Source organism: Parasteatoda tepidariorum, unplaced genomic scaffold (genome assembly GCF_982258835.1).
Source record: "Parasteatoda tepidariorum strain Cologne lab strain unplaced genomic scaffold, Ptep-v5.0 scaffold_14, whole genome shotgun sequence".
Taxonomy (NCBI): domain Eukaryota; kingdom Metazoa; phylum Arthropoda; class Arachnida; order Araneae; family Theridiidae; genus Parasteatoda; species Parasteatoda tepidariorum.
Genome location: NW_028257373.1, coordinates 40,501 through 328,858, shown reverse-complemented (window position 1 = coordinate 328,858; position 288,358 = coordinate 40,501).

Below are 288,358 nucleotides of genomic sequence, written 5' to 3'. Positions count from 1 at the left end.
TATAATACCTGGTCCAATTTAAATATTATGGGTCAATATTAAGGTCTGATATTGCGCCTTGCGTTAGGTAACCATTGAAAGATGTCTTTGAATTTTTAAAGCATTTTAGAACGCTTATTTCTTCATTTTAAGCTTCTCAGAACACTTTATTTCGCATAGGCATACATAGTAAACTTTGGGGTCACGCTGTGTACCCCCTAAATGGCCTATAATTATTTCCTGTGGTAGGGTACACTATTACCCTGTAATATAATACGTGGTCCAATTTAAAAATTATAGGTCAATATTAAGGTCCGATACCGTGCCGTTAGTAAACATTGAAAAATGTCTTTGAATTTTTAAAGCATTTTAGAACGCTTATTTCCTCCTTTTAAGCTTCTCAGAACACTTTATTTCGCTTAGGCATACATAGTAAACTTTAGGGTCACGCTGTGTACCCCCTAATTGACCTATAATTATTTCCTGTGGTAGGGTACACTATTACCCTGTAATATAATACCTGGTCCAATTTAAATATTATGGGTCAATATTAAGGTCTGATATTGCGCCTTGCGTTAGGTAACCATTGAAAGATGTCTTTGAATTTTTAAAGCATTTTAGAACGCTTATTTCTTCATTTTAAGCTTCTCAGAACACTTTATTTCGCATAGGCATACATAGTAAACTTTAGGGTCACGCTGAGTACCCCCTAATTGACCTATAATTATTTTCTGTGGTAGGGTACACTATCACACTGTAATATAATACGTGGTCCAATTTAAAAATTATAGGTCAATATTAAGGTCCGATACCGTGCCGTTAGTTAGCATAGAAAAATGTCTTTGAATTTTTAAAGCATTTTAGAACGCTTATTTCCTCATTTAAAGCTTCTCAGAACACTTTATTTCGCATAGGCATACATTGTAAACTTTAGGGTCACGCTGTGTACCCCCTAATTGACCTATAATTATTTCCTGTGGTAGGGTACACTATAACCCTGTAATATAATACGTGGTCCAATTTATAAATTATAGGTCAATATTAAGGTCCGATACCCTACCGTTAGCTAACATAGAAAAGAGTCTTCGAATTTCCTTGTTTTAATGCACTATTTAAAATATACATAGTGTACCCCCTAATTGACCTATAATTATTTCCTGTTGTAGGGCACACTTTTACCCTGTAATATAATACCTGGTCCAATTTAAATATTATGGTTCCATATTAAGGTCTGATATCGCGCCTTGCGTTAGTTAACCATTGAAAGATGTCTTTGAATTTTTAAAGCATTTTAGAACGCTTATTTCCTCATTTTAAGCTTCTCAGAACACTTTATTTCGCATAGGCATACATAGTAAACTTTAGGGTCACGCTGTGTACCCCCTGATTGACCTATAATTATTTCCTGTGGTAGGGTACACTATTACCCTGTAATATAATTCGTGGTCCAATTTAGAAAATTATAGGTCAATATTAAGGTCCGATACCGTGCCGTTAGTTAACATAGGAAAGTATCTTCGTATTTCCTTGTTTTAATGCACTATTTAAAATATACATAGTGTACCCCCTAATTGACCTATAATTATTTCCTGTTGTAGGGTACACTATTACCCTGTAATATAATACCTGGTCCAATTTAAATATTATGGTTCCATATTAAGGTCTGATATCGCGCCTTGCGTTAGTTAACCATTGAAAGATGTCTTTGAATTTTTAAAGCATTTTAGAACGCTTATTTCTTCATTTTAAGCTTCTCAGAACACACTATTTCGCATAGGCATACATAGTAAACTTTAGGTTCACGCTGTGTACCCCCTAATTGACCTATAATTATTTCCTGTGGTAGGGTACACTATTACCCTGTAATATAATACGTGGTCTAATTTAAAAATTATAGGTCAATATTAAGGTCCGATACCGTGCCGTTAGTTAACATAGAAAAGTGTCTTCGAATTTCCTTGTTTTAATGCACTATTTAAAATATACATAGTGTACCCCCTAATTGACCTATAATTATTTCCTGCGGTAGGGTACACTATTACCCTGTAATATACTACCTGGTCCAATTTAAATAATATGGGTCAATATTAAGGTCTGATATTGTGCCTTGCGTTAGTTAACCATTGAAAGATGTCTTTGAATTTTTAAAGCATTTTAGAACGCTTATTTCTTCATTTTAAGCTTCTCAGAACCCTCTATTTCGCATAGGCATACATAGTAAACTTTGGGGTCACGCTGTGTACCCCCTAAATGGCCTATAATTATTTCCTGTGGTAGGGTACACTATTACCCTGTAATATAATACGTGGTCCAATTTAAAAATTATAGGTCAATATTAAGGTCCGATACCGTGCCGTTAGTAAACATTGAAAAATGTCTTTGAATTTTTAAAGCATTTTAGAACGCTTATTTCCTCCTTTTAAGCTTCTCAGAACACTTTATTTCGCATAGGCATACATAGTAAATTTTAGGGTCACGCTGTGTACCCCCTAATTGACCTATAATTATTTCCTGTGGTAGGGTACACTATTACCCTGTAATATAATACCTGGTCTAATTTAAATATTATGGGTCAATATTAAGGTCTGATATTGCGCCTTGCGTTAGGTAACCATTGAAAGATGTCTTTGAATTTTTAAAGCATTTTAGAACGCTTATTTCTTCATTTTAAGCTTCTCAGAACACTTTATTTCGCATAGGCATACATAGTAAACTTTAGGGTCACGCTGAGTACCCCCTAATTGACCTATAATTATTTTCTGTGGTAGGGTACACTATCACCCTGTAATATAATACGTTTTCCAATTTAAAAATTTTAGGTCAATATTAAGGTCCGATACCCTACCGTTAGTTAACATAGAAAAGAGTCTTCGAATTTCCTTGTTTTAATGCACTATTTAAAATATACATAGTGTACCCCCTAATTGACCTATAATTATTTCCTGCGGTAGGGTACACTATTACCCTGTAATATACTACCTGGTCCAATTTAAATAATATGGGTCAATATTAAGGTCTGATATTGTGCCTTGCGTTAGTTAACCATTGAAAGATGTCTTTGAATTTTTAAAGCATTTTAGAACGCTTATTTCTTCATTTTAAGCTTCTCAGAACCCTCTATTTCGCATAGGCATACATAGTAAACTTTGGGGTCACGCTGTGTACCCCCTAAATGGCCTATAATTATTTCCTGTGGTAGGGTACACTATTACCCTGTAATATAATACGTGGTCCAATTTAAAAATTATAGTTCAATATTAAGGTCCGATACCGTGCCGTTAGTAAACATTGAAAAATGTCTTTGAATTTTTAAAGCATTTTAGAACGCTTATTTCCTCCTTTTAAGCTTCTCAGAACACTTTATTTCGCATAGGCATACATAGTAAACTTTAGGGTCACGCTGTGTACCCCCTAATTGACCTATAATTATTTCCTGTGGTAGGGTACACTATTACCCTGTAATATAATACCTGGTCTAATTTAAATATTATGGGTCAATATTAAGGTCTGATATTGCGCCTTGCGTTAGGTAACCATTGAAAGATGTCTTTGAATTTTTAAAGCATTTTAGAACGCTTATTTCTTCATTTTAAGCTTCTCAGAACACTTTATTTCGCATAGGCATACATAGTAAACTTTAGGGTCACGCTGAGTACCCCCTAATTGACCTATAATTATTTTCTGTGGTAGGGTACACTATCACCCTGTAATATAATACGTTTTCCAATTTAAAAATTTTAGGTCAATATTAAGGTCCGATACCCTACCGTTAGTTAACATAGAAAAGAGTCTTCGAATTTCCTTGTTTTAATGCACTATTTAAAATATACATAGAGTACCCCCTAATTGACCTATAATTATTTCCTGTTGTAGGGTACACTATTACCCTGTAATATAATACCTGGTCCAATTTAAATATTATGGTTCCATATTAAGGTCTGATATCGCGCCTTGCGTTAGTTAACCATTGAAAGATGTCTTTGAATTTTTAGAGCATTTTAGAACGCTTATTTCTTCATTTTAAGCTTCTCAGAACACTCTATTTCGCATAGTCATACATAGTAAACTTTGGGTTCACGCAGTGTACCGCCTAAATGGCCAATAATTATTTCCTGTGGTAGGGTACACTATTACCCTGTAATATAATACGTGGTCCAATTTAAAAATTATAGGTCAATATTAAGGTCCGATACCGTGCCGTTAGTAAACATTGAAAAATGTCTTTGAATTTTTAAAGCATTTTAGAACGCTTATTTCCTCCTTTTAAGCTTCTCAGAACACTTTATTTCGCTTAGGCATACATAGTAAACTTTAGGGTCACGCTGTGTACCCCCTAATTGACCTATAATTATTTCCTGTGGTAGGGTACACTATTACCCTGTAATATAATACCTGGTTCAATTTAAATATTATGGGTCAATATTAAGGTCTGATATTGCGCCTTGCGTTAGGTAACCATTGAAAGATGTGTTTGAATTTTTAAAGCATTTTAGAACGCTTATTTCTTCATTTTAAGCTTCTCAGAACACTTTATTTCGCATAGGCATACATAGTAAACTTTAGGGTCATGCTGAGTACCCCCTAATTGACCTATAATTATTTTCTGTGGTAGGGTACACTATCACACTGTAATATAATACGTGGTCCAATTTAGAAATTTTAGGTCAATATTAAGGTCCGATACCCTACCGTTAGCTAACATAGAAAAGAGTCTTCGAATTTCCTTGTTTTAATGCACTATTTAAAATATACATAGTGTACCCCCTAATTGACCTATAATTATTTCCTGTTGTAGGGCACACTTTTACCCTGTAATATAATACCTGTTCCAATTTAAATATTATGGTTCCATATTAAGGTCTGATCTCGCGCCTTGCGTTAGTTAACCATTGAAAGATGTCTTTGAATTTTTAAAGCATTTTAGAACGCTTATTTCTTAATTTTAAGCTTCTCAGAACACTCTATTTCGCATAGACATACATAGTAAACTTTAGGGTCACGCTGTGTACCCCCTAATTGACCTATAATTATTTTCTGTGGTAGGGTACACTATCACCCTGTAATATAATACGTTTTCCAATTTAAAAATTTTAGGTCAATATTAAGGTCCGATACCCTACCGTTAGTTAACATAGAAAAGAGTCTTCGAATTTCCTTGTTTTAATGCACTATTTAAAATATACATAGAGTACCCCCTAATTGACCTATAATTATTTCCTGTTGTAGGGTACACTATTACCCTGTAATATAATACCTGGTCCAATTTAAATATTATGGTTCCATATTAAGGTCTGATATCGCGCCTTGCGTTAGTTAACCATTGAAAGATGTCTTTGAATTTTTAAAGCATTTTAGAACGCTTATTTCTTCATTTTAAGCTTCTCAGAACACTCTATTTCGCATAGGCATACATAGTAAACTTTAGGGTCACGCTGTGTACCCCCTAATTGACCTATAATTATTTCCTGTGGTAGGGTACACTATTACCATGTAATACAATACGTGGTCCAATTTAAAAATTATAGGTCAATATTAAGGTCCGATACCGTGCCGTTTATTAACATAGAAAAGTGTCTTTGAATTTTTAAAGCATTTTAGAACGTTTATTTCCTCATTTTAAGCTTCTCAGAACACTTTATTTCGCATAGGCATACATAGTAAACTTTAGGGTCCCGCTGTGTACCCCCTAATTGACCTATAATTATTTTCTGTGGTAGGGTACACTATCACCCTGTAATATAATACGTGGTCCAATTAAAAAATTTTAGGTCAATATTAAGGTCCGATACCGTGCCGTTAGTTAACATAGAAAAGAGTCTTCGAATTTCCTTGTTTTAATGTACTATTTAAAATACACATAGTGTACCCCCTAATTGACCTATATTTAATTCCTGTGGTAGGGTACACTATTACCCTGTAATATAATACCTGGTCCAATTTAAATATTATGGGTCAATATTAAGGTCTGATATTGCGCCTAGCGTTAGTTAACCATTGAAAGATGTCTTTGAATTTTTAAAGCATTTTAGAACGCTTATTTCTTCATTTGAAGCTTCTCAGAACACTCTATTTCGCATAGGCATACATAGTAAACTTTAGGTTCACGCTGTGTACCCCCTAATTGACCTATAATTATTTCCTGTGGTAGGGTACACTATTACCCTGTAATATAATACTTGGTCCAATTTAAAAATTATAGGTCAATATTAAGGTCCGATACCGTGCCGTTAATTAACATAGAAAAGTGTCTTTGAATTTTTAAAGCATTTTAGAACGTTTATTTCCTCATTTTAAGCTTCTCAGAACACTTTATTTCGCATAGGCATACATAGTAAACTTTAGGGTCACGCTGTGTACCCCCTAATTGACCTATAATTATTTCCTGTGGTAGGGTACACTATTACCCTGTAATATAATTCGTGGTCCAATTTAGAAAATTATAGGTCAATATTAAGGTCCGATACCGTGCCGTTAGTTAACATAGAAAAGTATCTTCGTATTTCCTTGTTTTAATGCACTATTTAAAATATACATAGTGTACCCCCTAATTGACCTATAATTATTTCCTGTTGTAGGGTACACTATTACCCTGTAATATAATACCTGGTCCAATTTAAATATTATGGTTCCATATTAAGGTCTGATATCGCGCCTTGCGTTAGTTAACCATTGAAAGATGTCTTTGAATTTTTAAAGCATTTTAGAACGCTTATTTCTTCATTTTAAGCTTCTCAGAACACTCTATTTCGCATAGGCATACATAGTAAACTTTTTGTTCACGCTGTGTACCCCCTAATTGACCTATAATTATTTCCTGTGGTAGGGTACACTATTACCCTGTAATATAATACGTGGTCTAATTTAAAAATTATAGGTCAATATTAAGGTCCGATACCGTGCCGTTAGTTAACATAGAAAAGTGTCTTCGAATTTCCTTGTTTTAATGCACTATTTAAAATATACATAGTGTACCCCCTAATTGACCTATAATTATTTCCTGCTGTAGGGTACACTATTACCCTGTAATATACTACCTGGTCCAATTTAAATAATATGGGTCAATATTAAGGTCTGATATTGCGCCTTGCGTTAGTTAACCATTGAAAGATGTCTTTGAATTTTTAAAGCATTTTAGAACGCTTATTTCTTCATTTTAAGCTTCTCAGAACACTCTATTTCGCATAGGCATACATAGTAAACTTTGGGGTCACGCTGTGTACCCCCTAAATGGCCTATAATTATTTCCTGTGGTAGGGTACACTATTACCCTGTAATATAATACGTGGTCCAATTTAAAAATTATAGGTCAATATTAAGTTCCGATACCGTGCCGTTAGTTAACATTGAAAAATGTCTTCGTATTTCCTTGTTTTATTGCACTATTTAAAATATACATAGTGTACCCCCGAATTGACCTATAATTATTTCCTGTTGTAGGGTACACTATTACCCTGTAATATAATACCTGGTCCAATTTAAATATTATGGTTCCATATTAAGGTCTGATATCGCGCCTTGCGTTAGTTAACCATTGAAAGATGTCTTTGAATTTTTAGAGCATTTTAGAACGCTTATTTCTTCATTTTAAGCTTCTCAGAACACTCTATTTCGCATAGGCATACATAGTAAACTTTTTGTTCACGCTGTGTACCCCCTAATTGACCTATAATTATTTCCTGAGGTAGGGTACACTATTACCCTGTAATATAATACGTGGTCTAATTTAAAAATTATAGGTCAATATTAAGGTCCGATACCGTGCCGTTAGTTAACATAGAAAAGTGTCTTCGAATTTCCTTGTTTTAATGCACTATTTAAAATATACATAGTGTACCCCCTAATTGACCTATAATTATTTCCTGCTGTAGGGTACACTATTACCCTGTAATATACTACCTGGTCCAATTTAAATAATATGGGTCAATATTAAGGTCTGATATTGCGCCTTGCGTTAGTTAACCATTGAAAGATGTCTTTGAATTTTTAAAGCATTTTAGAACGCTTATTTCTTCATTTTAAGCTTCTCAGAACACTCTATTTCGCATAGGCATACATAGTAAACTTTGGGGTCACGCTGTGTACCCCCTAAATGGCCTATAATTATTTCCTGTGGTAGGGTACACTATTACCCTGTAATATAATACGTGGTCCAATTTAAAAATTATAGGTCAATATTAAGTTCCGATACCGTGCCGTTAGTTAACATTGAAAAATGTCTTCGTATTTCCTTGTTTTATTGCACTATTTAAAATATACATAGTGTACCCCCTAATTGACCTATAATTATTTCCTGTTGTAGGGTACACTATTACCCTGTAATATAATACCTGGTCCAATTTAAATATTATGGTTCCATATTAAGGTCTGATATCGCGCCTTGCGTTAGTTAACCATTGAAAGATGTCTTTGAATTTTTAGAGCATTTTAGAACGCTTATTTCTTCATTTTAAGCTTCTCAGAACACTCTATTTCGCATAGTCATACATAGTAAACTTTGGGTTCACGCAGTGTACCGCCTAAATGGCCTATAATTATTTCCTGTGGTAGGGTACACTATTACCCTGTAATATAATACGTGGTCCAATTTAAAAATTATAGGTCAATATTAAGGTCCGATACCGTGCCGTTAGTAAACATTGAAAAATGTCTTTGAATTTTTAAAGCATTTTAGAACGCTTATTTCCTCCTTTTAAGCTTCTCAGAACACTTTATTTCGCTTAGGCATACATAGTAAACTTTAGGGTCACGCTGTGTACCCCCTAATTGACCTATAATTATTTCCTGTGGTAGGGTACACTATTACCCTGTAATATAATACCTGGTTCAATTTAAATATTATGGGTCAATATTAAGGTCTGATATTGCGCCTTGCGTTAGGTAACCATTGAAAGATGTGTTTGAATTTTTAAAGCATTTTAGAACGCTTATTTCTTCATTTTAAGCTTCTCAGAACACTTTATTTCGCATAGGCATACATAGTAAACTTTAGGGTCATGCTGAGTACCCCCTAATTGACCTATAATTATTTTCTGTGGTAGGGTACACTATCACACTGTAATATAATACGTGGTCCAATTTAGAAATTTTAGGTCAATATTAAGGTCCGATACCCTACCGTTAGCTAACATAGAAAAGAGTCTTCGAATTTCCTTGTTTTAATGCACTATTTAAAATATACATAGTGTACCCCCTAATTGACCTATAATTATTTCCTGTTGTAGGGCACACTTTTACCCTGTAATATAATACCTGTTCCAATTTAAATATTATGGTTCCATATTAAGGTCTGATATCGCGCCTTGCGTTAGTTAACCATTGAAAGATGTCTTTGAATTTTTAAAGCATTTTAGAACGCTTATTTCTTAATTTTAAGCTTCTCAGAACACTCTATTTCGCATAGACATACATAGTAAACTTTAGGGTCACGCTGTGTACCCCCTAATTGACCTATAATTATTTTCTGTGGTAGGGTACACTATCACCCTGTAATATAATACGTTTTCCAATTTAAAAATTTTAGGTCAATATTAAGGTCCGATACCCTACCGTTAGTTAACATAGAAAAGAGTCTTCGAATTTCCTTGTTTTAATGCACTATTTAAAATATACATAGAGTACCCCCTAATTGACCTATAATTATTTCCTGTTGTAGGGTACACTATTACCCTGTAATATAATACCTGGTCCAATTTAAATATTATGGTTCCATATTAAGGTCTGATATCGCGCCTTGCGTTAGTTAACCATTGAAAGATGTCTTTGAATTTTTAAAGCATTTTAGAACGCTTATTTCTTCATTTTAAGCTTCTCAGAACACTCTATTTCGCATAGGCATACATAGTAAACTTTAGGGTCACGCTGTGTACCCCCTAATTGACCTATAATTATTTCCTGTGGTAGGGTACACTATTACCATGTAATACAATACGTGGTCCAATTTAAAAATTATAGGTCAATATTAAGGTCCGATACCGTGCCGTTTATTAACATAGAAAAGTGTCTTTGAATTTTTAAAGCATTTTAGAACGTTTATTTCCTCATTTTAAGCTTCTCAGAACACTTTATTTCGCATAGGCATACATAGTAAACTTTAGGGTCCCGCTGTGTACCCCCTAATTGACCTATAATTATTTTCTGTGGTAGGGTACACTATCACCCTGTAATATAATACGTGGTCCAATTAAAAAATTTTAGGTCAATATTAAGGTCCGATACCGTGCCGTTAGTTAACATAGAAAAGAGTCTTCGAATTTCCTTGTTTTAATGTACTATTTAAAATACACATAGTGTACCCCCTAATTGACCTATATTTAATTCCTGTGGTAGGGTACACTATTACCCTGTAATATAATACCTGGTCCAATTTAAATATTATGGGTCAATATTAAGGTCTGATATTGCGCCTAGCGTTAGTTAACCATTGAAAGATGTCTTTGAATTTTTAAAGCATTTTAGAACGCTTATTTCTTCATTTGAAGCTTCTCAGAACACTCTATTTCGCATAGGCATACATAGTAAACTTTAGGTTCACGCTGTGTACCCCCTAATTGACCTATAATTATTTCCTGTGGTAGGGTACACTATTACCCTGTAATATAATACTTGGTCCAATTTAAAAATTATAGGTCAATATTAAGGTCCGATACCGTGCCGTTAATTAACATAGAAAAGTGTCTTTGAATTTTTAAAGCATTTTAGAACGTTTATTTCCTCATTTTAAGCTTCTCAGAACACTTTATTTCGCATAGGCATACATAGTAAACTTTGGGGTCACGCTGTGTACCCCCTAAATGGCCTATAATTATTTCCTGTGGTAGGGTACACTATTACCCTGTAATATAATACGTGGTCCAATTTAAAAATTATAGGTCAATATTAAGTTCCGATACCGTGCCGTTAGTTAACATTGAAAAATGTCTTCGTATTTCCTTGTTTTATTGCACTATTTAAAATATACATAGTGTACCCCCGAATTAACCTATAATTATTTCCTGTTGTAGGGTACACTATTACCCTGTAATATAATACCTGGTCCAATTTAAATATTATGGTTCCATATTAAGGTCTGATATCGCGCCTTGCGTTAGTTAACCATTGAAAGATGTCTTTGAATTTTTAGAGCATTTTAGAACGCTTATTTCTTCATTTTAAGCTTCTCAGAACACTCTATTTCGCATAGGCATACATAGTAAACTTTGGGGTCACGCAGTGTACCCCCTAAATGGCCTATAATTATTTCCTGTGGTAGGGTACACTATTACCCTGTAATATAATACGTGGTCCAATTTAAAAATTATAGGTCAATATTAAGGTCCGATACCGTGCCGTTAGTAAACATTGAAAAATGTCTTTGAATTTTTAAAGCATTTTAGAACGCTTATTTCCTCCTTTTAAGCTTCTCAGAACACTTTATTTCGCTTAGGCATACATAGTAAACTTTAGGGTCACGCTGTGTACCCCCTAATTGACCTATAATTATTTCCTGTGGTAGGGTACACTATTACCCTGTAATATAATACCTGGTCCAATTTAAATATTATGGGTCAATATTAAGGTCTGATATTGCGCCTTGCGTTAGGTAACCATTGAAAGATGTGTTTGAATTTTTAAAGCATTTTAGAACGCTTATTTCTTCATTTTAAGCTTCTCAGAACACTTTATTTCGCATAGGCATACATAGTAAACTTTAGGGTCATGCTGAGTACCCCCTAATTGACCTATAATTATTTTCTGTGGTAGGGTACACTATCACACTGTAATATAATACGTGGTCCAATTTAGAAATTTTAGGTCAATATTAAGGTCCGATACCCTACCGTTAGCTAACATAGAAAAGAGTCTTCGAATTTCCTTGTTTTAATGCACTATTTAAAATATACATAGTGTACCCCCTAATTGACCTATAATTATTTCCTGTTGTAGGGCACACTTTTACCCTGTAATATAATACCTGTTCCAATTTAAATATTATGGTTCCATATTAAGGTCTGATATCGCGCCTTGCGTTAGTTAACCATTGAAAGATGTCTTTGAATTTTTAAAGCATTTTAGAACGCTTATTTCTTAATTTTAAGCTTCTCAGAACACTCTATTTCGCATAGGCATACATAGTAAACTTTAGGGTCACGCTGTGTACCCCCTAATTGACCTATAATTATTTTCTGTGGTAGGGTACACTATCACCCTGTAATATAATACGTTTTCCAATTTAAAAATTTTAGGTCAATATTAAGGTCCGATACCCTACCGTTAGTTAACATAGAAAAGAGTCTTCGAATTTCCTTGTTTTAATGCACTATTTAAAATATACATAGAGTACCCCCTAATTGATCTATAATTATTTCCTGTTGTAGGGTATACTATTACCCTGTAATATAATACCTGGTCCAATTTAAATATTATGGTTCCATATTAAGGTCTGATATCGCGCCTTGCGTTAGTTAACCATTGAAAGATGTCTTTGAATTTTTAAAGCATTTTAGAACGCTTATTTCTTCATTTTAAAGTTTCTCAGAACACTCTATTTCGCATAGGCATACATAGTAAACTTTAGGGTCACGCTGTGTACCCCCTAATTGACCTATAATTATTTCCTGTGGTAGGGTACACTATTACCATGTAATACAATACGTGGTCCAATTTAAAAATTATAGGTCAATATTAAGGTCCGATACCGTGCCGTTTATTAACATAGAAAAGTGTCTTTGAATTTTTAAAGCATTTTAGAATGTTTATTTCCTCATTTTAAGCTTCTCAGAACACTTTATTTCGCATAGGCATACATAGTAAACTTTAGGGTCACGCTGTGTACCCCCTAATTGACCTATATTTATTTCCTGTGGTAGGATACACCATAACCCTGTAATATAATACGTGGTCCAATTTAAAAATTATAGGTCAATATTAAGGTCCGATACCGGGCCGTTAGTTAACATAGAAATGTGTCTTCGTATTTCCTTGTTTTAATACACTATTTAAAATATACATAGTGTACCCTCTAATTGACCTATAATTATTTCCTGTGGCAGGGTACACTATTACCCTGTAATATAATACCTGGTCCAATTTAAATATTATGGGTCAATATTAAGGTCTGATATTGCGCCTAGCGTTAGTTAACCATTGAAAGATGTCTTTGAATTTTTAAAGCATTTTAGAACTATTATTTCTTCATTTTAAGCATATCAGAACACTCTATTTCGCATAGGCATACATAGTAAAATTTAGGGTCACGCTGTGTACCCCCAAAATGACCTATAATTATTTCCTGTGGTAGGGTACACTATTACCCTGTAATATAATACGTGGTCCAATTTAAAAATTATAGGTCAATATTAAGGTCCGATACCGTGCCGTTAGTTAACATAGAAAAATGTCTTTGAATTTTTAAAGCATTTTAGAACGCTTATTTCCTCATTTTAAGCTTCTCAGAACACTTTATTTCGCATAGGCATACATAGTAAACTTTAGGGTCACTCTGTGTACCCCCTAATTGACCTATAATTATTTCCTGTGGTAGGGTACACTATAACCCTGTAATATAATACGTGGTCCAATTTAAAAATTATAGGTCAATATTAAGGTCCGATACCGTGCCGTTAGTTAACATAGAAAACTGTCTTCGAATTTCCTTGTTTTATTGCACTATTTAAAATATACATAGTGTACCCCCTAATTGACCTATAATTATTTCCTGCTGTAGGGTACACTATTACCCTGTAATATACTACCTGGTCCAATTTAAATAATATGGGTCAATATTAAGGTCTGATATTGCGCCTTGCGTTAGTTAACCATTGAAAGATGTCTTTGAATTTTTAAAGCATTTTAGATCGCTTATTTCTTCATTTTAAGCTTCTCAGAACACTCTATTTCGCATAGGCATACATAGTAAACTTTGGGGTCACGCTGTGTACCCCCTAAATGGCCTATAATTATTTCCTGTGGTAAGGTACACTATTACCCTGTAATATAATACGTGGTCCAATTTAAAAATTATAGGTCAATATTAAGTTCCGATACCGTGCCGTTAGTTAACATTGAAAAATGTCTTCGTATTTCCTTGTTTTATTGCACTATTTAAAATATACATAGTGTACCCCCGAATTGACCTATAATTATTTCCTGTTGTAGGGTACACTATTACCCTGTAATATAATACCTGGTCCAATTTAAATATTATGGTTCCATATTAAGGTCTGATATCGCGCCTTGCGTTAGTTAACCATTGAAAGATGTCTTTGAATTTTTAGAGCATTTTAGAACGCTTATTTCTTCATTTTAAGCTTCTCAGAACACTCTATTTCGCATAGGCATACATAGTAAACTTTGGGGTCACGCAGTGTACCCCCTAAATGGCCTATAATTATTTCCTGTGGTAGGGTACACTATTACCCTGTAATATAATACGTGGTCCAATTTAAAAATTATAGGTCAATATTAAGGTCCGATACCGTGCCGTTAGTAAACATTGAAAAATGTCTTTGAATTTTTAAAGCATTTTAGAACGCTTATTTCCTCCTTTTAAGCTTCTCAGAACACTTTATTTCGCTTAGGCATACATAGTAAACTTTAGGGTCACGCTGTGTACCCCCTAATTGACCTATAATTATTTCCTGTGGTAGGGTACACTATTACCCTGTAATATAATACCTGGTCCAATTTAAATATTATGGGTCAATATTAAGGTCTGATATTGCGCCTTGCGTTAGGTAACCATTGAAAGATGTGTTTGAATTTTTAAAGCATTTTAGAACGCTTATTTCTTCATTTTAAGCTTCTCAGAACACTTTATTTCGCATAGGCATACATAGTAAACTTTAGGGTCATGCTGAGTACCCCCTAATTGACCTATAATTATTTTCTGTGGTAGGGTACACTATCACACTGTAATATAATACGTGGTCCAATTTAGAAATTTTAGGTCAATATTAAGGTCCGATACCCTACCGTTAGCTAACATAGAAAAGAGTCTTCGAATTTCCTTGTTTTAATGCACTATTTAAAATATACATAGTGTACCCCCTATTTGACCTATAATTATTTCCTGTTGTAGGGCACACTTTTACCCTGTAATATAATACCTGTTCCAATTTAAATATTATGGTTCCATATTAAGGTCTGATATCGCGCCTTGCGTTAGTTAACCATTGAAAGATGTCTTTGAATTTTTAAAGCATTTTAGAACGCTTATTTCTTAATTTTAAGCTTCTCAGAACACTCTATTTCGCATAGGCATACATAGTAAACTTTAGGGTCACGCTGTGTACCCCCTAATTGACCTATAATTATTTTCTGTGGTAGGGTACACTATCACCCTGTAATATAATACGTTTTCCAATTTAAAAATTTTAGGTCAATATTAAGTTCCGATACCCTACCGTTAGTTAACATAGAAAAGAGTCTTCGAATTTCCTTGTTTTAATGCACTATTTAAAATATACATAGAGTACCCCCTAACTGACCTATAATTATTTCCTGTTGTAGGGTATACTATTACCCTGTAATATAATACCTGGTCCAATTTAAATATTATGGTTCCATATTAAGGTCTGATATCGCGCCTTGCGTTAGTTAACCATTGAAAGATGTCTTTGAATTTTTAAAGCATTTTAGAACGCTTATTTCTTCATTTTAAGCTTCTCAGAACACTCTATTTCGCATAGGCATACATAGTAAACTTTAGGGTCACGCTGTGTACCCCCTAATTGACCTATAATTATTTCCTGTGGTAGGGTACACTATTACCATGTAATACAATACGTGGTCCAATTTAAAAATTATAGGTCAATATTAAGGTCCGATACCGTGCCGTTTATTAACATAGAAAAGTGTCTTTGAATTTTTAAAGCATTTTAGAACGTTTATTTCCTCATTTTAAGCTTCTCAGAACACTTTATTTCGCATAGGCATACATAGTAAACTTTAGGGTCACGCTGTGTACCCCCTAATTGACCTATAATTATTTCCTGTGGTAGGATACACCATAACCCTGTAATATAATACGTGGTCCAATTTAAAAATTATAGGTCAATATTAAGGTCCGATACCGGGCCGTTAGTTAACATAGAAATGTGTCTTCGTATTTCCTTGTTTTAATACACTATTTAAAATATACATAGTGTACCCCCTAATTGACCTATAATTATTTCCTGTGGCAGGGTACACTATTACCCTGTAATATAATACCTGGTCCAATTTAAATATTATGGGTCAATATTAAGGTCTGATATTGCGCCTAGCGTTAGTTAACCATTGAAAGATGTCTTTGAATTTTTAAAGCATTTTAGAACGCTTATTTCTTCATTTTAAGCATATCAGAACACTCTATTTCGCATAGGCATACATAGTAAAATTTAGGGTCACGCTGTGTACCCCCTAAATGACCTATAATTATTTCCTGTGGTAGGGTACACTATTACCCTGTAATATAATACGTGGTCCAATTTAAAAATTATAGGTCAATATTAAGGTCCGATACCGTGCCGTTAGTTAACATAGAAAAATGTCTTTGAATTTTTAAAGCATTTTAGAACGCTTATTTCCTCATTTTAAGCTTCTCAGAACACTTTATTTCGCATAGGCATACATAGTAAACTTTAGGGTCACTCTGTGTACCCCCTAATTGACCTATAATTATTTCCTGTGGTAGGGTACACTATAACCCTGTAATATAATACGTGGTCCAATTTAAAAATTATAGGTCAATATTAAGGTCCGATACCGTGCCGTTAGTTAACATAGAAAACTGTCTTCGAATTTCCTTGTTTTAATGCACTATTTAAAATATACATAGTGTACCCCCTAATTGACCTATAATTATTTCCTGTGGTAGGGTACACTATTACCCTGTGATATAATACCTGGTTCAAGTTAAATATTATGGGTCAATATTAAGGTCTGATATTGCGCCTTGCGTTAGTTAACCATTGAAAGATGTCTTTGAATTTTTAAAGCATTTTAGAATGCTTATTTCTTCATTTTAAGCATCTCAGAACACTCTATTTCGCATAGGCAAACATAGTAAAATTTAGGGTCACGCTGTGTACCCCCTAAATGACCTATAAGTATTTCCTGTGGTAGGGTACACTATTACCCTGTAATATAATACGTGGTCCAATTTAAAAAGTATAGGTCAATATTAAGGTCCGATACCGTGCCGTTAGTTAACATAGAAAAATGTCTTTGAATTTTTAAAGCATTTTAAAACGCTTATTTCCTCATATTAAGCTTCTCAGAACACTTTATTTCGCATAGGCATACATAGTAAACTTTAGGGTCACTCTGTGTACCCCCTAATTGACCTATAATTATTTCCTGTGGCAGGGTACACTATAACCCTGTAATATAATACGTGGTCCAATTTAAAAATTATAGGTCAATATTAAGGTCCGATACCGTGCCGTTAGTTAACATAGAAAAGTGTCTTCGTATTTTCTTGTTTTAATACACTATTTAAAATATACATAGTGTACCCCCTAATTGACCTATAATTATTTCCTGTTGTAGGGTACACTATTTCCCTGTAATATAATACCTGGTCTAATTGAAATATTATGGTTCCATATTAAGGTCTGATATCGCGCCTTGCGTTAGTTAACCATTGAAAGATGTCTTTGAATTTTTAAAGCATTTTAGAACGCTTATTTCTTCATTTTAAGCTTCTCAGAACACTCTATTTCGCATAGGCATACATAGTAGACTTTAGGGTCACGCTGTGTACCACCTAATTGACCTATAATTATTTCCTGTGGTAAGGTACACTATTGCCCTGTAATATAATACGTGGTACAATTTAAAAATTTTAGGTCAATATTAAGGTCCGATACCGTGCCGTTAGTTAAAATAGAAAAGTGTCTTCGTATTTCCTTGTTTTAATGCACTATTTAAAATATACATAGTGTACCCCCTAAATGACCTATAATTATTTCCTGTGGTAGGGTACACTATTACCCTGTAATATAATACCTGGTCCAATTTAAATATTATGGGTCAATATTAAGGTCTGATATTGCGCCTAGCGTTAGTTAAACATTGAAAGATGTCTTTGAATTTTTACAGCATTTTAGAACGCTTATTTCTTCATTTTAAGCTTCTCAGAACACTCTATTTCGCAGAGGCATACATAGAGAACTTTAGGGTCACGCTGTGTACTCCCTAATTGACCTATAATTATTTCTTGTGGTAGGGTACACTATTACCCTATAATATAATACGTGGTCCAATTTAAAAATTATAGGTCAATATTAAGGTCCGATACCGGGCCGTTAGTTAACATAGAAAAGTGTCTTCGTATTTCCTTGTTTTAATACACTATTTAAAATATACATAGTGTACCCCCTAATTGACCTATAATTATTTCCTGTGGCAGGGTACACTATTACCCTGTAATATAATACCTGGTCCAATTTAAATATTATGGGTCAATATTAAGGTCTGATATTGCGCCTAGCGTTAGTTAACCATTGAAAGATGTCTTTGAATTTTTAAAGCATTTTAGAACGCTTATTTCTTCATTTTAAGCTTCTCAGAACACTCTATTTCCCATAGGCATACATAGTAAAATTTAGGGTCACGCTGTGTACCCCCTAAATGACCTATAATTATTTCCTGTGGTAGGGTACACTATTACCCTTTAATATAATACGTGGTCCAATTTAAAAATTATAAGTCAATATTAAGTTCCAAAACCGTGCCGTTAGTTAACATTGAAAAATGTCTTCGTATTTCCTTGTTTTAATGCACTATTTAAAATACACATAGTGTACCCCCTAATTGACCTATAATTATTTCCTGTGGTAGGGTACACTATTACCCTGTAATACAATACCTGGTTCAATTTAAATATTATGGGTCAATATTAAGGTTTGATATTGCGCCTTGCGTTAGTTAACCATTGAAAGATGTCTTTGAATTTTTAAAGCATTTTAGAACGCTTATTTCTTCATTTTAAGCTTCTCAGAACACTTTATTTCGCATAGGCATACATAGTAAACTTTAGGGTCACGCTGTGTACCCCCTAATTGACCTATAATTATTTCCTGTGGTAGGGTACACTATTACCCTGTAATATAATAGGTGGTCCAATTTAAAAGTTATAGGTCAATATTAAGGTCCGATACCGTGCCGTTAGTTAGCATAGAAAAATGTCTTTGAATTTTTAAAGCATTTTAGAACGCTTATTTCCTCATTTTAAGCTTCTCAGAACACTTTATTTCGCATAGGCATACATAGTAAACTTTAGGGTCACTCTGCGTACCCCCTAATTGACCTATAATTATTTCCTGTGGTAGGGTAGACTATAACCCTGTAATATAATACGTGGTCCAATTTAAAAATTATAGGTCAATATTAATTTCCGATACCGTGCCGTTAGTTAACATAGAAAAGTGTCTTCGTATTTCCTTGTTTTAATGCACTATTTAAAATATACATAGTGTACCCCCTAATTGACCTATAATTATTTCCTGTGGTAGGGTACACTATTACCCTGTAATATAATACCTGGTCCAATTTAAATATTATGGGTCAATATTAAGGTCTGATATTGCGCCTTGCGTTAGTTAACCATTGAAAGATGTCTTTGAATTTTTAAAGCATTTTTGAACGCTTATTTCTTCATTTTAAGCATCTCAGAACACTCTATTTCGCATAGGCATACATAGTAAAATTTAGGGTTACGCTGTGTACCCCCTAAATGACCTATAATTATTTCCTGTGGTAGGGTACATTATTACCCTGTAATATAATACGTGGTCCAATTTAAAAATTATAGGTCAATATTAAGGTCCGATACCGTGCCGTTAGTTAACATAGAAAAATGTCTTTGAATTTTTAAAGCATTTTAGAACGCTTATTTCCTCATTTTAAGCTTCTCAGAACACTTTATTTCGCATAGGCATACATAGTAAAATTTAGGGTCACGCTGTGTACCCCCTAAATGACCTATAATTAATTCCTGTGGTAGGGTACACTATTACCCTGTAATATAATACGTGGTCCAATGTAAAAATTATAGGTCAATATTAAGTTCCGATACCGTGCCGTTAGTTAACATTGAAAAATGTCTTCGTATTTCCTTGTTTTAATGCACTATTTAAAATATACATAGTGTACCCCCTAATTGACCTATAATTATTTCCTGTGGTAGGGTACACTATTACCCTGTAATACAATACCTTGTTCAATTTAAATATTATGGGTCAATATTAAGGTTTGATATTGCGCCTTGCGTTAGTTAACCATTGAAAGATGTCTTTGAATTTTTAAAGCATTTTTGAACGCTTATTTCTTCATTTTAAGCATCTCAGAACACTCTATTTCGCATAGGCATACATAGTAAAATTTAGGGTCACGCTGTGTACCCCCTAAATGACCTATAAATATTTCCTGTGGTAGGGTACATTATTACCCTGTAATATAATACGTGGTCCAATTTAAAAATTATAGGTCAATATTAAGGTCCGATACCGTGCCGTTAGTTAACATAGAAAAATGTCTTTGAATTTTTAAAGCATTTTAGAACGCTTATTTCCTCATTTTAAGCTTCTCAGAACACTTTATTTCGCATAGGCATACATACTAAACTTTAGGGTCACACTGTGTACCCCCTAATTGACCTATAATTATTTCCTGTGGTAGGGTACACTATTACCATGTAATATAATACGTGGTCCAATTTAAAAATTATAGGTCAATATTAAGGTCCGATACCGTGCCGTTAGTTAACATAGAAAAGTGTCTTCGTATTTCCTTGTTTTAATGCACAATTTAAAATATACATAGTGTACCCCCTAATTGACCTATAATTATTTCCTGTGGTAGGGTACACTATTACCCTGTAATATAATACCTGGTCCAATTTAAATATTATGGGTCAATATTAAGGTCTGATATTGCGCCTTGCGCTAGTTAACCATTGAAAGATGTCTTTGAATTTTTAAAGCATTTTAGAACGCTTATTTCTTCATTTTAAGCTTCTCAGAACACTCTATTTCGCATAAGCATACATAGTAAAATTTAGGGTCACGCTGTGTACCCCCTAAATGACCTATAATTATTTCCTGTGGTAGGGTACACTATTACCCTGTAATATAATACGTGGTCCAATTTAAAATTTATAGGTCAATATTAAGGTCCGATACCGTGCCGTTAGTTAACATTGAAAAATGTCTTTGAATTTTTAAAGCATTTTAGAACGCTTATTTCCTCATTTTAAGCTTCTCAGAACACTTTATTTCGCATAGGCATACATAGTAAACTTCAGGGTCACGCTGTGTACCCCCTAATTGACCTATAATTATTTCCTGTGGTAGGATACACTATAACCCTGTAATATAATACGTGGTCCAATTTAAAAATTATAGGTCAATATTAAGGTTCGATACCGTGCCGTTAGTTAACATAGAAAAGTGTCTTCGTATTTCCTTGTTTTAATGCACTATTTAAAATATACATAGTGTACCCCTAATTGACCTATAATTATTTCCTGTGGTAGGGTACACTATTACCCTGTAATACAATACCTGGTTCAATTTAAATATTATGGGTCAATATTAAGGTTTGATATTGCGCCTTGCGTTAGTTAACCATTGAAAGATGTCTTTGAATTTTTAAAGCATTTTAGAACGCTTATTTCTTTATTTTAAGCTTCTCAGAACACTTTATTTCGCATAGGCATACATATTAAACTTTAGGGTCACACTGTGTACCCCCTAATTGACCTATAATTATTTCCATTGGTAGGGTACACTATTACCCTGTAATATAATAGGTGGTCCAATTTAAAAATTATAGGTCAATATTAAGGTCCGATACCGTGCCGTTAGTTAGCATAGAAAAATGTCTTTGAATTTTTAAAGCATTTTAGAACGCTTATTTCCTCATTTTAAGCTTCTCAGAACACTTTATTTCGCATAGGCATACATAGTAAACTTTAGGGTCACTCTGCGTACCCCCTAATTGACCTATAATTATTTCCTGTGGTAGGGTACACTATAACCCTGTAATATAATACGTGGTCCAATTTAAAAATTATAGGTCAATATTAAGGTTCGATACCGTGCCGTTAGTTAACATAGAAAAGTGTCTTCGTATTTCCTTGTTTTAATGCACTATTTAAAATATACATAGTGTACCCCTAATTGACCTATAATTATTTCCTGTGGTAGGGTACACTATTACCCTGTAATACAATACCTGGTTCAATTTAAATATTATGGGTCAATATTAAGGTTTGATATTGCGCCTTGCGTTAGTTAACCATTGAAAGATGTCTTTGAATTTTTAAAGCATTTTAGAACGCTTATTTCTTTATTTTAAGCTTCTCAGAACACTTTATTTCGCATAGGCATACATATTAAACTTTAGGGTCACACTGTGTACCCCCTAATTGACCTATAATTATTTCCATTGGTAGGGTACACTATTACCCTGTAATATAATAGGTGGTCCAATTTAAAAATTATAGGTCAATATTAAGGTCCGATACCGTGCCGTTAGTTAGCATAGAAAAATGTCTTTGAATTTTTAAAGCATTTTAGAACGCTTATTTCCTCATTTTAAGCTTCTCAGAACACTTTATTTCGCATAGGCATACATAGTAAACTTTAGGGTCACTCTGCGTACCCCCTAATTGACCTATAATTATTTCCTGTGGTAGGGTACACTATAACCCTGTAATATAATACGTGGTCCAATTTAAAAATTATAGGTCAATATTAAGGTCCGATACCGTGCCGTTAGTTAACATAGAAAAATGTCTTTGAATTTTTAAAGCATTTTAGAACGCTTATTTCCTCATTTTAAGTTTTTCAGAACACTTTATTTCGCATAGGCATACATAGTAAAATTTAGGGTCACGCTGTGTACCCCCTAAATGACCTATAATTAATTCCTGTGGTAGGGTACACTATTACCCTGTTATATAATACGTGGTCCAATGTAAAAATTATAGGTCAATATTAAGTTCCGATACCGTGCCGTTAGTAAACATTGAAAAATGTCTTCGTATTTCCTTGTTTTAATGCACTATTTAAAATACACATAGTGTACCCCCTAATTGACCTATAATTATTTCCTGTGGTAGGGTACACTATTACCCTGTAATACAATACCTGGTTCAATTTAAATATTATGGGTCAATATTAGGGTTTGATATTGCGCCTTGCGTTAGTTAACCATTGAAAGATGTCTTTGAATTTTTAAAGCATTTTAGAACGCTAATTTCTTCATTTTAAGCTTCTCAGAACACTTTATTTCGCATAGGCATACATAGTAAACTTTAGGGTCACGCTGTGTACCCCCTAATTGACCTATAATTATTTCCTGTGGTAGGGTACACTATTACCCTGTAATATAATAGGTGGTCCAATTTAAAAATTATAGGTCAATATTAAGGTCCGATACCGTGCCGTTAGTTAGCATAGAAAAATGTCTTTGAATTTTTAAAGCATTTTAGAACGCTTATTTCCTCATTTTAAGCTTCTCAGAACACTTTATTTCGCATAGGCATACATAGTAAACTTTAGGGTCACTCTGCGTACCCCCTAATTGACCTATAATTATTTCCTGTGGTAGGGTACACTATAACCCTGTAATATAATACGTGGTCCAATTTAAAAATTATAGGTCAATATTAATTTCCGATACCGTGCCGTTAGTTAACATAGAAAAGTGTCTTCGTATTTCCTTGTTTTAATGCACTATTTAAAATATACATAGTGTACCCCCTAATTGACCTATAATTATTTCCTGTGGTAGGGTACACTATTACCCTGTAATATAATACCTGGTCCAATTTAAATATTATGGGTCAATATTAAGGTCTGATATTGCGCCTTGCGTTAGTTAACCATTGAAAGATGTCTTTGAATTTTTAAAGCATTTTTGAACGCTTATTTCTTCATTTTAAGCATCTCAGAACAATCTATTTCGCATAGGCATACATAGTAAAATTTAGGGTCACGCTGTGTACCCCCTAAATGACCTATAAATATTTCCTGTGGTAGGGTACATTATTACCCTGTAATATAATACGTGGTCCAATTTAAAAATTATAGGTCAATATTAAGGTCCGATACCGTGCCGTTAGTTAACATAGAAAAATGTCTTTGAATTTTTAAAGCATTTTAGAACGCTTATTTCCTCATTTTAAGCTTCTCAGAACACTTTATTTCGCATAGGCATACATAGTAAAATTTAGGGTCACGCTGTGTACCCCCTAAATGACCTATAATTAATTCCTGTGGTAGGGTACACTATTACCCTGTTATATAATACGTGGTCCAATGTAAAAATTATAGGTCAATATTAAGTTCCGATACCGTGCCGTTAGTAAACATTGAAAAATGTCTTCGTATTTCCTTGTTTTAATGCACTATTTAAAATATACATAGTGTACCCCCTAATTGACCTATAATTATTTCCTGTGGTAGGGTACACTATTACCCTGTAATACAATACCTTGTTCAATTTAAATATTATGGGTCAATATTAAGGTTTGATATTGCGCCTTGCGTTAGTTAACCATTGAAAGATGTCTTTGAATTTTTAAAGCATTTTAGAACGCTTATTTCTTCATTTTAAGCTTCTCAGAACACTTTATTTCGCATAGGCATACATAGTAAACTTTAGGGTCACGCTGTGTACCCCCTAATTGACCTATAATTATTTCCTGTGGTAGGGTACACTATTACCCTGTAATATAATAGGTGGTCCAATTTAAAAATTATAGGTCAATATTAAGGTCCGATACCGTGCCGTTAGTTAACATTGAAAAATGTCTTTGAATTTTTAAAGCATTTTAGAACGCTTATTTCCTCATTTTAAGCTTCTCAGAACACTTTATTTCGCATAGGCATACATAGTAAACTTTAGGGTCACGCTGTGTACCCCCTAATTGACCTATAATTATTTCCTGTGGTAGGATACACTATAACCCTGTAATATAATACGTGGTCCAATTTAAAAATTATAGGTCAATATTAAGGTTCGATACCGTGCCGTTAGTTAACATAGAAAAGTGTCTTCGTATTTCCTTGTTTTAATGCACTATTTAAAATATACATAGTGTACCCCTAATTGACCTATAATTATTTCCTGTGGTAGGGTACACTATTACCCTGTAATACAATACCTGGTTCAATTTAAATATTATGGGTCAATATTAAGGTTTGATATTGCGCCTTGCGTTAGTTAACCATTGAAAGATGTCTTTGAATTTTTAAAGCATTTTAGAACGCTTATTTCTTTATTTTAAGCTTCTCAGAACACTTTATTTCGCATAGGCATACATATTAAACTTTAGGGTCACGCTGTGTACCCCCTAATTGACCTATAATTATTTCCATTGGTAGGGTACACTATTACCCTGTAATATAATAGGTGGTCCAATTTAAAAATTATAGGTCAATATTAAGGTCCGATACCGTGCCGTTAGTTAGCATAGAAAAATGTCTTTGAATTTTTAAAGCATTTTAGAACGCTTATTTCCTCATTTTAAGCTTCTCAGAACACTTTATTTCGCATAGGCATACATAGTAAACTTTAGGGTCACTCTGCGTACCCCCTAATTGACCTATAATTATTTCCTGTGGTAGGGTACACTATAACCCTGTAATATAATACGTGGTCCAATTTAAAAATTATAGGTCAATATTAAGGTCCGATACCGTGCCGTTAGTTAACATAGAAAAATGTCTTTGAATTTTTAAAGCATTTTAAAACGCTTATTTCCTCATTTTAAGCTTCTCAGAACACTTTATTTCGCATAGGCATACATAGTAAAATTTAGGGTCACGCTGTGTACCCCTAAATGACCTATAATTAATTCCTGTGGTAGGGTACACTATTACCCTGTAATATAATACGTGGTCCAATGTAAAAATTATAGGTCAATATTAAGTTCCGATACCGTGCCGTTAGTTAACATTGAAAAATGTCTTCGTATTTCCTTGTTTTAATGCACTATTTAAAATATACATAGTGTACCCCCTAATTGACCAATAATTATTTCCTGTGGTAGGGTACACTATTACCCTGTAATACAATACCTTGTTCAATTTAAATATTATGGGTCAATATTAAGGTTTGATATTGCGCCATGCGTTAGTTAACCATTGAAAGATCTCTTTGAATTTTTAAAGCATTTTAGAACGCTTATTTCTTCATTTTAAGCTTCTCAGAACACTTTATTTCGCATAGGCATACATAGTAAACTTTAGGGTCACGCTGTGTACCCCCTAATTGACCTATAATTATTTCCTGTGGTAGGGTACACTATTACCCTGTAATATAATAGGTGGTCCAATTTAAAAATTATAGGTCAATATTAAGGTCCGATACCGTGCCGTTAGTTAGCATAGAAAAATGTCTTTGAATTTTAAAAGCATTTTAGAACGCTTATTTCTTCATTTTAAGCTTCTCAGAACACTTTATTTCGCATAGGCATACATAGTAAACTTTAGGGTCACACTGTGTACCCCCTAATTGACCTATAATTATTTCCTGTGGTAGGGTACACTATTACCATGTAATATAATACGTGGTCCAATTTAAAAATTATAGGTCAATATTAAGGTCCGATACCGTGCCGTTAGTTAACATAGAAAAGTGTCTTCGTATTTCCTTGTTTTAATGCACAATTTAAAATATACATAGTGTACCCCCTAATTGACCTATAATTATTTCCTGTGGTAGGGTACACTATTACCCTGTAATATAATACCTGGTCCAATTTAAATATTATGGGTCAATATTAAGGTCTGATATTGCGCCTTGCGCTAGTTAACCATTGAAAGATGTCTTTGAATTTTTAAAGCATTTTAGAACGCTTATTTCTTCATTTTAAGCTTCTCAGAACACTCTATTTCGCATAAGCATACATAGTAAAATTTAGGGTCACGCTGTGTACCCCCTAAATGACCTATAATTATTTCCTGTGGTAGGGTACACTATTACCCTGTAATATAATACGTGGTCCAATTTAAAAATTATAGGTCAATATTAAGGTCCAATACCGTGCCGTTAGTTAACATTGAAAAATGTCTTTGAATTTTTAAAGCATTTTAGAACGCTTATTTCCTCATTTTAAGCTTCTCAGAACACTTTATTTCGCATAGGCATACATAGTAAACTTTAGGGTCACGCTGTGTACCCCCTAATTGACCTATAATTATTTCCTGTGGTAGGATACACTATAACCCTGTAATATAATACGTGGTCCAATTTAAAAATTATAGGTCAATATTAAGGTTCGATACCGTGCCGTTAGTTAACATAGAAAAGTGTCTTCGTATTTCCTTGTTTTAATGCACTATTTAAAATATACATAGTGTACCCCTAATTGACCTATAATTATTTCCTGTGGTAGGGTACACTATTACCCTGTAATACAATACCTGGTTCAATTTAAATATTATGGGTCAATATTAAGGTTTGATATTGCGCCTTGCGTTAGTTAACCATTGAAAGATGTCTTTGAATTTTTAAAGCATTTTAGAACGCTTATTTCTTTATTTTAAGCTTCTCAGAACACTTTATTTCGCATAGGCATACATATTAAACTTTAGGGTCACGCTGTGTACCCCCTAATTGACCTATAATTATTTCCATTGGTAGGGTACACTATTACCCTGTAATATAATAGGTGGTCCAATTTAAAAATTATAGGTCAATATTAAGGTCCGATACCGTGCCGTTAGTTAGCATAGAAAAATGTCTTTGAATTTTTAAAGCATTTTAGAACGCTTATTTCCTCATTTTAAGCTTCTCAGAACACTTTATTTCGCATAGGCAGACATAGTAAACTTTAGGGTCACTCTGCGTACCCCCTAATTGACCTATAATTATTTCCTGTGGTAGGGTACACTATTACCCTGTAATATAATACCTGGTCCAATTTAAATATTATGGGTCAATATTAAGGTCCGATACCGTGCCGTTAGTTAACATAGAAAAATGTCTTTGAATTTTTAAAGCATTTTAGAACGCTTATTTCCTCATTTTAAGCTTCTCAGAACACTTTATTTCGCATAGGCATACATAGTAAAATTTAGGGTCACGCTGTGTACCCCCTAAATGACCTATAATTAATTCCTGTGGTAGGGTACACTATTACCCTGTAATATAATACGTAGTCCAATGTAAAAATTAAAGGTCAATATTAAGTTCCGATACCGTGCCGTTAGTTAACATTGAAAAATGTCTTCGTATTTCCTTGTTTTAATGCACTATTTAAAATATACATAGTGTACCCCCTAATTGACCAATAATTATTTCCTGTGGTAGGGTACACTATTACCCTGTAATACAATACCTTGTTCAATTTAAATATTATGGGTCAATATTAAGGTTTGATATTGCGCCTTGCGTTAGTTAACCATTGAAAGATCTCTTTGAATTTTTAAAGCATTTTAGAACGCTTATTTCTTCATTTTAAGCTTCTCAGAACACTTTATTTCGCATAGGCATACATAGTAAACTTTAGGGTCACGCTGTGTACCCCCTAATTGACCTATAATTATTTCCTGTGGTAGGGTACACTATTACCCTGTAATATAATAGGTGGTCCAATTTAAAAATTATAGGTCAATATTAAGGTCCGATACCGTGCCGTTAGTTAGCATAGAAAAATGTCTTTGAATTTTAAAAGCATTTTAGAACGCTTATTTCCTCATTTTAAGCTTCTCAGAACACTTTATTTCGCATAAGCATACATAGTAAACTTTAGGGTCACACTGTGTACCCCCTAATTGACCTATAATTATTTCCTGTGGTAGGGTACACTATTACCATGTAATATAATACGTGGTCCAATTTAAAAATTATAGGTCAATATTAAGGTCCGATACCGTGCCGTTAGTTAACATAGAAAAGTGTCTTCGTATTTCCTTGTTTTAATGCACAATTTAAAATATACATAGTGTACCCCCTAATTGACCTATAATTATTTCCTGTGGTAGGGTACACTATTACCCTGTAATATAATACCTGGTCCAATTTAAATATTATGGGTCAGTATTAAGGTCTGATATTGCGCCTTGCGCTAGTTAACCATTGAAAGATGTCTTTGAATTTTTAAAGCATTTTAGAACGCTTATTTCTTCATTTTAAGCTTCTCAGAACACTCTATTTCGCATAAGCATACATAGTAAAATTTAGGGTCACGCTGTGTATCCCCTAAATGACCTATAATTATTTCCTGTGGTAGGGTACACTATTACCCTGTAATATAATACGTGGTCCAATTTAAAAATTATAGGTCAATATTAAGGTCCGATACCGTGCCGTTAGTTAACATTGAAAAATGTCTTTGAATTTTTAAAGCATTTTAGAACGCTTATTTCCTCATTTTAAGCTTCTCAGAACACTTTATTTCGCATAGGCATACATAGTAAACTTTAGGGTCACGCTGTGTACCCCCTAATTGACCTATAATTATTTCCTGTGGTAGGATACACTATAACCCTGTAATATAATACGTGGTCCAATTTAAAAATTATAGGTCAATATTAACGTTCGATACCGTGCCGTTAGTTAACATAGAAAAGTGTCTTCGTATTTCCTTGTTTTAATGCACTATTTAAAATATACATAGTGTACCCCTAATTGACCTATAATTATTTCCTGTGGAAGGGTACACTATTACCCTGTAATACAATACCTGGTTCAATTTAAATATTATGGGTCAATATTAAGGTTTGATATTGCGGCTTGCGTTAGTTAACCATTGAAAGATGTCTTTGAATTTTTAAAGCATTTTAGAACGCTTATTTCTTTATTTTAAGCTTCTCAGAACACTTTATTTCGCATAGGCATACATATTAAACTTTAGGGTCACGCTGTGTACCCCCTAATTGACCTATAATTATTTCCATTGGTAGGGTACACTATTACCCTGTAATATAATAGGTGGTCCAATTTAAAAATTATAGGTCAATATTAAGGTCCGATACCGTGCCGTTAGTTAGCATAGAAAAATGTCTTTGAATTTTTAAAGCATTTTAGAACGCTTATTTCCTCATTTTAAGCTTCTCAGAACACTTTATTTCGCATAGGCATACATAGTAAACTTTAGGGTCACTCTGTGTACCCCCTAATTGACCTATAATTATTTCCTGTGGTAGGGTACACTATTACCCTGTAATATAATTCGTGGTCCAATTTAGAAAATTATAGGTCAATATTAAGGTCCGATACCGTGCCGTTAGTTAACATAGAAAAGTATCTTCGTATTTCCTTGTTTTAATGCACTATTTAAAATATACATAGTGTACCCCCTAATTGACCTATAATTATTTCCTGTTGTAGGGTACACTATTACCCTGTAATATAATACCTGGTCCAATTTAAATATTATGGTTCCATATTAAGGTCTGATATCGCGCCTTGCGTTAGTTAACCATTGAAAGATGTCTTTGAATTTTTAAAGCATTTTAGAACGCTTATTTCTTCATTTTAAGCTTCTCAGAACACTCTATTTCGCATAGGCATACATAGTAAACTTTTTGTTCACGCTGTGTACCCCCTAATTGACCTATAATTATTTCCTGTGGTAGGGTACACTATTACCCTGTAATATAATACGTGGTCTAATTTAAAAATTATAGGTCAATATTAAGGTCCGATACCGTGCCGTTAGTTAACATAGAAAAGTGTCTTCGAATTTCCTTGTTTTAATGCACTATTTAAAATATACATAGTGTACCCCCTAATTGACCTATAATTATTTCCTGCTGTAGGGTACACTATTACCCTGTAATATACTACCTGGTCCAATTTAAATAATATGGGTCAATATTAAGGTCTGATATTGCGCCTTGCGTTAGTTAACCATTGAAAGATGTCTTTGAATTTTTAAAGCATTTTAGAACGCTTATTTCTTCATTTTAAGCTTCTCAGAACACTCTATTTCGCATAGGCATACATAGTAAACTTTGGGGTCACGCTGTGTACCCCCTAAATGGCCTATAATTATTTCCTGTGGTAGGGTACACTATTACCCTGTAATATAATACGTGGTCCAATTTAAAAATTATAGGTCAATATTAAGTTCCGATACCGTGCCGTTAGTTAACATTGAAAAATGTCTTCGTATTTCCTTGTTTTATTGCACTATTTAAAATATACATAGTGTACCCCGGAATTGACCTATAATTATTTCCTGTTGTAGGGTACACTATTACCCTGTAATATAATACCTGGTCCAATTTAAATATTATGGTTCCATATTAAGGTCTGATATCGCGCCTTGCGTTAGTTAACCATTGAAAGATGTCTTTGAATTTTTAGAGCATTTTAGAACGCTTATTTCTTCATTTTAAGCTTCTCAGAACACTCTATTTCGCATAGGCATACATAGTAAACTTTGGGGTCACGCAGTGTACCCCCTAAATGGCCTATAATTATTTCCTGTGGTAGGGTACACTATTACCCTGTAATATAATACGTGGTCCAATTTAAAAATTATAGGTCAATATTAAGGTCCGATACCGTGCCGTTAGTAAACATTGAAAAATGTCTTTGAATTTTTAAAGCATTTTAGAACGCTTATTTCCTCCTTTTAAGCTTCTCAGAACACTTTATTTCGCTTAGGCATACATAGTAAACTTTAGGGTCACGCTGTGTACCCCCTAATTGACCTATAATTATTTCCTGTGGTAGGGTACACTATTACCCTGTAATATAATACCTGGTCCAATTTAAATATTATGGGTCAATATTAAGGTCTGATATTGCGCCTTGCGTTAGGTAACCATTGAAAGATGTGTTTGAATTTTTAAAGCATTTTAGAACGCTTATTTCTTCATTTTAAGCTTCTCAGAACACTTTATTTCGCATAGGCATACATAGTAAACTTTAGGGTCATGCTGAGTACCCCCTAATTGACCTATAATTATTTTCTGTGGTAGGGTACACTATCACACTGTAATATAATACGTGGTCCAATTTAGAAATTTTAGGTCAATATTAAGGTCCGATACCCTACCGTTAGCTAACATAGAAAAGAGTCTTCGAATTTCCTTGTTTTAATGCACTATTTAAAATATACATAGTGTACCCCCTAATTGACCTATAATTATTTCCTGTTGTAGGGCACACTTTTACCCTGTAATATAATACCTGTTCCAATTTAAATATTATGGTTCCATATTAAGGTCTGATATCGCGCCTTGCGTTAGTTAACCATTGAAAGATGTCTTTGAATTTTTAAAGCATTTTAGAACGCTTATTTCTTAATTTTAAGCTTCTCAGAACACTCTATTTCGCATAGGCATACATAGTAAACTTTAGGGTCACGCTGTGTACCCCCTAATTGACCTATAATTATTTTCTGTGGTAGGGTACACTATCACCCTGTAATATAATACGTTTTCCAATTTAAAAATTTTAGGTCAATATTAAGGTCCGATACCCTACCGTTAGTTAACATAGAAAAGAGTCTTCGAATTTCCTTGTTTTAATGCACTATTTAAAATATACATAGAGTACCCCCTAATTGACCTATAATTATTTCCTGTTGTAGGGTATACTATTACCCTGTAATATAATACCTGGTCCAATTTAAATATTATGGTTCCATATTAAGGTCTGATATCGCGCCTTGCGTTAGTTAACCATTGAAAGATGTCTTTGAATTTTTAAAGCATTTTAGAACGCTTATTTCTTCATTTTAAGCTTCTCAGAACACTCTATTTCGCATAGGCATACATAGTAAACTTTAGGGTCACGCTGTGTACCCCCTAATTGACCTATAATTATTTCCTGTGGTAGGGTACACTATTACCATGTAATACAATACGTGGTCCAATTTAAAAATTATAGGTCAATATTAAGGTCCGATACCGTGCCGTTTATTAACATAGAAAAGTGTCTTTGAATTTTTAAAGCATTTTAGAACGTTTATTTCCTCATTTTAAGCTTCTCAGAACACTTTATTTCGCATAGGCATACATAGTAAACTTTAGGGTCACGCTGTGTACCCCCTAATTGACCTATAATTATTTCCTGTGGTAGGATACACCATAACCCTGTAATATAATACGTGGTCCAATTTAAAAATTATAGGTCAATATTAAGGTCCGATACCGGGCCGTTAGTTAACATAGAAATGTGTCTTCGTATTTCCTTGTTTTAATACACTATTTAAAATATACATAGTGTACCCCCTAATTGACCTATAATTATTTCCTGTGGCAGGGTACACTATTACCCTGTAATATAATACCTGGTCCAATTTAAATATTATCGGTCAATATTAAGGTCTGATATTGCGCCTAGCGTTAGTTAACCATTGAAAGATGTCTTTGAATTTTTAAAGCATTTTAGAACGCTTATTTCTTCATTTTAAGCATATCAGAACACTCTATTTCGCATAGGCATACATAGTAAAATTTAGGGTCACGCTGTGTACCCCCTAAATGACCTATAATTATTTCCTGTGGTAGGGTACACTATTACCCTGTAATATAATACGTGGTCCAATTTAAAAATTATAGGTCAATATTAAGGTCCGATACCGTGCCGTTAGTTAACATAGAAAAATGTCTTTGAATTTTTAAAGCATTTTAGAACGCTTATTTCCTCATTTTAAGCTTCTCAGAACACTTTATTTCGCATAGGCATACATAGTAAACTTTAGGGTCACTCTGTGTACCCCCTAATTGACCTATAATTATTTCCTGTGGTAGGGTACACTATAACCCTGTAATATAATACGTGGTCCAATTTAAAAATTATAGGTCAATATTAAGGTCCGATACCGTGCCGTTAGTTAACATAGAAAACTGTCTTCGAATTTCCTTGTTTTAATGCACTATTTAAAATATACATAGTGTACCCCCTAATTGACCTATAATTATTTCCTGTGGTAGGGTACACTATTACCCTGTGATATAATACCTGGTTCAAGTTAAATATTATGGGTCAATATTAAGGTCTGATATTGCGCCTTGCGTTAGTTAACCATTGAAAGATGTCTTTGAATTTTTAAAGCATTTTAGAATGCTTATTTCTTCATTTTAAGCATCTCAGAACACTCTATTTCGCATAGGCAAACATAGTAAAATTTAGGGTCACGCTGTGTACCCCCTAAATGACCTATAAGTATTTCCTGTGGTAGGGTACACTATTACCCTGTAATATAATACGTGGTCCAATTTAAAAAGTATAGGTCAATATTAAGGTCCGATACCGTGCCGTTAGTTAACATAGAAACATGTCTTTGAATTTTTAAAGCATTTTAAAACGCTTATTTCCTCATATTAAGCTTCTCAGAACACTTTATTTCGCATAGGCATACATAGTAAACTTTAGGGTCACTCTGTGTACCCCCTAAATGACCTATAATTATTTCCTGTGGCAGGGTACACTATAACCCTGTAATATAATACGTGGTCCAATTTAAAAATTATAGGTCAATATTAAGGTCCGATACCGTGCCGTTAGTTAACATAGAAAAGTGTCTTCGTATTTTCTTGTTTTAATACACTATTTAAAATATACATAGTGTACCCCCTAATTGACCTATAATTATTTCCTGTTGTAGGGTACACTATTTCCCTGTAATATAATACCTGGTCTAATTGAAATATTATGGTTCCATATTAAGGTCTGATATCGCGCCTTGCGTTAGTTAACCATTGAAAGATGTCTTTGAATTTTTAAAGCATTTTAGAACGCTTATTTCTTCATTTTAAGCTTCTCAGAACACTCTATTTCGCATAGGCATACATAGTAGACTTTAGGGTCACGCTGTGTACCACCTAATTGACCTATAATTATTTCCTGTGGTAAGGTACACTATTGCCCTGTAATATAATACGTGGTACAATTTAAAAATTTTAGGTCAATATTAAGGTCCGATACCGTGCCGTTAGTTAAAATAGAAAAGTGTCTTCGTATTTCCTTGTTTTAATGCACTATTTAAAATATACATAGTGTACCCCCTAAATGACCTATAATTATTTCCTGTGGTAGGGTACACTATTACCCTGTAATATAATACCTGGTCCAATTTAAATATTATGGGTCAATATTAAGGTCTGATATTGCGCCTAGCGTTAGTTAAACATTGAAAGATGTCTTTGAATTTTTAAAGCATTTTAGAACGCTTATTTCTTCATTTTAAGCTTCTCAGAACACTCTATTTCGCAGAGGCATACATAGAGAACTTTAGGGTCACGCTGTGTACTCCCTAATTGACCTATAATTATTTCTTGTGGTAGGGTACACTATTACCCTATAATATAATACGTGGTCCAATTTAAAAGTTATAGGTCAATATTAAGGTCCGATACCGGGCCGTTAGTTAACATAGAAAAGTGTCTTCGTATTTCCTTGTTTTAATACACTATTTAAAATATACATAGTGTACCCCCTAATTGACCTATAATTATTTCCTGTGGCAGGGTACACTATTACCCTGTAATATAATACCTGGTCCAATTTAAATATTATGGGTCAATATTAAGGTCTGATATTGCGCCTAGCGTTAGTTAACCATTGAAAGATGTCTTTGAATTTTTAAAGCATTTTAGAACGCTTTTTTCTTCATTTTAAGCTTCTCAGAACACTTTATTTCGCATAGGCATACATAGTAAACTTTAGGGTCACACTGTGTACCCCCTAATAGACCTATAATTATTTCCTGTGGTAGGGTACACTATTATCATGTAATATAATACGTGGTCCAATTTAAAAATTATAGGTCAATATTAAGGTCCGATACCGGGCCGTTAGTTAACATAGAAAAGTGTCTTCGTATTTCCTTGTTTTAATGCACTATTTAAAATATACATAGTGTACACCCTAATTGACCTATAATTATTTCCTGTGGTAGGGAACACTATTACCCCGTAATATAATACCTGGTCCAATTCAAATATTATGGGTCAATATTAAGGTCTGATATTGCGCCTTGCGTTATTTAACCATTGAAAGATGTCTTTGAATTTTTAAAGCATTTTAGAACGCTTATTTCTTCATTTTAAGCTTCTCAGAACACTCTATTTCCCATAGGCATACATAGTAAAATTTAGGGTCACGCTGTGTACCCCCTAAATGACCTATAATTATTTCCTGTGGTAGGGTACACTATTACCCTTTAATATAATACGTGGTCCAATTTAAAAATTATAAGTCAATATTAAGTTCCAAAACCGTGCCGTTAGTTAACATTGAAAAATGTCTTCGTATTTCCTTGTTTTAATGCACTATTTAAAATACACATAGTGTACTCCCTAATTGACCTATAATTATTTCCTGTGGTAGGGTACACTATTACCCTGTAATACAATACCTGGTTCAATTTAAATATTATGGGTCAATATTAAGGTTTGATATTGCGCCTTGCGTTAGTTAACCATTGAAAGATGTCTTTGAATTTTTAAAGCATTTTAGAACGCTTATTTCTTCATTTTAAGCTTCTCAGAACACTTTATTTCGCATAGGCATACATAGTAAACTTTAGGGTCACGCTGTGTACCCCCTAATTGACCTATAATTATTTCCTGTGGTAGGGTACACTATTACCCTGTAATATAATAGGTGGTCCAATTTAAAAATTATAGGTCAATATTAAGGTCCGATACCGTGCCGTTAGTTAGCATAGAAAAATGTCTTTGAATTTTTAAAGCATTTTAGAACGCTTATTTCCTCATTTTAAGCTTCTCAGAACACTTTATTTCGCATAGGCATACATAGTAAACTTTAGGGTCACTCTGCGTACCCCCTAATTGACCTATAATTATTTCCTGTGGTAGGGTAGACTATAACCCTGTAATATAATACGTGGTCCAATTTAAAAATTATAGGTCAATATTAATTTCCGATACCGTGCCGTTAGTTAACATAGAAAAGTGTCTTCGTATTTCCTTGTTTTAATGCACTATTTAAAATATACATAGTGTACCCCCTAATTGACCTATAATTATTTCCTGTGGTAGGGTACACTATTACCCTGTAATATAATACCTGGTCCAATTTAAATATTATGGGTCAATATTAAGGTCTGATATTGCGCCTTGCGTTAGTTAACCATTGAAAGATGTCTTTGAATTTTTAAAGCATTTTTGAACGCTTATTTCTTCATTTTAAGCATCTCAGAACACTGTATTTCGCATAGGCATACATAGTAAAATTTAGGGTTACGCTGTGTACCCCCTAAATGACCTATAATTATTTCCTGTGGTAGGGTACATTATTACCCTGTAATATAATACGTGGTCCAATTTAAAAATTATAGGTCAATATTAAGGTCCGATACCGTGCCGTTAGTTAACATAGAAAAATGTCTTTGAATTTTTAAAGCATTTTAGAACGCTTATTTCCTCATTTTAAGCTTCTCAGAACACTTTATTTCGCCTAGGCATACATAGTAAAATTTAGGGTCACGCTGTGTACCCCCTAAATGACCTATAATTAATTCCTGTGGTAGGGTACACTATTACCCTGTAATATAATACGTGGTCCAATGTAAAAATTATAGGTCAATATTAAGTTCCGATACCGTGCCGTTAGTTAACATTGAAAAATGTCTTCGTATTTCCTTGTTTTAATGCACTATTTAAAATATACATAGTGTACCCCCTAATTGACCTATAATTATTTCCTGTGGTAGGGTACACTATTACCCTGTAATACAATACCTTGTTCAATTTAAATATTATGGGTCAATATTAAGGTTTGATATTGCGCCTTGCGTTAGTTAACCATTGAAAGATGTCTTTGAATTTTTAAAGCATTTTAGAACGCTTATTTCTTCATTTTCAGCTTCTCAGAACACTTTATTTCGCATAGGCATACATAGTAAACTTTAGGGTCACGCTGTGTACCCCCTAATTGACCTATAATTATTTCCTGTGGTAGGGTACACTATTACCCTGTAATATAATAGGTGGTCCAATTTAAAAATTATAGGTCAATATTAAGGTCCGATACCGTGCCGTTAGTTAGCATAGAAAAATGTCTTTGAATTTTAAAAGCATTTTAGAACGCTTATTTCCTCATTTTAAGCTTCTCAGAACACTTTATTTCGCATAGGCTTACATAGTAAACTTTAGGGTCACACTGTGTACCCCCTAATTGACCTATAATTATTTCCTTTGGAAGGGTACACTATTACCCTGTAATATAATACCTGGTCCAATTTAAATATTATGGGTCAATATTAAGGTCTGATATTGCGCCTTGCGTTAGTTAACCATTGAAAGATGTCTTTGAATTTTTAAAGCATTTTTGAACGCTTATTTCTTCATTTTAAGCATCTCAGAACACTCTATTTCGCATAGGCATACATAGTAAAATTTAGGGTCACGCTGTGTACCCCCTAAATGACCTATAAATATTTCCTGTGGTAGGGTACATTATTACCCTGTAATATAATACGTGGTCCAATTTAAAAATTATAGGTCAATATTAAGGTCCGATACCGTGCCGTTAGTTAACATAGAAAAATGTCTTTGAATTTTTAAAGCATTTTAGAACGCTTATTTCCTCATTTTAAGCTTCTCAGAACACTTTATTTCGCATAGGCATACATAGTAAACTTTAGGGTCACACTGTGTACCCCCTAATTGACCTATAATTATTTCCTGTGGTAGGGTACACTATTACCATGTAATATAATACGTGGTCCAATTTAAAAATTATAGGTCAATATTAAGGTCCGATACCGTGCCGTTAGTTAACATAGAAAAGTGTCTTCGTATTTCCTTGTTTTAATGCACAATTTAAAATATACATAGTGTACCCCCTAATTGACCTATAATTATTTCCTGTGGTAGGGTACACTATTACCCTGTAATATAATACCTGGTCCAATTTAAATATTATGGGTCAATATTAAGGTCTGATATTGCGCCTTGCGCTAGTTAACCATTGAAAGATGTCTTTGAATTTTTAAAGCATTTTAGAACGCTTATTTCTTCATTTTAAGCTTCTCAGAACACTCTATTTCGCATAAGCATACATAGTAAAATTTAGGGTCACGCTGTGTACCCCCTAAATGACCTATAATTATTTCCTGTGGTAGGGTACACTATTACCCTGTAATATAATACGTGGTCCAATTTAAAAATTATAGGTCAATATTAAGGTCCGATACCGTGCCGTTAGTTAACATTGAAAAATGTCTTTGAATTTTTAAAGCATTTTAGAACGCTTATTTCCTCATTTTAAGCTTCTCAGAACACTTTATTTCGCATAGGCATACATAGTAAACTTTAGGGTCACGCTGTGTACCCCCTAATTGACCTATAATTATTTCCTGTGGTAGGATACACTATAACCCTGTAATATAATACGTGGTCCAATTTAAAAATTATAGGTCAATATTAAGGTTCGATACCGTGCCGTTAGTTAACATAGAAAAATGTCTTTGAATTTTTAAAGCATTTTAGAACGCTTATTTCCTCATTTTAAGTTTCTCAGAACACTTTATTTCGCATAGGCATACATAGTAAAATTTAGGGTCACGCTGTGTACCCCCTAAATGACCTATAATTAATTCCTGTGGTAGGGTACACTATTACCCTGTTATATAATACGTGGTCCAATGTAAAAATTATAGGTCAATATTAAGTTCCGATACCGTGCCGTTAGTAAACATTGAAAAATGTCTTCGTATTTCCTTGTTTTAATGCACTATTTAAAATACACATAGTGTACCCCCTAATTGACCTATAATTATTTCCTGTGGTAGGGTACACTATTACCCTGTAATACAATACCTGGTTCAATTTAAATATTATGGGTCAATATTAGGGTTTGATATTGCGCCTTGCGTTAGTTAACCATTGAAAGATGTCTTTGAATTTTTAAAGCATTTTAGAACGCTTATTTCTTCATTTTAAGCTTCTCAGAACACTTTATTTCGCATAGGCATACATAGTAAACTTTAGGGTCACGCTGTGTACCCCCTAATTGACCTATAATTATTTCCTGTGGTAGGGTACACTATTACCCTGTAATATAATACGTGGTCCAATTTAAAAATTATAGGTCAATATTAAGGTCCGATACCGTGCCGTTAGTTAACATAGAAAAATGTCTTTGAATTTTTAAAGCATTTTAGAACGCTTATTTCCTCATTTTAAGCTTCTCAGAACACTTTATTTCGCATAGGCATACATAGTAAAATTTAGGGTCACGCTGTGTACCCCCTAAATGACCTATAATTAATTCCTGTGGTAGGGTACACTATTACCCTGTTATATAATACGTGGTCCAATGTAAAAATTATAGGTCAATATTAAGTTCCGATACCGTGCCGTTAGTAAACATTGAAAAATGTCTTCGTATTTCCTTGTTTTAATGCACTATTTAAAATATACATAGTGTACCCCCTAATTGACCTATAATTATTTCCTGTGGTAGGGTACACTATTACCCTGTAATACAATACCTTGTTCAATTTAAATATTATGGGTCAATATTAAGGTTTGATATTGCGCCTTGCGTTAGTTAACCATTGAAAGATGTCTTTGAATTTTTAAAGCATTTTAGAACGCTTATTTCTTCATTTTAAGCTTCTCAGAACACTTTATTTCGCATAGGCATACATAGTAAACTTTAGGGTCACGCTGTGTACCCCCTAATTGACCTATAATTATTTCCTGTGGTAGGGTACACTATTACCCTGTAATATAATAGGTGGTCCAATTTAAAAATTATAGGTCAATATTAAGGTCCGATACCGTGCCGTTAGTTAACATTGAAAAATGTCTTTGAATTTTTAAAGCATTTTAGAACGCTTATTTCCTCATTTTAAGCTTCTCAGAACACTTTATTTCGCATAGGCATACATAGTAAACTTTAGGGTCACGCTGTGTACCCCCTAATTGACCTATAATTATTTCCTGTGGTAGGATACACTATAACCCTGTAATATAATACGTGGTCCAATTTAAAAATTATAGATCAATATTAAGGTTCGATACCGTGCCGTTAGTTAACATAGAAAAGTGTCTTCGTATTTCCTTGTTTTAATGCACTATTTAAAATATACATAGTGTACCCCTAATTGACCTATAATTATTTCCTGTGGTAGGGTACACTATTACCCTGTAATACAATACCTGGTTCAATTTAAATATTATGGGTCAATATTAAGGTTTGATATTGCGCCTTGCGTTAGTTAACCATTGAAAGATGTCTTTGAATTTTTAAAGCATTTTAGAACGCTTATTTCTTTATTTTAAGCTTCTCAGAACACTTTATTTCGCATAGGCATACATATTAAACTTTAGGGTCACGCTGTGTACCCCCTAATTGACCTATAATTATTTCCATTGGTAGGGTACACTATTACCCTGTAATATAATAGGTGGTCCAATTTAAAAATTATAGGTCAATATTAAGGTCCGATACCGTGCCGTTAGTTAGCATAGAAAAATGTCTTTGAATTTTTAAAGCATTTTAGAACGCTTATTTCCTCATTTTAAGCTTCTCAGAACACTTTATTTCGCATAGGCATACATAGTAAACTTTAGGGTCACTCTGCGTGCCCCCTAATTGACCTATAATTATTTCCTGTGGTAGGGTACACTATAACCCTGTAATATAATACGTGGTCCAATTTAAAAATTATAGGTTAATATTAAGGTCCGATACCGTGCCGTTAGTTAACATAGAAAAATGTCTTTGAATTTTTAAAGCATTTTAGAACGCTTATTTCCTCATTTTAAGCTTCTCAGAACACTTTATTTCGCATAGGCATACATAGTAAAATTTAGGGTCACGCTGTGTACCCCCTAAATGACCTATAATTAATTCCTGTGGTAGGGTACACTATTACCCTGTAATATAATACGTGGTCCAATGTAAAAATTATAGGTCAATATTAAGTTCCGATACCGTGCCGTTAGTTAACATTGAAAAATGTCTTCGTATTTCCTTGTTTTAATGCACTATTTAAAATATACATAGTGTACCCCCTAATTGACCTATAATTATTTCCTGTGGTAGGGTACACTATTACCCTGTAATACAATACCTTGTTCAATTTAAATATTATGGGTCAATATTAAGGTTTGATATTGCGCCTTGCGTTAGTTAACCATTGAAAGATGTCTTTGAATTTTTAAAGCATTTTAGAACGCTTATTTCTTCATTTTAAGCTTCTCAGAACACTTTATTTCGCATAGGCATACATAGTAAACTTTAGGGTCACGCTGTGTACCCCCTAATTGACCTATAATTATTTCCTGTGGTAGGGTACACTATTACCCTGTAATATAATAGGTGGTCCAATTTAAAAATTATAGGTCAATATTAAGGTCCGATACCGTGCCGTTAGTTAACATTGAAAAATGTCTTTGAATTTTTAAAGCATTTTAGAACGCTTATTTCCTCATTTTAAGCTTCTCAGAACACTTTATTTCGCATAGGCATACATAGTAAACTTTAGGGTCACGCTGTGTACCCCCTAATTGACCTATAATTATTTCCTGTGGTAGGATACACTATAACCCTGTAATATAATACGTGGTCCAATTTAAAAATTATAGGTCAATATTAAGGTTCGATACCGTGCCGTTTGTTAACATAGAAAAGTGTCTTCGTATTTCCTTGTTTTAATGCACTATTTAAAATATACATAGTGTACCCCTAATTGACCTATAATTATTTCCTGTGGTAGGGTACACTATTACCCTGTAATACAATACCTGGTTCAATTTAAATATTATGGGTCAATATTAAGGTTTGATATTGCGCCTTGCGTTAGTTAACCATTGAAAGATGTCTTTGAATTTTTAAAGCATTTTAGAACGCTTATTTCTTTATTTTAAGCTTCTCAGAACACTTTATTTCGCATAGGCATACATATTAAACTTTAGGGTCACGCTGTGTACCCCCTAATTGACCTATAATTATTTCCATTGGTAGGGTACACTATTACCCTGTAATATAATAGGTGGTCCAATTTAAAAATTATAGGTCAATATTAAGGTCCGATACCGTGCCGTTAGTTAGCATAGAAAAATGTCTTTGAATTTTTAAAGCATTTTAGAACGCTTATTTCCTCATTTTAAGCTTCTCAGAACACTTTATTTCGCATAGGCATACATAGTAAACTTTAGGGTCACTCTGCGTGCCCCCTAATTGACCTATAATTATTTCCTGTGGTAGGGTACACTATAAGACTGTAATATAATACGTGGTCCAATTTAAAAATTATAGGTCAATATTAAGGTCCGATACCGTGCCGTTAGTTAACATAGAAAAATGTCTTTGAATTTTTAAAGCATTTTAGAACGCTTATTTCCTCATTTTAAGCTTCTCAGAACACTTTATTTCGCATAGGCATACATAGTAAAATTTAGGGTCACGCTGTGTACCCCCTAAATGACCTATAATTAATTCCTGTGGTAGGGTACACTATTACCCTGTAATATAATACGTGGTCCAATGTAAAAATTATAGGTCAATATTAAGTTCCGATACCGTGCCGTTAGTTAACATTGAAAAATGTCTTCGTATTTCCTTGTTTTAATGCACTATTTAAAATATACATAGTGTACCCCCTAATTGACCAATAATTATTTCCTGTGGTAGGGTACACTATTACCCTGTAATACAATACCTTGTTCAATTTAAATATTATGGGTCAATATTAAGGTTTGATATTGCGCCATGCGTTAGTTAACCATTGAAAGATCTCTTTGAATTTTTAAAGCATTTTAGAACGCTTATTTCTTCATTTTAAGCTTCTCAGAACACTTTATTTCGCATAGGCATACATAGTAAACTTTAGGGTCACGCTGTGTACCCCCTAATTGACCTATAATTATTTCCTGTGGTAGGGTACACTATTACCCTGTAATATAATAGGTGGTCCAATTTAAAAATTATAGGTCAATATTAAGGTCCGATACCGTGCCGTTAGTTAGCATAGAAAAATGTCTTTGAATTTTAAAAGCATTTTAGAACGCTTATTTCTTCATTTTAAGCTTCTCAGAACACTTTATTTCGCATAGGCATACATAGTAAACTTTAGGGTCACACTGTGTACCCCCTAAATGACCTATAATTAATTCCTGTGGTAGGGTACACTATTACCCTGTAATATAATACGTGGTCCAATGTAAAAATTATAGGTCAATATTAAGTTCCGATACCGTGCCGTTAGTTAACATTGAAAAATGTCTTCGTATTTCCTTGTTTTAATGCACTATTTAAAATATACATAGTGTACCCCCTAATTGACCTATAATTATTTCCTGTGGTAGGGTACACTATTACCCTGTAATACAATACCTTGTTCAATTTAAATATTATGGGTCAATATTAAGGTTTGATATTGCGCCTTGCGTTAGTTAACCATTGAAAGATGTCTTTGAATTTTTAAAGCATTTTAGAACGCTTATTTCTTCATTTTAAGCTTCTCAGAACACTTTATTTCGCATAGGCATACATAGTAAACTTTAGGGTCACGCTGTGTACCCCCTAATTGACCTATAATTATTTCCTGTGGTAGGGTACACTATTACCCTGTAATATAATAGGTGGTCCAATTTAAAAATTATAGGTCAATATTAAGGTCCGATACCGTGCCGTTAGTTAACATTGAAAAATGTCTTTGAATTTTTAAAGCATTTTAGAACGCTTATTTCCTCATTTTAAGCTTCTCAGAACACTTTATTTCGCATAGGCATACATAGTAAACTTTAGGGTCACGCTGTGTACCCCCTAATTGACCTATAATTATTTCCTGTGGTAGGATACACTATAACCCTGTAATATAATACGTGGTCCAATTTAAAAATTATAGGTCAATATTAAGGTTCGATACCGTGCCGTTAGTTAACATAGAAAAGTGTCTTCGTATTTCCTTGTTTTAATGCACTATTTAAAATATACATAGTGTACCCCTAATTGACCTATAATTATTTCCTGTGGTAGGGTACACTATTACCCTGTAATACAATACCTGGTTCAATTTAAATATTATGGGTCAATATTAAGGTTTGATATTGCGCCTTGCGTTAGTTAACCATTGAAAGATGTCTTTGAATTTTTAAAGCATTTTAGAACGCTTATTTCTTTATTTTAAGCTTCTCAGAACACTTTATTTCGCATAGGCATACATATTAAACTTTAGGGTCACGCTGTGTACCCCCTAATTGACCTATAATTATTTCCATTGGTAGGGTACACTATTACCCTGTAATATAATAGGTGGTCCAATTTAAAAATTATAGGTCAATATTAAGGTCCGATACCGTGCCGTTAGTTAGCATAGAAAAATGTCTTTGAATTTTTAAAGCATTTTAGAACGCTTATTTCCTCATTTTAAGCTTCTCAGAACACTTTATTTCGCATAGGCAGACATAGTAAACTTTAGGGTCACTCTGCGTACCCCCTAATTGACCTATAATTATTTCCTGTGGTAGGGTACACTATAACCCTGTAATATAATACGTGGTCCAATTTAAAAATTATAGGTCAATATTAAGGTCCGATACCGTGCCGTTAGTTAACATAGAAAAATGTCTTTGAATTTTTAAAGCATTTTAGAACGCTTATTTCCTCATTTTAAGCTTCTCAGAACACTTTATTTCGCATAGGCATACATAGTAAAATTTAGGGTCACGCTGTGTACCCCCTAAATGACCTATAATTAATTCCTGTGGTAGGGTACACTATTACCCTGTAATATAATACGTGGTCCAATGTAAAAATTATAGGTCAATATTAAGTTCCGATACCGTGCCGTTAGTTAACATTGAAAAATGTCTTCGTATTTCCTTGTTTTAATGCACTATTTAAAATATACATAGTGTACCCCCTAATTGACCAATAATTATTTCCTGTGGTAGGGTACACTATTACCCTGTAATACAATACCTTGTTCAATTTAAATATTATGGGTCAATATTAAGGTTTGATATTGCGCCATGCGTTAGTTAACCATTGAAAGATCTCTTTGAATTTTTAAAGCATTTTAGAACGCTTATTTCTTCATTTTAAGCTTCTCAGAACACTTTATTTCGCATAGGCATACATAGTAAACTTTAGGGTCACGCTGTGTACCCCCTAATTGACCTATAATTATTTCCTGTGGTAGGGTACACTATTACCCTGTAATATAATAGGTGGTCCAATTTAAAAATTATAGGTCAATATTAAGGTCCGATACCGTGCCGTTAGTTAGCATAGAAAAATGTCTTTGAATTTTAAAAGCATTTTAGAACGCTTATTTCTTCATTTTAAGCTTCTCAGAACACTTTATTTCGCATAGGCATACATAGTAAACTTTAGGGTCACACTGTGTACCCCCTAATTGACCTATAATTATTTCCTGTGGTAGGGTACACTATTACCATGTAATATAATACGTGGTCCAATTTAAAAATTATAGGTCAATATTAAGGTCCGATACCGTGCCGTTAGTTAACATAGAAAAGTGTCTTCGTATTTCCTTGTTTTAATGCACAATTTAAAATATACATAGTGTACCCCCTAATTGACCTATAATTATTTCCTGTGGTAGGGTACACTATTACCCTGTAATATAATACCTGGTCCAATTTAAATATTATGGGTCAATATTAAGGTCTGATATTGCGCCTTGCGCTAGTTAACCATTGAAAGATGTCTTTGAATTTTTAAAGCATTTTAGAACGCTTATTTCTTCATTTTAAGCTTCTCAGAACACTCTATTTCGCATAAGCATACATAGTAAAATTTAGTGTCACGCTGTGTACCCCCTATATGACCTATAATTATTTCCTGTGGTAGGGTACACTATTACCCTGTAATATAATACGTGGTCCAATTTAAAAATTATAGGTCAATATTAAGGTCCAATACCGTGCCGTTAGTTAACATTGAAAAATGTCTTTGAATTTTTAAAGCATTTTAGAACGCTTATTTCCTCATTTTAAGCTTCTCAGAACACTTTATTTCGCATAGGCATACATAGTAAACTTTAGGGTCACGCTGTGTACCCCCTAATTGACCTATAATTATTTCCTGTGGTAGGATACACTATAACCCTGTAATATAATACGTGGTCCAATTTAAAAATTATAGGTCAATATTAAGGTTCGATACCGTGCCGTTAGTTAACATAGAAAAGTGTCTTCGTATTTCCTTGTTTTAATGCACTATTTAAAATATACATAGTGTACCCCTAATTGACCTATAATTATTTCCTGTGGTAGGGTACACTATTACCCTGTAATACAATACCTGGTTCAATTTAAATATTATGGGTCAATATTAAGGTTTGATATTGCGCCTTGCGTTAGTTAACCATTGAAAGATGTCTTTGAATTTTTAAAGCATTTTAGAACGCTTATTTCTTTATTTTAAGCTTCTCAGAACACTTTATTTCGCATAGGCATACATATTAAACTTTAGGGTCACGCTGTGTACCCCCTAATTGACCTATAATTATTTCCATTGGTAGGGTACACTATTACCCTGTAATATAATAGGTGGTCCAATTTAAAAATTATAGGTCAATATTAAGGTCCGATACCGTGCCGTTAGTTAGCATAGAAAAATGTCTTTGAATTTTTAAAGCATTTTAGAACGCTTATTTACTCATTTTAAGCTTCTCAGAACACTTTATTTCGCATAGGCAGACATAGTAAACTTTAGGGTCACTCTGCGTACCCCCTAATTGACCTATAATTATTTCCTGTGGTAGGGTACACTATAACCCTGTAATATAATACGTGGTCCAATTTAAAAATTATAGGTCAATATTAAGGTCCGATACCGTGCCGTTAGTTAACATAGAAAAATGTCTTTGAATTTTTAAAGCATTTTAGAACGCTTATTTCCTCATTTTAATCTTCTCAGAACACTTTATTTCGCATAGGCATACATAGTAAAATTTAGGGTCACGCTGTGTACCCCCTAAATGACCTATAATTAATTCCTGTGGTAGGGTACACTATTACCCTGTAATATAATACGTAGTCCAATGTAAAAATTATAGGTCAATATTAAGTTCCGATACCGTGCCGTTAGTTAACATTGAAAAATGTCTTCGTATTTCCTTGTTTTAATGCACTATTTAAAATATACATAGTGTACCCCCTAATTGACCAATAATTATTTCCTGTGGTAGGGTACACTATTACCCTGTAATACAATACCTTGTTCAATTTAAATATTATGGGTCAATATTAAGGTTTGATATTGCGCCTTGCGTTAGTTAACCATTGAAAGATCTCTTTGAATTTTTAAAGCATTTTAGAACGCTTATTTCTTCATTTTAAGCTTCTCAGAACACTTTATTTCGCATAGGCATACATAGTAAACTTTAGGGTCACGCTGTGTACCCCCTAATTGACCTATAATTATTTCCTGTGGTAGGGTACACTATTACCCTGTAATATAATAGGTGGTCCAATTTAAAAATTATAGGTCAATATTAAGGTCCGATACCGTGCCTTTAGTTAGCATAGAAAAATGTCTTTGAATTTTAAAAGCATTTTAGAACGCTTATTTCCTCATTTTAAGCTTCTCAGAACACTTTATTTCGCATAGGCATACATAGTAAACTTTAGGGTCACACTGTGTACCCCCTAATTGACCTATAATTATTTCCTGTGGTAGGGTACACTATTACCATGTAATATAATACGTGGTCCAATTTAAAAATTATAGGTCAATATTAAGGTCCGATACCGTGCCGTTAGTTAACATAGAAAAGTGTCTTCGTATTTCCTTGTTTTAATGCACAATTTAAAATATACATAGTGTACCCCCTAATTGACCTATAATTATTTCCTGTGGTAGGGAACACTATTACCCTGTAATATAATACCTGGTCCAATTTAAATATTATGGGTCAATATTAAGGTCTGATATTGCGCCTTGCGCTAGTTAACCATTGAAAGATGTCTTTGAATTTTTAAAGCATTTTAGAACGCTTATTTCTTCATTTTAAGCTTCTCAGAACACTCTATTTCGCATAAGCATACATAGTAAAATTTAGGGTCACGCTGTGTATCCCCTAAATGACCTATAATTATTTCCTGTGGTAGGGTACACTATTACCCTGTAATATAATACGTGGTCCAATTTAAAAATTATAGGTCAATATTAAGGTCCGATACCGTGCCGTTAGTTAACATTGAAAAATGTCTTTGAATTTTTAAAGCATTTTAGAACGCTTATTTCCTCATTTTAAGCTTCTCAGAACACTTTATTTCGCATAGGCATACATAGTAAACTTTAGGGTCACGCTGTGTACCCCCTAATTGACCTATAATTATTTCCTGTGGTAGGATACACTATAACCCTGTAATATAATACGTGGTCCAATTTAAAAATTATAGGTCAATATTAAGGTTCGATACCGTGCCGTTAGTTAACATAGAAAAGTGTCTTCGTATTTCCTTGTTTTAATGCACTATTTAAAATATACATAGTGTACCCCTAATTGACCTATAATTATTTCCTGTGGTAGGGTACACTATTACCCTGTAATACAATACCTGGTTCAATTTAAATATTATGGGTCAATATTAAGGTTTGATATTGCGCCTTGCGTTAGTTAACCATTGAAAGATGTCTTTGAATTTTTAAAGCATTTTAGAACGCTTATTTCTTTATTTTAAGCTTCTCAGAACACTTTATTTCGCATAGGCATACATATTAAACTTTAGGGTCACGCTGTGTACCCCCTAATTGACCTATAATTATTTCCATTGGTAGGGTACACTATTACCCTGTAATATAATAGGTGGTCCAATTTAAAAATTATAGGTCAATATTAAGGTCCGATACCGTGCCGTTAGTTAGCATAGAAAAATGTCTTTGAATTTTTAAAGCATTTTAGAACGCTTATTTCCTCATTTTAAGCTTCTCAGAACACTTTATTTCGCATAGGCAGACATAGTAAACTTTAGGGTCACTCTGCGTACCCCCTAATTGACCTATAATTATTTCCTGTGGTAGGGTACACTATAACCCTGTAATATAATACGTGGTCCAATTTAAAAATTATAGGTCAATATTAAGGTCCGATACCGTGCCGTTAGTTAACATAGAAAAATGTCTTTGAATTTTTAAAGCATTTTAGAACGCTTATTTCCTCATTTTAAGCTTCTCAGAACACTTTATTTCGCATAGGCATACATAGTAAAATTTAGGGTCACGCTGTGTACCCCCTAAATGACCTATAATTAATTCCTGTGGTAGGGTACACTATTACCCTGTAATATAATACGTGGTCCAATGTAAAAATTATAGGTCAATATTAAGTTCCGATACCGTGCCGTTAGTTAACATTGAAAAATGTCTTCGTATTTCCTTGTTTTAATGCACTATTTAAAATATACATAGTGTACCCCCTAATTGACCAATAATTATTTCCTGTGGTAGGGTACACTATTACCCTGTAATACAATACCTTGTTCAATTTAAATATTATGGGTCAATATTAAGGTTTGATATTGCGCCATGCGTTAGTTAACCATTGAAAGATCTCTTTGAATTTTTAAAGCATTTTAGAACGCTTATTTCTTCATTTTAAGCTTCTCAGAACACTTTATTTCGCATAGGCATACATAGTAAACTTTAGGGTCACGCTGTGTACCCCCTAATTGACCTATAATTATTTCCTGTGGTAGGGTACACTATTACCCTGTAATATAATAGGTGGTCCAATTTAAAAATTATAGGTCAATATTAAGGTCCGATACCGTGCCGTTAGTTAGCATAGAAAAATGTCTTTGAATTTTAAAAGCATTTTAGAACGCTTATTTCTTCATTTTAAGCTTCTCAGAACACTTTATTTCGCATAGGCATACATAGTAAACTTTAGGGTCACACTGTGTACCCCCTAATTGACCTATAATTATTTCCTGTGGTAGGGTACACTATTACCATGTAATATAATACGTGGTCCAATTTAAAAATTATAGGTCAATATTAAGGTCCGATACCGTGCCGTTAGTTAACATAGAAAAGTGTCTTCGTATTTCCTTGTTTTAATGCACAATTTAAAATATACATAGTGTACCCCCTAATTGACCTATAATTATTTCCTGTGGTAGGGTACACTATTACCCTGTAATATAATACCTGGTCCAATTTAAATATTATGGGTCAATATTAAGGTCTGATATTGCGCCTTGCGCTAGTTAACCATTGAAAGATGTCTTTGAATTTTTAAAGCATTTTAGAACGCTTATTTCTTCATTTTAAGCTTCTCAGAACACTCTATTTCGCATAAGCATACATAGTAAAATTTAGTGTCACGCTGTGTACCCCCTATATGACCTATAATTATTTCCTGTGGTAGGGTACACTATTACCCTGTAATATAATACGTGGTCCAATTTAAAAATTATAGGTCAATATTAAGGTCCAATACCGTGCCGTTAGTTAACATTGAAAAATGTCTTTGAATTTTTAAAGCATTTTAGAACGCTTATTTCCTCATTTTAAGCTTCTCAGAACACTTTATTTCGCATAGGCATACATAGTAAACTTTAGGGTCACGCTGTGTACCCCCTAATTGACCTATAATTATTTCCTGTGGTAGGATACACTATAACCCTGTAATATAATACGTGGTCCAATTTAAAAATTATAGGTCAATATTAAGGTTCGATACCGTGCCGTTAGTTAACATAGAAAAGTGTCTTCGTATTTCCTTGTTTTAATGCACTATTTAAAATATACATAGTGTACCCCTAATTGACCTATAATTATTTCCTGTGGTAGGGTACACTATTACCCTGTAATACAATACCTGGTTCAATTTAAATATTATGGGTCAATATTAAGGTTTGATATTGCGCCTTGCGTTAGTTAACCATTGAAAGATGTCTTTGAATTTTTAAAGCATTTTAGAACGCTTATTTCTTTATTTTAAGCTTCTCAGAACACTTTATTTCGCATAGGCATACATATTAAACTTTAGGGTCACGCTGTGTACCCCCTAATTGACCTATAATTATTTCCATTGGTAGGGTACACTATTACCCTGTAATATAATAGGTGGTCCAATTTAAAAATTATAGGTCAATATTAAGGTCCGATACCGTGCCGTTAGTTAGCATAGAAAAATGTCTTTGAATTTTTAAAGCATTTTAGAACGCTTATTTCCTCATTTTAAGCTTCTCAGAACACTTTATTTCGCATAGGCAGACATAGTAAACTTTAGGGTCACTCTGCGTACCCCCTAATTGACCTATAATTATTTCCTGTGGTAGGGTACACTATAACCCTGTAATATAATACGTGGTCCAATTTAAAAATTATAGGTCAATATTAAGGTCCGATACCGTGCCGTTAGTTAACATAGAAAAATGTCTTTGAATTTTTAAAGCATTTTAGAACGCTTATTTCCTCATTTTAATCTTCTCAGAACACTTTATTTCGCATAGGCATACATAGTAAAATTTAGGGTCACGCTGTGTACCCCCTAAATGACCTATAATTAATTCCTGTGGTAGGGTACACTATTACCCTGTAATATAATACGTAGTCCAATGTAAAAATTATAGGTCAATATTAAGTTCCGATACCGTGCCGTTAGTTAACATTGAAAAATGTCTTCGTATTTCCTTGTTTTAATGCACTATTTAAAATATACATAGTGTACCCCCTAATTGACCAATAATTATTTCCTGTGGTAGGGTACACTATTACCCTGTAATACAATACCTTGTTCAATTTAAATATTATGGGTCAATATTAAGGTTTGATATTGCGCCTTGCGTTAGTTAACCATTGAAAGATCTCTTTGAATTTTTAAAGCATTTTAGAACGCTTATTTCTTCATTTTAAGCTTCTCAGAACACTTTATTTCGCATAGGCATACATAGTAAACTTTAGGGTCACGCTGTGTACCCCCTAATTGACCTATAATTATTTCCTGTGGTAGGGTACACTATTACCCTGTAATATAATAGGTGGTCCAATTTAAAAATTATAGGTCAATATTAAGGTCCGATACCGTGCCTTTAGTTAGCATAGAAAAATGTCTTTGAATTTTAAAAGCATTTTAGAACGCTTATTTCCTCATTTTAAGCTTCTCAGAACACTTTATTTCGCATAGGCATACATAGTAAACTTTAGGGTCACACTGTGTACCCCCTAATTGACCTATAATTATTTCCTGTGGTAGGGTACACTATTACCATGTAATATAATACGTGGTCCAATTTAAAAATTATAGGTCAATATTAAGGTCCGATACCGTGCCGTTAGTTAACATAGAAAAGTGTCTTCGTATTTCCTTGTTTTAATGCACAATTTAAAATATACATAGTGTACCCCCTAATTGACCTATAATTATTTCCTGTGGTAGGGAACACTATTACCCTGTAATATAATACCTGGTCCAATTTAAATATTATGGGTCAATATTAAGGTCTGATATTGCGCCTTGCGCTAGTTAACCATTGAAAGATGTCTTTGAATTTTTAAAGCATTTTAGAACGCTTATTTCTTCATTTTAAGCTTCTCAGAACACTCTATTTCGCATAAGCATACATAGTAAAATTTAGGGTCACGCTGTGTATCCCCTAAATGACCTATAATTATTTCCTGTGGTAGGGTACACTATTACCCTGTAATATAATACGTGGTCCAATTTAAAAATTATAGGTCAATATTAAGGTCCGATACCGTGCCGTTAGTTAACATTGAAAAATGTCTTTGAATTTTTAAAGCATTTTAGAACGCTTATTTCCTCATTTTAAGCTTCTCAGAACACTTTATTTCGCATAGGCATACATAGTAAACTTTAGGGTCACGCTGTGTACCCCCTAATTGACCTATAATTATTTCCTGTGGTAGGATACACTATAACCCTGTAATATAATACGTGGTCCAATTTAAAAATTATAGGTCAATATTAACGTTCGATACCGTGCCGTTAGTTAACATAGAAAAGTGTCTTCGTATTTCCTTGTTTTAATGCACTATTTAAAATATACATAGTGTACCCCTAATTGACCTATAATTATTTCCTGTGGAAGGGTACACTATTACCCTGTAATACAATACCTGGTTCAATTTAAATATTATGGGTCAATATTAAGGTTTGATATTGCGGCTTGCGTTAGTTAACCATTGAAAGATGTCTTTGAATTTTTAAAGCATTTTAGAACGCTTATTTCTTTATTTTAAGCTTCTCAGAACACTTTATTTCGCATAGGCATACATATTAAACTTTAGGGTCACGCTGTGTACCCCCTAATTGACCTATAATTATTTCCATTGGTAGGGTACACTATTACCCTGTAATATAATAGGTGGTCCAATTTAAAAATTATAGGTCAATATTAAGGTCCGATACCGTGCCGTTAGTTAGCATAGAAAAATGTCTTTGAATTTTTAAAGCATTTTAGAACGCTTATTTCCTCATTTTAAGCTTCTCAGAACACTTTATTTCGCATAGGCATACATAGTAAACTTTAGGGTCACTCTGCGTACCCCCTAATTGACCTATAATTATTTCCTGTGGTAGGGTACACTATAACCCTGTAATATAATACGTGGTCCAATTTAAAAATTATAGGTCAATATTAAGGTCCGATACCGTGCCGTTAGTTAACATAGAAAAATGTCTTTGAATTTTTAAAGCATTTTAGAACGCTTATTTCCTCATTTTAAGCTTCTCAGAACACTTTATTTCGCATAGGCATACATAGTAAAATTTAGGGTCACGCTGTGTACCCCCTAAATGACCTATAATTAATTCCTGTGGTAGGGTACACTATTACCCTGTAATATAATACGTAGTCCAATGTAAAAATTATAGGTCAATATTAAGTTCCGATACCGTGCCGTTAGTTAACATTGAAAAATGTCTTCGTATTTCCTTGTTTTAATGCACTATTTAAAATATACATAGTGTACCCCCTAATTGACCAATAATTATTTCCTGTGGTAGGGTACACTATTACCCTGTAATACAATACCTTGTTCAATTTAAATATTATGGGTCAATATTAAGGTTTGATATTGCGCCTTGCGTTAGTTAACCATTGAAAGATCTCTTTGAATTTTTAAAGCATTTTAGAACGCTTATTTCTTCATTTTAAGCTTCTCAGAACACTTTATTTCGCATAGGCATACATAGTAAACTTTAGGGTCACGCTGTGTACCCCCTAATTGACCTATAATTATTTCCTGTGGTAGGGTACACTATTACCCTGTAATATAATAGGTGGTCCAATTTAAAAATTATAGGTCAATATTAAGGTCCGATACCGTGCCGTTAGTTAGCATAGAAAAATGTCTTTGAATTTTAAAAGCATTTTAGAACGCTTATTTCCTCATTTTAAGCTTCTCAGAACACTTTATTTCGCATAGGCATACATAGTAAACTTTAGGGTCACACTGTGTACCCCCTAATTGACCTATAATTATTTCCTGTGGTAGGGTACACTATTACCATGTAATATAATACGTGGTCCAATTTAAAAATTATAGGTCAATATTAAGGTCCGATACCGTGCCGTTAGTTAACATAGAAAAGTGTCTTCGTATTTCCTTGTTTTAATGCACAATTTAAAATATACATAGTGTACCCCCTAATTGACCTATAATTATTTCCTGTGGTAGGGTACACTATTACCCTGTAATATAATACCTGGTCCAATTTAAATATTATGGGTCAATATTAAGGTCTGATATTGCGCCTTGCGCTAGTTAACCATTGAAAGATGTCTTTGAATTTTTAAAGCATTTTAGAACGCTTATTTCTTCATTTTAAGCTTCTCAGAACACTCTATTTCGCATAAGCATACATAGTAAAATTTAGGGTCACGCTGTGTATCCCCTAAATGACCTATAATTATTTCCTGTGGTAGGGTACACTATTACCCTGTAATATAATACGTGGTCCAATTTAAAAATTATAGGTCAATATTAAGGTCCGATACCGTGCCGTTAGTTAACATTGAAAAATGTCTTTGAATTTTTAAAGCATTTTAGAACGCTTATTTCCTCATTTTAAGCTTCTCAGAACACTTTATTTCGCATAGGCATACATAGTAAACTTTAGGGTCACGCTGTGTACCCCCTAATTGACCTATAATTATTTCCTGTGGTAGGATACACTATAACCCTGTAATATAATACGTGGTCCAATTTAAAAATTATAGGTCAATATTAACGTTCGATACCGTGCCGTTAGTTAACATAGAAAAGTGTCTTCGTATTTCCTTGTTTTAATGCACTATTTAAAATATACATAGTGTACCCCTAATTGACCTATAATTATTTCCTGTGGAAGGGTACACTATTACCCTGTAATACAATACCTGGTTCAATTTAAATATTATGGGTCAATATTAAGGTTTGATATTGCGGCTTGCGTTAGTTAACCATTGAAAGATGTCTTTGAATTTTTAAAGCATTTTAGAACGCTTATTTCTTTATTTTAAGCTTCTCAGAACACTTTATTTCGCATAGGCATACATATTAAACTTTAGGGTCACGCTGTGTACCCCCTAATTGACCTATAATTATTTCCATTGGTAGGGTACACTATTACCCTGTAATATAATAGGTGGTCCAATTTAAAAATTATAGGTCAATATTAAGGTCCGATACCGTGCCGTTAGTTAGCATAGAAAAATGTCTTTGAATTTTTAAAGCATTTTAGAACGCTTATTTCCTCATTTTAAGCTTCTCAGAACACTTTATTTCGCATAGGCATACATAGTAAACTTTAGGGTCACTCTGCGTACCCCCTAATTGACCTATAATTATTTCCTGTGGTAGGGTAGACTATAACCCTGTAATATAATACGTGGTCCAATTTAAAAATTATAGGTCAATATTAAGGTCCGATACCGTGCCGTTAGTTAACATAGAAAAATGTCTTTGAATTTTTAAAGCATTTTAGAACGCTTATTTCCTCATTTTAAGCTTCTCAGAACACTTTATTTCGCATAGGCATACATAGTAAACTTTAGTGTCACGCTGTGTACCCCCTAATTGACCTATAATTATTTCCTGTTGAAAGGGTACACTATAACCCTGTAATATAATACGTGGTCCAATTTAAAAATTATAGGTCAATATTAAGGTCTGATATTGCGCCTTGCGTTAACTAACCATTGAAAGATGTCTTTGAATTTTTAAAGCATTTTAGAACGCTTATTTCTTCATTTTAAGCTTCTCAGAACACTCTATTTCGCATAGGCATACATAGTAAACTTTAGGGTCACGCTGTGTACCCCCTAAATGACCTATAATTAATTCCTGTGGTAGGGTACACTATTACCCTGTAATATAATACGTGGTCCAATGTAAAAATTATAGGTCAATATTAAGTTCCGATACCGTGCCGTTAGTTAACATTGAAAAATGTCTTCGTATTTCCTTGTTTTAATGCACTATTTAAAATATACATAGTGTACCCCCTAATTGACCTATAATTATTTCCTGTGGTAGGGTACACTATTACCCTGTAATACAATACCTTGTTCAATTTAAATATTATGGGTCAATATTAAGGTTTGATATTGCGCCTTGCGTTAGTTAACCATTGAAAGATGTCTTTGAATTTTTAAAGCATTTTAGAACGCTTATTTCTTCATTTTAAGCTTCTCAGAACACTTTATTTCGCATAGGCATACATAGTAAACTTTAGGGTCACGCTGTGTACCCCCTAATTGACCTATAATTATTTCCTGTGGTAGGGTACACTATTACCCTGTAATATAATAGGTGGTCCAATTTAAAAATTATAGGTCAATATTAAGGTCCGATACCGTGCCGTTAGTTAGCATAGAAAAATGTCTTTGAATTTTTAAAGCATTTTAGAACGCTTATTTCCTCATTTTAAGCTTCTCAGAACACTTTATTTCGCATAGGCATACATAGTAAACTTTAGGGTCACTCTGCGTACCCCCTAATTGACCTATAATTATTTCCTGTGATAGGGTACACTATAACCCTGTAATATAATACGTGGTCCAATTTACAAATTATAGGTCAATATTAAGGTCCGATACCGTGCCGTTAGTTAACATAGAAAAGTGTCTTCGTATTTCCTTGTTTTAATGCACTATTTAAAGTATAAATAGTGTACCCCCTAATTGACCTATAATTATTTCCTGTGGTAGGGTACACTATTACCCTGTAATACAATACCTTGTTCAATTTAAATATTATGGGTCAATATTAAGGTTTGATATTGCGCCTTGCGTTAGTTAACCATTGAAAGATGTCTTTGAATTTTTAAAGCATTTTAGAACGCTTATTTCTTCATTTTAAGCTTCTCAGAACACTCTATTTCGCATAAGCATACATAGTAAAATTTAGGGTCACGCTGTGTACCCCCTAAATGACCTATAATTATTTCCTGTGGTAGGGTACACTATTACCCTGTAATATAATACGTGGTCCAATTTAAAAATTATAGGTCAATATTAAGGTCCGATACCGTGCCGTTAGTTAACATTGAAAAATGTCTTTGAATTTTTAAAGCATTTTAGAACGCTTATTTCCTCATTTTAAGCTTCTCAGAACACTTTATTTCGCATAGGCATACATAGTAAACTTTAGGGTCACGCTGTGTACCCCCTAATTGACCTATAATTATTTCCTGTGGTAGGATACACTATAACCCTGTAATATAATACGTGGTCCAATTTAAAAATTATAGGTCAATATTAACGTTCGATACCGTGCCGTTAGTTAACATAGAAAAGTGTCTTCGTATTTCCTTGTTTTAATGCACTATTTAAAATATACATAGTGTACCCCTAATTGACCTATAATTATTTACTGTGGAAGGGTACACTATTACCCTGTAATACAATACCTGGTTCAATTTAAATATTATGGGTCAATATTAAGGTTTGATATTGCGCCTTGCGTTAGTTAACCATTGAAAGATGTCTTTGAATTTTTAAAGCATTTTAGAACGCTTATTTCTTTATTTTAAGCTTCTCAGAACACTTTATTTCGCATAGGCATACATATTAAACTTTAGGGTCACGCTGTGTACCCCCTAATTGACCTATAATTATTTCCATTGGTAGGGTACACTATTACCCTGTAATATAATAGGTGGTCCAATTTAAAAATTATAGGTCAATATTAAGGTCCGATACCGTGCCGTTAGTTAGCATAGAAAAATGTCTTTGAATTTTTAAAGCATTTTAGAACGCTTATTTCCTCATTTTAAGCTTCTCAGAACACTTTATTTCGCATAGGCATACATAGTAAACTTTAGGGTCACTCTGCGTACCCCCTAATTGACCTATAATTATTTCCTGTGGTAGGGTACACTATAACCCTGTAATATAATACGTGGTCCAATTTAAAAATTATAGGTCAATATTAATGTCCGATACCGTGCCGTTAGTTAGCATAGAAAAATGTCTTTGAATTTTTAAAGCATTTTAGAACGCTTATTTCCTCATTTTAAGCTTCTCAGAACACTTTATTTCGCATAGGCATACATAGTAAACTTTAGGGTCACTCTGCGTACCCCCTAATTGACCTATAATTATTTCTTGTGATAGGGTACACTATAACCCTGTAATATAATACGTGTTCCAATTTACAAATTATAGGTCAATATTAAGGTCCGATACCGTGCCGTTAGTTAACATAGAAAAGTGTCTTCGTATTTCCTTGTTTTAATGCACTATTTAAAGTATAAATAGTGTACCCCCTAATTGACCTATAATTATTTCCTGTGGTAGGGTACACTATTACCCTGTAATACAATACCTTGTTCAATTTAAATATTATGGGTCAATATTAAGGTTTGATATTGCGCCTTGCGTTAGTTAACCATTGAAAGATGTCTTTGAATTTTTAAAGCAATTTAGAACGCTTATTTCTTCATTTTAAGCTTCTCAGAACACTTTATTTCGCATAGGCATACATAGTAAACTTTAGGGTCACGCTGTGTACCCCCTAATTGACCTATAATTATTTCCTGTGGTAGGGTACACTATTACCCTGTAATATAATAGGTGGTCCAATTTAAAAATTATAGGTCAATATTAAGGTCCGATACCGTGCCGTTAGTTAGCATAGAAAAATGTCTTTGAATTTTTAAAGCATTTTAGAACGCTTATTTCCTCATTTTAAGCTTCTCAGAACACTTTATTTCGCATAGGCATACATAGTAAACTTTAGGGTCACTCTGCGTACCCCCTAATTGACCTATAATTATTTCCTGTGGTAGGGTACACTATAACCCTGTAATATAATACGTGGTCCAATTTAAAAATTATAGGTCAATATTAAGGTCCGATACCGTGCCGTTAGTTAACATAGAAAAGTGTCTTCGTATTTCCTTGTTTTAATGCACTATTTAAAATATACATAGTGTACCCCCTAATTGACCTATAATTATTTCCTGTGGTAGGGTACACTATTACCCTGTAATATAATACCTGGTCCAATTTAAATAATATGGGTCAATATTAAGGTCTGATATTGCGCCTTGCGTTAGTTAACCATTGAAAGATGTCTTTGAATTTTTAAAGCATTTTTGAACGCTTATTTCTTCATTTTAAGCATCTCAGAACACTCTATTTCGCATAGGCATACATAGTAAAATTTAGGGTCACGCTGTGTACCCCCTAAATGACCTATAATTATTTCCTGTGGTAGGGTACACTATTTCCCTGTAATATAATACGTGGTCCAATTTAAAAATTATAGGTCAATATTAAGGTCCGATACCGTGCCGTTAGTTAACATAGAAAAATGTCTTTGAATTTTTAAAGCATTTTAGAACGCTTATTTCCTCATTTTAAGCTTCTCAGAACACTTTATTTCGCATAGGCATACATAGTAAATTTTAGGGTCACTCTGTGTACCCCCTAATTGACCTATAATTATTTCCTGTGGTAGGGTACACTATAACCCTGTAATATAATACGTGGTCCAATTTAAAAATTATAGGTCAATATTAAGGTCCGATACCGTGCCGTTAGTTGACATAGAAAAGTGTCTTCGTATTTTCTTGTTTTAATGCACTATTTAAAACATACATAGTGTACCCCCTAATTGACCTATAATTATTTCCTGTTGTAGGGTGCACTATTACCCTGTAATATAATACCTGGTCCAATTGAAATATTATGGTTCCATATTAAGGTCTGATATCGCGCCTTGCGTTAGTTAACCATTGAAAGATGTCTTTGAATTTTTAAAGCATTTTAGAACGCTTATTTCTTCATTTTAAGCTTCTCAGAACACTCTATTTCGCATAGGCATACATAGTAAATTTTAGGGTCATGCTGTGTACCACCTAATTGACCTATAATTATTTCCTGTGGTAAGGTACACTATTACCCTGTAATATAATACGTGGTACAATTTAAAAAATATAGGTCAGTATTAAGGTCCGATACCGTGCCGTTAGTTAACATAGAAAAGTGTCTTCGTATTTCCTTGTTTTAATGCACTATTTAAAATATACATAGTGTACCCCCTAATTGACCTATAATTATTTCCTGTGGTAGGGTGCACTATTACCCTGTAATATAATACCTGGTCCAATTGAAATATTATGGTTCCATATTAAGGTCTGATATCGCGCCTTGCGTTAGTTAACCATTGAAAGATGTCTTTGAATTTTTAAAGCATTTTAGAACGCTTATTTCTTCATTTTAAGCTTCTCAGAACACTTTATTTCGCATAGGCATACATAGTAAAATTTAGGGTCACGCTGTGTACCCCCTAATTGACCTATAATTATTTCCTGTGGTAGGGTACACTATAACCCTGTAATATAATACGTAGTCCAGTTTAAAAATTATAGGTCAATATTAAGGTCCGATACCGTGCCGTTAGTTAACATAGAAAAGTGTCTTCGTATTTCCATGTTTTAATGCACTATTTAAAATATACATAGTGTATCCCCTAATTGACCTATAATTATTTCCTGTGGTAGGGTACACTATTACCCTGTAATATAATACCTGGTCCAATTTAAATATTATGGGTCAATATTAAGGTCTGATATTGCGCCTTGCGTTAGTTAACCATTGGAAGATGTCTTTGAATTTTTAAAGCATTTTAGAACGCTTATTTCTTCTTTTTAAGCATCTCAGAACACTCTATTTCGCATAGGCATACATAGTAAAATTTAGGGTCACGCTTCGTACCCCCCAAATGACCTATAATTATTTCCTGTGGTAGGGTACACTATTACCCTGTAATATAATACGTGGTCCAATTTAAAAATTATAGGTCAATATTAAGGTCCGATACCGTGCCGTTAGTTAACATAGAAAAATGTCTTTGAATTTTTAAAGCATTTTAGAACGCTTATTTCCTCATTTTAAGCTTCTCAGAACACTTTATTTCGCATAGGCATACATAGTAAACTTTAGGGTCACGCTGTGTACCCCCTAATTGACCTATAATTATTTCCTTTGGTAGGGTACACTATTACCCTGTAATATAATACCTGGTCCAATTTAAATTTTATGGGTCAATATTAAGGTCTGATATTGCGCCTTGCGTTAGTTAACCATTGAAAGATGTCTTTGAATTTTTAAAGCATTTTAGAACGCTTATTTCTTCATTTTAAGCTTCTCAGAACACTCTATTTCGCATAGGCATACATAGTAAAATTTAGGGTCACGCTGTGTACCCCCTAAATGACCTATAATTATTTCCTGTGGTAGGGTACACTATTACCCTGTAATATAATACGTGGTCCAATTTAAAAATTATAGGTCAATATTAAGTTCCGATACCGTGCCGTTAGTTAACATTGAAAAATGTCTTCGTATTTCCTTGTTTTAATGCACTATTTAAAATATACATAGTGTACCCCCTAATTGACCTATAATTATTTCCTGTGGTAGGGTACACTATTACCCTGTAATACAATACCTTGTTCAATTTAAATATTATGGGTCAATATTAAGGTTTGATATTGCGCCTTGCGTAAGTTAACCATTGAAAGATGTCTTTGAATTTTTAAAGCATTTTAGAACGCTTATTTCTTCATTTTAAGCTTCTCAGAACACTTTATTTCGCATAGGCATACATAGTAAACTTTAGGGTCACGCTGTGTACCCCCTAATTGACCTATAATTATTTCCTGTGGTAGGGTACACTATTACCCTGTAATATAATAGGTGGTCCAATTTAAAAATTATAGGTCAATAATAAGGTCCGATACCGTGCCGTTAGTTAGCATAGAAAAATGTCTTTGAATTTTAAAAGCATTTTAGAACGCTTATTTCCTCATTTTAAGCTTCTCAGAACACTTTATTTCGCATAGGCATACATAGTAAACTTTAGGGTCACACTGTGTACCCCCTAATTGACCTATAATTATTTCCTTTGGAAGGGTACACTATTACCCTGTAATATAATACCTGGTCCAATTTAAATATTATGGGTCAATATTAAGGTCTGATATTGCGCCTTGCGTTATTTAACCATTGAAAGATGTCTTTGAATTTTTAAAGCATTTTAGAACGCTTATTTCTTCATTTTAAGCTTCTCAGAACACTCTATTTCCCATAGGCATACATAGTAAAATTTAGGGTCACGCTGTGTACCCCCTAAATGACCTATAATTATTTCCTGTGGTAGGGTACACTATTACCCTGTAATATAATACGTGGTCCAATTTAAAAATTATAGGTCAATATTAAGTTCCGATACCGTGCCGTTAGTTAACATTGAAAAATGTCTTCGTATTTCCTTGTTTTAATGCACTATTTAAAATACACATAGTGTACCCCCTAATTGACCTATAATTATTTCCTGTGGTAGGGTACACTATTACCCTGTAATACAATGCCTGGTTCAATTTAAATATTATGGGTCAATATTAAGGTTTGATATTGCGCCTTGCGTTAGTTAACCATTGAAAGATGTCTTTGAATTTTTAAAGCATTTTAGAACGCTTATTTCTTCATTTTAAGCTTCTCAGAACACTTTATTTCGCATAGGCATACATAGTAAAATTTAGGGTCACGCTGTGTACCCCCTAAATGACCTATAAATATTTCCTGTGGTAGGGTACACTATTACCCTGTAATATAATACGTGGTCCAATTTAAAAATTATAGGTCAATATTAAGGTCCGATACCGTGCCGTTAGTTAGCATAGAAAAATGTCTTTGAATTTTTAAAGCATTTTAGAACGCTTATTTCCTCATTTTAAGCTTCTCAGAACACTTTATTTCGCATAGGCATACATAGTAAACTTTAGGGTCACTCTGCGTACCCCCTAATTGACCTATAATTATTTCCTGTGGTAGGGTACACTATAACCCTGTAATATAATACGTGGTCCAATTTAAAAATTATAGGTCAATATTAAGGTCCGATACCGTGCCGTTAGTTAACATAGAAAAGTGTCTTCGTATTTCCTTGTTTTAATGCACTATTTAAAATATACATAGTGTACCCCCTAATTGACCTATAATTATTTCCTGTGGAAGGGTACACTATTACCCTGTAATATAATACCTGGTCCAATTTAAATATTATGGGTCAATATTAAGGTCTGATATTGCGCCTTGCGTTAGTTAACCATTGAAAGATGTCTTTGAATTTTTAAAGCATTTTAGAACGCTTATTTCTTTATTTTAAGCATCTCAGAACACTCTATTTCGCATAGGCATACATAGTAAAATTTAGTGTCACGCTGTGTACCCCCTAAATGACCTATAATTATTTCCTGTGGTAGGGTACATTATTACCCTGTAATATAATACGTGGTCCAATTTAAAAATTATAGGTCAATATTAAGGTCCGATACCGTGCCGTTAGTTAACATAGAAAAATGTCTTTGAATTTTTAAAGCATTTTAGAACGCTTATTTCCTCATTTTAAGCTTCTTAGAACACTTTATTTCGCATAGGCATACATAGTAAAATTTAGGGTCACGCTGTGTACCCCCTAAATGACCTATAATTAATTCCTGTGGTAGGGTACACTATTACCCTGTAATATAATACGTGGTCCAATGTAAAAATTATAGGTCAATATTAAGTTCCGATACCGTGCCGTTAGTTAACATTGAAAAATGTCTTCGTATTTCCTTGTTTTAATGCACTATTTAAAATATACATAGTGTACCCCCTAATTGACCTATAATTATTTCCTGTGGTAGGGTACACTATTACCCTGTAATACAATACCTTGTTCAATTTAAATATTATGGGTCAATATTAAGGTTTGATATTGCGCCTTGCGTTAGTTAACCATTGAAAGATGTCTTTGAATTTTTAAAGCATTTTAGAACGCTTATTTCTTCATTTTAAGCTTCTCAGAACACTTTATTTCGCATAGGCATACATAGTAAACTTTAGGGTCGCACTGTGTACCCCCTAATTGACCTATAATTATTTCCTGTGGTAGGGTACACTATTACCCTGTAATATAATACGTGGTCCAATTTAAAAATTATGGGTCCTTATTAAGGTCCGATACCGTGCCGTTAGTTAACATAGAAAAGTGTCTTCGTATTTCCTTGTTTTAATGCACAATTTAAAATATACATAGTGTACCACCTAATTGACCTATAATTATTTCCTGTGGTAGGGTACTCTATTACCCTGTAATATAATACCTGGTCCAATTTAAATATTATGGGTCAATATTAAGGTCTGATATTGCGCCTTGCGCTAGTTAACCATTGAAAGATGTCTTTGAATTTTTAAAGCATTTTAGAACGCTTATTTCTTCATTTTAAGCTTCTCAGAACACTCTATTTCGCATAAGCATACATAGTAAAATTTAGGGTCACGCTGTGTACCCCCTAAATGACCTATAAATATTTCCTGTGGTAGGGTACACTATTACCCTGTAATATAATACGTGGTCCAATTTAAAAATTATAGGTCAATATTAAGGTCCGATACCGTGCCGTTAGTTAGCATAGAAAAATGTCTTTGAATTTTTAAAGCATTTTAGAACGCTTATTTCCTCATTTTAAGCTTCTCAGAACACTTTATTTCGCATAGGCATACATAGTAAACTTTAGGGTCACTCTGCGTACCCCCTAATTGACCTATAATTATTTCCTGTGGTAGGGTACACTATAACCCTGTAATATAATACGTGGTCCAATTTAAAAATTATAGGTCAATATTAAGGTCCGATACCGTGCCGTTAGTTAACATAGAAAAGTGTCTTCGTATTTCCTTGTTTTAATGCACTATTTAAAATATACATAGTGTACCCCCTAATTGACCTATAATTATTTCCTGTGGTAGGGTACACTATTACCCTGTAATATAATACCTGGTCCAATTTAAATATTATGGGTCAATATTAAGGTCTGATATTGCGCCTTGCGTTAGTTAACCATTGAAAGATGTCTTTGAATTTTTAAAGCATTTTAGAACGCTTATTTCTTCATTTTAAGCATCTCAGAACACTCTATTTCGCATAGGCATACATAGTAAAATTTAGGGTCACGCTGTGTACCCCCTAAATGACCTATAATTATTTCCTGTGGTAGGGTACATTATTACCCTGTAATATAATACGTGGTCCAATTTAAAAATTATAGGTCAATATTAAGGTCCGATACCGTGCCGTTAGTTAACATAGAAAAATGTCTTTGAATTTTTAAAGCATTTTAGAACGCTTATTTCCTCATTTTAAGCTTCTCAGAACACTTTATTTCGCATAGGCATACATAGTAAAATTTAGGGTCACGCTGTGTACCCCCTAAATGACCTACAATTAATTCCTGTGGTGGGGTACACTATTACCCTGTAATATAATACGTGGTCCAATGTAAAAATTATAGGTCAATATTAAGTTCCGATACCGTGCCGTTAGTTAACATTGAAAAATGTCTTCGTATTTCCTTGTTTTAATGCACTATTTAAAATATACATAGTGTACCCCCTAATTGACCTATAATTATTTCCTGTGGTAGGGTACACTATTACCCTGTAATACAATACCTTGTTCAATTTAAATATTATGGGTCAACATTAAGGTTTGATATTGCGCCTTGCGTTAGTTAACCATTGAAAGATGTCTTTGAATTTTTAAAGCATTTTAGAACGCTTATTTCTTCATTTTAAGCTTCTCAGAACACTTTATTTCGCATAGGCATACATAGTAAACTTAAGGGTCACGCTGTGTACCCCCTAATTGACCTATAATTATTTCCTGTGGTAGGGTACACTATTACCCTGTAATATAATAGGTGGTCCAATTTAAAAATTATAGATCAATATTAAGGTCCGATACCGTGCCGTTAGTTAGCATAGAAAAATGTCTTTAAATTTTAAAAGCATTTTAGAACGCTTATTTCCTCATTTTAAGCTTCTCAGAACACTTTATTTCGCATAGGCATACATAGTAAACTTTAGGGTCACACTGTGTACCCCCTAATTGACCTATAATTATTTCCTGTGGTAGGGTACACTATTACCCTGTAATATAATACGTGGCCCAATTTAAAAATTATGGGTCAATATTAAGGTCCGATACCGTGCCGTTAGTTAACATAGAAAAGTGTCTTCGTATTTCCTTGTTTTAATGCACAATTTAAAATATACATAGTGTACCCCCTAATTGACCTATAATTATTTCCTGTGGTAGGGTACACTATTACCCTGTAATATAATACCTGGTCCAATTTAAATATTATGGGTCAATATTAAGGTCTGATATTGCGCCTTGCGCTAGTTAACCATTGAAAGATGTCTTTGAATTTTTAAAGCATTTTTGAACGCTTATTTCTTCATTTTAAGCATCTCAGAACACTCTATTTCGCATAGGCATACATAGTAAAATTTAGGGTCACACTGTGTACCCCCTAAATGACCTATAATTATTTCCTGTGGTAGGGTACATTATTACCCTGTAATATAATACGTGGTCCAATTTAAAAATTATAGGTCAATATTAAGGTCCGATACCGTGCCGTTAGTTAACATAGAAAAATGTCTTTGAATTTTTAAAGCATTTTAGAACGCTTATTTCCTCATTTTAAGATTCTCAGAACACTTTATTCGCATAGGCATACATAGTAAAATTTAGGGTCACGCTGTGTACCCCCTAATTGACCTATAATTATTTCCTGTGGTAGGGTACACTATTACCCTGTAATATAATACCTGGTCCAATTTAAATATTATGGGTCAATATTAAGGTCTGATATTGCGCCTTGCGCTAGTTAACCATTGAAAGATGTCTTTGAATTTTTAAAGCATTTTTGAACGCTTATTTCTTCATTTTAAGCATCTCAGAACACTCTATTTCGCATAGGCATACATAGTAAAATTTAGGGTCACACTGTGTACCCCCTAAATGACCTATAATTATTTCCTGTGGTAGGGTACATTATTACCCTGTAATATAATACGTGGTCCAATTTAAAAATTATAGGTCAATATTAAGGTCCGATACCGTGCCGTTAGTTAACATAGAAAAATGTCTTTGAATTTTTAAAGCATTTTAGAACGCTTATTTCCTCATTTTAAGCTTCTCAGAACACTTTATTTCGCATAGGCATACATAGTAAAATTTAGGGTCACGCTGTGTACCCCCTAAATGACCTATAATTAATTCCTGTGGTAGTGTACACTATTACCCTGTAATATAATACGTGGTCCAATGTAAAAATTATAGGTCAATATTAAGTTCCGATACCGTGCCGTTAGTTAACATTGAAAAATGTCTTCGTATTTCCTTGTTTTAATGCACTATTTAAAATATACATAGTGTACCCCCTAATTGACCTATAATTATTTCCTGTGGTAGGGTACACTATTACCCTGTAATATAATACCTGGTCCAATTTAAATATTATGGGTCAATATTAAGGTCTGATATTGCGCCTTGCGCTAGTTAACCATTGAAAGATGTCTTTGAATTTTTAAAGCATTTTTGAACGCTTATTTCTTCATTTTAAGCATCTCAGAACACTCTATTTCGCATAGGCATACATAGTAAAATTTAGGGTCACACTGTGTACCCCCTAAATGACCTATAATTATTTCCTGTGGTAGGGTACATTATTACCCTGTAATATAATACGTGGTCCAATTTAAAAATTATAGGTCAATATTAAGGTCCGATACCGTGCCGTTAGTTAACATAGAAAAATGTCTTTGAATTTTTAAAGCATTTTAGAACGCTTATTTCCTCATTTTAAGCTTCTCAGAACACTTTATTTCGCATAGGCATACATAGTAAAATTTAGGGTCACGCTGTGTACCCCCTAAATGACCTATAATTAATTCCTGTGGTAGTGTACACTATTACCCTGTAATATAATACGTGGTCCAATGTAAAAATTATAGGTCAATATTAAGTTCCGATACCGTGCCGTTAGTTAACATTGAAAAATGTCTTCGTATTTCCTTGTTTTAATGCACTATTTAAAATATACATAGTGTACCCCCTAATTGACCTATAATTATTTCCTGTGGTAGGGTACACTATTACCCTGTAATATAATACCTGGTCCAATTTAAATATTATGGGTCAATATTAAGGTCTGATATTGCTCCTTGCGTTAGTTAACCATTGAAAGATGTCTTTGAATTTTTAAAGCATTTTAGAACGCTTATTTCTTCATTTTAAGCATCTCAGAACACTCTATTTCGCATAGGCATACATAGTAAAATTTAGGGTCACGCTGTGTACCCCCTAAATGACCTATAATTATTTCCTGTGGTAGGGTACATTATTACCCTGTAATATAATACGTGGTCCAATTTAAAAATTATAGGTCAATATTAAGGTCCGATACCGTGCCGTTAGTTAACATAGAAAAATGTCTTTGAATTTTTAAAGCATTTTAGAACGCTTATTTCCTCATTTTAAGCTTCTCAGAACACTTTATTTCGCATAGGCATACATAGTAAAATTTAGGGTCACGCTGTGTACCCCCTAAATGACCTACAATTAATTCCTGTGGTGGGGTACACTATTACCCTGTAATATAATACTTGGTCCAATGTAAAAATTATAGGTCAATATTAAGTTCCGATACCGTGCCGTTAGTTAACATTGAAAAATGTCTTCGTATTTCCTTGTTTTAATGCACTTTTTAAAATATACATAGTGTACCCCCTAATTGACCTATAATTATTTCCTGTGGTAGGGTACACTATTACCCTGTAATACAATACCTTGTTCAATTTAAATATTATGGGTCAATATTAAGGTTTGATATTGCGCCTTGCGTTAGTTAACCATTGAAAGATGTCTTTGAATTTTTAAAGCATTTTAGAACGCTTATTTCTTCATTTTAAGCTTCTCAGAACACTTTATTTCGCATAGGCATACATAGTAAACTTTAGGGTCACGCTGTGTACCCCCTAATTGACCTATAATTATTTCCTGTGGTAGGGTACACTATTACCCTGTAATATAATAGGTGGTCCAATTTAAAAATTATAGGTCAATATTAAGGTCCGATACCGTGCCGTTAGTTAGCATAGAAAAATTTCTTTGAATTTTAAAAGCATTTTAGAACGCTTATTTCCTCATTTTAAGCTTCTCAGAACACTTTATTTCGCATAGGCATACATAGTAAACTTTAGGGTCACACTGTGTACCCCCTAATTGACCTATAATTATTTCCTGTGGTAGGGTACACTATTACCCTGTAATATAATACGTGGCCCAATTTAAAAATTATGGGTCAATATTAAGGTCCGATACCGTGCCGTTAGTTAACATAGAAAAGTGTCTTCGTATTTCCTTGTTTTAATGCACAATTTAAAATATACATAGTGTACCCCCTAATTGACCTATAATTATTTCCTGTGGTAGGGTACACTATTACCCTGTAATATAATACCTGGTCCAATTTAAATATTATGGGTCAATATTAAGGTCTGATATTGCGCCTTGCGCTAGTTAACCATTGAAAGATGTCTTTGAATTTTTAAAGCATTTTTGAACGCTTATTTCTTCATTTTAAGCATCTCAGAACACTCTATTTCGCATAGGCATACATAGTAAAATTTAGGGTCACACTGTGTACCCCCTAAATGACCTATAATTATTTCCTGTGGTAGGGTACATTATTACCCTGTAATATAATACGTGGTCCAATTTAAAAATTATAGGTCAATATTAAGGTTCGATACCGTGCCGTTAGTTAACATAGAAAAATGTCTTTGAATTTTTAAAGCATTTTAGAACGCTTATTTCCTCATTTTAAGCTTCTCAGAACACTTTATTTCGCATAGGCATACATAGTAAAATTTAGGGTCACGCTGTGTACCCCCTAAATGACCTATAATTAATTCCTGTGGTAGGGTACACTATTACCCTGTAATATAATACGTGGTCCAATGTAAAAATTATAGGTCAATATTAAGTTCCGATACCGTGCCGTTAGTTAACATTGAAAAATGTCTTCGTATTTCCTTGTTTTAATGCACTATTTAAAATATACATAGTGTACCCCCTAATTGACCTATAATTATTTCCTGTGGTAGGGTACACTATTACCCTGTAATACAATACCTTGTTCAATTTAAATATTATGGGTCAATATTAAGGTTTGATATTGCGCCTTGCGTTAGTTAACCATTGAAAGATGTCTTTGAATTTTTAAAGCATTTTAGAACGCTTATTTCTTCATTTTAAGCTTCTCAGAACACTTTATTTCGCATAGGCATACATAGTAAACTTTAGGGTCACGCTGTGTACCCCCTAATTGACCTATAATTATTTCCTGTGGTAGGGTACACTATTACCCTGTAATATAATAGGTGGTCCAATTTAAAAATTATAGGTCAATATTAAGGTCCGATACCGTGCCGTTAGTTAGCATAGAAAAATGTCTTTGAATTTTAAAAGCATTATAGAACGCTTATTTCCTCATTTTAAGCTTCTCAGAACACTTTATTTCGCATAGGCATACATAGTAAACTTTAGGGTCACACTGTGTACCCCCTAATTGACCTATAATTATTTCCTGTGGTAGGGTACACTATTACCCTGTAATATAATACGTGGTCCAATTTAAAAATTATGGGTCAATATTAAGGTCCGATACCGTGCCGTTAGTTAACATAGAAAAGTGTCTTCGTATTTCCTTGTTTTAATGCACAATTTAAAATATACATAGTGTACCCCCTAATTGACCTATAATTATTTCCTGTGGTAGAGTACACTATTACCCTGTAATATAATACCTGGTCCAATTTAAATATTATGGGTCAATATTAAGGTCTGATATTGCGCCTTGCGCTAGTTAACCATTGAAAGATGTCTTTGAATTTTTAAAGCATTTTAGAACGCTTATTTCTTCATTTTAAGCTTCTCAGAACACTCTATTTCGCATAAGCATACATAGTAAAATTTAGGGTCACGCTGTGTACCCCCTAAATGACCTATAAATATTTCCTGTGGTAGGGTACACTATTACCCTGTAATATAATACGTGGTCCAATTTAAAAATTAAGGTCAATATTAAGGTCCGATACCGTGCCGTTAGTTAGCATAGAAAAATGTCTTTGAATTTTTAAAGCATTTTAGAACGCTTATTTCCTCATTTTAAGCTTCTCAGAACACTTTATTTCGCATAGGCATACATAGTAAACTTTAGGGTCACTCTGCGTACCCCCTAATTGACCTATAATTATTTCCTGTGGTAGGGTACACTATAACCCTGTAATATAATACGTGGTCCAATTTAAAAATTATAGGTCAATATTAAGGTCCGATACCGTGCCGTTAGTTAACATAGAAAAGTGTCTTCGTATTTCCTTGTTTTAATGCACTATTTAAAATATACATAGTGTACATCCTAATTGACCTATAATTATTTCCTGTGGAAGGGTACACTAATACCCTGTAATATAATACCTGGTCCAATTTAAATGTTATGGGTCAATATTAAGGTCTGATATTGCGCCTTGCGTTAGTTAACCATTGAAAGATGTCTTTGAATTTTTAAAGCATTTTAGAACGCTTATTTCTTCATTTTAAGCTTCTCAGAACACTCTATTTCGCATAGGCATACATAGTAAATTTTAGGGTCATGCTGTGTACCACCTAATTGACCTATAATTATTTCCTGTGGTAAGGTACACTATTACCCTGTAATATAATACGTGGTACAATTTAAAAATTATAGGTCAATATTAAGGTCCGATACCGTGCCGTTAGTTAACATAGAAAAGTGTCTTCGTATTTCCTTGTTTTAATGCACTATTTAAAATATACATAGTGTACCCCTAATTGACCTATAATTATTTCCTGTGGTAGGGTGCACTATTACCCTGTAATATAATACCTGGTCCAATTTAAATATTATGGGTCAATATTAAGGTCTGATATTGCGCCTTGCGCTAGTTAACCATTGAAAGATGTCTTTGAATTTTTAAAGCATTTTAGAACGCTTATTTCTTCATTTTAAGCTTCTCAGAACACTTTATTTCGCATAGGCATACATAGTAAAATTTAGGGTCACGCTGTGTACCCCCTAAATGACCTATAATTATTTCCTGTGGTAGGGCACACTATTACCCTGTAATATAATACGTGGTCCAATTTAAAAATTATAGGTCAATATTAAGGTCCGATACCGTGTCGTTAGTTAACATAGAAAAATGTCTTTGAATTTTTAAAGCATTTTAGAACGCTTATTTCCTCATTTTAAGCTTCTCAGAACACTTTATTTCGCATAGGCATACATAGTAAACTTTAGGGTCACTCTGTGTACCCCCTAATTGACCTATAATTATTTCCTGTGGTAGGGTACACTATAACCCTGTAATATAATACGTGGTCCAGTTTAAAAATTATAGGTCAATATTAAGGTCCGATACCGTGCCGTTAGTTAACATAGAAAAGTGTCTTCGTATTTCCTTGTTTTAATGCACTATTTAAAATATACATAGTGTATCCCCTAATTGACCTATAATTATTTCCTGTGGTAGGGTACACTATTACCCTGTAATATAATACCTGGTCCAATTTAAATATTATGGGTCAATATTAAGATCTGATATTGCGCCTTGCGTTAGTTAACCATTGAAAGATGTCTTTGAATTTTTAAAGCATTTTTGAACGCTTATTTCTTCATTTTAAGCATCTCAGAACACTCTATTTCGCATAGGCATACATAGTAAAATTTAGGGTCACGCTGTGTACCCCCTAAATGACCTATAATTATTTCCTGTGGTAGGGTACACTATTTCCCTGTAATATAATACGTGGTCCAATTTAAAAATTATAGGTCAATATTCAGGTCCGATACCGTGCCGTTAGTTAACATAGAAAAATGTCTTTGAATTTTTAAAGCATTTTAGAACGCTTATTTCCTCATTTTAAGCTTCTCAGAACACTTTATTTCGCATAGGCATACATAGTAAACTTTAGGGTCACTCTGTGTACCCCCTAATTGACCTATAATTATTTCCTGTGGTAGGGTACACTATAACCCTGTAATATAATACGTGGTCCAATGTAAAAATTATAGGTCAATATTAAGTTCCGATACCGTGCCGTTAGTTAACATTGAAAAATGTCTTCGTATTTCCTTGTTTTAATGCACTATTTAAAATATACATAGTGTACCCCCTAATTGACCTATAATTATTTCCTGTGGTAGGGTACACTATTACCCTGTAATACAATACCTTGTTCAATTTAAATATTATGGGTCAATATTAAGGTTTGATATTGCGCCTTGCGTTAGTTAACCATTGAAAGATGTCTTTGAATTTTTAAAGCATTTTAGAACGCTTATTTCTTCATTTTAAGCTTCTCAGAACACTTTATTTCGCATAGGCATACATAGTAAACTTTAGGGTCACGCTGTGTACCCCCTAATTGACCTATAATTATTTCCTGTGGTAGGGTACACTATTACCCTGTAATATAATAGGTGGTCCAATTTAAAAATTATAGGTCAATATTAAGGTCCGATACCGTGCCGTTAGTTAGCATAGAAAAATGTCTTTGAATTTTAAAAGCATTTTAGAACGCTTATTTCCTCATTTTAAGCTTCTCAGAACACTTTATTTCGCATAGGCATACATAGTAAACTTTAGGGTCACTCTGTGTACCCCCTAATTGACCTATAATTATTTCCTGTGGTAGGGTACACTATAACCCTGTAATATAATACGTGGTCCAATTTAAAAATTATAGGTCAATATTAAGGTCCGATACCGTGCCGTTAGTTAACATAGAAAAGTGTCTTCGTATTTCCTTGTTTTAATGCACTATTTAAAACATACATAGTGTACCCCCTAATTGACCTATAATTATTTCCTGTTGTAGGGTACACTATTACCCTGTAATATAATACCTGGTCCAATTTAAATATTATGGGTCAATATTAAGGTCTGATATCGCGCCTTGCGTTAGTTAACCATTGAAAGATGTCTTTGAATTTTTAAAGCATTTTAGAACGCTTATTTCTTCATTTTAAGCTTCTCAGAACACTCTATTTCGCATAGGCATACATAGTAAATTTTAGGGTCATGCTGTGTACCACCTAATTGACCTATAATTATTTCCTGTGGTAAGGTACACTATTACCCTGTAATATAATACGTGGTACAATTTAAAAATTATAGGTCAATATTAAGGTCCGATACCGTGCCGTTAGTTAACATAGAAAAGTGTCTTCGTATTTCCTTGTTTTAATGCACTATTTAAAATATACATAGTGTACCCCCTAATTGACCTATAATTATTTCCTGTGGTAGGGTGCACTATTACCCTGTAATATAATACCTGGTCCAATTTAAATATTATGGGTCAATATTAAGGTCTGATATTGCGCCTTGCGCTAGTTAACCATTGAAAGATTTCTTTGAATTTTTAAAGCATTTTAGAACGCTTATTTCTTCATTTTAAGCTTCTCAGAACACTTTATTTCGCATAGGCATACATAGTAAAATTTAGGGTCACGCTGTGTACCCCCTAAATGACCTATAATTATTTCCTGTGGTAGGGTACATTATTACCCTGTAATATAATACGTGGTCCAATTTAAAAATTATAGGTCAATATTAAGGTCCGATACCGTGCCGTTAGTTAACATAGAAAAATGTCTTTGAATTTTTAAAGCATTTTAGAACGCTTATTTCCTCATTTTAAGCTTCTCAGAACACTTTATTTCGCATAGGCATACATAGTAAAATTTAGGGTCACGCTGTGTACCCCCTAAATGACCTATAATTAATTCCTGTGGTAGGGTACACTATTACCCTGTAATATAATACGTGGTCCAATGTAAAAATTATAGGTCAATATTAAGTTCCGATACCGTGCCGTTAGTTAACATAGAAAAGTGTCTTCGTATTTCCTTGTTTTAATGCACAATTTAAAACATACATAGTGTACCCCCTAATTGACCTATAATTATTTCCTGTGGTAGGGTACACTATTACCCTGTAATATAATACCTGGTCCAATTTAAATATTATGGGTCAATATTAAGGTCTGATATTGCGCCTTGCGCTAGTTAACCATTGAAAGATGTCTTTGATTTTTTAAAGCATTTTAGAACGCTTATTTCTTCATTTTAAGCTTCTCAGAACACTCTATTTCGCATAAGCATACATAGTAAAATTTAGGGTCACGCTGTGTACCCCCTAAATGACCTATAAATATTTCCTGTGGTAGGGTACACTATTACCCTGTAATATAATACGTGGTCCAATTTAAAAATTATAGGTCAATATTAAGGTCCGATACCGTGCCGTTAGTTAGCATAGAAAAATGTCTTTGAATTTTTAAAGCATTTTAGAATGCTTATTTCCTCATTTTAAGCTTCTCAGAACACTTTATTTCGCATAGGCATACATAGTAAACTTTAGGGTCACTCTGCGTACCCCCTAATTGACCTATAATTATTTCCTGTGGTAGGGTACACTATAACCCTGTAATATAATACGTGGTCCAATTTAAAAATTATAGAAAAGAGTCTTCGAATTTCCTTGTTTTAATGCACTATTTAAAATATACATAGTGTACCCCCTAATTGACCTATAATTATTTCCTGTTGTAGGGCACACTTTTACCCTGTAATATAATACCTGGTCCAATTTAAATATTATGGTTCCATATTAAGGTCTGATATCGCGCCTTGCGTTAGTTAACCATTGAAAGATGTCTTTGAATTTTTAAAGCATTTTAGAACGCTTATTTCCTCATTTTAAGCTTCTCAAAACACTTTATTTCGCATAGGCATACATAGTAAACTTTAGGGTCACGCTGTGTACCCCCTAATTGACCTATAATTATTTCCTGTGGTAGGGTACACTATTACCCTGTAATATAATTCGTGGTCCAATTTAGAAAATTATAGGTCAATATTAAGGTCCGATACCGTGCCGTTAGTTAACATAGAAAAGTATCTTCGTATTTCCTTGTTTTAATGCACTATTTAAAATATACATAGTGTACCCCCTAATTGACCTATAATTATTTCCTGTTGTAGGGTACACTATTACCCTGTAATATAATACCTGGTCCAATTTAAATATTATGGTTCCATATTAAGGTCTGATATCGCGCCTTGCGTTAGTTAACCATTGAAAGATGTCTTTGAATTTTTAAAGCATTTTAGAACGCTTATTTCTTCATTTTAAGCTTCTCAGAACACTCTATTTCGCATAGGCATACATAGTAAACTTTAGGTTCACGCTGTGTACCCCCTAATTGACCTATAATTATTTCCTGTGGTAGGGTACACTATTACCCTGTAATATAATACGTGGTCTAATTTAAAAATTATAGGTCAATATTAAGGTCCGATACCGTGCCGTTAGTTAACATAGAAAAGTGTCTTCGAGTTTCCTTGTTTTAATGCACTATTTAAAATATACGTAGTGTACCCCCTAATTGACCTATAATTATTTCCTGCGGTAGGGTACACTATTACCCTGTAATATACTACCTGGTCCAATTTAAAAATATGGGTCAATATTAAGGTCTGATATTGTGCCTTGCGTTAGTTAACCATTGAAAGATGTCTTTGAATTTTTAAAGCATTTTAGAACGCTTATTTCTTCATTTTAAGCTTCTCAGAACCCTCTATTGCGCATAGGCATACATAGTACACTTTAGGGTCACGCTGTGTACCCCCTAAATGGCCTATAATTATTTCCTGTGGTAGGGTACACTATTACCCTGTAATATAATACGTGGTCCAATTTAAAAATTATAGGTCAATATTAAGGTCCGATACCGTGCCGTTAGTAAACATTGAAAAATGTCTTTGAATTTTTAAAGCATTTTAGAACGCTTATTTCCTCCTTTTAAGCTTCTCAGAACACTTTATTTCGCATAGGCATACATAGTAAACTTTAGGGTCAAGCTGTGTACCCCCTAATTGACCTATAATTATTTCCTGTGGTAGGGTACACTATTACCCTGTAATATAATACCTGGTCCAATTTAAATATTATGGGTCAATATTAAGGTCTGATATTGCGCCTTGCGTTAGGTAACCATTGAAAGATGTCTTTGAATTTTTAAAGCATTTTAGAACGCTTATTTCTTCATTTTAAGCTTCTCAGAACACTTTATTTCGCATAGGGTACACTATTACCCTGTAATATAATTCGTGGTCCAATTTAGAAAATTATAGGTCAATATTAAGGTCCGATACCGTGCCGTTAGTTAACATAGAAAAGTATCTTCGTATTTCCTTGTTTTAATGCACTATTTAAAATATACATAGTGTACCCCCTAATTGACCTATAATTATTTCCTGTTGTAGGGTACACTATTACCCTGTAATATAATACCTGGTCCAATTTAAATATTATGGTTCCATATTAAGGTCTGATATCGCGCCTTGCGTTAGTTAACCATTGAAAGATGTCTTTGAATTTTTAAAGCATTTTAGAACGCTTATTTCTTCATTTTAAGCTTCTCAGAACACTCTATTTCGCATAGGCATACATAGTAAACTTTTTGTTCACGCTGTGTACCCCCTAATTGACCTATAATTATTTCCTGTGGTAGGGTACACTATTACCCTGTAATATAATACGTGGTCTAATTTAAAAATTATAGGTCAATATTAAGGTCCGATACCGTGCCGTTAGTTAACATAGAAAAGTGTCTTCGAATTTCCTTGTTTTAATGCACTATTTAAAATATACATAGTGTACCCCCTAATTGACCTATAATTATTTCCTGCTGTAGGGTACACTATTACCCTGTAATATACTACCTGGTCCAATTTAAATAATATGGGTCAATATTAAGGTCTGATATTGCGCCTTGCGTTAGTTAACCATTGAAAGATGTCTTTGAATTTTTAAAGCATTTTAGAACGCTTATTTCTTCATTTTAAGCTTCTCAGAACACTCTATTTCGCATAGGCATACATAGTAAACTTTGGGGTCAAGCTGTGTACCCCCTAAATGGCCTATAATTATTTCCTGTGGTAGGGTACACTATTACCCTGTAATATAATACGTGGTCCAATTTAAAAATTATAGGTCAATATTAAGTTCCGATACCGTGCCGTTAGTTAACATTGAAAAATGTCTTCGTATTTCCTTGTTTTATTGCACTATTTAAAATATACATAGTGTACCCCCTAATTGACCTATAATTATTTCCTGTTGTAGGGTACACTATTACCCTGTAATATAATACCTGGTCCAATTTAAATATTATGGTTCCATATTAAGGTCTGATATCGCGCCTTGCGTTAGTAAACCATTGAAAGATGTCTTTGAATTTTTAAAGCATTTTAGAACGCTTATTTCTTCATTTTAAGCTTCTCAGAACACTCTATTTCGCATAGGCATACATAGTAAACTTTAGGTTCACGCTGTGTACCCCCTAATTGACCTATAATTATTTCCTGTGGTAGGGTACACTATTACCCTGTAATATAATACGTGGTCTAATTTAAAAATTATAGGTCAATATTAAGGTCCGATACCGTGCCGTTAGTTAACATAGAAAAGTGTCTTCGAATTTCCTTGTTTTAATGCACTATTTAAAATATACATAGTGTACCCCCTAATTGACCTATAATTATTTCCTGCGGTAGGGTACACTATTACCCTGTAATATACTACCTGGTCCAATTTAAATAATATGGGTCAATATTAAGGTCTGATATTGCGCCTTGCGTTAGTTAACCATTGAAAGATGTCTTTGAATTTTTAAAGCATTTTAGAACGCTTATTTCTTCATTTTAAGCTTCTCAGAACACTCTATTTCGCATAGGCATACATAGTAAACTTTGGGGTCACGCTGTGTACCCCCTAAATGGCCTATAATTATTTCCTGTGGTAGGGTACACTATTACCCTGTAATATAATACGTGGTCCAATTTAAAAATTATAGGTCAATATTAAGGTCCGATACCGTGCCGTTAGTAAACATTGAAAAATGTTTTTGAATTTTTAAAGCATTTTAGAACGCTTATTTCTTCCTTTTAAGCTTCTCAGAACACTTTATTTCGCTTAGGCATACATAGTAAACTTTAGGGTCACGCTGTGTACCCCCTAATTGACCTATAATTATTTCCAGTGGTAGGGTACACTATTACCCTGTAATATAATACCTGGTCCAATTTAAATATTATGGGTCAATATTAAGGTCTGATATTGCGCCTTGCGTTAGGTAACCATTGAAAGATGTGTTTGAATTTTTAAAGCATTTTAGAACGCTTATTTCTTCATTTTAAGCTTCTCAGAACACTTTATTTCGCATAGGCATACATAGTAAACTTCAGGGTCACGCTGAGTACCCCCTAATTGACCTATAATTATTTTCTGTGGTAGGGTACACTATCACACTGTAATATAATACGTGGTCCAATTTAAAAATTTTAGGTCAATATTAAGGTCCGATACCCTACCGTTAGCTAACATAGAAAAGAGTCTTCGAATTTCCTTGTTTTAATGCACTATTTAAAATATACATAGTGTACCCCCTAATTGACCTATAATTATTTCCTGTTTTAGGGCACACTTTTACCCTGTAATACAATACCTGTTCCAATTTAAATATTATGGTTCCATATTAAGGTCTGATATCGCGCCTTGCGTTAGTTAACCATTGAAAGATGTCTTTGAATTTTTAAAGCATTTTAGAACGCTTATTTCTTAATTTTAAGCTTCTCAGAACACTCTATTTCGCATAGGCATACATAGTAAACTTTAGGGTCACGCTGTGTACCCCCTAAATGACCTATAATTATTTCCTGTGGTAGGGTACACTATTACCCGGAAATATAATACGTGGTCCAACTTAAATATTATAGGTCAATATTAAGGTCCGATACCGTGCCGTTAGTTAACATAGAAAAGTGTCTTCGAATTTCCTTGTTTTAATGCACTATTTAAAATATACATAGTGTACCCCCTAATTGACCTATAATTATTTCCTGTTGTAGGGTACACTATTACCCTGTAATATAATACCTGGTCCAATTTAAATATTATGGTTCTATATTAAGGTCTGATATCACGCCTTGCGTTAGTTAACCATTGAAAGATGTCTTTGAATTTTTAAAGCATTTTAGAACGCTTATTTCTTCATTGTAAGCTTCTCAGAACACTCTATTTCGCATAGGCATACATAGTAAACTTTAGGGTCACGCTGTGTACCCCCTAATTGACCTATAATTATTTCCTGTCTTAGGGTACACTATTACCCTGTAATATAATACGAGGTCCAATTTAAAAAGTATAGGTCAATATTAAGGTCCGATACCGTGCCGTTAGTTAACATAGAAAAGAGTCTTCGTATTTCCTTGTTTTAATGCACTATTTAAAATATACATAGTGTACCCCCTAATTGACCTATAATTATTTCTTGTGGTAGGGTACACTATTACCCTGTAATATAATACCTGGTCCAATTTAAATATTATGGGTCAATATTAAGGTCTGATATTGCGCCTAGCGTTAGTTAACCATTGAAAGATGTCTTTGAATTTTTAAAGCATTTTAGAATGCTTATTTCTTCATTTTAAGCTTCTCAGAACACTCTATTTCGCATAGGCATACATAGTAAACTTTAGGGTCACGCTGTGTACCCCCTAATTGACCTATAATTATTTCCTGTGGTAGGGTACACTATTACCCTGTGATATAATACGTGGTCCATTTTAAAAATTATAGGTCAATATTAAGATCCGATACCGTGCCGTTAGTTAACATAGAAAAGTGTCTTCGTATTTCCTTGTTTTAATGCACTATTTAAAATATACATAGTGTACCCCCTGATTGACCTATAATTATTTCCTGTGGCAGGGTACACTATTACCCTGTAATATAATACCTGGTCCAATTTAAATATTATGGGTCAATATTAAGGTCTGATATTGCGCCTAGCGTTAGTTAACCATAGAAAAATGTCTTTGAATTTTTAAAGCATTTTAGAACGCTTATTTCTTCATTTTAAGCTTCTCAGAACACTTTATTTCGCATAGGCATACATAGTAAACTTTAGGGTCACTCTGTGTACCCCCTAATTGACCTATAATTATTTCCTGTGGCAGGGTACACTATAACCCTGTAATATAATACGTGGTCCAATTTAAAAATTATAGGTCAATATTAAGGTCCGATACCGTGCCGTTAGTTAACATAGAAAAGTGTCTTCGTATTTTCTTGTTTTAATGCACTATTTAAAATATACATAGTGTACCCCCTAATTGACCTATAATTATTTCCTGTTGTAGGGTACACTATTTCCCTGTAATATAATACCTGGTCTAATTGAAATATTATGGTTCCATATTAAGGTCTGATATCGCGCCTTGCGTTAGTTAACCATTGAAAGATGTCTTTGAATTTTTAAAGCATTTTAGAACGCTTATTTCTTCATTTTAAGCTTCTCAGAACACTCTATTTCGCATAGGCATACATAGTAGACTTTAGGGTCACGCTGTGTACCACCTAATTGACCTATAATTATTTCCTGTGGTAAGGTACACTATTACCCTGTAATATAATACATGGTACAATTTAAAAATTATAGGTCAATATTAAGGTCCGATACCGTGCCGTTAGTTAAAATAGAAAAGTGTCTTCGTATTTCCTTGTTTTAATGCACTATTTAAAATATACATAGTGTACCCCCTAAATGACCTATAATTATTTCCTGTGGTAGGGTACACTACTACCCTGTAATATAATACCTGGTCCAATTTAAATATTATGGGTCAATATTAAGGTCTGATATTGCGCCTAGCGTTAGTTAAACATTGAAAGATGTCTTTGAATTTTTAAAGCATTTTAGAACGCTTATTTCTTCATTTTAAGCTTCTCAGAACACTCTATTTCGCAGAGGCATACATAGAGAACTTTAGGGTCACGCTGTGTACTCCCTAATTGACCTATAATTATTTCTTGTGGTAGGGTATACTATTACCCTATAATATAATACGTGGTCCAATTTAAAAATTATAGGTCAATATTAAGGTCCGATACCGGGCCGTTAGTTAACATAGAAAAGTGTCTTCGTATTTCCTTGTTTTAATACACTATTTAAAATATACATAGTGTACCCCCTAATTGACCTATAATTATTTCCTGTGGCAGGGTACACTATTACCCTGTAATATAATACCTGGTCCAATTTAAATATTATGGGTCAATATTAAGGTCTGATATTGCGCCTAGCGTTAGTTAACCATTGAAAGATGTCTTTGAATTTTTAAAGCATTTTAGAACGCTTATTTCCTCATTTTAAGCTTCTCAGAACACTTTATTTCGCATAGGCATACATAGTAAACTTTAGGGTCACACTGTGTACCCCCTAATTGACCTATAATTATTTCCTTTGGAAGGGTACACTATTACCCTGTAATATAATACCTGGTCCAATTTAAATATTATGGGTCAATATTAAGGTCTGATATTGCGCCTTGCGTTATTTAACCATTGAAAGATGTCTTTGAATTTTTAAAGCATTTTAGAACGCTTATTTCTTCATTTTAAGCTTCTCAGAACACTCTATTTCCCATAGGCATACATAGTAAAATTTAGGGTCACGCTGTGTACCCCCTAAATGACCTATAATTATTTCCTGTGGTAGGGTACACTATTACCCTGTAATATAATACGTGGTACAATTTAAAAATTATAGGTCAATATTAAGGTCCGATACCGTGCCGTTAGTTAAAATAGAAAAGTGTCTTCGTATTTCCTTGTTTTAATGCACTATTTAAAATATACATAGTGTACCCCCTAAATGACCTATAATTATTTCCTGTGGTAGGGTACACTACTACCCTGTAATATAATACCTGGTCCAATTTAAATATTATGGGTCAATATTAAGGTCTGATATTGCGCCTAGCGTTAGTTAAACATTGAAAGATGTCTTTGAATTTTTAAAGCATTTTAGAACGCTTATTTCTTCATTTTAAGCTTCTCAGAACACTCTATTTCGCAAAGGCATACATAGAGAACTTTAGGGTCACGCTGTGTACTCCCTAATTGACCTATAATTATTTCTTGTGGTAGGGTACACTATTACCCTGTAATATAATACGTGGTCCAATTTAAAAATTATAGGTCAATATTAAGTTCCGATACCGTGCCGTTAGTTAACATTGAAAAATGTCTTCGTATTTCCTTGTTTTAATGCACTATTTAAAATACACATAGTGTACCCCCTAATTGACCTATAATTATTTCCTGTGGTAGGGTACACTATTACCCTGTAATACAATACCTGGTTCAATTTAAATATTATGGGTCAATATTAAGGTTTGATATTGCGCCTTGCGTTAGTTAACCATTGAAAGATGTCTTTGAATTTTTAAAGCATTTTAGAACGCTTATTTCTTCATTTTAAGCTTCTCAGAACACTTTATTTCGCATAGGCATACATAGTAAACTTTAGGGTCACGCTGTGTACCCCCTAATTGACCTATAATTATTTCCTGTGGTAGGGTACACTATTACCCTGTAATATAATAGGTGGTCCAATTTAAAAATTATAGGTCAATATTAAGGTCCGATACCGTGCCGTTAGTTAGCATAGAAAAATGTCTTTGAATTTTTAAAGCATTTTAGAACGCTTATTTCCTCATTTTAAGCTTCTCAGAACACTTTATTTCGCATAGGCATACATAGTAAACTTTAGGGTCACTCTGCGTACCCCCTAATTGACCTATAATTATTTCCTGTGGTAGGGTACACTATAACCCTGTAATATAATACGTGGTCCAATTTAAAAATTATAGGTCAATATTAATTTCCGATACCGTGCCGTTAGTTAACATAGAAAAGTGTCTTCGTATTTCCTTGTTTTAATGCACTATTTAAAATATACATAGTGTACCCCCTAATTGACCTATAATTATTTCCTGTGGTAGGGTACACTATTACCCTGTAATATAATACCTGGTCCAATTTAAATATTATGGGTCAATATTAAGGTTTGATATTGCGCCTTGCGTTAGTTAACCATTGAAAGATGTCTTTGAATTTTTAAAGCATTTTTGAACGCTTATTTCTTCATTTTAAGCATCTCAGAACACTCTATTTCGCATAGGCATACATAGTAAAATTTAGGGTCACGCTGTGTACCCCCTAAATGACCTATAAATATTTCCTGTGGTAGGGTACATTATTACCCTGTAATATAATACGTGGTCCAATTTAAAAATTATAGGTCAATATTAAGGTCCGATACCGTGCCGTTAGTTAACATAGAAAAATGTCTTTGAATTTTTAAAGCATTTTAGAACGCTTATTTCCTCATTTTAAGCTTCTCAGAACACTTTATTTCGCTTAGGCATACATAGTAAAATTTAGGGTCACGCTGTGTACCCCCTAAATGACCTATAATTAATTCCTGTGGTAGGGTACACTATTACCCTGTAATATAATACGTGGTCCAATGTAAAAATTATAGGTCAATATTAAGTTCCGATACCGTGCCGTTAGTTAACATTGAAAAATGTCTTCGTATTTCCTTGTTTTAATGCACTATTTAAAATATACATAGTGTACCCCCTAATTGACCTATAATTATTTCCTGTGGTAGGGTACACTATTACCCTGTAATACAATACCTTGTTCAATTTAAATATTATGTGTCAATATTAAGGTTTGATATTGCGCCTTGCGTTAGTTAACCATTGAAAGATGTCTTTGAATTTTTAAAGCATTTTAGAACGCTTATTTCTTCATTTTAATCTTCTCAGAACACTTTATTTCGCATAGGCATACATAGTAAACTTTAGGGTCACGCTGTGTACCCCCTAATTGACCTATAATTATTTCCTGTGGTAGGGTACACTATTACCCTGTAATATAATAGGTGGTCCAATTTAAAAATTATAGGTCAATATTAAGGTCCGATACCGTGCCGTTAGTTAGCATAGAAAAATGTCTTTGAATTTTTAAAGCATTTTAGAACGCTTATTTCCTCATTTTAAGCTTCTCAGAACACTTTATTTCGCATAGGCATACATAGTAAAATTTAGGGTCACGCTGTGTACCCCCTAAATAACCTATAATTAATTCCTGTGGTAGGGTACACTATTACCCTGTAATATAATACGTGGTCCAATGTAAAAATTATATGTCAATATTAAGTTCCGATACCGTGCCGTTAGTTAACATTGAAAAATGTCTTCGTATTTCCTTGTTTTAATGCACTATTTAAAATATACATAGTGTACCCCCTAATTGACCTATAATTATTTCCTGTGGTAGGGTACACTATTACCCTGTAATACAATACCTTGTTCAATTTAAATATTATGGGTCAATATTAAGGTTTGATATTGCGCCTTGCGTTAGTTAACCATTGAAAGATGTCTTTGAATTTTTAAAGCATTTTAGAACGCTTATTTCTTCATTTTAAGCTTCTCAGAACACTTTATTTCGCATAGGCATACATAGTAAACTTTAGGGTCACGCTGTGTACCCCCTAATTGACCTATAATTATTTCCTGTGGTAGGGTACACTATTACCCTGTAATATAATAGGTGGTCCAATTTAAAAATTATAGGTCAATATTAAGGTCCGATACCGTGCCGTTAGTTAGCATAGAAAAATGTCTTTGAATTTTTAAAGCATTTTAGAACGCTTATTTCCTCATTTTAAGCTTCTCAGAACACTTTATTTCGCATAGGCATACATAGTAAACTTTAGGGTCACTCTGCGTACCCCCTAATTGACCTATAATTATTTCCTGTGATAGGGTACACTATAACCCTGTAATATAATACGTGGTACAATTTAAAAATTATAGGTCAATATTAAGGTCCGATACCGTGCCGTTAGTTAAAATAGAAAAGTGTCTTCGTATTTCCTTGTTTTAATGCACTATTTAAAATATACATAGTGTACCCCCTAAATGACCTATAATTATTTCCTGTGGTAGGGTACACTACTACCCTGTAATATAATACCTGGTCCAATTTAAATATTATGGGTCAATATTAAGGTCTGATATTGCGCCTAGCGTTAGTTAAACATTGAAAGATGTCTTTGAATTTTTAAAGCATTTTAGAACGCTTATTTCTTCATTTTAAGCTTCTCAGAACACTCTATTTCGCAGAGGCATACATAGAGAACTTTAGGGTCACGCTGTGTACTCCCTAATTGACCTATAATTATTTCTTGTGGTAGGGTACACTATTACCCTGTAATATAATACGTGGTCCAATTTAAAAATTATAGGTCAATATTAAGTTCCGATACCGTGCCGTTAGTTAACATTGAAAAATGTCTTCGTATTTCCTTGTTTTAAAGCACTATTTAAAATACACATAGTGTACCCCCTAATTGACCTATAATTATTTCCTGTGGTAGGGTACACTATTACCCTGTAATACAATACCTGGTTCAATTTAAATATTATGGGTCAATATTAAGGTTTGATATTGCGCCTTGCGTTAGTTAACCATTGAAAGATGTCTTTGAATTTTTAAAGCATTTTAGAACGCTTATTTCTTCATTTTAAGCTTCTCAGAACACTTTATTTCGCATAGGCATACATAGTAAACTTTAGGGTCACGCTGTGTACCCCCTAATTGACCTATAATTATTTCCTGTGGTAGGGTACACTATTACCCTGTAATATAATAGGTGGTCCAATTTAAAAATTATAGGTCAATATTAAGGTCCGATACCGTGCCGTTAGTTAGCATAGAAAAATGTCTTTGAATTTTTAAAGCATTTTAGAACGCTTATTTCCTCATTTTAAGCTTCTCAGAACACTTTATTTCGCATAGGCATACATAGTAAACTTTAGGGTCACTCTGCGTACCCCCTAATTGACCTATAATTATTTCCTGTGGTAGGGTACACTATAACCCTGTAATATAATACGTGGTCCAATTTAAAAATTATAGGTCAATATTAATTTCCGATACCGTGCCGTTAGTTAACATAGAAAAGTGTCTTCGTATTTCCTTGTTTTAATGCACTATTTAAAATATACATAGTGTACCCCCTAATTGACCTATAATTATTTCCTGTGGTAGGGTACACTATTACCCTGTAATATAATACCTGGTCCAATTTAAATATTATGAGTCAATATTAAGGTCTGATACTGCGCCTTGCGTTAGTTAACCATTGAAAGATGTCTTTGAATTTTTAAAGCATTTTTGAACGCTTATTTCTTCATTTTAAGCATCTCAGAACACTCTATTTCGCATAGGCATACATAGTAAAATTTAGGGTCACGCTGTGTACCCCCTAAATGACCTATAAATATTTCCTGTGGTAGGGTACATTATTACCCTGTAATATAATACGTGGTCCAATTTAAAAATTATAGGTCAATATTAAGGTCCGATACCGTGCCGTTAGTTAACATAGAAAAATGTCTTTGAATTTTTAAAGCATTTTAGAACGCTTATTTCCTCATTTTAAGCTTCTCAGAACACTTTATTTCGCATAGGCATACATAGTAAAATTTAGGGTCACGCTGTGTACCCCCTAAATGACCTATAATTAATTCCTGTGGTAGGGTACACTATTACCCTGTAATATAATACGTGGTCCAATGTAAAAATTATAGGTCAATATTAAGTTCCGATACCGTGCCGTTAGTTAACATTGAAAAATGTCTTCGTATTTCCTTGTTTTAATGCACTATTTAAAATATACATAGTGTACCCCCTAATTGACCTATAATTATTTCCTGTGGTAGGGTACACTATTACCCTGTAATACAATACCTTGTTCAATTTAAATATTATGGGTCAATATTAAGGTTTGATATTGCGCCTTGCGTTAGTTAACCATTGAAAGATGTCTTTGAATTTTTAAAGCATTTTAGAACGCTTATTTCTTCATTTTAAGCTTCTCAGAACACTTTATTTCGCATAGGCATACATAGTAAACTTTAGGGTCACGCTGTGTACCCCCTAATTGACCTATAATTATTTCCTGTGGTAGGGTACACTATTACCCTGTAATATAATAGGTGGTCCAATTTAAAAATTATAGGTCAATATTAAGGTCCGATACCGTGCCGTTAGTTAGCATAGAAAAATGTCTTTGAATTTTTAAAGCATTTTAGAACGCTTATTTCCTCATTTTAAGCTTCTCAGAACACTTTATTTCGCATAGGCATACATAGTAAAATTTAGGGTCACGCTGTGTACCCCCTAAATGACCTATAATTAATTCCTGTGGTAGGGTACACTATTACCCTGTAATATAATACGTGGTCCAATGTAAAAATTATATGTCAATATTAAGTTCCGATACCGTGCCGTTAGTTAACATTGAAAAATGTCTTCGTATTTCCTTGTTTTAATGCACTATTTAAAATATACATAGTGTACCCCCTAATTGACCTATAATTATTTCCTGTGGTAGGGTACACTATTACCCTGTAATACAATACCTTGTTCAATTTAAATATTATGGGTCAATATTAAGGTTTGATATTGCGCCTTGCGTTAGTTAACCATTGAAAGATGTCTTTGAATTTTTAAAGCATTTTAGAACGCTTATTTCTTCATTTTAAGCTTCTCAGAACACTTTATTTCGCATAGGCATACATAGTAAACTTTAGGGTCACGCTGTGTACCCCCTAATTGACCTATAATTATTTCCTGTGGTAGGGTACACTATTACCCTGTAATATAATAGGTGGTCCAATTTAAAAATTATAGGTCAATATTAAGGTCCGATACCGTGCCGTTAGTTAGCATAGAAAAATGTCTTTGAATTTTTAAAGCATTTTAGAACGCTTATTTCCTCATTTTAAGCTTCTCAGAACACTTTATTTCGCATAGGCATACATAGTAAACTTTAGGGTCACTCTGCGTACCCCCTAATTGACCTATAATTATTTCCTGTGATAGGGTACACTATAACCCTGTAATATAATACGTGGTCCAATTTACAAATTATAGGTCAATATTAAGGTCCGATACCGTGCCGTTAGTTAACATAGAAAAGTGTCTTCGTATTTCCTTGTTTTAATGCACTATTTAAAATATAAATAGTGTACCCCCTAATTGACCTATAATTATTTCCTGTGGTAGGGTACACTATTACCCTGTAATACAATACCTTGTTCAATTTAAATATTATGGGTCAATATTAAGGTTTGATATTGCGCCTTGCGTTAGTTAACCATTGAAAGATGTCTTTGAATTTTTAAAGCATTTTAGAACGCTTATTTCTTCATTTTAAGCTTCTCAGAACACTTTATTTCGCATAGGCATACATAGTAAACTTTAGGGTCACGCTGTGTACCCCCTAATTGACCTATAATTATTTCCTGTGGTAGGGTACACTATTACCCTGTAATATAATAGGTGGTCCAATTTAAAAATTATAGGTCAATATTAAGGTCCGATACCGTGCCGTTAGTTAGCATAGAAAAATGTCTTTGAATTTTTAAAGCATTTTAGAACGCTTATTTCCTCATTTTAAGCTTCTCAGAACACTTTATTTCGCATAGGCATACATAGTAAACTTTAGGGTCACTCTGCGTACCCCCTAATTGACCTATAATTATTTCCTGTGGTAGGGTACACTATAACCCTGTAATATAATACGTGGTCCAATTTACAAATTATAGGTCAATATTAAGGTCCGATACCGTGCCGTTAGTTAACATAGAAAAGTGTCTTCGTATTTCCTTGTTTTAATGCACTATTTAAAATATACATAGTGTACCCCCTAATTGACCTATAATTATTTCCTGTGGTAGGGTACACTATTACCCTGTAATATAATACCTGGTCCAATTTAAATATTATGGGTCAATATTAAGGTCTGATATTGCGCCTTGCGTTAGTTAACCATTGAAAGATGTCTTTGAATTTTTAAAGCATTTTTGAACGCTTATTTCTTCATTTTAAGCATCTCAGAACACTCTATTTCGCATAGGCATACATAGTAAAATTTAGGGTCACGCTGTGTACCCCCTAAATGACCTATAATTATTTCCTGTGGTAGGGTACACTATTTCCCTGTAATATAATACGTGGTCCAATTTAAAAATTATAGGTCAATATTAAGGTCCGATACCGTGCCGTTAGTTAACATAGAAAAATGTCTTTGAATTTTTAAAGCATTTTAGAACGCTTATTTCCTCATTTTAAGCTTCTCAGAACACTTTATTTCGCATAGGCATACATAGTAAACTTTACGGTCACTCTGTGTACCCCCGAATTGACCTATAATTATTTCCTGTGGTAGGGTACACTATAACCCTGTAATATAATACGTGGTCCAATTTAAAAATTATAGGTCAATATTAAGGTCCGATACCGTGCCGTTAGTTAACATAGAAAAGTGTCTTCGTATTTTCTTGTTTTAATGCACTATTTAAAATATACATAGTGTACCCCCTAATTGACCTATAATTATTTCCTGTGGTAGGGTGCACTATTACCCTGTAATATAATACCTGGTCCAATTTAAATATTATGGGTCAATATTAAGGTCTGATATTGCGCTTTGCGCTAGTTAACCATTGAAAGATGTCTTTGAATTTTTAAAGCATTTTAGAACGCTTATTTCTTCATTTTAAGCTTCTCAGAACACTTTATTTCGCATAGGCATACATAGTAAAATTTAGGGTCACGCTGTGTACCCCCTAAATGACCTATAATTATTTCCTGTTTTAGGGCACACTATTACCCTGTAATATAATACGTGGTCCAATTTAAAAATTATAGGTCAATATTAAGGTCCGATACCGTGCCGTTAGTTAACATAGAAACATGTCTTTGAATTTTTAAAGCATTTTAGAACGCTTATTTCCTCATTTTAAGCTTCTCAGAACACTTTATTTCGCATAGGCATACATAGTAAACTTTAGGGTCACTCTGTGTACCCCCTAATTGACCTATAATTATTTCCTGTGGTAGGGTACACTATAACCCTGTAATATAATACGTGGTCCAGTTTAAAAATTATAGGTCAATATTAAGGTCCGATACCGTGCCGTTAGTTAACATAGAAAAGTGTCTTCGTATTTCCATGTTTTAATGCACTATTTAAAATATACATAGTGTAATTGACCTATAATTATTTCCTGTGGTAGGGTACACTATTACCCTGTAATACAATACCTTGTTCAATTTAAATATTATGGGTCAATATTAAGGTTTGATATTGCGCCTTGCGTTAGTTAACCATTGAAAGATGTCTTTGAATTTTTAAAGCATTTTAGAACGCTTATTTCTTCATTTTAAGCTTCTCAGAACACTTTATTTCGCATAGGCATACATAGTAAACTTTAGGGTCACGCTGTGTACCCCCTAATTGACCTATAATTATTTCCTGTGGTAGGGTACACTATTACCCTGTAATATAATAGGTGGTCCAATTTAAAAATTATAGGTCAATATTAAGGTCCGATACCGTGCCGTTAGTTAGCATAGAAAAATGTCTTTGAATTTTAAAAGCATTTTAGAACGCTTATTTCCTCATTTTAAGCTTCTCAGAACACTTTATTTCGCATAGGCATACGTAGTAAACTTTAGGGTCACACTGTGTACCCCCTAATTGACCTATAATTATTTCCTGTTTTAGGGTACACTATTACCCTGTAATATAATACCTGGTCCAATTTAAATATTATGGGTCAATATTAAGGTCTGATATTGCGCCTTGCGTTAGTTAACCATTGGAAGATGTCTTTGAATTTTTAAAGCATTTTAGAACGCTTATTTCTTCTTTTTAAGCATCTCAGAACACTCTATTTCGCATAGGCATACATAGTAAAATTTAGGGTCACGCTGTGTACCCCCTAAATGACCTATAAATATTTCCTGTGGTAGGGTACACTATTACCCTGTAATATAATACGTGGTCCAATTTAAAAATTATAGGTCAATATTAAGGTCTGATACCGTGCCGTTAGTTAACATAGAAAAATGTCTTTGAATTTTTAAAGCATTTTAGAACGCTTATTTCCTCATTTTAAGCTTCTCAGAACACTTTATTTCGCATAGGCATACATAGTAAACTTTAGGGTCACGCTGTGTACCCCCTAATTGACCTATAATTATTTCCTTTGGTAGGGTACACTATTACCCTGTAATATAATACCTGGTCCAATTTAAATTTTATGGGTCAATATTAAGGTCTGATATTGCGCCTTGCGTTAGTTAACCATTGAAAGATGTCTTTGAATTTTTAAAGCATTTTAGAACGCTTATTTCTTCATTTTAAGCTTCTCAGAACACTCTATTTCGCATAGGCATACATAGTAAAATTTAGGGTCACGCTGTGTACCCCCTAAATGACCTATAATTATTTCCTGTGGTAGGGTACACTATTACCCTGTAATATAATACGTGGTCCAGTTTAAAAATTATAGGTCAATATTAAGGTCCGATACCGTGCCGTTAGTTAACATAGAAAAGTGTCTTCGTATTTCCATGTTTTAATGCACTATTTAAAATATACATAGTGTAATTGACCTATAATTATTTCCTGTGGTAGGGTACACTATTACCCTGTAATACAATACCTTGTTCAATTTAAATATTATGGGTCAATATTAAGGTTTGATATTGCGCCTTGCGTTAGTTAACCATTGAAAGATGTCTTTGAATTTTTAAAGCATTTTAGAACGCTTATTTCTTCATTTTAAGCTTCTCAGAACACTTTATTTCGCATAGGCATACATAGTAAACTTTAGGGTCACGCTGTGTACCCCCTAATTGACCTATAATTATTTCCTGTGGTAGGGTACACTATTACCCTGTAATATAATAGGTGGTCCAATTTAAAAATTATAGGTCAATATTAAGGTCCGATACCGTGCCGTTAGTTAAAATAGAAAAGTGTCTTCGTATTTCCTTGTTTTAATGCACTATTTAAAATATACATAGTGTACCCCCTAAATGACCTATAATTATTTCCTGTGGTAGGGTACACTACTACCCTGTAATATAATACCTGGTCCAATTTAAATATTATGGGTCAATATTAAGGTCTGATATTGCGCCTAGCGTTAGTTAAACATTGAAAGATGTCTTTGAATTTTTAAAGCATTTTAGAACGCTTATTTCTTCATTTTAAGCTTCTCAGAACACTCTATTTCGCAGAGGCATACATAGAGAACTTTAGGGTCACGCTGTGTACTCCCTAATTGACCTATAATTATTTCTTGTGGTAGGGTACACTATTACCCTATAATATAATACGTGGTCCAATTTAAAAATTATAGGTCAATATTAAGGTCCGATACCGGGCCGTTAGTTAACATAGAAAAGTGTCTTCGTATTTCCTTGTTTTAATACACTATTTAAAATATACATAGTGTACCCCCTAATTGACCTATAATTATTTCCTGTGGCAGGGTACACTATTACCCTGTAATATAATACCTGGTCCAATTTAAATATTATGGGTCAATATTAAGGTCTGATATTGCGCCTAGCGTTAGTTAACCATTGAAAGATGTCTTTGAATTTTTAAAGCATTTTAGAACGCTTATTTCCTCATTTTAAGCTTCTCAGAACACTTTATTTCGCATAGGCATACATAGTAAACTTTAGGGTCACACTGTGTACCCCCTAATTGACCTATAATTATTTCCTTTGGAAGGGTACACTATTACCCTGTAATATAATACCTGGTCCAATTTAAATATTATGGGTCAATATTAAGGTCTGATATTGCGCCTTGCGTTATTTAACCATTGAAAGATGTCTTTGAATTTTTAAAGCATTTTAGAACGCTTATTTCTTCATTTTAAGCTTCTCAGAACACTCTATTTCCCATAGGCATACATAGTAAAATTTAGGGTCACGCTGTGTACCCCCTAAATGACCTATAATTATTTCCTGTGGTAGGGTACACTATTACCCTGTAATATAATACGTGGTACAATTTAAAAATTATAGGTCAATATTAAGGTCCGATACCGTGCCGTTAGTTAAAATAGAAAAGTGTCTTCGTATTTCCTTGTTTTAATGCACTATTTAAAATATACATAGTGTACCCCCTAAATGACCTATAATTATTTCCTGTGGTAGGGTACACTACTACCCTGTAATATAATACCTGGTCCAATTTAAATATTATGGGTCAATATTAAGGTCTGATATTGCGCCTAGCGTTAGTTAAACATTGAAAGATGTCTTTGAATTTTTAAAGCATTTTAGAACGCTTATTTCTTCATTTTAAGCTTCTCAGAACACTCTATTTCGCAGAGGCATACATAGAGAACTTTAGGGTCACGCTGTGTACTCCCTAATTGACCTATAATTATTTCTTGTGGTAGGGTACACTATTACCCTGTAATAAAATACGTGGTCCAATTTAAAAATTATAGGTCAATATTAAGTTCCGATACCGTGCCGTTAGTTAACATTGAAAAATGTCTTCGTATTTCCTTGTTTTAATGCACTATTTAAAATACACATAGTGTACCCCCTAATTGACCTATAATTATTTCCTGTGGTAGGGTACACTATTACCCTGTAATACAATACCTGGTTCAATTTAAATATTATGGGTCAATATTAAGGTTTGATATTGCGCCTTGCGTTAGTTAACCATTGAAAGATGTCTTTGAATTTTTAAAGCATTTTAGAACGCTTATTTCTTCATTTTAAGCTTCTCAGAACACTTTATTTCGCATAGGCATACATAGTAAACTTTAGGGTCACGCTGTGTACCCCCTAATTGACCTATAATTATTTCCTGTGGTAGGGTACACTATTACCCTGTAATATAATAGGTGGTCCAATTTAAAAATTATAGGTCAATATTAAGGTCCGATACCGTGCCGTTAGTTAGCATAGAAAAATGTCTTTGAATTTTTAAAGCATTTTAGAACGCTTATTTCCTCATTTTAAGCTTCTCAGAACACTTTATTTCGCATAGGCATACATAGTAAACTTTAGGGTCACTCTGCGTACCCCCTAATTGACCTATAATTATTTCCTGTGGTAGGGTACACTATAACCCTGTAATATAATACGTGGTCCAATTTAAAAATTATAGGTCAATATTAATTTCCGATACCGTGCCGTTAGTTAACATAGAAAAGTGTCTTCGTATTTCCTTGTTTTAATGCACTATTTAAAATATACATAGTGTACCCCCTAATTGACCTATAATTATTTCCTGTGGTAGGGTACACTATTACCCTGTAATATAATACCTGGTCCAATTTAAATATTATGGGTCAATATTAAGGTTTGATATTGCGCCTTGCGTTAGTTAACCATTGAAAGATGTCTTTGAATTTTTAAAGCATTTTTGAACGCTTATTTCTTCATTTTAAGCATCTCAGAACACTCTATTTCGCATAGGCATACATAGTAAAATTTAGGGTCACGCTGTGTACCCCCTAAATGACCTATAAATATTTCCTGTGGTAGGGTACATTATTACCCTGTAATAAAATACGTGGTCCAATTTAAAAATTATAGGTCAATATTAAGGTCCGATACCGTGCCGTTAGTTAACATAGAAAAATGTCTTTGAATTTTTAAAGCATTTTAGAACGCTTATTTCCTCATTTTAAGCTTCTCAGAACACTTTATTTCGCTTAGGCATACATAGTAAAATTTAGGGTCACGCTGTGTACCCCCTAAATGACCTATAATTAATTCCTGTGGTAGGGTACACTATTACCCTGTAATATAATACGTGGTCCAATGTAAAAATTATAGGTCAATATTAAGTTCCGATACCGTGCCGTTAGTTAACATTGAAAAATGTCTTCGTATTTCCTTGTTTTAATGCACTATTTAAAATATACATAGTGTACCCCCTAATTGACCTATAATTATTTCCTGTGGTAGGGTACACTATTACCCTGTAATACAATACCTTGTTCAATTTAAATATTATGTGTCAATATTAAGGTTTGATATTGCGCCTTGCGTTAGTTAACCATTGAAAGATGTCTTTGAATTTTTAAAGCATTTTAGAACGCTTATTTCTTCATTTTAATCTTCTCAGAACACTTTATTTCGCATAGGCATACATAGTAAACTTTAGGGTCACGCTGTGTACCCCCTAATTGACCTATAATTATTTCCTGTGGTAGGGTACACTATTACCCTGTAATATAATAGGTGGTCCAATTTAAAAATTATAGGTCAATATTAAGGTCCGATACCGTGCCGTTAGTTAGCATAGAAAAATGTCTTTGAATTTTTAAAGCATTTTAGAACGCTTATTTCCTCATTTTAAGCTTCTCAGAACACTTTATTTCGCATAGGCATACATAGTAAAATTTAGGGTCACGCTGTGTACCCCCTAAATGACCTATAATTAATTCCTGTGGTAGGGTACACTATTACCCTGTAATATAATACGTGGTCCAATGTAAAAATTATATGTCAATATTAAGTTCCGATACCGTGCCGTTAGTTAACATTGAAAAATGTCTTCGTATTTCCTTGTTTTAATGCACTATTTAAAATATACATAGTGTACCCCCTAATTGACCTATAATTATTTCCTGTGGTAGGGTACACTATTACCCTGTAATACAATACCTTGTTCAATTTAAATATTATGGGTCAATATTAAGGTTTGATATTGCGCCTTGCGTTAGTTAACCATTGAAAGATGTCTTTGAATTTTTAAAGCATTTTAGAACGCTTATTTCTTCATTTTAAGCTTCTCAGAACACTTTATTTCGCATAGGCATACATAGTAAACTTTAGGGTCACGCTGTGTACCCCCTAATTGACCTATAATTATTTCCTGTGGTAGGGTACACTATTACCCTGTAATATAATAGGTGGTCCAATTTAAAAATTATAGGTCAATATTAAGGTCCGATACCGTGCCGTTAGTTTGCATAGAAAAATGTCTTTGAATTTTTAAAGCATTTTAGAACGCTTATTTCCTCATTTTAAGCTTCTCAGAACACTTTATTTCGCATAGGCATACATAGTAAACTTTAGGGTCACTCTGCGTACCCCCTAATTGACCTATAATTATTTCCTGTGATAGGGTACACTATAACCCTGTAATATAATACGTGGTACAATTTAAAAATTATAGGTCAATATTATGGTCCGATACCGTGCCGTTAGTTAAAATAGAAAAGTGTCTTCGTATTTCCTTGTTTTAATGCACTATTTAAAATATACATAGTGTACCCCCTAAATGACCTATAATTATTTCCTGTGGTAGGGTACACTACTACCCTGTAATATAATACCTGGTCCAATTTAAATATTATGGGTCAATATTAAGGTCTGATATTGCGCCTAGCGTTAGTTAAACATTGAAAGATGTCTTTGAATTTTTAAAGCATTTTAGAACGCTTATTTCTTCATTTTAAGCTTCTCAGAACACTCTATTTCGCAGAGGCATACATAGAGAACTTTAGGGTCACGCTGTGTACTCCCTAATTGACCTATAATTATTTCTTGTGGTAGGGTACACTATTACCCTGTAATATAATACGTGGTCCAATTTAAAAATTATAGGTCAATATTAAGTTCCGATACCGTGCCGTTAGTTAACATTGAAAAATGTCTTCGTATTTCCTTGTTTTAAAGCACTATTTAAAATACACATAGTGTACCCCCTAATTGACCTATAATTATTTCCTGTGGTAGGGTACACTATTACCCTGTAATACAATACCTGGTTCAATTTAAATATTATGGGTCAATATTAAGGTTTGATATTGCGCCTTGCGTTAGTTAACCATTGAAAGATGTCTTTGAATTTTTAAAGCATTTTAGAACGCTTATTTCTTCATTTTAAGCTTCTCAGAACACTTTATTTCGCATAGGCATACATAGTAAACTTTAGGGTCACGCTGTGTACCCCCTAATTGACCTATAATTATTTCCTGTGGTAGGGTACACTATTACCCTGTAATATAATAGGTGGTCCAATTTAAAAATTATAGGTCAATATTAAGGTCCGATACCGTGCCGTTAGTTAGCATAGAAAAATGTCTTTGAATTTTTAAAGCATTTTAGAACGCTTATTTCCTCATTTTAAGCTTCTCAGAACACTTTATTTCGCATAGGCATACATAGTAAACTTTAGGGTCACTCTGCGTACCCCCTAATTGACCTATAATTATTTCCTGTGGTAGGGTACACTATAACCCTGTAATATAATACGTGGTCCAATTTAAAAATTATAGGTCAATATTAATTTCCGATACCGTGCCGTTAGTTAACATAGAAAAGTGTCTTCGTATTTCCTTGTTTTAATGCACTATTTAAAATATACATAGTGTACCCCCTAATTGACCTATAATTATTTCCTGTGGTAGGGTACACTATTACCCTGTAATATAATACCTGGTCCAATTTAAATATTATGAGTCAATATTAAGGTCTGATACTGCGCCTTGCGTTAGTTAACCATTGAAAGATGTCTTTGAATTTTTAAAGCATTTTTGAACGCTTATTTCTTCATTTTAAGCATCTCAGAACACTCTATTTCGCATAGGCATACATAGTAAAATTTAGGGTCACGCTGTGTACCCCCTAAATGACCTATAAATATTTCCTGTGGTAGGGTACATTATTACCCTGTAATATAATACGTGGTCCAATTTAAAAATTATAGGTCAATATTAAGGTCCGATACCGTGCCGTTAGTTAACATAGAAAAATGTCTTTGAATTTTTAAAGCATTTTAGAACGCTTATTTCCTCATTTTAAGCTTCTCAGAACACTTTATTTCGCATAGGCATACATAGTAAACTTTAGGGTCACTCTGCGTACCCCCTAATTGACCTATAATTATTTCCTGTGATAGGGTACACTATAACCCTGTAATATAATACGTGGTCCAATTTACAAATTATAGGTCAATATTAAGGTCCGATACCGTGCCGTTAGTTAACATAGAAAAGTGTCTTCGTATTTCCTTGTTTTAATGCACTATTTAAAATATAAATAGTGTACCCCCTAATTGACCTATAATTATTTCCTGTGGTAGGGTACACTATTACCCTGTAATACAATACCTTGTTCAATTTAAATATTATGGGTCAATATTAAGGTTTGATATTGCGCCTTGCGTTAGTTAACCATTGAAAGATGTCTTTGAATTTTTAAAGCATTTTAGAACGTTTATTTCTTCATTTTAAGCTTCTCAGAACACTTTATTTCGCATAGGCATACATAGTAAACTTTAGGGTCACGCTGTGTACCCCCTAATTGACCTATAATTATTTCCTGTGGTAGGGTACACTATTACCCTGTAATATAATAGGTGGTCCAATTTAAAAATTATAGGTCAATATTAAGGTCCGATACCGTGCCGTTAGTTAGCATAGAAAAATGTCTTTGAATTTTTAAAGCATTTTAGAACGCTTATTTCCTCATTTTAAGCTTCTCAGAACACTTTATTTCGCATAGGCATACATAGTAAACTTTAGGGTCACTCTGCGTACCCCCTAATTGACCTATAATTATTTCCTGTGGTAGGGTACACTATAACCCTGTAATATAATACGTGGTCCAATTTACAAATTATAGGTCAATATTAAGGTCCGATACCGTGCCGTTAGTTAACATAGAAAAGTGTCTTCGTATTTCCTTGTTTTAATGCACTATTTAAAATATACATAGTGTACCCCCTAATTGACCTATAATTATTTCCTGTGGTAGGGTACACTATTACCCTGTAATATAATACCTGGTCCAATTTAAATATTATGGGTCAATATTAAGGTCTGATATTGCGCCTTGCGTTAGTTAACCATTGAAAGATGTCTTTGAATTTTTAAAGCATTTTTGAACGCTTATTTCTTCATTTTAAGCATCTCAGAACACTCTATTTCGCATAGGCATACATAGTAAAATTTAGGGTCACGCTGTGTACCCCCTAAATGACCTATAATTATTTCCTGTGGTAGGGTACACTATTTCCCTGTAATATAATACGTGGTCCAATTTAAAAATTATAGGTCAATATTAAAGTCCGATACCGTGCCGTTAGTTAACATAGAAAAATGTCTTTGAATTTTTAAAGCATTTTAGAACGCTTATTTCCTCATTTTAAGCTTCTCAGAACACTTTATTTCGCATAGGCATACATAGTAAACTTTAGGGTCACTCTGTGTACCCCCGAATTGACCTATAATTATTTCCTGTGGTAGGGTACACTATAACCCTGTAATATAATACGTGGTCCAATTTAAAAATTATAGGTCAATATTAAGGTCCGATACCGTGCCGTTAGTTAACATAGAAAAGTGTCTTCGTATTTTCTTGTTTTAATGCACTATTTAAAATATACATAGTGTACTCCCTAATTGACCTATAATTATTTCCTGTGGTAGGGTGCACTATTACCCTGTAATATAATACCTGGTCCAATTTAAATATTATGGGTCAATATTAAGGTCTGATATTGCGCTTTGCGCTAGTTAACCATTGAAAGATGTCTTTGAATTTTTAAAGCATTTTAGAACGCTTATTTCTTCATTTTAAGCTTCTCAGAACACTTTATTTCGCATAGGCATACATAGTAAAATTTAGGGTCACGCTGTGTACCCCCTAAATGACCTATAATTATTTCCTGTTTTAGGGCACACTATTACCCTGTAATATAATACGTGGTCCAATTTAAAAATTATAGGTCAATATTAAGGTCCGATACCGTGCCGTTAGTTAACATAGAAACATGTCTTTGAATTTTTAAAGCATTTTAGAACGCTTATTTCCTCATTTTAAGCTTCTCAGAACACTTTATTTCGCATAGGCATACATAGTAAACTTTAGGGTCACTCTGTGTACCCCCTAATTGACCTATAATTATTTCCTGTGGTAGGGTACACTATAACCCTGTAATATAATACGTGGTCCAGTTTAAAAATTATAGGTCAATATTAAGGTCCGATACCGTGCCGTTAGTTAACATAGAAAAGTGTCTTCGTATTTCCATGTTTTAATGCACTATTTAAAATATACATAGTGTAATTGACCTATAATTATTTCCTGTGGTAGGGTACACTATTACCCTGTAATACAATACCTTGTTCAATTTAAATATTATGGGTCAATATTAAGGTTTGATATTGCGCCTTGCGTTAGTTAACCATTGAAAGATGTCTTTGAATTTTTAAAGCATTTTAGAACGCTTATTTCTTCATTTTAAGCTTCTCAGAACACTTTATTTCGCATAGGCATACATAGTAAACTTTAGGGTCACGCTGTGTACCCCCTAATTGACCTATAATTATTTCCTGTGGTAGGGTACACTATTACCCTGTAATATAATAGGTGGTCCAATTTAAAAATTATAGGTCAATATTAAGGTCCGATACCGTGCCGTTAGTTAGCATAGAAAAATGTCTTTGAATTTTAAAAGCATTTTAGAACGCTTATTTCCTCATTTTAAGCTTCTCAGAACACTTTATTTCGCATAGGCATACGTAGTAAACTTTAGGGTCACACTGTGTACCCCCTAATTGACCTATAATTATTTCCTGTTTTAGGGTACACTATTACCCTGTAATATAATACCTGGACCAATTTAAATATTATGGGTCAATATTAAGGTCTGATATTGCGCCTTGCGTTAGTTAACCATTGGAAGATGTCTTTGAATTTTTAAAGCATTTTAGAACGCTTATTTCTTCTTTTTAAGCATCTCAGAACACTCTATTTCGCATAGGCATACATAGTAAAATTTAGGGTCACGCTGTGTACCCCCTAAATGACCTATAAATATTTCCTGTGGTAGGGTACACTATTACCCTGTAATATAATACGTGGTCCAATTTAAAAATTATAGGTCAATATTAAGGTCTGATACCGTGCCGTTAGTTAACATAGAAAAATGTCTTTGAATTTTTAAAGCATTTTAGAACGCTTATTTCCTCATTTTAAGCTTCTCAGAACACTTTATTTCGCATAGGCATACATAGTAAACTTTAGGGTCACGCTGTGTACCCCCTAATTGACCTATAATTATTTCCTTTGGTAGGGTACACTATTACCCTGTAATATAATACCTGGTCCAATTTAAATTTTATGGGTCAATATTAAGGTCTGATATTGCGCCTTGCGTTAGTTAACCATTGAAAGATGTCTTTGAATTTTTAAAGCATTTTAGAACGCTTATTTCTTCATTTTAAGCTTCTCAGAACACTCTATTTCGCATAGGCATACATAGTAAAATTTAGGGTCACGCTGTGTACCCCCTAAATGACCTATAATTATTTCCTGTGGTAGGGTACACTATTACCCTGTAATATAATACGTGGTCCAGTTTAAAAATTATAGGTCAATATTAAGGTCCGATACCGTGCCGTTAGTTAACATAGAAAAGTGTCTTCGTATTTCCATGTTTTAATGCACTATTTAAAATATACATAGTGTAATTGACCTATAATTATTTCCTGTGGTAGGGTACACTATTACCCTGTAATACAATACCTTGTTCAATTTAAATATTATGGGTCAATATTAAGGTTTGATATTGCGCCTTGCGTTAGTTAACCATTGAAAGATGTCTTTGAATTTTTAAAGCATTTTAGAACGCTTATTTCTTCATTTTAAGCTTCTCAGAACACTTTATTTCGCATAGGCATACATAGTAAACTTTAGGGTCACGCTGTGTACCCCCTAATTGACCTATAATTATTTCCTGTGGTAGGGTACACTATTACCCTGTAATATAATAGGTGGTCCAATTTAAAAATTATAGGTCAATATTAAGGTCCGATACCGTGCCGTTAGTTAGCATAGAAAAATGTCTTTGAATTTTAAAAGCATTTTAGAACGCTTATTTCCTCATTTTAAGCTTCTCAGAACACTTTATTTCGCATAGGCATACATAGTAAACTTTAGGGTCACTCTGCGTACCCCCTAATTGACCTATAATTATTTCCTGTGGTAGGGTACACTATAACCCTGTAATATAATACGTGGTCCAATTTACAAATTATAGGTCAATATTAAGGTCCGATACCGTGCCGTTAGTTAACATAGAAAAGTGTCTTCGTATTTCCTTGTTTTAATGCACTATTTAAAATATACATAGTGTACCCCCTAATTGACCTATAATTATTTCCTGTGGTAGGGTACACTATTACCCTGTAATATAATACCTGGTCCAATTTAAATATTATGGGTCAATATTAAGGTCTGATATTGCGCCTTGCGTTAGTTAACCATTGAAAGATGTCTTTGAATTTTTAAAGCATTTTTGAACGCTTATTTCTTCATTTTAAGCATCTCAGAACACTCTATTTCGCATAGGCATACATAGTAAAATTTAGGGTCACGCTGTGTACCCCCTAAATGACCTATAATTATTTCCTGTGGTAGGGTACACTATTTCCCTGTAATATAATACGTGGTCCAATTTAAAAATTATAGGTCAATATTAAAGTCCGATACCGTGCCGTTAGTTAACATAGAAAAATGTCTTTGAATTTTTAAAGCATTTTAGAACGCTTATTTCCTCATTTTAAGCTTCTCAGAACACTTTATTTCGCATAGGCATACATAGTAAACTTTAGGGTCACTCTGTGTACCCCCGAATTGACCTATAATTATTTCCTGTGGTAGGGTACACTATAACCCTGTAATATAATACGTGGTCCAATTTAAAAATTATAGGTCAATATTAAGGTCCGATACCGTGCCGTTAGTTAACATAGAAAAGTGTCTTCGTATTTTCTTGTTTTAATGCACTATTTAAAATATACATAGTGTACCCCCTAATTGACCTATAATTATTTCCTGTGGTAGGGTGCACTATTACCCTGTAATATAATACCTGGTCCAATTTAAATATTATGGGTCAATATTAAGGTCTGATATTGCGCTTTGCGCTAGTTAACCATTGAAAGATGTCTTTGAATTTTTAAAGCATTTTAGAACGCTTATTTCTTCATTTTAAGCTTCTCAGAACACTTTATTTCGCATAGGCATACATAGTAAAATTTAGGGTCACGCTGTGTACCCCCTAAATGACCTATAATTATTTCCTGTTTTAGGGCACACTATTACCCTGTAATATAATACGTGGTCCAATTTAAAAATTATAGGTCAATATTAAGGTCCGATACCGTGCCGTTAGTTAACATAGAAACATGTCTTTGAATTTTTAAAGCATTTTAGAACGCTTATTTCCTCATTTTAAGCTTCTCAGAACACTTTATTTCGCATAGGCATACATAGTAAACTTTAGGGTCACTCTGTGTACCCCCTAATTGACCTATAATTATTTCCTGTGGTAGGGTACACTATAACCCTGTAATATAATACGTGGTCCAGTTTAAAAATTATAGGTCAATATTAAGGTCCGATACCGTGCCGTTAGTTAACATAGAAAAGTGTCTTCGTATTTCCATGTTTTAATGCACTATTTAAAATATACATAGTGTAATTGACCTATAATTATTTCCTGTGGTAGGGTACACTATTACCCTGTAATACAATACCTTGTTCAATTTAAATATTATGGGTCAATATTAAGGTTTGATATTGCGCCTTGCGTTAGTTAACCATTGAAAGATGTCTTTGAATTTTTAAAGCATTTTAGAACGCTTATTTCTTCATTTTAAGCTTCTCAGAACACTTTATTTCGCATAGGCATACATAGTAAACTTTAGGGTCACGCTGTGTACCCCCTAATTGACCTATAATTATTTCCTGTGGTAGGGTACACTATTACCCTGTAATATAATAGGTGGTCCAATTTAAAAATTATAGGTCAATATTAAGGTCCGATACCGTGCCGTTAGTTAGCATAGAAAAATGTCTTTGAATTTTAAAAGCATTTTAGAACGCTTATTTCCTCATTTTAAGCTTCTCAGAACACTTTATTTCGCATAGGCATACGTAGTAAACTTTAGGGTCACACTGTGTACCCCCTAATTGACCTATAATTATTTCCTGTTTTAGGGTAAACTATTACCCTGTAATATAATACCTGGTCCAATTTAAATATTATGGGTCAATATTAAGGTCTGATATTGCGCCTTGCGTTAGTTAACCATTGGAAGATGTCTTTGAATTTTTAAAGCATTTTAGAACGCTTATTTCTTCTTTTTAAGCATCTCAGAACACTCTATTTCGCATAGGCATACATAGTAAAATTTAGGGTCACGCTGTGTACCCCCTAAATGACCTATAAATATTTCCTGTGGTAGGGTACACTATTACCCTGTAATATAATACGTGGTCCAATTTAAAAATTATAGGTCAATATTAAGGTCTGATACCGTGCCGTTAGTTAACATAGAAAAATGTCTTTGAATTTTTAAAGCATTTTAGAACGCTTATTTCCTCATTTTAAGCTTCTCAGAACACTTTATTTCGCATAGGCATACATAGTAAACTTTAGGGTCACGCTGTGTACCCCCTAATTGACCTATAATTATTTCCTTTGGTAGGGTACACTATTACCCTGTAATATAATACCTGGTCCAATTTAAATTTTATGGGTCAATATTAAGGTCTGATATTGCGCCTTGCGTTAGTTAACCATTGAAAGATGTCTTTGAATTTTTAAAGCATTTTAGAACGCTTATTTCTTCATTTTAAGCTTCTCAGAACACTCTATTTCGCATAGGCATACATAGTAAAATTTAGGGTCACGCTGTGTACCCCCTAAATGACCTATAATTATTTCCTGTGGTAGGGTACACTATTACCCTGTAATATAATACGTGGTCCAGTTTAAAAATTATAGGTCAATATTAAGGTCCGATACCGTGCCGTTAGTTAACATAGAAAAGTGTCTTCGTATTTCCATGTTTTAATGCACTATTTAAAATATACATAGTGTAATTGACCTATAATTATTTCCTGTGGTAGGGTACACTATTACCCTGTAATACAATACCTTGTTCAATTTAAATATTATGGGTCAATATTAAGGTTTGATATTGCGCCTTGCGTTAGTTAACCATTGAAAGATGTCTTTGAATTTTTAAAGCATTTTAGAACGCTTATTTCTTCATTTTAAGCTTCTCAGAACACTTTATTTCGCATAGGCATACATAGTAAACTTTAGGGTCACGCTGTGTACCCCCTAATTGACCTATAATTATTTCCTGTGGTAGGGTACACTATTACCCTGTAATATAATAGGTGGTCCAATTTAAAAATTATAGGTCAATATTAAGGTCCGATACCGTGCCGTTAGTTAGCATAGAAAAATGTCTTTGAATTTTAAAAGCATTTTAGAACGCTTATTTCCTCATTTTAAGCTTCTCAGAACACTTTATTTCGCATAGGCATACATAGTAAACTTTAGGGTCACACTGTGTACCCCCTAATTGACCTATAATTATTTCCTTTGGAAGGGTACATGATTACCCTGTAATATAATACCTGGTCCAATTTAAATATTATGTGTCAATATTAAGGTCTGATATTGCGCCTTGCGTTAGTTAACCATTGGAAGATGTCTTTGAATTTTTAAAGCATTTTAGAACGCTTATTTCTTCTTTTTAAGCATCTCAGAACACTCTATTTCGCATAGGCATACATAGTAAAATTTAGGGTCACGCTGTGTACCCCCTAAATGACCTATAAATATTTCCTGTGGTAGGGTACACTATTACCCTGTAATATAATACGTGGTCCAATTTAAAAATTATAGGTCAATATTAAGGTCTGATACCGTGCCGTTAGTTAACATAGAAAATTGTCTTTGAATTTTTAAAGCATTTTAGAACGCTTATTTCCTCATTTTAAGCTTCTCAGAACACTTTATTTCGCATAGGCATACATAGTAAACTTTAGGGTCACGCTGTGTACCCCCTAATTGACCTATAATTATTTCCTTTGGTAGGGTACACTATTACCCTGTAATATAATACCTGGTCCAATTTAAATTTTATGGGTCAATATTAAGGTCTGATATTGCGCCTTGCGTTAGTTAACCATTGAAAGATGTCTTTGAATTTTTAAAGCATTTTAGAACGCTTATTTCTTCATTTTAAGCTTCTCAGAACACTCTATTTCGCATAGGCATACATAGTAAAATTTAGGGTCACGCTGTGTACCCCCTAAATGACCTATAATTATTTCCTGTGGTAGGGTACGCTATTACCCTGTAATATAATACGTGGTCCAATTTAAAAATTATAGGTCAATATTAAGTTCCGATACCGTGCCGTTAGTTAACATTGAAAACTGTCTTCGTATTTCCTTGTTTTAATGCACTATTTAAAATATACATAGTGTACCCCCTAATTGACCTATAATTATTTCCTGTGGTAGGGTACACTATTACCCTGTAATATAATAGGTGGTCCAATTTAAAAATTATAGGTCAATATTAAGGTCCGATACCGTGCCGTTAGTTAGCATAGAAAAATGTCTTTGAATTTTAAAAGCATTTTAGAACGCATATTTCCTCATTTTAAGCTTCTCAGAACACTTTATTTCGCATAGGCATACATAGTAAACTTTAGGGTCACACTGTGTACCCCCTAATTGACCTATAATTATTTCCTTTGGAAGCGTACACTATTACCCTGTAATATAATACCTGGTCCAATTTAAATATTATGGGTCAATATTAAGGTCTGATATTGCGCCTTGCGTTATTTAACCATTGAAAGATGTCTTTGAATTTTTAAAGCATTTTAGAACGCTTATTTCTTCATTTTAAGCTTCTCAGAACACTCTATTTCCCATAGGCATACATAGTAAAATTTAGGGTCACGCTGTGTACCCCCTAAATGACCTATAATTATTTCCTGTGGTAGGGTACACTATTACCCTGTAATATAATACGTGGTCCAATTTAAAAATTATAGGTCAATATTAAGTTTCGATACCGTGCCGTTAGTTAACATTGAAAAATGTCTTCGTATTTCCTTGTTTTAATGCACTATTTAAAATACACATAGTGTACCCCCTAATTGACCTATAATTATTTCCTGTGGTAGGGTACACTATTACCCTGTAATACAATACCTGGTTCAATTTAAATATTATGGGTCAATATTAAGGTTTGATATTGCGCCTTGCGTTAGTTAACCATTGAAAGATGTCTTTGAATTTTTAAAGCATTTTAGAACGCTTATTTCTTCATTTTAAGCTTCTCAGAACACTTTATTTCGCATAGGCATACATAGTAAACTTTAGGGTCACGCTGTGTACCCCCTAACTGACCTATAATTATTTCCTGTGGAAGGGTACACTATTACCCTGTAATATAATAGGTGGTCCAATTTAAAAATTATAGGTCAATATTAAGGTCCGATACCGTGCCGTTAGTTAGCATAGAAAAATGTCTTTGAATTTTTAAAGCAATTTAGAACGCTTATTTCCTCATTTTAAGCTTCTCAGAACACTTTATTTCGCATAGGCATACATAGTAAACTTTAGGGTCACTCTGCGTACCCCCTAATTGACCTATAATTATTTCCTGTGGTAGGGTACACTATAACCCTGTAATATAATACGTGGTCCAATTTAAAAATTATAGGTCAATATTAATTTCCGATACCGTGCCGTTAGTTAACATAGAAAAGTGTCTTCGTATTTCCTTGTTTTAATGCACTATTTAAAATATACATAGTGTACCCCCTAATTGACCTATAATTATTTCCTGTGGTAGGGTACACTATTACCCTGTAATATAATACCTGGTCCAATTTAAATATTATGGGTCAATATTAAGGTCTGATATTGCGCCTTGCGTTAGTTAACCATTGAAAGATGTCTTTGAATTTTTTAAGCATTTTTGAACGCTTATTTCTTCATTTTAAGCATCTCAGAACACTCTATTTCGCATAGGCATACATAGTAAAATTTAGGGTCACGCTGTGTACCCCCTAAATGACCTATAATTATTTCCTGTGGTAGGGTACATTATTACCCTGTAATATAATACGTGGTCCAATTTAAAAATTATAGGTCAATATTAAGGTCCGATACCGTGCCGTTAGTTAACATAGAAAAATGTCTTTGAATTTTTAAAGCATTTTAGAACGCTTATTTCCTCATTTTAAGCTTCTCAGAACACTTTATTTCGCATAGGCACACATAGTAAAATTTAGGGTCACGCTGTGTACCCCCTAAATGACCTATAATTAATTCCTGTGGTAGGGTACACTATTACCCTGTAATATAATACGTGGTCCAATGTAAAAATTATAGGTCAATATTAAGTTCCGATACCGTGCCGTTAGTTAACATTGAAAAATGTCTTCGTATTTCCTTGTTTTAATGCACTATTTAAAATATACATAGTGTACCCCCTAATTGACCTATAATTATTTCCTGTGGTAGGGTACACTATTACCCTGTAATACAATACCTTGTTCAATTTAAATATTATGGGTCAATATTAAGGTTTGATATTGCGCCTTGCGTTAGTTAACCATTGAAAGATGTCTTTGAATTTTTAAAGCATTTTAGAACGCTTATTTCTTCATTTTAAGCTTCTCAGAACACTTTATTTCGCATAGGCATACATAGTAAACTTTAGGGTCACGCTGTGTACCCCCTAATTGACCTATAATTATTTCCTGTGGTAGGGTACACTATTACCCTGTAATATAATAGGTGGTCCAATTTAAAAATTATAGGTCAATATTAAGGTCCGATACCGTGCCGTTAGTTAGCATAGAAAAATGTCTTTGAATTTTAAAAGCATTTTAGAACGCTTATTTCCTCATTTTAAGCTTCTCAGAACACTTTATTTCGCATAGGCATACATAGTAAACTTTAGGGTCACACTGTGTACCCCCTAATTGACCTATAATTATTTCCTGTGGTAGGGTACACTATTACCCTGTAATATAATACGTGGTCCAATTTAAAAATTATGGGTCAATATTAAGGTCCGATACCGTGCCGTTAGTTAACATAGAAAAGTGTCTTCGTATTTCCTTGTTTTAATGCACAATTTAAAATATACATAGTGTACCCCCTAATTGACCTATAATTATTTCCTGTGGTAGGGTACACTATTACCCTGTAATATAATACCTGGTCCAATTTAAATATTATGGGTCAATATTAAGGTCTGATATTGCGCCTTGCGCTAGTTAACCATTGAAAGATGTCTTTGAATTTTTAAAGCATTTTAGAACGCTTATTTCTTCATTTTAAGCTTCTCAGAACACTCTATTTCGTATAAGCATACATAGTAAAATTTAGGGTCACGCTGTTTACCCCCTAAATGACCTATAAATATTTCCTGTGGTAGGGTACACTATTACCCTGTAATATAATACGTGGTCCAATTTAAAAATTATAGGTCAATATTAAGGTCCGATACCGTGCCGTTAGTTGGCATAGAAAAATGTCTTTGAATTTTAAAAGCAATTTAGAACGCTTATTTCCTCATTTTAAGCTTCTCAGAACACTTTATTTCGCATAGGCATACATAGTAAACTTTAGGGTCACACTGTGTACCCCCTAATTGACCTATAATTATTTCCTGTTTTAGGGTACACTATTACCCTGTAATATAATACCTGGTCCAATTTAAATATTATGGGTCAATATTAAGGTCTGATATTGCGCCTTGCGTTAGTTAACCATTGGAAGATGTCTTTGAATTTTTAAAGCATTTTAGAACGCTTATTTCTTCTTTTTAAGCATCTCAGAACACTCTATTTCGCATAGGCATACATAGTAAAATTTAGGGTCACGCTGTGTACCCCCTAAATGACCTATAATTATTTCCTGTGGTAGGGTACACTATTACCCTGTAATATAATACGTGGTCCAATTTAAAAATTATAGGTCAATATTAAGGTCCGATACCGTGCCGTTAGTTAACATAGAAAAATGTCTTTTAATTTTTAAAGCATTTTAGAACGCTTATTTCCTCATTTTAAGCTTCTCAGAACACTTTATTTCGCATAGGCATACATAGTAAAATTTAGGGTCACGCTGTGTACCCCCTAAATGACCTATAATTAATTCCTGTGGTAGGGTACACTATTACCCTGTAATATAATACGTGGTCCAATGTAAAAATTATAGGTCAATATTAAGTTCCGATACCGTGCCGTTAGTTAACATTGAAAAATGTCTTCGTATTTCCTTGTTTTAATACACTATTTAAAATATACATAGTGTACCCCCTAATTGACCTATAATTATTTCCTGTGGTAGGGTACACTATTACCCTGTAATACAATACCTTGTTCAATTTAAATATTATGGGTCAATATTAAGGTTTGATATTGCGCCTTGCGTTAGTTAACCATTGAAAGATGTCTTTGAATTTTTAAAGCATTTTAGAACGCTTATTTCTTCATTTTAAGCTTCTCAGAACACTTTATTTCGCATAGGCATACATAGTAAACTTTAGGGTCACGCTGTGTACCCCCTAATTGACCTATAATTATTTCCTGTGGTAGGGTACACTATTACCCTGTAATATAATAGGTGGTCCAATTTAAAAATTATAGGTCAATATTAAGGTCCGATACCGTGCCGTTAGTTAGCATAGAAAAATGTCTTTGAATTTTAAAAGCATTTTAGAACGCTTATTTCCTCATTTTAAGCTTCTCAGAACACTTTATTTCGCATAGGCATACATAGTAAACTTTAGGGTCACACTCTGTACCCCCTAATTGACCTATAATTATTTCCTGTTTTAGGGTACACTATTACCCTGTAATATAATACCTGGTCCAATTTAAATATTATGGGTCAATATTAAGGTCTGATATTGCGCCTTGCGTTAGTTAACCATTGGAAGATGTCTTTGAATTTTTAAAGCATTTTAGAACGCTTATTTCTTCTTTTTAAGCATCTCAGAACACTCTATTTTGCATAGGCATACATAGTAAAATTTAGGGTCACGTTGTGTACCCCCTAAATGACCTATAATTATTTCCTGTGGTAGGGTACACTATTACCCTGTAATATAATACGTGGTCCAATTTAAAAATTATAGGTCAATATTAAGGTCCGATACCGTGCCGTTAGTTAACATAGAAAAATGTCTTTGAATTTTTAAAGCATTTTAGAACGCTTATTTCCTCATTTTAAGCTTCTCAGAACACTTTATTTCGCATAGGCATACATAGTAAACTTTAGGGTCACGCTGTGTACCCCCTAATTGACCTATAATTATTTCCTTTGGTAGGGTACACTATTACCCTGTAATATAATACCTGTTCCAATTTAAATTTTATGGGTCAATATTAAGGTCTGATATTGCGCCTTGCGTTAGTTAACCATTGAAAGATGTCTTTGAATTTTTAAAGCATTTTAGAACGCTTATTTCTTCATTTTAAGCTTCTCAGAACACTCTATTTCGCATAGGCATACATAGTAAAATTTAGGGTCACGCTGTGTACCCCCTAAATGACCTATAATTATTTCCTGTGGTAGGGTACACTATTACCCTGTAATATAATACGTGGTCCAATTTAAAAATTATAGGTCAATATTAAGTTCCGATACCGTGCCGTTAGTTAACATTGAAACCTGTCTTCGTATTTCCTTGTTTTAATGCACTATTTAAAATATACATAGTGTACCCCCTAATTGACCTATAATTATTTCCTGTGGTAGGGTACACTATTACCCTGTAATATAATAGGTGGTCCAATTTAAAAATTATAGGTCAATATTAAGGTCCGATACCGTGCCGTTAGTTAGCATAGAAAAATGTCTTTGAATTTTAAAAGCATTTTAGAACGCTTATTTCCTCATTTTAAGCTTCTCAGAACACTTTATTTCGCATAGGCATACATAGTAAACTTTAGGGTCACACTGTGTACCCCCTAATTGACCTATAATTATTTCCTTTGGAAGGGTACATGATTACCCTGTAATATAATACCTGGTCCAATTTAAATATTATGGGTCAATATTAAGGTCTGATATTGCGCCTTGCGTTATTTAACCATTGAAAGATGTCTTTGAATTTTTAAAGCATTTTAGAACGCTTATTTCTTCATTTTAAGCTTCTCAGAACACTCTATTTCCCATAGGCATACATAGTAAAATTTAGGATCACGCTGTGTACCCCCTAAATGACCTATAATTATTTCCTGTGGTAGGGTACACTATTACCCTGTAATATAATACGTGGTCCAATTTAAAAATTATAGGTCAATATTAAGGTCCGATACCGTGCCGTTAGTTAACATAGAAAAATGTCTTTGAATTTTTAAAGCATTTTAGAGCGCTTATTTCCTCATTTTAAGCTTCTCAGAACACTTTATTTCGCATAGGCATACATAGTAAACTTTAGGGTCACACTGTGTACCCCCTAATTGACCTATAATTATTTCCTTTGGAAGGGTACACTATTACCCTGTAATATAATACCTGGTCCAATTTAAATATTATGGGTCAATATTAAGATCTGATATTGCGCCTTGCGTTATTTAACCATTGAAAGATGTCTTTGAATTTTTAAAGCATTTTAGAACGCTTATTTCTTCATTTTAAGCTTCTCAGAACACTCTATTTCCCATAGGCATACATAGTAAAATTTAGGGTCACGCTGTGTACCCCCTAAATGACCTATAATTATTTCCTGTGGTAGGGTACACTATTACCCTGTAATATAATACGTGGTCCAATTTAAAAATTATAGGTCAATATTAAGTTCCGATACCGTGCCGTTAGTTAACATTGAAAAATGTCTTCGTATTTCCTTGTTTTAATGCACTATTTAAAATACACATAGTGTACCCCTTAATTGACCTATAATTATTTCCTGTGGTAGGGTACACTATTACCCTGTAATACAATACCTGGTTCAATTTAAATATTATGGGTCAATATTAAGGTTTGATATTGCGCCTTGCGTTAGTTAACCATTGAAAGATGTCTTTGAATTTTTAAAGCATTTTAGAACGCTTATTTCTTCATTTTAAGCTTCTCAGAACACTTTATTTCGCATAGGCATACATAGTAAACTTTAGGGTCACGCTGTGTACCCCCTAATTGACCTATAATTATTTCCTGTGGTAGGGTACACTATTACCCTGTAATATAATAGGTGGTCCAATTTAAAAATTATAGGTCAATATTAAGGTCCGATACCGTGCCGTTGGTTAGCATAGAAAAATGTCTTTGAATTTTTAAAGCATTTTAGAACGCTTATTTCCTCATTTTAAGCTTCTCAGAACACTTTATTTCGCATAGGCATACATAGTAAACTTTAGGGTCACTCTGCGTACCCCCTAATTGACCTATAATTATTTCCTGTGGTAGGGTACACTATAACCCTGTAATATAATACGTGGTCCAATTTAAAAATTATAGGTCAATATTAATTTCCGATACCGTGCCGTTAGTTAACATAGAAAAGTGTCTTCGTATTTCCTTGTTTTAATGCACTATTTAAAATATACATAGTGTACCCCCTAATTGACCTATAATTATTTCCTGTGGTAGGGTACACTATTACCCTGTAATATAATACCTGGTCCAATTTAAATATTATGGGTCAATATTAAGGTCTGATATTGCGCCTTGCGTTAGTTAACCATTGAAAGATGTCTTTGAATTTTTAAAGCATTTTTGAACGCATATTTCTTCATTTTAAGCATCTCAGAACACTCTATTTCGCATAGGCATACATAGTAAAATTTAGGGTCACGCTGTGTACCCCCTAAATGACCTATAATTATTTCCTGTGGTAGGGTACATTATTACCCTGTAATATAATACGTGGTCCAATTTAAAAATTATAGGTCAATATTAAGGTCCGATACCGTGCCGTTAGTTAACATAGAAAAATGTCTTTGAATTTTTAAAGCATTTTAGAACGCTTATTTCCTCATTTTAAGCTTCTCAGAACACTTTATTTCGCATAGGCATACATAGTAAAATTTAGGGTCACGCTGTGTACCCCCTAAATGACCTATAATTAATTCCTGTGGTAGGGTACACTATTACCCTGTAATATAATACGTGGACCAATGTAAAAATTATAGGTCAATATTAAGTTCCGATACCGTGCCGTTAGTTAACATTGAAAAATGTCTTCGTATTTCCTTGTTTTAATGCACTATTTAAAATATACATAGTGTACCCCCTAATTGACCTATAATTATTTCCTGTGGTAGGGTACACTATTACCCTGTAATACAATACCTTGTTCAATTTAAATATTATGGGTCAATATTAAGGTTTGATATTGCGCCTTGCGTTAGTTAACCATTGAAAGATGTCTTTGAATTTTTAAAGCATTTTAGAACGCTTATTTCTTCATTTTAAGCTTCTCAGAACACTTTATTTCGCATAGGCATACATAGTAAACTTTAGGGTCACGCTGTGTACCCCCTAATTGACCTATAATTATTTCCTGTGGTAGGGTACACTATTACCCTGTAATATAATAGGTGGTCCAATTTAAAAATTATAGGTCAATATTAAGGTCCGATACCGTGCCGTTAGTTAGCATAGAAAAATGTCTTTGAATTTTAAAAGCATTTTAGAACGCTTATTTCCTCATTTTAAGCTTCTCAGAACACTTTATTTCGCATAGGCATACATAGTAAAATTTAGGGTCACACTGTGTACCCCCTAATTGACCTATAATTAATTCCTGTGGTAGGGTACACTATTACCCTGTAATATAATACGTGGACCAATGTAAAAATTATAGGTCAATATTAAGTTCCGATACCGTGCCGTTAGTTAACATTGAAAAATGTCTTCGTATTTCCTTGTTTTAATGCACTATTTAAAATATACATAGTGTACCCCCTAATTGACCTATAATTATTTCCTGTGGTAGGGTACACTATTACCCTGTAATACAATACCTTGTTCAATTTAAATATTATGGGTCAATATTAAGGTTTGATATTGCGCCTTGCGTTAGTTAACCATTGAAAGATGTCTTTGAATTTTTAAAGCATTTTAGAACGCTTATTTCTTCATTTTAAGCTTCTCAGAACACTTTATTTCGCATAGGCATACATAGTAAACTTTAGGGTCACGCTGTGTACCCCCTAATTGACCTATAATTATTTCCTGTGGTAGGGTACACTATTACCCTGTAATATAATAGGTGGTCCAATTTAAAAATTATAGGTCAATATTAAGGTCCGATACCGTGCCGTTAGTTAGCATAGAAAAATGTCTTTGAATTTTAAAAGCATTTTAGAACGCTTATTTCCTCATTTTAAGCTTCTCAGAACACTTTATTTCGCATAGGCATACATAGTAAAATTTAGGGTCACACTGTGTACCCCCTAATTGACCTATAATTATTTCCTGTGGTAGGGTACACTATTACCCTGTAATATAATACGTGGTCCAATTTAAAAATTATGGGTCAATATTAAGGTCCAATACCGTGCAGTTAGTTAACATAGAAAAGTGTCTTCGTATTTCCTTGTTTTAATGCACAATTTATAATATACATAGTGTACCCCCTAATTGACCTATAATTATTTCCTGTGGTAGGGTACACTATTACCCTGTAATATAATACCTGGTCCAATTTAAATATTATGGGTCAATATTAAGGTCTGATATTGCGCCTTGCGCTAGTTAACCATTGAAAGATGTCTTTGAATTTTTAAAGCATTTTAGAACGCTTATTTCTTCATTTTAAGCTTCTCAGAACACTCTATTTCGCATAAGCATACATAGTAAAATTTAGGGTCACGCTGTGTACCCCCTAAATGACCTATAAATATTTCCTGTGGTAGGGTACACTATTACCCTGTAATATAATACGTGGTCCAATTTAAAAATTATAGGTCAATATTAAGGTCCGATACCGTGCCGTTAGTTAACATTGAAAAATGTCTTTGAATTTTTAAAGCATTTTAGAACGCTTATTTTCTCATTTTAAGCTTCTCAGAACACTTTATTTCGCATAGGCATACATAGTAAACTTTAGGGTCACGCTGTGTACCCCCTAATTGACCTATAATTATTTCCTGTGGTAGGGTACACTATTACCCTGTAATATAATACGTGGTCCAATTTAAAAATTATGGGTCAATATTAAGGTCCGATACCGTGCCGTTAGTTAACATAGAAAAGTGTCTTCGTATTTCCTTGTTTTAATGCACAATTTAAAATATACATAGTGTACCCCCTAATTGACCTATAATTATTTCCTGTGGTAGGGTACACTATTACCCTGTAATATAATACCTGGTCCAATTTAAATATTATGGGTCAATATTAAGGTCTGATATTGCGCCTTGCGCTAGTTAACCATTGAAAGATGTCTTTGAATTTTTAAAGCATTTTAGAACGCTTATTTCTTCATTTTAAGCTTCTCAGAACACTCTATTTCGCATAAGCATACATAGTAAAATTTAGGGTCACGCTGTGTACCCCCTAAATGACCTATAAATATTTCCTGTGGTAGGGTACACTATTACCCTGTAATATAATACCTGGTCCAATTTAAATATTATGGGTCAATATTAAGGTCTGATATTGCGCCTTGCGTTAGTTAACCATTGAAAGATGTCTTTGAATTTTTAAAGCATTTTTGAATGCATATTTCTTCATTTTAAGCATCTCAGAACACTCTATTTCGCATAGGCATATATAGTGTAAAATTTAGGGTCACGCTGTGTACCCCCTAAATGACCTATAATTATTTCCTGTGGTAGGGTACATTATTACCCTGTAATATAATACGTGGTCCAATTTAAAAATTATAGGTCAATATTAAGGTCCGATACCGTGCCGTTAGTTAACATAGAAAAATGTCTTTGAATTTTTAAAGCATTTTAGAACGCTTATTTCCTCATTTTAAGCTTCTCAGAACACTTTATTTCGCATAGGCATACATAGTAAAATTTAGGGTCACGCTGTGTACCCCCTAAATGACCTATAATTAATTCCTGTGGTAGGGTACACTATTACCCTGTAATATAATACGTGGTCCAATGTAAAAATTATAGGTCAATATTAAGTTCCGATACCGTGCCGTTAGTTAACATTGAAAAATGTCTTCGTATTTCCTTGTTTTAATGCACTATTTAAAATATACATAGTGTACCCCCTAATTGACCTATAATTATTTCCTGTGGTAGGGTACACTATTACCCTGTAATACAATACCTTGTTCAATTTAAATATTATGGGTCAATATTAAGGTTTGATATTGCGCCTTGCGTTAGTTAACCATTGAAAGATGTCTTTGAATTTTTAAAGCATTTTAGAACGCTTATTTCTTCATTTTAAGCTTCTCAGAACACTTTATTTCGCATAGGCATACATAGTAAACTTTAGGGTCACGCTGTGTACCCCCTAATTGACCTATAATCATTTCCTGTGGTAGGGTACACTATTACCCTGTAATATAATAGGTGGTCCAATTTAAAAATTATAGGTCAATATTAAGGTCCGATACCGTGCCGTTAGTTAGCATAGAAAAATGTCTTTGAATTTTAAAAGCATTTTAGAACGCTTATTTCCTCATTTTAAGCTTCTCAGAACACTTTATTTCGCATAGGCATACATAGTAAACTTTAGGGTCACACTGTGTACCCCCTAATTGACCTATAATTATTTCCTGTGGTAGGGTACACTATTACCCTGTAATATAATACGTGGTCCAATTTAAAAATTATGGGTCAATATTAAGGTCCGATACCGTGCCGTTAGTTAACATAGAAAAGTGTCTTCGTATTTCCTTGTTTTAATGCACAATTTAAAATATACATAGTGTACCCCCTAATTGACCTATAATTATTTCCTGTGGTAGGGTACACTATTACCCTGTAATATAATACCTGGTCCAATTTAAATATTATGGGTCAATATTAAGGTCTGATATTGCGCCTTGCGCTAGTTAACCATTGAAAGATGTCTTTGAATTTTTAAAGCATTTTAGAACGCTTATTTCTTCATTTTAAGCTTCTCAGAACACTCTATTTCGCATAAGCATACATAGTAAAATTTAGGGTCACGCTGTGTACCCCCTAAATGACCTATAAATATTTCCTGTGGTAGGGTACACTATTACCCTGTAATATAATACGTGGTCCAATTTAAAAATTATAGGTCAATATTAAGGTCCGATACCGTGCCGTTAGTTAACATTGAAAAATGTCTTTGAATTTTTAAAGCATTTTAGAACGCTTATTTCCTCATTTTAAGCTTCTCAGAACACTTTATTTCGCATAGGCATACATAGTAAACTTTAGGGTCACGCTGTGTACCCCCTAATTGACCTATAATTATTTCCTGTAGTAGGATACACTATAACCCTGTAATATAATACGTGGTCCAATTTAAAAATTATAGGTCAATATTAAGGTCCGATACCGTGCCGTTAGTTAACATAGAAAAGTGTCTTCGTATTTCCTTGTTTTAATGCACTATTTAAAATATACATAGTGTACCCCTAATTGACCTATAATTATTTCCTGTGGTAGGGTACACTATTACCCTGTAATACAATACCTGGTTCAATTTAAATATTATGGGTCAATATTAAGGTTTGATATTGCGCCTTGCGTTAGTTAACCATTGAAAGATGTCTTTGAATTTTTAAAGCATTTTAGAATGCTTATTTCTTCATTTTAAGCTTCTCAGAACACTTTATTTCGCATAGGCATACATAGTAAACTTTAGGGTCACGCTGTGTACCCCCTAATTGACCTATAATTATTTCCATTGGTAGGGTACACTATTACCCTGTAATATAATAGGTGGTCCAATTTAAAAATTATAGGTCAATATTAAGGTCCGATACCGTGCCGTTAGTTAGCATAGAAAAATGTCTTTGAATTTTTAAAGCATTTTAGAACGCTTATTTCCTCATTTTAAGCTTCTCAGAACACTTTATTTCGCATAGGCATACATAGTAAACTTTAGGGTCACTCTGCGTACCCCCTAATTGACCTATAATTATTTCCTGTGGTAGAGTACACTATAACCCTGTAATATAATACGTGGTCCAATTTAAAAATTATAGGTCAATATTAAGGTCCGATACCGTGCCGTTAGTTAACATAGAAAAGTGTCTTCGTATTTCCTTGTTTTAATGCACTATTTAAAATATACATAGTGTACCCCCTAATTGACCTATAATTATTTCCTGTGGAAGGGTACACTATTACCCTGTAATATAATACCTGGTCCAATTTAAATATTATGGGTCAATATTAAGGTCTGATATTGCGCCTTGCGTTAGTTAACCATTGAAAGATGTCTTTGAATTTTTAAAGCATTTTAGAACGCTTATTTCTTCATTTTAAGCTTCTCAGAACACTCTATTTCGCATTGGCATACATAGTAAATTTTAGGGTCATGCTGTGTACCACCTAATTGACCTATAATTATTTCCTGTGGTAAGGTACACTATTACCCTGTAATATAATACGTGGTACAATTTAAATATTATAGGTCAATATTAAGGTCCGATACCGTGCCGTTAGTTAACATAGAAAAGTGTCTTCGTATTTCCTTGTTTTAATGCACTATTTAAAATATACATAGTGTACCCCCTAATTGACCTATAATTATTTCCTGTGGTAGGGTGCACTATTACCCTGTAATATAATACCTGGTCCAATTTAAATATTATGGGTCAATATTAAGGTCTGATATTGCGCCTTGCGCTAGTTAACCATTGAAAGATGTCTTTGAATTTTTAAAGCATTTTAGAACGCTTATTTCTTCATTTTAAGCTTCTCAGAACACTTTATTTCGCATAGGCATACATAGTAAAATTTAGGGTCACGCTGTGTACCCCCTAAATGACCTATAATTATTTCCTGTGGTAGGGCACACTATTACCCTGTAATATAATACGTGGTCCAATTTAAAAATTATAGGTCAATATTAAGGTCCGATACCGTGCCGTTAGTTAACATAGAAAAATGTCTTTGAATTTTAAAAGCATTTTAGAACGCTTATTTCCTCATTTTAAGCTTCTCAGAACACTTTATTTCGCATAGGCATACATAGTAAACTTTAGGGTCACACTGTGTACCCCCTAATTGACCTATAATTATTTCCTGTGGTAGGGTACACTATTACCCTGTAATATAATACGTGGTCCAATTTAAAAATTATGGGTCAATATTAAGGTCCGATACCGTGCCGTTAGTTAACATAGAAAAGTGTCTTCGTATTTCCTTGTTTTAATGCACAATTTAAAATATACATAGTGTACCCCCTAATTGACCTATAATTATTTCCTGTGGTAGGGTACACTATTACCCTGTAATATAATACCTGGTCCAATTTAAATATTATGGGTCAATATTAAGGTCTGATATTGCGCCTTGCGCTAGTTAACCATTGAAAGATGTCTTTGAATTTTTAAAGCATTTTAGAACGCTTATTTCTTCATTTTAAGCTTCTCAGAACACTCTATTTCGCATAAGCATACATAGTAAAATTTAGGGTCACGCTGTGTACCCCCTAAATGACCTATAAATATTTCCTGTGGTAGGGTACACTATTACCCTGTAATATAATACGTGGTCCAATTTAAAAATTATAAGTCAATATTAAGGTCCGATACCGTGCCGTTAGTTAACATTGAAAAATGTCTTTGAATTTTTAAAGCATTTTAGAACGCTTATTTCCTCATTTTAAGCTTCTCAGAACACTTTATTTCGCATAGGCATACATAGTAAACTTTAGGGTCACGCTGTGTACCCCCTAATTGACCTATAATTATTTCCTGTAGTAGGATACACTATAACCCTGTAATATAATACGTGGTCCAATTTAAAAATTATAGGTCAATATTAAGGTCCGATACCGTGCCGTTAGTTAACATAGAAAAGTGTCTTCGTATTTCCTTGTTTTAATGCACTATTTAAAATATACATAGTGTACCCCTAATTGACCTATAATTATTTCCTGTGGTAGGGTACACTATTACCCTGTAATACAATACCTGGTTCAATTTAAATATTATGGGTCAATATTAAGGTTTGATATTGCGCCTTGCGTTAGTTAACCATTGAAAGATGTCTTTGAATTTTTAAAGCATTTTAGAATGCTTATTTCTTCATTTTAAGCTTCTCAGAACACTTTATTTCGCATAGGCATACATAGTAAACTTTAGGGACACGCTGTGTACCCCCTAATTGACCTATAATTATTTCCATTGGTAGGGTACACTATTACCCTGTAATATAATAGGTGGTCCAATTTAAAAATTATAGGTCAATATTAAGGTCCGATACCGTGCCGTTAGTTAGCATAGAAAAATGTCTTTGAATTTTTAAAGCATTTTAGAACGCTTATTTCCTCATTTTAAGCTTCTCAGAACACTTTATTTCGCATAGGCATACATAGTAAACTTTAGGGTCACTCTGCGTACCCCCTAATTGACCTATAATTATTTCCTGTGGTAGAGTACACTATAACCCTGTAATATAATACGTGGTCCAATTTAAAAATTATAGGTCAATATTAAGGTCCGATACCGTGCCGTTAGTTAACATAGAAAAGTGTCTTCGTATTTCCTTGTTTTAATGCACTATTTAAAATATACATAGTGTACCCCCTAATTGACCTATAATTATTTCCTGTGGAAGGGTACACTATTACCCTGTAATATAATACCTGGTCCAATTTAAATATTATGGGTCAATATTAAGGTCTGATATTGCGCCTTGCGTTAGTTAACCATTGAAAGATGTCTTTGAATTTTTAAAGCATTTTAGAACGCTTATTTCTTCATTTTAAGCTTCTCAGAACACTCTATTTCGCATTGGCATACATAGTAAATTTTAGGGTCATGCTGTGTACCACCTAATTGACCTATAATTATTTCCTGTGGTAAGGTACACTATTACCCTGTAATATAATACGTGGTACAATTTAAATATTATAGGTCAATATTAAGGTCCGATACCGTGCCGTTAGTTAACATAGAAAAGTGTCTTCGTATTTCCTTGTTTTAATGCACTATTTAAAATATACATAGTGTACCCCCTAATTGACCTATAATTATTTCCTGTGGTAGGGTGCACTATTACCCTGTAATATAATACCTGGTCGAATTTAAATATTATGGGTCAATATTAAGGTCTGATATTGCGCCTTGCGCTAGTTAACCATTGAAAGATGTCTTTGAATTTTTAAAGCATTTTAGAACGCTTATTTCTTCATTTTAAGCTTCTCAGAACAATTTATTTCGCATAGGCATACATAGTAAAATTTAGGGTCACGCTGTGTACCCCCTAAATGACCTATAATTATTTCCTGTGGTAGGGCACACTATTACCCTGTAATATAATACGTGGTCCAATTTAAAAATTATAGGTCAATATTAAGGTCCGATACCGTGCCGTTAGTTAACATAGAAAAATGTCTTTGAATTTTTAAAGCATTTTAGAACGCTTATTTCCTCATTTTAAGCTTTTCAGAACACTTTATTTCGCATAGGCATACATAGTAAACTTTAGGGTCACTCTGTGTACCCCCTAATTGACCTATAATTATTTCCTGTGGTAGGGTACACTATAACCCTGTAATATAATACGTGGTCCAGTTTAAAAATTATAGGTCAATATTAAGGTCCGATACCGTGCCGTTAGTTAACATAGAAAAGTGTCTTCGTATTTCCTTGTTTTAATGCACTATTTAAAATATACATAGTGTATCCCCTAATTGACCTATAATTATTTCCTGTGGTAGGGTACACTATTACCCTGTAATATAATACCTGGTCCAATTTAAATATTATGGGTCAATATTAAGGTCTGATATTGCGCCTTGCGTTAGTTAACCATTGAAAGATGTCTTTGAATTTTTAAAGCATTTTTGAACGCTTATTTCTTCATTTTAAGCATCTCAGAACACTATATTTCGCATAGGCATACATAGTAAAATTTAGGGTCACGCTGTGTACCCCTTAAATGACCTATAAATATTTCCTGTGGTAGGGTACACTATTACCCTGTAATATAATACGTGGTCCAATTTAAAAATTATAGGTCAATATTAAGGTCCGATACCGTGCCGTTAGTTAACATAGAAAAATGTCTTTGAATTTTTAAAGCATTTTAGAACGCTTATTTCCTCATTTTAAGCTTCTCAAAACACTTTACTTCGCATAGGCATACATAGTAAAATTTAGGGTCACGCTGTGTACCCCCTAAATGACCTATAATTAATTCCTGTGGTAGGGTACACTATTACCCTGTAATATAATACGTGGTCCAATGTAAAAATTATAGGTCAATATTAAGTTCCGATACCGTGCTGTTAGTTAACATTGAAAAATGTCGTCGTATTTCCTTGTTTTAATGCACTATTTAAAATATACATAGTGTACCCCCTAATTGACCTATAATTATTTCCTGTGGTAGGGTACACTATTACCCTGTAATACAATACCTTGTTCAATTTAAATATTATGGGTCAATATTAAGGTTTGATATTGCGCCTTGCGTTAGTTAACCATTGAAAGATGTCTTTGAATTTTTAAAGCATTTTAGAACGCTTATTTCTTCATTTTAAGCTTCTCAGAACACTTTATTTCGCATAGGCATACATAGTAAACTTTAGGGTCACGCTGTGTACCCCCTAATTGACCTATAATTATTTCCTGTGGTAGGGTACACTATTACCCTGTAATATAATAGGTGGTCCAATTTAAAAATTATAGGTCAATATTAAGGTCCGATACCGTGCCGTTAGTTAGCATAGAAAAATGTCTTTGAATTTTAAAAGCATTTTAGAACGCTTATTTCCTCATTTTAAGCTTCTCAGAACACTTTATTTCGCATAGGCATACATAGTAAAATTTAGGGTCACACTGTGTACCCCCTAATTGACCTATAATTATTTCCTGTGGTAGGGTACACTATTACCCTGTAATATAATACGTGGTCCAATTTAAAAATTATGGGTCAATATTAAGGTCCAATACCGTGCAGTTAGTTAACATAGAAAAGTGTCTTCGTATTTCCTTGTTTTAATGCACAATTTAAAATATACATAGTGTACCCCCTAATTGACCTATAATTATTTCCTGTGGTAGGGTACACTATTACCCTGTAATATAATACCTGGTCCAATTTAAATATTATGGGTCAATATTAAGGTCTGATATTGCGCCTTGCGCTAGTTAACCATTGAAAGATGTCTTTGAATTTTTAAAGCATTTTAGAACGCTTATTTCTTCATTTTAAGCTTCTCAGAACACTCTATTTCGCATAAGCATACATAGTAAAATTTAGGGTCACGCTGTGTACCCCCTAAATGACCTATAAATATTTCCTGTGGTAGGGTACACTATTACCCTGTAATATAATACGTGGTCCAATTTAAAAATTATAGGTCAATATTAAGGTCCGATACCGTGCCGTTAGTTAACATTGAAAAATGTCTTTGAATTTTTAAAGCATTTTAGAACGCTTATTTCCTCATTTTAAGCTTCTCAGAACACTTTATTTCGCATAGGCATACATAGTAAACTTTAGGGTCACGCTGTGTACCCCCTAATTGACCTATAATTATTTCCTGTGGTAGGGTACACTATTACCCTGTAATATAATACGTGGTCCAATTTAAAAATTATGGGTCAATATTAAGGTCCGATACCGTGCCGTTAGTTAACATAGAAAAGTGTCTTCGTATTTCCTTGTTTTAATGCACAATTTAAAATATACATAGTGTACCCCCTAATTGACCTATAATTATTTCCTGTGGTAGGGTACACTATTACCCTGTAATATAATACCTGGTCCAATTTAAATATTATGGGTCAATATTAAGGTCTGATATTGCGCCTTGCGCTAGTTAACCATTGAAAGATGTCTTTGAATTTTTAAAGCATTTTAGAACGCTTATTTCTTCATTTTAAGCTTCTCAGAACACTCTATTTCGCATAAGCATACATAGTAAAATTTAGGGTCACGCTGTGTACCCCCTAAATGACCTATAAATATTTCCTGTGGTAGGGTACACTATTACCCTGTAATATAATACCTGGTCCAATTTAAATATTATGGGTCAATATTAAGGTCTGATATTGCGCCTTGCGTTAGTTAACCATTGAAAGATGTCTTTGAATTTTTAAAGCATTTTTGAACGCATATTTCTTCATTTTAAGCATCTCAGAACACTCTATTTCGCATAGGCATACATAGTGTAAAATTTAGGGTCACGCTGTGTACCCCCTAAATGACCTATAATTTTTTCCTGTGGTAGGGTACATTATTACCCTGTAATATAATACGTGGTCCAATTTAAAAATTATAGGACAATATTAAGGTCCGATACCGTGCCGTTAGTTAACATAGAAAAATGTCTTTGAATTTTTAAAGCATTTTAGAACGCTTATTTCCTCATTTTAAGCTTCTCAGAACACTTTATTTCGCATAGGCATACATAGTAAAATTTAGGGTCACGCTGTGTACCCCCTAAATGACCTATAATTAATTCCTGTGGTAGGGTACACTATTACCCTGTAATATAATACGTGGTCCAATGTAAAAATTATAGGTCAATATTAAGTTCCGATACCGTGCCGTTAGTTAACATTGAAAAATGTCTTCGTATTTCCTTGTTTTAATGCACTATTTAAAATATACATAGTGTACCCCCTAATTGACCTATAATTATTTCCTGTGGTAGGGTACACTATTACCCTGTAATACAATACCTGGTTCAATTTAAATATTATGGGTCAATATTAAGGTTTGATATTGCGCCTTGCGTTAGTTAACCATTGAAAGATGTCTTTGAATTTTTAAAGCATTTTAGAATGCTTATTTCTTCATTTTAAGCTTCTCAGAACACTTTATTTCGCATAGGCATACATAGTAAACTTTAGGGTCACGCTGTGTACCCCCTAATTGACCTATAATTATTTCCATTGGTAGGGTACACTATTACCCTGTAATATAATAGGTGGTCCAATTTAAAAATTATAGGTCAATATTAAGGTCCGATACCGTGCCGTTAGTTAGCATAGAAAAATGTCTTTGAATTTTTAAAGCATTTTAGAACGCTTATTTCCTCATTTTAAGCTTCTCAGAACACTTTATTTCGCATAGGCATACATAGTAAACTTTAGGGTCACTCTGCGTACCCCCTAATTGACCTATAATTATTTCCTGTGGTAGAGTACACTATAACCCTGTAATATAATACGTGGTCCAATTTAAAAATTATAGGTCAATATTAAGGTCCGATACCGTGCCGTTAGTTAACATAGAAAAGTGTCTTCGTATTTCCTTGTTTTAATGCACTATTTAAAATATACATAGTGTACCCCCTAATTGACCTATAATTATTTCCTGTGGAAGGGTACACTATTACCCTGTAATATAATACCTGGTCCAATTTAAATATTATGGGTCAATATTAAGGTCTGATATTGCGCCTTGCGTTAGTTAACCATTGAAAGATGTCTTTGAATTTTTAAAGCATTTTAGAACGCTTATTTCTTCATTTTAAGCTTCTCAGAACACTCTATTTCGCATTGGCATACATAGTAAATTTTAGGGTCATGCTGTGAACCACCTAATTGACCTATAATTATTTCCTGTGGTAAGGTACACTATTACCCTGTAATATAATACGTGGTACAATTTAAAAATTATAGGACAATATTAAGGTCCGATACCGTGCCGTTAGTTAACATAGAAAAATGTCTTTGAATTTTTAAAGCATTTTAGAACGCTTATTTCCTCATTTTAAGCTTCTCAGAACACTTTATTTCGCATAGGCATACATAGTAAAATTTAGGGTCACGCTGTGTACCCCCTAAATGACCTATAATTAATTCCTGTGGTAGGGTACACTATTACCCTGTAATATAATACGTGGTCCAATGTAAAAATTATAGGTCAATATTAAGTTCCGATACCGTGCCGTTAGTTAACATTGAAAAATGTCTTCGTATTTCCTTGTTTTAATGCACTATTTAAAATATACATAGTGTACCCCCTAATTGACCTATAATTATTTCCTGTGGTAGGGTACACTATTACCCTGTAATACAATACCTGGTTCAATTTAAATATTATGGGTCAATATTAAGGTTTGATATTGCGCCTTGCGTTAGTTAACCATTGAAAGATGTCTTTGAATTTTTAAAGCATTTTAGAATGCTTATTTCTTCATTTTAAGCTTCTCAGAACACTTTATTTCGCATAGGCATACATAGTAAACTTTAGGGTCACGCTGTGTACCCCCTAATTGACCTATAATTATTTCCATTGGTAGGGTACACTATTACCCTGTAATATAATAGGTGGTCCAATTTAAAAATTATAGGTCAATATTAAGGTCCGATACCGTGCCGTTAGTTAGCATAGAAAAATGTCTTTGAATTTTTAAAGCATTTTAGAACGCTTATTTCCTCATTTTAAGCTTCTCAGAACACTTTATTTCGCATAGGCATACATAGTAAACTTTAGGGTCACTCTGCGTACCCCCTAATTGACCTATAATTATTTCCTGTGGTAGAGTACACTATAACCCTGTAATATAATACGTGGTCCAATTTAAAAATTATAGGTCAATATTAAGGTCCGATACCGTGCCGTTAGTTAACATAGAAAAGTGTCTTCGTATTTCCTTGTTTTAATGCACTATTTAAAATATACATAGTGTACCCCCTAATTGACCTATAATTATTTCCTGTGGAAGGGTACACTATTACCCTGTAATATAATACCTGGTCCAATTTAAATATTATGGGTCAATATTAAGGTCTGATATTGCGCCTTGCGTTAGTTAACCATTGAAAGATGTCTTTGAATTTTTAAAGCATTTTAGAACGCTTATTTCTTCATTTTAAGCTTCTCAGAACACTCTATTTCGCATTGGCATACATAGTAAATTTTAGGGTCATGCTGTGTACCACCTAATTGACCTATAATTATTTCCTGTGGTAAGGTACACTATTACCCTGTAATATAATACGTGGTACAATTTAAAAATTATAGGTCAATATTAAGGTCCGATACCGTGCCGTTAGTTAACATAGAAAAGTGTCTTCGTATTTCCTTGTTTTAATGCACTATTTAAAATATACATAGTGTACCCCCTAATTGACCTATAATTATTTCCTGTGGTAGGGTGCACTATTACCCTGTAATATAATACCTGGTCCAATTTAAATATTATGGGTCAATATTAAGGTCTGATATTGCGCCTAGCGTTAGTTAACCATTGAAAGATGTCTTTGAATTTTTAAAGCATTTTAGAACGCTTATTTCTTCATTTTAAGCTTCTCAGAACACTTTATTTCGCATAGGCATACATAGTAAACTTTAGGGTCACGCTGTGTACCCCCTAATTGACCTATAATTATTTCCTGTGGTAGGATACACTATAACCCTGTAATATAATACGTGGTCCAATTTAAAAATTATAGGTCAATATTAAGGTCCGATACCGTGCCGTTAGTTAACATAGAAAAGTGTCTTCGTATTTCCTTGTTTTAATGCACTATTTAAAATATACATAGTGTACCCCCTAATTGACCTATAATTATTTCCTGTGGAAGGGTACACTATTACCCTGTAATATAATACCTGGTCCAATTTAAATATTATGGGTCAATATTAAGGTCTGATATTGCGCCTTGCGTTAGTTAACCATTGAAAGATGTCTTTGAATTTTTAAAGCATTTTTGAACGCTTATTTCTTCATTTTAAGCATCTCAGAACACTCTATTTCGCATAGGCATACATAGTAAAATTTAGGGTCACGCTGTGTACCCCTTAAATGACCTATAAATATTTCCTGTGGTAGGGTACACTATTACCCTGTAATATAATACGTGGTCCAATTTAAAAATTATAGGTCAATATTAAGGTCCGATACCGTGCCGTTAGTTAACATAGAAAAATGTCTTTGAATTTTTAAAGCATTTTAGAACGCTTATTTCCTCATTTTAAGCTTCTCAAAACACTTTACTTCGCATAGGCATACATAGTAAAATTTAGGGTCACGCTGTGTACCCCCTAAATGACCTATAATTAATTCCTGTGGTAGGGTACACTATTACCCTGTAATATAATACGTGGTCCAATGTAAAAATTATAGGTCAATATTAAGTTCCGATACCGTGCTGTTAGTTAACATTGAAAAATGTCGTCGTATTTCCTTGTTTTAATGCACTATTTAAAATATACATAGTGTACCCCCTAATTGACCTATAATTATTTCCTGTGGTAGGGTACACTATTACCCTGTAATACAATACCTTGTTCAATTTAAATATTATGGGTCAATATTAAGGTTTGATATTGCGCCTTGCGTTAGTTAACCATTGAAAGATGTCTTTGAATTTTTAAAGCATTTTAGAACGCTTATTTCTTCATTTTAAGCTTCTCAGAACACTTTATTTCGCATAGGCATACATAGTAAACTTTAGGGTCACGCTGTGTACCCCCTAATTGACCTATAATTATTTCCTGTGGTAGGGTACACTATTACCCTGTAATATAATAGGTGGTCCAATTTAAAAATTATAGGTCAATATTAAGGTCCGATACCGTGCCGTTAGTTAGCATAGAAAAATGTCTTTGAATTTTTAAAGCATTTTAGAACGCTTATTTCCTCATTTTAAGCTTCTCAGAACACTTTATTTCGCATAGGCATACATAGTAAACTTTAGGGTCACTCTGCGTACCCCCTAATTGACCTATAATTATTTCCTGTGATAGGGTACACTATAACCCTGTAATATAATACGTGGTCCAATTTACAAATTATAGGTCAATATTAAGGTCCGATACCGTGCCGTTAGTTAACATAGAAAAGTGTCTTCGTATTTGATTGTTTTAATGCACTATTTAAAATATAAATAGTGTACCCCCTAATTGACCTATAATTATTTCCTGTGGTAGGGTACACTATTACCCTGTAATACAATACCTTGTTCAATTTAAATATTATGGGTCAATATTAAGGTTTGATATTGCGCCTTGCGTTAGTTAACCATTGAAAGATGTCTTTGAATTTTTAAAGCATTTTAGAACGCTTATTTCTTCATTTTAAGCTTCTCAGAACACTTTATTTCGCATAGGCATACATAGTAAACTTTAGGGTCACGCTGTGTACCCCCTAATTGACCTATAATTATTTCCTGTGGTAGGGTACACTATTACCCTGTAATATAATAGGTGGTCCAATTTAAAAATTATAGGTCAATATTAAGGTCCGATACCGTGCCGTTAGTTAGCATAGAAAAATGTCTTTGAATTTTTAAAGCATTTTAGAACGCTTATTTCCTCATTTTAAGCTTCTCAGAACACTTTATTTCGCATAGGCATACATAGTAAACTTTAGGGTCACTCTGCGTACCCCCTAATTGACCTATAATTATTTCCTGTGATAGGGTACACTATAACCCTGTAATATAATACGTGGTCCAATTTACAAATTATAGGTCAATATTAAGGTCCGATACCGTGCCGTTAGTTAACATAGAAAAGTGTCTTCGTATTTCCTTGTTTTAATGCACTATTTAAAATATAAATAGTGTACCCCCTAATTGACCTATAATTATTTCCTGTGGTAGGGTGCACTATTACCCTGTAATATAATACGTGGTCCAATTTAAAAATTATAGGTCAATATTAAGGTCCGATACCGTGCCGTTAGTTAACATAGAAAAATGTCTTTGAATTTTTAAAGCACTTTAGAACGCTTATTTCCTCATTTTAAGCTTCTCAGAACACTTTATTTCGCATAGGCATACATAGTAAACTTTAGGGTCACTCTGTGCACCCCCTAATTGACCTATAATTATTTCCTGTGGTAGGGTACACTATAACCCTGTAATATAATACGTGGTCCAGTTTAAAAATTATAGGTCAATATTAAGGTCCGATACCGTGCCGTTAGTTAACATAGAAAAGTGTCTTCGTATTTCCTTGTTTTAATGCACTATTTAAAATATACATAGTGTATCCCCTAATTGACCTATAATTATTTCCTGTGGTAGGGTACACTATTACCCTGTAATATAATACCTGGTCCAATTGAAATATTATGGTTCCATATTAAGGTCTGATATCGCGCCTTGCGTTAGTTAACCATTGAAAGATGTCTTTGAATTTTTAAAGCATTTTAGAACGCTTATTTCTTCATTTTAAGCTTCTCAGAACACTCTATTTCGCATAGGCATAAATAGTAAATTTTAGGGTCATGCTGTGAACCACCTAATTGACCTATAATTATTTCCTGTGGTAAGGTACACTATTACCCTGTAATATAATACGTGGTACAATTTAAAAATTATAGGTCAATATTAAGGTCCGATACCGTGCCGTTAGTTAACATAGAAAAGTGTCTTCGTATTTCCTTGTTTTAATGCACTATTTAAAATATACATAGTGTACCCCCTAATTGACCTATAATTATTTCCTGTGGTAGGGTGCACTATTACCCTGTAATATAATACCTGGTCCAATTTAAATATTATGGGTCAATATTAAGGTCTGATATTGCGCCTTGCGCTAGTTAACCATTGAAAGATGTCTTTGAATTTTTAAAGCATTTTAGAACGCTTATTTCTTCATTTTAAGCTGCTCAGAACACTTTATTTCGCATAGGCATACATAGTAAAATTTAGGGTCAAGCTGTGTACCCCCTAAATGACCTATAATTATTTCCTGTGGTAGGGCACACTATTACCCTGTAATATAATACGTGGTCCAATTTAAAAATTATAGGTCAATATTAAGGTCCGATACCGTGCCGTTAGTTAACATAGAAAAATGTCTTTGAATTTTTAAAGCATTTTAGAACGCTTATTTCCTCATTTTAAGCTTCTCAGAACACTTTATTTCGCATAGGCATACATAGTAAACTTTAGGGTCACTCTGTGTACCCCCTAATTGACCTATAATTATTTCCTGTGGTAGGGTACACTATAACCCTGTAATATAATACGTGGTCCAATTTAAAAATTATAGGTCAATATTAAGGTCCGATACCGTGCCGTTAGTTAACATAGAAAAGTGTCTTCGTATTTTCTTGTTTTAATGCACTATTTAAAACATACATAGTGTACCCCCTAATTGACCTATAATTATTTCCTGTTGTAGGGTACACTATTACCCTGTAATATAATACCTGGTCCAATTGAAATATTATGGTTCCATATTAAGGTCTGATATCGCGCCTTGCGTTAGTTAACCATTGAAAGATGTCTTTGAATTTTTAAAGCATTTTAGAACGCTTATTTCTTCATTTTAAGCTTCTCAGAACACTCTATTTCGCATAGGCATACATAGTAAATTTTAGGGTCATGCTGTGTACCACCTAATTGACCTATAATTATTTCCTGTGGTAAGGTACACTATTACCCTGTAATATAATACGTGGTACAATTTAAAAATTATAGGTCAATATTAAGGTCCGATACCGTGCCGTTAGTTAACATAGAAAAGTGTCTTCGTATTTCCTTGTTTTAATGCACTATTTAAAATATACATAGTGTACCCCCTAATTGACCTATAATTATTTCCTGTGGTAGGGTGCACTATTACCCTGTAATATAATACCTGGTCCAATTTAAATATTATGGGTCAATATTAAGGTCTGATATTGCGCCTTGCGCTAGTTAACCATTGAAAGATGTCTTTGAATTTTTAAAGCATTTTAGAACGCTTATTTCTTCATTTTAAGCTTCTCAGAACACTTTATTTCGCATAGGCATACATAGTAAAATTTAGGGTCACGCTGTGTACCCCCTAAATGACCTATAATTATTTCCTGTGGTAGGGCACACTATTACCCTGTAATATAATACGTGGTCCAATTTAAAAATTATAGGTCAATATTAAGGTCCGATACCGTGCCGTTAGTTAACATAGAAAAATGTCTTTGAATTTTTAAAGCACTTTAGAACGCTTATTTCCTCATTTTAAGCTTCTCAGAACACTTTATTTCGCATAGGCATACATAGTAAACTTTAGGGTCACTCTGTGCACCCCCTAATTGTTCTATAATTATTTCCTGTGGTAGGGTACACTATAACCCTGTAATATAATACGTGGTCCAGTTTAAAAATTATAGGTCAATATTAAGGTCCGATACCGTGCCGTTAGTTAACATAGAAAAGTGTCTTCGTATTTCCTTGTTTTAATGCACTATTTAAAATATACATAGTGTATCCCCTAATTGACCTATAATTATTTCCTGTGGTAGGGTACACTATTACCCTGTAATATAATACCTGGTCCAATTGAAATATTATGGTTCCATATTAAGGTCTGATATCGCGCCTTGCGTTAGTTAACCATTGAAAGATGTCTTTGAATTTTTAAAGCATTTTAGAACGCTTATTTCCTCATTTTAAGCTTCTCAGAACACTTTATTTCGCATAGGCATACATAGTAAACTTTAGGGTCACTCTGTGTACCCCCTAATTGACCTATAATTATTTCCTGTGGTAGGGTACACTATAACCCTGTAATATAATACGTGGTCCAGTTTAAAAATTATAGGTCAATATTAAGGTCCGATACCGTGCCGTTAGTTAACATAGAAAAGTGTCTTCGTATTTCCTTGTTTTAATGCACTATTTAAAATATACATAGTGTATCCCCTAATTGACCTATAATTATTTCCTGTGGTAGGGTACACTATTACCCTGTAATATAATACCTGGTCCAATTTAAATATTATGGGTCAATATTAAGGTCTGATATTGCGCCTTGCGCTAGTTAACCATTGAAAGAAGTCTTTGAATTTTTAAAGCATTTTAGAACGCTTATTTCTTCATTTTAAGCTTCTCAGAACACTCTATTTCGCATAAGCATACATAGTAAAATTTAGGGTCACGCTGTGTACCCCCTAAATGACCTATAATTATTTCCTGTGGTAGGGCACACTATTACCCTGTAATATAATACGTGGTCCAATTTAAAAATTATAGGTCAATATTAAGGTCCGATACCGTGCCGTTAGTTAACATAGAAAAATGTCTTTGAATTTTTAAAGCACTTTAGAACGCTTATTTCCTCATTTTAAGCTTCTCAGAACACTTTATTTCGCATAGGCATACATAGTAAACTTTAGGGTCACTCTGTGTACCCCCTAATTGACCTATAATTATTTCCTGTGGTAGGGTACACTATAACCCTGTAATATAATACGTGGTCCAGTTTAAAAATTATAGGTCAATATTAAGGTCCGATATCGTGCCGTTATTTAACATAGAAAAGTGTCTTCGTATTTCCTTGTTTTACTGCACTATTTAAAATATACATAGTGTATCCCCTAATTGACCTATAATTATTTCCTGTGGTAGGGTACACTATTACCCTGTAATATAATACCTGGTCCAATTGAAATATTATGGTTCCATATTAAGGTCTGATATCGCGCCTTGCGTTAGTTAACCATTGAAAGATGTCTTTGAATTTTTAAAGCATTTTAGAACGCTTATTTCTTCATTTTAAGCTTCTCAGAACACTCTATTTCGCATAGGCATAAATAGTAAATTTTAGGGTCATGCTGTGTACCACCTAATTGACCTATAATTATTTCCTGTGGTAAGGTACACTATTACGCTGTAATATAATACGTGGTACAATTTAAAAAGTATAGGTCAATATTAAGGTCCGATACCGTGCCGTTAGTTAACATAGAAAAGTGTCTTCGTATTTCCTTGTTTTAATGCACTATTTAAAATATACATAGTGTACCCCCTAATTGACCTATAATTATTTCCTGTGGTAGGGTGCACTATTACCCTGTAATATAATACCTGGTCCAATTTAAATATTATGGGTCAATATTAAGGTCTGATATTGCGCCTTGCGCTAGTTAACCATTGAAAGATGTCTTTGAATTTTTAAAGCATTTTAGAACGCTTTTTTCTTCATTTTAAGCTTCTCAGAACACTTTATTTCGCATAGGCATACATAGTAAAATTTAGGGTCACGCTGTGTACCCCCTAAATGACCTATAATTATTTCCTGTGGTAGGGCACACTATTACCCTGTAATATAATACGTGGTCCAATTTAAAAATTATAGGTCAATATTAAGGTCCGATACCGTGCCGTTAGTTAACATAGAAAAATGTCTTTGAATTTTTAAAGCATTTTAGAACGCTTATTTCCTCATTTTAAGCTTCTCAGAACACTTTATTTCGCATAGGCATACATAGTAAACTTTAGGGTCACTCTGTGTACCCCCTAATTGACCTATAATTATTTCCTGTGGTAGGGTACACTATAACCCTGTAATATAATACGTGGTCCAGTTTAAAAATTATAGGTCAATATTAAGGTCCGATACCGTGCCGTTAGTTAACATAGAAAAGTGTCTTCGTATTTCCTTGTTTTAATGCACTATTTAAAATATACATAGTGTATCCCCTAATTGACCTATAATTATTTCCTGTGGTAGGGTACACTATTACCCTGTAATATAATACCTGGTCCAATTGAAATATTATGGTTCCATATTAAGGTCTGATATCGCGCCTTGCGTTAGTTAACCATTGAAAGATGTCTTTGAATTTTTAAAGCATTTTAGAACGCTTATTTCTTCATTTTAAGCTTCTCAGAACACTCTATTTCGCATAGGCATAAATAGTAAATTTTAGGGTCATGCTGTGTACCACCTAATTGACCTATAATTATTTCCTGTGGTAAGGTACACTATTACCCTGTAATATAATACGTGGTACAATTTAAAAATTATAGGTCAATATTAAGGTCCGATACCGTGCCGTTAGTTAACATAGAAAAGTGTCTTCGTATTTCCTTGTTTTAATGCACTATTTAAAATATACATAGTGTACCCCCTAATTGACCTATAATTATTTCCTGTGGTAGGGTGCACTATTACCCTGTAATATAATACCTGGTCCAATTTAAATATTATGGGTCAATATTAAGGTCTGATATTGCGCCTTGCGCTAGTTAACCATTGAAAGATGTCTTTGAATTTTTAAAGCATTTTAGAACGCTTATTTCTTCATTTTAAGCTTCTCAGAACACTTTATTTCGCATAGGCATACATAGTAAAATTTAGGGTCACCCTGTGTACCCCCTAAATGACCTATAATTATTTCCTGTGGTAGGGCACACTATTACCCTGTAATATAATACGTGGTCCAATTTAAAAATTATAGGTCAATATTAAGGTCCGATACCGTGCCGTTAGTTAACATAGAAAAATGTCTTTGAATTTTTAAAGCATTTTAGAACGCTTATTTCCTCATTTTAAGCTTCTCAGAACACTTTATTTCGCATAGGCATACATAGTAAACTTTAGGGTCACTCTGTGTACCCCCTAATTGACCTATAATTATTTCCTGTGGTAGGGTACACTATAACCCTGTAATATAATACGTGGTCCAGTTAAAAAATTATAGGTCAATATTAAGGTCCGATACCGTGCCGTTAGTTAACATAGAAAAGTGTCTTCGTATTTCCTTGTTTTAATGCACTATTTAAAATATACATAGTGTATCCCCTAATTGACCTATAATTATTTCCTGTGGTAGGGTACACTATTACCCTGTAATATAATACCTGGTCCAATTGAAATATTATGGTTCCATATTAAGGTCTGATATCGCGCCTTGCGTTAGTTAACCATTGAAAGATGTCTTTGAATTTTTAAAGCATTTTAGAACGCTTATTTCTTCATTTTAAGCTTCTCAGAACACTCTATTTCGCATAGGCATAAATAGTAAATTTTAGGGTCATGCTGTGTACCACCTAATTGACCTATAATTATTTCCTGTGGTAAGGTACACTATTACCCTGTAATATAATACGTGGTACAATTTAAAAATTATAGGTCAATATTAAGGTCCGATACCGTGCCGTTAGTTAACATAGAAAAGTGTCTTCGTATTTCCTTGTTTTAATGCACTATTTAAAATATACATAGTGTACCCCCTAATTGACCTATAATTATTTCCTGTGGTAGGGTGCACTATTACCCTGTAATATAATACCTGGTCCAATTTAAATATTATGGGTCAATATTAAGGTCTGATATTGCGCCTTGCGCTAGTTAACCATTGAAAGATGTCTTTGAATTTTTAAAGCATTTTAGAACGCTTATTTCTTCATTTTAAGCTTCTCAGAACACTTTATTTCGCATAGGCATACATAGTAAAATTTAGGGTCACCCTGTGTACCCCCTAAATGACCTATAATTATTTCCTGTGGTAGGGCACACTATTACCCTGTAATATAATACGTGGTCCAATTTAAAAATTATAGGTCAATATTAAGGTCCGATACCGTGCCGTTAGTTAACATAGAAAAATGTCTTTGAATTTTTAAAGCATTTTAGAACGCTTATTTCCTCATTTTAAGCTTCTCAGAACACTTTATTTCGCATAGGCATACATAGTAAACTTTAGGGTCACTCTGTGTACCCCCTAATTGACCTATAATTATTTCCTGTGGTAGGGTACACTATAACCCTGTAATATAATACGTGGTCCAGTTTAAAAATTATAGGTCAATATTAAGGTCCGATACCGTGCCGTTAGTTAACATAGAAAAGTGTCTTCGTATTTCCTTGTTTTAATGCACTATTTAAAATATACATAGTGTATCCCCTAATTGACCTATAATTATTTCCTGTGGTAGGGTACACTATTACCCTGTAATATAATACCTGGTCCAATTTAAATATTATGGGTCAATATTAAGGTCTGATATTGCGCCTTGCGCTAGTTAACCATTGAAAGAAGTCTTTGAATTTTTAAAGCATTTTAGAACGCTTATTTCTTCATTTTAAGCTTCTCAGAACACTTTATTTCGCATAGGCATAAATAGTAAATTTTAGGGTCATGCTGTGTACCACCTAATTGACCTATAATTATTTTCTGTGGTAAGGTACACTATTACCCTGTAATATAATACGTGGTACAATTTAAAAATTATAGGTCAATATTAAGGTCCGATACCGTGCCGTTAGTTAACATAGAAAAGTGTCTTCGTATTTCCTTGTTTTAATGCACTATTTAAAATATACATAGTGTACCCCCTAATTGACCTATAATTATTTCCTGTGGTAGGGTGCACTATTACCCTGTAATATAATACCTGGTCCAATTTAAATATTATGGGTCAATATTAAGGTCTGATATTGCGCCTTGCGCTAGTTAACCATTGAAAGATGTCTTTGAATTTTTAAAGCATTTTAGAACGCTTATTTCTTCATTTTAAGCTTCTCAGAACACTTTATTTCGCATAGGCATACATAGTAAAATTTAGGGTCACGCTGTGTACCCCCTAAATGACCTATAATTATTTCCTGTGGTAGGGCACACTATTACCCTGTAATATAATACGTGGTCCAATTTAAAAATTATAGGTCAATATTAAGGTCCGATACCGAGCCGTTAGTTAACATAGAAAAATGTCTTTGAATTTTTAAAGCATTTTAGAACGCTTATTTCCTCATTTTAAGCTTCTCAGAACACTTTATTTCGCATAGGCATACATAGTAAACTTTAGGGTCACTCTGTGTACCCCCTAATTGACCTATAATTATTTCCTGTGGTAGGGTACACTATAACCCTGTAATATAATACGTGGTCCAGTTTAAAAATTATAGGTCAATATTAAGGTCCGATACCGTGCCGTTAGTTAACATAGAAAAGTGTCTTCGTATTTCCTTGTTTTAATGCACTATTTAAAATATACATAGTGTATCCCCTAATTGACCTATAATTATTTCCTGTGGTAGGGTACACTATTACCCTGTAATATAATACCTGGTCCAATTGAAATATTATGGTTCCATATTAAGGTCTGATATCGCGCCTTGCGTTAGTTAACCATTGAAAGATGTCTTTGAATTTTTAAAGCATTTTAGAACGCTTATTTCTTCATTTTAAGCTTCTCAGAACACTCTATTTCGCATAGGCATAAATAGTAAATTTTAGGGTCATGCTGTGTACCACCTAATTGACCTATAATTATTTCCTGTGGTAAGGTACACTATTACCCTGTAATATAATACGTGGTACAATTTAAAAATTATAGGTCAATATTAAGGTCCGATACCGTGCCGTTAGTTAACATAGAAAAGTGTCTTCGTATTTCCTTGTTTTAATGCACTATTTAAAATATACATAGTGTACCCCCTAATTGACCTATAATTATTTCCTGTGGTAGGGTGCACTATTACCCTGTAATATAATACCTGGTCCAATTTAAATATTATGGGTCAATATTAAGGTCTGATATTGCGCCTTGCGCTAGTTAACCATTGAAAGATGTCTTTGAATTTTTAAAGCATTTTAGAACGCTTATTTCTTCATTTTAAGCTTCTCAGAACACTTTATTTCGCATAGGCATACATAGTAAAATTTAGGGTCACGCTGTGTACCCCCTAAATGACCTATAATTATTTCCTGTGGTAGGGCACACTATTACCCTGTAATATAATACGTGGTCCAATTTAAAAATTATAGGTCAATATTAAGGTCCGATACCGTGCCGTTAGTTAACATAGAAAAATGTCTTTGAATTTTTAAAGCATTTTAGAACGCTTATTTCCTCATTTTAAGCTTCTCAGAACACTTTATTTCGCATAGGCATACATAGTAAACTTTAGGGTCACTCTGTGTACCCCCTAATTGACCTATAATTATTTCCTGTGGTAGGGTACACTATAACCCTGTAATATAATACGTGGTCCAGTTTAAAAATTATAGGTCAATATTAAGGTCCGATACCGTTCCGTTAGTTAACATAGAAAAGTGTCTTCGTATTTCCTTGTTTTAATGCACTATTTAAAATATACATAGTGTATCCCCTAATTGACCTATAATTATTTCCTGTGGTAGGGTACACTATTACCCTGTAATATAATACCTGGTCCAATTTAAATATTATGGGTCAATATTAAGGTCTGATATTGCGCCTTGCGCTAGTTAACCATTGAAAGAAGTCTTTGAATTTTTAAAGCATTTTAGAACGCTTATTTCTTCATTTTAAGCTTCTCAGAACACTCTATTTCGCATAAGCATACATAGTAAAATTTAGGGTCACGCTGTGTACCCCCTAAATGACCTATAATTATTTCCTGTGGTAGGGTACACTATTACCCTGTAATATAATACGTGGTCCAATTTAAAAATTATAGGTCAATATTAAGGTCCGATACCGTGCCGTTAGTTAAAATTGAAAAATGTCTTTGAATTTTTAAAGCATTTTAGAACGCTTATTTCCTCATTTTAAGCTTCTCAGAACACTTTATTTCGCATAGGCATACATAGTAAACTTTAGGGTCACGCTGTGTACCCCCTAATTGACCTATAATTATTTCCTGTGGTAGGATACACTATAACCCTGTAATATAATACGTGGTCCAATTTAAAAATTATAGGTCAATATTAAGGTCAGATACCGTGCCGTTAGTTAACATAGAAAAGTGTCTTCGAATTTCCTTGTTTTAATGCACTATTTAAAATATACATAGTGTACCCCCTAATTGACCTATAATTATTTCCTGTGGTAGGGTACACTATTACCCTCAGATATAATACCTGGTTCAAGTTAAATATTATGGGTCAATATTAAGGTCTGATATTGCGCCTTGCGTTAGTTAACCATAGAAAAATGTCTTTGAATTTTTAAAGCACTTTAGAACGCTTATTTCCTCATTTTAAGCTTCTCAGAACACTTTATTTCGCATAGGCATACATAGTAAACTTTAGGGTCACTCTGTGTACCCCCTAATTGACCTATAATTATTTCCTGTGGTAGGGTACACTATAACCCTGTAATATAATACGTGGTCCAGTTTAAAAATTATAGGTCAATATTAAGGTCCGATACCGTGCCGTTAGTTAACATAGAAAAGTGTCTTCGTATTTCCTTGTTTTAATGCACTATTTAAAATATACATAGTGTATCCCCTAATTGACCTATAATTATTTCCTGTGGTAGGGTACACTATTACCCTGTAATATAATACCTGGTCCAATTGAAATATTATGGTTCCATATTAAGGTCTGATATCGCGCCTTGCGTTAGTTAACCATTGAAAGATGTCTTTGAATTTTTAAAGCATTTTAGAACGCTTATTTCTTCATTTTAAGCTTCTCAGAACACTCTATTTCGCATAGGCATAAATAGTAAATTTTAGGGTCATGCTGTGTACCACCTAATTGACCTATAATTATTTCCTGTGGTAAGGTACACTATTACCCTGTAATATAATACGTGGTACAATTTAAAAATTATAGGTCAATATTAAGGTCCGATACCGTGCCGTTAGTTAACATAGAAAAGTGTCTTCGTATTTCCTTGTTTTAATGCACTATTTAAAATATACATAGTGTACCCCCTAATTGACCTATAATTATTTCCTGTGGTAGGGTGCACTATTACCCTGTAATATAATACCTGGTCCAATTTAAATATTATGGGTCAATATTAAGGTCTGATATTGCGCCTTGCGCTAGTTAACCATTGAAAGATGTCTTTGAATTTTTAAAGCATTTTAGAACGCTTATTTCTTCATTTTAAGCTTCTCAGAACACTTTATTTCGCATAGGCATACATAGTAAATTTTAGGGTCACGCTGTGTACCCCCTAAATGACCTATAATTATTTCCTGTGGTAGGGCACACTATTACCCTGTAATATAATACGTGGTCCAATTTAAAAATTATAGGTCAATATTAAGGTCCGATACCGTGCCGTTAGTTAACATAGAAAAGTGTCTTCGTATTTCCTTGTTTTAATGCACTATTTAAAATATACATAGTGTATCCCCTAATTGACCTATAATTATTTCCTGTGGTAGGGTACACTATTACCCTGTAATATAATACCTGGTCCAATTTAAATATTATGGGTCAATATTAAGGTCTGATATTGCGCCTTGCGCTAGTTAACCATTGAAAGAAGTCTTTGAATTTTTAAAGCATTTTAGAACGCTTATTTCTTCATTTTAAGCTTCTCAGAACACTCTATTTCGCATAAGCATACATAGTAAAATTTAGGGTCACGCTGTGTACCCCCTAAATGACCTATAATTATTTCCTGTGGTAGGGTACACTATTACCCTGTAATATAATACGTGGTCCAATTTAAAAATTATAGGTCAATATTAAGGTCCGATACCGTGCCGTTAGTTAACATTGAAAAATGTCTTTGAATTTTTAAAGCATTTTAGAACGCTTATTTCCTCATTTTAAGCTTCTCAGAACACTTTATTTCGCATAGGCATACATAGTAAACTTTAGGGTCACGCTGTGTACCCCCTAATTGACCTATAATTATTTCCTGTGGTAGGATACACTATAACCCTGTAATATATTACGTGGTCCAATTTAAAAATTATAGGTCAATATTAAGGTCAGATACCGTGCCGTTAGTTAACATAGAAAAGTGTCTTCGAATTTCCTTGTTTTAATGCACTATTTAAAATATACATAGTGTACCCCCTAATTGACCTATAATTATTTCCTGTGGTAGGGTACACTATTACCCTGTAATACAATACCTTGTTCAATTTAAATATTATGGGTCAATATTAAGGTTTGATATTGCGCCTTGCGTTAGTTAACCATTGAAAGATGTCTTTGAATTTTTAAAGCATTTTAGAACGCTTATTTCTTCATTTTAAGCTTCTCAGAACACTTTATTTCGCATAGGCATAAATAGTAAATTTTAGGGTCATGCTGTGTACCACCTAATTGACCTATAATTATTTCCTGTGGTAAGGTACACTATTACCCTGTAATATAATACGTGGTACAATTTAAAAATTATAGGTCAATATTAAGGTCCGATACCGTGCCGTTAGTTAACATAGAAAAGTGTCTTCGTATTTCCTTGTTTTAATGCACTATTTAAAATATACATAGTGTACCCCCTAATTGACCTATAATTATTTCCTGTGGTAGGGTGCACTATTACCCTGTAATATAATACCTGGTCCAATTTAAATATTATGGGTCAATATTAAGGTCTGATATTGCGCCTTGCGCTAGTTAACCATTGAAAGATGTCTTTGAATTTTTAAAGCATTTTAGAACGCTTATTTCTTCATTTTAAGCTTCTCAGAACACTTTATTTCGCATAGGCATACATAGTAAAATTTAGGGTCACGCTGTGTACCCCCTAAATGACCTATAATTATTTCCTGTGGTAGGGCACACTATTACCCTGTAATATAATACGTGGTCCAATTTAAAAATTATAGGTCAATATTAAGGTCCGATACCGTGCCGTTAGTTAACATAGAAAAATGTCTTTGAATTTTTAAAGCATTTTAGAACGCTTATTTCCTCATTTTAAGCTTCTCAGAACACTTTATTTCGCATAGGCATACATAGTAAACTTTAGGGTCACTCTGTGTACCCCCTAATTGACCTATAATTATTTCCTGTGGTAGGGTACACTATAACCCTGTAATATAATACGTGGTCCAGTTTAAAAATTATAGGTCAATATTAAGGTCCGATACCGTTCCGTTAGTTAACATAGAAAAGTGTCTTCGTATTTCCTTGTTTTAATGCACTATTTAAAATATACATAGTGTATCCCCTAATTGACCTATAATTATTTCCTGTGGTAGGGTACACTATTACCCTGTAATATAATACCTGGTCCAATTTAAATATTATGGGTCAATATTAAGGTCTGATATTGCGCCTTGCGCTAGTTAACCATTGAAAGAAGTCTTTGAATTTTTAAAGCATTTTAGAACGCTTATTTCTTCATTTTAAGCTTCTCAGAACACTCTATTTCGCATAAGCATACATAGTAAAATTTAGGGTCACGCTGTGTACCCCCTAAATGACCTATAATTATTTCCTGTGGTAGGGTACACTATTACCCTGTAATATAATACGTGGTCCAATTTAAAAATTATAGGTCAATATTAAGGTCCGATACCGTGCCGTTAGTTAAAATTGAAAAATGTCTTTGAATTTTTAAAGCATTTTAGAACGCTTATTTCCTCATTTTAAGCTTCTCAGAACACTTTATTTCGCATAGGCATACATAGTAAACTTTAGGGTCACGCTGTGTACCCCCTAATTGACCTATAATTATTTCCTGTGGTAGGATACACTATAACCCTGTAATATAATACGTGGTCCAATTTAAAAATTATAGGTCAATATTAAGGTCAGATACCGTGCCGTTAGTTAATATAGAAAAGTGTCTTCGAATTTCCTTGTTTTAATGCACTATTTAAAATATACATAGTGTACCCCCTAATTGACCTATAATTATTTCCTGTGGTAGGGTACACTATTACCCTCAGATATAATACCTGGTTCAAGTTAAATATTATGGGTCAATATTAAGGTCTGATATTGCGCCTTGCGTTAGTTAACCATAGAAAAATGTCTTTGAATTTTTAAAGCACTTTAGAACGCTTATTTCCTCATTTTAAGCTTCTCAGAACACTTTATTTCGCATAGGCATACATAGTAAACTTTAGGGTCACTCTGTGTACCCCCTAATTGACCTATAATTATTTCCTGTGGTAGGGTACACTATAACCCTGTAATATAATACGTGGTCCAGTTTAAAAATTATAGGTCAATATTAAGGTCCGATACCGTGCCGTTAGTTAACATAGAAAAGTGTCTTCGTATTTCCTTGTTTTAATGCACTATTTAAAATATACATAGTGTATCCCCTAATTGACCTATAATTATTTCCTGTGGTAGGGTACACTATTACCCTGTAATATAATACCTGGTCCAATTGAAATATTATGGTTCCATATTAAGGTCTGATATCGCGCCTTGCGTTAGTTAACCATTGAAAGATGTCTTTGAATTTTTAAAGCATTTTAGAACGCTTATTTCTTCATTTTAAGCTTCTCAGAACACTCTATTTCGCATAGGCATAAATAGTAAATTTTAGGGTCATGCTGTGTACCACCTAATTGACCTATAATTATTTCCTGTGGTAAGGTACACTATTACCCTGTAATATAATACGTGGTACAATTTAAAAATTATAGGTCAATATTAAGGTCCGATACCGTGCCGTTAGTTAACATAGAAAAGTGTCTTCGTATTTCCTTGTTTTAATGCACTATTTAAAATATACATAGTGTACCCCCTAATTGACCTATAATTATTTCCTGTGGTAGGGTGCACTATTACCCTGTAATATAATACCTGGTCCAATTTAAATATTATGGGTCAATATTAAGGTCTGATATTGCGCCTTGCGCTAGTTAACCATTGAAAGATGTCTTTGAATTTTTAAAGCATTTTAGAACGCTTATTTCTTCATTTTAAGCTTCTCAGAACACTTTATTTCGCATAGGCATACATAGTAAATTTTAGGGTCACGCTGTGTACCCCCTAAATGACCTATAATTATTTCCTGTGGTAGGGCACACTATTACCCTGTAATATAATACGTGGTCCAATTTAAAAATTATAGGTCAATATTAAGGTCCGATACCGTGCCGTTAGTTAACATAGAAAAGTGTCTTCGTATTTCCTTGTTTTAATGCACTATTTAAAATATACATAGTGTATCCCCTAATTGACCTATAATTATTTCCTGTGGTAGGGTACACTATTACCCTGTAATATAATACCTGGTCCAATTTAAATATTATGGGTCAATATTAAGGTCTGATATTGCGCCTTGCGCTAGTTAACCATTGAAAGAAGTCTTTGAATTTTTAAAGCATTTTAGAACGCTTATTTCTTCATTTTAAGCTTCTCAGAACACTCTATTTCGCATAAGCATACATAGTAAAATTTAGGGTCACGCTGTGTACCCCCTAAATGACCTATAATTATTTCCTGTGGTAGGGTACACTATTACCCTGTAATATAATACGTGGTCCAATTTAAAAATTATAGGTCAATATTAAGGTCCGATACCGTGCCGTTAGTTAACATTGAAAAATGTCTTTGAATTTTTAAAGCATTTTAGAACGCTTATTTCCTCATTTTAAGCTTCTCAGAACACTTTATTTCGCATAGGCATACATAGTAAACTTTAGGGTCACGCTGTGTACCCCCTAATTGACCTATAATTATTTCCTGTGGTAGGATACACTATAACCCTGTAATATATTACGTGGTCCAATTTAAAAATTATAGGTCAATATTAAGGTCAGATACCGTGCCGTTAGTTAACATAGAAAAGTGTCTTCGAATTTCCTTGTTTTAATGCACTATTTAAAATATACATAGTGTACCCCCTAATTGACCTATAATTATTTCCTGTGGTAGGGTACACTATTACCCTGTAATACAATACCTTGTTCAATTTAAATATTATGGGTCAATATTAAGGTTTGATATTGCGCCTTGCGTTAGTTAACCATTGAAAGATGTCTTTGAATTTTTAAAGCATTTTAGAACGCTTATTTCTTCACTTTAAGCTTCTCAGAACACTTTATTTCGCATAGGCATAAATAGTAAATTTTAGGGTCATGCTGTGTACCACCTAATTGACCTATAATTATTTCCTGTGGTAAGGTACACTATTACCCTGTAATATAATACGTGGTACAATTTAAAAATTATAGGTCAATATTAAGGTCCGATACCGTGCCGTTAGTTAACATAGAAAAGTGTCTTCGTATTTCCTTGTTTTAATGCACTATTTAAAATATACATAGTGTACCCCCTAATTGACCTATAATTATTTCCTGTGGTAGGGTGCACTATTACCCTGTAATATAATACCTGGTCCAATTTAAATATTATGGGTCAATATTAAGGTCTGATATTGCGCCTTGCGCTAGTTAACCATTGAAAGATGTCTTTGAATTTTTAAAGCATTTTAGAACGCTTATTTCTTCATTTTAAGCTTCTCAGAACACTTTATTTCGCATAGGCATACATAGTAAAATTTAGGGTCACGCTGTGTACCCCCTAAATGACCTATAATTATTTCCTGTGGTAGGGCACACTATTACCCTGTAATATAATACGTGGTCCAATTTAAAAATTATAGGTCAATATTAAGGTCCGATACCGTGCCGTTAGTTAACATAGAAAAATGTCTTTGAATTTTTAAAGCATTTTAGAACGCTTATTTCCTCATTTTAAGCTTCTCAGAACACTTTATTTCGCATAGGCATACATAGTAAACTTTAGGGTCACTCTGTGTACCCCCTAATTGACCTATAATTATTTCCTGTGGTAGGGTACACTATAACCCTGTAATATAATACGTGGTCCAGTTTAAAAATTATAGGTCAATATTAAGGTCCGATACCGTGCCGTTAGTTAACATAGAAAAGTGTCTTCGTATTTCCTTGTTTTAATGCACTATTTAAAATATACATAGTGTATCCCCTAATTGACCTATAATTATTTCCTGTGGTAGGGTACACTATTACCCTGTAATATAATACCTGGTCCAATTGAAATATTATGGTTCCATATTAAGGTCTGATATCGCGCCTTGCGTTAGTTAACCATTGAAAGATGTCTTTGAATTTTTAAAGCATTTTAGAACGCTTATTTCTTCATTTTAAGCTTCTCAGAACACTCTATTTCGCATAGGCATAAATAGTAAATTTTAGGGTCATGCTGTGTACCACCTAATTGACCTATAATTATTTCCTGTGGTAAGGTACACTATTACCCTGTAATATAATACGTGGTACAATTTAAAAATTATAGGTCAATATTAAGGTCCGATACCGTGCCGTTAGTTAACATAGAAAAGTGTCTTCGTATTTCCTTGTTTTAATGCACTATTTAAAATATACATAGTGTACCCCCTAATTGACCTATAATTATTTCCTGTGGTAGGGTGCACTATTACCCTGTAATATAATACCTGGTCCAATTTAAATATTATGGGTCAATATTAAGGTCTGATATTGCGCCTTGCGCTAGTTAACCATTGAAAGATGTCTTTGAATTTTTAAAGCATTTTAGAACGCTTATTTCTTCATTTTAAGCTTCTCAGAACACTTTATTTCGCATAGGCATACATAGTAAAATTTAGGGTCACGCTGTGTACCCCCTAAATGACCTATAATTATTTCCTGTGGTAGGGCACACTATTACCCTGTAATATAATACGTGGTCCAATTTAAAAATTATAGGTCAATATTAAGGTCCGATACCGTGCCGTTAGTTAACATAGAAAAATGTCTTTGAATTTTTAAAGCATTTTAGAACGCTTATTTCCTCATTTTAAGCTTCTCAGAACACTTTATTTCGCATAGGCATACATAGTAAACTTTAGGGTCACTCTGTGTACCCCCTAATTGACCTATAATTATTTCCTGTGGTAGGGTACACTATAACCCTGTAATATAATACGTGGTCCAGTTTAAAAATTATAGGTCAATATTAAGGTCCGATACCGTGCCGTTAGTTAACATAGAAAAGTGTCTTCGTATTTCCTTGTTTTAATGCACTATTTAAAATATACATAGTGTATCCCCTAATTGACCTATAATTATTTCCTGTGGTAGGGTACACTATTACCCTGTAATATAATACCTGGTCCAATTTAAATATTATGGGTCAATATTAAGGTCTGATATTGCGCCTTGCGCTAGTTAACCATTGAAAGAAGTCTTTGAATTTTTAAAGCATTTTAGAACGCTTATTTCTTCATTTTAAGCTTCTCAGAACACTCTATTTCGCATAAGCATACATAGTAAAATTTAGGGTCACGCTGTGTACCCCCTAAATGACCTATAATTATTTCCTGTGGTAGGGTACACTATTACCCTGTAATATAATACGTGGTCCAATTTAAAAATTATAGGTCAATATTAAGGTCCGATACCGTGCCGTTAGTTAAAATTGAAAAATGTCTTTGAATTTTTAAAGCATTTTAGAACGCTTATTTCCTCATTTTAAGCTTCTCAGAACACTTTATTTCGCATAGGCATACATAGTAAACTTTAGGGTCACGCTGTGTACCCCCTAATTGACCTATAATTATTTCCTGTGGTAGGATACACTATAACCCTGTAATATAATACGTGGTCCAATTTAAAAATTATAGGTCAATATTAAGGTCAGATACCGTGCCGTTAGTTAACATAGAAAAGTGTCTTCGAATTTCCTTGTTTTAATGCACTATTTAAAATATACATAGTGTACCCCCTAATTGACCTATAATTATTTCCTGTGGTAGGGTACACTATTACCCTCAGATATAATACCTGGTTCAAGTTAAATATTATGGGTCAATATTAAGGTCTGATATTGCGCCTTGCGTTAGTTAACCATAGAAAAATGTCTTTGAATTTTTAAAGCACTTTAGAACGCTTATTTCCTCATTTTAAGCTTCTCAGAACACTTTATTTCGCATAGGCATACATAGTAAACTTTAGGGTCACTCTGTGTACCCCCTAATTGACCTATAATTATTTCCTGTGGTAGGGTACACTATAACCCTGTAATATAATACGTGGTCCAGTTTAAAAATTATAGGTCAATATTAAGGTCCGATACCGTGCCGTTAGTTAACATAGAAAAGTGTCTTCGTATTTCCTTGTTTTAATGCACTATTTAAAATATACATAGTGTACCCCCTAATTGACCTATAATTATTTCCTGTGGTAGGGTGCACTATTACCCTGTAATATAATACCTGGTCCAATTTAAATATTATGGGTCAATATTAAGGTCTGATATTGCGCCTTGCGCTAGTTAACCATTGAAAGATGTCTTTGAATTTTTAAAGCATTTTAGAACGCTTATTTCTTCATTTTAAGCTTCTCAGAACACTTTATTTCGCATAGGCATACATAGTAAAATTTAGGGTCACGCTGTGTACCCCCTAAATGACCTATAATTATTTCCTGTGGTAGGGCACACTATTACCCTGTAATATAATACGTGGTCCAATTTAAAAATTATAGGTCAATATTAAGGTCCGATACCGTGCCGTTAGTTAACATAGAAAAATGTCTTTGAATTTTTAAAGCATTTTAGAACGCTTATTTCCTCATTTTAAGCTTCTCAGAACACTTTATTTCGCATAGGCATACATAGTAAACTTTAGGGTCACTCTGTGTACCCCCTAATTGACCTATAATTATTTCCTGTGGTAGGGTACACTATAACCCTGTAATATAATACGTGGTCCAGTTTAAAAATTATAGGTCAATATTAAGGTCCGATACCGTGCCGTTAGTTAACATAGAAAAGTGTCTTCGTATTTCCTTGTTTTAATGCACTATTTAAAATATACATAGTGTATCCCCTAATTGACCTATAATTATTTCCTGTGGTAGGGTACACTATTACCCTGTAATATAATACCTGGTCCAATTTAAATATTATGGGTCAATATTAAGGTCTGATATTGCGCCTTGCGCTAGTTAACCATTGAAAGAAGTCTTTGAATTTTTAAAGCATTTTAGAACGCTTATTTCTTCATTTTAAGCTTCTCAGAACACTCTATTTCGCATAAGCATACATAGTAAAATTTAGGGTCACGCTGTGTACCCCCTAAATGACCTATAATTATTTCCTGTGGTAGGGTACACTATTACCCTGTAATATAATACGTGGTCCAATTTAAAAATTATAGGTCAATATTAAGGTCCGATACCGTGCCGTTAGTTAAAATTGAAAAATGTCTTTGAATTTTTAAAGCATTTTAGAACGCTTATTTCCTCATTTTAAGCTTCTCAGAACACTTTATTTCGCATAGGCATACATAGTAAACTTTAGGGTCACGCTGTGTACCCCCTAATTGACCTATAATTATTTCCTGTGGTAGGATACACTATAACCCTGTAATATAATACGTGGTCCAATTTAAAAATTATAGGTCAATATTAAGGTCAGATACCGTGCCGTTAGTTAACATAGAAAAGTGTCTTCGAATTTCCTTGTTTTAATGCACTATTTAAAATATACATAGTGTACCCCCTAATTGACCTATAATTATTTCCTGTGGTAGGGTACACTATTACCCTCAGATATAATACCTGGTTCAAGTTAAATATTATGGGTCAATATTAAGGTCTGATATTGCGCCTTGCGTTAGTTAACCATAGAAAAATGTCTTTGAATTTTTAAAGCACTTTAGAACGCTTATTTCCTCATTTTAAGCTTCTCAGAACACTTTATTTCGCATAGGCATACATAGTAAACTTTAGGGTCACTCTGTGTACCCCCTAATTGACCTATAATTATTTCCTGTGGTAGGGTACACTATAACCCTGTAATATAATACGTGGTCCAGTTTAAAAATTATAGGTCAATATTAAGGTCCGATACCGTGCCGTTAGTTAACATAGAAAAGTGTCTTCGTATTTCCTTGTTTTAATGCACTATTTAAAATATACATAGTGTATCCCCTAATTGACCTATAATTATTTCCTGTGGTAGGGTACACTATTACCCTGTAATATAATACCTGGTCCAATTGAAATATTATGGTTCCATATTAAGGTCTGATATCGCGCCTTGCGTTAGTTAACCATTGAAAGATGTCTTTGAATTTTTAAAGCATTTTAGAACGCTTATTTCTTCATTTTAAGCTTCTCAGAACACTCTATTTCGCATAGGCATAAATAGTAAATTTTAGGGTCATGCTGTGTACCACCTAATTGACCTATAATTATTTCCTGTGGTAAGGTACACTATTACCCTGTAATATAATACGTGGTACAATTTAAAAATTATAGGTCAATATTAAGGTCCGATACCGTGCCGTTAGTTAACATAGAAAAGTGTCTTCGTATTTCCTTGTTTTAATGCACTATTTAAAATATACATAGTGTACCCCCTAATTGACCTATAATTATTTCCTGTGGTAGGGTGCACTATTACCCTGTAATATAATACCTGGTCCAATTTAAATATTATGGGTCAATATTAAGGTCTGATATTGCGCCTTGCGCTAGTTAACCATTGAAAGATGTCTTTGAATTTTTAAAGCATTTTAGAACGCTTATTTCTTCATTTTAAGCTTCTCAGAACACTTTATTTCGCATAGGCATACATAGTAAAATTTAGGGTCACGCTGTGTACCCCCTAAATGACCTATAATTATTTCCTGTGGTAGGGCACACTATTACCCTGTAATATAATACGTGGTCCAATTTAAAAATTATAGGTCAATATTAAGGTCCGATACCGTGCCGTTAGTTAACATAGAAAAATGTCTTTGAATTTTTAAAGCATTTTAGAACGCTTATTTCCTCATTTTAAGCTTCTCAGAACACTTTATTTCGCATAGGCATACATAGTAAACTTTAGGGTCACTCTGTGTTCCCCCTAATTGACCTATAATTATTTCCTGTGGTAGGGTACACTATAACCCTGTAATATAATACGTGGTCCAGTTTAAAAATTATAGGTCAATATTAAGGTCCGATACCGTGCCGTTAGTTAACATAGAAAAGTGTCTTCGTATTTCCTTGTTTTAATGCACTATTTAAAATATACATAGTGTATCCCCTAATTGACCTATAATTATTTCCTGTGGTAGGGTACACTATTACCCTGTAATATAATACCTGGTCCAATTTAAATATTATGGGTCAATATTAAGGTCTGATATTGCGCCTTGCGCTAGTTAACCATTGAAAGAAGTCTTTGAATTTTTAAAGCATTTTAGAACGCTTATTTCTTCATTTTAAGCTTCTCAGAACACTCTATTTCGCATAAGCATACATAGTAAAATTTAGGGTCACGCTGTGTACCCCCTAAATGACCTATAATTATTTCCTGTGGTAGGGTACACTATTACCCTGTAATATAATACGTGGTCCAATTTAAAAATTATAGGTCAATATTAAGGTCCGATACCGTGCCGTTAGTTAAAATTGAAAAATGTCTTTGAATTTTTAAAGCATTTTAGAACGCTTATTTCCTCATTTTAAGCTTCTCAGAACACTTTATTTCGCATAGGCATACATAGTAAACTTTAGGGTCACGCTGTGTACCCCCTAATTGACCTATAATTATTTCCTGTGGTAGGATACACTATAACCCTGTAATATAATACGTGGTCCAATTTAAAAATTATAGGTCAATATTAAGGTCAGATACCGTGCCGTTAGTTAACATAGAAAAGTGTCTTCGAATTTCCTTGTTTTAATGCACTATTTAAAATATACATAGTGTACCCCCTAATTGACCTATAATTATTTCCTGTGGTAGGGTACACTATTACCCTCAGATATAATACCTGGTTCAAGTTAAATATTATGGGTCAATATTAAGGTCTGATATTGCGCCTTGCGTTAGTTAACCATAGAAAAATGTCTTTGAATTTTTAAAGCACTTTAGAACGCTTATTTCCTCATTTTAAGCTTCTCAGAACACTTTATTTCGCATAGGCATACATAGTAAACTTTAGGGTCACTCTGTGTACCCCCTAATTGACCTATAATTATTTCCTGTGGTAGGGTACACTATAACCCTGTAATATAATACGTGGTCCAGTTTAAAAATTATAGGTCAATATTAAGGTCCGATACCGTGCCGTTAGTTAACATAGAAAAGTGTCTTCGTATTTCCTTGTTTTAATGCACTATTTAAAATATACATAGTGTATCCCCTAATTGACCTATAATTATTTCCTGTGGTAGGGTACACTATTACCCTGTAATATAATACCTGGTCCAATTGAAATATTATGGTTCCATATTAAGGTCTGATATCGCGCCTTGCGTTAGTTAACCATTGAAAGATGTCTTTGAATTTTTAAAGCATTTTAGAACGCTTATTTCTTCATTTTAAGCTTCTCAGAACACTCTATTTCGCATAGGCATAAATAGTAAATTTTAGGGTCATGCTGTGTACCACCTAATTGACCTATAATTATTTCCTGTGGTAAGGTACACTATTACCCTGTAATATAATACGTGGTACAATTTAAAAATTATAGGTCAATATTAAGGTCCGATACCGTGCCGTTAGTTAACATAGAAAAGTGTCTTCGTATTTCCTTGTTTTAATGCACTATTTAAAATATACATAGTGTACCCCCTAATTGACCTATAATTATTTCCTGTGGTAGGGTGCACTATTACCCTGTAATATAATACCTGGTCCAATTTAAATATTATGGGTCAATATTAAGGTCTGATATTGCGCCTTGCGCTAGTTAACCATTGAAAGATGTCTTTGAATTTTTAAAGCATTTTAGAACGCTTATTTCTTCATTTTAAGCTTCTCAGAACACTTTATTTCGCATAGGCATACATAGTAAAATTTAGGGTCACGCTGTGTACCCCCTAAATGACCTATAATTATTTCCTGTGGTAGGGCACACTATTACCCTGTAATATAATACGTGGTCCAATTTAAAAATTATAGGTCAATATTAAGGTCCGATACCGTGCCGTTAGTTAACATAGAAAAATGTCTTTGAATTTTTAAAGCATTTTAGAACGCTTATTTCCTCATTTTAAACTTCTCAGAACACTTTATTTCGCATAGGCATACATAGTAAACTTTAGGGTCACGCTGTGTACCCCCTAATTGACCTATAATTATTTCCTGTGGTAGGATACACTATAACCCTGTAATATAATACGTGGTCCAATTTAAAAATTATAGGTCAATATTAAGGTCAGATACCGTGCCGTTAGTTAACATAGAAAAGTGTCTTCGAATTTCCTTGTTTTAATGCACTATTTAAAATATACATAGTGTACCCCCTAATTGACCTATAATTATTTCCTGTGGTAGGGTACACTATTACCCTCAGATATAATACCTGGTTCAAGTTAAATATTATGGGTCAATATTAAGGTCTGATATTGCGCCTTGCGTTAGTTAACCATTGAAAGATGTCTTTGAATTTTTAAAGCATTTTAGAACGCTTATTTCTTCATTTTAAGCATCTCAGAACACTCTATTTCGCATAGGCATACATAGTAAACTTTAGGGTCACGCTGTGTACCCCCTAATTGACCTATAATTATTTCCTGTTGTAGGGTACACTATTACCCTGTAATATAATAGGTGGTCCAATTTAAAAATTATAGGTCAATATTAAGGTCCGATACCGTGCCGTTAGTTAGCATAGAAAAATGTCTTTGAATTTTTAAAGCATTTTAGAACGCTTATTTCCTCATTTTAAGCTTCTCAGAACACTTCATTTCGCATAGGCATACATAGAAAACTTTAGGGTCACTCTGCGTACCCCCTAATTGACCTATAATTATTTCCTGTGGTAGGGTACACTATAACCCTGTAATATAATACGTGGTCCAATTTAAAAATTATAGGTCAATATTAAGGTCCGATACCGTGCCGTTAGTTAACATAGAAAAGTGTCTTCGTATTTTCTTGTTTTAATGCACTATTTAAAACATACATAGTGTACCCCCTAATTGACCTATAATTATTTCCTGTTGTAGGGTACACTATTACCCTGTAATATAATACCTGGTCCAATTGAAATATTATGGTTCCATATTAAGGTCTGATATCGCGCCTTGCGTTAGTTAACCATTGAAAGATGTCTTTGAATTTTTAAAGCATTTTAGAACGCTTATTTCTTCATTTTAAGCTTCTCAGTACACTCTATTTCGCATAGGAATACATAGTAAATTTTAGGGTCATGCTGTGTACCACCTAATTGACCTATAATTATTTCCTGTGGGAAGGTACACTATTACCCTGTAATATAATACGTGGTACAATTTAAAAATTATAGGTCAATATTAAGGTCCGATACCGTGCCGTTAGTTAACATAGAAAAGTGTCTTCGTATTTCCTTAATTAATGCACTATTTAAAATATACATAGTGTACCCCCTAATTGACCTATAATTATTTCCTGTGGTAGGGTGCACTATTACCCTGTAATATAATACGTGGTCCAATTTAAAAATTATAGGTCAATATTAAGGTCCGATACCGTGCCGTTAGTTAACATAGAAAAATGTCTTTGAATTTTTAAAGCATTTTAGAACGCTTATTTCCTCATTTTAAGCTTCTCAGAACACTTTATTTTGCATAGGAATACATAGTAAATTTTAGGGTCACTCTGTGTACCCCCTAATTGACCTATAATTATTTCCTGTGGTAGGGTACACTATAACCCTGTAATATAATACGTGGTCCAATTTAAAAATTATAGGTCAATATTAAGGTGCAATACCGTGCCGTTAGTTAACATAGAAAAGTGTCTTCGTATTTTCTTGTTTTAATGCACTATTTAAAACATACATAGTGTACCCCCTAATTGACCTATAATTATTTCCTGTTGTAGGGTACACTATTACCCTGTAATATAATACCTGGTCCAATTGAAATATTATGGTTCCATATTAAGGTCTGATATCGCGCCTTGCGTTAGTTAATAATTGAAAGATGTCTTTGAATTTTTAAAGCATTTTAGAACGCTTATTTCTTCATTTTAAGCTTCTCAGAACACTCTATTTCGCATAGACATACATAGTAAATTTTAGGGTCACGCTGTGTACCACCTAATTGACCTATAATTATTTCCTGTGGTAAGGTACACTATTACCCTGTAATATAATACGTGGTACAATTAATAAATTATAGGTCAATATTAAGGTCCGATACCGTGCCGTTAGTTAACATAGAAAAGTGTCTTCGTATTTCCTTGTTTTAATGCACTATTTAAAATATACATAGTGTACCCCCTAATTGACCTATAATTATTTCCTGTGGTAGGGTACACTATTACCCTGTAATATAATACCTGGTCCAATTTAAATATTATGGGTCAATATTAAGGTCTGATATTGCGCCTTGCGCTAGTTAACCATTGAAAGATGTCTTTGAATTTTTAAAGCATTTTAGAACGCTTATTTCTTCATTTTAAGCTTCTCAGAACACTCTATTTCGCGTAAGCATACATAGTAAAATTTAGGGTCACGCTGTGTACCCCCTAAATGACCTATAATTATTTCCTGTGGTAGGGTACACTATTACCCTGTAATATAATACGTGGTCCAATTTAAAAATTATAGGTCAATATTAAGGACCGATACCGTGCCGTTAGTTAACATTGAAAAATGTCTTTGAATTTTTAAAGCATTTTAGAACGCTTATTTCCTCATTTTAAGCTTCTCAGAACACTTTATTTCGCATAGGCATACATAGTAAACTTTAGGGTCTCTCTGTGTACCCCCTAATTGACCTATAATTATTTCCTGTTGTAGGGTACACTATAACCCTGTAATATAATACGTGGTCCAATTTAAAAATTATAGGTCAATATTAAGGTCCGATACCGTGCCGTTAGTTAACATAGAAAAGTGTATTCGTATTTCCTTGTTTTAATGCACTATTTAAAATATACATAGTGTACCCCCTAATTGACCTATAATTATTTCCTGTGGTAGGGTACACTATTACCCTGTAATATAATACCTATTCCAAATTAAATATTATGGGTCAATATTAAGGTCTGATATTGCGCCTTGCGTTAGTTAACCATTGAAAGATGTCTTTGAATTTTTAAAGCATTTTAGAACGCTTATTTCTTCATTTTAAGCATCTCAGAACACTCTATTTCGCATAGGCATACATAGTAAACTTTAGGGTCACGCTGTGTACCCCCTAAATGACCTATAATTATATCCTGTGGTAGGGTACACTATTACCCTGTAATATAATACGTGGTCCAATTTAAAAATTATAGGTCAATATTAAGGTCCGATACCGCGCCGTTAGTTAACATAGAAAAATGTCTTTGAATTTTTAAAGCATTTTAGAACGCTTATTTCCTCATTTTAAGCTTCTCAGAACACTTTATTTCGCATAGGCATACATAGTAAACTTTAGGGTCACGCTGTGTACCCCCTAATTGACCTATAATTATTTCCTTTGGTGGGGTACACCACTGATTGGAGCGGAAGCGCTACTGAGAACTTAAGTCTTTGGTAGGGTCTATAAGGGCAGTGTAGTGTCCAGCTGTAGTTTAAGATTCTCAGAACACTTTATTTCGCATAGGCATACATATTAAACTTTAGGGTCACGCTGTGTACCCCCTAATTGACCTATAATTATTTTCTGAGGTAGGTTACACTATTACCCTATAATATAGTACGTGGTCCAATTTAAAAATTCTAGTTCAATATTAAGGTCCGATACCGTGCCGTTAGTTAACATAGAAAAGTGTCTTCGAATTTCCTTGTTTCAATGCACTATTTAAAATATACATAGTGTACCCCCTAATTGACCTGTAATTATTTCCTGTGGTAGGGTACACTATTACCCTGTAATATAATACCTGGTCCAATTTAAATATTATGGGACAATATTAAGGTCTGATATTGCGCCTTGCGTTAGTTAACCATTGACAGATGTCTTTGAATTTTTAAAGCATTTTAGAACGCTTATTTCTTCATTTTACGCTTCTCAGAACACTTTATTTCGCATAGGCATACATAGTAAACTTTAGGGTCACGCTGCGTACCCCCTAATTGACCTATAATTATTTTCTGTGGTAGGGTACACTATCACCCTGTAATATAATACGTGGTCCAATTTAAAAATTTTGGGTCAATATTAAGGTCCGATGCCCTACCGTTAGTTAACATAGAGAAGAATCTTCGAATTTCCTTGTTTTAATGCACTATTTAAAATATACATAGTGCATCCCCTAATTGACCTATAATTATTTCCTGTTGTAGGGTACACTATTACCCTGTATTATAATACCTGGTCCAATTTAAATATTATGGTTCCATATTAAGGTCTGATATCGCGCCTTGCGTTAGTTAACCATTGAAAGATGTCTTTGAATTTTTAAAGCATTTTAGAACACTTATTTCTTCATTTTAAGCTTCTCAGAACACTCTATTTTGCATAGGCATACATAGTAAACTTTAGGGTCACGCTGTGTACCCCCTAAATGACCTATTATTATTTCCTGTGGTAGGGTACACTATTACCCTGTAATATAATTCGTGGTCCAATTTAAAAAGTATAGGTCAATATTAAGGTCCGATACCGTGCCGTTAGTTAACATAGAAAAGTGTCTTCGTATTTCCTTGTTTTAATGCACTATTTAAAATATACATAGTGTACCCCCTAATTGACCTATAATTATTTCCTGTGGTACGGTACTTTATTACCCTGTAATATAATACCTGGTCCAATTTAAATAATATGGGTCAATATTAAGGTCTGATATTGAGCCTTGCGTTAGTTAACCATTGAAAGATGTCTTTGAATTTTTAAAGCATTTTAGAACGCTTATTTCTTCATTTTAAGCTTCTCAGAACACTCTATATCGCATAGGCATACATAGTAAAATTTAGGGTCACGCTGTGTCCCCCCTAAATGACATATATTTATTTCCTGTGGTAGGGTACACTATTACCCTGTAATATAATACGTGGTCCAATTTAAAAATTATAGGTCAATATTAAGGTCTGACACCGTGTCGTTAGTTAACATTGAAAAATGTCTTTGAATTTTTAAAGCATTTTAGAACGCTTATTTCCTCATTTTAAGCTTCTCAGAACACTTTTTTTCGCATAGGCATACATTGTAAACTTTAGGGTCACGCTGTGTACCCCCTAATTGACCTATAATTATTTCCTGTGGTAGGGCACACTATAACCCTGTAATATAATACGTGGTCCAATTTATAATTTATAGGTCAATATTAAGGTCCGATACCGTGCCGTTAGTAAACATAGAAAAGTGTCTTCGAATTTCCTTGTTTTAATGCACTATTTAAAATATACATAGTGTACCCCCTAATTGACCTATAATTATTTCCTGTGGTAGGGTACACTATTACCCTGTAATATAATACCTGGTCCAATTTAAATAATATGGGTCAATATTAAGGTCTGATATTGCGCCTTGCGTTAGTTAACCATTGAAAGATGTCTTTGAATTTTTAAAGCATTTTAGAACGCCTATTTCTTCATTTTAAGCTTCTCAGAACACTCTATTTCGCATAGGCATACATAGTAAACTTTGGGGTCACGCTGTGTACCCCCTAATTGACCTATAATTATTTCCTGTGGTAGGGTACACTATTACCCTGTAATATAATAGGTGGTCCAATTTAAAAATTATAGGTCAATATTAAGGTCCGATACCGTGCCGTTAGTTAGCATAGAAAAATGTCTTTGAATTTTTAAAGCATTTTAGAACGCTTATTTCCTCATTTTAAGCTTCTCAGAACACTTCATTTCGCATAGGCATACATAGAAAACTTTAGGGTCACTCTGCGTACCCCCTAATTGACCTATAATTATTTCCTGTGGTAGGGTACACTATAACCCTGTAATATAATACGTGGTCCAATTTAAAAATTATAGGTCAATATTAAGGTCCGATACCGTGCCGTTAGTTAACATAGAAAAGTGTCTTCGTATTTTCTTGTTTTAATGCACTATTTAAAACATACATAGTGTACCCCCTAATTGACCTATAATTATTTCCTGTTGTAGGGTACACTATTACCCTGTAATATAATACCTGGTCCAATTGAAATATTATGGTTCCATATTAAGGTCTGATATCGCGCCTTGCGTTAGTTAACCATTGAAAGATGTCTTTGAATTTTTAAAGCATTTTAGAACGCTTATTTCTTCATTTTAAGCTTCTCAGTACACTCTATTTCGCATAGGAATACATAGTAAATTTTAGGGTCATGCTGTGTACCACCTAATTGACCTATAATTATTTCCTGTGGGAAGGTACACTATTACCCTGTAATATAATACGTGGTACAATTTAAAAATTATAGGTCAATATTAAGGTCCGATACCGTGCCGTTAGTTAACATAGAAAAGTGTCTTCGTATTTCCTTAATTAATGCACTATTTAAAATATACATAGTGTACCCCCTAATTGACCTATAATTATTTCCTGTGGTAGGGTGCACTATTACCCTGTAATATAATACGTGGTCCAATTTAAAAATTATAGGTCAATATTAAGGTCCGATACCGTGCCGTTAGTTAACATAGAAAAATGTCTTTGAATTTTTAAAGCATTTTAGAACGCTTATTTCCTCATTTTAAGCTTCTCAGAACACTTTATTTTGCATAGGAATACATAGTAAATTTTAGGGTCACTCTGTGTACCCCCTAATTGACCTATAATTATTTCCTGTGGTAGGGTACACTATAACCCTGTAATATAATACGTGGTCCAATTTAAAAATTATAGGTCAATATTAAGGTGCAATACCGTGCCGTTAGTTAACATAGAAAAGTGTCTTCGTATTTTCTTGTTTTAATGCACTATTTAAAACATACATAGTGTACCCCCTAATTGACCTATAATTATTTCCTGTTGTAGGGTACACTATTACCCTGTAATATAATACCTGGTCCAATTGAAATATTATGGTTCCATATTAAGGTCTGATATCGCGCCTTGCGTTAGTTAATAATTGAAAGATGTCTTTGAATTTTTAAAGCATTTTAGAACGCTTATTTCTTCATTTTAAGCTTCTCAGAACACTCTATTTCGCATAGACATACATAGTAAATTTTAGGGTCACGCTGTGTACCACCTAATTGACCTATAATTATTTCCTGTGGTAAGGTACACTATTACCCTGTAATATAATACGTGGTACAATTAATAAATTATAGGTCAATATTAAGGTCCGATACCGTGCCGTTAGTTAACATAGAAAAGTGTCTTCGTATTTCCTTGTTTTAATGCACTATTTAAAATATACATAGTGTACCCCCTAATTGACCTATAATTATTTCCTGTGGTAGGGTACACTATTACCCTGTAATATAATACCTGGTCCAATTTAAATATTATGGGTCAATATTAAGGTCTGATATTGCGCCTTGCGCTAGTTAACCATTGAAAGATGTCTTTGAATTTTTAAAGCATTTTAGAACGCTTATTTCTTCATTTTAAGCTTCTCAGAACACTCTATTTCGCGTAAGCATACATAGTAAAATTTAGGGTCACGCTGTGTACCCCCTAAATGACCTATAATTATTTCCTGTGGTAGGGTACACTATTACCCTGTAATATAATACGTGGTCCAATTTAAAAATTATAGGTCAATATTAAGGACCGATACCGTGCCGTTAGTTAACATTGAAAAATGTCTTTGAATTTTTAAAGCATTTTAGAACGCTTATTTCCTCATTTTAAGCTTCTCAGAACACTTTATTTCGCATAGGCATACATAGTAAACTTTAGGGTCTCTCTGTGTACCCCCTAATTGACCTATAATTATTTCCTGTTGTAGGGTACACTATAACCCTGTAATATAATACGTGGTCCAATTTAAAAATTATAGGTCAATATTAAGGTCCGATACCGTGCCGTTAGTTAACATAGAAAAGTGTATTCGTATTTCCTTGTTTTAATGCACTATTTAAAATATACATAGTGTACCCCCTAATTGACCTATAATTATTTCCTGTGGTAGGGTACACTATTACCCTGTAATATAATACCTATTCCAAATTAAATATTATGGGTCAATATTAAGGTCTGATATTGCGCCTTGCGTTAGTTAACCATTGAAAGATGTCTTTGAATTTTTAAAGCATTTTAGAACGCTTATTTCTTCATTTTAAGCATCTCAGAACACTCTATTTCGCATAGGCATACATAGTAAACTTTAGGGTCACGCTGTGTACCCCCTAAATGACCTATAATTATATCCTGTGGTAGGGTACACTATTACCCTGTAATATAATACGTGGTCCAATTTAAAAATTATAGGTCAATATTAAGGTCCGATACCGCGCCGTTAGTTAACATAGAAAAATGTCTTTGAATTTTTAAAGCATTTTAGAACGCTTATTTCCTCATTTTAAGCTTCTCAGAACACTTTATTTCGCATAGGCATACATAGTAAACTTTAGGGTCACGCTGTGTACCCCCTAATTGACCTATAATTATTTCCTTTGGTGGGGTACACCACTGATTGGAGCGGAAGCGCTACTGAGAACTTAAGTCTTTGGTAGGGTCTATAAGGGCAGTGTAGTGTCCAGCTGTAGTTTAAGATTCTCAGAACACTTTATTTCGCATAGGCATACATATTAAACTTTAGGGTCACGCTGTGTACCCCCTAATTGACCTATAATTATTTTCTGAGGTAGGTTACACTATTACCCTATAATATAGTACGTGGTCCAATTTAAAAATTCTAGTTCAATATTAAGGTCCGATACCGTGCCGTTAGTTAACATAGAAAAGTGTCTTCGAATTTCCTTGTTTCAATGCACTATTTAAAATATACATAGTGTACCCCCTAATTGACCTGTAATTATTTCCTGTGGTAGGGTACACTATTACCCTGTAATATAATACCTGGTCCAATTTAAATATTATGGGACAATATTAAGGTCTGATATTGCGCCTTGCGTTAGTTAACCATTGACAGATGTCTTTGAATTTTTAAAGCATTTTAGAACGCTTATTTCTTCATTTTACGCTTCTCAGAACACTTTATTTCGCATAGGCATACATAGTAAACTTTAGGGTCACGCTGCGTACCCCCTAATTGACCTATAATTATTTTCTGTGGTAGGGTACACTATCACCCTGTAATATAATACGTGGTCCAATTTAAAAATTTTGGGTCAATATTAAGGTCCGATGCCCTACCGTTAGTTAACATAGAGAAGAATCTTCGAATTTCCTTGTTTTAATGCACTATTTAAAATATACATAGTGCATCCCCTAATTGACCTATAATTATTTCCTGTTGTAGGGTACACTATTACCCTGTATTATAATACCTGGTCCAATTTAAATATTATGGTTCCATATTAAGGTCTGATATCGCGCCTTGCGTTAGTTAACCATTGAAAGATGTCTTTGAATTTTTAAAGCATTTTAGAACACTTATTTCTTCATTTTAAGCTTCTCAGAACACTCTATTTTGCATAGGCATACATAGTAAACTTTAGGGTCACGCTGTGTACCCCCTAAATGACCTATTATTATTTCCTGTGGTAGGGTACACTATTACCCTGTAATATAATTCGTGGTCCAATTTAAAAAGTATAGGTCAATATTAAGGTCCGATACCGTGCCGTTAGTTAACATAGAAAAGTGTCTTCGTATTTCCTTGTTTTAATGCACTATTTAAAATATACATAGTGTACCCCCTAATTGACCTATAATTATTTCCTGTGGTACGGTACTTTATTACCCTGTAATATAATACCTGGTCCAATTTAAATAATATGGGTCAATATTAAGGTCTGATATTGAGCCTTGCGTTAGTTAACCATTGAAAGATGTCTTTGAATTTTTAAAGCATTTTAGAACGCTTATTTCTTCATTTTAAGCTTCTCAGAACACTCTATATCGCATAGGCATACATAGTAAAATTTAGGGTCACGCTGTGTCCCCCCTAAATGACATATATTTATTTCCTGTGGTAGGGTACACTATTACCCTGTAATATAATACGTGGTCCAATTTAAAAATTATAGGTCAATATTAAGGTCTGACACCGTGTCGTTAGTTAACATTGAAAAATGTCTTTGAATTTTTAAAGCATTTTAGAACGCTTATTTCCTCATTTTAAGCTTCTCAGAACACTTTTTTTCGCATAGGCATACATTGTAAACTTTAGGGTCACGCTGTGTACCCCCTAATTGACCTATAATTATTTCCTGTGGTAGGGCACACTATAACCCTGTAATATAATACGTGGTCCAATTTATAATTTATAGGTCAATATTAAGGTCCGATACCGTGCCGTTAGTAAACATAGAAAAGTGTCTTCGAATTTCCTTGTTTTAATGCACTATTTAAAATATACATAGTGTACCCCCTAATTGACCTATAATTATTTCCTGTGGTAGGGTACACTATTACCCTGTAATATAATACCTGGTCCAATTTAAATAATATGGGTCAATATTAAGGTCTGATATTGCGCCTTGCGTTAGTTAACCATTGAAAGATGTCTTTGAATTTTTAAAGCATTTTAGAACGCCTATTTCTTCATTTTAAGCTTCTCAGAACACTCTATTTCGCATAGGCATACATAGTAAACTTTGGGGTCACGCTGTGTACCCCCTAATTGACCTATAATTATTTCCTGTGGTAGGGTACACTATTACCCTGTAATATAATACGTGGTCCAATTTAAAAATTATAGGTCAATGTTAAGGTCCGATACCGTGCCGTTAGTTAACATAGAAAAGTGTCTTCGTATTTCCTTGTTTTAATGCACTATTTAAAATATACATAGTGTACCCCCTAATTGACCTATAATTATTTCCTGTGGTAGGGTACACTATTACCCTGTAATATAATACCTGGTCAAATTTAAATATTATGGGTCAATATTAAGGTCTGATATTGCGCCTTGCGTTAGTTAACCATTGAAAGATGTCTTTGAATTTTTAAAGCATTTTAGAACGCTTATTTCTTCATTTTAAGCTTCTCAGAACACTCTATATCGCATAGGCATACATAGTAAAATTTAGGGTCACGCTGTGTCCCCCCTAAATGACATATATTTATTTCCTGTGGTAGGGTACACTATTACCCTGTAATATAATACGTGGTCCAATTTAAAAATTATAGGTCAATATTAAGGTCTGACACCGTGCCGTTAGTTAACATAGAAAAATGTCTTAGAATTTTTAAATCATTTTAGAACGCTTATTTCCTCATTTTAAGCTTCTCAGAACACTTTATTTCGCATAGGCATACATTGTAAACTTTAGGGTCACGCTGTGTACCCCCTAATTGACCTATAATTATTTCCTGTGGTAGGGTACACTATAACCCTGTAATATAATACGTGGTCCAATTTATAAATTATAGGTCAATATTAAGGTCCGATACCGTGCCGTTAGTTAACATAGAAAAGTGTCTTCGAATTTCCTTGTTTTAATGCACTATTTAAAATATACATAGTGTACCCCCTAATTGACCTATCATTATTTCCTGTGGTAGGGTACACTATTACCCTGTAATATAATACCTGGTCCAATTTAAATAATATGGGTCAATATTAAGGTCTGATACCGTGCCGTTAGTTAACATTGAAAAATGTCTTTGAATTTTTAAAGCATTTTAGAACGCTTATTTCCTCATTTTAAGCTTCTCAGATCACTTTATTTCGCATAGGCATACATTGTAAACTTTAGGGTCCCGCTGTGTACCCCCTAATTGACCTATAATTATTTCCTGTGGTAGGGCACACTATAACCCTGTAATATAATACGTGGTCCAATTTAAAAAGTATATGTCAATATTAAGGTACGATACCGTGCCGTTAGTTAACATAGAAAAGTGTCTTCGTATTTCCTTGTTTTAATGCACTATTTAAAATATACATAGTGTACCCCCTAATTGACCTATAATTATTTCCTGTGGTACGGTATTTTATTACCCTGTAATATAATACCTGGTCCAATTTAAATAATATGGGTCAATATTAAGGTCTGATATTGCGCCTTGCGTTAGTTAACCATTGAAAGATGTCTTTGAATTTTTAAAGCATTTTAGAAAGCTTATTTCTTCATTTTAAGCTTCTCAGAACACTCTATTTCGCATAGGCATACATAGTAAACTTTGGGGTCACGCTGTGTACCCCCTAATTAACCTATAATTATTTCCTGTGGTAGGGTGCAGTATTACCCTGTAATATAATACGTGGTCCAATTTAAAAATTTTAGGTCAATATTAAGGTCCGATACCCTACCGTTAGTTAACATAGAAAAGAGTCTTCGTATTTCCTTGTTTTAATGCACTATTTTAAATATACATAGTGTACCCCCTAATTGACCTATAATTATTTCCTGTTGTAGGGTACACTATTACCCTGTAATATAATACCTGGTCCAATTTAAATATTATGGTTCCATATTAAGGTCTGATATCGCGCCTTGCGTTAGTTAACCATTGAAAGATGTCTTTGAATTTTTAAAGCATTTTAGAACGCTTATTTCTTCATTTTAAGCTTCTCAGAACCCCTTATTTCGCATAGGCATACATAGTAAACTTTAGGGTCACGCTGTGTACCCCCTAATTGACCTATAATTATTTTCTGTGGTAGGGTACACTATCACCCTGTGATATAATACGTGGTCCAATTTAAAAATTATAGGTCAATATTAAGGTCCGATACCGTGCCGTTAGTTAACATAGAAAAGTGTCTTCGTTTTTCCTTGTTTTAATGCACTATTTAAAATATACATAGTGTACCCCCTAATTGACCTATAATTATTTCCTGTGGTAGGGTACACTATTACCCTGTAATATAATACCTGGTCCAATTTAAATGATATGGGTCAATATTAAGGTCTGATATTGCGCCTTGCGTTAGTTAACCATTGAAAGATGTCTTTGAATTTTTAAAGCATTTTAGAACGCTTATTTCTTCATTTTAAGCTTCTCAGAACACTCTATATCGCATAGGCATACATAGTAAAATTTAGGGTCACGCTGTGTCCCCCCTAAATGACATATATTTATTTCCTGTGGTAGGGTACACTATTACCCTGTAATATAATACGTGGTCCAATTTAAAAATTATAGGTCAATATTAAGGTCTGACACCGAGCCGTTAGTTAACATTGAAAAATGTCTTTGAATTTTTAAAGCATTTTAGAACGCTTATTTCCTCATTTTAAGCTTCTCAGAACACTTTTTTTCGCATAGGCATACATTGTAAACTTTAGGGTCACGCTGTGTACCCCCTAATTGACCTATAATTATTTCCTGTGGTAGGTCACACTATAACCCTGTAATATAATACGTGGTCCAATTTATAAATTATAGGTCAATATTAAGGTCCGATACCGTGCCGTTAGTAAACATAGAAAAGTGTCTTCGAATTTCCTTGTTTTAATGCACTATTTAAAATATACATAGTGTACCCCCTAATTGACCTATAATTATTTCCTGTGGTAGGGTACACTATTACCCTGTAATATAATACCTGGTCCAATTTAAATAATATGGGTCAATATTAAGGTCTGATATTGCGCCTTGCGTTAGTTTACCATTGAAAGATGTCTTTGAATTTTTAAAGCATTTTAGAACGCCTATTTCTTCATTTTAAGCTTCTCAGAACACTCTATTTCGCATAGGCATACATAGTAAACTTTGGGGTCACGCTGTGTACCCCCTAATTGACCTATAATTATTTCCTGTGGTAGGGTACACTATTACCCTGTAATATAATACGTGGTCCAATTTAAAAATTATAGGTCAATGTTAAGGTCCGATACCGTGCCGTTAGTTAACATAGAAAAGTGTCTTCGTATTTCCTTGTTTTAATGCACTATTTAAAATATACATAGTGTACCCCCTAATTGACCTATAATTATTTCCTGTGGTAGGGTACACTATTACCCTGTAATATAATACCTGGTCAAATTTAAATATTATGGGTCAATATTAAGGTCTGATATTGCGCCTTGCGTTAGTTAACCATTGAAAGATGTCTTTGAATTTTTAAAGCATTTTAGAACGCTTATTTCTTCATTTTAAGCTTCTCAGAACACTCTATATCGCATAGGCATACATAGTAAAATTTAGGGTCACGCTGTGTCCCCCCTAAATGACATATATTTATTTCCTGTGGTAGGGTACACTATTACCCTGTAATATAATACGTGGTCCAATTTAAAAATTATAGGTCAATATTAAGGTCTGACACCGTGCCGTTAGTTAACATAGAAAAATGTCTTTGAATTTTTAAAGCATTTTAGAACGCTTATTTCCTCATTTTAAGCTTCTCAGAACACTTTATTTCGCATAGGCATACATTGTAAACTTTAGGGTCACGCTGTGTACCCCCTAATTGACCTATAATTATTTCCTGTGGTAGGGTACACTATAACCCTGTAATATAATACGTGGTCCAATTTATAAATTATAGGTCAATATTAAGGTCCGATACCGTGTCGTTAGTTAACATAGAAAAGTGTCTTCGAATTTCCTTGTTTTAATGCACTATTTAAAATATACATAGTGTACCCCCTAATTGACCTATAATTATTTCCTGTGGTAGGGTACACTATTACCCTGTAATATAATACCTGGTCCAATTTAAATAATATGGGTGAATATTAAGGTCTGATATTGCGCCTTGCGTTAGTTAACCATTGAAAGATGTCTTTGAATTTTTAAAGCATTTTAGAACGCCTATTTCTTCATTTTAAGCTTCTCAGAACACTCTATTTCGCATAGGCATACATAGTAAACTTTGGGGTCACGCTGTGTACCCCCTAATTGACCTATAATTATTTCCTGTGGTAGGGTACACTATTACCCTGTAATATAATACGTGGTCCAATTTAAAAATTATAGGTCAATGTTAAGGTCCGATACCGTGCCGTTAGTTAACATAGAAAAGTGTCTTCGTATTTCCTTGTTTTAATGCACTATTTAAAATATACATAGTGTACCCCCTAATTGACCTATAATTATTTCCTGTGGTAGGGTACACTATTACCCTGTAATATAATACCTGGTCCAATTTAAATAATATGGGTCAATATTAAGGTCTGATATTGCGCCTTGCGTTAGTTAACCATTGAAAGATGTCTTTGAATTTTTAAAGCATTTTAGAACGCCTATTTCTTCATTTTAAGCTTCTCAGAACACTCTATTTCGCATAGGCATACATAGTAAACTTTGGGGTCACGCTGTGTACCCCCTAATTGACCTATAATTATTTCCTGTGGTAGGGTACACTATTACCCTGTAATATAATACGTGGTCCAATTTAAAAATTATAGGTCAATGTTAAGGTCCGATACCGTGCCGTTAGTTAACATAGAAAAGTGTCTTCGTATTTCCTTGTTTTAATGCACTATTTAAAATATACATAGTGTACCCCCTAATTGACCTATAATTATTTCCTGTGGTAGGGTACACTATTACCCTGTAATATAATACCTGGTCAAATTTAAATATTATGGGTCAATATTAAGGTCTGATATTGCGCCTTGCGTTAGTTAACCATTGAAAGATGTCTTTGAATTTTTAAAGCATTTTAGAACGCTTATTTCTTCATTTTAAGCTTCTCAGAACACTCTATATCGCATAGGCATACATAGTAAAATTTAGGGTCACGCTGTGTCCCCCCTAAATGACATATATTTATTTCCTGTGGTAGGGTACACTATTACCCTGTAATATAATACGTGGTCCAATTTAAAAATTATAGGTCAATATTAAGGTCTGACACCGTGCCGTTAGTTAACATAGAAAAATGTCTTAGAATTTTTAAATCATTTTAGAACGCTTATTTCCTCATTTTAAGCTTCTCAGAACACTTTATTTCGCATAGGCATACATTGTAAACTTTAGGGTCACGCTGTGTACCCCCTAATTGACCTATAATTATTTCCTGTGGTAGGGTACACTATAACCCTGTAATATAATACGTGGTCCAATTTATAAATTATAGGTCAATATTAAGGTCCGATACCGTGCCGTTAGTTAACATAGAAAAGTGTCTTCGAATTTCCTTGTTTTAATGCACTATTTAAAATATACATAGTGTACCCCCTAATTGACCTATCATTATTTCCTGTGGTAGGGTACACTATTACCCTGTAATATAATACCTGGTCCAATTTAAATAATATGGGTCAATATTAAGGTCTGATACCGTGCCGTTAGTTAACATTGAAAAATGTCTTTGAATTTTTAAAGCATTTTAGAACGCTTATTTCCTCATTTTAAGCTTCTCAGATCACTTTATTTCGCATAGGCATACATTGTAAACTTTAGGGTCCCGCTGTGTACCCCCTAATTGACCTATAATTATTTCCTGTGGTAGGGCACACTATAACCCTGTAATATAATACGTGGTCCAATTTAAAAAGTATATGTCAATATTAAGGTACGATACCGTGCCGTTAGTTAACATAGAAAAGTGTCTTCGTATTTCCTTGTTTTAATGCACTATTTAAAATATACATAGTGTACCCCCTAATTGACCTATAATTATTTCCTGTGGTACGGTACTTTATTACCCTGTAATATAATACCTGGTCCAATTTAAATAATATGGGTCAATATTAAGGTCTGATATTGCGCCTTGCGTTAGTTAACCATTGAAAGATGTCTTTGAATTTTTAAAGCATTTTAGAAAGCTTATTTCTTCATTTTAAGCTTCTCAGAACACTCTATTTCGCATAGGCATACATAGTAAACTTTGGGGTCACGCTGTGTACCCCCTAATTAACCTATAATTATTTCCTGTGGTAGGGTGCAGTATTACCCTGTAATATAATACGTGGTCCAATTTAAAAATTTTAGGTCAATATTAAGGTCCGATACCCTACCGTTAGTTAACATAGAAAAGAGTCTTCGTATTTCCTTGTTTTAATGCACTATTTTAAATATACATAGTGTACCCCCTAATTGACCTATAATTATTTCCTGTTGTAGGGTACACTATTACCCTGTAATATAATACCTGGTCCAATTTAAATATTATGGTTCCATATTAAGGTCTGATATCGCGCCTTGCGTTAGTTAACCATTGAAAGATGTCTTTGAATTTTTAAAGCATTTTAGAACGCTTATTTCTTCATTTTAAGCTTCTCAGAACCCCTTATTTCGCATAGGCATACATAGTAAACTTTAGGGTCACGCTGTGTACCCCCTAATTGACCTATAATTATTTTCTGTGGTAGGGTACACTATCACCCTGTGATATAATACGTGGTCCAATTTAAAAATTATAGGTCAATATTAAGGTCCGATACCGTGCCGTTAGTTAACATAGAAAAGTGTCTTCGTTTTTCCTTGTTTTAATGCACTATTTAAAATATACATAGTGTACCCCCTAATTGACCTATAATTATTTCCTGTGGTAGGGTACACTATTACCCTGTAATATAATACCTGGTCCAATTTAAATGATATGGGTCAATATTAAGGTCTGATATTGCGCCTTGCGTTAGTTAACCATTGAAAGATGTCTTTGAATTTTTAAAGCATTTTAGAACGCTTATTTCTTCATTTTAAGCTTCTCAGAACACTCTATATCGCATAGGCATACATAGTAAAATTTAGGGTCACGCTGTGTCCCCCCTAAATGACATATATTTATTTCCTGTGGTAGGGTACACTATTACCCTGTAATATAATACGTGGTCCAATTTAAAAATTATAGGTCAATATTAAGGTCTGACACCGAGCCGTTAGTTAACATTGAAAAATGTCTTTGAATTTTTAAAGCATTTTAGAACGCTTATTTCCTCATTTTAAGCTTCTCAGAACACTTTTTTTCGCATAGGCATACATTGTAAACTTTAGGGTCACGCTGTGTAACCCCTAATTGACCTATAATTATTTCCTGTGGTAGGTCACACTATAACCCTGTAATATAATACGTGGTCCAATTTATAAATTATAGGTCAATATTAAGGTCCGATACCGTGCCGTTAGTAAACATAGAAAAGTGTCTTCGAATTTCCTTGTTTTAATGCACTATTTAAAATATACATAGTGTACCCCCTAATTGACCTATAATTATTTCCTGTGGTAGGGTACACTATTACCCTGTAATATAATACCTGGTCCAATTTAAATAATATGGGTCAATATTAAGGTCTGATATTGCGCCTTGCGTTAGTTTACCATTGAAAGATGTCTTTGAATTTTTAAAGCATTTTAGAACGCTTATTTCTTCATTTTAAGCTTCTCAGAACACTCTATATCGCATAGGCATACATAGTAAAATTTAGGGTCACGCTGTGTCCCCCCTAAATGACATATATTTATTTCCTGTGGTAGGGTACACTATTACCCTGTAATATAATACGTGGTCCAATTTAAAAATTATAGGTCAATATTAAGGTCTGACACCGTGCCGTTAGTTAACATAGAAAAATGTCTTTGAATTTTTAAAGCATTTTAGAACGCTTATTTCCTCATTTTAAGCTTCTCAGAACACTTTATTTCGCATAGGCATACATTGTAAACTTTAGGGTCACGCTGTGTACCCCCTAATTGACCTATAATTATTTCCTGTGGTAGGGTACACTATAACCCTGTAATATAATACGTGGTCCAATTTATAAATTATAGGTCAATATTAAGGTCCGATACCGTGCCGTTAGTTAACATAGAAAAGTGTCTTCGAATTTCCTTGTTTTAATGCACTATTTAAAATATACATAGTGTACCCCCTAATTGACCTATAATTATTTCCTGTGGTAGGGTACACTATTACCCTGTAATATAATACCTGGTCCAATTTAAATAATATGGGTGAATATTAAGGTCTGATATTGCGCCTTGCGTTAGTTAACCATTGAAAGATGTCTTTGAATTTTTAAAGCATTTTAGAACGCCTATTTCTTCATTTTAAGCTTCTCAGAACACTCTATTTCGCATAGGCATACATAGTAAACTTTGGGGTCACGCTGTGTACCCCCTAATTGACCTATAATTATTTCCTGTGGTAGGGTACACTATTACCCTGTAATATAATACGTGGTCCAATTTAAAAATTATAGGTCAATGTTAAGGTCCGATACCGTGCCGTTAGTTAACATAGAAAAGTGTCTTCGTATTTCCTTGTTTTAATGCACTATTTAAAATATACATAGTGTACCCCCTAATTGACCTATAATTATTTCCTGTGGTAGGGTACACTATTACCCTGTAATATAATACCTGGTCCAATTTAAATAATATGGGTCAATATTAAGGTCTGATATTGCGCCTTGCGTTAGTTAACCATTGAAAGATGTCTTTGAATTTTTAAAGCATTTTAGAACGCCTATTTCTTCATTTTAAGCTTCTCAGAACACTCTATTTCGCATAGGCATACATAGTAAACTTTGGGGTCACGCTGTGTACCCCCTAATTGACCTATAATTATTTCCTGTGGTAGGGTACACTATTACCCTGTAATATAATACGTGGTCCAATTTAAAAATTATAGGTCAATGTTAAGGTCCGATACCGTGCCGTTAGTTAACATAGAAAAGTGTCTTCGTATTTCCTTGTTTTAATGCACTATTTAAAATATACATAGTGTACCCCCTAATTGACCTATAATTATTTCCTGTGGTAGGGTACACTATTACCCTGTAATATAATACCTGGTCAAATTTAAATATTATGGGTCAATATTAAGGTCTGATATTGCGCCTTGCGTTAGTTAACCATTGAAAGATGTCTTTGAATTTTTAAAGCATTTTAGAACGCTTATTTCTTCATTTTAAGCTTCTCAGAACACTCTATATCGCATAGGCATACATAGTAAAATTTAGGTTCACGCTGTGTCCCCCCTAAATGACATATATTTATTTCCTGTGGTAGGGTACACTATTACCCTGTAATATAATACGTGGTCCAATTTAAAAATTATAGGTCAATATTAAGGTCTGACACCGTGCCGTTAGTTAACATAGAAAAATGTCTTTGAATTTTTAAAGCATTTTAGAACGCTTATTTCCTCATTTTAAGCTTCTCAGAACACTTTATTTCGCATAGGCATACATTGTAAACTTTAGGGTCACGCTGTGTACCCCCTAATTGACCTATAATTATTTCCTGTGGTAGGGTACACTATAACCCTGTAATATAATACGTGGTCCAATTTATAAATTATAGGTCAATATTAAGGTCCGATACCGTGCCGTTAGTTAACATAGAAAAGTGTCTTCGAATTTCCTTGTTTTAATGCACTATTTAAAATATACATAGTGTACCCCCTAATTGACCTATCATTATTTCCTGTGGTAGGGTACACTATTACCCTGTAATATAATACCTGGTCCAATTTAAATAATATGGGTCAATATTAAGGTCTGATATTGCGCCTTGCGTTAGTTAACCATTGAAAGATGTCTTTGAATTTTTAAAGCATTTTAGAAAGCTTATTTCTTCATTTTAAGCTTCTCAGAACACTCTATTTCGCATAGGCATACATAGTAAACTTTGGGGTCACGCTGTGTACCCCCTAATTAACCTATAATTATTTCCTGTGGTAGGGTGCAGTATTACCCTTTAATATAATACGTGATCCAATTTAAAAATTTTAGGTCAATATTAAGGTCCGATACCCTACCGTTAGTTAACATAGAAAAGAGTCTTCGTATTTCCTTGTTTTAATGCACTATTTTAAATATACATAGTGTACCCCCTAATTGACCTATAATTATTTCCTGTTGTAGGGTACACTATTACCCTGTAATATAATACCTGGTCCAATTTAAATATTATGGTTCCATATTAAGGTCTGATATCGCGCCTTGCGTTAGTTAACCATTGAAAGATGTCTTTGAATTTTTAAAGCATTTTAGAACGCTTATTTCTTCATTTTAAGCTTCTCAGAACCCCTTATTTCGCATAGGCATACATAGTAAACTTTAGGGTCACGCTGTGTACCCCCTAATTGACCTATAATTATTTTCTGTGGTAGGGTACACTATCACCCTGTGATATAATACGTGGTCCAATTTAAAAATTATAGGTCAATATTAAGGTCCGATACCGTGCCGTTAGTTAACATAGAAAAGTGTCTTCGTTTTCCCTTGTTTTAATGCACTATTTAAAATATACATAGTGTACCCCCTAATTGACCTATAATTATTTCCTGTGGTAGGGTACACTATTACCCTGTAATATAATACCTGGTCCAATTTAAATGATATGGGTCAATATTAAGGTCTGATATTGCGCCTTGCGTTAGTTAACCATTGAAAGATGTCTTTGAATTTTTAAAGCATTTTAGAACGCTTATTTCTTCATTTTAAGCTTCTCAGAACACTCTATATCGCATAGGCATACATAGTAAAATTTAGGGTCACGCTGTGTCCCCCCTAAATGACATATATTTATTTCCTGTGGTAGGGTACACTATTACCCTGTAATATAATACGTGGTCCAATTTGAAAATTATAGGTCAATATTAAGGTCTGACACCGAGCCGTTAGTTAACATTGAAAAATGTCTTTGAATTTTTAAAGCATTTTAGAACGCTTATTTCCTCATTTTAAGCTTCTCAGAACACTTTTTTTCGCATAGGCATACATTGTAAACTTTAGGGTCACGCTGTGTACCCCCTAATTGACCTATAATTATTTCCTGTGGTAGGTCACACTATAACCCTGTAATATAATACGTGGTCCAATTTATAAATTATAGGTCAATATTAAGGTCCGATACCGTGCCGTTAGTAAACATAGAAAAGTGTCTTCGAATTTCCTTGTTTTAATGCACTATTTAAAATATACATAGTGTACCCCCTAATTGACCTATAATTATTTCCTGTGGTAGGGTACACTATTACCCTGTAATATAATACCTGGTCCAATTTAAATAATATGGGTCAATATTAAGGTCTGATATTGCGCCTTGCGTTAGTTTACCATTGAAAGATGTCTTTGAATTTTTAAAGCATTTTAGAACGCCTATTTCTTCATTTTAAGCTTCTCAGAACAATCTATTTCGCATAGGCATACATAGTAAACTTTGGGGTCACGCTGTGTACCCCCTAATTGACCTATAATTATTTCCTGTGGTAGGGTACACTATTACCCTGTAATATAATACGTGGTCCAATTTAAAAATTATAGGTCAATGTTAAGGTCCGATACCGTGCCGTTAGTTAACATAGAAAAGTGTCTTCGTATTTCCTTGTTTTAATGCACTATTTAAAATATACATAGTGTACCCCCTAATTGACCTATAATTATTTCCTGTGGTAGGGTACACTATTACCCTGTAATATAATACCTGGTCAAATTTAAATATTATGGGTCAATATTAAGGTCTGATATTGCGCCTTGCGTTAGTTAACCATTGAAAGATGTCTTTGAATTTTTAAAGCATTTTAGAACGCTTATTTCTTCATTTTAAGCTTCTCAGAACACTCTATATCGCATAGGCATACATAGTAAAATTTAGGGTCACGCTGTGTCCCCCCTAAATGACATATATTTATTTCCTGTGGTAGGGTACACTATTACCCTGTAATATAATACGTGGTCCAATTTAAAAATTATAGGTCAATATTAAGGTCTGACACCGTGCCGTTAGTTAACATAGAAAAATGTCTTTGAATTTTTAAAGCATTTTAGAACGCTTATTTCCTCATTTTAAGCTTCTCAGAACACTTTATTTCGCATAGGCATACATTGTAAACTTTAGGGTCACGCTGTGTACCCCCTAATTGACCTATAAATATTTCCTGTGGTAGGGTACACTATAACCCTGTAATATAATACGTGGTCCAATTTATAAATTATAGGTCAATATTAAGGTCCGATACCGTGCCGTTAGTTAACATAGAAAAGTGTCTTCGAATTTCCTTGTTTTAATGCACTATTTAAAATATACATAGTGTACCCCCTAATTGACCTATAATTATTTCCTGTGGTAGGGTACACTATTACCCTGTAATATAATACCTGGTCCAATTTAAATAATATGGGTCAATATTAAGGTCTGATATTGCGCCTTGCGTTAGTTAACCATTGAAAGATGTCTTTGAATTTTTAAAGCATTTTAGAACGCTTATTTCTTCATTTTAAGCTTCTCAGAACCCCTTATTTCGCATAGGCATACATAGTAAACTTTAGGGTCACGCTGTGTACCCCCTAATTGACCTATAATTATTTTCTGTGGTAGGGTACACTATCACCCTGTGATATAATACGTGGTCCAATTTAAAAATTATAGGTCAATATTAAGGTCCGATACCGTGCCGTTAGTTAACATAGAAAAGTGTCTTCGTTTTTCCTTGTTTTAATGCACTATTTAAAATATACATAGTGTACCCCCTAATTGACCTATAATTATTTCCTGTGGTAGGGTACACTATTACCCTGTAATATAATTCCTGGTCCAATTTAAATGATATGGGTCAATATTAAGGTCTGATATTGCGCCTTGCGTTAGTTAACCATTGAAAGATGTCTTTGAATTTTTAAAGCATTTTAGAACGCTTATTTCTTCATTTTAAGCTTCTCAGAACCTTTTATATCGCATAGGCATACATAGTAAAATTTAGGGTCACGCTGTGTCCCCCCTAAATGACATATATTTATTTCCTGTGGTAGGGTACACTATTACCCTGTAATATAATACGTGGTCCAATTTAAAAATTATAGGTCAATATTAAGGTCTGACACCGTGCCGTTAGTTAACATTGAAAAATGTCTTTGAATTTTTAAAGCATTTTAGAACGCTTATTTCCTCATTTTAAGCTTCTCAGAACACTTTTTTTCGCATAGGCATACATTGTAAACTTTAGGGTCACGCTGTGTACCCCCTAATTGACCTATAATTATTTCCTGTGGTAGGGCACACTATAACCCTGTAATATAATACGTGGTCCAATTTATAAATTATAGGTCAATATTAAGGTCCGATACCGTGCCGTTAGTAAACATAGAAAAGTGTCTTCGAATTTCCTTGTTTTAATGCACTATTTAAAATATACATAGTGTACCCCCTAATTGACCTATAATTATTTCCTGTGGTAGGGTACACTATTACCCTGTAATATAATACCTGGTCCAATTTAAATAATATGGGTCAATATTAAGGTCTGATATTGCGCCTTGCGTTAGTTAACCATTGAAAGATGTCTTTGAATTTTTAAAGCATTTTAGAACGCCTATTTCTTCATTTTAAGCTTCTCAGAACACTCTATTTCGCATAGGCATACATAGTAAACTTTGGGGTCACGCTGTGTACCCCCTAATTGACCTATAATTATTTCGTGTGGTAGGGTACACTATTACCCTGTAATACAATACCTGGTCCAATTTAAAAATTATAGGTCAATATTAAGGTCCGATACCGTGCCGTTAGTAAACATTGAAAAATGTCTTTGAATTTTTAAAGCATTTTAGAACGCTTATTTCCTCCTTTTAAGCTTCTCAGAACACTTTATTTCGCATAGGCATACATAGTAAACTTTAGGGTCACGCTGTGTACCCCCTAATTGACCTATAATTATTTCCTGTGGTAGGGTACACTATTACCCTGTAATATAATACCTGGTCTAATTTAAATATTATGGGTCAATATTAAGGTCTGATATTGCGCCTTGCGTTAGGTAACCATTGAAAGATGTCTTTGAATTTTTAAAGCATTTTAGAACGCTTATTTCTTCATTTTAAGCTTCTCAGAACACTTTATTTCGCATAGGCATACATAGTAAACTTTAGGGTCACGCTGAGTACCCCCTAATTGACTTATAATTATTTTCTGTGGTAGGGTACACTATCACACTGTAATATAATACGTGGTCCAATTTAAAAATTTTAGGTCAATATTAAGGTCCGATACCCTACCGTTAGCTAACATAGAAAAGAGTCTTCGAATTTCCTTGTTTTAATGCACTATTTAAAATATACATAGTGTACCCCCTAATTGACCTATAATTATTTCCTGTTGTAGGGCACACTTTTACCCTGTAATATAATACCTGGTCCAATTTAAATATTATGGTTCCATATTAAGGTCTGATATCGCGCCTTGCGTTAGTTAACCATTGAAAGATGTCTTTGAATTTTTAAAGCATTTTAGAACGCTTATTTCTTCATTTTAAGCTTCTCAGAACACTCTATTTCGCATAGGCATACATAGTAAACTTTAGGGTCACGCTGTGTACCCCCTAATTGACCTATAATTATTTCCTGTGGTAGGGTACACTATTACCCTGTAATACAATACGTGGTCCAATTTAAAACTTATAGGTCAATATTAAGGTCCGATACCGTGCCGTTTATTAACATAGAAAAGTGTCTTTGAATTTTTAAAGCATTTTAGAACGTTTATTTCCTCATTTTAAGCTTCTCAGAACACTTTATTTCGCATAGGCATACATAGTAAACTTTAGGGTCATGCTGTGTACCCCCTAAATGACCTATAATTATTTCCTGTGGTAGGGTACACTATTACCCTGTAATATAATACGTGGTCCAATTTAAAAATTATAGGTCAATATTAAAGCCCGATACCGTGCCGTTAGTTAACATAGAAAAGTGTCTTCGTATTTCCTTGTTTTAATGCACTATTTAAAATATACATAGTGTACCCCCTAATTGACCTATAATTATTTCCTGTGGTAGGGTACACTATTACCCTGTAATATAATACCTGGTCCAATTTAAATATTATTAGTCAATATTAAGGTCTGATTTTTCGCCTTGCGTTAGTTAACCATTGAAAGATGTCTTTGAATTTTTAAAGCATTTTAGAACGCTTATTTCTTCATTTTAAGCTTCTCAGAACACTTTATTTCGCATAGGCATACATAGTAAACTTTAGGGTCCCGCTGTGTACCCCCTAATTGACCTATAATTATTTTCTGTTTTAGGGTACACTATCACCCTGTAATATAATACGTGGAGCAATTTAAAAATTATAGGTCAATATTAAGGTCCGATACCGTGCCGTTAGTTAACATAGAAAAGTGTCTTCGTATTTCCCTGTTTTAATGCACTATTTAAAATATACATAGTGTACCCCCTAATTGACCTATAATTATTTCCTGTGGTAGGGTACACTATTACCCTGTAATATAATACCTGGTCCAATTTAAATATTATGGGTCAATATTAAGGTCTGATATCGCGCCTTGCGTTAGTTAAACATTGAAAGATGTCTTTGAATTTTTAAAGCATTTTAGAACGCTTATTTCTTCATTTTAAGCTTCTCAGAACACGCTATTTCGCATAGGCATACATAGTAAACTTTAGGTTCACGCTGTGTACCCCCTAATTGACCTATAATTATTTCCTGTGGTAGGGTACACTATTGCCCTGTAATATAATACGTGGTCCAATTTAAAAATTATAGGTCAATATTAAGGTCCGATACCGTGCCGTTAATTAACATAGAAAAGTGTCTTTGAATTTTTAAAGCATTTTAGAACGTTTATTTCCTCATTTTAAGCTTCTCAGAACACTTTATTTCGCATAGTCATACATAGTAAACTTTAGGGTCACGCTGTGTACCCCCTAATTGACCTATAATTATTTCCTGTGGTAGGGTACACTATTACCCTGTAATATAATTCGTGGTCCAATTTAGAAAATTATAGGTCAATATTGAGGTCCGATACCGTGCCGTTAGTTAACATAGAAAAGTATCTTCGTATTTCCTTGTTTTAATGCACTATTTAAAATATACATAGTGTACCCCCTAATTGACCTATAATTATTTCCTGTTGTAGGGTACACTATTACCCTGTAATATAATACCTGGTCCAATTTAAATATTATGGTTCCATATTAAGGTCTGATATCGCGCCTTGCGTTAGTTAACCATTGAAAGATGTCTTTGAATTTTTAAAGCATTTTAGAACGCTTATTTCTTCATTTTAAGCTTCTCAGAACACTCTATTTCGCATAGGCATACATAGTAAACTTTTTGTTCACGCTGTGTACCCCCTAATTGACCTATAATTATTTCCTGTGGTAGGGTACACTATTACCCTGTAATATAATACGTGGTCTAATTTAAAAATTATAGGTCAATATTAAGGTCCGATACCGTGCCGTTAGTTAACATAGAAAAGTGTCTTCGAATTTCCTTGTTTTAATGCACTATTTAAAATATACATAGTGTACCCCCTAATTGACCTATAATTATTTCCTGCTGTAGGGTACACTATTACCCTGTAATATACTACCTGGTCCAATTTAAATAATATGGGTCAATATTAAGGTCTGATATTGCGCCTTGCGTTAGTTAACCATTGAAAGATGTCTTTGAATTTTTAAAGCATTTTAGAACGCTTATTTCTTCATTTTAAGCTTCTCAGAACACTCTATTTCGCATAGGCATGCATAGTAAACTTTGGGGTCACGCTGTGTACCCCCTAAATGGCCTATAATTATTTCCTGTGGTAGGGTACACTATTACCCTGTAATATAATACGTGGTCCAATTTAAAAATTATAGGTCAATATTAAGTTCCGATACCGTGCCGTTAGTTAACATTGAAAAATGTCTTCGTATTTCCTTGTTTTATTGCACTATTTAAAATATACATAGTGTACCCCCTAATTGACCTATAATTATTTCCTGTTGTAGGGTACACTATTACCCTGTAATATAATACCTGGTCCAATTTAAATATTATGGTTCCATATTAAGGTCTGATATCGCGCCTTGCGTTAGTTAACCATTGAAAGATGTCTTTGAATTTTTAAAGCATTTTAGAACGCTTATTTCTTCATTTTAAGCTTCTCAGAACACTCTATTTCGCATAGGCATACATAGTAAACTTTGGGGTCACGCTGTGTACCCCCTAAATGGCCTATAATTATTTCCTGTGGTAGGGTACACTATTACCCTGTAATATAATACGTGGTCCAATTTAAAAATTATAGGTCAATATTAAGGTCCGATACCGTGCCGTTAGTAAACATTGAAAAATGTCTTTGAATTTTTAAAGCATTTTAGAACGCTTATTTCCTCCTTTTAAGCTTCTCAGAACACTTTATTTCGCTTAGGCATACATAGTAAACTTTAGGGTCACGCTGTGTACCCCCTAATTGACCTATAATTATTTCCTGTGGTAGGGTACACTATTACCCTGTAATATAATACCTGGTCCAATTTAAATATTATGGGTCAATATTAAGGTCTGATATTGCGCCTTGCGTTAGGTAACCATTGAAAGATGTGTTTGAATTTTTAAAGCATTTTAGAACGCTTATTTCTTCATTTTAAGCTTCTCAGAACACTTTATTTCGCATAGGCATACATAGTAAACTTTAGGGTCATGCTGAGTACCCCCTAATTGACCTATAATTATTTTCTGTGGTAGGGTACACTATCACACTGTAATATAATACGTGGTCCAATTTAAAAATTTTAGGTCAATATTAAGGTCCGATACCCTACCGTTAGCTAACATAGAAAAGAGTCTTCGAATTTCCTTGTTTTAATGCACTATTTAAAATATACATAGTGTACCCCCTAATTGACCTATAATTATTTCCTGTTGTAGGGCACACTTTTACCCTGTAATATAATACCTGTTCCAATTTAAATATTATGGTTCCATATTAAGGTCTGATATCGCGCCTTGCGTTAGTTAACCATTGAAAGATGTCTTTGAATTTTTAAAGCATTTTAGAACGCTTATTTCTTAATTTTAAGCTTCTCAAAACACTCTATTTCGCATAGGCATACATAGTAAACTTTAGGGTCACGCTGTGAACCCCCTAAATGACCTATAATTATTTCCTGTGGTAGGGTTCACTATTACCCGGAAATATAATACGTGGTCCAATTTAAAAATTATAGGTCAATATTAAGGTCCGATACCGTGCCGTTAGTTAACATAGAAAAGTGTCTTCGAATTTCCTTGTTTTAATGCACTATTTAAAATATACATAGTGTACCCCCTAATTGACCTATAATTATTTCCTGTTGTAGGGTACACTATTACCCTGTAATATAATACCTGGTCCAATTTAAATATTATGGTTCTATATTAAGGTCTGATATCACGCCTTGCGTTAGTTAACCATTGAAAGATGTCTTTGAATTTTTAAAGCATTTTAGAACGCTTATTTCTTCATTGTAAGCTTCTCAGAACACTTTATTTCGCATAGGCATACATAGTAAACTTTAGGGTCACGCTGTGTACCCCCTAATTGACCTATAATTATTTTCTGTGGTAGGGTACACTATCACCCTGTAATATAATACGTTTTCCAATTTAAAAATTTTAGGTCAATATTAAGGTCCGATACCCTACCGTTAGTTAACATAGAAAAGAGTCTTCGAATTTCCTTGTTTTAATGCACTATTTAAAATATACATAGAGTACCCCCTAATTGACCTATAATTATTTCCTGTTGTAGGGTACACTATTACCCTGTAATATAATACCTGGTCCAATTTAAATATTAAGGTTCCATATTAAGGTCTGATATCGCGCCTTGCGTTAGTTAACCATTGAAAGATGTCTTTGAATTTTTAAAGCATTTTAGAACGCTTATTTCTTCATTTTAAGCTTCTCAGAACACTCTATTTCGCATAGGCATACATAGTAAACTTTAGGGTCACGCTGTGTACCCCCTAATTGACCTATAATTATTTCCTGTGGTAGGGTACACTATTACCATGTAATACAATACGTGGTCCAATTTAAAAATTATAGGTCAATATTAAGGTCCGATACCGTGCCGTTTATTAACATAGAAAAGTGTCTTTGAATTTTTAAAGCATTTTAGAACGTTTATTTCCTCATTTTAAGCTTCTCAGAACACTTTATTTCGCATAGGCATACATAGTAAACTTTAGGGTCCCGCTGTGTACCCCCTAATTGACCTATAATTATTTTCTGTGGTAGGGTACACTATCACCCTGTAATATAATACGTGGTCCAATTAAAAAATTTTAGGTCAATATTAAGGTCCGATACCGTGCCGTTAGTTAACATAGAAAAGAGTCTTCGAATTTCCTTGTTTTAATGTACTATTTAAAATACACATAGTGTACCCCCTAATTGACCTATATTTAATTCCTGTGGTAGGGTACACTATTACCCTGTAATATAATTCCTGGTCCAATTTAAATATTATGGTTCCATATTAAGGTCTGATATCGCGCCTTGCGTTAGTTAACCATTGAAAGATGTCTTTGAGTTTTTAAAGCATTTTAGAACACTTATTTCTTCATTTTAAGCTTCTCAGAACACTCTATTTCGCATAGGCATACATAGTAAACTTTAGGGTCACGCTGTGTACCCCCTAATTGACCTATAATTATTTCCTGTCTTAGGGTACACTATTACCCTGTAATATAATACGAGGTCCAATTTAAAAAGTATAGGTCAATATTAAGGTCCGAAACCGTGCCGTTAGTTAACATAGAAAAGAGTCTTCGTATTTCCTTGTTTTAATGCACTATTTAAAATATACATAGTGTACCCCCTAATTGACCTATAATTATTTCTTGTGGTAGGGTACACTATTACCCTGTAATATAATACCTGGTCCAATTTAAATATTATGGGTCAATATTAAGGTCTGATATTGCGCCTAGCGTTAGTTAACCATTGAAAGATGTCTTTGAATTTTTAAAGCATTTTAGAACGCTTATTTCTTCATTTTAAGCTTCTCAGAACACTCTATTTCGCATAGGCATACATAGTAAACTTTAGGGTCACGATGTGTACCCCCTAATTGACCTATAATTATTTCCTGTGGTAGGGTACACTATTACCCTGTGATATAATACGTGGTCCATTTTAAAAATTATAGGTCAATATTAAGATCCGATACCGTGCCGTTAGTTAACATAGAAAAGTGTCTTCGTATTTCCTTGTTTTAATGCACTATTTAAAATATACATAGTGTACCCCCTAATTGACCTATAATTATTTCCTGTGGCAGGGTACACTATTACCCTGTAATATAATACCTGGTCCAATTTAAATATTATGGGTCAATATTAAGGTCTGATATTGCGCCTAGCGTTAGTTAACCATTGAAAGATGTCTTTGAATTTTTAAAGCATTTTAGAACGCTTATTTCTTTATTTTAAGCATATCAGAACACTCTATTTCGCATAGGCATACATAGTAAAATTTAGGGTCACGCTGTGTACCCCCTATATGACCTATAATTATTTCCTGTGGTAGGGTACACTATTACCCTGTATTATAATACGTGGTCCAATTTAAAAATTATAGGTCAATATTAAGGTCCGATACCGTGCCGTTAGTTAACATAGAAAAATGTCTTTGAATTTTTAAAGCATTTTAGAACGCTTATTTCCTCATTTTAAGCTTCTCAGAACACTTTATTTCGCATAGGCATACATAGTAAACTTTAGGGTCACTCTGTGTACCCCCTAATTGACCTATAATTATTTCCTGTGGTAGGGTACACTATAACCCTGTAATATAATACGTGGTCCAATTTAAAAATTATAGGTCAATATTAAGGTCCGATACCGTGCCGTTAGTTAACATAGAAAACTGTCTTCGAATTTCCTTGTTTTAATGCACTATTTAAAATATACATAGTGTACCCCCTAATTGACCTATAATTATTTCCTGTTGTAGGGTACACTATTTCCCTGTAATATAATACCTGGTCTAATTGAAATATTATGGTTCCATATTAAGGTCTGATATCGCGCCTTGCGTTAGTTAACCATTGAAAGATGTCTTTGAATTTTTAAAGCATTTTAGAACGCTTATTTCTTCATTTTAAGCTTCTCAGAACACTCTATTTCGCATAGGCATACATAGTAGACTTTAGGGTCACGCTGTGTACCACCTAATTGACCTATAATTATTTCCTGTGGTAAGGTACACTATTGCCCTGTAATATAATACGTGGTACAATTTAAAAATTATAGGTCAATATTAAGGTCCGATACCGTGCCGTTAGTTAAAATAGAAAAGTGTCTTCGTATTTCCTTGTTTTAATGCACTATTTAAAATATACATAGTGTACCCCCTAAATGACCTATAATTATTTCCTGTGGTAGGGTACACTATTACCCTGTAATATAATACCTGGTCCAATTTAAATATTATGGGTCAATATTAAGGTCTGATATTGCGCCTAGCGTTAGTTAAACATTGAAAGATGTCTTTGAATTTTTAAAGCATTTTAGAACGCTTATTTCTTCATTTTAAGCTTCTCAGAACACTCTATTTCGCAGAGGCATACATAGAGAACTTTAGGGTCACGCTGTGTACTCCCTAATTGACCTATAATTATTTCTTGTGGTAGGGTACACTATTACCCTATAATATAATACGTGGTCCAATTGAAAAATTATAGGTCAATATTAAGGTCCGATACCGGGCCGTTAGTTAACATAGAAAAGTGTCTTCGTATTTCCTTGTTTTAATACACTATTTAAAATATACATAGTGTACCCCCTAATTGACCTATAATTATTTCCTGTATCAGGGTACACTATTATCATGTAATATAATACGTGGTCCAATTTAAAAATTATAGGTCAATATTAAGGTCCGATACCGGGCCGTTAGTTAACATAGAAAAGTGTCTTCGTATTTCCTTGTTTTAATGCACTATTTAAAATATACATAGTGTACACCCTAATTGACCTATAATTATTTCCTGTGGTAGGGTACACTATTACCCCGTAATATAATACCTGGTCCAATTCAAATATTATGGGTCAATATTAAGGTCTGATATTGCGCCTTGCGTTATTTAACCATTGAAAGATGTCTTTGAATTTTTAAAGCATTTTAGAACGCTTATTTCTTCATTTTAAGCTTCTCAGAACACTCTATTTCCCATAGGCATACATAGTAAAATTTAGGGTCACGCTGTGTACCCCCTAAATGACCTATAATTATTTCCTGTGGTAGGGTACACTATTACCCTGTAATATAATACGTGGTCCAATTTAAAAATTATAGGTCAATATTAATTTCCGATACCGTGCCGTTAGTTAACATAGAAAAGTGTCTTCGTATTTCCTTGTTTTAATGCACTATTTAAAATATACATAGTGTACCCCCTAATTGACCTATAATTATTTCCTGTGGTAGGGTACACTATTACCCTGTAATATAATACCTGGTCCAATTTAAATATTATGGGTCAATATTAAGGTCTGATATTGCGCCTTGCGTTAGTTAACCATTGAAAGATGTCTTTGAATTTTTAAAGCATTTTTGAACGCTTATTTCTTCATTTTAAGCATCTCAGAACACTCTATTTCGCATAGGCATACATAGTAAAATTTAGGGTTACGCTGTGTACCCCCTAAATGACCTATAATTATTTCCTGTGGTAGGGTACATTATTACCCTGTAATATAATACGTGGTCCAATTTAAAAATTATAGGTCAATATTAAGGTCCGATACCGTGCCGTTAGTTAACATAGAAAAATGTCTTTGAATTTTTAAAGCATTTTAGAACGCTTATTTCCTCATTTTAAGCTTCTCAGAACACTTTATTTCGCATAGGCATACATAGTAAAATTTAGGGTCACGCTGTGTACCCCCTAAATGACCTATAATTAATTCCTGTGGTAGGGTACACTATTACCCTGTAATATAATACGTGGTCCAATGTAAAAATTATAGGTCAATATTAAGTTCCGATACCCTGCCGTTAGTTAACATTGAAAAATGTCTTCGTATTTCCTTGTTTTAATGCACTATTTAAAATATACATAGTGTACCACCTAATTGACCTATAATTATTTCCTGTGGTAGGGTACACTATTACCCTGTAATACAATACCTTGTTCAATTTAAATATTATGGGTCAATATTAAGGTTTGATATTGCGCCTTGCGTTAGTTAACCATTGAAAGATGTCTTTGAATTTTTAAAGCATTTTAGAACGCTTATTTCTTCATTTTAAGCTTCTCAGAACACTTTATTTCGCATAGGCATACATAGTAAACTTTAGGGTCACGCTGTGTACCCCCTAATTGACCTATAATTATTTCCTGTGGTAGGGTACACTATTACCCTGTAATATAATAGGTGGTCCAATTTAAAAATTATAGGTCAATATTAAGGTCCGATACCGTGCCGTTAGTTAGCATAGAAAAATGTCTTTGAATTTTAAAAGCATTTTAGAACGCTTATTTCCTCATTTTAAGCTTCTCAGAACACTTTATTTCGCATAGGCATACATAGTAAACTTTAGGGTCACACTGTGTACCCCCTAATTGACCTATAATTATTTCCTTTGGAAGGGTACACTATTACCCTGTAATATAATACCTGGTCCAATTTAAATATTATGGGTCAATATTAAGGTCTGATATTGCGCCTTGCGTTATTTAAGCATTGAAAGATGTCTTTGAATTTTTAAAGCATTTTAGAACGCTTATTTCTTCATTTTAAGCTTCTCAGAACACTCTATTTCCCATAGGCATACATAGTAAAATTTAGGGTCACGCTGTGTACCCCCTAAATGACCTATAATTATTTCCTGTGGTAGGGTACACTATTACCCTGTAATATAATACGTGGTCCAATTTAAAAATTATAGGTCAATATTAAGTTCCGATACCGTGACGTTAGTTAACATTGAAAAATGTCTTCGTATTTCCTTGTTTTAATGCACTATTTAAAATACACATAGTGTACCCCCTAATTGACCTATAATTATTTCCTGTGGTAGGGTACACTATTACCCTGTAATACAATACCTGGTTCAATTTAAATATTATGGGTCAATATTAGGGTTTGATATTGCGCCTTGCGTTAGTTAACCATTGAAAGATGTCTTTGAATTTTTAAAGCATTTTAAAACGCTTATTTCTTCATTTTAAGCTTCTCAGAACACTTTATTTCGCATAGGCATACATAGTAAACTTTAGGGTCACACTGTGTACCCCCTAATTGACCTATAATTATTTCCTGTGGTAGGGTACACTATTACCCTGTAATATAATAGGTGGTCCAATTTAAAAATTATAGGTCAATATTAAGGTCCGATACCGTGCCGTTAGTTAGCATAGAAAAATGTCTTTGAATTTTTAAAGCATTTTAGAACGCTTATTTCCTCATTTTAAGCTTCTCAGAACACTTTATTTCGCATAGGCATACATAGTAAACTTTAGGGTCACTCTGCGTACCCCCTAATTGACCTATAATTATTTCCTGTGGTAGGGTACACTATAACCCTGTAATATAATACGTGGTCCAATTTAAAAATTATAGGTCAATATTAATTTCCGATACCGTGCCGTTAGTTAACATAGAAAAGTGTCTTCGTATTTCCTTGTTTTAATGCACAATTTAAAATATACATAGTGTACCCCCTAATTGACCTATAATTATTTCCTGTGGTAGGGTACACTATTACCCTGTAATATAATACCTGGTCCAATTTAAATATTATGGGTCAATATTAAGGTCTGATATTGCGCCTTGCGCTAGTTAACCATTGAAAGATGTCTTTGAATTTTTAAAGCATTTTAGAACGCTTATTTCTTCATTTTAAGCTTCTCAGAACACTCTATTTCGCATAAGCATACATAGTAAAATTTAGGGTCACGCTGTGTACCCCCTAAATGACCTATAATTATTTCCTGTGGTAGGGTACACTATTACCCTGTAATATAATACGTGGTCCAATTTAAAAATTATAGGTCAATATTAAGGTCCGATACCATGCCGTTAGTTAACATTGAAAAATGTCTTTGAATTTTTAAAGCATTTTAGAACGCTTATTTCCTCATTTTAAGCTTCTCAGAACACTTTATTTCGCATAGGCATACATAGTAAACTTTAGGGTCACGCTGTGTACCCCCTAATTGACCTATAATTATTTCCTGTGGTAGGATACACTATAACCCTGTAATATAATACGTGGTCCAATTTAAAAATTATAGGTCAATATTAAGGTTCGATACCGTGCCGTTAGTTAACATAGAAAAGTGTCTTCGTTTTTCCTTGTATTAATGCACTATTTAAAATATACATAGTGTACCCCTAATTGACCTATAATTATTTCCTGTGGTAGGGTACACTATTACCCTGTAATACAATACCTGGTTCAATTTAAATATTATGGGTCAATATTATGGTTTGATATTGCGCCTTGCGTTAGTTAACCATTGAAAGATGTCTTTGAATTTTCAACGCATTTTAGAACGCTTATTTCTTTATTTTAAGCTTCTCAGAACACTTTATTTCGCATAGGCATACATATTAAACTTTAGGGTCACGCTGTGTACCCCCTAATTGACCTATAATTATTTCCATTGGTAGGGTACACTATTACCCTGTAATATAATAGGTGGTCCAATTTAAAAATTATAGGTCAATATTAAGGTCCGATACCGTGCCGTTAGTTAGCATAGAAAAATGTCTTTGAATTTTTAAAGCATTTTAGAACGCTTATTTCCTCATTTTAAGCTTCTCAGAACACTTTATTTCGCATAGGCATACATAGTAAACTTTAGGGTCACTCTGCGTACCCCCTAATTGACCTATAATTATTTCCTGTGATAGGGTACACTATAACCCTGTAATATAATACGTGGTCCAATTTACAAATTATAGGTCAATATTAAGGTCCGATACCGTGCCGTTAGTTAACATAGAAAAGTGTCTTCGTATTTCCTTGTTTTAATGCACTATTTAAAATATAAATAGTGTACCCCCTAATTGACCTATAATTATTTCCTGTGGTAGGGTACACTATTACCCTGTAATACAATACCTTGTTCAATTTAAATATTATGGGTCAATATTAAGGTTTGATATTGCGCCTTGCGTTAGTTAACCATTGAAAGATGTCTTTGAATTTTTAAAGCATTTTAGAACGCTTATTTCTTTATTTTAAGCTTCTCAGAACACTTTATTTCGCATAGGCATACATATTAAACTTTAGGGTCACGCTGTGTACCCCCTAATTGACCTATAATTATTTCCATTGGTAGGGTACACTATTAAACTGTAATATAATAGGTGGTCCAATTTAAAAATTATAGGTCAATATTAAGGTCCGATACCGTGCCGTTAGTTAGCATAGAAAAATGTCTTTGAATTTTTAAAGCATTTTAGAACGCTTATTTCCTCATTTTAAGCTTCTCAGAACACTTTATTTCGCATAGGCATACATAGTAAACTTTAGGGTCACTCTGCGTACCCCCTAATTGACCTATAATTATTTCCTGTGGTAGGGTACACTATAACCCTGTAATATAATACGTGGTCCAATTTAAAAATTATAGGTCAATATTAATTTCCGATACCGTGCCGTTAGTTAACATAGAAAAGTGTCTTCGTATTTCCTTGTTTTAATGCACAATTTAAAATATACATAGTGTACCCCCTAATTGACCTATAATTATTTCCTGTGGTAGGGTACACTATTACCCTGTAATATAATACCTGGTCCAATTTAAATATTATGGGTCAATATTAAGGTCTGATATTGCGCCTTGCGCTAGTTAACCATTGAAAGATGTCTTTGAATTTTTAAAGCATTTTAGAACGCTTATTTCTTCATTTTAAGCTTCTCAGAACACTCTATTTCGCATAAGCATACATAGTAAAATTTAGGGTCACGCTGTGTACCCCCTAAATGACCTATAATTATTTCCTGTGGTAGGGTACACTATTACCCTGTAATATAATACGTGGTCCAATTTAAAAATTATAGGTCAATATTAAGGTCCGATACCATGCCGTTAGTTAACATTGAAAAATGTCTTTGAATTTTTAAAGCATTTTAGAACGCTTATTTCCTCATTTTAAGCTTCTCAGAACACTTTATTTCGCATAGGCATACATAGTAAACTTTAGGGTCACGCTGTGTACCCCCTAATTGACCTATAATTATTTCCTGTGGTAGGATACACTATAACCCTGTAATATAATACGTGGTCCAATTTAAAAATTATAGGTCAATATTAAGGTTCGATACCGTGCCGTTAGTTAACATAGAAAAGTGTCTTCGTTTTTCCTTGTTTTAATGCACTATTTAAAATATACATAGTGTACCCCTAATTGACCTATAATTATTTCCTGTGGTAGGGTACACTATTACCCTGTAATACAATACCTGGTTCAATTTAAATATTATGGGTCAATATTATGGTTTGATATTGCGCCTTGCGTTAGTTAACCATTGAAAGATGTCTTTGAATTTTCAACGCATTTTAGAACGCTTATTTCTTTATTTTAAGCTTCTCAGAACACTTTATTTCGCATAGGCATACATATTAAACTTTAGGGTCACGCTGTGTACCCCCTAATTGACCTATAATTATTTCCATTGGTAGGGTACACTATTACCCTGTAATATAATAGGTGGTCCAATTTAAAAATTATAGGTCAATATTAAGGTCCGATACCGTGCCGTTAGTTAGCATAGAAAAATGTCTTTGAATTTTTAAAGCATTTTAGAACGCTTATTTCCTCATTTTAAGCTTCTCAGAACACTTTATTTCGCATAGGCATACATAGTAAACTTTAGGGTCACTCTGCGTACCCCCTAATTGACCTATAATTATTTCCTGTGATAGGGTACACTATAACCCTGTAATATAATACGTGGTCCAATTTACAAATTATAGGTCAATATTAAGGTCCGATACCGTGCCGTTAGTTAACATAGAAAAGTGTCTTCGTATTTCCTTGTTTTAATGCACTATTTAAAATATAAATAGTGTACCCCCTAATTGACCTATAATTATTTCCTGTGGTAGGGTACACTATTACCCTGTAATACAATACCTTGTTCAATTTAAATATTATGGGTCAATATTAAGGTTTGATATTGCGCCTTGCGTTAGTTAACCATTGAAAGATGTCTTTGAATTTTTAAAGCATTTTAGAACGCTTATTTCTTTATTTTAAGCTTCTCAGAACACTTTATTTCGCATAGGCATACATATTAAACTTTAGGGTCACGCTGTGTACCCCCTAATTGACCTATAATTATTTCCATTGGTAGGGTACACTATTACCCTGTAATATAATAGGTGGTCCAATTTAAAAATTATAGGTCAATATTAAGGTCCGATACCGTGCCGTTAGTTAGCATAGAAAAATGTCTTTGAATTTTTAAAGCATTTTAGAACGCTTATTTCCTCATTTTAAGCTTCTCAGAACACTTTATTTCGCATAGGCATACATAGTAAACTTTAGGGTCACTCTGCGTACCCCCTAATTGACCTATAATTATTTCCTGTGGTAGGGTACACTATAACCCTGTAATATAATACGTGGTCCAATTTAAAAATTATAGGTCAATATTAAGGTCCGATACCGTGCCGTTAGTTAACATAGAAAAATGTCTTTGAATTGTTAAAGCATTTTAGAACGCTTATTTCCTCATTTTAAGCTTCTCAGAACACTTTATTTCGCATAGGCATACATAGTAAAATTTAGGGTCACGCTGTGTACCCCCTAAATGACCTATAATTAATTCCTGTGGTAGGGTACACTATTACCCTGTAATATAATACGTGGTCCAATGTAAAAATTATAGGTCAATATTAAGTTCCGATACCGTGCCGTTAGTTAACATTGAAAAATGTCTTCGTATTTCCTTGTTTTAATGCACTATTTAAAATATACATAGTGTACCCCCTAATTGACCTATAATTATTTCCTGTGGTAGGGTACACTATTACCCTGTAATACAATACCTTGTTCAATTTAAATATTATGGGTCAATATTAAGGTTTGATATTGCGCCTTGCGTTAGTTAACCATTGAAAGATCTCTTTGAATTTTTAAAGCATTTTAGAACGCTTATTTCTTCATTTTAAGCTTCTCAGAACACTTTATTTCGCATAGGCATACATAGTAAACTTTAGGGTCACGCTGTGTATCCCCTAATTGACCTATAATTATTTCCTGTGGTAGGGTACACTATTACCCTGTAATATAATAGGTGGTCCAATTAAAAAATTATAGGTCAATATTAAGGTCCGATACCGTGCCGTTAGTTAGCATAGAAAAATGTCTTTGAATTTTAAAAGCATTTTAGAACGCTTATTTCCTCATTTTAAGCTTCTCAGAACACTTTATTTCGCATAGGCATACATAGTAAACTTTAGGGTCACACTGTGTACCCCCTAATTGACCTATAATTATTTCCTGTGGTAGGGTACACTATTACCATGTAATATAATACGTGGTCCAATTTAAAAATTATAGGTCAATATTAAGGTCCGATACCGTGCCGTTAGTTAACATAGAAAAGTGTCTTCGTATTTCCTTGTTTTAATGCACAATTTAAAATATACATAGTGTACCCCCTAATTGACCTATAATTATTTCCTGTGGTAGGGTACACTATTACCCTGTAATATAATACCTGGTCCAATTTAAATATTATGGGTCAATATTAAGGTCTGATATTGCGCCTTGCGCTAGTTAACCATTGAAAGATGTCTTTGAATTTTTAAAGCATTTTAGAACGCTTATTTCTTCATTTTAAGCTTCTCAGAACACTCTATTTCGCATAAGCATACATAGTAAAATTTAGGGTCACGCTGTGTACCCCCTAAATGACCTATAATTATTTCCTGTGGTAGGGTACACTATTACCCTGTAATATAATACGTGGTCCAATTTAAAAATTATAGGTCAATATTAAGGTCCGATACCGTGCCGTTAGTTAACATTGAAAAATGTCTTTGAATTTTTAAAGCATTTTAGAACGCTTATTTCCTCATTTTAAGCTTCTCAGAACACTTTATTTCGCATAGGCATACATAGTAAACTTTAGGGTCACTCTGCGTACCCCCTAATTGACCTATAATTATTTCCTGTGATAGGGTACACTATAACCCTGTAATATAATACGTGGTCCAATTTACAAATTATAGGTCAATATTAAGGTCCGATACCGTGCCGTTAGTTAACATAGAAAAGTGTCTTCGTATTTCCTTGTTTTAATGCACTATTTAAAATATAAATAGTGTACCCCCTAATTGACCTATAATTATTTCCTGTGGTAGGGTACACTATTACCCTGTAATACAATACCTTGTTCAATTTAAATATTATGGGTCAATATTAAGGTTTGATATTGCGCCTTGCGTTAGTTAACCATTGAAAGATGTCTTTGAATTTTTAAAGCATTTTAGAACGCTTATTTCTTTATTTTAAGCTTCTCAGAACACTTTATTTCGCATAGGCATACATATTAAACTTTAGGGTCACGCTGTGTACCCCCTAATTGACCTATAATTATTTCCATTGGTAGGGTACACTATTACCCTGTAATATAATAGGTGGTCCAATTTAAAAATTATAGGTCAATATTAAGGTCCGATACCGTGCCGTTAGTTAGCATAGAAAAATGTCTTTGAATTTTTAAAGCATTTTAGAACGCTTATTTCCTCATTTTAAGCTTCTCAGAACACTTTATTTCGCATAGGCATACATAGTAAACTTTAGGGTCACTCTGCGTACCCCCTAATTGACCTATAATTATTTCCTGTGGTAGGGTACACTATAACCCTGTAATATAATACGTGGTCCAATTTAAAAATTATAGGTCAATATTAAGGTCCGATACCGTGCCGTTAGTTAACATAGAAAAATGTCTTTGAATTTTTAAAGCATTTTAGAACGCTTATTTCCTCATTTTAAGCTTCTCAGAACACTTTATTTCGCATAGGCATACATAGTAAAATTTAGGGTCACGCTGTGTACCCCCTAAATGACCTATAATTAATTCCTGTGGTAGGGTACACTATTACCATGTAATATAATACGTGGTCCAATGTAAAAATTATAGGTCAATATTAAGTTCCGATACCGTGCCGTTAGTTAACATTGAAAAATGTCTTCGTATTTCCTTGTTTTAATGCACTATTTAAAATATACATAGTGTACCCCCTAATTGACCTATAATTATTTCCTGTGGTAGGGTACACTATTACCCTGTAATACAATACCTTGTTCAATTTAAATATTATGGGTCAATATTAAGGTTTGATATTGCGCCTTGCGTTAGTTAACCATTGAAAGATCTCTTTGAATTTTTAAAGCATTTTAGAACGCTTATTTCTTCATTTTAAGCTTCTCAGAACACTTTATTTCGCATAGGCATACATAGTAAACTTTAGGGTCACGCTGTGTACCCCCTAATTGACCTATAATATTTCCTGTGGTAGGGTACACTATTACCCTGTAATATAATAGGTGGTCCAATTAAAAAATTATAGGTCAATATTAAGGTCCGATACCGTGCCGTTAGTTAGCATAGAAAAATGTCTTTGAATTTTAAAAGCATTTTAGAACGCTTATTTCCTCATTTTAAGCTTCTCAGAACACTTTATTTCGCATAGGCATACATAGTAAACTTTAGGGTCACACCGTGTACCCCCTAATTGACCTATAATTATTTCCTGTGGTAGGGTACACTATTACCATGTAATATAATACGTGGTCCAATTTAAAAATTATAGGTCAATATTAAGGTCCGATACCGTGCCGTTAGTTAACATAGAAAAGTGTCTTCGTATTTCCTTGTTTTAATGCACAATTTAAAATATACATAGTGTACCCCCTAATTGACCTATAATTATTTCCTGTGGTAGGGTACACTATTACCCTGTAATATAATACCTGGTCCAATTTAAATATTATGGGTCAATATTAAGGTCTGATATTGCGCCTTGCGCTAGTTAACCATTGAAAGATGTCTTTGAATTTTTAAAGCATTTTAGAACGCTTATTTCTTCATTTTAAGCTTCTCAGAACACTCTATTTCGCATAAGCATACATAGTAAAATTTAGGGTCACGCTGTGTACCCCCTAAATGACCTATAATTATTTCCTGTGGTAGGGTACACTATTACCCTGTAATATAATACGTGGTCCAATTTAAAAATTATAGGTCAATATTAAGGTCCGATACCGTGCCGTTAGTTAACATTGAAAAATGTCTTTGAATTTTTAAAGCATTTTAGAACGCTTATTTCCTCATTTTAAGCTTCTCAGAACACTTTATTTCGCATAGGCATACATAGTAAACTTTAGGGTCACGCTGTGTACCCCCTAATTGACCTATAATTATTTCCTGTGGTAGGATACACTATAACCCTGTAATATAATACGTGGTCCAATTTAAAAATTATAGGTCAATATTAAGGTTCGATACCGTGCCGTTAGTTAACATAGAAAAGTGTCTTCGTTTTTCCTTGTTTTAATGCTCTATTTAAAATATACATAGTGTACCCCTAATTGACCTATAATTATTTCCTGTGGTAGGGTACACTATTACCATGTAATATAATACGTGGTCCAATTTAAAAATTATAGGTCAATATTAAGGTCCGATACCGTGCCGTTAGTTAACATAGAAAAGTGTCTTCGTATTTCCTTGTTTTAATGCACAATTTAAAATATACATAGTGTACCCCCTAATTGACCTATAATTATTTCCTGTGGTAGGGTACACTATTACCCTGTAATATAATACCTGGTCCAATTTAAATATTATGGGTCAATATTAAGGTTTGATATTGCGCCTTGCGTTAGTTAACCATTGAAAGATGTCTTTGAATTTTTAAAGCATTTTAGAACGCTTATTTCTTTATTTTAAGCTTCTCAGAACACTTTATTTCGCATAGGCATACATATTAAACTTTAGGGTCACGCTGTGTACCCCCTAATTGACCTATAATTATTTCCATTGGTAGGGTACACTATTACCCTGTAATATAATAGGTGGTCCAATTTAAAAATTATAGGTCAATATTAAGGTCCGATACCGTGCCGTTAGTTAGCATAGAAAAATGTCTTTGAATTTTTAAAGCATTTTAGAACGCTTATTTCCTCATTTTAAGCTTCTCAGAACACTTTATTTCGCATAGGCATACATAGTAAACTTTAGGGTCACTCTGCGTACCCCCTAATTGACCTATAATTATTTCCTGTGGTAGGGTACACTATAACCCTGTAATATAATACGTGGTCCAATTTAAAAATTATAGGTCAATATTAAGGTCCGATACCGTGCCGTTAGTTAACATAGAAAAATGTCTTTGAATTTTTAAAGCATTTTAGAACGCTTATTTCCTCATTTTAAGCTTCTCAGAACACTTTATTTCGCATAGGCATACATAGTAAAATTTAGGGTCACGCTGTGTACCCCCTAAATGACCTATAATTAATTCCTGTGGTAGGGTACACTATTACCCTGTAATATAATACGTGGTCCAATGTAAAAATTATAGGTCAATATTAAGTTCCGATACCGTGCCGTTAGTTAACATTGAAAAATGTCTTCGTATTTCCTTGTTTTAATGCACTATTTAAAATATACATAGTGTACCCCCTAATTGACCTATAATTATTTCCTGTGGTAGGGTACACTATTACCCTGTAATACAATACCTTGTTCAATTTAAATATTATGGGTCAATATTAAGGTTTGATATTGCGCCTTGCGTTAGTTAACCATTGAAAGATCTCTTTGAATTTTTAAAGCATTTTAGAACGCTTATTTCTTCATTTTAAGCTTCTCAGAACACTTTATTTCGCATAGGCATACATAGTAAACTTTAGGGTCACGCTGTGTACCCCCTAATTGACCTATAATTATTTCCTGTGGTAGGGTACACTATTACCCTGTAATATAATAGGTGGTCCAATTAAAAAATTATAGGTCAATATTAAGGTCCGATACCGTGCCGTTAGTTAGCATAGAAAAATGTCTTTGAATTTTAAAAGCATTTTAGAACGCTTATTTCCTCATTTTAAGCTTCTCAGAACACTTTATTTCGCATAGGCATACATAGTAAACTTTAGGGTCACGCTGTGTACCCCCTAATTGACCTATAATTATTTCCTGTGGTAGGATACACTATAACCCTGTAATATAATACGTGGTCCAATTTAAAAATTATAGGTCAATATTAAGGTTCGATACCGTGTCGTTAGTTAACATAGAAAAGTGTCTTCGTTTTTCCTTGTTTTAATGCACTATTTAAAATATACATAGTGTACCCCTAATTGACCTATAATTATTTCCTGTGGTAGGGTACACTATTACCCTGTAATACAATACCTGGTTCAATTTAAATATTATGGGTCAATATTATGGTTTGATATTGCGCCTTGCGTTAGTTAACCATTGAAAGATGTCTTTGAATTTTCAACGCATTTTAGAACGCTTATTTCTTTATTTTAAGCTTCTCAGAACACTTTATTTCGCATAGGCATACATATTAAACTTTAGGGTCACGCTGTGTACCCCCTAATTGACCTATAATTATTTCCATTGGTAGGGTACACTATTACCCTGTAATATAATAGGTGGTCCAATTTAAAAATTATAGGTCAATATTAAGGTCCGATACCGTGCCGTTAGTTAGCATAGAAAAATGTCTTTGAATTTTTAAAGCATTTTAGAACGCTTATTTCCTCATTTTAAGCTTCTCAGAACACTTTATTTCGCATAGGCATACATAGTAAACTTTAGGGTCACTCTGCGTACCCCCTAATTGACCTATAATTATTTCCTGTGATAGGGTACACTATAACCCTGTAATATAATACGTGGTCCAATTTACAAATTATAGGTCAATATTAAGGTCCGATACCGTGCCGTTAGTTAACATAGAAAAGTGTCTTCGTATTTCCTTGTTTTAATGCACTATTTAAAATATAAATAGTGTACCCCCTAATTGACCTATAATTATTTCCTGTGGTAGGGTACACTATTACCCTGTAATACAATACCTTGTTCAATTTAAATATTATGGGTCAATATTAAGGTTTGATATTGCGCCTTGCGTTAGTTAACCATTGAAAGATGTCTTTGAATTTTTAAAGCATTTTAGAACGCTTATTTCCTCATTTTAAGCTTCTCAGAACACTTTATTTCGCATAGGCATACATAGTAAACTTTAGGGTCACTCTGCGTACCCCCTAATTGACCTATAATTATTTCCTGTGGTAGGGTACACTATAACCCTGTAATATAATACGTGGTCCAATTTAAAAATTATAGGTCAATATTAAGGTCCGATACCGTGCCGTTAGTTAACATAGAAAAATGTCTTTGAATTGTTAAAGCATTTTAGAACGCTTATTTCCTCATTTTAAGCTTCTCAGAACACTTTATTTCGCATAGGCATACATAGTAAAATTTAGGGTCACGCTGTGTACCCCCTAAATGACCTATAATTAATTCCTGTGGTAGGGTACACTATTACCCTGTAATATAATACGTGGTCCAATGTAAAAATTATAGGTCAATATTAAGTTCCGATACCGTGCCGTTAGTTAACATTGAAAAATGTCTTCGTATTTCCTTGTTTTAATGCACTATTTAAAATATACATAGTGTACCCCCTAATTGACCTATAATTATTTCCTGTGGTAGGGTACACTATTACCCTGTAATACAATACCTTGTTCAATTTAAATATTATGGGTCAATATTAAGGTTTGATATTGCGCCTTGCGTTAGTTAACCATTGAAAGATCTCTTTGAATTTTTAAAGCATTTTAGAACGCTTATTTCTTCATTTTAAGCTTCTCAGAACACTTTATTTCGCATAGGCATACATAGTAAACTTTAGGGTCACGCTGTGTACCCCCTAATTGACCTATAATTATTTCCTGTGGTAGGGTACACTATTACCCTGTAATATAATAGGTGGTCCAATTAAAAAATTATAGGTCAATATTAAGGTCCGATACCGTGCCGTTAGTTAGCATAGAAAAATGTCTTTGAATTTTAAAAGCATTTTAGAACGCTTATTTCCTCATTTTAAGCTTCTCAGAACACTTTATTTCGCATAGGCATACATAGTAAACTTTAGGGTCACACTGTGTACCCCCTAATTGACCTATAATTATTTCCTGTGGTAGGGTACACTATTACCATGTAATATAATACGTGGTCCAATTTAAAAATTATAGGTCAATATTAAGGTCCGATACCGTGCCGTTAGTTAACATAGAAAAGTGTCTTCGTATTTCCTTGTTTTAATGCACAATTTAAAATATACATAGTGTACCCCCTAATTGACCTATAATTATTTCCTGTGGTAGGGTACACTATTACCCTGTAATATAATACCTGGTCCAATTTAAATATTATGGGTCAATATTAAGGTCTGATATTGCGCCTTGCGCTAGTTAACCATTGAAAGATGTCTTTGAATTTTTAAAGCATTTTAGAACGCTTATTTCTTCATTTTAAGCTTCTCAGAACACTCTATTTCGCATAAGCATACATAGTAAAATTTAGGGTCACGCTGTGTACCCCCTAAATGACCTATAATTATTTCCTGTGGTAGGGTACACTATTACCCTGTAATATAATACGTGGTCCAATTTAAAAATTATAGGTCAATATTAAGGTCCGATACCATGCCGTTAGTTAACATTGAAAAATGTCTTTGAATTTTTAAAGCATTTTAGAACGCTTATTTCCTCATTTTAAGCTTCTCAGAACACTTTATTTCGCATAGGCATACATAGTAAACTTTAGGGTCACTCTGCGTACCCCCTAATTGACCTATAATTATTTCCTGTGATAGGGTACACTATAACCCTGTAATATAATACGTGGTCCAATTTACAAATTATAGGTCAATATTAAGGTCCGATACCGTGCCGTTAGTTAACATAGAAAAGTGTCTTCGTATTTCCTTGTTTTAATGCACTATTTAAAATATAAATAGTGTACCCCCTAATTGACCTATAATTATTTCCTGTGGTAGGGTACACTATTACCCTGTAATACAATACCTTGTTCAATTTAAATATTATGGGTCAATATTAAGGTTTGATATTGCGCCTTGCGTTAGTTAACCATTGAAAGATGTCTTTGAATTTTTAAAGCATTTTAGAACGCTTATTTCTTTATTTTAAGCTTCTCAGAACACTTTATTTCGCATAGGCATACATATTAAACTTTAGGGTCACGCTGTGTACCCCCTAATTGACCTATAATTATTTCCATTGGTAGGGTACACTATTACCCTGTAATATAATAGGTGGTCCAATTTAAAAATTATAGGTCAATATTAAGGTCCGATACCGTGCCGTTAGTTAGCATAGAAAAATGTCTTTGAATTTTTAAAGCATTTTAGAACGCTTATTTCCTCATTTTAAGCTTCTCAGAACACTTTATTTCGCATAGGCATACATAGTAAACTTTAGGGTCACTCTGCGTACCCCCTAATTGACCTATAATTATTTCCTGTGGTAGGGTACACTATAACCCTGTAATATAATACGTGGTCCAATTTAAAAATTATAGGTCAATATTAAGGTCCGATACCGTGCCGTTAGTTAACATAGAAAAATGTCTTTGAATTTTTAAAGCATTTTAGAACGCTTATTTCCTCATTTTAAGCTTCTCAGAACACTTTATTTCGCATAGGCATACATAGTAAAATTTAGGGTCACGCTGTGTACCCCCTAAATGACCTATAATTAATTCCTGTGGTAGGGTACACTATTACCATGTAATATAATACGTGGTCCAATGTAAAAATTATAGGTCAATATTAAGTTCCGATACCGTGCCGTTAGTTAACATTGAAAAATGTCTTCGTATTTCCTTGTTTTAATGCACTATTTAAAATATACATAGTGTACCCCCTAATTGACCTATAATTATTTCCTGTGGTAGGGTACACTATTACCCTGTAATACAATACCTTGTTCAATTTAAATATTATGGGTCAATATTAAGGTTTGATATTGCGCCTTGCGTTAGTTAACCATTGAAAGATCTCTTTGAATTTTTAAAGCATTTTAGAACGCTTATTTCTTCATTTTAAGCTTCTCAGAACACTTTATTTCGCATAGGCATACATAGTAAACTTTAGGGTCACGCTGTGTACCCCCTAATTGACCTATAATTATTTCCTGTGGTAGGGTACACTATTACCCTGTAATATAATAGGTGGTCCAATTAAAAAATTATAGGTCAATATTAAGGTCCGATACCGTGCCGTTAGTTAGCATAGAAAAATGTCTTTGAATTTTAAAAGCATTTTAGAACGCTTATTTCCTCATTTTAAGCTTCTCAGAACACTTTATTTCGCATAGGCATACATAGTAAACTTTAGGGTCACACCGTGTACCCCCTAATTGACCTATAATTATTTCCTGTGGTAGGGTACACTATTACCATGTAGTATAATACGTGGTCCAATTTAAAAATTATAGGTCAATATTAAGGTCCGATACCGTGCCGTTAGTTAACATAGAAAAGTGTCTTCGTATTTCCTTGTTTTAATGCACAATTTAAAATATACATAGTGTACCCCCTAATTGACCTATAATTATTTCCTGTGGTAGGGTACACTATTACCCTGTAATATAATACCTGGTCCAATTTAAATATTATGGGTCAATATTAAGGTCTGATATTGCGCCTTGCGCTAGTTAACCATTGAAAGATGTCTTTGAATTTTTAAAGCATTTTAGAACGCTTATTTCTTCATTTTAAGCTTCTCAGAACACTCTATTTCGCATAAGCATACATAGTAAAATTTAGGGTCACGCTGTGTACCCCCTAAATGACCTATAATTATTTCCTGTGGTAGGGTACACTATTACCCTGTAATATAATACGTGGTCCAATTTAAAAATTATAGGTCAATATTAAGGTCCGATACCGTGCCGTTAGTTAACATTGAAAAATGTCTTTGAATTTTTAAAGCATTTTAGAACGCTTATTTCCTCATTTTAAGCTTCTCAGAACACTTTATTTCGCATAGGCATACATAGTAAACTTTAGGGTCACGCTGTGTACCCCCTAATTGACCTATAATTATTTCCTGTGGTAGGATACACTATAACCCTGTAATATAATACGTGGTCCAATTTAAAAATTATAGGTCAATATTAAGGTTCGATACCGTGCCGTTAGTTAACATAGAAAAGTGTCTTCGTTTTTCCTTGTTTTAATGCTCTATTTAAAATATACATAGTGTACCCCTAATTGACCTATAATTATTTCCTGTGGTAGGGTACACTATTACCATGTAATATAATACGTGGTCCAATTTAAAAATTATAGGTCAATATTAAGGTCCGATACCGTGCCGTTAGTTAACATAGAAAAGTGTCTTCGTATTTCCTTGTTTTAATGCACAATTTAAAATATACATAGTGTACCCCCTAATTGACCTATAATTATTTCCTGTGGTAGGGTACACTATTACCCTGTAATATAATACCTGGTCCAATTTAAATATTATGGGTCAATATTAAGGTTTGATATTGCGCCTTGCGTTAGTTAACCATTGAAAGATGTCTTTGAATTTTTAAAGCATTTTAGAACGCTTATTTCTTTATTTTAAGCTTCTCAGAACACTTTATTTCGCATAGGCATACATATTAAACTTTAGGGTCACGCTGTGTACCCCCTAATTGACCTATAATTATTTCCATTGGTAGGGTACACTATTACCCTGTAATATAATAGGTGGTCCAATTTAAAAATTATAGGTCAATATTAAGGTCCGATACCGTGCCGTTAGTTAGCATAGAAAAATGTCTTTGAATTTTTAAAGCATTTTAGAACGCTTATTTCCTCATTTTAAGCTTCTCAGAACACTTTATTTCGCATAGGCATACATAGTAAACTTTAGGGTCACTCTGCGTACCCCCTAATTGACCTATAATTATTTCCTGTGGTAGGGTACACTATAACCCTGTAATATAATACGTGGTCCAATTTAAAAATTATAGGTCAATATTAAGGTCCGATACCGTGCCGTTAGTTAACATAGAAAAATGTCTTTGAATTTTTAAATCATTTTAGAACGCTTATTTCCTCATTTTAAGCTTCTCAGAACACTTTATTTCGCATAGGCATACATAGTAAAATTTAGGGTCACGCTGTGTACCCCCTAAATGACCTATAATTAATTCCTGTGGTAGGGTACACTATTACCCTGTAATATAATACGTGGTCCAATGTAAAAATTATAGGTCAATATTAAGTTCCGATACCGTGCCGTTAGTTAACATTGAAAAATGTCTTCGTATTTCCTTGTTTTAATGCACTATTTAAAATATACATAGTGTACCCCCTAATTGACCTATAATTATTTCCTGTGGTAGGGTACACTATTACCCTGTAATACAATACCTTGTTCAATTTAAATATTATGGGTCAATATTAAGGTTTGATATTGCGCCTTGCGTTAGTTAACCATTGAAAGATCTCTTTGAATTTTTAAAGCATTTTAGAACGCTTATTTCTTCATTTTAAGCTTCTCAGAACACTTTATTTCGCATAGGCATACATAGTAAACTTTAGGGTCACGCTGTGTACCCCCTAATTGACCTATAATTATTTCCTGTGGTAGGGTACACTATTACCCTGTAATATAATAGGTGGTCCAATTAAAAAATTATAGGTCAATATTAAGGTCCGATACCGTGCCGTTAGTTAGCATAGAAAAATGTCTTTGAATTTTAAAAGCATTTTAGAACGCTTATTTCCTCATTTTAAGCTTCTCAGAACACTTTATTTCGCATAGGCATACATAGTAAACTTTAGGGTCACACTGTGTACCCCCTAATTGACCTATAATTATTTCCTGTGGTAGGGTACACTATTACCATGTAATATAATACGTGGTCCAATTTAAAAATTATAGGTCAATATTAAGGTCCGATACCGAGCCGTTAGTTAACATAGAAAAGTGTCTTCGTATTTCCTTGTTTTAATGCACAATTTAAAATATACATAGTGTACCCCCTAATTGACCTATAATTATTTCCTGTGGTAGGGTACACTATTACCCTGTAATATAATACCTGGTCCAATTTAAATATTATGGGTCAATATTAAGGTCTGATATTGCGCCTTGCGCTAGTTAACCATTGAAAGATGTCTTTGAATTTTTAAAGCATTTTAGAACGCTTATTTCTTCATTTTAAGCTTCTCAGAACACTCTATTTCGCATAAGCATACATAGTAAAATTTAGGGTCACGCTGTGTACCCCCTAAATGACCTATAATTATTTCCTGTGGTAGGGTACACTATAACCCTGTAATATAATACGTGGTCCAATTTAAAAATTATAGGTCAATATTAAGGTCCGATACCATGCCGTTAGTTAACATTGAAAAATGTCTTTGAATTTTTAAAGCATTTTAGAACGCTTATTTCCTCATTTTAAGCTTCTCAGAACACTTTATTTCGCATAGGCATACATAGTAAACTTTAGGGTCACGCTGTGTACCCCCTAATTGACCTATAATTATTTCCTGTGGTAGGATACACTATAACCCTGTAATATAATACGTGGTCCAATTTAAAAATTATAGGTCAATATTAAGGTTCGATACCGTGCCGTTAGTTAACATAGAAAAGTGTCTTCGTTTTTCCTTGTTTTAATGCACTATTTAAAATATACATAGTGTACCCCTAATTGACCTATAATTATTTCCTGTGGTAGGGTACACTATTACCCTGTAATACAATACCTGGTTCAATTTAAATATTATGGGTCAATATTAAGGTTTGATATTGCGCCTTGCGTTAGTTAACCATTGAAAGATGTCTTTGAATTTTCAACGCATTTTAGAACGCTTATTTCTTTATTTTAAGCTTCTCAGAACACTTTATTTCGCATAGGCATACATATTAAACTTTAGGGTCACGCTGTGTACCCCCTAATTGACCTATAATTATTTCCATTGGTAGGGTACACTATTACCCTGTAATATAATAGGTGGTCCAATTTAAAAATTATAGGTCAATATTAAGGTCCGATACCGTGCCGTTAGTTAGCATAGAAAAATGTCTTTGAATTTTTAAAGCATTTTAGAACGCTTATTTCCTCATTTTAAGCTTCTCAGAACACTTTATTTCGCATAGGCATACATAGTAAACTTTAGGGTCACTCTGCGTACCCCCTAATTGACCTATAATTATTTCCTGTGATAGGGTACACTATAACCCTGTAATATAATACGTGGTCCAATTTACAAATTATAGGTCAATATTAAGGTCCGATACCGTGCCGTTAGTTAACATAGAAAAGTGTCTTCGTATTTCCTTGTTTTAATGCACTATTTAAAATATAAATAGTGTACCCCCTAATTGACCTATAATTATTTCCTGTGGTAGGGTACACTATTACCCTGTAATACAATACCTTGTTCAATTTAAATATTATGGGTCAATATTAAGGTTTGATATTGCGCCTTGCGTTAGTTAACCATTGAAAGATGTCTTTGAATTTTTAAAGCATTTTAGAACGCTTATTTCTTTATTTTAAGCTTCTCAGAACACTTTATTTCGCATAGGCATACATATTAAACTTTAGGGTCACGCTGTGTACCCCCTAATTGACCTATAATTATTTCCATTGGTAGGGTACACTATTACCCTGTAATATAATAGGTGGTCCAATTTAAAAATTATAGGTCAATATTAAGGTCCGCTACCGTGCCGTTAGTTAGCATAGAAAAATGTCTTTGAATTTTTAAAGCATTTTAGAACGCTTATTTCCTCATTTTAAGCTTCTCAGAACACTTTATTTCGCATAGGCATACATAGTAAACTTTAGGGTCACTCTGCGTACCCCCTAATTGACCTATAATTATTTCCTGTGGTAGGGTACACTATAACCCTGTAATATAATACGTGGTCCAATTTAAAAATTATAGGTCAATATTAAGGTCCGATACCGTGCCGTTAGTTAACATAGAAAAATGTCTTTGAATTTTTAAAGCATTTTAGAACGCTTATTTCCTCATTTTAAGCTTCTCAGAACACTTTATTTCGCATAGGCATACATAGTAAAATTTAGGGTCACGCTGTGTACCCCCTAAATGACCTATAATTAATTCCTGTGGTAGGGTACACTATTACCCTGTAATATAATACGTGGTCCAATGTAAAAATTATAGGTCAATATTAAGTTCCGATACCGTGCCGTTAGTTAACATTGAAAAATGTCTTCGTATTTCCTTGTTTTAATGCACTATTTAAAATATACATAGTGTACCCCCTAATTGACCTATAATTATTTCCTGTGGTAGGGTACACTATTACCCTGTAATACAATACCTTGTTCAATTTAAATATTATGGGTCAATATTAAGGTTTGATATTGCGCCTTGCGTTAGTTAACCATTGAAAGATCTCTTTGAATTTTTAAAGCATTTTAGAACGCTTATTTCTTCATTTTAAGCTTCTCAGAACACTTTATTTCGCATAGGCATACATAGTAAACTTTAGGGTCACGCTGTGTACCCCCTAATTGACCTATAATTATTTCCTGTGGTAGGGTACACTATTACCCTGTAATATAATAGGTGGTCCAATTAAAAAATTATAGGTCAATATTAAGGTCCGATACCGTGCCGTTAGTTAGCATAGAAAAATGTCTTTGAATTTTAAAAGCATTTTAGAACGCTTATTTCCTCATTTTAAGCTTCTCAGAACACTTTATTTCGCATAGGCATACATAGTAAACTTTAGGGTCACACTGTGTACCCCCTAATAGACCTATAATTATTTCCTGTGGTAGGGTACACTATTACCATGTAATATAATACGTGGTCCAATTTAAAAATTATTGGTCAATATTAAGGTCCGATACCGTGCCGTTAGTTAACATAGAAAAGTGTCTTCGTATTTCCTTGTTTTAATGCACAATTTAAAATATACATAGTGTACCCCCTAATTGACCTATAATTATTTCCTGTGGTAGGGTACACTATTACCCTGTAATATAATACCTGGTCCAATTTAAATATTATGGGTCAATATTAAGGTCTGATATTGCGCCTTGCGCTAGTTAACCATTGAAAGATGTCTTTGAATTTTTAAAGCATTTTAGAACGCTTATTTCTTTATTTTAAGCTTCTCAGAACACTTTATTTCGCATAGGCATACATATTAAACTTTAGGGTCACGCTGTGTACCCCCTAATTGACCTATAATTATTTCCATTGGTAGGGTACACTATTACCCTGTAATATAATAGGTGGTCCAATTTAAAAATTATAGGTCAATATTAAGGTCCGATACCGTGCCGTTAGTTAGCATAGAAAAATGTCTTTGAATTTTTAAAGCATTTTAGAACGCTTATTTCCTCATTTTAAGCTTGTCAGAACACTTTATTTCGCATAGGCATACATAGTAAACTTTAGGGTCACTCTGCGTACCCCCTAATTGACCTATAATTATTTCCTGTGGTAGGGTACACTATAACCCTGTAATATAATACGTGGTCCAATTTAAAAATTATAGGTCAATATTAAGGTCCGATACCGTGCCGTTAGTTAACATAGAAAAATGTCTTTGAATTTTTAAAGCATTTTAGAACGCTTATTTCCTCATTTTAAGCTTCTCAGAACACTTTATTTCGCATAGGCATACATAGTAAAATTTAGGGTCACGCTGTGTACCCCCTAAATGACCTATAATTAATTCCTGTGGTAGGGTACACTATTACCCTGTAATATAATACGTGGTCCAATGTAAAAATTATAGGTCAATATTAAGTTCCGATACCGTGCCGTTAGTTAACATTGAAAAATGTCTTCGTATTTCCTTGTTTTAATGCACTATTTAAAATATACATAGTGTACCCCCTAATTGACCTATAATTATTTCCTGTGGTAGGGTACACTATTACCCTGTAATACAATACCTTGTTCAATTTAAATATTATGGGTCAATATTAAGGTTTGATATTGCGCCTTGCGTTAGTTAACCATTGAAAGATGTCTTTGAATTTTTAAAGCATTTTAGAACGCTTATTTCTTCATTTTAAGCTTCTCAGAACACTTTATTTCGCATAGGCATACATAGTAAACTTTAGGGTCACGCTGTGTACCCCCTAATTGACCTATAATTATTTCCTGTGGTAGGGTACACTATTACCCTGTAATATAATAGGTGGTCCAATTTAAAAATTATAGGTCAATATTAAGGTCCGATACCGTGCCGTTAGTTAGCATAGAAAAATGTCTTTGAATTTTTAAAGCATTTTAGAACGCTTATTTCCTCATTTTAAGCTTCTCAGAACACTTTATTTCGCATAGGCATACATAGTAAACTTTAGGGTCACTCTGCGTACCCCCTAATTGACCTATAATTATTTCCTGTGATAGGGTACACTATAACCCTGTAATATAATACGTGGTCCAATTTACAAATTATAGGTCAATATTAAGGTCCGATACCGTGCCGTTAGTTAACATAGAAAAGTGTCTTCGTATTTCCTTGTTTTAATGCACTATTTAAAATATACATAGTGTACCCCCTAATTGACCTATAATTATTTCCTGTGGTAGGGTACACTATTACCCTGTAATATAATACCTGGTCCAATTTAAATAATATGGGTCAATATTAAGGTCTGATATTGCGCCTTGCGTTAGTTAACCATTGAAAGATGTCTTTGAATTTTTAAAGCATTTTTGAACGCTTATTTCTTCATTTTAAGCATCTCAGAACATTCTATTTCGCATAGGCATACATAGTAAAATTTAGGGTCACGCTGTGTACCCCCTAAATGACCTATAATTATTTCCTGTGGTAGGGTACACTATTTCCCTGTAATATAATACGTGGTCCAATTTAAAAATTATAGGTCAATATTAAGGTCCGATACCGTGCCGTTAGTTAACATAGAAAATGTCTTTGAATTTTTAAAGCATTTTAGAACGCTTATTTCCTCATTTTAAGCTTCTCAGAACACTTTATTTCGCATAGGCATACATAGTAAACTTTAGGGTCACTCTGTGTACCCCCTAATTGACCTATAATTATTTCCTGTGGTAGGGTACACTATAACCCTGTAATATAATACGTGGTCCAATTTAAAAATTATAGGTCAATATTAAGGTCCGATACCGTGCCGTTAGTTGACATAGAAAAGTGTCTTCGTATTTTCTTGTTTTAATGCACTATTTAAAACATACATAGTGTACCCCCTAATTGTCCTATAATTATTTCCTGTTGTAGGGTACACTATTACCCTGTAATATAATACCTGGTCCAATTGAAATATTATGGTTCCATATTAAGGTCTGATATCGCGCCTTGCGTTAGTTAACCATTGAAAGATGTCTTTGAATTTTTAAAGCATTTTAGAACGCTTATTTCTTCATTTTAAGCTTCTCAGAACACTCTATTTCGCATAGGCATACATAGTAAATTTTAGGGTCATGCTGTGTACCACCTAATTGACCTATAATTATTTCCTGTGGTAAGGTACACTATTACCCTGTAATATAATACGTGGTACAATTTAAAAATTATAGGTCAGTATTAAGGTCCGATACCGTGCCGTTAGTTAACATAGAAAAGTGTCTTCGTATTTCCTTGTTTTAATGCACTATTTAAAATATACATAGTGTACCCCCTAATTGACCTTTAATTATTTCCTGTGGTAGGGTGCACTATTACCCTGTAATATAATACCTGGTCCAATTTAAATATTATGGGTCAATATTAAGGTCTGATATTGCGCCTTGCGCTAGTTAACCATTGAAAGATGTCTTTGAATTTTTAAAGCATTTTAGAACGCTTATTTCTTCATTTTAAGCTTCTCAGAACACTTTATTTCGCATAGGCATACATAGTAAAATTTAGGGTCACGCTGTGTACCCCCTAAATGACCTATAATTATTTCCTGTGGTAGGGCACACTATTACCCTGTAATATAATACGTGGTCCAATTTAAAAATTATAGGTCAATATTAAGGTCCGATACCGTGCCGTTAGTTAACATAGAAAAATGTCTTTGAATTTTTAAAGCATTTTAGAACGCTTATTTCCTCATTTTAAGCTTCTCAGAACACTTTATTTCGCATAGGCATACATAGTAAACTTTAGGGTCACTCTGTGTACCCCCTAATTGACCTATAATTATTTCCTGTGGTAGGGTACACTATAACCCTGTAATATAATACGTGGTCCAGTTTAAAAATTATAGGTCAATATTAAGGTCCGATACCGTGCCGTTCTTTAACATAGAAAAGTGTCTTCGTATTTCCATGTTTTAATGCACTATTTAAAATATACATAGTGTATCATCTAATTGACCTATAATTATTTCCTGTGGTAGGGTACACTATTACCCTGTAATATAATACCTGGTCCAATTTAAATATTATGGGTCAATATTAAGGTCTGATATTGCGCCTTGCGTTAGTTAACCATTGAAAGATGTCTTTGAATTTTTAAAGCATTTTAGAACGCTTATTTCTTCATTTTAAGCATCTCAGAACACTCTATTTCGCATAGGCATACATAGTAAAATTTAGGGTCACGCTGTGTACCCCCTAAATGACCTATAATTATTTCCTGTGGTAGGGTACATTATTACCCTGTAATATAATACGTGGTCCAATTTGAAAATTATAGGTCAATATTAAGGTCCGATACCGTGCCGTTAGTTAACATAGAAAAATGTCTTTGAATTTTTAAAGCATTTTAGAACGCTTATTTCCTCATTTTAAGCTTCTCAGAACACTTTATTTCGCATAGGCATACATAGTAAAATTTAGGGTCACGCTGTGTACCCCCTAAATGACCTATAATTAATTCCTGTGGTAGGGTACACTATTACCCTGTAATATAATACGTGGTCCAATGTAAAAATTATAGGTCAATATTAAGTTCCGATACCGTGCCGTTAGTTAACATTGAAAAATGTCTTCGTATTTCCTTGTTTTAATGCACTATTTAAAATATACATAGTGTACCCCCTAATTGACCTATAATTATTTCCTGTGGTAGGGTACCCTATTACCCTGTAATACAATACCTTGTTCAATTTAAATATTATGGGTCAATATTAAGGTTTGATATTGCGCCTTGCGTTAGTTAACCATTGAAAGATGTCTTTGAATTTTTAAAGCATTTTAGAACGCTTATTTCTTCATTTTAAGCTTCTCAGAACACTTTATTTCGCATAGGCATACATAGTAAACTTTAGGGTCACGCTGTGTACCCCCTAATTGACCTATAATTATTTCTTGTGGTAGGGTACACTATTACCCTGTAATATAATAGGTGGTCCAATTTAAAAATTATAGGTCAATATTAAGGTCCGATACCGTGCCGTTAGTTAGCATAGAAAAATGTCTTTGAATTTTAAAAGCATTTTAGAACGCTTATTTCCTCATTTTAAGCTTCTCAGAACACTTTATTTCGCATAGGCATACATAGTAAACTTTAGGGTCACACTGTGTACCCCCTAATTGACCTATAATTATTTCCTGTGGTAGGGTACACTATTACCCTGTAATATAATACCTGGTCCAATTTAAATATTATGGGTCAATATTAAGGTCTGATATTGCGCCTTGCGTTAGTTAACCATTGGAAGATGTCTTTGAATTTTTAAAGCATTTTAGAACGCTTATTTCTTCTTTTTAAGCATCTCAGAACACTCTATTTCGCATAGGCATACATAGTAAAATTTAGGGTCACGCTTCGTGTCCCCTAAATGACCTATAATTATTTCCTGTGGTAGGGTACACTATTACCCTGTAATATAATACGTGGTCCAATTTAAAAATTATAGGTCAATATTAAGGTCCGATACCGTGCCGTTAGTTAACATAGAAAAATGTCTTTGAATTTTTAAAGCATTTTAGAACGCTTATTTCCTCATTTTAAGCTTCTCAGAACACTTTATTTCGCATAGGCATACATAGTAAACTTTAGGGTCACGCTGTGTACCCCCTAATTGACCTATAATTATTTCCTTTGGTAGGGTACACTATTACCCTGTAATATAATACCTGGTCCAATTTAAATTTTATGGGTCAATATTAAGGTCTGATATTGCGCCTTGCGTTAGTTAACCATTGAAAGATGTCTTTGAATTTTTAAAGCATTTTAGAAACTTTATTTCTTCATTTTAAGCTTCTCAGAACACTCTATTTCGCATAGGCATACATAGTAAAATTTAGGGTCACGCTGTGTACCCCCTAAATGACCTATAATTATTTCCTGTGGTAGGGTACACTATTACCCTGTAATATAATACGTGGTCCAATTTAAAAATTATAGGTCAATATTAAGTTCCGATACCGTGCCGTTAGTTAACATTGAAAAATGTCTTCGTATTTCCTTGTTTTAATGCACTATTTAAAATATACATAGTGTACCCCCTAATTGACCTATAATTATTTCCTGTGGTAGGGTACACTATTACCCTGTAATACAATACCTTGTTCAATTTAAATATTATGGGTTCTTATTAATTATAAATATTACTTGTTCAATTTAAATATTAAGGTTTGATATTGCGCCTTGCGTAAGTTAACCATTGAAAGATGTCTTTGAATTTTTAAAGCATTTTAGAACGCTTATTTCTTCATTTTAAGCTTCTCAGAACACTTTATTTCGCATAGGCATACATAGTAAACTTTAGGGTCACGCTGTGTACCCCCTAATTGACCTATAATTATTTCCTGTGGTAGGGTACACTATTACCCTGTAATATAATAGGTGGTCCAATTTAAAAATTATAGGTCAATATTAAGGTCCGATACCGTGCCGTTAGTTAGCATAGAAAAATGTCTTTGAATTTTAAAAGCATTTTAGAACGCTTATTTCCTCATTTTAAGCTTCTCAGAACACTTTATTTCGCATAGGCATACATAGTAAACTTTAGGGTCACACTGTGTACCCCCTAATTGACCTATAATTATTTCCTGTGGTAGGGTACACTATTACCCTGTAATATAATACCTGGTCCAATTTAAATATTATGGGTCAATATTAAGGTCTGATATTGCGCCTTGCGTTAGTTAACCATTGGAAGATGTCTTTGAATTTTTAAAGCATTTTAGAACGCTTATTTCTTCTTTTTAAGCATCTCAGAACACTCTATTTCGCATAGGCATACATAGTAAAATTTAGGGTCACGCTTCGTACCCCCTAAATGACCTATAATTATTTCCTGTGGTAGGGTACACTATTACCCTGTAATATAATACGTGGTCCAATTTAAAAATTATAGGTCAATATTAAGGTCCGATACCGTGCCGTTAGTTAACATAGAAAAATGTCTTTGAATTTTTAAAGCATTTTAGAACGCTTATTTCCTCATTTTAAGCTTCTCAGAACACTTTATTTCGCATAGGCATACATAGTAAACTTTAGGGTCACGCTGTGTACCCCCTAATTGATCTATAATTATTTCCTTTGGTAGGGTACACTATTACCCTGTAATATAATACCTGGTCCAATTTAAATTTTATGGGTCAATATTAAGGTCTGATATTGCGCCTTGCGTTAGTTAACCATTGAAAGATGTCTTTGAATTTTTAAAGCATTTTAGAAACTTTATTTCTTCATTTTAAGCTTCTCAGAACACTCTATTTCGCATAGGCATACATAGTAAAATTTAGGGTCACGCTGTGTACCCCCTAAATGACCTATAATTATTTCCTGTGGTAGGGTACACTATTACCCTGTAATATAATACGTGGTCCAATTTAAAAATTATAGGTCAATATTAAGTTCCGATACCGTGCCGTTAGTTAACATTGAAAAATGTCTTCGTATTTCCTTGTTTTAATGCACTATTTAAAATATACATAGTGTACCCCCTAATTGACCTATAATTATTTCCTGTGGTAGGGTACACTATTACCCTGTAATACAATACCTTGTTCAATTTAAATATTATGGGTCAATATTAAGGTTTGATATTGCGCCTTGCGTAAGTTAACCATTGAAAGATGTCTTTGAATTTTTAAAGCATTTTAGAACGCTTATTTCTTCATTTTAAGCTTCTCAGAACACTTTATTTCGCATAGGCATACATAGTAAACTTTAGGGTCACGCTGTGTACCCCCTAATTGACCTATAATTATTTCCTGTGGTAGGGTACACTATTACCCTGTAATATAATAGGTGGTCCAATATAAAAATTATAGGTCAATATTAAGGTCCGATACCGTGCCGTTAGTTAGCATAGAAAAATGTCTTTGAATTTTTAAAGCATTTTAGAACGCTTATTTCCTCATTTTAAGCTTCTCAGAACACTTTATTTCGCATAGGCATACATAGTAAACTTTAGGGTCACTCTGCGTACCCCCTAATTGACCTATAATTATTTCCTGTGGTAGGGTACACTATAACCCTGTAATGTAATACGTGATCCAATTTAAAAATTATAGGTCAATATTAATTTCCGATACCGTGCCGTTAGTTAACATAGAAAAGTGTCTTCGTATTTCCTTGTTTTAATGCACTATTTAAAATATACATAGTGTACCCCCTAATTGACCTATAATTATTTCCTGTGGTAGGGTACACTATTACCCTGTAATATAATACCTATTCCAATTTAAATATTATGGGTCAATATTAAGGTATGATATTGCGCCTTGCGTTAGTTAACCATTGAAAGATGTCTTTGAATTTTTAAAGCATTATTGAACGCTTATTTCTTCATTTTAAGCATCTCAGAACACTCTATTTCGCATAGGCATACATAGTAAAATTTAGGGTCACGCTGTGTACCCCCTAAATGACCTATAATTATTTCCTGTGGTAGGGTACATTATTACCCTGTAATATAATACGTGGTCCAATTTAAAAATTATAGGTCAATATTAAGGTCCGATACCGTGCCGTTAGTTAACATAGAAAAATGTCTTTGAATTTTTAAAGCATTTTAGAACGCTTATTTCCTCATTTTAAGCATCTCAGAACACTTTATTTCGCATAGGCATACATAGTAAAATTTAGGGTCACGCTGTGTACCCCCTAAATGACCTATAATTAATTCCTGTGGTAGGGTTCACTATTACCCTGTAATATAATACGTGGTCCAATGTAAAAATTATAGGTCAATATTAAGTTCCGATACCGTGCCGTTAGTTAACATTGAAAAATGTCTTCGTATTAACTTGTTTTAATGCACTATTTAAAATATACATAGTGTACCCCCTAATTGACCTATAATTATTTCCTGTGGTAGGGTACACTATTACCCTGTAATACAATACCTTGTTCAATTTAAATATTATGGGTCAATATTAAGGTTTGATATTGCGCCTTGCGTTAGTTAACCATTGAAAGATGTCTTTGAATTTTTAAAGCATTTTAGAACGCTTATTTCTTCATTTTAAGCTTCTCAGAACACTTTATTTCGCATAGGCATACATAGTAAACTTTAGGGTCACGCTGTGTACCCCCTAATTGACCTATAATTATTTCCTGTGGTAGGGTACACTATTACCCTGTAATATAATAGGTGGTCCAATTTAAAAATTATAGGTCAATATTAAGGTCCGATACCGTGCCGTTAGTTAGCATAGAAAAATGTCTTTGAATTTTAAAAGCATTTTAGAACGCTTATTTCCTCATTTTAAGCTTCTCAGAACACTTTATTTCGCATAGGCATACATAGTAAACATTAGGGTCACACTGTGTACCCCCTAATTGACCTATAATTATTTCCTGTGGTAGGGTACACTATTACCCTGTAATATAATACGTGGTCCAATTTAAAAATTATGGGTCAATATTAAGGTCCGATACCGTGCCGTTAGTTAACATAGAAAAGTGTCTTCGTATTTCCTTGTTTTAATGCACAATTTAAAATATACATAGTGTACCCCCTAATTGACCTATAATTATTTCCTGTGGTAGGGTACACTATTACCCTGTAATACAATACCTTGTTCAATTTAAATATTATGGGTCAATATTAAGGTTTGATATTGCGCCTTGCGTTAGTTAACCATTGAAAGATGTCTTTGAATTTTTAAAGCATTTTAGAACGCTTATTTCTTCATTTTAAGCTTCTCAGAACACTTTATTTCGCATAGGCATACATAGTAAACTTTAGGGTCACGCTGTGTACCCCCTAATTGACCTATAATTATTTCCTGTGGTAGGGTACACTATTACCCTGTAATATAATAGGTGGTCCAATTTAAAAATTATAGGTCAATATTAAGGTCCGATACCGTGCCGTTAGTTAGCATAGAAAAATGTCTTTGAATTTTAAAAGCATTTTAGAACGCTTATTTCCTCATTTTAAGCTTCCCAGAACACTTTATTTCGCATAGGCATACATAGTAAACTTTAGGGTCACACTGTGTACCCCCTAATTGACCTATAATTATTTCCTGTGGTAGGGTACACTATTACCCTGTAATATAATACGTGGTCCAATTTAAAAATTATGGGTCAATATTAAGGTCCGATACCGTGCCGTTAGTTAACATAGAAAAGTGTCTTCGTATTTCCTTGTTTTAATGCACAATTTAAAATATACATAGTGTACCCCCTAATTGACCTATAATTATTTCCTGTGGTAGGGTACACTATTACCCTGTAATATAATACCTGGTCCAATTTAAATATTATGGGTCAATATTAAGGTCTGATATTGCGCCTTGCGCTAGTTAACCATTGAAAGATGTCTTTGAATTTTTAAAGCATTTTAGAACGCTTATTTCTTCATTTTAAGCTTCTCAGAACACTCTATTTCGCATAAGCATACATAGTAAAATTTAGGGTCACGCTGTGTACCCCCTAAATGACCTATAATTATTTCCTGTGGTAGGGTACACTATTACCCTGTAATATAATACGTGGTCCAATTTAAAAATTATAGGTCAATATTAAGTTCCGATACCGTGCCGTTAGTTAACATTGAAAAATGTCTTCGTATTTCCTTGTTTTAATGCACTATTTAAAATACACATAGTGTACCCCCTAATTGACCTATAATTATTTCCTGTGGTAGGGTACACTATTACCCTGTAATACAATACCTGGTTCAATTTAAATATTATGGGTCAATATTAAGGTTTGATATTGCGCCTTGCGTTAGTTAACCATTGAAAGATGTCTTTGAATTTTTAAAGCATTTTAGAACGCTTATTTCTTCATTTTAAGCTTCTCAGGACACTTTATTTCGCATAGGCATACATAGTAAACTTTAGGTTCACGCTGTGTACCCCCTAATTGACCTTTAATTATTTCCTGTGGTAGGGTACACTATTACCCTGTAATATAATAGGTGGTCCAATTTAAAAATTATAGGTCAATATTAAGGTCCGATACCGTGCCGTTAGTTAGCATAGAAAAATGTCTTTGAATTTTTAAAGCATTTTAGAACGCTTATTTCCTCATTTTAAGCTTCTCAGAACACTTTATTTCGCATATGCATTCATAGTAAACTTTAGGGTCACTCTGCGTACCCCCTAATTGACCTATAATTATTTCCTGTGGTAGGGTACACTATAACCCTGTAATATAATACGTGGTCCAATTTAAAAATTATAGGTCAATATTAATTTCCGATACCGTGCCGTTAGTTAACATAGAAAAGTGTCTTCGTATTTCCTTGTTTTAATGCACTATTTAAAATATACATAGTGTACCCCCTAATTGACCTATAATTATTTCCTGTGGTAGGGTACACTATTACCCTGTAATATAATACCTATTCCAATTTAAATATTATGGGTCAATATTAAGGTATGATATTGCGCCTTGCGTTAGTTAACCATTGAAAGATGTCTTTGAATTTTTAAAGCATTTTTGAACGCTTATTTCTTCATTTTAAGCATCTCAGAACACTCTATTTCGCATAGGCATACATAGTAAAATTTAGGGTCACGCTGTGTACCCCCTAAATGACCTATAATTATTTCCTGTGGTAGGGTACATTATTACCCTGTAATATAATACGTGGTCCAATTTAAAAATTATAGGTCAATATTAAGGTCCGATACCGTGCCGTTAGTTAACATAGAAAAATGACTTTGAATTTTTAAAGCATTTTAGAACGCTTATTTCCTCATTTTAAGCTTCTCAGAACACTTTATTTCGCATAGGCATACATAGTAAAATTTAGGGTCACGCTGTGTACCCCCTAAATGACCTATAATTAATTCCTGTGGTAGGGTACACTATTACCCTGTAATATAATACGTGGTCCAATGTAAAAATTATAGGTCAATATTAAGTTCCGATACCGTGCCGTTAGTTAACATTGAAAAATGTCTTCGTATTAACTTGTTTTAATGCACTATTTAAAATATACATAGTGTACCCCCTAATTGACCTATAATTATTTCCTGTGGTAGGGTACACTATTACCCTGTAATACAATACCTTGTTCAATTTAAATATTATGGGTCAATATTAAGGTTTGATATTGCGCCTTGCGTTAGTTAACCATTGAAAGATGTCTTTGAATTTTTAAAGCATTTTAGAACGCTTATTTCTTCATTTTAAGCTTCTCAGAACACTTTATTTCGCATAGGCATACATAGTAAACTTTAGGGTCACGCTGTGTACCCCCTAATTGACCTATAATTATTTACTGTGGTAGGGTACACTATTACCCTGTAATATAATAGGTGGTCCAATTTAAAAATTATAGGTCAATATTAAGGTCCGATACCGTGCCGTTAGTTAGCATAGAAAAATGTCTTTGAATTTTAAAAGCATTTTAGAACGCTTATTTCCTCATTTTAAGCTTCTCAGAACACTTTATTTCGCATAGGCATACATAGTAAACTTTAGGGTCACACTGTGTACCCCCTAATTGACCTATAATTATTTCCTGTGGTAGGGTACACTACTACCCTGTAATATAATACGTGGTCCAATTTAAAAATTATGGGTCAATATTAAGGTCCGATACCGTGCCGTTAGTTAACATAGAAAAGTGTCTTCGTATTTCCTTGTTTTAATGCACAATTTAAAATATACATAGTGTACCCCCTAATTGACCTATAATTATTTCCTGTGGTAGGGTACACTATTACCCTGTAATATAATACCTGGTCCAATTTAAATATTATGGGTCAATATTAAGGTCTGATATTGCGCCTTGCGCTAGTTAACCATTGAAAGATGTCTTTGAATTTTTAAAGCATTTTAGAACGCTTATTTCTTCATTTTAAGCTTCTCAGAACACTCTATTTCGCATAAGCATACATAGTAAAATTTAGGGTCACGCTGTGTACCCCCTAAATGACCTATAAATATTTCCTGTGGTAGGGTACACTATTACCCTGTAATATAATACGTGGTCCAATTTAAAAATTATAGGTCAATATTAAGGTCCGATACCGTGCCGTTAGTTAGCATAGAAAAATGTCTTTGAATTTTTAAAGCATTTTAGAACTCTTATTTCCTCATTTTAAGCTTCTCAGAACACTTTATTTCGCATAGGCATACATAGTAAACTTTAGGGTCACTCTGCGTACCCCCTAATTGACCTATAATTATTTCCTGTGGTAGGGTACACTATAACCCTGTAATATAATACGTGGTCCAATTTAAAAATTATAGGTCAATATTAATTTCCGATACCGTGCCGTTAGTTAACATAGAAAAGTGTCTTCGTATTTCCTTGTTTTAATGCACTATTTAAAATATACATAGTGTACCCCCTAATTGACCTATAATTATTTCCTGTGGTAGGGTACACTATTACCCTGTAATACAATACCTTGTTCAATTTAAATATTACGGGTCAATATTAAGGTTTGATATTGCGCCTTGCGTTAGTTAACCATTGAAAGATGTCTTTGAATTTTTAAAGCATTTTAGAACGCTTATTTCTTCATTTTAAGCTTCTCAGAACACTTTATTTCGCATAGGCATACATAGTAAACTTTAGGGTCACGCTGTGTACCCCCTAATTGACCTATAATTATTTCCTGTGGTAGGGTACACTATTACCCTGTAATATAATAGGTGGTTCAATTTAAAAATTATAGGTCAATATTAAGGTCCGATACCGTGCCGTTAGTTAGCATAGAAAAATGTCATTGAATTTTAAAAGCATTTTAGAACGCTTATTTCCTCATTTTAAGCTTCTCAGAACACTTTATTTCGCATAGGCATACATAGTAAACTTTAGGGTCACACTGTGTACCCCCTAATTGACCTATAATTATTTCCTGTGGTAGGGTACACTATTACCCTGTAATATAATACGTGGTCCAATTTAAAAATTATGGGTCAATATTAAGGTCCGATACCGTGCCGTTAGTTAACATAGAAAAGTGTCTTCGTATTTCCTTGTTTTATTGCACAATTTAAAATATACATAGTGTACCCCCTAATTGACCTATAATTATTTCCTGTGGTAGGGTACACTATTACCCTGTAATATAATACCTGGTCCAATTTAAATATTATGGGTCAATATTAAGGTCTGATATTGCGAATTGCGCTAGTTAACCATTGAAAGATGTCTTTGAATTTTTAAAGCATTTTAGAACGCTTATTTCTTCATTTTAAGCTTCTCAGAACACTCTATTTCGCATAAGCATACATAGTAAAATTTAGGGTCACGCTGTGTACCCCCTAAATGACCTATAAATATTTCCTGTGGTAGGGTACACTATTACCCTGTAATATAATACGTGGTCCAATTTAAAAATTATAGGTCAATATTAAGGTCCGATACCGTGCCGTTAGTTAGCATAGAAAAATGTCTTTGAATTTTTAAAGCATTTTAGAACGCTTATTTCCTCATTTTAAGCTTCTCAGAACACTTTATTTCGCATAGGCATACATAGTAAACTTTAGGGTCACTCTGCGTACCCCCTAATTGACCTATAATTATTTCCTGTGGTAGGGTACACTATAACCCTGTAATATAATACGTGGTCCAATTTAAAAATTATAGGTCAATATTAAGGTCCGATACCGTGCCGTTAGTTAACATAGAAAAGTGTCTTCGTATTTCCTTGTTTTAATGCACTATTTAAAATATACATAGTGTACCCCCTAATTGACCTATAATTATTTCCTGTGGAAGGGTACACTATTACCCTGTAATATAATACCTGGTCCAATTTAAATATTATGGGTCAATATTAAGGTCTGATATTGCGCCTTGCGTTAGTTAACCATTGAAAGATGTCATTGAATTTTAAAAGCATTTTAGAACGCTTATTTCCTCATTTTAAGCTTCTCAGAACACTTTATTTCGCATAGGCATACATAGTAAACTTTAGGGTCACACTGTGTACCCCCTAATTGACCTATAATTATTTCCTGTGGTAGGGTACACTATTACCCTGTAATATAATACGTGGTCCAATTTAAAAATTATGGGTCAATATTAAGGTCCGATACCGTGCCGTTAGTTAACATAGAAAAGTGTCTTCGTATTTCCTTGTTTTATTGCACAATTTAAAATATACATAGTGTACCCCCTAATTGACCTATAATTATTTCCTGTGGTAGGGTACACTATTACCCTGTAATATAATACCTGGTCCAATTTAAATATTATGGGTCAATATTAAGGTCTGATATTGCGCCTTGCGCTAGTTAACCATTGAAAGATGTCTTTGAATTTTTAAAGCATTTTAGAACGCTTATTTCTTCATTTTAAGCTTCTCAGAACACTCTATTTCGCATAAGCATACATAGTAAAATTTAGGGTCACGCTGTGTACCCCCTAAATGACCTATAAATATTTCCTGTGGTAGGGTACACTATTACCCTGTAATATAATACGTGGTCCAATTTAAAAATTATAGGTCAATATTAAGGTCCGATACCGTGCCGTTAGTTAGCATAGAAAAATGTCTTTGAATTTTTAAAGCATTTTAGAACGCTTATTTCCTCATTTTAAGCTTCTCAGAACACTTTATTTCGCATAGGTATACATAGTAAACTTTAGGGTCACTCTGCGTACCCCCTAATTGACCTATAATTATTTCCTGTGGTAGGGTACACTATAACCCTGTAATATAATACGTGGTCCAATTTAAAATATATAGGTCAATATTAAGGTCCGATACCGTGCCGTTAGTTAAGTATTTCCTTGTTTTAATGCACTATTTAAAATATACATAGTGTACCCCCTAATTGACCTATAATTATTTCCTGTGGTAGGGTACACTATTACCCTGTAATATAATACCTGGTCCAATATAAATATTATGGGTCAATATTAAGGTCTGATATTGCGCCTTGCGCTAGTTAACCATTGAAAGATGTCTTTGAATTTTTAAAGCATTTTTGAACGCTTATTTCTTCATTTTAAGCATCTCAGAACACTCTATTTCGCATAGGCATACATAGTAAAATTTAGGGTCACACTGTGTACCCCCTAAATGACCTATAATTATTTCCTGTGGTAGGGTACATTATTACCCTGTAATATAATACGTGGTCCAATTTAAAAATTATAGGTCAATATTAAGGTCCGATACCGTGCCGTTAGTTAACATAGAAAAATGTCTTTGAATTTTTAAAGCATTTTAGAACGCTTATTTCCTCATTTTAAGCTTCTCAGAACACTTTATTTCGCATAGGCATACATAGTAAAATTTAGGGTCACGCTGTGTACCCCCTAAATGACCTATAATTAATTCCTGTGGTAGGGTACACTATTACCCTGTAATATAATACGTGGTCCAATGTAAAAATTATAGGTCAATATTAAGTTCCGATACCGTGCCGTTAGTTAACATTGAAAAATGTCTTCGTATTTCCTTGTTTTAATGCACTATTTAAAATATACATAGTGTACCCCCTAATTGACCTATAATTATTTCCTGTGGTAGGGTACACTATTACCCTGTAATACAATACCTTGTTCAATTTAAATATTATGGGTCAATATTAAGGTTTGATATTGCGCCTTGCGTTAGTTAACCATTGAAAGATGTCTTTGAATTTTTAAAGCATTTTAGAACGCTTATTTCTTCATTTTAAGCTTCTCAGAACACTTTATTTCGCATAGGCATACATAGTAAACTTTAGGGTCACGCTGTGTACCCCCTAATTGACCTATAATTATTTCCTGTGGTAGGGTACACTATTACCCTGTAATATAATAGGTGGTCCAATTTAAAAATTATAGGTCAATATTAAGGTCCGATACCGTGCCGTTAGTTAGCATAGAAAAATGTCTTTGAATTTTAAAAGCATTTTAGAACGCTTATTTCCTCATTTTAAGCTTCTCAGAACACTTTATTTCGCATAGGCATACATAGTAAACTTTAGGGTCACACTGTGTACCCCCTAATTGACCTATAATTATTTCCTGTGGTAGGGTACACTATTACCCTGTAATATAATACGTGGTCCAATTTAAAAATTATGGGTCAATATTAAGGTCCGATACCGTGCCGTTAGTTAACATAGAAAAGTGTCTTCGTATTTCCTTGTTTTAATGCACAATTTAAAATATACATAGTGTACCCCCTAATTGACCTATAATTATTTCCTGTGGTAGAGTACACTATTACCCTGTAATATAATACCTGGTCCAATTTAAATATTATGGGTCAATATTAAGGTCTGATATTGCGCCTTGCGCTAGTTAACCATTGAAAGATGTCTTTGAATTTTTAAAGCATTTTAGAACGCTTATTTCTTCATTTTAAGCTTCTCAGAACACTCTATTTCGCATAAGCATACATAGTAAAATTTAGGGTCACGCTGTGTACCCCCTAAATGACCTATAATTAATTCCTGTGGTAGGGTACACTATTACCCTGTAATATAATACGTGGTCCAATGTAAAAATTATAGGTCAATATTAAGTTCCGATACCGTGCCGTTAGTTAACATTGAAAAATGTCTTCGTATTTCCTTGTTTTAATGCACTATTTAAAATATACATAGTGTACCCCCTAATTGACCTATAATTATTTCCTGTGGTAGGGTACACTATTACCCTGTAATACAATACCTTGTTCAATTTAAATATTATGGGTCAATATTAAGGTTTGATATTGCGCCTTGCGTTAGTTAACCATTGAAAGATGTCTTTGAATTTTTAAAGCATTTTAGAACGCTTATTTCTTCATTTTAAGCTTCTCAGAACACTTTATTTCGCATAGGCATACATAGTAAACTTTAGGGTCACGCTGTGTACCCTCTAATTGACCTATAATTATTTCCTGTGGTAGGGTACACTATTACCCTGTAATATAATAGGTGGTCCAATTTAAAAATTATAGGTCAATATTAAGGTCCGATACCGTGCCGTTAGTTAGCATAGAAAAATGTCTTTGAATTTTAAAAGCATTTTAGAACGCTTATTTCCTCATTTTAAGCTTCTCAGAACACTTTATTTCGCATAGGCATACATAGTAAACTTTAGGGTCACACTGTGTACCCCCTAATTGACCTATAATTATTTCCTGTGGTAGGGTACACTATTACCCTGTAATATAATACGTGGTCCAATTTAAAAATTATGGGTCAATATTAAGGTCCGATACCGTGCCGTTAGTTAACATAGAAAAGTGTCTTCGTATTTCCTTGTTTTAATGCACAATTTAAAATATACATAGTGTACCCCCTAATTGACCTATAATTATTTCCTGTGGTAGGGTACACTATTACCCTGTAATATAATACCTGGTCCAATTTAAATATTATGGGTCAATATTAAGGTCTGATATTGCGCCTTGGGCTAGTTAACCATTGAAAGATGTCTTTGAATTTTTAAAGCATTTTTGAACGCTTATTTCTTCATTTTAAGCATCTCAGAACACTCTATTTCGCATAGGCATACATAGTAAAATTTAGGGTCACACTGTGTACCCCCTAAATGACCTATAATTATTTCCTGTGGTAGGGTACATTATTACCCTGTAATATAATACGTGGTCCAATTTAAAAATTATAGGTCAATATTAAGGTCCGATACCGTGCCGTTAGTTAACATAGAAAAATGTCTTTGAATTTTTAAAGCATTTTAGAACGCTTATTTCCTCATTTTAAGCTTCTCAGAACAATTTATTTCGCATAGGCATACATAGTAAAATTTAGGGTCACGCTGTGTACCCCCTAAATGACCTATAATTGATTCCTGTGGTAGGGTACACTATTACCCTGTAATATAATACGTGGTCCAATGTAAAAATTATAGGTCAATGTTAAGTTCCGATACCGTGCCGTTAGTTAACATTGAAAAATGTCTTCGTATTTCCTTGTTTTAATGCACTATTTAAAATATACATAGTGTACCCCCTAATTGACCTATAATTATTTCCTGTGGTAGGGTACACTATTACCCTGTAATACAATACCTTGTTCAATTTAAATATTATGGGTCAATATTAAGGTTTGATATTGCGCCTTGCGTTAGTTAACCATTGAAAGATGTCTTTGAATTTTTAAAGCATTTTAGAACGCTTATTTCTTCATTTTAAGCTTCTCAGAACACTTTATTTCGCATAGGCATACATAGTAAACTTTAGGGTCACGCTGTGTACCCCCTAATTGACCTATAATTATTTCCTGTGGTAGGGTACACTATTACCCTGTAATATAATAGGTGGTCCAATTTAAAAATTATAGGTCAATATTAAGGTCCGATACCGTGCCGTTAGTTAGCATAGAAAAATGTCTTTGAATTTTAAAAGCATTTTAGAACGCTTATTTCCTCATTTTAAGCTTCTCAGAACACTTTATTTCGCATAGGCATACATAGTAAACTTTAGGGTCACACTGTGTACCCCCTAATTGACCTATAATTATTTCCTGTGGTAGGGTACACTATTACCCTGTAATATAATACGTGGTCCAATTTAAAAATTATGGGTCAATATTAAGGTCCGATACCGTGCCGTTAGTTAACATAGAAAAGTGTCTTCGTATTTCCTTGTTTTAATGCACAATTTAAAATATACATAGTGTACCCCCTAATTGACCTATAATTATTTCCTGTGGTAGAGTACACTATTACCCTGTAATATAATACCTGGTCCAATTTAAATATTATGGGTCAATATTAAGGTCTGATATTGCGCCTTGCGCTAGTTAACCATTGAAAGATGTCTTTGAATTTTTAAAGCATTTTAGAACGCTTATTTCTTCATTTTAAGCTTCTCAGAACACTCTATTTCGCATAAGCATACATAGTAAAATTTAGGGTCACGCTGTGTACCCCCTAAATGACCTATAAATATTTCCTGTGGTAGGGTACACTATTACCCTGTAATATAATACGTGGTCCAATTTAAAAATTATAGGTCAATATTAAGGTCCGATACCGTGCCGTTAGTTAGCATAGAAAAATGTCTTTGAATTTTTAAAGCATTTTAGAACGCTTATTTCCTCATTTTAAGCTTCTCAGAACACTTTATTTCGCATAGGCATACATAGTAAACTTTAGGGTCACTCTGCGTACCCCCTAATTGACCTATAATTATTTCCTGTGGTAGGGTACACTATAACCCTGTAATATAATACGTGGTCCAATTTAAAAATTATAGGTCAATATTAAGGTCCGATACCGTGCCGTTAGTTAACATAGAAAAGTGTCTTCGTATTTCCTTGTTTTAATGCACTATTTAAAATATACATAGTGTACCCCCTAATTGACCTATAATTATTTCCTGTGGAAGGGTACACTAATACCCTGTAATATAATACCTGGTCCAATTTAAATGTTATGGGTCAATATTAAGGTCTGATATTGCGCCTTGCGTTAGTTAACCATTGAAAGATGTCTTTGAATTTTTAAAGCATTTTAGAACGCTTATTTCTTCATTTTAAGCTTCTCAGAACATTCTATTTCGCATAGGCATACATAGTAAATTTTAGGGTCATGCTGTGTACCACCTAATTGACCTATAATTATTTCCTGTGGTAAGGTACACTATTACCCTGTAATATAATACGTGGTACAATTTAAAAATTATAGGTCAATATTAAGGTCCGATACCGTGCCGTTAGTTAACATAGAAAAGTGTCTTCGTATTTCCTTGTTTTAATGCACTATTTAAAATATACATAGTGTACCCCTAATTGACCTATAATTATTTCCTGTGGTAGGGTGCACTATTACCCTGTAATATAATACCTGGTCCAATTTAAATATTATGGGTCAATATTAAGGTCTGATATTGCGCCTTGCGCTAGTTAACCATTGAAAGATGTCTTTGAATTTTTAAAGAATTTTAGAACGCTTATTTCTTCATTTTAAGCTTCTCAGAACACTTTATTTCGCATAGGCATACATAGTAAAATTTAGGGTCACGCTGTGTACCCCCTAAATGACCTATAATTATTTCCTGTGGTAGGGCACACTATTACCCTGTAATATAATACGTGGTCCAATTTAAAAATTATAGGTCAATATTAAGGTCCGATACCGTGCCGTTAGTTAACATAGAAAAATGTCTTTGAATTTTTAAAGCATTTTAGAACGCTTATTTCCTCATTTTAAGCTTCTCAGAACACTTTATTTCGCATAGGCATACATAGTAAACTTTAGGGTCACTCTGTGTACCCCCTAATTGACCTATAATTATTTCCTGTGGTAGGGTACACTATAACCCTGTAATATAATACGTGGTCCTGTTTAAAAATTATAGGTCAATATTAAGGTCCGATACCGTGCCGTTAGTTAACATAGAAAAGTGTCTTCGTATTTCCTTGTTTTAATGCACTATTTAAAATATACATAGTGTATCCCCTAATTGACCTATAATTATTTCCTGTGGTAGGGTACACTATTACCCTGTAATATAATACCTGGTCCAATTTAAATATTATGGGTCAATATTAAGGTCTGATATTGCGCCTTGCGTTAGTTAACCATTGAAAGATGTCTTTGAATTTTTAAAGCATTTTTGAACGCTTATTTCTTCATTTTAAGCATCTCAGAACACTCTATTTCGCATAGGCATACATAGTAAAATTTAGGGTCACGCTGTGTACCCCCTAAATGACCTATAATTATTTCCTGTGGTAGGGTGCACTATTTCCCTGTAATATAATACGTGGTCCAATTTAAAAATTATAGGTCAATATTAAGGTCCGATAACGTGCCGTTAGTTAACATAGAAAAATGTCTTTGAATTTTTAAAGCATTTTAGAACGCTTATTTCCTCATTTTAAGCTTCTCAGAACACTTTATTTCGCATAGGCATACATAGTAAACTTTAGGGTCACTCTGTGTACCCCCTAATTGACCTATAATTATTTCCTGTGGTAGGGTACACTATAACCCTGTAATATAATACGTGGTCCAATTTAAAAATTATAGGTCAATATTAAGGTCCGATACCGTGCCGTTAGTTAACATAGAAAAGTGTCTTCGTATTTTCTTGTTTTAATGCACTATTTAAAACATACATAGTGTACCCCCTAATTGACCTATAATTATTTCCTGTTGTAGGGTACACTATTACCCTGTAATATAATACCTGGTCCAATTGAAATATTATGGTTCCATATTAAGGTCTGATATCGCGCCTTGCGTTAGTTAACCATTGAAAGATGTCTTTGAATTTTTAAAGCATTTTAGAACGCTTATTTCTTCATTTTAAGCTTCTCAGAACACTCTATTTCGCATAGGCATACATAATAAATTTTAGGGTCATGCTGTGTACCACCTAATTGACCTATAATTATTTCCTGTGGTAAGGTACACTATTACCCTGTAATATAATACGTGGTACAATTTAAAAATTATAGGTCAATATTAAGGTCCGATACCGTGCCGTTAGTTAACATAGAAAAGTGTCTTCGTATTTCCTTGTTTTATTGCACTATTTAAAATATACATAGTGTACCCCCTAATTGACCTATAATTATTTCCTGTGGTAGGGTGCACTATTACCCTGTAATATAATACCTGGTCCAATTTAAATATTATGGGTCAATATTAAGGTCTGATATTGCGCCTTGCGCTAGTTAACCATTGAAAGATGTCTTTGAATTTTTAAAGCATTTTAGAACGCTTATTTCTTCATTTTAAGCTTCTCAGAACACTTTATTTCGCATAGGCATACATAGTAAAATTTAGGGTCACGCTGTGTACCCCCTAAATGACCTATAATTATTTCCTGTGGTAGGGTACATTATTACCCTGTAATATAATACGTGGTCCAATTTAAAAATTATAGGTCAATATTAAGGTCCGATACCGTGCCGTTAGTTAACATAGAAAAATGTCTTTGAATTTTTAAAGCATTTTAGAACGCTTACTTCCTCATTTTAAGCTTCTCAGAACACTTTATTTCGCATAGGCATACATAGTAAAATTTAGGATCACGCTGTGTACCCCCTAAATGACCTATAATTAATTCCTGTGGTAGGGTACACTATTACCCTGTAATATAATACGTGGTCCAATGTAAAAATTATAGGTCAATATTAAGTTCCGATACCGTGCCGTTAGTTAACATTGAAAAATGTCTTCGTATTTCCTTGTTTTAATGCACTATTTAAAATATACATAGTGTACCCCCTAATTGACCTATAATTATTTCCTGTGGTAGGGTACACTATTACCCTGTAATACCATACCTTGTTCAATTTAAATATTATGGGTCAATATTAAGGTTTGATATTGCGCCTTGCGTTAGTTAACCATTGAAAGATGTCTTTGAATTTTTAAAGCATTTTAGAACGCTTATTTCTTCATTTTAAGCTTCTCAGAACACTTTATTTCGCATAGGCATACATAGTAAATTTTAGGGTCACGCTGTGTACCCCCTAATTGACCTATAATTATTTCCTGTGGTAGGGTACACTATTACCCTGTAATATAATAGGTGGTCCAATTTAAAAATTATAGGTCAATATTAAGGTCCGATACCGTGCCGTTAGTTAGCATAGAAAAATGTCTTTGAATTTTAAAAGCATTTTAGAACGCTTATTTCCTCATTTTAAGCTTCTCAGAACACTTTATTTCGCATAGGCATACATAGTAAACTTTAGGGTCACACTGTGTACCCCCTAATTGACCTATAATTATTTCCTGTGGTAGGGTACACTATTTCCCTGTAATATAATACGTGGTCCAATTTAAAAATTATGGGTCAATATTAAGGTCCGATACCGTGCCGTTAGTTAACATAGAAAAGTGTCTTCGTATTTCCTTGTTTTAATGCACAATTTAAAATATACATAGTGTACCCCCTAATTGACCTATAATTATTTCCTGTGGTAGGGTACACTATTACCCTGTAATATAATGCCTGGTCCAATTTGAATATTATGGGTCAATATTAAGGTCTGATATTGCGCCTTGCGCTAGTTAACCATTGAAAGATGTCTTTGAATTTTTAAAGCATTTTAGAACGCTTATTTCTTCATTTTAAGCTTCTCAGAACACTTTATTTCGCATAGGCATACATAGTAAAATTTAGGGTCACGCTGTGTACCCCCTAAATGACCTATAATTATTTCCTGTGGTAGGGCACACTATTACCCTGTAATATAATACGTGGTCCAATTTAAAAATTATAGGTCAATATTAAGGTCCGATACCGTGCCGTTAGTTAACATAGAAAAATGTCTTTGAATTTTTAAAGCATTTTAGAACGCTTATTTCCTCATTTTAAGCTTCTCAGAACACTTTATTTCGCATAGGCATACATAGTAAACTTTAGGGTCACTCTGTGTACCCCCTAATTGACCTATAATTATTTCCTGTGGTAGGGTACACTATAACCCTGTAATATAATACGTGGTCCAGTTTAAAAATTATAGGTCAATATTAAGGTCCGATACCGTGCCGTTAGTTAACATAGAAAAGTGTCTTCGTATTTCCTTGTTTTAATGCACTATTTAAAATATACATAGTGTATCCCCTAATTGACCTATAATTATTTCCTGTGGTAGGGTACACTATTACCCTGTAATATAATACCTGGTCCAATTTAAATATTATGGGTCAATATTAAGGTCTGATATTGCGCCTTGCGTTAGTTAACCATTGAAAGATGTCTTTGAATTTTTAAAGCATTTTTGAACGCTTATTTCTTCATTTTAAGCATCTCAGAACACTCTATTTCGCATAGGCATACATAGTAAAATTTAGGGTCACGCTGTGTACCCCCTAAATGACCTATAATTATTTCCTGTGGTAGGGTACACTATTTCCCTGTAATATAATACGTGGTCCAATTTAAAAATTATAGGTCAATATTAAGGTCCGATACCGTGCCGTTAGTTAACATAGAAAAATGTCTTTGAATTTTTAAAGCATTTTAGAACGCTTATTTCCTCATTTTAAGCTTCTCAGAACACTTTATTTCGCATAGGCATACATAGTAAACTTTAGGGTCACTCTGTGTACCCCCTAATTGACCTATAATTATTTCCTGTGGTAGGGTACACTATAACCCTGTAATATAATACGTGGTCCAATTTAAAAATTATAGGTCAATATTAAGGTCCGATACCGTGCCGTTAGTTAACATAGAAAAGTGTCTTCGTATTTCCTTGTTTTAATGCACTATTTAAAATATACATAGTGTACCCCCTAATTGACCTATAATTATTTCCTGTGGTAGGGTGCACTATTACCCTGTAATATAATACCTGGGCCAATTTAAATATTATGGGTCAATATTAAGGTCTGATATTGCGCCTTGCGCTAGTTAACCATTGAAAGATGTCTTTGAATTTTTAAAGCATTTTAGAACGCTTATTTCTTCATTTTAAGCTTCTCAGAACACTTTATTTCGCATAGGCATACATAGTAAAATTTAGGGTCACGCTGTGTACCCCCTAAATGACCTATAATTATTTCCTGTGGTAGGGCACACTATTACCCTGTAATATAATACGTGGTCCAATTTAAAAATTATAGGTCAATATTTAGATCCGATACCGTGCCGTTAGTTAACATAGAAAAATGTCTTTGAATTTTTAAAGCATTTTAGAACGCTTATTTCCTCATTTTAAGCTTCTCAGAACACTTTATTTCGCATAGGCATACATAGTAAACTTTAGGGTCACTCTGTGTACCCCCTAATTGACCTATAATTATTTCCTGTGGTAGGGTACACTATAACCCTGTAATATAATACGTGGTCCAGTTTAAAAATTATAGGTCAATATTAAGGTCCGATACCGTGCCGTTAGTTAACATAGAAAAGTGTCTTCGTATTTCCTTGTTTTAATGCACTATTTAAAATATACATAGTGTATCCCCTAATTGACCTATAATTATTTCCTGTGGTAGGGTACACTATTACCCTGTAATATAATACCTGGTCCAATTGAAATATTATGGGTCAATATTAAGGTCTGATATTGCGCCTTGCGTTAGTTAACCATTGAAAGAGGTCTTTGAATTTTTAAAGCATTTTAGAACGCTTATTTCTTCATTTTAAGCTTCTCAGAACACTCTATTTCGCATAGGCATACATAGTAAATTTTAGGGTCATGCTGTGTACCACCTAATTGACCTATAATTATTTCCTGTGGTAAGGTACACTATTACCCTGTAATATAATACGTGGTACAATTTAAAAATTATAGGTCAATATTAAGGTCCGATACCGTGCCGTTAGTTAACATAGAAAAGTGTCTTCGTATTTCCTTGTTTTAATGCACTATTTAAAATATACATAGTGTACCCCCTAATTGACCTATAATTATTTCCTGTGGTAGGGTGCACTATTACCCTGTAATATAATACCTGGTCCAATTTAAATATTATGGGTCAATATTAAGGTCTGATATTGCGCCTTGCGCTAGTTAACCATTGAAAGATGTCTTTGAATTTTTAAAGCATTTTAGAACGCTTATTTCTTCATTTTAAGCTTCTCAGAACACTTTATTTCGCATAGGCATACATAGTAAAATTTAGGGTCTCGCTGTGTACCCCCTAAATGACCTATAATTATTTCCTGTGGTAGGGTACATTATTACCCTGTAATATAATACGTGGTCCAATTTAAAAATTATAGGTCAATATTAAGGTCCGATACCGTGCCGTTAGTTAACATAGAAAAATGTCTTTGAATTTTTAAAGCATTTTAGAACGCTTATTTCCTCATTTTAAGCTTCTCAGAACACTTTATTTCGCATAGGCATACATAGTAAAATTTAGGGTCACGCTGTGTACCCCCTAAATGACCTATAATTAATTCCTGTGGTAGGGTACACCATTACCCTGTAATATAATACGTGGTCCAATGTAAAAATTATAGGTCAATATTAAGTTCCGATACCGTGCCGTTAGTTAACATTGAAAAATGTCTTCGTATTTCCTTGTTTTAATGCACTATTTAAAATATACATAGTGTACCCCCTAATTGACCTATAATTATTTCCTGTGGTAGGGTACACTATTACCCTGTAATACAATACCTTGTTCAATTTAAATATTATGGGTCAATATTAAGGTTTGATATTGCGCCTTGCGTTAGTTAACCATTGAAAGATGTCTTTGAATTTTTAAAGCATTTTAGAACGCTTATTTCTTCATTTTAAGCTTCTCAGAACACTTTATTTCGCATAGGCATACATAGTAAACTTTAGGGTCACGCTGTGTACCCCCTAATTGACCTATAATTATTTCCTGTGGTAGGGTACACTATTACCCTGTAATATAATAGGTGGTCCAATTTAAAAATTATAGGTCAATATTAAGGTCCGATACCGTGCCGTTAGTTAGCATAGAAAAATGTCTTTGAATTTTAAAAGCATTTTAGAACGCTTATTTCCTCATTTTAAGCTTCTCAGAACACTTTATTTCGCATAGGCATACATAGTAAACTTTAGGGTCACACTGTGTACCCCCTAATTGACCTATAATTATTTCCTGTGGTAGGGTACACTATTACCCTGTAATATAATACGTGGTCCAATTTAAAAATTATGGGTCAATATTAAGGTCCGATACCGTGCCGTTAGTTAACATAGAAAAGTGTCTTCGTATTTCCTTGTTTTAATGCACAATTTAAAATATACATAGTGTACCCCCTAATTGACCTATAATTATTTCCTGTGGTAGGGTACACTATTACCCTGTAATATAATACCTGGTCCAATTTAAATATTATGGGTCAATATTAAGGTCTGATATTGCGCCTTGCGCTTGTTAACCATTGAAAGATGTCTTTGAATTTTTAAAGCATTTTAGAACGCTTATTTCTTCATTTTAAGCTTCTCAGAACACTCTATTTCGCATAAGCATACATAGTAAAATTTAGGGTCACGCTGTGTACCCCCTAAATGACCTATAAATATTTCCTGTGGTAGGGTACACTATTACCCTGTAATATAATACGTGGTCCAATTTAAAAATTATAGGTCAATATTAAGGTCCGATACCGTGCCGTTAGTTAGCATAGAAAAATGTCTTTGAATTTTTAAAGCATTTTAGAACGCTTATTTCCTCATTTTAAGCTTCTCAGAACACTTTATTTCGCATAGGCATACATAGTAAACTTTAGGGTCACTCTGCGTACCCCCTAATTGACCTATAATTATTTCCTGTGGTAGGGTACACTATAACCCTGTAATATAATACGTGGTCCAATTTAAAAATTATAGGTCAATATTAAGGTCCGATACCGTGCCGTTAGTTAACATAGAAAAGTGTCTTCGTATTTCCTTGTTTTAATGCACTATTTAAAATATACATAGTGTACCCCCTAATTGACCTATAATTATTTCCTGTGGAAGGGTACACTAATACCCTGTAATATAATACCTGGTCCAATTTAAATGTTATGGGTCAATATTAAGGTCTGATATTGCGCCTTGCGTTAGTTAACCATTCAAAGATGTCTTTGAATTTTTAAAGCATTTTAGAACGCTTATTTCTTCATTTTAAGCTTCTCAGAACACTCTATTTCGCATAGGCATACATAGTAAATTTTAGGGTCATGCTGTGTACCACCTAATTGACCTATAACTATTTCCTGTGGTAAGGTACACTATTACCCTGTAATATAATACGTGGTACAATTTAAAAATTATAGGTCAATATTAAGGTCCGATACCGTGCCGTTAGTTAACATAGAAAAGTGTCTTCGTATTTCCTTGTTTTAATGCACTATTTAAAATATACATAGTGTACCCCTAATTGACCTATAATTATTTCCTGTGGTAGGGTGCACTATTACCCTGTAATATAATACCTGGTCCAATTTAAATATTATGGGTCAATATTAAGGTCTGATATTGCGCCTTGCGCTAGTTAACCATTGAAAGATGTCTTTGAATTTTTAAAGCATTTTAGAACGCTTATTTCTTCATTTTAAGCTTCTCAGAACACTTTATTTCGCATAGACATACTTAGTAAACTTTAGGGTCACGCTGTGTACCCCCTAATTGACCTATAATTATTTCCTGTGGTAGGGTACACTATTACCCTGTAATATAATAGGTGGTCCAATTTAAAAATTATAGGTCAATATTAAGGTCCGATACCGTGCCGTTAGTTAGCATAGAAAAATGTCTTTGAATTTTAAAAGCATTTTAGAACGCTTATTTCCTCATTTTAAGCTTCTCAGAACACTTTATTTCGCATAGGCATACATAGTAAACTTTAGGGTCACTCTGCGTACCCCCTAATTGACCTATAATTATTTCCTGTGGTAGGGTACACTATAACCCTGTAATATAATACGTGGTCCAATTTAAAAATTATAGGTCAATATTAAGGTCCGATACCGTGCCGTTAGTTAACATAGAAAAGTGTCTTCGTATTTCCTTGTTTTAATGCACTATTTAAAATATACATAGTGTACCCCCTAATTGACCTATAATTATTTCCTGTGGAAGGGTACACTAATACCCTGTAATATAATACCTGGTCCAATTTAAATGTTATGGGTCAATATTAAGGTCTGATATTGCGCCTTGCGTTAGTTAACCATTCAAAGATGTCTTTGAATTTTTAAAGCATTTTAGAACGCTTATTTCTTCATTTTAAGCTTCTCAGAACACTCTATTTCGCATAGGCATACATAGTAAATTTTAGGGTCATGCTGTGTACCACCTAATTGACCTATAACTATTTCCTGTGGTAAGGTACACTATTACCCTGTAATATAATACGTGGTACAATTTAAAAATTATAGGTCAATATTAAGGTCCGATACCGTGCCGTTAGTTAACATAGAAAAGTGTCTTCGTATTTCCTTGTTTTAATGCACTATTTAAAATATACATAGTGTACCCCTAATTGACCTATAATTATTTCCTGTGGTAGGGTGCACTATTACCCTGTAATATAATACCTGGTCCAATTTAAATATTATGGGTCAATATTAAGGTTTGATATTGCGCCTTGCGCTAGTTAACCATTGAAAGATGTCTTTGAATTTTTAAAGCATTTTAGAACGCTTATTTCTTCATTTTAAGCTTCTCAGAACACTTTATTTCGCATAGGCATACATAGTAAAATTTAGGGTCACGCTGTGTACCCCCTAAATGACCTATAATTATTTCCTGTGGTAGGGCACACTATTACCCTGTAATATAATACGTGGTCCAATTTAAAAATTATAGGTCAATATTAAGGTCCGATACCGTGCCGTTAGTTAACATAGAAAAATGTCTTTGAATTTTTAAAGCATTTTAGAACGCTTATTTCCTCATTTTAAGCTTCTCAGAACACTTTATTTCGCATAGGCATACATAGTAAACTTTAGGGTCACTCTGTGTACCCCCTAATTGACCTATAATTATTTCCTGTGGTAGGGTACACTATAACCCTGTAATATAATACGTGGTCCAGTTTAAAAATTATAGGTCAATATTAAGGTCCGATACCGTGCCGTTAGTTAACATAGAAAAGTGTCTTCGTATTTCCTTGTTTTAATGCACTATTTAAAATATACATAGTGTATCCCCTAATTGACCTATAATTATTTCCTGTGGTAGGGTACACTATTACCCTGTAATATAATACCTGGTCCAATTTAAATATTATGGGTCAATATTAAGGTCTGATATTGCGCCTTGCGTTAGTTAACCATTGAAAGATGTCTTTGAATTTTTAAAGCATTTTTGAACGCTTATTTCTTCATTTTAAGCATCTCAGAACACTCTATTTCGCATAGGCATACATAGTAAAATTTAGGGTCACGCTGTGTACCCCCTAAATGACCTATAATTATTTCCTGTGGTAGGGTACACTATTTCCCTGTAATATAATACGTGGTCCAATTTAAAAATTATAGGTCAATATTAAGGTCCGATACCGTGCCGTTAGTTAGCATAGAAAAATGTCTTTGAATTTTAAAAGCATTTTAGAACGCTTATTTCCTCATTTTAAGCTTCTCAGAACACTTTATTTCGCATAGGCATACATAGTAAACTTTAGGGTCACACTGTGTACCCCCTAATTGACCTATAATTATTTCCTGTGGTAGGGTACACTATTACCCTGTAATATAATACGTGGTCCAATTTAAAAATTATGGGTCAATATTAAGGTCCGATACCGTGCCGTTAGTTAACATAGAAAAGTGTCTTCGTATTTCCTTGTTTTAATGCACAATTTAAAATATACATAGTGTACCCCCTAATTGACCTATAATTATTTCCTGTGGTAGGGTACACTATTACCCTGTAATATAATACCTGGTCCAATTTAAATATTATGGGTCAATATTAAGGTCTGATATTGCGCCTTGCGCTTGTTAACCATTGAAAGATGTCTTTGAATTTTTAAAGCATTTTAGAACGCTTATTTCTTCATTTTAAGCTTCTCAGAACACTCTATTTCGCATAAGCATACATAGTAAAATTTAGGGTCACGCTGTGTACCCCCTAAATGACCTATAATTATTTCCTGTGGTAGGGCACACTATTACCCTGTAATATAATACGTGGTCCAATTTAAAAATTATAGGTCAATATTAAGGTCCGATACCGTGCCGTTAGTTAACATAGAAAAATGTCTTTGAATTTTTAAAGCATTTTAGAACGCTTATTTCCTCATTTTAAGCTTCTCAGAACACTTTATTTCGCATAGGCATACATAGTAAACTTTAGGGTCACTCTGTGTACCCCCTAATTGACCTATAATTATTTCCTGTGGTAGGGTACACTATAACCCTGTAATATAATACGTGGTCCAGTTTAAAAATTATAGGTCAATATTAAGGTCCGATACCGTGCCGTTAGTTAGCATAGAAAAATGTCTTTGAATTTTAAAAGCATTTTAGAACGCTTATTTCCTCATTTTAAGCTTCTCAGAACACTTTATTTCGCATAGGCATACATAGTAAACTTTAGGGTCACACTGTGTACCCCCTAATTGACCTATAATTATTTCCTGTGGTAGGGTACACTATTACCCTGTAATATAATACGTGGTCCAATTTAAAAATTATGGGTCAATATTAAGGTCCGATACCGTGCCGTTAGTTAACATAGAAAAGTGTCTTCGTATTTCCTTGTTTTAATGCACAATTTAAAATATACATAGTGTACCCCCTAATTGACCTATAATTATTTCCTGTGGTAGGGTACACTATTACCCTGTAATATAATACCTGGTCCAATTTAAATATTATGGGTCAATATTAAGGTCTGATATTGCGCCTTGCGCTTGTTAACCATTGAAAGATGTCTTTGAATTTTTAAAGCATTTTAGAACGCTTATTTCTTCATTTTAAGCTTCTCAGAACACTCTATTTCGCATAAGCATACATAGTAAAATTTAGGGTCACGCTGTGTACCCCCTAAATGACCTATAAATATTTCCTGTGGTAGGGTACACTATTACCCTGTAATATAATACGTGGTCCAATTTAAAAATTATAGGTCAATATTAAGGTCCGATACCGTGCCGTTAGTTAGCATAGAAAAATGTCTTTGAATTTTTAAAGCATTTTAGAACGCTTATTTCCTCATTTTAAGCTTCTCAGAACACTTTATTTCGCATAGGCATACATAGTAAACTTTAGGGTCACTCTGCGTACCCCCTAATTGACCTATAATTATTTCCTGTGGTAGGGTACACTATAACCCTGTAATATAATACGTGGTCCAATTTAAAAATTATAGGTCAATATTAAGGTCCGATACCGTGCCGTTAGTTAACATAGAAAAGTGTCTTCGTATTTCCTTGTTTTAATGCACTATTTAAAATATACATAGTGTACCCCCTAATTGACCTATAATTATTTCCTGTGGAAGGGTACACTAATACCCTGTAATATAATACCTGGTCCAATTTAAATGTTATGGGTCAATATTAAGGTCTGATATTGCGCCTTGCGTTAGTTAACCATTCAAAGATGTCTTTGAATTTTTAAAGCATTTTAGAACGCTTATTTCTTCATTTTAAGCTTCTCAGAACACTCTATTTCGCATAGGCATACATAGTAAATTTTAGGGTCATGCTGTGTACCACCTAATTGACCTATAACTATTTCCTGTGGTAAGGTACACTATTACCCTGTAATATAATACGTGGTACAATTTAAAAATTATAGGTCAATATTAAGGTCCGATACCGTGCCGTTAGTTAACATAGAAAAGTGTCTTCGTATTTCCTTGTTTTAATGCACTATTTAAAATATACATAGTGTACCCCTAATTGACCTATAATTATTTCCTGTGGTAGGGTGCACTATTACCCTGTAATATAATACCTGGTCCAATTTAAATATTATGGGTCAATATTAAGGTCTGATATTGCGCCTTGCGCTAGTTAACCATTGAAAGATGTCTTTGAATTTTTAAAGCATTTTAGAACGCTTATTTCTTCATTTTAAGCTTCTCAGAACACTTTATTTCGCATAGGCATACATAGTAAACTTTAGGGTCACGCTGTGTACCCCCTAATTGACCTATAATTATTTCCTGTGGTAGGGTACACTATTACCCTGTAATATAATAGGTGGTCCAATTTAAAAATTATAGGTCAATATTAAGGTCCGATACCGTGCCGTTAGTTAGCATAGAAAAATGTCTTTGAATTTTAAAAGCATTTTAGAACGCTTATTTCCTCATTTTAAGCTTCTCAGAACACTTTATTTCGCATAGGCATACATAGTAAACTTTAGGGTCACACTGTGTACCCCCTAATTGACCTATAATTATTTCCTGTGGTAGGGTACACTATTACCCTGTAATATAATACGTGGTCCAATTTAAAAATTATGGGTCAATATTAAGGTCCGATACCGTGCCGTTAGTTAACATAGAAAAGTGTCTTCGTATTTCCTTGTTTTAATGCACAATTTAAAATATACATAGTGTACCCCCTAATTGACCTATAATTATTTCCTGTGGTAGGGTACACTATTACCCTGTAATATAATACCTGGTCCAATTTAAATATTATGGGTCAATATTAAGGTCTGATATTGCGCCTTGCGCTTGTTAACCATTGAAAGATGTCTTTGAATTTTTAAAGCATTTTAGAACGCTTATTTCTTCATTTTAAGCTTCTCAGAACACTCTATTTCGCATAAGCATACATAGTAAAATTTAGGGTCACGCTGTGTACCCCCTAAATGACCTATAAATATTTCCTGTGGTAGGGTACACTATTACCCTGTAATATAATACGTGGTCCAATTTAAAAATTATAGGTCAATATTAAGGTCCGATACCGTGCCGTTAGTTAGCATAGAAAAATGTCTTTGAATTTTTAAAGCATTTTAGAACGCTTATTTCCTCATTTTAAGCTTCTCAGAACACTTTATTTCGCATAGGCATACATAGTAAACTTTAGGGTCACTCTGCGTACCCCCTAATTGACCTATAATTATTTCCTGTGGTAGGGTACACTATAACCCTGTAATATAATACGTGGTCCAATTTAAAAATTATAGGTCAATATTAAGGTCCGATACCGTGCCGTTAGTTAACATAGAAAAGTGTCTTCGTATTTCCTTGTTTTAATGCACTATTTAAAATATACATAGTGTACCCCCTAATTGACCTATAATTATTTCCTGTGGAAGGGTACACTAATACCCTGTAATATAATACCTGGTCCAATTTAAATGTTATGGGTCAATATTAAGGTCTGATATTGCGCCTTGCGTTAGTTAACCATTCAAAGATGTCTTTGAATTTGTAAAGCATTTTAGAACGCTTATTTCTTCATTTTAAGCTTCTCAGAACACTCTATTTCGCATAGGCATACATAGTAAATTTTAGGGTCATGCTGTGTACCACCTAATTGACCTATAACTATTTCCTGTGGTAAGGTACACTATTACCCTGTAATATAATACGTGGTCCAATTTAAAAATTATAGGTCAATATTAAGGTCCGATACCGTGCCGTTAGTTAACATAGAAAAATGTCTTTGAATTTTTAAAGCATTTTAGAACGCTTATTTCCTCATTTTAAGCTTCTCAGAACACTTTATTTCGCATAGGCATACATAGTAAACTTTAGGGTCACTCTGTGTACCCCCTAATTGACCTATAATTATTTCCTGTGGTAGGGTACACTATAACCCTGTAATATAATACGTGGTCCAATTTAAAAATTATAGGTCAATATTAAGGTCCGATACCGTGCCGTTAGTTAACATAGAAAAGTGTCTTCGTATTTTCTTGTTTTAATGCACTATTTAAAACATACATAGTGTACCCCCTAATTGACCTATAATTATTTCCTGTTGTAGGGTACACTATTACCCTGTAATATAATACCTGGTCCAATTGAAATATTATGGTTCCATATTAAGGTCTGATATCGCGCCTTGCGTTAGTTAACCATTGAAAGATGTCTTTGAATTTTTAAAGCATTTTAGAACGCTTATTTCTTCATTTTAAGCTTCTCAGAACACTCTATTTCGCATAGGCATACATAGTAAGTTTTAGGGTCATGCTGTGTACCACCTAATTGACCTATAATTATTTCCTGTGGTAAGGTACACTATTACCCTGTAATATAATACGTGGTACAATTTAAAAATTATAGGTCAATATTAAGGTCCGATACCGTGCCGTTAGTTAACATAGAAAAGTGTCTTCGTATTTCCTTGTTTTAATGCACTATTTAAAATATACATAGTGTACCCCCTAATTGACCTATAATTATTTCCTGTGGTAGGGTGCACTATTACCCTGTAATATAATACCTGGGCCAATTTAAATATTATGGGTCAATATTAAGGTCTGATATTGCGCCTTGCGCTAGTTAACCATTGAAAGATGTCTTTGAATTTTTAAAGCATTTTAGAACGCTTATTTCTTCATTTTAAGCTTCTCAGAACACTTTATTTCGCATAGGCATACATAGTAAAATTTAGGTTCACGCTGTGTACCCCCTAAATGACCTATAATTATTTCCTGTGGTAGGGCACACTATTACCCTGTAATATAATACGTGGTCCAATTTAAAAATTATAGGTCAATATTAAGATCCGATACCGTGCCGTTAGTTAACATAGAAAAATGTCTTTGAATTTTTAAAGCATTTTAGAACGCTTATTTCCTCATTTTAAGCTTCTCAGAACACTTTATTTCGCATAGGCATACATAGTAAACTTTAGGGTCACTCTGTGTACCCCCTAATTGACCTATAATTATTTCCTGTGGTAGGGTACACTATAACCCTGTAATATAATACGTGGTCCAGTTTAAAAATTATAGGTCAATATTAAGGTCCGATACCGTGCCGTTAGTTAACATAGAAAAGTGTCTTCGTATTTCCTTGTTTTAATGCACTATTTAAAATATACATAGTGTATCCCCTAATTGACCTATAATTATTTCCTGTGGTAGGGTACACTATTACCCTGTAATATAATACCTGGTCCAATTGAAATATTATGGGTCAATATTAAGGTCTGATATTGCGCCTTGCGTTAGTTAACCATTGAAAGAGGTCTTTGAATTTTTAAAGCATTTTAGAACGCTTATTTCTTCATTTTAAGCTTCTCAGAACACTCTATTTCGCATAGGCATACATAGTAAATTTTAGGGTCATGCTGTGTACCACCTAATTGACCTATAATTATTTCCTGTGGTAAGGTACACTATTACCCTGTAATATAATACGTGGTACAATTTAAAAATTATAGGTCAATATTAAGGTCCGATACCGTGCCGTTAGTTAACATAGAAAAGTGTCTTCGTATTTCCTTGTTTTAATGCACTATTTAAAATATACATAGTGTACCCCCTAATTGACCTATAATTATTTCCTGTGGTAGGGTGCACTATTACCCTGTAATATAATACCTGGTCCAATTTAAATATTATGGGTCAATATTAAGGTCTGATATTGCGCCTTGCGCTAGTTAACCATTGAAAGATGTCTTTGAATTTTTAAAGCATTTTAGAACGCTTATTTCTTCATTTTAAGCTTCTCAGAACACTTTATTTCGCATAGGCATACATAGTAAAATTTAGGGTCTCGCTGTGTACCCCCTAAATGACCTATAATTATTTCCTGTGGTAGGGTACATTATTACCCTGTAATATAATACGTGGTCCAATTTAAAAATTATAGGTCAATATTAAGGTCCGATACCGTGCCGTTAGTTAACATAGAAAAATGTCTTTGAATTTTTAAAGCATTTTAGAACGCTTATTTCCTCATTTTAAGCTTCTCAGAACACTTTATTTCGCATAGGCATACATAGTAAAATTTAGGGTCACGCTGTGTACCCCCTAAATGACCTATAATTAATTCCTGTGGTAGGGTACACCATTACCCTGTAATATAATACGTGGTCCAATGTAAAAATTATAGGTCAATATTAAGTTCCGATACCGTGCCGTTAGTTAACATTGAAAAATGTCTTCGTATTTCCTTGTTTTAATGCACTATTTAAAATATACATAGTGTACCCCCTAATTGACCTATAATTATTTCCTGTGGTAGGGTACACTATTACCCTGTAATACAATACCTTGTTCAATTTAAATATTATGGGTCAATATTAAGGTTTGATATTGCGCCTTGCGTTAGTTAACCATTGAAAGATGTCTTTGAATTTTTAAAGCATTTTAGAACGCTTATTTCTTCATTTTAAGCTTCTCAGAACACTTTATTTCGCATAGGCATACATAGTAAACTTTAGGGTCACGCTGTGTACCCCCTAATTGACCTATAATTATTTCCTGTGGTAGGGTACACTATTACCCTGTAATATAATAGGTGGTCCAATTTAAAAATTATAGGTCAATATTAAGGTCCGATACCGTGCCGTTAGTTAGCATAGAAAAATGTCTTTGAATTTTAAAAGCATTTTAGAACGCTTATTTCCTCATTTTAAGCTTCTCAGAACACTTTATTTCGCATAGGCATACATAGTAAACTTTAGGGTCACACTGTGTACCCCCTAATTGACCTATAATTATTTCCTGTGGTAGGGTACACTATTACCCTGTAATATAATACGTGGTCCAATTTAAAAATTATGGGTCAATATTAAGGTCCGATACCGTGCCGTTAGTTAACATAGAAAAGTGTCTTCGTATTTCCTTGTTTTAATGCACAATTTAAAATATACATAGTGTACCCCCTAATTGACCTATAATTATTTCCTGTGGTAGGGTACACTATTACCCTGTAATATAATACCTGGTCCAATTTAAATATTATGGGTCAATATTAAGGTCTGATATTGCGCCTTGCACTTGTTAACCATTGAAAGATGTCTTTGAATTTTTAAAGCATTTTAGAACGCTTATTTCTTCATTTTAAGCTTCTCAGAACACTCTATTTCGCATAAGCATACATAGTAAAATTTAGGGTCACGCTGTGTACCCCCTAAATGACCTATAAATATTTCCTGTGGTAGGGTACACTATTACCCTGTAATATAATACGTGGTCCAATTTAAAAATTATAGGTCAATATTAAGGTCCGATACCGTGCCGTTAGTTAGCATAGAAAAATGTCTTTGAATTTTTAAAGCATTTTAGAACGCTTATTTCCTCATTTTAAGCTTCTCAGAACACTTTATTTCGCATAGGCATACATAGTAAACTTTAGGGTCACTCTGCGTACCCCCTAATTGACCTATAATTATTTCCTGTGGTAGGGTACACTATAACCCTGTAATATAATACGTGGTCCAATTTAAAAATTATAGGTCAATATTAAGGTCCGATACCGTGCCGTTAGTTAACATAGAAAAGTGTCTTCGTATTTCCTTGTTTTAATGCACTATTTAAAATATACATAGTGTACCCCCTAATTGACCTATAATTATTTCCTGTGGAAGGGTACACTAATACCCTGTAATATAATACCTGGTCCAATTTAAATGTTATGGGTCAATATTAAGGTCTGATATTGCGCCTTGCGTTAGTTAACCATTCAAAGATGTCTTTGAATTTTTAAAGCATTTTAGAACGCTTATTTCTTCATTTTAAGCTTCTCAGAACACTCTATTTCGCATAGGCATACATAGTAAATTTTAGGGTCATGCTGTGTACCACCTAATTGACCTATAACTATTTCCTGTGGTAAGGTACACTATTACCCTGTAATATAATACGTGGTACAATTTAAAAATTATAGGTCAATATTAAGGTCCGATACCGTGCCGTTAGTTAACATAGAAAAGTGTCTTCGTATTTCCTTGTTTTAATGCACTATTTAAAATATACATAGTGTACCCCTAATTGACCTATAATTATTTCCTGTGGTAGGGTGCACTATTACCCTGTAATATAATACCTGGTCCAATTTAAATATTATGGGTCAATATTAAGGTCTGATATTGCGCCTTGCGCTAGTTAACCATTGAAAGATGTCTTTGAATTTTTAAAGCATTTTAGAACGCTTATTTCTTCATTTTAAGCTTCTCAGAACACTTTATTTCGCATAGGCATACATAGTAAACTTTAGGGTCACGCTGTGTACCCCCTAATTGACCTATAATTATTTCCTGTGGTAGGGTACACTATTACCCTGTAATATAATAGGTGATCCAATTTAAAAATTATAGGTCAATATTAAGGTCCGATACCGTGCCGTTAGTTAGCATAGAAAAATGTCTTTGAATTTTAAAAGCATTTTAGAACGCTTATTTCCTCATTTTAAGCTTCTCAGAACACTTTATTTCGCAAAGGCATACATAGTAAACTTTAGGGTCACACTGTGTACCCCCTAATTGACCTATAATTATTTCCTGTGGTAGGGTACACTATTACCCTGTAATATAATACGTGGTCCAATTTAAAAATTATGGGTCAATATTAAGGTCCGATACCGTGCCGTTAGTTAACATAGAAAAGTGTCTTCGTATTTCCTTGTTTTAATGCACAATTTAAAATATACATAGTGTACCCCCTAATTGACCTATAATTATTTCCTGTGGTAGGGTACACTATTACCCTGTAATATAATACCTGGTCCAATTTAAATATTATGGGTCAATATTAAGGTCTGATATTGCGCCTTGCGCTTGTTAACCATTGAAAGATGTCTTTGAATTTTTAAAGCATTTTAGAACGCTTATTTCTTCATTTTAAGCTTCTCAGAACACTCTATTTCGCATAAGCATACATAGTAAAATTTAGGGTCACGCTGTGTACCCCCTAAATGACCTATAAATATTTCCTGTGGTAGGGTACACTATTACCCTGTAATATAATACGTGGTCCAATTTAAAAATTATAGGTCAATATTAAGGTCCGATACCGTGCCGTTAGTTAGCATAGAAAAATGTCTTTGAATTTTTAAAGCATTTTAGAACGCTTATTTCCTCATTTTAAGCTTCTCAGAACACTTTATTACGCATAGGCATAGTAAACTTTAGGGTCACTCTGCGTACCCCCTAATTGACCTATAATTATTTCCTGTGGTAGGGTACACTATAACCCTGTAATATAATACGTGGTCCAATTTAAAAATTATAGGTCAATATTAAGGTCCGATACCGTGCCGTTAGTTAACATAGAAAAGTGTCTTCGTATTTCCTTGTTTTAATGCACTATTTAAAATATACATAGTGTACCCCCCAATTGACCTATAATTATTTCCTGTGGAAGGGTACACTAATACCCTGTAATATAATACCTGGTCCAATTTAAATGTTATGGGTCAATATTAAGGTCTGATATTGCGCCTTGCGTTAGTTAACCATTCAAAGATGTCTTTGAATTTTTAAAGCATTTTAGAACGCTTATTTCTTCATTTTAAGCTTCTCAGAACACTCTATTTCGCATATGCATACATAGTAAAATTTAGGGTCACGCTGTGTACCCCCTAAATGACCTATAAATATTTCCTGTGGTAGGGTACACTATTACCCTGTAATATAATACGGGGTCCAATTTAAAAATTATAGGTCAATATTAAGGTCCGATACCGTGCCGTTAGTTAGCATAGAAAAATGTCTTTGAATTTTTAAAGCATTTTAGAACGCTTATTTCCTCATTTTAAGCTTCTCAGAACACTTTATTTCGCATGGGCATACATAGTAAACTTTAGGGTCACTCTGCGTACCCCCTAATTGACCTATAATTATTTCCTGTGGTAGGGTACACTATAACCCTGTAATATAATACGTGGTCCAATTTAAAAATTATAGGTCAATATTAAGGTCCGATACCGTGCCGTTAGTTAACATAGAAAAGTGTCTTCGTATTTCCTTGTTTTAATGCACTATTTAAAATATACATAGTGTACCCCCTAATTGACCTATAATTATTTCCTGTGGAAGGGTACACTAATACCCTGTAATATAATACCTGGTCCAATTTAAATGTTATGGGTCAATATTAAGGTCTGATATTGCGCCTTGCGTTAGTTAACCATTCAAAGATGTCTTTGAATTTTTAAAGCATTTTAGAACGCTTATTTCTTCATTTTAAGCTTCTCAGAACACTCTATTTCGCATAGGCATACATAGTAAATTTTAGGGTCATGCTGTGTACCACCTAATTGACCTATAACTATTTCCTGTGGTAAGGTACACTATTACCCTGTAATATAATACGTGGTACAATTTAAAAATTATAGGTCAATATTAAGGTCCGATACCGTGCCGTTAGTTAACATAGAAAAGTGTCTTCGTATTTCCTTGTTTTAATGCACTATTTAAAATATACATAGTGTACCCCTAATTGACCTATAATTATTTCCTGTGGTAGGGTGCACTATTACCCTGTAATATAATACCTGGTCCAATTTAAATGTTATGGGTCAATATTAAGGTCTGATATTGCGCCTTGCGCTAGTTAACCATTGAAAGATGTCTTTGAATTTTTAAAGCATTTTAGAACGCTTATTTCTTCATTTTAAGCTTCTCAGAACACTTTATTTCGCATAGGCATACATAGTAAACTTTAGGGTCACGCTGTGTACCCCCTAATTGACCTATAATTATTTCCTGTGGTAGGGTACACTATTACCCTGTAATATAATAGGTGGTCCAATTTAAAAATTATAGGTCAATATTAAGGTCCGATACCGTGCCGTTAGTTAGCATAGAAAAATGTCTTTGAATTTTAAAAGCATTTTAGAACGCTTATTTCCTCATTTTAAGCTTCTCAGAACACTTTATTTCGCATAGGCATACATAGTAAACTTTAGGGTCACACTGTGTACCCCCTAATTGACCTATAATTATTTCCTGTGGTAGGGTACACTATTACCCTGTAATATAATACGTGGTCCAATTTAAAAATTATGGGTCAATATTAAGGTCCGATACCGTGCCGTTAGTTAACATAGAAAAGTGTCTTCGTATTTCCTTGTTTTAATGCACAATTTAAAATATACATAGTGTACCCCCTAATTGACCTATAATTATTTCCTGTGGTAGGGTACACTATTACCCTGTAATATAATACCTGGTCCAATTTAAATATTATGGGTCAATATTAAGGTCTGATATTGCGCCTTGCGCTTGTTAACCATTGAAAGATGTCTTTGAATTTTTAAAGCATTTTAGAACGCTTATTTCTTCATTTTAAGCTTCTCAGAACACTCTATTTCGCATCAGCATACATAGTAAAATTTAGGGTCACGCTGTGTACCCCCTAAATGACCTATAAATATTTCCTGTGGTAGGGTACACTATTACCCTGTAATATAATACGTGGTCCAATTTAAAAATTATAGGTCAATATTAAGGTCCGATACCGTGCCGTTAGTTAGCATAGAAAAATGTCTTTGAATTTTTAAAGCATTTTAGAACGCTTATTTCCTCATTTTAAGCTTCTCAGAACACTTTATTTCGCATAGGCATACATAGTAAACTTTAGGGTCACTCTGCGTACCCCCTAATTGACCTATAATTATTTCCTGTGGTAGGGTACACTATAACCCTGTAATATAATACGTGGTCCAATTTAAAAATTATAGGTCAATATTAAGGTCCGATACCGTGCCGTTAGTTAACATAGAAAAGTGTCTTCGTATTTCCTTGTTTTAATGCACTATTTAAAATATACATAGTGTACCCCCTAATTGACCTATAATTATTTCCTGTGGAAGGGTACACTAATACCCTGTAATATAATACCTGGTCCAATTTAAATGTTATGGGTCAATATTAAGGTCTGATATTGCGCCTTGCGTTAGTTAACCATTCAAAGATGTCTTTGAATTTGTAAAGCATTTTAGAACGCTTATTTCTTCATTTTAAGCTTCTCAGAACACTCTATTTCGCATAGGCATACATAGTAAATTTTAGGGTCATGCTGTGTACCCCCTAATTGACCTATAATTATTTCCTGTGGTAGGGTACACTATAACCCTGTAATATAATACGTGGTCCAGTTTAAAAATTATAGGTCAATATTAATATTAAGGTCCGATACCGTGCCGTTAGTTAACATAGAAAAGTGTCTTCGTATTTCCTTGTTTTAATGCACTATTTAAAATATACATAGTGTATCCCCTAATTGACCTATAATTATTTCCTGTGGTAGGGTACACTATTACCCTGTAATATAATACCTGGTCCAATTTAAATATTATGGGTCAATATTAAGGTCTGATATTGCGCCTTGCGTTAGTTAACCATTGAAAGATGTCTTTGAATTTTTAAAGCATTTTTGAACGCTTATTTCTTCATTTTAAGCATCTCAGAACACTCTATTTCGCATAGGCATACATAGTAAAATTTAGGGTCACGCTGTGTACCCCCTAAATGACCTATAATTATTTCCTGTGGTAGGGTACACTATTTCCCTGTAATATAATACGTGGTCCAATTTAAAAATTATAGGTCAATATTAAGGTCCGATACCGTGCCGTTAGTTAACATAGAAAAATGTCTTTGAATTTTTAAAGCATTTTAGAACGCTTATTTCCTCATTTTAAGCTTCTCAGAACACTTTATTTCGCATAGGCATACATAGTAAACTTTAGGGTCACTCTGTGTACCCCCTAATTGACCTATAATTATTTCCTGTGGTAGGGTACACTATAACCCTGTAATATAATACGTGGTCCAATTTAAAAATTATAGGTCAATATTAAGGTCCGATACCGTGCCGTTAGTTAACATAGAAAAGTGTCTTCGTATTTTCTTGTTTTAATGCACTATTTAAAACATACATAGTGTACCCCCTAATTGACCTATAATTATTTCCTGTTGTAGGGTACACTATTACCCTGTAATATAATACCTGGTCCAATTGAAATATTATGGTTCCATATTAAGGTCTGATATCGCGCCTTGCGTTAGTTAACCATTGAAAGATGTCTTTGAATTTTTAAAGCATTTTAGAACGCTTATTTCTTCATTTTAAGCTTCTCAGAACACTCTATTTCGCATAGGCATACATAGTAAGTTTTAGGGTCATGCTGTGTACCACCTAATTGACCTATAATTATTTCCTGTGGTAAGGTACACTATTACCCTGTAATATAATACGTGGTACAATTTAAAAATTATAGGTCAATATTAAGTTCCGATACCGTGCCGTTAGTTAACATTGAAAAATGTCTTCGTATTTCCTTGTTTTAATGCACTATTTAAAATATACATAGTGTACCCCCTAATTGACCTATAATTATTTCCTGTGGTAGGGTACACTATTACCCTGTAATACAATACCTTGTTCAATTTAAATATTATGGGTCAATATTAAGGTTTGATATTGCGCCTTGCGTTAGTTAACCATTGAAAGATGTCTTTGAATTTTTAAAGCATTTTAGAACGCTTATTTCTTTATTTTAAGCTTCTCAGAACACTTTATTTCGCATAGGCATACATAGTAAACTTTAGGGTCACGCTGTGTACCCCCTAATTGACCTATAATTATTTCCTGTGGTAGGGTACACTATTACCCTGTAATATAATAGGTGGTCCAATTTAAAAATTATAGGTCAATATTAAGGTCCGATACCGTGCCGTTAGTTAGCATAGAAAAATGTCTTTGAATTTTAAAAGCATTTTAGAACGCTTATTTCCTCATTTTAAGCTTCTCAGAACACTTTATTTCGCATAGGCATACATAGTAAACTTTAGGGTCACGCTGTGTACCCCCTAATTGACCTATAATTATTTCCTGTGGTAGGGTACACTATTACCCTGTAATATAATACGTGGTCCAATTTAAAAATTATGGGTCAATATTAAGGTCCGATACCGTGCCGTTAGTTAACATAGAAAAGTGTCTTCGTATTTCCTTGTTTTAATGCACAATTTAAAATATACATAGTGTACCCCCTAATTGTCCTATAATTATTTCCTGTGGTAGGGTACACTATTACCCTGTAATATAATACCTGGTCCAATTTAAATATTATGGGTCAATATTAAGGTCTGATATTGCGCCTTGCGCTAGTTAACCATTGAAAGATGTCTTTGAATTTTTAAAGCATTTTAGAACGCTTATTTCTTCATTTTAAGCTTCTCAGAACACTCTATTTCGCATAAGCATACATAGTAAAATTTAGGGTCACGCTGTGTACCCCCTAAATGACCTATAAATATTTCCTGTGTTAGGGTACACTATTACCCTGTAATATAATACGTGGTCCAATTTAAAAATTATAGGTCAATATTAAGGTCCGATACCGTGCCGTTAGTTAGCATAGAAAAATGTCTTTGAATTTTTAAAGCATTTTAGAACGCTTATTTCCTCATTTTAAGCTTCTCAGAACACTTTATTTCGCATAGGCATACATAGTAAACTTTAGGGTCACTCTGCGTACCCCCTAATTGACCTATAATTATTTCCTGTGGTAGGGTACACTATAACCCTGTAATATAATACGTGGTCCAATATAAAAATTATAGGTCAATATTAAGGTCCGATACCGTGCCGTTAGTTAACATAGAAAAGTGTCTTCGTATTTCCTTGTTTTAATGCACTATTTAAAATATACATAGTGTACCCCCTAATTGACCTATAATTATTTCCTGTGGAAGGGTACACTAATACCCTGTAATATAATACCTGGTCCAATTTAAATGTTATGGGTCAATATTAAGGTCTGATATTGCGCCTTGCGTTAGTTAACCATTGAAAGATGTCTTTGAATTTTTAAAGCATTTTAGAACGCTTATTTCTTCATTTTAAGCTTCTCAGAACACTCTATTTCGCATAGGCATACATAGTAAATTTTAGGGTCATGCTGTGTACCACCTAATTGACCTATAATTATTTCCTGTGGTAAGGTACACTATTACCCTGTAATATAATACGTGGTACAATTTAAAAATTATAGGTCAATATTAAGGTCCGATACCGTGCCGTTAGTTAACATAGAAAAGTGTCTTCGTATTTCCTTGTTTTAATGCACTATTTAAAATATACATAGTGTACCCCTAATTGACCTATAATTATTTCCTGTGGTAGGGTGCACTATTACCCTGTAATATAATACCTGGTCCAATTTAAATATTATGGGTCAATATTAAGGTCTGATATTGCGCCTTGCGCTAGTTAACCATTGAAAGATGTCTTTGAATTTTTAAAGCATTTTAGAACGCTTATTTCTTCATTTTAAGCTTCTCAGAACACTTTATTTCGCATAGGCATACATAGTAAAATTTAGGGTCACGCTGTGTACCCCCTAAATGACCTATAATTATTTCCTGTGGTAGGGCACACTATTACCCTGTAATATAATACGTGGTCCAATTTAAAAATTATAGGTCAATATTAAGGTCCGATACCGTGCCGTTAGTTAACATAGAAAAATGTCTTTGAATTTTTAAAGCATTTTAGAACGCTTATTTCCTCATTTTAAGCTTCTCAGAACACTTTATTTCGCATAGGCATACATAGTAAACTTTAGGGTCACTCTGTGTACCCCCTAATTGACCTATAATTATTTCCTGTGGTAGGGTACACTATAACCCTGTAATATAATACGTGGTCCAGTTTCAAAATTATAGGTCAATATTAAGGTCCGATACCGTGCCGTTAGTTAACATAGAAAAGTGTCTTCGTATTTCCTTGTTTTAATGCACTATTTAAAATATACATAGTGTATCCCCTAATTGACCTATAATTATTTCCTGTGGTAGGGTACACTATTACCCTGTAATATAATACCTGGTCCAATTTAAATATTATGGGTCAATATTAAGGTCTGATATTGCGCCTTGCGTTAGTTAACCATTGAAAGATGTCTTTGAATTTTTAAAGCATTTTTGAACGCTTATTTCTTCATTTTAAGCATCTCAGAACACTCTATTTCGCATAGGCATACATAGTAAAATTTAGGGTCACGCTGTGTACCCCCTAAATGACCTATAATTATTTCCTGTGGTAGGGTACACTATTTCCCTGTAATATAATACGTGGTCCAATTTAAAAATTATAGGTCAATATTAAGGTCCGATACCGTGCCGTTAGTTAACATAGAAAAATGTCTTTGAATTTTTAAAGCATTTTAGAACGCTTATTTCCTCATTTTAAGCTTCTCAGAACACTTTATTTCGCATAGGCATACATAGTAAACTTTAGGGTCACTCTGTGTACCCCCTAATTGACCTATAATTATTTCCTGTGGTAGGGTACACTATAACCCTGTAATATAATACGTGGTCCAATTTAAAAATTATAGGTCAATATTAAGGTCCGATACCGTGCCGTTAGTTAACATAGAAAAGTGTCTTCGTATTTTCTTGTTTTAATGCACTATTTAAAACATACATAGTGTACCCCCTAATTGACCTATAATTATTTCCTGTTGTAGGGTACACTATTACCCTGTAATATAATACCTGGTCCAATTGAAATATTATGGTTCCATATTAAGGTCTGATATCGCGCCTTGCGTTAGTTAACCATTGAAAGATGTCTTTGAATTTTTAAAGCATTTTAGAACGCTTATTTCTTCATTTTAAGCTTCTCAGAACACTCTATTTCGCATAGGCATACATAGTAAGTTTTAGGGTCATGCTGTGTACCACCTAATTGACCTATAATTATTTCCTGTGGTAAGGTACACTATTACCCTGTAATATAATACGTGGTACAATTTAAAAATTATAGGTCAATATTAAGGTCCGATACCGTGCCGTTAGTTAACATAGAAAAGTGTCTTCGTATTTCCTTGTTTTAATGCACTATTTAAAATATACATAGTGTACCCCCTAATTGACCTATAATTATTTCCTGTGGTAGGGTGCACTATTATCCTGTAATATAATACCTGGTCCAATTTAAATATTATGGGTCAATATTAAGGTCTGATATTGCGCCTTGCGCTAGTTAACCATTGAAAGATGTCTTTGAATTTTTAAAGCATTTTAGAACCCTTATTTCTTCATTTTAAGCTTCTCAGAACACTTTATTTCGCATAGGCATACATAGTAAAATTTAGGGTCACGCTGTGTACCCCCTAAATGACCTATAATTATTTCCTGTGGTAGGGCACACTATTACCCTGTAATATAATACGTGGTCCAATTTAAAAATTATAGGTCAATATTAAGGTCCGATACCGTGCCGTTAGTTAGCATAGAAAAATGTCTTTGAATTTTTAAAGCATTTTAGAACGCTTATTTCCTCATTTTAAGCTTCTCAGAACACTTCATTTCGCATAGGCATACATAGAAAACTTTAGGGTCACTCTGCGTACCCCCTAATTGACCTATAATTATTTCCTGTGGTAGGGTACACTATAACCCTGTAATATAATACGTGGTCCAATTTAAAAATTATAGGTCAATATTAAGGTCCGATACCGTGCCGTTAGTTAACATAGAAAAGTGTCTTCGTATTTTCTTGTTTTAATGCACTATTTAAAACATACATAGTGTACCCCCTAATTGACCTATAATTATTTCCTGTTGTAGGGTACACTATTACCCTGTAATATAATACCTGGTCCAATTGAAATATTATGGTTCCATATTAAGGTCTGATATCGCGCCTTGCGTTAGTTAACCATTGATAGATGTCTTTGAATTTTTAAAGCATTTTAGAACGCTTATTTCTTCATTTTAAGCTTCTCAGAACACTCTATTTCGCATAGGCATACATAGTAAATTTTAGGGTCATGCTGTGTACCACCTAATTGACCTATAATTATTTCCTGTGGTAAGGTACACTATTACCCTGTAATATAATACGTGGTACAATTTAAAAATTATAGGTCAATATTAAGGTCCGATACCGTGCCGTTAGTTAACATAGAAAAGTGTCTTCGTATTTCCTTGTTTTAATGCACTATTTAAAATATACATAGTGTACCCCCTAATTGACCTATAATTATTTCCTGTGGTAGGGTGCACTATTACCCTGTAATATAATACCTGGTCCAATTTAAATATTATGGGTCAATATTAAGGTCTGATATTGCGCCTTGCGCTAGTTAACCATTGAAAGATGTCTTTGAATTTTTAAAGCATTTTAGAACGCTTATTTCTTCATTTTAAGCTTCTCAGAACACTTTATTTCGCTTAGGCATACATAGTAAAATTTAGGGTCACGCTGTGTACCCCCTAAATGACCTATAATTATTTCCTGTGGTAGGGCACACTATTACCCTGTAATATAATACGTGGTCCAATTTAAAAATTATAGGTCAATATTAAGGTCCGATACCGTGCCGTTAGTTAACATAGAAAAATGTCTTTGAATTTTTAAAGCATTTTAGAACGCTTATTTCCTCATTTTAAGCTTCTCAGAACACTTTATTTCGCATAGGCATACATAGTAAACTTTAGGGTCACTCTGTGTACCCCCTAATTGACCTATAATTATTTCCTGTGGTAGGGTACACTATAACCCTGTAATATAATACGTGGTCCAGTTTAAAAATTATAGGTCAATATTAAGGTCCGATACCGTGCCGTTAGTTAACATAGAAAAGTGTCTTCGTATTTCCTTGTTTTAATGCACTATTTAAAATATACATAGTGTGTCCCCTAATTGACCTATAATTATTTCCTGTATTAGGGTACACTATTACCCTGTAATATAATACCTGGTCCAATTTAAATATTATGGGTCAATATTAAGGTCTGATATTGCGCCTTGCGTTAGTTAACCATTGAAAGATGTCTTTGAATTTTTAAAGCATTTTAGAACGCTTATTTCTTCATTTTAAGCATCTCAGAACACTCTATTTCGCATAGGCATATATAGTAAACTTTAGGGTCACTCTGTGTACCCCCTAATTGACCTATAATTATTTCCTGTGGTAGGGTACACTATAACCCTGTAATATAATACGTGGTCAAATTTAAAAATTATAGGTCAATATTAAGGTCCGATACCGTGCCGTTAGTTAACATAGAAAAGTGTCTTCGTATTTCCTTGTTTTAATGCACTATTTAAAATATACATAGTGTACCCCCTAATTGACCTATAATTATTTCCTGTGGTAGGGTACACTATTACCCTGTAATATAATACCTGGTCCAATTTAAATATTATGGGTCAATATTAAGGTCTGATATTGCGCCTAGCGTTAGTTAACCATTGAAAGATGTCTTTGAATTTTTAAAGCATTTTAGAACGCTTATTTCTTCATTTTAAGCTTCTCAGAACACTTTATTTCGCATAGGCATACATAGTAAACTTTAGGGTCACGCTGTGTACCCCCTAATTGACCTATAATTATTTCCTGTGGTAGGATACACTATTACCCTGTAATATAATACGTGGTCCAATTTAAAAATTATAGGTCAATATTAAGGTCCGATACCGTGCCGTTAGTTAACATAGAAAAATGTCTTTGAATTTTTAAAGCATTTTAGAATGCTTATTTCCTCATTTTAAGCTTCTCAGAACACTTTATTTCGCATAGGCATACATAGTAAAATTTAGGGTCACGCTGTGTACCCCCTAAATAACCTATAATTAATTCCTGTGGTAGGGTACACTATTACCCTGTAATATAATACGTGGTCCAATGTAAAAATTATAGGTCAATATTAAGTTCCGATACCGTGCTGTTAGTTAACATTGAAAAATGTCGTCGTATTTCCTTGTTTTAATGCACTATTTAAAATATACATAGTGTACCCCCTAATTGACCTATAATTATTTCCTGTGGTAGGGTACACTATTACCCTGTAATACAATACCTTGTTCAATTTAAATATTATGGGTCAATATTAAGGTTTGATATTGCGCCTTGCGTTAGTTAACCATTGAAAGATGTCTTTGAATTTTTAAAGCATTTTAGAACGCTTATTTCTTCATTTTAAGTTTCTCAGAACACTTTATTTCGCATAGGCATACATAGTAAACTTTAGGGTCACGCTGTGTACCCCCTAATTGACCTATAATTTTTTCCTGTGGTAGGATACACTATTACCCTGTAATATAATAGGTGGTCCAATTTAAAAATTATAGGTCAATATTAAGGTCCGATACCGTGCCGTTAGTTAGCATAGAAAAATGTCTTTGAATTTTTAAAGCATTTTAGAACGCTTATTTCCTCATTTTAAGCTTCTCAGAACACTTTATTTCGCATAGGCATACATAGTAAACTTTAGGGTCACTCTGCGTACCCCCTAATTGACCTATAATTATTTCCTGTGATAGGGTACACTATAACCCTGTAATATAATACGTGGTCCAATTTACAAATTATAGGTCAATATTAAGGTCCGATACCGTGCCGTTAGTTAACATAGAAAAGTGTCTTCGTATTTCCTTGTTTTAATGCACTATTTAAAATATAAATAGTGTACCCCCTAATTGACCTATAATTATTTCCTGTGGTAGGGTACACTATTACCCTGTAATATAATACCTGGTCCAATTTAAATATTATGGGTCAATATTAAGGTCTGATATTGCGCCTTGCGTTAGTTAACCATTGAAAGATGTCTTTGAATTTTTAAAGCATTTTTGAACTCTTATTTCTTCATTTTAAGCATCTCAGAACACTCTATTTCGCATAGGCATACATAGTAAAATTTAGGGTCACGCTGTGTACCCCCTAAATGACCTATAATTATTTCCTGTGGTAGGGTACACTATTTCCCTGTAATATAATACGTGGTCCAATTTAAAAATTATAGGTCAATATTAAGGTCCGATACCGTGCCGTTAGTTAACATAGAAAAATGTCTTTGAATTTTTAAAGCATTTTAGAACGCTTATTTCCTCATTTTAAGCTTCTCAGAACACTTTATTTCGCATAGGCATACATAGTAAACTTTAGGGTCACTCTGTGTACCCCCTAATTGACCTATAATTATTTCCTGTGGTAGGGTACACTATAACCCTGTAATATAATACGTGGTCCAGTTTAAAAATTATAGGTCAATATTAAGGTCCGATACCGTGCCGTTAGTTAACATAGAAAAGTGTCTTCGTATTTCCTTGTTTTAATGCACTATTTAAAATATACATAGTGTATCCCCTAATTGACCTATAATTATTTCCTGTGGTAGGGTACACTATTACCCTGTAATATAATACCTGGTCCAATTTAAATATTATGGGTCAATATTAAGGTCTGATATTGCGCCTTGCGTTAGTTAACCATTGAAAGATGTCTTTGAATTTTTAAAGCATTTTAGAACGCTTATTTCTTCATTTTAAGCATCTCAGAACACTCTATTTCGCAGAGGCATATATAGTAAACTTTAGGGTCACTCTGTGTACCCCCTAATTGACCTATAATTATTTCCTGTGGTAGGGTACACTATAACCCTGTAATATAATACGTGGTCAAATTTAAAAATTATAGGTCAATATTAAGGTCCGATACCGTGCCGTTAGTTAACATAGAAAAGTGTCTTCGTATTTCCTTGTTTTAATGCACTATTTAAAATATACATAGTGTACCCCCTAATTGACCTATAATTATTTCCTGTGGTAGGGTACACTATTACCCTGTAATATATTACCTGGTCCAATTTAAATATTATGGGTCAATATTAAGGTCTGATATTGCGCCTAGCGTTAGTTAACCATTGAAAGATGTCTTTGAATTTTTAAAGCATTTTAGAACGCTTATTTCTTCATTTTAAGCTTCTCAGAACACTTTATTTCGCATAGGCATACATAGTAAACTTTAGGGTCACGCTGTGTACCCCCTAATTGACCTATAATTATTTCCTGTGGTAGGATACACTATAACCCTGTAATATAATACGTGGTCCAATTTAAAAATTATAGGTCAATATTAAGGTCCGATACCGTGCCGTTAGTTAACATAGAAAAGTGTCTTCGTATTTCCTTGTTTTAATGCACTATTTAAAATATACATAGTGTACCCCCTAATTGACCTATAATTATTTCCTGTGGAAGGGTACACTATTACCCTGTAATAGAATACCTGGTCCAATTTAAATATTATGGGTCAATATTAAGGTCTGATATTGCGCCTTGCGTTAGTTAACCATTGAAAGATGTCTTTGAATTTTTAAAGCATTTTTGAACGCTTATTTCTTCATTTTAAGCATCTCAGAACACTCTATTTCGCATAGGCATACATAGTAAAATTAAGGGTCACGCTGTGTACCCCCTAAATGACCTATAAATATTTCCTTTGGTAGGGTACACTATTACCCTGTAATATAATACGTGGTCCAATTTAAAAATTATAGGTCAATATTAAGGTCCGATACCGTGCCGTTAGTTAACATAGAAAAATGTCTTTGAATTTTTAAAGCATTTTAGAATGCTTATTTCCTCATTTTAAGCTTCTCAGAACACTTTATTTCGCATAGGCATACATAGTAAAATTTAGGGTCACGCTGTGTACCCCCTAAATGACCTATAATTAATTCCTGTGGTAGGGTACACTATTACCCTGTAATATAATACGTGGTCCAATGTAAAAATTATAGGTCAATATTAAGTTCCGATACCGTGCTGTTAGTTAACATTGAAAAATGTCGTCGTATTTCCTTGTTTTAATGCACTATTTAAAATATACATAGTGTACCCCCTAATTGACCTATAATTATTTCCTGTGGTAGGGTACACTATTACCCTGTAATACAATACCTTGTTCAATTTAAATATTATGGGTCAATATTAAGGTTTGATATTGCGCCTTGCGTTAGTTAACCATTGAAAGATGTCTTTGAATTTTTAAAGCATTTTAGAACGCTTATTTCTTCATTTTAAGCTTCTCAGAACACTTTATTTCGCATAGGCATACATAGTAAACTTTAGGGTCACGCTGTGTACCCCCTAATTGACCTATAATTATTTCCTGTGGTAGGGTACACTATTACCCTGTAATATAATAGGTGGTCCAATTTAAAAATTATAGGTCAATATTAAGGTCCGATACCGTGCCGTTAGTTAGCATAGAAAAATGTCTTTGAATTTTTAAAGCATTTTAGAACGCTTATTTCCTCATTTTAAGCTTCTCAGAACACTTTATTTCGCATAGGCATACATAGTAAACTTTAGGGTCACTCTGCGTACCCCCTAATTGACCTATAATTATTTCCTGTGATAGGGTACACTATAACCCTGTAATATAATACGTGGTCCAATTTACAAATTATAGGTCAATACTAAGGTCCGATACCGTGCCGTTAGTTAACATAGAAAAGTGTCTTCGTATTTCCTTGTTTTAATGCACTATTTAAAATATAAATAGTGTACCCCCTAATTGACCTATAATTATTTCCTGTGGTAGGGTACACTATTACCCTGTAATACAATACCTTGTTCAATTTAAATATTATGGGTCAATATTAAGGTTTGATATTGCGCCTTGCGTTAGTTAACCATTGAAAGATGTCTTTGAATTTTTAAAGCATTTTAGAAGGCTTATTTCTTCATTTTAAGCTTCTCAGAACACTTTATTTCGCATAGGCATACATAGTAAACTTTAGGGTCACGCTGTGTACCCCCTAATTGACCTATAATTATTTCCTGTGGTAGGGTACACTATTACCCTGTAATATAATAGGTGGTCCAATTTAAAAATTATAGGTCAATATTAAGGTCCGATACCGTGCCGTTAGTTAGCATAGAAAAATGTCTTTGAATTTTTAAAGCATTTTAGAACGCTTATTTCCTCATTTTAAGCTTCTCAGAACACTTTATTTCCCATAGGCATACATAGTAAACTTTAGGGTCACACTGCGTACCCCCTAATTGACCTATAATTATTTCCTGTGGTAGGGTACACTATAACCCTGTAATATAATACGTGGTCCAATTTAAAAATTATAGGTCAATATTAAGGTCCGATACCGTGCCGTTAGTTAACATAGAAAAGTATCTTCGTATTTTCTTGTTTTAATGCACTATTTAAAACATACATAGTGTACCCCCTAATTGACCTATAATTATTTCCTGTTGTAGGGTACACTATTACCCTGTAATATAATACCTGGTCCAATTGAAATATTATGGTTCCATATTAAGGTCTGATATCGCGCCTTGCGTTAGTTAACCATTGAAAGATGTCTTTGAATTTTTAAAGCATTTTAGAACGCTTATTTCTTCATTTTAAGCTTCTCAGAACACTCTATTTCGCATAGGCATACATAGTAAATTTTAGGGTCATGCTGTGTACCACCTAATTGACCTATAATTATTTCCTGTGGTAAGGTACACTATTACCCTGTAGAATAATACGTGGTACAATTTAAAAATTATAGGTTAAGCTCCGATACCGTGCCGTTAGTTAACATAGAAAAGTGTCTTCGTATTTCCTTGTTTTAATGCACTATTTAAAATATACATAGTGTACCCCCTAATTGACCTATAATTATTTCCTGTGGTAGGGTGCACTATTACCCTGTAATATAATACCTGGTCCAATTTAAATATTATGGGTCAATATTAAGGTCTGATATTGCGCCTTGCGCTAGTTAACCATTGAAAGATGTCTTTGAATTTTTAAAGCATTTTAGAACGCTTATTTCTTCATTTTAAGCTTCTCAGAACACTTTATTTCGCATAGGCATACATAGTAAAATTTAGGGTCACGCTGTGTACCCCCTAAATGACCTATAATTATTTCCTGTGGTAGGGCACACTATTACCCTGTAATATAATACGTGGTCCAATTTAAAAATTATAGGTCAATATTAAGGTCCGATACCGTGCCGTTAGTTAACATAGAAAAATGTCTTTGAATTTTTAAAGCATTTTAGAACGCTTATTTCCTCATTTTAAGCTTCTCAGAACACTTTATTTCGCATAGGCATACATAGTAAACTTTAGGGTCACTCTGTGTACCCCCTAATTGACCTATAATTATTTCCTGTAGTAGGGTACACTATAACCCTGTAATATAATACGTGGTCCAGTTTAAAAATTATAGGTCAATATTAAGGTCCGATACCGTGCCGTTAGTTAACATAGAAAAGTGTCTTCGTATTTCCTTGTTTTAATGCACTATTTAAAATATACATAGTGTATCCCCTAATTGACCTATAATTATTTCCTGTGGTAGGGTACACTATTACCCTGTAATATAATACCTGGTCCAATTGAAATATTATGGTTCCATATTAAGGTCTGATATCGCTCCTTGCGTTAGTTAACCATTGAAAGATGTCTTTGAATTTTTAAAGCATTTTAGAACGCTTATTTCTTCATTTTAAGCTTCTCAGAACACTCTATTTCGCATAGGCATACATAGTAAATTTTAGGGTCATGCTGTGTACCACCTAATTGACCTATAATTATTTCCTGTGGTAAGGTACACTATTACCCTGTAATATAATACGTGGTACAATTTAAAAATTATAGGTCAATATTAAGCTCCGATACCGTGCCGTTAGTTAACATAGAAAAGTGTCTTCGTATTTCCTTGTTTTAATGCACTATTTAAAATATACATAGTGTACCCCCTAATTGACCTATAATTATTTCCTGTGGTAGGGTGCACTATTACCCTGTAATATAATACCTGGTCCAATTTAAATATTATGGGTCAATATTAAGGTCTGATATTGCGCCTTGCGCTAGTTAACCATTGAAAGATGTCTTTGAATTTTTAAAGCATTTTAGAACGCTTATTTCTTCATTTTAAGCTTCTCAGAACACTTTATTTCGCATAGGCATACATAGTAAAATTTAGGGTCACGCTGTGTACCCCCTAAATGACCTATAATTATTTCCTGTGGTAGGGCACACTATTACCCTGTAATATAATACGTGGTCCAATTTAAAAATTATAGGTCAATATTAAGGTCCGATACCGTGCCGTTAGTTAACATAGAAAAATGTCTTTGAATTTTTAAAGCATTTTAGAACGCTTATTTCCTCATTTTAAGCTTCTCAGAACACTTTATTTCGCATAGGCATACATAGTAAACTTTAGGGTCACTCTGTGTACCCCCTAATTGACCTATAATTATTTCCTGTAGTAGGGTACACTATAACCCTGTAATATAATACGTGGTCCAGTTTAAAAATTATAGGTCAATATTAAGGTCCGATACCGTGCCGTTAGTTAACATAGAAAAGTGTCTTCGTATTTCCTTGTTTTAATGCACTATTTAAAATATACATAGTGTATCCCCTAATTGACCTATAATTATTTCCTGTGGTAGGGTACACTATTACCCTGTAATATAATACCTGGTCCAATTGAAATATTATGGTTCCATATTAAGGTCTGATATCGCGCCTTGCGTTAGTTAACCATTGAAAGATGTCTTTGAATTTTTAAAGCATTTTAGAACGCTTATTTCTTCATTTTAAGCTTCTCAGAACACTCTATTTCGCATAAGCATACATAGTAAAATTTAGGGTCACGCTGTGTACCCCCTAAATGACCTATAATTATTTCCTGTGGTAGGGTACACTATTACCCTGTAATATAATACGTGGTCCAATTTAAAAATTATAGGTCAATATTAAGGTCCGATACCGTGCCGTTAGTTAACATTGAAAAATGTCTTTGAATTTTTAAAGCATTTTAGAACGCTTATTTCCTCATTTTAAGCTTCTCAGAACACTTTATTTCGCATAGGCATACATAGTAAACTTTAGGGTCACGCTGTGTACCCCCTAATTGACCTATAATTATTTCTTGTGGTAGGATACACTATAACCCTGCAATATAATACGTGGTCCAATTTAAAAATTATAGGTCAATATTAAGGTCAGATACCGTGCCGTTAGTTAACATAGAAAAGTGTCTTCGAATTTCCTTGTTTTAATGCACTATTTAAAATATACATAGTGTACCCCCTAATTGACCTATAATTATTTCCTGTGGTAGGGTACACTATTACCCTCAGATATAATACCTGGTTCAAGTTAAATATTATGGGTCAATATTAAGGTCTGATATTGCGCCTTGCGTTAGTTAACCATTGAAAGATGTCTTTGAATTTTTAAAGCATTTTAGAACGCTTATTTCTTCAGTTTAAGCATCTCAGAACACTCTATTTCGCATAGGCATACATAGTAAACTTTAGGGTCACGCTGTGTACCCCCTAATTGACCTATAATTATTTCCTGTTGTAGGGTACACTATTACCCTGTAATATAATAGGTGGTCCAATTTAAAAATTATAGGTCAATATTAAGGTCCGATACCGTGCCGTTAGTTAGCATAGAAAAATGTCTTTGAATTTTTAAAGCATTTTAGAACGCTTATTTCCTCATTTTAAGCTTCTCAGAACACTTCATTTCGCATAGGCATACATAGAAAACTTTAGGGTCACTCTGCGTACCCCCTAATTGACCTATAATTATTTCCTGTGGTAGGGTACACTATAACCCTGTAATATAATACGTGGTCCAATTTAAAAATTATAGGTCAATATTAAGGTCCGATACCGTGCCGTTAGTTAACATAGAAAAGTGTCTTCGTATTTTCTTGTTTTAATGCACTATTTAAAACATACATAGTGTACCCCCTAATTGACCTATAATTATTTCCTGTTGTAGGGTACACTATTACCCTGTAATATAATACCTGGTCCAATTGAAATATTATGGTTCCATATTAAGGTCTGATATCGCGCCTTGCGTTAGTTAACCATTGAAAGATGTCTTTGAATTTTTAAAGCATTTTAGAACGCTTATTTCTTCATTTTAAGCTTCTCAGAACACTCTATTTCGCATAGGCATACATAGTAAATTTTAGGGTCATGCTGTGTACCACCTAATTGACCTATAATTATTTCCTGTGGTAAGGTACACTATTACCCTGTAATATAATACGTGGTACAATTTAAAAAATTATAGGTCAATATTAAGGTCCGATACCGTGCCGTTAGTTAACATAGAAAAATGTCTTTGAATTTTTAAAGCATTTTAGAACGCTTATTTCCTCATTTTAAGCTTCTCAGAACACTTTATTTCGCTTAGGCATACATAGTAAACTTTATGGTCACTCTGTGTACCCCCTAATTGACCTATAATTATTTCCTGTGGAAGGGTACACTATAACCCTGTAATATAATACGTGGTCCAGTTTAAAAATTATAGGTCAATATTAAGGTCCGATACCGTGCCGTTAGTTAACATAGAAAAGTGTCTTCGTATTTCCTTGTTTTAATGCACTATTTAAAATATACATAGTGTATCCCCTAATTGACCTATAATTATTTCCTGTGGTAGGGTACACTATTACCCTGTAATATAATACCTGGTCCAATTTAAATATTATGGGTCAATATTAAGGTCTGATATTGCGCCTTGCGTTAGTTAACCATTGAAAGATGTCTTTGAATTTTTAAAGCATTTTAGAACGCTTATTTCTTCATTTTAAGCATCTCAGAACACTCTATTTCGCATAGGCATATATAGTAAACTTTAGGGTCACTCTGTGTACCCCCTAATTGACCTATAATTATTTCCTGTGGTAGGATACACTATAACCCTGTAATATAATACGTGGTCCCATTTAAAAAATTATAGGTCAATATTAAGGTCCGATACCGTGCCGTTAGTTAACATAGAAAAGTGTCTTCGTATTTCCTTGTTTTAATGCACTATTTAAAATATACATAGTGTACCCCCTAATTGACCTATAATTATTTCCTGTGGAAGGGTACACTATTACCCTGTAATATAATACCTGGTCCAATTTAAATATTATGGGTCAATATTAAGGTCTGATATTGCGCCTTGCGTTAGTTAACCATTGAAAGATGTCTTTGAATTTTTAAAGCATTTTTGAACGCTTATTTCTTCATTTTAAGCATCTTAGAACACTCTATTTCGCATAGGCATACATAGTAAAATTTAGGGTCACGCTGTGTACACCCTAAATGACCTATAAATATTTCCTGTGGTAGGGTACACTATTACCCTGTAATATAATACGTGGTCCAATTTAAAAATTATAGGTCAATATTAAGGTCCGATACCGTGCCGTTAGTTAACATAGAAAAATGTCTTTGAATTTTTAAAGCATTTTAGAATGCTTATTTCCTCATTTTAAGCTTCTCAGAACACTTTATTTCGCATAGGCATACATAGTAAAATTTAGGGTCACGCTGTGTACCACCTAAATGACCTATAATTATTTCCTGTGGTAGGGTACACTATAACCCTGTAATATAATACGTGGTCCAATGTAAAAATTATAGGTCAATATTAAGTTCCGATACCGTGCTGTTAGTTAACATTGAAAAATGTCGTCGTATTTCCTTGTTTTAATGCACTATTTAAAATATACATAGTGTACCCCCTAATTGACCTATAATTATTTCCTGTGGTAGGGTACACTATTACCCTGTAATACAATACCTTGTTCAATTTAAATATTATGGGTCAATATTAAGGTTTGATATTGCGCCTTGCGTTAGTTAACCATTGAAAGATGTCTTTGAATTTTTAAAGCATTTTAGAACGCTTATTTCTTCATTTTAAGCTTCTCAGAACACTTTATTTCGCATAGGCATACATAGTAAACTTTAGGGTCACGCTGTGTACCCCCTAATTGACCTATAATTATTTCCTGTGGTAGGGTACACTATTACCCTGTAATATAATAGGTGGTCCAATTTAAAAATTATAGGTCAATATTAAGGTCCGATACCGTGCCGTTAGTTAGCATAGAAAAATGTCTTTGAATTTTTAAAGCATTTTAGAAAGCTTATTTCCTCATTTTAAGCTTCTCAGAACACTTTATTTCGCATAGGCATACATAGTAAACTTTAGGGTCACTCTGCGTACCCCCTAATTGACCTATAATTATTTCCTGTGATAGGGTACACTATAACCCTGTAATATAATACGTGGTCCAATTTACAAATTATAGGTCAATATTAAGGTCCGATACCGTGCCGTTAGTTAACATAGAAAAGTGTCTTCGTATTTCCTTGTTTTAATGCACTATTTAAAATATAAATAGTGTACCCCCTAATTGACCTATAATTATTTCCTGTGGTAGTTTACACTATTACCCTGTAATACAATACCTTGTTCAATTTAAATATTATGGGTCAATATTAAGGTTTGATATTGCGCCTTGCGTTAGTTAACCATTGAAAGATGTCTTTGAATTTTTAAAGCATTTTAGAACGCTTATTTCTTCATTTTAAGCTTCTCAGAACACTTTATTTCGCATAGGCATACATAGTAAACTTTAGGGTCACGCTGTGTACCCCCTAATTGACCTATAATTATTTCCTGTGGTAGGGTACACTATTACCCTGTAATATAATAGGTGGTCCAATTTAAAAATTATAGGTCAATATTAAGGTCCGATACCGTGCCGTTAGTTAGCATAGAAAAATGTCTTTGAATTTTTAAAGCATTTTAGAACGCTTATTTCCTCATTTTAAGCTTCTCAGAACACTTTATTTCGCATAGGCATACATAGTAAACTTTAGGGTCACTCTGCGTACCCCCTAATTGACCTATAATTATTTCCTGTGGTAGGGTACACTATAACCCTGTAATATAATACGTGGTCCAATTTACAAATTATAGGTCAATATTAAGGTCCGATACCGTGCCGTTAGTTAACATAGAAAAGTGTCTTCGTATTTCCTTGTTTTAATGCACTATTTAAAATATACATAGTGTACCCCCTAATTGACCTATAATTATTTCCTGTGGTAGGGTACACTATTACCCTGTAATATAATACCTGGTCCAATTTAAATTTTATGGGTCAATATTAAGGTCTGATATTGCGCCTTGCGTTAGTTAACCATTGAAAGATGTCTTTGAATTTTTAAAGCATTTTAGACCGCTTATTTCTTCATTTTAAGCTTCTCAGAACACTCTATTTCGCATAGGCATACATAGTAAAATTTAGAGTCACGCTGTGTACCCCCTAAATGACCTATAATTATTTCCTGTGGTAGGGTACACTATTACCCTGTAATATAATACGTGGTCCAATTTAAAAATTATAGGTCAATATTAAGTTCCGATACCGTGCCGTTAGTTAACATTGAAAAATGTCTTCGTATTTCCTTGTTTTAATGCACTATTTAAAATACACATAGTGTACCCCCTAATTGACCTATAATTATTTCCTGTGGTAGGGTACACTATTACCCTGTAATACAATACCTGGTTCAATTTAAATATTATGGGTCAATATTAAGGTTTGATATTGCGCCTTGCGTTAGTTAACCATTGAAAGATGTCTTTGAATTTTTAAAGCATTTTAGAACGCTTATTTCTTCATTTTAAGCTTCTCAGAACACTTTATTTCGCATAGGCATACATAGTAAACTTTAGGGTCACGCTGTGTACCTTCTAATTGACCTATAATTATTTCCTGTGGTAGGGTACACTATTACCCTGTAATATAATAGGTGGTCCAATTTAAAAATTATAGGTCAATATTAAGGTCCGATACCGTGCCGTTAGTTAGCATAGAAAAATGTCTTTGAATTTTTAAAGCATTTTAGAACGCTTATTTCCTCATTTTAAGCTTCTCAGAACACTTTATTTCGCATAGGCATACATAGTAAACTTTAGGGTCACTCTGCGTACCCCCTAATTGACCTATAATTATTTCCTGTGGTAGGGTACACTATAACCCTGTAATATAATACGTGGTCCAATTTAAAAATTATAGGTCAATATTAATTTCCGATACCGTGCCGTTAGTTAACATAGAAAAGTGTCTTCGTATTTCCTTGTTTTAATGCACTATTTAAAATATACATAGTGTACCCCCTAATTGACCTATAATTATTTTCTGTGGTAGGGTACACTATTACCCTGTAATATAATACCTGGTCCAATTTAAATATTATGGGTCAATATTAAGGTCTGATATTGCGCCTTGCGTTAGTTAACCATTGAAAGATGTCTTTGAATTTTTAAAGCATTTTTGAACGCTTATTTCTTCATTTTAAGCATCTCAGAACACTCTATTTCGCATAGGCATACATAGTAAAATTTAGGGTCACGCTGTGTACCCCCTAAATGACCTATAATTATTTCCTGCGGTAGGGTACATTATTACCCTGTAATATAATACGTGATCCAATTTAAAAATTATAAGTCAATATTAAGGTCCGATACCGTGCCGTTAGTTAACATAGAAAAATGTCTTTGAATTTTTAAAGCATTTTAGAACGCTTATTTCCTCATTTTAAGCTTCTCAGAACACTTTATTTCGCATAGGCATACATAGTAAAATTTAGGGTCACGCTGTGTACCCCCTAAATGACCTATAATTAATTCCTGTGGTAGGGTACACTATTACCCTGTAATATAATACGTGGTCCAATGTAAAAATTATAGGTCAATATTAAGTTCCGATACCGTGCCGTTAGTTAACATTGAAAAATGTCTTCGTATTCCCTTGTTTTAATGCACTATTTAAAATATACATAGTGTACCCCCTAATTGACCTATAATTATTTCCTGTGGTAGGGTACACTATTACCCTGTAATACAATACCTTGTTCAATTTAAATATTATGGGTCAATATTAAGGTTTGATATTGCGCCTTGCGTTAGTTAACCATTGAAAGATGTCTTTGAATTTTTAAAGCATTTTAGAACGCTTATTTCTTCATTTTAAGCTTCTCAGAACACTTTATTTCGCATAGGCATACATAGTAAACTTTAGGGTCACGCTGTGTACTCCCTAATTGACCTATAATTATTTCCTGTGGTAGGGTACACTATTACCCTGTAATATAATAGGTGGTCCAATTTAAAAATTATAGGTCAATATTAAGGTCCGATACCGTGCCGTTAGTTAGCATAGAAAAATGTCTTTGAATTTTAAAAGCATTTTAGAACGCTTATTTCCTCATTTTAAGCTTCTCAGAACACTTTATTTCGCATAGGCATACATAGTAAACTTTAGGGTCACACTGTGTACCCCCTAATTGACCTATAATTATTTCCTGTGGTAGGGTACACTATTACCCTGTAATATAATACGTGGTCCAATTTAAAAATTATGGGTCAATATTAAGGTCCGATACCGTGCCGTTAGTTAACATAGAAAAGTGTCTTCGTATTTCCTTGTTTTAATGCACAATTTAAAATATACATAGTGTACCCCCTAATTGACCTATAATTATTTCCTGTGGTAGGGTACACTATTACCCTGTAATATAATACCTGGTCCAATTTAAATATTATGGGTCAATATTAAGGTCTGATATTGCGCCTTGCGCTAGTTAACCATTGAAAGATGTCTTTGAATTTTTAAAGCATTTTAGAACGCTTATTTCTTCATTTTAAGCTTCTCAGAACACTCTATTTCGCATAAGCATACATAGTAAAATTTAGGGTCACGCTGTGTACCCCCTAAATGACCTATAAATATTTCCTGTGGTAGGGTACACTATTACCCTGTAATGTAATACGTGGTCCAATTTAAAAATTATAGGTCAATATTAAGGTCCGATACCGTTAGTTAGCATAGAAAAATGTCTTTGAATTTTTAAAGCATTTTAGAACGCTTATTTCCTCATTTTAAGCTTCTCAGAACACTTTATTTCGCATAGAAATACATAGTAAACTTTAGGGTCACTCTGCGTACCCCCTAATTGACCTATAATTATTTCCTGTGGTAGGGTACACTATAACCCTGTAATATATTACGTGGTCCAATTTAAAAATTATAGATCAATATTAAGGTCCGATACCGTGCCGTTAGTTAACATAGAAAAGTGTCTTCGTATTTCCTTGTTTTAATGCACTATTTAAAATATACATAGTGTACCCCCTAATTGACCTATAATTATTTCCTGTTTAAGGGTACACTATTACTCTGTAATATAATACCTGGTCCAATTTAAATATTATGGGTCAATATTAAGGTCTGATATTGCGCCTTGCGTTAGTTAACCATTGAAAGATGTCTTTGAATTTTTAAAGCATTTTAGAACGCTTATTTCTTCATTTTAAGCATCTCAGAACACTCTATTTCGCATAGGCATGCATAGTAAAATTTAGGGTCACGCTGTGTACCCCCTAAATGACCTATAATTATTTCCTGTGGTAGGGTACATTATTACCCTGTAATATAATACGTGGTCCAATTTAAAAATTATAGGTCAATATTAAGGTCCGATACCGTGCCGTTAGTTAACATAGAAAAATGTCTTTGAATTTTTAAAGCATTTTAGAACGCTTATTTCCTCATTTTAAGCTTCTCAGAACACTTTATTTCGCATAGCCATACATAGTAAAATTTAGGGTCACGCTGTGTACCCCCTAAATGACCTATAATTAATTCCTGTGGTAGGGTACACTATTACCCTGTAATATAATACGTGGTCCAATGTAAAAATTATAGGTCAATATTAAGTTCCGATACCGTGCCGTTAGTTAACATTGAAAAATGTCTTCGTATTTCCTTGTTTTAATGCACTATTTAAAATACACATAGTGTACCCCCTAATTGACCTATAATTATCTCCTGTGGTAGGGTACACTATTACCCTGTAATACAATACCTGGTTCAATTTAAATATTATGGGTCAATATTAAGGTTTGATATTGCGCCTTGCGTTAGTTAACCATTGAAAGATGTCTTTGAATTTTTAAAGCATTTTAGAACGCTTATTTCTTCATTTTAAGCTTCTCAGAACACTTTATTTCGCATAGGCATACATAGTAAACTTTAGGGTCACGCTGTGTACCTTCTAATTGACCTATAATTATTTCCTGTGGTAGGGTACACTATTACCCTGTAATATAATAGGTGGTCCAATTTAAAAATTATAGGTCAATATTAAGGTCCGATACCGTGCCGTTAGTTAGCATAGAAAAATGTCTTTGAATTTTTAAAGCATTTTAGAACGCTTATTTCCTCATTTTAAGCTTCTCAGAACACTTTATTTCGCATAGGCATACATAGTAAACTTTAGGGTCACTCTGCGTACCCCCTAATTGACCTATAATTATTTCCTGTGGTAGGGTACACTATAACCCTGTAATATAATACGTGGTCCAATTTAAAAATTATAGGTCAATATTAATTTCCGATACCGTGCCGTTAGTTAACATAGAAAAGTGTCTTCGTATTTCCTTGTTTTAATGCACTATTTAAAATATACATAGTGTACCCCCTAATTGACCTATAATTATTTCCTGTGGTAGGGTACACTATTACCCTGTAATATAATACCTGGTCCAATTTAAATTCTATTGGTCAATATTAAGGTCTGATATTGCGCCTTGCGTTAGTTAACCATTGAAAGATGTCTTTGAATTTTTAAAGCATTTTTGAACGCTTATTTCTTCATTTTAAGCATCTCAGAACACTCTATTTCGCATAGGCATACATAGTAAAATTTAGGGTCACGCTGTGTACCCCCTAAATGACCTATAATTATTTCCTGCGGTAGGGTACATTATTACCCTGTAATATAATACGTGGTCCAATTTAAAAATTATAAGTCAATATTAAGGTCCGATACCGTGCCGTTAGTTAACATAGAAAAATGTCTTTGAATTTTTAAAGCATTTTAGAACGCTTATTTCCTCATTTTAAGCTTCTCAGAACACTTTATTTCGCATAGGCATACATAGTAAAATTTAGGGTCACGCTGTGTACCCCCTAAATGACCTATAATTAATTCCTGTGGTAGGGTACACTATTACCCTGTAATATAATACGTGGTCCAATGTAAAAATTATAGGTCAATATTAAGTTCCGATACCGTGCCGTTAGTTAACATTGAAAAATGTCTTCGTATTCCCTTGTTTTAATGCACTATTTAAAATATACATAGTGTACCCCCTAATTGACCTATAATTATTTCCTGTGGTAGGGTACACTATTACCCTGTAATACAATACCTTGTTCAATTTAAATATTATGGGTCAATATTAAGGTTTGATATTGCGCCTTGCGTTAGTTAACCATTGAAAGATGTCTTTGAATTTTTAAAGCATTTTAGAACGCTTATTTCTTCATTTTAAGCTTCTCAGAACACTTTATTTCGCATAGGCATACATAGTAAACTTTAGGGTCACGCTGTGTACTCCCTAATTGACCTATAATTATTTCCTGTGGTAGGGTACACTATTACCCTGTAATATAATAGGTGGTCCAATTTAAAAATTATAGGTCAATATTAAGGTCCGATACCGTGCCGTTAGTTAGCATAGAAAAATGTCTTTGAATTTTAAAAGCATTTTAGAACGCTTATTTCCTCATTTTAAGCTTCTCAGAACACTTTATTTCGCATAGGCATACATAGTAAACTTTAGGGTCACACTGTGTACCCCCTAATTGACCTATAATTATTTCCTGTGGTAGGGTACACTATTACCCTGTAATATAATACGTGGTCCAATTTAAAAATTATGGGTCAATATTAAGGTCCGATACCGTGCCGTTAGTTAACATAGAAAAGTGTCTTCGTATTTCCTTGTTTTAATGCACAATTTAAAATATACATAGTGTACCCCCTAATTGACCTATAATTATTTCCTGTGGTAGGGTACACTATTACCCTGTAATATAATACCTGGTCCAATTTAAATATTATGGGTCAATATTAAGGTCTGATATTGCGCCTTGCGCTAGTTAATCATTGAAAGATGTCTTTGAATTTTTAAAGCATTTTAGAACGCTTATTTCTTCATTTTAAGCTTCTCAGAACACTCTATTTCGCATAAGCATACATAGTAAAATTTAGGGTCACGCTGTGTACCCCCTAAATGACCTATAAATATTTCCTGTGGTAGGGTACACTATTACCCTGTAATATAATACGTGGTCCAATTTAAAAATTATAGGTCAATATTAAGGTCCGATACCGTGCCGTTAGTTAGCATAGAAAAATGTCTTTGAATTTTTAAAGCATTTTAGAACGCTTATTTCCTCATTTTAAGCTTCTCAGAACACTTTATTTCGCATAGGCATACATAGTAAACTTTAGGGTCACTCTGCGTACCCCCTAATTGACCTATAATTATTTCCTGTGGTAGGGTACACTATAACCCTGTAATATAATACGTGGTCCAATTTAAAAATTATAGATCAATATTAAGGTCCGATACCGTGCCGTTAGTTAACATAGAAAAGTGTCTTCGTATTTCCTTGTTTTAATGCACTATTTAAAATATACATAGTGTACCCCCTAATTGACCTATAATTATTTCCTGTTTAAGGGTACACTATTACTCTGTAATATAATACCTGGTCCAATTTAAATATTATGGGTCAATATTAAGGTCTGATATTGCGCCTTGCGTTAGTTAACCATTGAAAGATGTCTTTGAATTTTTAAAGCATTTTTGAACGCTTATTTCTTCATTTTAAGCATCTCAGAACACTCTATTTCGCATAGGCATACATAGTAAAATTTAGGGTCACGCTGTGTACCCCCTAAATGACCTATAATTATTTCCTGCGGTAGGGTACATTATTACCCTGTAATATAATACGTGGTCCAATTTAAAAATTATAAGTCAATATTAAGGTCCGATACCGTGCCGTTAGTTAACATAGAAAAATGTCTTTGAATTTTTAAAGCATTTTAGAACGCTTATTTCCTCATTTTAAGCTTCTCAGAACACTTTATTTCGCATAGGCATACATAGTAAAATTTAGGGTCACGCTGTGTACCCCCTAAATGACCTATAATTAATTCCTGTGGTAGGGTACACTATTACCCTGTAATATAATACGTGGTCCAATGTAAAAATTATAGGTCAATATTAAGTTCCGACACCGTGCCGTTAGTTAACATTGAAAAATGTCTTCGTATTCCCTTGTTTTAATGCACTATTTAAAATATACATAGTGTACCCCCTAATTGACCTATAATTATTTCCTGTGGTAGGGTACACTATTACCCTGTAATACAATACCTTGTTCAATTTAAATATTATGGGTCAATATTAAGGTTTGATATTGCGCCTTGCGTTAGTTAACCATTGAAAGATGTCTTTGAATTTTTAAAGCATTTTAGAACGCTTATTTCTTCATTTTAAGCTTCTCAGAACACTTTATTTCGCATAGGCATACATAGTAAACTTTAGGGTCACGCTGTGTACTCCCTAATTGACCTATAATTATTTCCTGTGGTAGGGTACACTATTACCCTGTAATATAATAGGTGGTCCAATTTAAAAATTATAGGTCAATATTAAGGTCCGATACCGTGCCGTTAGTTAGCATAGAAAAATGTCTTTGAATTTTAAAAGCATTTTAGAACGCTTATTTCCTCATTTTAAGCTTCTCAGAACACTTTATTTCGCATAGGCATACATAGTAAACTTTAGGGTCACACTGTGTACCCCCTAATTGACCTATAATTATTTCCTGTGGGAGGGTACACTATTACCCTGTAATATAATACGTGGTCCAATTTAAAAATTATGGGTCAATATTAAGGTCCGATACCGTGCCGTTAGTTAACATAGAAAAGTGTCTTCGTATTTCCTTGTTTTAATGCACTATTTAAAATATACATAGTGTACCCCCTAATTGACCTATAATTATTTCCTGTTTAAGGGTACACTATTACTCTGTAATATAATACCTGGTCCAATTTAAATATTATGGGTCAATATTAAGGTCTGATATTGCGCCTTGCGTTAGTTAACCATTGAAAGATGTCTTTGAATTTTTAAAGCATTTTAGAACGCTTATTTCTTCATTTTAAGCATCTCAGAACACTCTATTTCGCATAGGCATGCATAGTAAAATTTAGGGTCACGCTGTGTACCCCCTAAATGACCTATAATTATTTCCTGTGGTAGGGTACATTATTACCCTGTAATATAATACGTGGTCCAATTTAAAAATTATAGGTCAATATTAAGGTCCGATACCGTGCCGTTAGTTAACATAGAAAAATGTCTTTGAATTTTTAAAGCATTTTAGAACGCTTATTTCCTCATTTTAAGCTTCTCAGAACACTTTATTTCGCATAGCCATACATAGTAAAATTTAGGGTCACGCTGTGTACCCCCTAAATGACCTATAATTAATTCCTGTGGTAGGGTACACTATTACCCTGTAATATAATACGTGGTCCAATGTAAAAATTATAGGTCAATATTAAGTTCCGATACCGTGCCGTTAGTTAACATTGAAAAATGTCTTCGTATTTCCATGTTTTAATGCACTATTTAAAATATACATAGTGTACCCCCTAATTGACCTATAATTATTTCCTGTGGTAGGGTACACTATTACCCTGTAATACAATACCTTGTTCAATTTAAATATTATGGGTCAATATTAAGGTTTGATATTGCGCCTTGCGTTAGTTAACCATTGAAAGATGTCTTTGAATTTTTAAAGCATTTTAGAACGCTTATTTCTTCATTTTAAGCTTCTCAGAACACTTTATTTCGCATAGGCATACATAGTAAACTTTAGGGTCACGCTGTGTACCCCCTAATTGACCTATAATTATTTCCTGTGGTAGGGTACACTATTACCCTGTAATATAATAGGTGGTCCAATTTAAAAATTATAGGTCAATATTAAGGTCCGATACCGTGCCGTTAGTTAGCATAGAAAAATATCTTTGAATTTTAAAAGCATTTTAGAACGCTTATTTCCTCATTTTAAGCTTCTCAGAACACTTTATTTCGCATAGGCATACATAGTAAACTTTAGGGTCACACTGTGTACCCCCTAATTGACCTATAATTATTTCCTGTGGTAGGGTACACTATTACCCTGTAATATAATACGTGGTCCAATTTAAAAATTATGGGTCAATATTAAGGTCCGATACCGTGCCGTTAGTTAACATAGAAAAGTGTCTTCGTATTTCCTTGTTTTAATGCACAATTTAAAATATACATAGTGTACCCCCTAATTGACCTATAATTATTTCCTGTGGTAGGGTACACTATTACCCTGTAATATAATACCTGGTCCAATTTAAATATTATGGGTCAATATTAAGGTCTGATATTGCGCCTTGCGCTAGTTAACCATTGAAAGATGTCTTTGAATTTTTAAAGCATTTTAGAACGCTTATTTCTTCATTTTAAGCTTCTCAGAACTCTCTATTTCGCATAAGCATAAATAGTAAAATTTAGGGTCACGCTGTGTACCCCCTAAATGACCTATAAATATTTCCTGTGGTAGGGTACACTATTACCCTGTAATATAATACGTGGTCCAATTTAAAAATTATAGGTCAATATTAAGGTCCGATACCGTGCCGTTAGTTAGCATAGAAAAATGTCTTTGAATTTTTAAAGCATTTTAGAACGCTTATTTCCTCATTTTAAGCTTCTCAGAACACTTTATTTCGCATAGGCATACATAGTAAACTTTAGGGTCACTCTGCGTACCCCCTAATTGACCTATAATTATTTCCTGTGGTAGGGTACACTATAACCCTGTAATATAATACGTGGTCCAATTTAAAAATTATAGGTCAATATTAAGGTCCGATACCGTGCCGTTAGTTAACATAGAAAAGTGTCTTCGTATTTCCTTGTTTTAATGCACTATTTAAAATATACATAGTGTACCCCCTAATTGACCTATAATTATTTCCTGTGGAAGGGTACACTAATACCCTGTAATATAATACCTGGTCCAATTTAAATATTATGGGTCAATATTAAGGTCTGATATTGCGCCTTGCGTTAGTTAACCATTGAAAGATGTCTTTGAATTTTTAAAGCATTTTAGAACGCTTATTTCTTCATTTTAAGCTTCTCAGAACACTCTATTTCGCATAGGCATACATAGTAAATTTTAGGGTCATGCTGTGTACCACCTAATTGACCTATAATTATTTCCTGTGGTAAGGTACACTATTACCCTGTAATATAATACGTGGTACAATTTAAAAATTATAGGTCAATATTAAGGTCCGATACCGTGCCGTTAGTTAACATAGAAAAGTGTCTTCGTATTTCCTTGTTTTAATGCACTATTTAAAATATACATAGTGTACCCCCTAATTGACCTATAATTATTTCCTGTGGTAGGGTGCACTATTACCCTGTAATATAATACCTGGTCCAATTTAAATATTATGGGTCAATATTAAGGTCTGATATTGCGCCTTGCGCTAGTTAACCATTGAAAGATGTCTTTGAATTTTTAAAGCATTTTAGAACGCTTATTTCTTCATTTTAAGCTTCTCAGAACACTTTATTTCGCATAGGCATACATAGTAAAATTTAGGGTCACGCTGTGTACCCCCTAAATGACCTATAATTATTTCCTGTGGTAGGGCACACTATTACCCTGTAATATAATACGTGGTCCAATTTAAAAATTATAGGTCAATATTAAGGTCCGATACCGTGCCGTTAGTTAACATAGAAAAATGTCTTTGAATTTGTAAAGCATTTTAGAACGCTTATTTCCTCATTTTAAGCTTCTCAGAACACTTTATTTCGCATAGGCATACATAGTAAACTTTAGGGTCACTCTGTGTACCCCCTAATTGACCTATAATTATTTCCTGTGGTAGGGTACACTATAACCCTGTAATATAATACGTGGTCCAGTTTAAAAATTATAGGTCAATATTAGGGTCCGATACCGTGCCGTTAGTTAACATAGAAAAGTGTCTTCGTATTTCCTTGTTTTAATGCACTATTTAAAATATACATAGTGTATCCCCTAATTGACCTATAATTATTTCCTGTGGTAGGGTACACTATTACCCTGTAATATAATACCTGGTCCAATTCAAATATTATGGGTCAATATTAAGGTCTGATATTGCGCCTTGCGTTAGTTAACCATTGAAAGATGTCTTTGAATTTTTAAAGCATTTTAGAACGCTTATTTCTTCATTTTAAGCATCTCAGAACACTCTATTTCGCATAGGCATATATAGTAAACTTTAGGGTCACTCTGTGTACCCCCTAATTGACCTATAATTATTTCCTGTGGTAGGGTACACTATAACCCTGTAATATAATACGTGGTCAAATTTAAAAATTATAGGTCAATATTAAGGTCCGATACCGTGCCGTTAGTTAACATAGAAAAGTGTCTTCGTATTTCCTTGTTTTAATGCACTATTTAAAATATACATAGTGTACCCCCTAATTGACCTATAATTATTTCCTGTGGTAGGGTACACTATTACCCTGTAATATAATACCTGGTCCAATTTAAATATTATGGGTCAATATTAAGGTCTGATATTGCGCCTTGTGTTAGTTAACCATTGAAAGAGGTCTTTGAATTTTTAAAGCATTTTAGAACGCTTATTTCTTCATTTTAAGCTTCTCAGAACACTTTATTTCGCATAGGCATACATAGTAAACTTTATGGTCACGCTGTGTACCCCCTAATTGACCTATAATTATTTCCTGTGGTAGGATACACTATAACCCTGTAATATAATACGTGGTCCAATTTAAAAATTATAGGTCAATATTAAGGTCCGATACCGTGCCGTTAGTTAACATAGAAAAGTGTCTTCGTATTTCCTTGTTTTAATGCACTATTTAAAATATACATAGTGTACCCCCTAATTGACCTATAATTATTTCCTGTGGAAGGGTACACTATTACCCTGTAATATAATACCTGGTCCAATTTAAATATTATGGGTCAATATTAAGGTCTGATATTGCGCCTTGCGTTAGTTAACCATTGAAAGATGTCTTTGAATTTTTAAAGCATTTTTGAACGCTTATTTCTTCATTTTAAGCATCTCAGAACACTCTATTTCGCATAGGCATACATAGTAAAATTTAGGGTCACGCTGTGTACCCCCTAAATGACCTATAAATATTTCCTGTGGTAGGGTACACTATTACCCTGTAATATAATACGTGGTCCAATTTAAAAATTATAGGTCAATATTAAGGTCCGATACCGTGCCGTTAGTTAACATAGAAAAGTGTCTTCGTATTTCCTTGTTTTAATGCACTATTTAAAATATACATAGTGTACCCCCTAATTGACCTATAATTATTTCCTGTGGAAGGGTACACTATTACCCTGTAATATAATACCTGGTCCAATTTAAATATTATGGGTCAATATTAAGGTCTGATATTGCGCCTAGCGTTAGTTAACCATTGAAAGATGTCTTTGAATTTTTAAAGCATTTTAGAACGCTTATTTCTTCATTTTAAGCTTCTCAGAACACTTCATTTCGCATAGGCATACATAGTAAACTTTATGGTCACGCTGTGTACCCCCTAATTGACCTATAATTATTTCCTGTGGTAGGATACACTATAACCCTGTAATATAATACGTGGTCCAATTTAAAAATTATAGGTCAATATTAAGGTCCGATACCGTGCCGTTAGTTAACATAGAAAAGTGTCTTCTTATTTCCTTGTTTTAATGCACTGTTTAAAATATACATAGTGTACCCCCTAATTGACCTATAATTATTTCCTGTGGAAGGGTACACTATTACCCTGTAATATAATACCTGGTCCAATTTAAATATTATGGGTCAATATTAAGGTCTGATATTGCGCCTTGCGTTAGTTAACCATTGAAAGATGTCTTTGAATTTTTAAAGCATTTTTGAACGCTTATTTCTTCATTTTAAGCATCTCAGAACACTCTATTTCGCATAGGCATACATAGTAAAATTTAGGGTCACGCTGTGTACCCCCTAAATGACCTATAATTAATTCCTGTGGTAGGGTACACTATTACCCTGTAATATAATACGTGGTCCAATGTAAAAATTATAGGTCAATATTAAGTTCCGATACCGTGCTGTTAGTTAACATTGAAAAATGTCGTCGTATTTCCTTGTTTTAATGCACTATTTAAAATATACATAGTGTACCCCCTAATTGACCTATAATTATTTCCTGTGGTAGGGTACACTATTACCCGGTAATACAATACCTTGTTCAATTTAAATATTATGGGTCAATATTAAGGTTTGATATTGCGCCTTGCGTTTGTTAACCATTGAAAGATGTCTTTGAATTTTTAAAGCATTTTAGAACGCTTATTTCTTCATTTTAAGCTTCTCAGAACACTTTATTTCGCATAGGCATACATAGTAAACTTTAGGGTCACGCTGTGTACCCCCTAATTGACCTATAATTATTTCCTGTGGTAGGGTACACTATTACCCTGTAATATAATAGGTGGTCCAATTTAAAAATTATAGGTCAATATTAAGGTCCGATACCGTGCCGTTAGTTAGCATAGAAAAATGTCTTTGAATTTTTAAAGCATTTTAGAACGCTTATTTCCTCATTTTAAGCTTCTCAGAACACTTTATTTCGCATAGGCATACATAGTAAACTTTAGGGTCACTCTGCGTACCCCCTAATTGACCTATAATTATTTCCTGTGGTAGGGTACACTATAACCCTGTAATATAATACGTGGTCCAATTTAAAAATTATAGGTCAATATTAAGGTCCGATACCGTGCCGTTAGTTAACATAGAAAAGTGTCTTCGTATTTCCTTGTTTTAATGCACAATTTAAAATATACATAGTGTACCCCCTAATTGACCTATAATTATTTCCTGTGGTAGGGTACACTATTACCCTGTAATATAATACCTGGTCCAATTTAAATATTATGGGTCAATATTAAGGTCTGATATTGCGCCTTGCGCTAGTTAACCATTGAAAGATGTCTTTGAATTTTTAAAGCATTTTAGAACGCTTATTTCTTCATTTTAAGCTTCTCAGAACTCTCTATTTCGCATAAGCATACATAGTAAAATTTAGGGTCACGCTGTGTACCCCCTAAATGACCTATAAATATTTCCTGTGGTAGGGTACACTATTACCCTGTAATATAATACGTGGTCCAATTTAAAAATTATAGGTCAATATTAAGGTCCGATACCGTGCCGTTAGTTAGCATAGAAAAATGTCTTTGAATTTTTAAAGCATTTTAGAACGCTTATTTCCTCATTTTAAGCTTCTCAGAACACTTTATTTCGCATAGGCATACATAGTAAACTTTAGGGTCACTCTGCGTACCCCCTAATTGACCTATAATTATTTCCTGTGGTAGGGTACACTATAACCCTGTAATATAATACGTGGTCCAATTTAAAAATTATAGGTCAATATTAAGGTCCGATACCGTGCCGTTAGTTAACATAGAAAAGTGTCTTCGTATTTCCTTGTTTTAATGCACTATTTAAAATATACATAGTGTACCCCCTAATTGACCTATAATTATTTCCTGTGGAAGGGTACACTAATACCCTGTAATATAATACCTGGCCCAATTTAAATATTATGGGTCAATATTAAGGTCTGATATTGCGCCTTGCGTTAGTTAACCATTGAAAGATGTCTTTGAATTTTTAAAGCATTTTAGAACGCTTATTTCTTCATTTTAAGCTTCTCAGAACACTCTATTTCGCATAGGCATACATAGTAAATTTTAGGGTCATGCTGTGTACCACCTAATTGACCTATAATTATTTCCAGTGGTAAGGTACACTATTACCCTGTAATATAATACGTGGTACAATTTAAAAATTATAGGTCAATATTAAGGTCCGATACCGTGCCGTTAGTTAGCATAGAAAAATGTCTTTGAATTTTTAAAGCATTTTAGAACGCTTATTTCCTCATTTTAAGCTTCTCAGAACACTTTATTTCGCATAGGCATACATAGTAAACTTTAGGGTCACTCTGCGTACCCCCTAATTGACCTATAATTATTTCCTGTGGTAGGGTACACTATAACCCTGTAATATAATACGTGGTCCAATTTAAAAATTATAGGTCAATATTAAGGTCCGATACCGTGCCGTTAGTTAACATAGAAAAGTGTCTTCGTATTTCCTTGTTTTAATGCACTATTTAAAATATACATAGTGTACCCCCTAATTGACCTATAATTATTTCCTGTGGAAGGGTACACTAATACCCTGTAATATAATACCTGGTCCAATTTAAATATTATGGGTCAATATTAAGGTCTGATATTGCGCCTTGCGTTAGTTAACCATTGAAAGATGTCTTTGAATTTTTAAAGCATTTTAGAACGCTTATTTCTTCATTTTAAGCTTCTCAGAACACTCTATTTCGCATAGGCATACATAGTAAATTTTAGGGTCATGCTGTGTACCACCTAATTGACCTATAATTATTTCCAGTGGTAAGGTACACTATTACCCTGTAATATAATACGTGGTACAATTTAAAAATTATAGGTCAATATTAAGGTCCGATACCGTGCCGTTAGTTAGCATAGAAAAATGTCTTTGAATTTTTAAAGCATTTTAGAACGCTTATTTCCTCATTTTAAGCTTCTCAGAACACTTTATTTCGCATAGGCATACATAGTAAACTTGAGGGTCACTCTGCGTACCCCCTAATTGACCTATAATTATTTCCTGTGGTAGGGTACACTATAACCCTGTAATATAATACGTGGTCCAATTTAAAAATTATAGGTCAATATTAAGGTCCGATACCGTGCCGTTAGTTAACATAGAAAAGTGTCTTCGTATTTCCTTGTTTTAATGCACTATTTAAAATATACATAGTGTACCCCCTAATTGACCTATAATTATTTCCTGTGGAAGGGTACACTAATACCCTGTAATATAATACCTGGTCCAATTTAAATATTATGGGTCAATATTAAGGTCTGATATTGCGCCTTGCGTTAGTTAACCATTGAAAGATGTCTTTGAATTTTTAAAGCATTTTAGAACGCTTATTTCTTCATTTTAAGCTTCTCAGAACACTCTATTTCGCATAGGCATACATAGTAAATTTTAGGGTCATGCTGTGTACCACCTAATTGACCTATAATTATTTCCAGTGGTAAGG